This window comes from Microplitis demolitor, chromosome 3 (genome assembly GCF_026212275.2).
Source record: "Microplitis demolitor isolate Queensland-Clemson2020A chromosome 3, iyMicDemo2.1a, whole genome shotgun sequence".
Classification (NCBI taxonomy): domain Eukaryota; kingdom Metazoa; phylum Arthropoda; class Insecta; order Hymenoptera; family Braconidae; genus Microplitis; species Microplitis demolitor.
In genome coordinates, this window is record NC_068547.1 from 19552912 (window position 1) to 19829075 (window position 276164).

The following is a 276164-nucleotide window of genomic DNA, read 5'->3' on the forward strand; positions in this document are numbered from 1 at the left end:
GAATAACTTAAATTACCGACGCGTCTATTCAACAACTATAAAATGTTTCTTTATACCCATTAATTCGACCGTACAAACGAAATAATATGATGAATTATGTACAGCTGTATTTAAATAAATATATGCAGCTTGAAATTAAACAACGATACATTTAAATACGGTTTACCATATGGTGTTGAGATAGGTAAATATTTGTCATGCATGATGCAACACAAATGTGAAATTCACCGTCATCATTGGCTGACAATTATTGAGCGTGTGTAGCATTTATTCCATATATGCATGCATTGATACCTCATATATATATATATTTATATATATGTATACAGAGATAAGGTACATATGTATGGAAGCATGTGTATGTTGTGGATTTGGCGGTCGGATCGTATCTCACAAATGCAAGCTCGACCCTACCTAGAGGTTGTGTGCCAGAGCCTACGTAGTACCTATATACTAATTAACAGTTGCTATTAACCGACTTGGTTAATTGTACCTGAATTATTCGTACTGATGATGCCATCCGGGTAACTCGGCCGGCCAGTTTGGCACCAGCGATATAACCCCTCCAATTGAACCCCTAAATTACCGGGAGTTTGCGCTTGTTGACTCTCATCAGATCCGAAATGGACTCGCTCTCTCTTCTGTTTCACACTATTTTCATGAGCTGCAACTGATAAAATTTTATATTATTATTATTATTATTATTATTATTATTTGTTAAGCTTTTAGCTTCTGGTGATAATTATATGGTCTATATGACAGATATGGATATGAGATAGAATAAATAGGCGTAAGTATTTCATGTTAATCGATGACAATTTAATTATTATTTATAATTAATACGTTATAGTACCAGTGATTGAACATCGCGTGTGATTGTTTTTTTATATAAAATAAATATAAAATACCAGCTTATAAATGCTTACACATTGGAATGAATACTTTAGATTAAAAGTACTATTCAGAGTTTCATTTTAAAATATTCATTTAATTTTTCAGTATGAATTTAATTTATTTTAAACAATGAAAAATTTCATTTTGAGAGGATTAAAATTAATGAATATATAATATATATATTACATATTCCTTTTTATGCCACCGAATTATCAGCACATAAATAAGTAATTAAGTAAACAATCAAAATTATAATTAATATTTAACAAAGGGGGCAATAATAATACGAGCTAGGGTATTCAGTATAAAATAAGTGAACTAACTCCGCTTTGAACATCTATATTTCAATGGAACGTAATGCTTGTTAATATATATCTATACGTATAGGTTTTCAAGTGCGTGAAGCAATAAAGCTCACAGCCGTATACTAAAGAAACTTTTGGGAGGCTACAAGACGAACCTTGCAGCGAAAGTGAGAGGGCAATATAAACGAAGAGCGAAGCTTGCGTAGCTCTACTCTGCTTATACAGGAAAACACTAGGGAGAAGTGAAGGACAGGAGAGGAGAGAAAGGGATATAAGAGAAAACTCCCATCTAGTGTAGCTTATAATACAGTGCAGCAAAATACACGAACAAGCTTCAGACGTGTTTGTATCAACGCAGAGTATTCGTTCTTCTACCTGTATCTCGCCAATCTTGTTCAAGTACTGCTTTCCTTCAACAGCGCACCTACACAAACATACACATTGTATGCGTACACATGTCTCTATTGACATATGTTCTACGTGTATAGCTTTCAATGTTTATAAGATAGAAATTCTTGTTGGCTTTGAGAGACGTTGGCATTAACGAAATGAAAGCTACTTTATTTTTTTTCTTTTTTTACATTTTGTACTTCATTCTATCATAGCTATTTTTAATTCTCATTCCATTTTATATGCATTAAAAAATCGTGACATACTTTGAAATATTAATCAACTTTTTTTTATGTTTCAATATTTTTTTAATGAAAATTATATTTCTCATCTCAATATGGTAAATTTTATTGGAGATTATTTTGTAAAAACTTTCAGTGCCAGTACAGAGTTGATTAATTTTTTGCTTCATTATTATGTATATGGATAGCGAGTGAATATACGAATACTGAATATATACAGAGTGTATAATAGAGGAAAGCCGATGATGAAATTTGGGAAGGGTATATTGAAAGAGTCAATGAAGGTTCAAACAATAGCGAACAATCGCGACGTGATTAGTGGATCTGGGTCAACAGATTGCTGTTGCGGAGCCCGAGAGCTACACCATTATATAGGGAAAAATATATAGAATGAATCGTAGGTGTCCAATGTGCGGTTGGATTCCATTAGTAAAACCGCTTTGAACCATAAAAATAGCTGTTTCATCGCTTTATGATTATTCCGGGCTTGCCAACATCCATATATAGATATATATATTCAGCGAGCATGCATGCTCATGATTTTGGCTGATGAGTAAATTTAGCTGAACCCGCAGAGTGCTGTCTGATGTACAAATTACCACGAATAGAAGAGATTGCTTCATTTGTTATATTTACAAACTCGTAAAATTTTTTATTTTTATTATCTTTTTACCTTGAGACCTTTTGTCACATTTTTTTCTCGATTTTTTACGCTCAAGTGCAACAAAAAACTCTGGCTAATCCGCTTAATAAAGAAGGTACAATGAACAGATTTTTCCTATTGAAGAATTTGTTGACGATTAATCTCTCTAGCGTTCATTTCGATTCAAAGTCTATTAGGTTGTTAGGTTGCTGTAGACATTCAGCTGATGAGCACGAGTTGAGGCTTTACTTTAAAAGAGAGTAGAGTCAAAGCAAGTAATATTAAAAGGTTGAAAAAAAAATAAAGTTAAATAAAATCTCAATGAAAATTTTACAGAATTTTTTTGAAGCAGGATTAAAAGTAGCTCTTGAACGGAAAATTACTGCTACTTCAATTCTATAATGAGTACTATTCAGTTGAGTAAATTGTATGCACGAGTTTCAATTCTGATGGTAGGCAGTTTCATTTCTGAATAAGCTTTATCTACATACATTCATATATGTATTTATGTATATATATATATAACGAATGAGAAGAAGTGTTATTTGCAAAAGCTCTTGAAGGAATTTCAACTCTCTTATTTAATTATTATTTTTATTACTATTGTTATTATTAAAACTTGTATAATTATATTGTAAACGTGTTCATTAGAGAATATATAGTAAAGGTATAAATGAACTGAACACGTATAAGTTACATTAAAACGGAGTATATTTGAATATAGTAGTTTTAGAGAATAGCGTTATTCTGCAATAATTGCAAAACTTAACTTACATTGATTTGTTTATTTTGTTACTGGCATCTACCAGTACCTAACCCTTGTTATTTAGGTAATAACAGTTTCTCACTTTGCCGCCTTTGTAAAGTCATCCAATGTGCTTACGAAAGTAGATTTAGAATCGTGTATATAACAGGGAGAGACGCGGTGCAATTGAAGAAATTAGAGAAGAGAAAACGTCGCTTGTTTCGCGTCCCTTATCTTCTTGCATGCCTAGTGGAAAGTTTCATTGTCCTCAGTTGCTGCTTGTAAAGCACGAAATAACGCTAGGGATGAAGTAAAATCTTGGGAAAGGTGGATGATGTCGGTGAACCTCAGCCAAACTACAGTATGCAACTTCTATTCTCGTGAATCGGCACGTTTTGCTTTAACGATTTGCTTTTCATCCGTGTATGTTATTTGCCAACTATGTACTTATAAATAAATTTATCTACAAGTGTATAAATCTATGGATAAATTTATTGCACACAAATTATAGATGACGCCTGCATGTAGATATTTATGTATTTGTGAATTTGTACATGAGCAATGTTAGAACTGTGGGATGGATAAGCATTGATGAACAATGCATTTATTACTTAAGAGATCTCGTATATTCATATATTTGTTTGTACATATACGTTTGCGTTTGTTGTTGTTATACTTTACTGCCTATACATCAATTTTCCAACAAATTGTGGTGTTGATGGTGTATCATCCTTGTGCATATCACGCCTCGTGATAATTAGGAATAACCGCAATGTTTGCGGTTTTCCATGTACAAACATACTAACTCAATGGTTTGTCGTTATTGTATATCTCCTATTGTCATCAACAAATCTTCATAGATTTCTTGATAGAAAACAATTATTAATAATTTATTTGAGGCTATTCAAATACTTCATTGACCGTTTAAAATCTTAAACAATAATAGGAAAGTTACTAAATTTAATTTGATCTTCGGAATTTGAGTTTTCGCCAGTTGTCGATGTTTTGAAGCCCCAGTGACCTGTCCGACTACTTGTAGGATATTCAAATGTTTCGATGTTACTCTTTTATATTTTTCAAATATATGAACTGATTCAGCAAAAAGCATTCGTAAAAAAACACTACTTTCAAGTTTTCAAGTTAAATTTCTCTGACAATTATTTGAGAAAATAAAATAATTGATTCAAACCTTCTGCTGACCTTAACTCGTGTGCTCGAGTAATCTATTAACGTTAATAGATTAACTTGTCTTAAAAAGATTTTCCATCAAGCTGCTGGTTTTTTTCATTCGTGAAAAATTATTTCCATGCCTAACCAGTTGCAGATGTTAAACAATTAAGCGAGTTGACTTGGGAGAAGAAAGAAGTGTAATCAGGAAAAACTTATTATGAAGATTGTAAACTTCCATAGTTTTTTTGCTGATGTAGCAAAGGTGAATTTAAAACATTTTTTACTCCATTTATTTCATCTTTTTCATTTAATTTACTTTTTTATGTTATTTTCTTCTTAAATTTAGTTGAATTACGACTTTAGATACCGGACACCGTTATCTTTATGATTTACACAGTTTTTTATTTTTTTAAAGTACTTAAGAGTTTAAATGTTAGTCAACACCAGGTTGGTTTTCGTGTTGGGCGGAACAAGATCCAGAATATCATTTGACACGTAAACCACCAACTGATATATACCATATATATATACAAACTCTTTGAAAGCTCTCAAATGTACATCATAAAGTTTCACGTCGTCGGGTACTATCAACAGTACCTACTAGTATGTACTCACTCCATAATACAGTACGGAAGGTATAGAGTGAAGTACTAGTTATATACAATATGTGTTTTATTATTAACTACATAAACGTGTTACTTGTACCTCATCCAGAAGCTATTTCATACTTTGATAAAATTTTAATTGTCATTCATTTAATTTTCATCAATCAAACTTCACGGTGTACAAGTATTTGAATAATGCCACTACATTTATATCATGATTTCCATTGTATAATATCCATCAGCCATCATCACACCAATCGAATACATAATATTTGTATCAACAGCGACACGGAAATGACTGCAGGTGATATAATTATTTAGAACGATATAATTGGTAGCGGATAAAATTGACTGACATTTATTAAACAAAATATTAAATGGAGTGTACATTATTCATTCGTCAAATGCGAATGTGTAGAGTAGTTTATCGAATAACACAGCTAACGCATAATAATAACATAAATGAAACACAGTACAGCATACGTCTGGCTGGATAGTGAGTACACAGATGGGACAAGTATTATGTTAAAGTTTGAGTATACAGAGTAATGTCGGAATAAAGCGATTGTTTTCCGGACGATAAATTCCATCTTCTTCGACCTCGAGTTCTTATTCTTCTTCTTGCTGCTCTTTTATTTTTTTATTCTTTAGAATTTTATTGCTCAAGTTCAACGAAATGGAATTGGCAACTGCTACAAGTTTTACGAGTATTAACAAAGATGTTCTGCCTCTTTATAAAGGATTTCCAACCTATCACACTGGATATTGCTAGTTTCAAATATTTCATTAATAATATATTTGATATATTACATGATACTTTAAGTATAACTTTAATAAAAAAAATAAATTTAACTCATTGGTCAGATTCATATAATTTATATCGATAAATTTTAATGAATGTCTGTCATTATTTCATTGTAACAAGTAAGTATAGAATAAAATGTATGTTCTGAGGTTACAAACTGGTGATTGGTGACCCACGACATGGACCATGTCCAATTAATCATTAGTCATTGTCGTATGTTGGAAACTTGAAACGCGTGGAAACGCCTAGGTTACTCGATGCTTGATGGTCGATAGTTGATAGATATATATATATATAGGTCACATCGATTTTCTATTTATACATATCAAATGAGAATCTCGCTGATGTTTGTCATTCTCGTTCCTCATTATCAGCTAGTTACCGTCAAGCAGTATATTTGATGAATGAGACGATTGATTTTGAATAGATACCGCACCACAGATGAGCTCGACAACTCGAGAATTAGTGGAGCATTCAAATGTACGGGAAATGTGCTTCGAGGACCATCAAGGCTTCGTAAAATTTGTCAGAAATATATAAGTACTTATATAATCAACGGTGCAAATTGAAAAACTTTACTTTTCAAGTACACGTCATTAAAACATTCATTTTATTTGCCTCATATTTTTTTTATATGTACGTAATTTGTGTAGGCCCATAGCTGGAATTTATTTATCAATCTTCCACGTGAAAGGGGCCATAAAGAGGAGTTAGCTGGATTTTGATGTTGACAGACAGCTTTGATGTTGAATGTTATATATTTCACGCGTTGCTTCATTTCCATCCCTTAATATTTAAACAGAACTGTGTGTCTGTTTGTAATAATAAAAAAAAAGAAAAGAAGTGGAATATAAAAAAAGATAACCTTCAAAGTGGAAAATAACGTGAGCAAATACTATTGCTCGTAATGTCGTTGCCATAATATCAAAGTGATACTTATCTGTGTGTTCTTTTTATCTTGACGTTCAGAGTTACTTTGATGCTATTTGCCTCCCTCATGCATATCAGAAAGGTATAAAGGAACACACAGAAGACCTCGACGAGTGTCATCAAGGGTGAAAGGGAAAATATAAGGGAGCCAACCACATATTATGCTCTTGTAAATCTATCTATATAATGTCTGCATATATGCCTGTAGACTTTAATATTAAAACTTAGGCCGAGAGAAAATGAGTGTGCTTTAGACTTGATAAAAAAATACTTTCGATACGTCGTAAACTTTTTTTCCCTCAGTTAACTTGTTTTATTTCTTAGGTATTTTAGGGGTAGCTACGATCGAACAATTTCTTCGAGGGGTTGTAATGCCATAAAATGAGTTTGTTATGAGAGTTTAGTAAGCAACATGTCTCGAGAGTAATGACGCTTCGTGACGTAGTCGTTAAACCCAACTGCGTCGTTTTTAAAAGTCGTTGAAAAAATGTTATGGATTAATGACGAGTTTTATGTTAAATTAAAAATTTAATTTACACTTAATGGGCATAAATATTATTATTTTTTTTAATTTTTTCACCGCGTAAATAAAATCATTGAAATAACGAAAAAACATAATTTCTAATAAAAATTAAAAAGTATAGTTGTTGAATATTTATATAACCCAGAGATTTTATTAATGCAATTTAAAACAACGGATCGAATCATTTTTATGATTTCTTTTTTTTTTTTTTTTTTTACGTATTTTTTTATCTAGCAATCTATATTTGGAGTTCCGTGTGAAATTGGAGACACTGCCGGTATGTTATGAATGCATTTGAGCAATATAGAGTTTGGTTGTCCCAAGAGAAAATTCCCGAGGTCGAAGAGGAGGAAGGAAAGCAATGGTTGAACAGTGTGGTCGTGCAATGGTTGAGTCTGAAGCTATTTTGCGGGACGTAGTAATTTCGATGTGGGTATATACACAGTAGTTGCTAAAACACCGGTGGCATACGGTGCTCGTAGAGCTCTTTCACTGTGAGACCTGCATGCAAATTCGTGCATTATAGTCACACGCGTACGGATAAATAGCTAACTGTGTTATGTTACTATTCCTTTGTAGTAGTAGCGGTAGCAGTACCAGTACCACTAGCAGGAGAAGTAGTTTAGTTTGATCCTTTTACGGCACTATTCCTTTTATTGCTCTTGTGTAGGCTACAAAATACATTTCAAAGTTTATACACATGCTTAACTACATTAAACGAATTATTTTATTATAATTTTGTATCCAAAGACTATTTTTTATTAAATTGCTGGCTCGTTAAATTCAATTTAAATTTTAATTAATAAATTATTTATTGTAAGAGGACGACTGCCGGTGGACAATTTCACCGAGCAGAAAGAAAATTTTAAATGAAAATGTTGAGTTTATTCAAACCGATGAATTCAACACGACCTGCAGTACTAAACTGATGCTGATACTGTGGTATCAGTTGGAATTTAATGAATGCCGTGAGGTGGATGTAACAAATTAGTTTTTGAAGTACACACGACAGATGGGACAGATGATCGTTCAGCTGTAATTGAAATTTTCAGTAATTCCAATGCAGACTATGTCTAATGAGCTAAAATCTCGTAAAAGCCTGTCACTCTCGTAACATAATAGGTCTACTCAACTGCTATATATATTAAAATAAATGTCAAAAAGCATTTTTTTTACTGACAATCATACAACCCCGTTAAATTTTATGCTTAAAGAGAATTTTCTTTCACTAAATTTCATTGTTGCCTTAAATTAATTGGCGAAATTAAATCCGGGGCTATTGTGAATCTCGTTTTGTTCATATTACTTCAAGATTCATGATAGAATATGATGATAAAAATATATAAAATTGTGAACGAATTTTAATTGAATAAACGTTGATTTTTTTCGATAACTGAGAGGTGAAAATAACGGTATCATTAAGTCGAGAGAAATTTTCATGAATATCATAAAACGAACATTTGAGACCAGAATATGGTATTGCTATTATTATATATATATATATCTACCCATACATATGTATACATATAGGGAATGTCTGTGTCTCCGAGGTATCCCGAGGGATACTTAGAGGATATTCAAGTGGACACAATATACTCTACAGATATAATGTACTAAATTGTATAGTCGCCACCAGATTGCTATTTCAAATATGACACTATGGATTACTAAAATATTTATATCTATATCTACATTTGTTAAATAAAATATATATTGTTCCAATACTATTTTTATTTTATTGAGCAAATAAAAGCCAGGCTACTGTAACTCGATAAACAAGAATAGAGTTTTTAAAAAAATTTATGCGACTTGATTATTTTATTGTATCGCGAAAATAAAAAATATTCGGTCATTAATGCTGTTGTTTCAGTGTTTAAATTCTGTCACATAAAATCGCATACCTGCTACAAGTTTATTTTTGTTTTTATGTAATTTTAAGTACCTAGAATGTGAAAACTTGTGGTTATCATGACGAGTGCACTTTAACGATCTAATAGCATTCATTTTATACTCATTCAACTGGGTCTCTTGTACTCACTTTAATGTACATTGTATTTTTTTTTTGCAAACGCTATCACATCATTTAACGCGCGGGAAAAAATTATTACCTCCGGCACAGCAGCCCCTGTGAGATGAGTAGAGAGGTCATAATAGATAACGATTCGAGCACTTTTACCTCAACCCTAGTAGTATAATCTGATGGGTAATTATATCAGTTGTGGGGTTTGCTCGCATTGTGTTAAAATTTTTGGTGTAAAACAGAATAAAATAAAAAATTTCTTTTATGAAAATATATTTTAATTAGATTAACAACATAGTTGAACTTTTATATAATATGCAATTAAGGAAACAAAGTAAAACGAAGCTTAACATGCTTACGGAAAATGGAAAAAATAAATATAAAGTATGAATATAGCGACTAAATAAAATAAATAAAAGTGAGAGAAGTTAAAAGTATGGTTGTCAGTTTAATTTTTTTTTTTTTCCAATGAGATAACATTAAATTTATTTCGCTATAAATGGAAAAAAACGCTTCGTGGTGCTACTGGGGGTGAAAAAATTCAACGGTCGGTATAACGCGCGGTAAATAGTTGTAAAGTGAGTTATATATTTGACTGGTGTGTGGATGTATTGAGAATATTTATATGTATATATATGGGGGATATTACAAACCGGTAGAGCTAATTTGCGGTAGGTGCAATCTATTGCCTTTGAACTTTTATGCAAACAACATTACGGTTTCGATGATGCAGGTTAATAATTGTTGATGTAATTGTTTACTAACTTTAATGAAGCTCAACTGAAACTTTATTGTTCCACGTAAACTGTTTTTAAAGTTTTTAAGTCAATATTAATAATTATTTAATTTTAAATTACAAATCCCGGTAGAGTAATTATTGGGTTAATATTTAATACTGTTAAAATTAATTAAATTAATAAAAAATTCATTTCTTTACAGACAAACAATGAAGTTACTAATTACTATGGGTATCGTTAGAAGCTACATTATGAAAGAGGTTTAGGATATGACTAAGTCTTAAAAATTTATCCAGTTAATTAGAACTCTCAGAACCTTCGATAATTATATAGTTGGCTCTATTCTCTGAGGAAATATTTTGAAGACCTAGATTACTGTGGTTTTGATTAATTTTTAAGGCGTAAGTAATACGGCTTCATGATCATGATATTCTTTGAAAATACTTTTTATATTTTATTTAATACATCATGCAATTAAAAAAAAGAATTTATAAAAATCAGCAATAATTAAATAAATAAATAAATAAATTTTTTAATCGAGAATAAATGCATTTATTTTGATAACTTACCAAATTATCAAGCCCGCAAAAGAGTCCGACATTCAATGAGTATTTTCTGAAACAAAATAAAAAAGTTACCGACTTATACTTTAAAATAAATAATTTTATAAAATTAAAAATTTAAATCATTGATTATATTTACCACAGCAAATAATAGCTGACAATTAAATACCCACAGTTACAACTTCATTTTCATTACAAATTTATTCACAATTCATTTATTTAATATATACACAAACTCAACTAATAACAATTATAAATTTTAATTTATTTAAATTATCACAAGTTTCTCGTCTTTTAATTAAAAGCAAACCTTCTATTCATAACAATTGACACTCTGCATCTATAAGTGTGAATGTAGCTGACAATTGGCAATTTTAAAAATTTTTAAATTATTAAATAAAATGAAAGTCGAATAAAAATTTAAAAATGTGTATTCAGATCAATGATAAATCAGTGCGGGCATTTTTAAAAATTTTATTATTTTAATTAATCGATTTATTTATTTAAAATTTATAAATTGTTTGTCGTCTACGTTCACACTCATTTTCCATCTTTATATTCTGTGCAGTGTGCAGTCGACTTTCAGCTGAGGCTTTATCTAATTTCTAATGCAACGGCGACAAAATTTAAAAGCCAATCACAGCATTTCAGTTTGAATTACGACCAATAATATGTCAAAAAATTTTAAACCAATAGAAATGTGCATATTCAAAAGAGCCAATCAAATTTAATGACAGTCTTCCCGCGCTTTCTCCCTACCTGTTGCACTTTGTCAGTCACATTTGGCTCTGGCATTTGTGTGTATGGTGAAAAGTTATGTCAAACTAAAACTCATTTAAATAATCATATCATTTAAACTTTATTAAATAAATTGATTCACGTGTTCAGTTAATTACTTGATTTAAAATCTCGCTACCAAATGTTATTTAATTTGCGGTATTTTAAATATTTAAATACAATTGTCGTAATTGTGCTGATGCCGGGTGAACTTAACCTCTCAAATTGTTTTTTTTTTTCGTCATGTTGACTTTCATGCGCACTTGATAATTTTTTCTCGTTATATTTATATTCAATTAAATTATTTTATTTTATATGTTATATGAAAATTAATAAGTGATTTAAAATGGCGGATTATATTTCTGCGGAGTTGGCGGCAACTTGTGATGCTCTTGGTTATTATGATGGTGCTACTTATCATTTGGACTCTGATGCTCTCAGTGCGTATATTATTATTTTTATTTACGAAAAAATTAAATTAAATATTGTATTAAATATCGTTTTTTTAAATTTTCTAATAAACATTTGAAATAAAATGATACTGAAATACGCCGTGAGTGTAAATGTAGCAAAGACAAATTTACAATTATAAGTAAATAGAATAAATAATTAATAAAATTTAATTTAAAAAAAATGCGCATTTAAAAAATTAATAAGTGCATTTTTTATAAATATTATTTCTAAATTATTTACTCTATTTATTTATAATTTTGAATTTGTCTGATATCTGCTACATTTACACTCACAAGTTTGCCGACTTTTAATAATTTTTTGACTTTTTTCCAAGAGATAATTAAAAAAAATATATATATTTTGAAAAATTGCACTTGGAGATTTTTTAATTTTCTGCATGTGTATATTTTTATTATTTTTTTTTCTTTTTTGTAAATTATTAATAAAATGACAGTAAAAAATTAACCCGCGTAAATTGCAGATTAAATTCACAAATTTAAAAAATTAATATTAACAATTATTAAATTTGAAAATTCAATAAATATAATTAATTTTAATTAATAAATTTATTTATTTGTTGCGACAGATGTAATAAAAGATTTGATAAAATATTTAAAACGAGACGATGACACTCATACAGTACGTCGTTATCTTGGTCAAGCAAAGCTTCTAGAGACAGATTTGATACAAATTTTAATTCAGCATTCCAATAAATCGGAATTATGGGATGTTTTATTACGGTAATATATTTTTATTCTTATTCATTGCGATTGTCGTAAGTAAATAAGTTAATAAATTACATTTTTTTTCTTTAGGTTGATGATAAATTTGACAAGTCCAGCTTTGATGTTCTACAACGAAGAGCTACCAGCTGAAAGGACAAATCGTAATTATTATTTGCAATTAGTCAGCTATCTCCAGGGTTATAAGAAAGCACTGACTGATGACCGTTTGTGGACCGTCGTCAGTAATCGTCTGGGGAAAATATTGAAAATTGTAAGTAGTAATAAATTACGATGAATTATTATTGCTCTTGTTTAAGTGAATAATAATTTATTTGTTCGAACCCGATCTGATGTTTTATAAATAATGACATCAGGACACTAGCGAACGAGGTGAAGAAAACGAATTAATCATCGAGAGGATTTTAACATTAATTAGGAACGTACTTCAAGTACCTCCACATGACAATGACAAACGAGCTGACAATGATGCCACAGTTCACGATGAGGTTGTTGTAATTCATTGTTATAAAACTAGAAAACTTTACCTAGTTTCTTATTTGTTATTTTTTATTTATCACTCATTTTATTTAATCGCAGGTTTTGTTTGCACTTCATGCCTCGGGTATCGTTGATCTCCTGTTATTTATTGCAAGTAACAGCAGTGAGCAACAATTCCACGTTCAGATTATCGAGGTACTGCTGCTTAGTTTTTTTTTTGTTTCATTTATCATTTATTTGTTTATTTGCTTATTAAATTGTTTGTTGTAAAAATAATTAAATAATAATTTCAGATAATAGCATTGATGCTACGTGAACAGAATGCCAGTAAATTAGCAGTAGTTGGCCTGGAAAGAACTGCCGAAGAAAAAGCACGCGAGGAGGCTAAATTATTGGCTGTAAGGCAAAAAGAAATAACTGAGAAGATGGAGAAAATGAAAAAGTACAGCGGCTCGAGGTATATATTTATCATATTTAATTTATTTTATTTTTAATTTTACCATCACCAAGCGACACACCCACGGGATATTTCAAGTGATAAATATCACAATGTAATATACTCTGACATTATTTAAGATATTTCAAAAGTGCATTTTCCTCTCTACGCTACTACTATTTAACCGTTTTAATATTTTATAAATTCTACCTGCTTACGTATCCGGTGTTATTTTATTTTTAACTTCATTTTTTTTCCTCTCTGGTTCTTGCAGCAGCTAGATATAGATAAAAATAATTTTTACTTTTATATGGATAAATGGAGTAAAAAGTTAAGTCGAGAAACGTTGCACAGAGACACACAAAGTATCTTCATAATAGAGAAAATGCTTTATACTTTGTGAGCAAAGAGAGAAATGCTATTTCAGTATGTCGGTTTATGTGGTATCTATATGTATGTATGTATGTATGTACGTATTTATGTCAGTGTCAATGTAATGATTATGACCTAGTTATGTGAACTAGAATCGCTTTGGGCATGAATAGCGAGCTTTTATCCACTTGTTGGAAATAACTAGAAGAAGAACCAGCGCAAGCAACATTTTCATAATGAACGGTATTCAACATTTTTTGTGTTTCTTTATACCAGATATATGTACAGTGTACAGTAATGCTTTTATTACAAGAAATGTTAAATAATACCAACTGCTATGCTAAAAAAAAGAGTATCAAATGTATAAAAGCATAACTTTTTTTTTATACTGAAAAGAATATTTTAAATGAGTTATCAAAAGTCATAAAGCTTTTTATCATTTTTTATAATGCACTTTTTTCTCGCATCAACTATTTGTCTAAATTTTAATACGAAAAAATTTACTACTTTTAATGAAAATCCACCAGTTATTTAAATAAAAATATTTTTTTCAGGCACTCACGGTTCGGAGGAACATTTGTCGTGCAAAATATGAAAGCCATTGGTGATAACCAGATGATATGTCACAAACCATTTGAAAAAATAGAGGCACTAGAATTTTCACGTGATAAAGTAAGTTTTATTTATGTCATGTTATTATTTTTATTTGAGAGTAATGTTAAGGCTAATTAATTAAGTTAAGTATGGGAATAAAAAAGGTACAGACAATTGGTAGCGTTATTTTTTTATTGCTGCTGTACGCTGTTAAATTGTCATAAAAATCTGTTGAATGGGTTGATTCAATTAGCAGCCAGTTTCCCGACGGTAGTTTTCATTAAGCGCGCAATAGTAAAAAGAATAAGGAAAATAAGTTGCAGTAGCAATACCAGCAGGTACTGAAAGTTGGATCCAAATGGAAATACGACTCTTAATTAGAGATATTCCCGCACGTAATGAAGCTCACTCTTAGTTAATGGCTTCGAGTATCTCGAAGTAGGTCATCTTTAGCTCTATTTTCTTTTTGTTGGCGAGTGTTACTTTTTTTAAAGCTTGTTCAACATCAATATGACTTTTGGGAAATATTTTAGCATATAGATTAAGTTATTGACTTGTTATAACTGATTAAATTTCCTAATTAAATTATAAATTTATTTATTTAATTTTTTCATCAGGGCAAGATGAAGAAACCGAAAAACCGTGTCTTTGTTGAACCATCAGTAGAGGAACGCATGTCTGCACTGAGTGTACGTTTATTTCTGAAAGAATTTTGCGTGGAATTTCTCATTGGTGCTTACAATCCCGTAATGAGATACGCAAAGTCCTTTATTATTGGAGATAGTGCAGATAAGTCTGACGGCATTCATTACTTTTGGGCATTACGTTTCTTCATGGAGTTTAACCGCCATTACAAGTTTCAGGTGAAGTACGTGAGGTAGGTGTCGTTCCGAACAAATTTCTCGTGCACCAGTCTCTCTAGATTCTTCTGCTCTGTCCTTTACTCCCTTTCTTTTCTGTATATTGCTTATATGAAACTAGGAAAGGTCGTACTACATACCCGGAAGAATGCTTTCAAAGTTTACCAACGAGTTTCTCGTCGCTTCCCATTTTGCTCGGTACAAACTTTCTTACTTTTAGTTCCTTCACTTATTTTTGGCAGCCTCCACACCCACGTAGGAAGTACACTTGTTAAAATTTACCAAAGAATCTTTAAATATATTTAACACATTTTATCAACTTATTACATTTTCAATTCATATTTAAACACTCTAATTGTTTTCATATTTAATAAGTAACCAGATATTTATTTATATATTTATTTTAACAGTGAAACAGTTTCAACAGAAACCTTTTATTTGGTACAAAGACAAATGGAACAGTATTATGAATTGTTGATGGCAGATAAAAAGAAACCGGCATTTTGGTTACGACGTTTACATGAAGCTCTAAAAGCTTATCAGGTAATTTTTTTTTTTTTTTTTCTTTAACAATAATAGTCAACGAAGAGTGCTAAAGTGAAAATAAAATTTAATTAAACGTTATCTGAGGCATTGATAATAATAAAAATGTTCTCTTGGCAGGAACTCCTTCATACATTGGGCGCTATGGATAAAGCTCTTGACAAAGGCGTACGAGATTCCAGCAAGGTCATTAAAAGCAACATATTTTACGTACCGGAATATCGAGAAACGATACTCGGGCAGCTTCTATCGTACAATGGGCTTAAAATGTCGCGGTAAGTATCTTATGCTTAACTTGTGCCGTCGATCTAATAACTTTTAACGATCACAGCTTCCATTGCTGCTGTTACTGCCGCGATCGTATTCTAAGCACTTGTGTCTCTCTTAAGTATTGTCGACGGGTTTTAAATTTTATCCCCATCCTAATTGTCTCTAATACTCGACAAACTTTGAATATTTAAACTGTTTTATCGTCCTCGAGTTCCATTATTAAAACAATAAATTTATTTTTATTTTAAACAAAAATTCCCAAAAGATAATGAACGGGAAAATTTTTATTTAAAGTTTAATTTTTTATGATGGTTTTTAAATTTTTTTATCCTGGCATCCTCTTTTATAAACTCAATGGTTTTGCGAGATTAAAGTGAAGTAGTGTAGTAGTCTAGGACGACTCTAGTACACCGGATTACTTTAATCTTCGTTTGAAAACGAGTATCTCCAAGTGTCTGCTGAGGATGTCGATAACGAAAAGTACGAAACTACTTTTTGAAGCTTTTATATCCAATCTCGTGCTCGTTCTTCAACTTTTGCGCGAGGTCAATAGCCTAATAGACAGACCAGTGTGTACTTCTATATTTTTTTCTGTTAGTATAAGTAACATAATATCAGAAATAATAATAATAATAATAATAATATAGCAAAAATCGATGAATATCACACTAGCGTATAGTAGTCACAAGAACCGGTCTCTTGACTACACTAAAAGTCGCGACACTACCCATAACATCAAGAGGGGGGTAAAGTTTCAGTGTTTACAGGAAGTTTTATCGACCATAGACATATTGACTTTCATACTCGTGGCCAATCTAGAGTTTGACAAAACCGTAACTCCCTTTCCTTATCATTCTAGATCTCTTACTTTTTTTTTTATATTGTTATTATTGTTATTTACTTTAACTTGACCCTCGGACAACTCGATTTCTCGATCGACATTCACTTCATTGTACCCTTCGTCGCTTACACTCATACCAGTATTCCCTTTGTCACCTCTTGACCCTTTTCTGTCCGTCGTTGCTTTGCTCTTGGGAATAAACAACTTTTATCGTTTATATTATTGGATACCCGGACTCGAGAATCATCGACCAAAAATAATCTTTGACAGCTTTCTCAGAACGTTCCATTAGAGCTTAAATATTTAACTGCTGGTTACTCTCAATTATTCATCTTCCTATCTGTCCTTATTTACCATCTATCAAAACTACTCGCTCTTTTACTTATTTACTTGAAATGATTTTTTATTTTTAGAAATTATTTAGTGGATTTAATAACAACAGTCCACATTTTTCTCAAAATGTTGGAGCATTTTTGCGCCCAAAGTCGCAATGTTATGGTAGCAAAATCCAAAGCAAAGAGACGTAAAAGTACTAAGAAAAAAAATAAACCGGAAAAAGAAAAAGAGCAAACAACCGCCATACAGAAAAGCTTAGACGAACGGTGGGATGACGCGGGTCCAGAATTATCTGCTGTCATGCAAGACGGTACAATACCTGACGTCATACCCTTTGATGCAACTCTGGATACGCCGATCGAGGATCAAAAGTATGTTAAAATTATTATTTTAACCCTTTTTTCACTTATTGCTTTCTCTAAAAAATATGCAATTTATTTTATTTTTTCAGGAGTGACGCGATGAAGAGAATTCAGAAATTACTACGCAAAAAAGAATTCGAGGAAGCTGTGGGTCTATTACGAGCATCCAGGTAAAAATTTTTATTATTTTTTACTCGAGTCATTGTTTCTTATAACTCATATCCTTTATTTAGTTTTTTTTTCTATTGTACTTTTGGTTTATGATAGCCATAGCTCGGTGTGAAGTTGTTTAATGTATAGCATTAGAAGGTAAACACGCAACCACGCGAGAAAAAAAACAGTGAACTTTTTCTCCTAGTTCTACATTTCATTTTTTTACCCAGTATAGTTTTTTATATGAAAGTTAAAGTAGAGTGGTGGCAATGTATGTACAATAGAGTCCATCGTGTGACGTGAGTGGCTCTCTGAAGAGGCACTTCCTCGTATTGGGGAAAACCACCCAGAGCGTCATTGTTTTCACAAACAAAAGGGTTAGCCTGTAATGAGGGTAAAAAGTGAACTGAGGCCGGGATTTACTTCAGTACATTCGTTTACTATCTTTCTCTGTTCACCTGTCCTCTCTTATTTTCTATTCTTTTTTTTTAACGCAACTATCGCTAAACCAGCTACCGAGAAATTTCATTTCCGTGTTTCGCTCAAAGTTACAGTTGATGTAAGAGCTTCGTTAAAAAGCTTTTTGTCTTTGTTCTCATTGGCTACACTTTCTTCACCCTAATTCCTTTCTACGTATATCTCTTACCATTTTATATATTTATGTATATATATACTGTGCTCTCTCGTTAACTGTAACTTTAGAAACGTAAAGTTTCGTCCATCAAATAAGCTTTAACCTGGATTACACGCTATATTTTTTTATTTCAATTCTCTTAAATTCTTCTCCAGCTGCATTTAGTTTTATTTTATTTTTTAATCATTACTAATTACCAATTAGTTGAGACAAAAGTTTATTACCGTGATTTTTTTTTCTACTATCTCTACAGTTTCTTATCGATTTATATTTTTTTGTACAAACGAGGTACGGGATAGTTTAAATTAAATCTCAATAGATTTTAAATTTTATTTAAGAGATTTAATTTTAACGTCATTCGGTTCACTAATTACTATTTAACTGTCCATGGATATTTGGCAGCTGCTGGATAGTACAAGTAGCGGTGACGGGTGTTAAGTGAAATTCAAAGGCTGTCGGGGGTGTCAGGTGTTAAAGTACAGAAGTGTAGAGAGTAAAGGGAGGATGACAACAAGAGATAAGTCTTCAACTTGTGTTATATACTACTGTTCTCTCATTTTATGTGTTAGTACTAGTACATATACCACGAATGAGAGAAAATGTTTCTCAAAACTTTTCAAGTGTTTCACTGTACTATATCGTACTGTTACATACTTAATATATATATATATATATATATATATATATATATATATATAGATATACATTTAGTATAGTGGTATTGTTTGAACTGTTGACTGGTTTTGCGTTACGATCGATGCAGTTGCTTTCGCCCTTTGCTCTTTGTCACTTCTCTTATTCATTCTTCTTCGCCTTACTTTCATCATTTATACAGTGCTTTTATCACTAAACTTCGAAAACAGTTACCGTACAACTGTTAAACTTTTGTTGTTATAAAAAAAAAGTTATTAGGAAACAGACGTCATTAACGTACTAAAAAAAAGTATTTTTAAATAATTTCTTATAAAAAATTTTTCCTATTCGTTTTATCCCTCCTTTATTATCATTTTTATCAGCCCTATACATAAAAAAAACTCATTCAATTTTCGTAAAATGAAAAAAAATTTATTGAATCATAAAAAAAAATTTTTCAAAAGAACGTATAAAAAAAATTATTTCTAGCAATTTAATTTTTCAAAGAATTAAAAAAATCGAGGGAAAAAAAAGTCGGCCGGCTTTTATGTCTGTCGTAAGACAAGCTCGTTATCGTACAGTGAGCATCGCCACCGTCATGCGGACCAGATAGAGCAAGGGAGACTATCCAGTATCCAGTATTTCTCTCGCATATAAGAGCTTTAGGGCGTTTCTCCGTACATAATAGTATATTCCAGTCAGCGTAGAATCGGTCCACCCAGATATAGGACTAGTCTACCCCAAGTATCGGTAGATATAGCCGTCGAAGTTGGTTTGAAATTGGTTCAATAATGCAACCTATTGGCAGGATCGGTCGCTGCACTACGACGACCCTCTTCACGTTTCATTACTACCACTTCAACTGCACCATTTGGACTTAGCGAACGTGAGCTAGTTGCTGTACTACTGGCCAAGTTGTTTGAGATGGCAAAAGCTGATATTTTAGTTGGAGTAAAAGAGACCAATAGATAGTCTCAGAGCATACTTATATATCTATATATTATTATAGGTATGATCTGTAATAATAATAATAATAATATATATATATATATATATATATATATATATATATATATATATACATATATATATATATATATATATATATATATATATATATACATATATATATATATATTAGATATTAGAGGTAAGGACAATAGAAATCTAAGCCGGTTATTCTGCAGCTTGTGCATACAATGAATACATGAGGATAGGAAACGACAAAGTGTCTAGTTGAGTTTGTCTAGTCCTACTACCTTTATTATCATACATATACTACTATATGTACCTTTCCCTTACATTGTTTTGCTTATAACGATATTATTAATAATAACAATAATCCATTTATGCTAATATTATGGGTATTAAAGTAAACGACAGAGTGTGTACATTCCTTACGGTGTATTAATGAACACACTGGCTCTCTCCCTCTCTTGCTGTGCTCAGCCCCTAAATGTGTAAAGAGAAAACCTTCAAAGAATAAATATATACCCTCTTCTTCAATGATCTGCTTGTCGTTTGCCAAGCAAATACTTCCATAGTCTGTATCCAACTGTAATCTTGAGCTTATATCATTTGCTCGCAATCTCGACGTCTGTTGTTGCACAATATGAATGTGTGTATATATGTGTATATATGTATGATATGCGCACATTCACATACTTATCGAGGCAAAAGGTTTTAACGGTCTGAATAAACCTTATGAGTTAATTAATCTCTTTACACAAGGCTGTTTGATTTTCAAAATTAGTGATAAAATAAATTGAATGTAGAACTAAACTATTTTTTATTTTGTGAGGTATTCAGTTTTTTAATTTATTATTTTGTTAATAAATTTATTAATTCTATTAAATGACGTAATTTTGTTTTGTGACTTATGAGAGGATTCAGGTCAGAAGATTCATTGTCATGGGACGTAGAGTGAGTAAAATAATGGGAATTGTATGGCGTTGGATTCCTATTCATGCTGGTTTTTGCTATATAGGTATTCCGTTCAAGCTGTTGGCTGGATATAGTGGTTTGGGGAGTTTGCTCGGGCGGTTCTTGGTAGTAGTGAATGCAAGGCAAAGAGACTCAGCGGATGACATCCTGGGCAACTGAGCCATTGCTTATTGGATCGGACGAGAGCGCTCGGCGTTTTGCGATTTCCAAACGTTTTTCTCGATAACCGTGACTTCATCCACAGTCTGAATTGCATTTCTGCTTGAGCTTTTTATCTATAAGATTTGTTTTTCTCTCTATTTTATAAAATTCATTATTTTAAATGTTGGTTATATTTTTTTTTTCTTTCAAGTTCTCTCATGAAACATCAAAATTTTTATTTTATCAATCGATAAAAACAATATTTATCCATTAATTAGATATTGAAACTTAGTACCTAGACCTTTTTATAATAAACATAAAGTTGTTTAAATGAATAAACGTCTGGAAACTTTGATCTCATTACAGAGCAGTTTGGCCTGAGAATGATTGCTTCGGTAAACCAGACATCCCAGTTGAAGAAGAATTTCTAGCTCTCCGTGAAATATTTTTTGCCGACCTGGGTGGTGAGTTTTTAATTTTTATATTAAATTATAAAGTTGATAATTATTACGCTTAGAAGCACTCGTATATTGAAGAAGACTGAAACTTATTGGAGAAAGTTGGAAATGTTTTTATATAAATATTGACTGTTCTCATAATCAATAGTATCGCTGCAAATTGTGTTTGAATATTAAATATAAGAGTACGAACCGTGTAAACGTAAGCAGAACGGTAGCAGTAGAAAATATTGACAATATTTTTACTTGGCAGCTCGTGGGCAAGTTTAAAGTTTGTTTGCCTTTGCTACGGTGATCGTTAGTACCTCTTAGCATCGGTTAACTGTTTTCCTTGAGAGCGGCTTAGTCGTTAAGTTTATTGGATATTTTTTATATCTTCGTCGGCTTTTCTTCCTTCAACTTGTTCGTCGCTTTAAAGATATTTTCGGTATTATTATACAGATAATAGACGATAATAAACGTTAGGAGATATTATCGAGCGAATATTGCCGCGAGTTCAGCTGCCGAAACTTTAATAAAATTCAAGTTTAGTTATTATCTCACAAAAGTGGCTTGCTCGGTAGTCATCTGTGTGACAACGAGGATGACGACGACAACGTGGATACCAATGAAGCGGCGGTAATATTGTAAAAGAGACAAAGGCGCTTCGCTTGCAATTCACGAGCATGTATATGACAAAGTCATATCGTGAATTTTACATGTGTGAATAAATTTATATGTACCTATATATACATATATCAATATATATGCTTGAAAACATGGCTGCGACCGAGTAGATAGGTGAATGTCATCAGTCTGAATGTATGTGTCCGACATTGCTAAAACTAGTTTCGATTAACTATTCTATGAATCTGACAAACGTCAGTCGTTGACAACAATATTTAAATCATATAATCGACAAATGTGATCATAGTGTTCTATAAAAAAAAAAAATCTGAAAAACGGTTGATTCTAAGGGACAACTCCAAGTCTTTTCACTGTTTTCGAGCTCAAAAAACTGCTGAACTGAAAGAACATACATTTTATTGAAAAAAATAATTTTGTCCAATTAAAAGAGCTCATTAAGACTTAAAACTGATTACATTTCGAGGTATATCGGGCAAGTGATTGATTAGTTATACGAAAAAAACCTCAAAAAACATTTTTTTTTACTTTTTGTTTTTTGTATAACTCGTAATCTACTCGGCCGGTCGACTTCAAAATCTAATCAGATCTAAGTCTTCAAAAAAACCGGTTGATTCGTTCCAAACAATCCTCCCCCCTCACACACACACACGTGGGTGTCCATCTAGAAGAGCTTTTTAGGACCTTGAAATATTGAGATCTGATGAAAACTCGATTTTCAAAAATCAGACCGAAACCAATAGTTTACTTTTTTTTGAAAATTTTCAACTTTCACAGCGGGAAGCTTAAAATTTATATGAATAACAAATATTTTCGTTAAATGTGTACGTTAATATTTTTATTAGCTGAAAAAATATTAATTTGGCATAACAGTAAATATCAACTTCGAATACTCGTAACCAATAAATTATTTCGAATTTTTATTCTAATGGCCGCTACTTTATGCATTATTATAACCGAGTAAACTTTTTAAACATTTTATTCATTAATTAGCTACAGCTAATGCCGAAGGGATTAAGTCTAAATTATAAATTTTGGATTACTCCACGTTCATCCATAATCAAACGTACAAAAAGTTCTACTTGTAATATTATGATTAAATATTAAGTTTAGTCTTCTCAATATGTACATAAATTAACTTAAGAATTTGGCAAATTAAATTATTAAAATGCTATTTTTATAACAGAAAATTTTTCATAGCATTTTACTGCAATATGTAGATGATTCATTCGACTTAAAGTAAGTGTTTAAAATGTGCAACTACCACAATTTGAACATTATCTTTTTTATTTATAGAACACAATATTTGCGTCGTTTAAAAATATTTATATTTTTTTAATAACACTCGGCAATATTTTAAAAGTCGTTAAATTATCATAGGAAAAGTTTCCACAGACTTTTTTAGCGAGAGTGTTTACTTTTTTCTTGTATGCATAAGAAAGTGTTAAACTTAAAAAGACATGATTTCACTATAAAACGTAGACAAGGGGGGTGGTAGTTGCGCGTAATAACTGTAACATATATCATGACACAAAATTTAATTAAACGCCCTCCCCCAGCCGGTATTCACTTGGCGCTTTTAATTTATGTATGAATAACTGGCCTGTTTATCCTTCGTGTTTAGCATCAACTACACCAACTCTTCTCGTTATTCAACGCAATCACATTTTAATATAAAAATATTATCATATACATATTTAAATCTCTAACACTTTTAAAACTTTAAATTCAATTAGTCATTGTCAGATATTTTTTTCTTTTACATCGAAAAAAAAAAATGAAATAAATTATAAAAATAAAAATGTCATAATTCATTTTCGTAACATAATAAATTTAAATTACACTGATGACATTTAAAGGCACAGGTGCACATAACGAATACTCTGGTATCTGGAATTAATATTGTTAAATCTACAATATTCCAACTAAACGTTCGTATTGCAAAGGGAGTAGCGTAGGCTGTTGAATAAAGAGAGAATACACGGAAGGTTGAAAGAGTAGAGGAAGGAGAATCTGAAATCGAAAGAGAGTAAAATAAAGAGAGAGTGAGGGGAACGAGGCAATTTAATTAAAGGCTACGAGAGCCATGTGCTCATGCTCATTGAAACATGAAATATACGTTATGTCTAGGCGGATTAGGTGCAAAAATTCAACTTGTTGCGTTTTAAACGGACTCCACTGGTGTATTGATTGACGTTAATTGTGCGGTACATCGCGACGTCATCCGATTTCATCTGCTCCCTCTGCACTATGGCTAGCCTTATTTGTATCCACGTAGCTACACATGTCGGTCTCTCTTCTCTCGGTACTGGCATATAACACCGTAATAGCGCGCCTCATTGAACATGTGTCACGTACCTGCCACCACGTATTCGACGTGCTCGCCAGGACGATACAACCAGACCAGTATATATACCCATAGTACATACTCGGCTATGATTTTGTCACAAACCACACCTTAATTGAGCGTTGACGTCTCATTGTCTAGTAATTTTATTCTCTTAGTTGATTGAATTCATGTCTGAATAGACTTTTTTTTTTTTTTTTTTTTTTTTTTTTTTCAATTTTTATATTCGATTTATCTCCTGGCGCGATAAACTATATTAAGCTGAATAAATATTAATCACGTACACAATGTTCTTAACTCACTGAAATAAATTCAAAACCATGTCTAGAATTTGTTAGAAAAATATTTGGTTAGCTTCGTCAAAGTAGCAGCGTATGAAAAATTTTTTTTATCACAAACAAAAAAAAACAGTTTACTTATTTTGACAAGAAAAAATATTATGACTGAAAAGGGGTCAATATTTGCTTTCATAAATATGAGCAATATGGAAATCTATCTCCAAAGACGTATTTAAAATGAGTTATTTTCCATGTGGACTTGAAATTTTTCCAAATAAATTAAAAAATTTAATAACGGTCATTGCATTTTTTGCAGTATTTCAATAAAAATTTTATTAAGATTTCTTTATACCTTGAAAATATTTTTAATAAATTTATAAAACTTTGTGCAGCAATTTAGCAAGTAAATTTTTTAATAAAATCGTTATGAATTTTTTCGTTCAATGATATTTTAAAAGTTAGCTAAAAAAGAAATCGAATTTTTTTCTTTGCTTATCAATCTCGTTATTAAAAAATCAACCGTTGTTTCGTATGTAGATTTAATCTACAGTAAAGTGGTGTAAAATAGGTCGGTATGTAAATTTTCCGTGTCTTCTGTACCTTGTGCAAAGTACATGAGATGGAGATGAAGTACAACTCGCTGGTAAACCTGACCCGTGAGATGGTGGTCGGACGTCTGGTAAACTTGAGTCTACGTGAATATAATAGCTGTTTTACATTTACTTGTAGATTTACATCTACACATATTAAACACCTACACAAAATATATATTTATATATAAATATATGTCTACTTATCCCCTACAACACATTTTATCACTTCGACTTAACTTTTTATTTCTACTGCTAAACCGTTAACATATCGCAACACGTGAATGGTTACGGAGGAAATATCTTTGTTATTTTCTGTCGTTTAGAGCCCCCCCCCCCTACACGTGACGACGTGAGATTGACAAAAGACCAAGAAACTCAGCCCATTAAACTGTAATATCGTTTTTAAATCGCTCGTTTAAAGACAAACCTTACTTTCTACCATCTACCTTCTATAAATAAACCACCCCGTATATAGCTTTTATATTCTTTTTCCCGTTGATGACTTGGCTCGATGAATCTAATAAAAGTTTTTGCTGAGTAACTTCTACGCTCTACGATACAATAGTAAAAGCTTTCTATTGTTGATAGTTTATAATAAAATTAAAATAAAAATACCTTGTCCGTAAAACAGGTTTATGTATTTTTTTTAAGAGACAAAAATACTGACTTTTTTTCGCATCTTTAAACTATTGTTCAATTCAAAGTCTTTTAGAAATTAATTGCTATTTAAAATTAATTAAATAGCAGTTGCTGCTAATCGTCGATCAAACTGACGATCACTGAAATAAAGCCCAGGATAATTTGGAATCCTATTTTTAGTGAAAAAGTATTTCCAATATCCTTCACCCAAATAGATAGCAATATTAAAGGTAACTGGAGATCTTTAACTAAGAAGCGCGGAAATTCTCATCGAACGTTTTTCGGACCGATTGCAGCCATATGTCTGCATCCCACATTATCACCGATCCTCAATCCTCACTCACATCTTCACACCAGACCACTGTCACAGTACACCACTTTATACTATTCTCACAGTTTCAGTAGTAAGATAAGACAGCATTGCAGAGCGGCATAGTCTTGCTCTCTAGATACTGATCCTTTCTATGTATACGTAATACTTCTGGCAAAGCGTGATGCCGCAGTTTCAGAAAACCACCACTTCTCCAATTTACTTATCCGTAAAGTAAAGTGTCACGTCTACTTCCTCCTGATCAAATTGCAATTCCCACAACCCGGTGATTCTTTTCTTAACTTTTTATCTTGACAAACCAATTCAGTACAAGCTAGCTTTTGTCAAATATTTATCTGTCACTCTGTTGAGAATGTGACGTATATGAGTAGATGTGAAATTGCTATTAAATATAAATTACATTTCAATGAAAAGGTCTTTTATAAAAAAAATTTATTTCATATAAAGAAATTATACTATTTTTATTCGTTAGTTTTTTTTTTATAACTGATAAAATATTTTATATTAATTCTCTATTCATTTATACTTTTATTTATTATATTTTTTTTAAAAAGCAAGTTGAGTACATTGCTTTATTTATTTTTACCCCTATACAGCTCACATTTGATCTTGTTCGCGGTTGTTTTTTAAAAACACATAAAGAAAAACAAAATAAGAGCAAATGAAATTCAACGAAAAAAAAAATAAAAGGTACGAAAAAATATCGTGGACGTATAAAAGGTGGCGTTTCACTGACATAGAGTACACGAGGGTGCATACTCTAGTGCACTCTCCCTGGCAAATTCTCCTCCAGTGTCTCCTCGGGCAAACGAATGTTATTAAAGTTTATAAATGGATGTTAGTGCTTTGTTATTTATTTATTTATTTTTTTATGTTTTGTGCCTCCATCTATAACTCGGACCAATACTTCGATGTCAGTTAATAAAATTACGACTTTCGGAAAAAAACCACAAGAATTATTTACAGCCATAAATTTAAATAAATAAATTATTACCTCAAATAAAGACAAATAACAAAGTAATAAGGTAGTGTTTTAATAAATAGCAGATAATAGACTATGAATAAATAAATACTTATAAATTACTATTAATGACTCATGAATTATTGATTTAATAATGTTAAAAAGTTAGCTTCGTAATTCGATAGGGCTTTTATTCGGGTTCTACTGTGTCGACAAATATGCTTCAAATGAGATTTATAATTCTAAATGTATGACATTTTAATCAAGTTGGAATGAATCAGTGCTGAAAATGATATTAAATCTCTGTATTAGTAGTAGTAGTAGTAAATAGAAATCGGTGAAACGAAGAGGCAAGCTTCTGGATGGATAAAATCCATGACGTTTTGCCGCAGATCTACCAACAACAACGCTGAAACAATAGTGCATTCGTAACTTACGTATAAATTGAATAACGGTTGTGCTTGAATAATACAGATATGTAAATGCCGCCCGGCGCGCTTGGCTCGGAAACATGGCAGACGCAGATTGTCGGCGAGGCTGGAGTAGTAGTAGTAGTAGTAGTGGTGGTGGTAATAGTGGAGGAAAAGCTACACTGAAAGAGTCGGGGGTTGAGTGAATGAGAGTAAAAGCTGAGGGAATCAGACAGACTAAGTGTACTAACATCGTCAGGATCATTTAGATTTCATTCATATTTACTACTGTGCCTTTTTTTTTTATTCTATTTTTAGTATCATTAAAAATTCAGAGATTTTTATCTTGCTGTATAATTTTCATATTTTATATTTATTACACACTTCAAATGCACAGTTGCCGTATTGCAAAATACTCACATAAAATAATTTCAATAACTTAAAGTATATGTTGATTTTGTAGTACGCGGAAAAAATAATACTTGAAAAATTACAATTTTAATAGTGAAAACACTATTTTCGAGCTCGAATTTATAAAAATTGCAGTTAATACTATAATTTTCACAATGTCTATTAATAATTACACTATGAATTGCAATTTTAATACTTTTGAGTTCGAAAATATTGTTTTTACTGAAACTGAAATTTTTTGAGTATTCTTTTTTCCGTATAGAAGTTTTTGAAAACTTGAGTAATTTATCTGATGGGTGATTTTTCGGGTTTCCCAAATATTTTTTTTTTTTTTTTACACAGTAACAAAGTGATTAGATAATAATCATACATTTCGGAAAAGACATTCCTTGATTCAAGAATTTATTTTCTTGACTCAATAAAAGAAATTTAGACAAATAATGATTTTCTTTCTGCTTAAAGTATACCTAAATCTACGTACCTATAATAAATCGATCTAATTTTTACTCTTATCTCTATGAAGTAAGAATTTAGATAAAATAGAATAATAAATTTTCAATTGCTGAAAAAGTAATAAATTATGTTGGCATAAATTGTTTATCGAATGTTTTATCTGTTGTACGTTATTTTGAAATTATGCGGATGATCGAGCGTTAGAAAAAGTGCTATCCGTACGCATGGCAAGTCAATGACTCGATACAACCAATTATCGTTTTTTATATCGCACCATGTGGTTTTTGGTTATAGCAACGTGTAGAGTAGAGCGTAGGACGATGCCGTTGGACAAAATGTATGTGGGATGTAATAGGTATAGAGTATAGGGTATAGGGTAAAAGGTATAACTTATACGATAAGCGTATATCGTGTACGATGTCTTCTACGCTAGCCTGCTCTTTATGCAAATTGGAGTGCCAAGGTAATGTCGCCTCAAGTGGAATTCGGTAAGAAAATTCGATATCGGTGAGAACCAGATGCGAAAGCAAACTCACAACCAACCAACGAACCAACCAACCGCGTTATATCCGTATAAGAAGAAGATATTATTGAGAAGATGTTGTTTTTTACATCACTTCGTTAACGATGACAAGTCGTAATCTTTAGGTTTTTGCATTTTAGTATTCTTGCTTGGTAGATGGACGATTTTCTCCGAGGATCTTTGAGAGCTTAATCCGCAGTTAGTATTACTTGCGACGTGCTTTGCCTCGTTGATTCTCACTCTCTTACTTCATACTTTTATTCTTTTCTGCGTGTTCTATTTCCCTTTTTTTCTTGGCTAAACCAATTTTCAGTGACTTAGTTAGCTATTTTTTTACGGTCAAAAGCCACACAATTATTTTTTAACCTTCATTTCATTTCGTAACTTCCTTTTTAAATTACTATTATTTTTTTCATTCTTTAACTGTAATTACAATAATTATATTTAATTATTTAATTATCGAATTTTATTGGTTGAAGATACGAACAACAATTTTATGCAGTTATTGATAATTTTTTTAGAAAATTTTTCGAGTCATCATCATTTTATATCGCGTGATCATAAAAATATTTTTATCTTTTTTTTTTTATGGTTAAGAGATGCCAGATTTCCTAAATTTCATACATTTTATGTACGCAAGCATATACATATATATATAATGAAAATGTAAATGTAAGCAGGAGGTCTGAAAGTAAATTGGTAAAGGAACCGCACGTCAGATCCTCCACCTCAACACCACCTCTTATACATTTGTCGGTTTTTTCTTACTTTTTTGGCTCCTCGCGATTTTCTTTCTGTGTACATAGAATACTCTCTCGAGCTCGTTGACCCATATCTCCAACAAGACTATCTCCCTGTAGAGTCGTTTGAATAATTTTTTTTACTGAAAAATAACGTTCGCTAGTATAAAGAGCTTCACTGCTACGATAATGTTATTCTCTGCAGTATACTTTGCATCATGAAAACATGCTTTACGAGTTTCAGACTAAAGATTGAGAAACTACTACTCTTTTAATTATTCACTTACAGTCTTTTCCTTTGAAATTTTATATATTTTTTCTAAAATATATGAATATACGTTTTTTTTAATAACTGAAAAAATATTTTATCTCAAAATTATAATGAAGAAACTATCCGACAATATTTAAAAGCTGTCTTTTGTATGACCTAAATTTTTTTTCGAGCATTTTTTGAGATAAAATAAATTCAAGCATTATTTTATCCAATAATTTTCACAGTAGTACGTTTTCAAGCTTTTTTGTAACGTGGAAAAAAAAATTTAAAAAGAAAAAAATTATGGGACAAACTGCTTGAGCGATGTGTTCATTAAAATCTACTCGTGGATTATTCTCTGAAGAACTGAGCAGCAGACTCGATGCAAACTAAAAGTTTTTTAATCCCCAATGGTGAACTTAAAGTCGATGAAGGTGTCTCAGGATTAGACTGGTTTTAAAAAAAATTTATTTTTCAAAATCAGACCAACTTTTATCTCATCACTGATTTATATCTTAAAAGCAAATTACATAGATCTTCATCTCATTGTTCTTATCTTTGTGTTTTATATTATTTAAAAGTATTTTTATAAACTTTTACTTAGAACGTCATAATGTCATAACTTTTATGCTTAAAGTCACACGGCAGATACGGGCAATGCTTCAGCATTTTTTTTGTTCTATAGAGTTTGCGAAGAATTTTTAGAATAAATTCTTGCAGACTTTTTTTAAACAATAAAATTGATAAACTGAAAACCGATTGAAGTAAGAAGTACAGAAATAACTTTTCGAGATTTTCAATACTTTTTTGATTGTGTCATTTGTTTTATTTACTACTTTCCGAAAAATTTTCTACTCTCCAGATACTTCTTATTCTTCATTGCTTTATATTCTTTTCAGAAAAAAGCTATGAACAGTTATATTGAACATTCGAAAAGAAAACGTGAGTAAGTCACTAAGAGTTGGATAAACTTTGTCTTTTCTATATCCGCCAATGGATGCCAAAATGGGATTTCATATAATATCTAAATTATTGCAAAATATATGATAATGTACATATATGATAATAAGGCTTATATCGTGTGTGAATTTCATTCCAGTTAATAATCAATACATAAAACCATAAAAATTTTAGTAGGCTGTAAAATCTTTGCGGAGTGAACGCGGATTAAATCCGGAGTTAATGCAGAGCGGATGTTTATTTATTTGATTCCCTCGGAGTGAAAGTTACTCCAAAAGGAAGTTCATTTAAATAATACAACTCCGATTCAGAGTGAATGCAAATTTAAATAAAATGCAGATCACTCCGAAATCACTCCCAATTTTTTACAGTGTAATATTCATCGAATTTTTCTTAATTTCTCTGTGATAAACTAAAATAAATTCCCAATAGCAAAAACTTTGACTGCCTTTTTTCTAAATCTGCGGCATTTAATTCCGATTCTCTTTGGTGTTTTAAAAATATTTTGTCACAATTTAATTTTACTACTCATAAGTGACTTTTTTTTTTGTTTTTTTTTTTTTTTTTATAGAAAAAACAGCTTTACCTCATGTTTTAATGAAAATCCACATTTTATTTCTTCATTAAAAAATTTTTTTTTCATTTAATTTAAGTTGTGAGTTTCGTTAGTAATTAACAGTAACCGTCAGATTATTTTTTTCACTCAGCGGAAACAACCATTAAAAAAAATGAATAATAATAACAAAAAAAAAAATAGAAGGATGAAAAAAAAGTAGTATGAAGCTAGATGAAAATGATTAATTCTCCGACGCTTAAGCGAAAACGGTCGTATACATTTCAGCAACGAGGCTCAATTCTCTTTTCACTTCGGTCCTAACCGCGGTCTAGGCCATTTGCGGTCGTTTTTTTTTTTGTGTTTTTTTTTTTTAGGCATTTGTATGCCGCGGCTTCTAATGGATTATTTTACCGCCGAAGATGATGCTCGAGAGTTATTAATAACGCGCTCCAGGTGCGAGGGAGTGACTGTGTCGATTAAACTCGCGCCTCTGGTTGGTGATGTACTATAACCCCTTTCTACTTCAGCTTTTATACATCCCCCGGCCTGTATATGCGGGTGTGCTTTTATCGTTCCGTTTCTCTTTTACTCTCTGACCTCCCATTCTCCTGTACACAAGCACACTCTCTTTCCGTCGTTTTTTTATACTCGTCATTCTAATTCGAAAACTATTATATCACTACACTCTACACTTCTCACACAACCGTATAATTGTTCATGCAATAAATATATCGTTTTTTTTTTATTTTTATATTTTATTCGATAAATTACTTTTTTATTGATTCAAATATAATCGAAAAAATGTAGTTTTTTTTAAAACACATCCATACACACAACGTGTTGATTTGAATAAAAAAACAACTGTACATCTTCGTTAAAATCATCAGGAATAAATTAATAATAGCTTTTGTGTATCGAGTACTTGAAATGAATCTTCAAAGAGCTGATCAAATTAATTGTTAGTAATTAACTAACTAAATTAAATTTATATAAACTCCTCAAATAATTAAAGAATGAATGGAGTGAGTTTCAAATTATTGTAACATCCACTGGAGTGTACAATTACCAATGAATATATAATTGAAATCCATGTAATTTAATATTAAATGAAATTACGTTTGATCTATCAGGAAGCAAAGTAATGAAATTTAATCTTGTGTATATATACGTACAGTATACAGTAAAATTGTTAATGGAAAATCCTCACTGTCAAGCTAGAAAATAAAACATATCTGACATTACGAGATGAAAGTAGTAAGTTTTTGATTAAGGACACGTCGATAATAAGTGAGAGGACTGTTGTAACCTCACGATAATCTTGAGGAAATAAAAAATAAGTAAGTAAAGGAAATAAAATAAAACGAAGGCAGTGAAACACTCAGATGAAGTTCTGAGTTAATTTTTCCTCTGACTCAGCGACGAAATCGGGTGATGTGTTTGATCTCTCTTAGGTTTTGAGGGTGCCTCGATCGATCCGAATAGCTTCCGACGTCGGATACTTTAATCTTTTTCCTTCTTCTTCTTCTTCTTCCTCGTCCTCTTTCTTGCTTTCATTTTTCTTCTCTCCTTGCCATTTTTCTTCTCTTCCTTTTCTCTCATCCTACCGGGCAATCTCTTACACCGCCGCAGTATAAGTTTCAGAACATTTCTGTTTGCAAGTCTTTACGTTGACCAAGTTGAAGTTGAAACGAGTCGAGTTCGAATTATAAAAAACTTGGCGGTGGTTTGAGAACGCAGTATCTGAAGTTTGTGCAATTCAAGAACGTAATTTTCTTTTCTTGAAAAGAAAAAAATAAGTAAAATAAAATAAAATAAAATAAACTTTTAATTTAAACGTCATGATGAATGACGTTAATGACGATAAGTGTTGCTTTTTTTTCCATGAAAGCTTTTAAGTGAGCTAAAAGTTCCTCAGAAAAGCTACGTTTTTAATGAGCTTGCTATACGAAAATGAGGAAGATAAAAAATGAAAAAGCGAGTTGGATATTCTCTTGGACTTTTTTTTTTTCATTCTTCACATTTTTATTTTATCTTTACCATTATTATTGTACTCGTTTATTTTTTTCGTTGGTCTTTCTATCTTTCATGATGTCGTTTTCATTTTACTTTATTTAAAACATTTTTATTTTCATGCATTCGTAGACGGCAACGCCAGAATTAAGCTATCCTCGTCTCTCCTTTGTCTCGTGTATTCAGTTGGCTAAAATGCAAAAGCTCATCTCCAAGCCCGAGCCCAGTTAGCTCGACGATGACGCTTACACCGCTCTCCTCCTCTTTTTTCGTGGTTTTTTTTACTCAGAATAATAAGCTGTGCTGATGTTTGTTCACTTCTTAAACGATGAGAGCTTGCGATTCCACGAGTGCTTTGCCGGCTCGTTGAGAGTCATTGTCCCACAACCGTTGTCGATTTTTCCACCAGCAAGTCGCAACTCGGGCTTTTCTCAATTTAACGTTTCTTTTGTACGCACCCTTCTTAGACTGACTCTCTTACTTATTCTTCTTAATATAAAGTATATGTATATAACGCACACAATCTTTTATATCAAATATATTCTGTATATAATACATATTGTGCGATAAAGACGAGGAAATATAATTTAGAGCGTCTTGAGATGAAAGTCGCGGTAGTGGTACACGTCAGTTGCTTTCAGAGACCGGAACATTGTATTTGAGGGTTGCTGTGTCTCTTGGGAAACCTTAGTAGCGTTTGATATGCCCACTAAATTATACAACTGGAACTCTCGAAATAATGTGTGTGTATGTGTGGCGTGCTGTGTATATCTAGCTGCCTCGTCAAACGTTCTTCATCAAATATTTATTTACGTTCCGGGTATATTTTTCAGGCAGATAAATTTATTGGATATTTTATAAATGAATAAATATTTGAACGAGCATCATTAATTTGATTGTCAATTATTGCATTTCCCTTTGGCTTGGTTTTAGTTTTATACCTCTGTATTAAACTTTGAACACAGGCAGCATCAAGTAATTAAATTTACGTTAAATAAATAACAATTTTTTTTTTATTTTTCATTTTCTATAAAAACTATTGATCGTCTAAAGGTTAAAACGAGTATTATTTAAATAATATCTAAATAATTGAGTAATAAATTTCGAAAATCGCCAGCTAATCCATAAAGGGACTACCGACAGAGTTTTAGCCAGCTTAGTTCTCAGTTCCTGTCTCAATATCCTCGCGGATATTGGATACAGAGTACCAACGGGGCCACTATAAATTAATGCAAATCTCTTCCTAAATGTAAATCTCCCCTCGGAGCAAAACAATAGCGTCTCGTAGTCTTGTTACACTATTCCTACTTCTACTCTTACTCTTTTTCCTACTTCCACTTCTTCTTCTACTTCTACTTCTATATCTATATCTATATCTATATCCACATGCATATCTATTATATATTTACTATTACTCATACTCCGATTCCCATCACATGCATTGTCAGTTCTCTAGATCCTTCCAGTCGACTGTTCACTACCACTTGAGACTAGCAACAACAATTATACATATAAACTAAACTGTGATAGTCGATCAAACTATCATACAGTTTCCACTTAATAGTTATTCAAGAGTCCTTCAAAGTAGACACTATCTACGCCAAACACTTAGACGAGAGCCCAACATTTGATGACGTAAATTAATGCAACTTTATAGACTAAACTTAGAATATATTCAGTAACTGTAAATAACCGAAGTCGATCTAAATTTCTAATGAATTTAAAACAGCGTGAATATCTATATTACATCTACATCTCTAAATAAATAATAGTTTTAGTTATGCAAATAACGATCCAAGACAATGCCAAATATACAATATAGACTCAAAGATTGACCGTTGACAAAATAAATAAATGTAAATCCAGAATACTAAATGTAAATCTCTCGTTCAGTTATGCAGGGTACAGCATATAAGTGCCAAACACCGGCCGAGTGTTCGTACTATTTTCCCCTTTACCCCCATCAACACTGGAGCGCAGTAATCTCATAAATTTATATTAAGCTGATACTACATCTATCCTTTTCTATCTTACATTAGCTGGCAAGTAATTCTACTCCTGCTACTGCTATATTACTCTTATACGTCTATTTTCAACCCCCGTTGTATAGGATGTCCTTCCCCTAGGTATTAATGCTATTTTAAGTGCCCGCTCGCCTTCTCAATCCCCAGTAATTACTTGTTAGTAAGTTGCCTATACAAAAGAACCTTTTTTGTTTATTTTCTGATGATTATAACTTATAATGATTGTGATAACGATGAAAACTTGGACAAAAACTCGGAAAAAATCATTTTATAGAGCAATTATTTTTTCAAGAGAATATACGCTGTGTCTATCATTTATTTTCTTCAATCCCTCGACGTTTAGGCATTTAATTTTTCAGCGTTTAATCAGTTTTTAAATCACTATACTTATAAATGCCGTTTTTATTTTATTTTTTGAATTATTTATTCATTTTCATTTGAGCGCGTGCATTATTTGAACAAAAAAAGAAACAATTATTTTTAATTTCCTTTTTAATTATGCTTTCCATGGTGGAATTTTTAAGCTTTCATTTTCATGAATAGGATCTAAATTAAATGCTTTTTAATCTGTACATGTAATTTAAATTTTATACGGCATATATATATATATATATATATATATATATATATATATATATATATATATATAATAAAAATAGCCCCAAGTAATCTTCTTCATTTAACTTTACATTTCGAATTCAATGAATAAACTTAATTTATCGGGCAAGAAATTAGAAAAATTTAATATACATTTTTTATCGAAAAACAAATATTCCTTTATCTGCGTTTCGATTTGATACAAAATGAATACGCTCATTATTACTTATTAATTAATTGAATCCATGTTGTAATTAAAAAATTTCAATCCGGTGTTTGGTAAATTTATATTTATTGTTTTAAAACAATACATTTTTTAATCGCGTAGATAGCAATGGAATTATAAATAGCATACCGAATCAACAATCACTCATCACATCACCATTATATAAACAAAAATATATATTTATTATTCTATTTGCAAATAATATTTGATTTAAAAAATATTGCACCTCTTGTGACACGAAAATAAACTTCGTAATTAATTTTATTGATTGTGTAAATAATTAAAGTACACAAATATCACCAAATTTATTTAATCACAAGCTTTACATTTGTGACGAATATTTGTGTTTGTAATTTTGTATACTTCAACAATTTAAATATTTTGATATTAATTGTTCTGTGACCTTTCAAATTTTATATTAACATCCAAAACTTTAAACAAATAATTGCATTAGCCTATTTAATGTTTATTAATATACTGCCAAACTTATGCTACATGAATAAATCTACATATTTAAATATAATGAAGTAGAATCTGATATTTCATCAATACGAAGGTCTCATTTTAATAAACTCAAATTTGTTCACTGAAATGTCAATTAAAATTATCATTATTTATCATAATTGTAACGAATATATATTTCATTAGTATCATGATAGAATTACATGGAAAGTAACATATAGGTAATTATATAAAATATTTTAAAAAGTTAATGCAATAAATAGCATCCTATGGTATTTCCGATAAATATATTTTTATATCATAATGGAGTCATGTTTCGCGCGCAAATAAGCGTCCGTTGCTTTTTGTATGTTTATTTTAATGTATATTGTTGTGCATATTGTGTATATTTTTATGCTATGTTTAGTCTTTAAACAATCGGGTACTCGAAAAAAGGCTTCACATACATTTAATGCTTTTTACTCAAAGATATATTTATTTGATCACATTTTATTCGAGTAAATGAAAACGAACGGAGCAGAGCTTATTTTTTTTTACTTTCAACTTTTTTCTCTAAATTTCATATCACATTTTTCCTTGTTCATTTTTCTTTTTCGACTATACTACTTTATTTTATTTTCAAAGAAAAAAAAAACGTTCAATAAAATAATAAAAAGAGACGTTGAAAGAAGTTAAGCCCCTCGTTGGACGCTGGCAAGAGACGGGCACGATATCCGTGTGCCAAAGACACGACAGCGGGCTTATACGAGAGCTACTGCCACTGCTGGACTGTGGTACCATCACTGGCGTTTTATTCGTCTGCGGGTATGTGTCTGCTGAAGCTTTTCCCCGAATGTTCAAAGGTCTCATTCATTCTCTTTCTTTCACAATTTCGTTCTCGTTTACAAAAAGACAATGAAACCTTATTCTACTCTCCGATCGATTTTATCATATATGTACCCAAAATTATCGTGACAACCGACATTTTTTAGTTTTTTCAAAATATATCCACGTTCACCGCTAAACTCTACGTTTACTGTAAGATCGAACCTGTTCTCGTTTCCGGATTATTTTTATCTGCGAGGAAATACGTTATCGTGTTTTCTATTTCTTTGTTGTTATCTTTTGACTTACCTGATCGACTCGCTCACTCAGATTCTTCGTCGTTTATTTTATCCTGTTTGCTATTTTTTTTTATTTCTGCATTGTTGCTATCTCTTTTAAGTCTGACAGCATTGTTTATTCTAGAGCCGATGGCACTGAGTTAAAACGTAAATAAGGAACTGGAGAGAACAGTACATGTTTCTTTTCATGGATGTTCGAGCTTTTGTTTCGTAAAATGAACTACGTGAATGTTTTTTAAATTTTTTTCCATCAATTGCTTTAATGAACGAAAAATAAAACCAATCGCTCATAAGTTTATTTTCTTTATTTCAAGTATTCATTCAATAAATATTAAGATTTCTAATGAAAAAAAAACTATACTCAATTATAATTTGATTTTACTCTTTAAATAAATTTTTTGAATTTATTTTACCCGAATTTCGTATATGTATACAGACAAATTTGTTTATAATTTCCTATAAAAGTATCACAGTATAAAGGGGCAATAATCGACATGCATATTTTGTAATACTCAAGTAATAAAGTTTATTCGAACGACAAAAGGTTAACTCAAGAAATTCCGTAGATATGAGAATATTTATGAAAAGTGTTGACTCTTGGGATATACGAGGACATTTTTATAAATGGAACAGATACAGCTTTGGCTTGAAGAGTTGAGATTTCCCCCCGGCCTTTCTTCCAACTCGTCTATACTTACTGATGCTGTATTTCTCGGCTTCTTCTTCTCGTCTTTGGTTTTATTCATCTATATCTTACCTTCTCTCGTACTTTTTCCACGGCTTATCTGTTGACCTCCGCACAATCCTATGATCCAGAACTTTTAAAGAATTTATAGCTGAAAATTCATGCAAAGAAAAACTTTTCAATGTTATTATTCAGTTAATATACCCAACCACTGTCTAGATTAAGTATTAAAATTCTTCAATCTCCGCATATTTTTATTGTAATTTAATTATTATCATAAAAATATTTAAAATAATTAACTAGCATTGTCAGGCTAGAGTATAATAGATCTGACATTGTACTGAAATTATTTTCCGTCCACCCAAATTTGAGTGCTTGATTATTAAATATTGTTTCAACTTAAATAAAACTAAAACTAATTTAATTAATTCTTTCAAAAATTTGAGTACTTTTGATTTAATTATTTTACTATTTGTTTTGCAAATGAAATTCATCTAAAAAATTTATGACTATAAAAAAAAAAAAAAAAAAAAAAATTAATAGAGCTATTACAGGATTAAAATCACGAGAAAGAATTTTTTAAGATTAAAGCAAGTAGTGGTACAAGTTATTAGTCAGTCTTAATGACTCCGAGTACCAATAAAAATTATTACGCTCTATTAATTACTATTTTTTTTTTTTTTTCAGCATAAATTTATAATTTTAATTAAATCTTTGGTTCAAGTAAACTAAGGATCACAGAAGTAAAAAACAATTATTAATGTATCTTTGTACAACATTTTTATTATCTTAGTTTTTATTTTGACACTGGTTATTTTACGAAAGATAATATCTAACCTCTTTATTGTTTATTATCATTTTACTTATTTATCTTAAATTATTATTTTTATATTTTAATTTATTTTTTTATAATTTCATTTAGTTTTATCTCTTTAATCAATCTCATGAGTCTTTGAAATTACACAAGAAGCTTCCTTTCTCTGTATATTATACTTTTGGATTCTGCGCACCGTTTAAATGGCCGAGTTTTGTTCGAGGCACACTGCAAAAATTTCATCCTCTTTTTTTTTTTTTTTTTACCCGAGTAATGAGTTTTTTCGTTCCTCGATTTTGTACACTGGCAATTTTTTTATATTTATTTTTCTCATCATTATTACTATTATTATTATTATTTTCTTTCACCTTGAATCTCGCGCTTCACGTCGGCTAATTTGCCTGTCGCGTACTAGAGCGACATTGTCGCATCTTACCGTTTCTCACACTTCTTTTTTCTATTATTATTATTATCATTACGTTTATCTCGCTCTACCTATCTCTTTCATCGAATTTTTTTTTCTTTTCATCCTAATTTTATAATTTATCATCTCAAGCACGATAAATTAAATCCCGTCACAAGAAGTATCTCGTATTTATTTATTTATTATTTTCCTTTTATTATTTCTGTTTATTGTCACTGTTGTTGTTTAATTGGATATAAATTATCCATAATGTTGGTACGCAAATAATCGCAATTATTTAATCGTCCTCTCATTAATTAATTATCATTAGCTTACATTTCATCACTTGATCACGTGATTATCATACGATAATTCTAAAGGTACAAACACTATTCTACAACTCGTTATTTATCGTTCAACATCAAAAAACAAACAATTACAACAACAAAATATTAATAAACAAAAAATTCACAAGACACACTATCTTATCTCCCAGTCCGTTATATAAAATTAATGCGTAAACTTTCCTCTTCATTTCTCTCATGACATAAACTTCTGTACAGTTTGTTGTTGTTCGTGTTGTTCTTGTAATTGTTGTTCCTGTCATGGACCTTGGTCCTGTTCTTTTAGATTCTGCATCTAATTCAAAGTTTTACTGTCCAAGTAAGGGAGTGAAGTAGTTGTCTTATAGGTTGTCGTCGTCCAAGTACTGAGTAAGTGAGTGAGTGAGTGAGCAAGAAAATAGAGGATGGTGTTATTGTTCACCAAAGTTCTGTCGTAGGCGTCAGAGTGTGTACTTCAATGTTTTCGTGTCTATGATACCTGTCTCTTCGCCGTATCGTGGCTCGTCTTGAGAGAACGACCGTCAGTGCAGCTGCTGCCCCAATGACAGCACCAATCAACACCAGCATTCCGGGATGTGTTGCGATGCCAGTCACCGGTTTCTCATCTGCATCTGCTCCGCGGCTATTCAATTCTTCGGCGATTGTATTAGCAATATCATGAGCAAATCCTAAATTTTGAGCGTCTTTTATCAATTTTCTTTCTACCGTCAGTGTTGCCGAATGTTCCGTACTGTAAATTCCATCGGTTACTTGTTTATTTATATTTTCAGAGTGACTCTTTAGAACGGAAATTTTTTCGACCTCTCGTTCCACTGAATTCACTCGGTTGTCCAGAATTTCTTTAGATCTCTCGCGTTCATTACCAATAAGTTCTTGTTCACTTGCTTTTCGATTACCCGCTCGGTTAGCTTTCTTTGCTTTGTCCTCAAGACGAATTCTCTCATTAACCACAATCGGCTGATTTTTTTTCTTTGGCTTGAAAATTTGCTTACCATTGTTATTATTAATGATAACATTTTTACTATTATTACTTTTATACTTATCGTTATTATTATTCTTATTATTACTGTTATTATAATAGTTATTACTATTATTATCATTATTTTTATAATTATTCTTATTATTATTATTTTTATTATTATCGTTATTGTTATTACTATTAATGGTACTAGAATAGATCTTATCATTAGTAATATTATTAATGGCTTTACTATTATTAATATCAAGTCCGTTGGTTGGGTAAGAAGTCGTATAAATTCCGTTGAATTTAGTGTCGTTTAATTTGACCGTTGATGCGGTAGCATCCTCATAAAGTTTGGTAGATGGAATTTCATCAAGCACGCTGGTATTTTCGAGCGTCGATTCAGTACGACTGATATTACTCGGGCTGGAAGACGCATTTGTTGGCACTGTGAGTAGTTGGAGTAGTTCTGGGTATTTCTCAATCCTAAAGCTCCGATATGAGATATCGCTAGTTGTGTCCGCAGTTGTGGTCACGGGTAATGCAATTGTTGTAGTGGTGGGTGGTGGTGGCAATTCGACCAACAGTAGATTTGCAAAATTACCGTCTGAATAGTTACTGCATCTTGCTGACGGCGTTATCTCTCCGTGCTGTCGTATCCACTCACCAAGCCACAGTAAATCTGCCGTACAATTCCAATCATTGTCCGCTAATCCGAGAGTATTTAATTGCGGGAATAGATAAATAAGATCCGATCTCAGTGTGGTGATGTTGGTGTTGATGAGATTTAATAGCATTAAACTTTTGCATGCAGACAATGCGGCATTGTCTGTTAAAAGCTGAGCTGCTAAAGCTGGGCTGTGTGACACGTCGAGAGTAACGAGCATCTCGGGTGTAGGAACCGGAAATGCCATGTCACCGTACTCCTCATTCTCCCACTCAAGTGAAGTCAAACCTGACATGCGTAGCTCGCTTAAACGTGCTGGACCGGCAAGTGTGTTTGCCGGAAGCTGCTTGATGGGATTGTTAGATATGTCAAGTTTTGTGAGAAATAACAGCTGGCTCAGTGCACCCTCATCGATTGTCACAATACTGTTGTCATTTATCAAAAGACACTGGAGATTGTCTATACCCTGGAGGTCTTCACTGGTCAGTGTTTTGATACCGTTACCACGTAGATTTAGTATCATCAAACTGGTTGGTAAACTTCGTGGCACTATTTCCAATTTATTTCCTGATAAATCTAACTTCTCCAGTGTCTCTAAACGACCTAGTGAGTCTTCCTCAATTTCGAATAATAAATTATCCGACAAGTCCAGCATTTTAAGCAATGGATAACCATCGAAATCACCGTCGCGTATACACGTGAGTTTGTTACCAGCTAAACGTAATGCTCTTACTGATCGAGTAAGTGTTGCTGGTACACGTACTAGTCCAGTACGCGATGCATCAACGGTCTCTAAACGTCCAGTTCCTAATAGCAGTGAGACATCACGTTCCATTAATGGATTTTCTGCCAATCTCAGAACCGACAAACCTGGTAGAGGCTGAAGTACTCCGGATGCAGCTTTTGTAAGTCCATTTCGTGATACATCAAGCTCACGTAGTCGTCCAAGCGCTTCGAACCATCGTGCGCCCAAAATTTTTAATTGATTCCCACTCAAATTTAATGTCTGGAGTGAAGCTAAATGCGTTAGTGTGTCATCTGGTAGTAATACCAATCTGTTGTCCGATATATCAAGGTACTCAAGTGCAGCTAGACCCACAAAAGCACGTTCATCCACTCCCTCAATTTCATTGTCCCGTAAACTTAAACGCACTAGACCAGTAAGCGTCCTAAAAGCTTCACTCGGCAATTCACTCAATCGATTACTCGCTAAGTCTAGCACTCTCAATTCACTTTTATTTCCTATAACCACATCACTCAGATCGACAATATTATTACCGGAAATGTTTAATACCGTAAGTCTCGTATTCAATTCCCATGTTATGTTTACAGGAAATGAACTATTCGTAATAGCAAGTTCATAAAAACGCGTTAATGAAGAATTATCTAATTCATCAAGCATACTTGTTATTTGGTATTCATCAGCTCCAGAAATCGCTAATTTCTGTATATCACGCGGCAATGTCTCAATTAACGGGACACCCTCATAACACTCGACCTCTAGGGTCATATCAGTAGTAGTAGCAGTAGCAGCACTGGTAGTGTTTCTCAATACTCCGTGACACTCACAGCTAGGCAGGCTTAGTACCATCAGCCTATCTAAGCACTCGATCTGATCGAAAACCCCTGAGGTGTTTCGCCATTCTGCCAATATTGTTGCTGTAGCTGTAGCTGTTGTTGATGTCAATGCTTTTGACGTTGTTGCAGCTGTATTATTGTTTAAAAGAGGACACTCGCCGGGTCCTGTGCAAGCAGAAATGCTCGCCGTAAAGGCGAACACAAGTGTCAATAGCCACATAGTTACGGACACCAGCATGCCCTTGGTATCCTTCACGTTCCACTGTTACCGCGTGTATGAACTCTTCTGGTATCAACCTTGATCCGTTTTATCCAAGCACTCGACATCATTACCGATCTACACCACGTCCGCGCGAACATACGCACCTCCGCTCGTACGGAATTAAATACAATGGCGAAAATTCAATACAGTATCTGGAACCGGTTAGTCCTCGTACGGAGTATAAAACCCGACTAAAGTAATAGATTAACTAACTCTAGTAGTTACTGCGGCGAAGGAGTCGCTCTCTCAACTGACTTGGCTAGACTGTGTGCTGCCAGCTACACCCCTACTACCACGGTGGGGTATTTTCTTCCCCTATCTTCTAGCCTCCCTTGCCGCCCACCACCAATACCACTATTCGCATCAGCCTCAGTACCAGCAGCAACGGCCACCAGCCGTCGCTTTTACTCTCGAACTCGACAAGGGGGTGTGCGCACGCGTATACTCCTACATCATCATATCATACAGAGACTCAACAGAGTTACAAGTTTTTTTAGTCTTTTTTTTACAGTATTTATCTAGAGCTTTTATATTTTGTATATCTTATTTTTTTTTTTTTACTATTACTAATGCTCATTCGTTTTTACTTTACCGAGTAGTCTGCCCTCGAGAAATAGTTTGATATCAAGCAATTTTACCAGATCCCTGTAGGGAACCTCCAGAACAAAAATGCCAATTTTACACAAAATTACTAGCAGTTGAATTTTCTCTTGGTCGTTTTTCATTTAATAATAATTGCCCGGCTAGAAATTCTGGACACGGTGTGTTGTAAAATGTATGACCGGGAATTGTAGCTGCGGCATAATTTCTTTCTCGGGCTCTCTGAGGATTCTACATCCTTTGCCATTGGTGACGTTGGATGCAAGCATTTGTGTGCGTAAGTAAGCAAGTGAGCTGAGAGAAAGACGGAAATTCATTTTGGTGGTTGTGCAATCAACGAAGTTAATTGGCAAGAATTATTAAGACTCCCCTTGATACTACTGATGACAGTAGCAGTGGTATTGGTGTAGGTAGTAGGAATGAAAGAAGATGAAGCCATTATTCAACCGAAACGTTAATTTAGGTTACTCCGTAAAATAATTTCGCTTAGTCTTTGAAGAAATTCTTCTAGTGAAGCGGATAACGATACTTGTACTTCTGTTTCCACTTGCTCTACTGCGCGCAGTTGAAAACGGAAACGCCGAGGAAATTGCAAGACAATAGAAGTTACAACGAACACACAATATATCTTCAGTTTTCATTGTATTTACCCGACATTTTGTGTGCCCGCCTTATTGCAATAGTATCGGAAACCATCCGACCGTCTGATCCAGAGATTTATATTCATAGATCCTTCATTATTTTCGTTTTTTTTTCTCGATCCCACTTTAATGAATCATTATGGAAACTTATCTGAGAATATCAATATTTTCACAGTTCTAATAATATTGCAGATAAAATTGCACAGAATCTTAAATTTAAACTTTAGTAATCAATTGGTTTTAACAACTGATTGAATATTATTTCAAGAAAGTAGTACACAGAAAAAAAAATCTCGACTGAAAGTAAATATTCTTGATTCAAGAAAATTTTTCTGGAAACCTAAGTTTTCTCAGATAATGTAGAAATCTTCTCCGACCAAGATGAATTTTTTTTTGAATCAAGTTGAATTCTCTTGGCTCAAAATCTTGACTTAGTTCCCGAAAACGTTTGTCTTCCAAAATATTTTCTTGACACAAGATAACTTTTGTTTCTGTGCAGTAAAATATAAGGAATTAACCATAAGTTTATTATTAAATCAGTTAGAGAAACATGTAATCTTTATTAAATATTTGGCTCTGAGTCATTGATGTGGCCGTAGTGATAGAGGTTGTCATCGTGGTCGTTCACTAATGTATGCACTTTGCAACGATGCACGAAATAATTTGCATAATATTCAAATGTTTGTAGGAGTAATACAAAATGCGTCTCACGATTCACGTGGGCACATACGTGTCTGTATACATTGGTACGGGGGATGAACAAAAGGTCGTCGTTTCACGATTGTTGGGCTGCTTGTATCGTCCGGAAACTCTGGGAGACTCGATCGTAAAAGGAAACTGTTCGTCCAACGTTTAGCCAAAACATTTCACTGCTCATATTTGCTACCTATATATCTGTATCTGCACTTAAATTTATATAAATACAAATACAAAAAGAAAAACACTGTAATCATTTTCCGTCGATTTCATTGTACGACTATATCACAACACTATTTGGTAGGATATTCTTCGTCGTTGGCAAACCCAAGTGAATGGCTAGAAAAATACCATTTATCGCGATGTCCGCGACGTTTTTACAGTAACTTTTTTTTGCTCTCGGCCATTGTAAAGCGTTATATTGCCAGGGCAAGGAGAGACTTCCGTCCATGTCTACGAACAAATTTTCCCCTTTTATTTTATTTTATTTTTATACTACGTCTTTTTTTTTTTCTTTTAACCTTTACCTGTTTTTTGTTATTTTTATTTCGCACTTGCTCGTGTCCCAGGGTTCACGACTCGTTTGTTCGAGAAGCAATTCACTAGTCCCTTGTCTTTACGAGAAATTTAAATTTAGTTTCGTTTAGTACCGTGTCCGGGAACGATCGCAATAGCCTAGAGGATAAAGTAGTGATAGTAGTAATAGTAGTAGTAGTAGTAGTAGTAACAGTATAGCAGTAGTGGTAGTGCGACAAAAAAGAGACAAGTGGAGTAAAGGAGGGATGCAAAGTGGGTTAAAAAAGGTGGATCACTAAGCCGACAAGAGAAATAGAAAAGAATGACTTTGCTTGGATGAGAAAATGAGAATATAGAGAAATTACTTACTGTCAAGTGTAAAAGGTAGGAGTTTCTTTTATTTTATTTTATCCTATTCTTTTTATTTTTTTATTACCCCGACTACTTGGCATTCAACTTGAGGAATTTATCCGTCATATCTTGAATAGAATAGTAGTGTAATTTTTCATAATTTTCCAGCAGAGTGTATTGAGATAGCGAATAAAAAAATAGCAAGCGTAAAATAAGTAGCATTTCCGCTGACGAGACAGATGAGATTTTGTATCTCAGCAGCTGTAGACTCTTTCCAATGTTATTTATAAACTAAATTCTTTTATCCCTTACAAATTGAGTCTATTTTACTACGGTGTCTACTAGCTTGTAGCAGTAGATATAGTCGTTAGTATATATAGGATTGATAACAATAATAAAAGTAATAATAACTTACTGTGGGAATAATAGAAGTGGTTTTCATTGGTCTTACAGTGAATGGAGACAATTTTTGCGGATTTCCTAGAACCCTAAGTACCAATTCGCTTTTCCCCCATACAAAAATCCAATCTCCCGTTGTTCACCACGGGGAGCTTTCTCAATTAGCGCTCAGAAAGAGGAACGGATAAAGAAAGGAACGATTGGGGGAGGAAAGCTCTTCGACCCGATCGTAAGCCATTAAACGTAGAAATGACGCTGCTGATCCCAATTCAACAAAATCTGAGACTCGAATTCTCCCGGACATTTATTTGATTCCTTTTCTTCCTCCACCAGTCGATTGCTTTCATGCATTCAAGTCATAACTCGAGCGGTGTCTCTAGCAATAAAATTCTTATATAAAGATATCAAATTTTAATTTTTCAATTTCACATAAAAATAATTTACTTAATTAAATAACTTTTTCCGGTCTATAATAAAAATTATTTATGTCAAGAGCTTTTGGCTTTTTTAGTAGATTAATTTTTAAATTTTTGACCTAGAAATATTATGATGACGTAGTAGAGAATTGAATAATTTTCATTGAATAGAAAATTACCGTAATGTAAGTTCTGCCACTGCAACTGCTGCTGGGCAGGTTACTAGGCCAGAAACTCCAAGAAGTAATAGCTTCTACTTTTCTCCGTATATAGTCCAGTAATAACAGGGTAGAGTTATAAATATTACTACGACTTATGTCTACGTATATATATTACGTGGAATGAAAGAGCTTTGAGATAAAAAAGGATGAAATTAAAGTTACAAATGAAAACTCAAGGCGCGAGAGGAAAAAACGATTTTACTAGCTAAAGAGTAGCTACTGTGCTGAAGCTAGGGTTTATAATTGCTGAGGCTTTAAAGTGTCGCTGTTGATGGTCGATGGCAGTTGAGACTGGGTTAATGGCTTGTACTGAATGCCCTTTCTTGTGAAAACCACCACTACCACCTCTGTCACATCCACCTCTACCTCCTTCTACTATTCCAATGCTACCATTATCTGTAGCTAGAGAAGTGTGAGAATAAGAATAGAGGGTGGTTTAAAAGTCCTCAAATAACGAATACGAATTAGAACCAAAGAACCAGAAAAGGGTGACTTTATCTTTGGCACTCAGAGCTAGTTCCTTCAAGCTATTTACACTTGGAATTCATTACCTCTAGATTCTGCCTTTCTATTAAATCCTCTTTTTTTTTTTTCTTTAAAAATGAAGCATACTCTTTAAGTAAGTTATCATTTAAATGAAAAAAAGTAAATCATGGAATAAACTATTTATTTTTTTTTTCTTATACTTATTTTCCTGACGGCAAACTTTGAATTTTTTATTTTCTCATGTCGCACATTGGCTTTATACATCGCAGAAAAATAGGTTTTCTCGGGTGTCACGGGTACAATATATATAAATACATGAGCTAGGATAAAAGAGAAGTACAAAGATAATAAACTTATTAAAGTGTAAAACGAAAAAAAGATAAATGAACAAATACATTCACCACGACCCCTCTAATCTTTTATTCATTAATACCCTTATGTTTTTATTTACATTTTTTTTCGTTCACGGATGTTCATAAATATATATATGTTCTATATGTATGTATATATATAAGTATATACATGAATATGCTAGAGAATAGTCCCATTCGTTAGCGCCAATTAAGTAATCAAAACTCGCGAGAGTGAGAGTCAAGTGCAACAAGCGACAGGTGTGACACACTCGCGTGCTAAGACCCGAGCTTGCTAATATTTAAATTGCTCTAACAACACACAAACCCGGAATAGGTTGTTATCAAAAGTGCATGCAGTCGACGATGAGAATTTTAAAGCACTCATGCATTCTTTATACAAAGCTTTTTACTGATATTACTATCCGCCTTTTCCTTCTTTTTATTCTGCACTTCAACGTTAAGCAATATCACTTTTATTCATTTAAATTTATTATTTCTTTCATCAATAATAAAAAAAATACATCAACATTCAATTCGGTTTTTAATTCAAGATAATTATTTTCTCATTAATAAATTAATGAATTACTTACTGATCTTTAAAAGTTTAAAAGCTTGGATAAATTTAACGAGCTTTTTTTGTAGCAATCAAGTATTTAAACCTGAATCAAATATTTTACTTAAAATAAATGAATATTAGTTATTCAGAAAAAAAGGATTTCTTGGGCCAAGAAAGACTTTGCATTATGAATTGAAGATACAAATTTTCTCAGGACTAGCAAGAATTTTTAACTCCCCGCTAAGAAAGTTGCAAATTTAAAAAAAAAAACGGAAGTTATTGGTTCCAGTCCGATTTTCGAAAATCGAGTTTTCATCAGATGTCAACGTTTTGAGGTCCTTAGAAGCGATTCTGACTATTCTCAGATGGACGTCCGTGTGTATATATGTGTGTGTGTGATGTAAATTTTTTTTTGTCTGACGATATCTTTGGAACGAATCAACCGATTTTAACGTACTTGGTGGCAATCGAAAGAGCTCACCAAAACTTAGAATTGATTAGATTTTGGAGTAGATCGGTCATGTAATTTACAAGTTATACGAAGAATAAAAATAAATGTTTTTTTTTTTTTGGTTTTTTGCGTATAACTTATAAACCAGTTGCCCGATTTGCCTCAAAATGTAATCAGTTTTAAGTCTTGTTGAGCCTTTTCGATTGCCACCAAGAACGTTCAAATCGATTCATTCGTTCCAAAGATATCGTCGGACAAAAATTATAATTTTTCAGTGAAGGCATGTTTTCAAATCAGGCGGTTTTCAAATTATTTTTTTTACTCCTAAAAATTTTTTTTCGCCCTAAGAAAATTTTCGATTCTAGTTTATAATGAAAAATTTTTTTAAGCCAATAAATTTTTTTAACTTTCCGCTAAGAGAATTGTAAATTTTCAAAAAAAGGAAAATCATTTTTCTATGGAATTGTACATTTTTCAAAGGTATTAGATAACTAATAATTTATCCCTAATTGAATTATTAAAAAATATTTCCGAAAATTATTTTGCTCTCATTGAACAGTAAACTTTCGTAATAAAAAACAATTTTTTTTGTTATCAATTTTAGTTTTACAATTTTCTTGAAAGTTTCAGACATATTGTCTAGAGTAATAGACGGTGTTTGTTTTTATAAAGTCTGCAAAATAAGTTTCGAGACAGGTGCACGCTACCTCAGGGTGTGCAGTTGAAAGTCTGATAGGCTGTTACACTTTTACACTCCTTGTTTACTGGCCTTATTTACTTGTAAGTGAGTAAGTAAGTAAGTAAGTTAGTAAGCAACTACTTTATTATTTTATTTTATTTTTTTTTTTTTTTTTTTTTTTATCACGAAGTATTAGCTTATGTATCCTGGAAGCTTTTTCCGAGAGCGGTCTTGTATACCTTTCAGCATGTCAGCTTTTCTTTTATCTCTATGTTCCTGTATCACATTACGGTGTAATTCTATGTATAAACCTTACGAGATACTCCGTGCAATTTGTAATAGCTAGAAAATATAAAAAAAAAAAGTTTAAATTGAAAAAAAGAAACCCGTAACTCTGACTAAATGAAGGTGAAAGCGAGGAAGATTGGTATCAGGTTACGCAGTAAGATGAAGCTCTAAGCTTTCAGTGGAAAGTATTTCCGTCAAGAATATTTTTATCCATTTCAAACTCCAGTATTATTTTATATTATATAAATTAAATTTTTATAAAACTTTCCAACAATTCAGATTATTATTTATAATTTTTTAAAAGACATTTATCCTCATTTTAGATATTCATTTCTTCCAATTTAAAAATTCCAGTCTTCATTAAAATTAATGAAGGGTAAAATAATAACAATTTATATTTGATAGTTGATGCTTCTTTCATCTCAATAAATTTAATATTAAAACTTTTTTTTAATTCTGCTGCATTTTTGAATCCTCATATTTTTGGCTAATAGTTAAGGCTAAGCTATTTAATGAGCGTTTCATTATTTTATAATAATAACTAAACTATTTGAAATTATTTTAAAAGTTTTTATAAACCGGAAAATATACAGGAAGCTGGTTATTTTCTACAGCTTATTTATGAAAGTTTTAATCGGCATAGAATTTCCGTGAGATTCAAAATTTCGCCATTGGCAAATCTGATGAATAAAATATAGCACAGTAAGTCTGTAGTTATAACTCCGGGAATAACTAGTCTTGATATGTATAGAGAGCAAGTGAGTGTGTATATTTGTGATGGTTCATACATTTATTATATACATATATATAATGTACTGAAGTGTATGCTCGAGCTTATGTTTTGTGTGGGAGAATACCGATTCACTAGACATCTGAACATAAGGAAGATACGAATGAATAAAGGGAACAGAAACAAAGGTGTCTTGGGGATCATTTGATATCTTGAGGATAATATAGGATTCCACATAGTATCTAGACAGTCGTACTATACTTGGTGAAAGTAATGACATTGAGATAAGTAATGTACTGAAATATCATTTCTTTTACGATGGGCATCATCATCAAAACCTACAGATCTATTTATTTTTTTTATCATTTGCTTTGTATGACACCTTGAAATGAGAAAAAATGCAGCTACAAAATGTAATCTCTTCAGGGAATAAAAAAAAAAAAAAAACAAATAAAAAATGATGATAAGAATACAGAAAATAAGAAAGAACATCTTTCGAGTTTTCTTGCAGAATGCATTTGTCATTTAGTAAACAAAAATTGAAAAAAAAAAAAAAAAGAAATATAGTGAAAGATTGTTGTGATTTGAAAAAAATAACTTTCGATGATTCTATGAATTTTTCATTTTTGGCAGATGCACAACTGGTGATTTCAAATCGTATTCTTTTTAGTTTTCTATTGCCGCAACGTCGAAGTGAGTAGAGTGCACATCCAAGATTTATCGTTTCCATATCCAGCCCGAGATATATAGAGAGCATAGCAGAAGGACACAAGCGAAAGAGAATAATAATAATAAAAAAATGAACAGATAGAAAGGAATAAAAGCATAAAAGTACGAGTAAGTGCTACAACTACGTCATATATAGAATCGGACAAGTACCGTTTGAGATTTGTGCCTTCATTCGTCAGCTATTCAACGTTTTCTTCTTCTGTCGCGCTTTCGATTTATCTTCACTCTTCTCTATCCACAAACATTACACAGATTTTTCTTCGATATATCAAAAAGCCATTTTAAATTTTCCCATTTAATTTTTTTTCTTTTTTTTTTTTTTTAATTTCTTTATGAGAAAAAGTTGAATAACTTTTTTTTATCTAACTGTAGATTAAAAATCAAAGTTCTGCAATAAAAATTAAACAATCGTATATATCCTTTAAGAAGATTCTAGTTGAACGAAACAAAAGTCCATTGCCCAAGAGAATAAATCCTTTATCGAATTTCTTGAACTTGTCCTCTACGATTTCCCGCATCGTATTTTTTTTATTTTATTTCCGATTTTCTTTACGCTCGGTCTTTTTACGTTTGCATTCTCATCGATATCTTACTTTGTGAAACGAGCATCTCTACTACCGATGCCACAGACCTCAGAACCCGCATATTAAAACAATACCACACACGGAAAAAAACTTTTTGTAATCAAAAGATAAAAGAACTTACGGTAACAAACTCTTGCCTTGATACACAAATAACGAACAATTCAGTACAGCTCTCATGCTTAGACTCAATGGCTTTCCTTACATGCTATTATAATTTTTCTCATGCAGGGGGTTGTTTGTGAAGTACCTGAGCAGTTGTCACCATATAACTTCATTTCTACTGTTTTCTTTCTTACGACCAAAACGTTGGAATTAGTTGCCTGCTTTTAAGTAAGATGATATTGTTATGATGAATATCATGTGTTTTCAAAATCAATTGACTTCTCATCGAAGACATAATTTCATTATCAATTATAACAATTCCATTTATTACCTTGGCTTATCATGGTTGTTACTATAAAAAAATTGTTTGTTATCTTATCTTTTGTTATGAGTACGATACTCTTTTCCTCCGTGCAGGAAAACACACTTTTCGACGTACGACTGCTGACTTTTCGAAAATTCTTTCTAGTAATAAGATCGGGGTATTAAAGCAGAAATTCGCGAAAGCAACGAAGCAGGCGAATCAATAATTGACGGTGGACTTCTTTTGACGGTGATCCTAGTTCTGCTGAAAAAAATCGTTTAAAAAAAATCTCAAAAAAGTTCAAAATAACATTGAGAGCTCCAGTTCACAAAATCTTATAGGGATATTTTGGTATCGTCTAGCAAATTACATCCGAGAATAATTTTTCTACTCCCTGGCGGTACTGTTGTACTAAATGTAAGGGTAAAGCTGGGTCAATTTCATCAAAGCATTAAGTTTACTCCACCACAATAAAACTGCAGCACGATCTGTTTCATAATTGCAATAATCGATATTCCATCAAATCAAATCAAATTGAAATTCCATTGTAAATACAAACAAATAAAATAAAAACTCATTCATGTTAAATTTGCAAATATTATTGAAGAATTTTAAACTTTTCTCATCAATTTCAATCAAATCAAACGACTAAAAAAATAGTTCAAATACATTAGTAAATTAAATCACTTTTTTTAATAAATAACTTTTATAAAAATTCAAAAATCAATCTTTCAATATTATTTTCCATCAAAATAAATATTTTCTATAATAAAAAAATAACAAAAGCTTCTTTTGCATATCTAGGATTAAATTTCACGTGGTATTAACTATAACAATAAACTTTCCTGGAGCATTAAAATCAAATCGTATTATAATTTTACCGTTAACTAAAATAAAGTTACTTTTCATATTAGCCAAGTACATAAACTAGCACCTAGAGATTAACCATACAATGTTTAGTAAAATATATCTTTACTCATTATAATCATAATTATAGCTACCATTATCATTATCATTATGAGCACCTATTCTTCACTCGATTATTATGATCGAGCAGGTATGACAGGCCGGGCGTCGAAATCGAGTGTACGTTCATGATCATGATGATACTCTCCTCCTATCCAATGCCTAGATATATATATGTATATATAGCCAAGAGCATCCTTTAGTAGAACAATTCCCCGGCAGCCCATTTTGTGCGCTAATGTGCCCTTAACAGAGGGGAACGCATGGTCGATTTAGTGTTTACATAACGACACCCTCACGCTCACTACTCGGCTTAAGCAATCGATATCAGCAATTTGCATAGACTCGCTTGCCAATACTAATTCAACGTGATAACGTGAATGGTATCCTGTGTAAAGTATTAATCGTCGATAATCTCTGTACACACATATATACACACACCCAGATCCCATACGATACCATCGTCCGCCATCGGACGTAATACTCGATACAGATTTTGTATTTAAATATACAAGTGAATATCTTCCCTTGGGTTGTGTGTATAATATAATTGACCATCAGTTTTCAATTATTTAAGTAAATTATTTTACAGCCATACCATTAATTATTTACCAGGCCAATAAATTATTTATTAATGCCAATCATTAGTCAATTAATTATCAGTAACCCAGGGTTTGCACGCAATTGTTCTTGAGTGAATAAATTTGTCTGCATACTTATGTCTTGGTTAACAATAAGACCATCAGTGTAGTGCAGCAACTTAATTTGTCACCTTGTTTCTACACTGGTACAATGAATAAAATAAAATTTAACGTCTCTTGAAGCATGAAGCTGTTATTTGCACTTGAAGTCAATGCGATAATGTAACGAAATAATACCCAATTAATGTTTGGTATTGACGGTATGATATAGTCATTAATTAAGTCTGGAATTGTAACTTTAAATTGGCTATAAAACCACAAGTCATAAAAACATAAAAGATACATAAAGTGTGTCAAGTGTGAAGGATAGTAAGGGATGGTTGGGTATGAAGAAAGAGTATGGGTACACGTCGAAACAATTTTACAGCATGTTCAGTAGTGTCGCGCAGCGAAGCCAAGACGTTAATTTAGTAGTTCTAAAAGAAGCATCGTGCCGTATCATATCGAGTCGGTGAACATCCATTACTGCATACTCGTCCGGACGCTATCTTTTCGCCGACCTTACCCATCCTTAGAGAACATATTGCTCTACTTAAAGTGTCTCGACGCGCACACGTACCACCGAGGCGTTGTGCCAGCACCGACCATCCAACATGCACAGTTACTTACACAATTGTACAGCTCACTCTATACACTATTATACTCTCAGCTCACCACACGTATAACGTTTTCTATAGATCTTACCAGCAAATGTACTAATTAATTATACTACTTGTCCTGGCAGCGCGTCTTTCTGCCAAACTCTCTTTTGTACTTTACTTAAATTTATTGTTCACGGAATACTCTGTGCCAGCAACTGCTTTTTTCCTATTCTGTAACCACTTCAATCAATACACCACTTCAAACCAATTTAATTTATTTTTTTTAAAATACTGATGATACCCTCACCTGCTTCGCAAAGCGTCTATAGAATTTGAAAAAATTGCCTATTAATTTATTTATAGAACTATCGAGCTTCTAAATTTTATGCTATTAGTTTTATGAAGAAATATTTTATAGGCACGGTATGTGAAATTAGAAATTATTAGCGTAGATAGTAGTTCCCGTGAATGATTAAATGATAATGAATTACTATTTTAATTTTTTTTCTGTGTACAAATATTGTAAAAAAATATTTTTATATTATTATCGAATCTTCAAGTAATTTATTCGAATAAAGTAATTCATTATATATCAATATTGTTATCAGAAAAATAATTGTACTTTATAAAACGATGAACTGAAATTTCATATCCAAAGTATTTTATTGACATTGCTTTTAACTTTCTGCCCTGCGGACTAAGCACACTATTGTAGTGTACGTAATCCAGTGTCCAATAAAACGCCGATTGCTTTTTCTGTATGTCCATTATAGGAAAAAAAAAAAGAAACTTTTTTTTCCTGAACATTTTCGTGACTTGGCTCGGCTGAATGCCACAAAAAAATCTGAAAAATTTTTCTAGCTAATCATACTCTTAGTTTTCATTCCTACTTTATTTCTCATTAAAAATCCGCTTATGCTCCTAATCTCGTTTGATAGAAAGAACAAAGTGAATGTCATGAAATATGCAAAATTACTTTGTCGGCGCGTAGGAGGCAATGATACGGAAAGACAGACTAAGCAAAACATCTCGAATAAACATTTCTTTTTCATCCCCTCTCTTCTCCGCCCTTTTCAGTAACATTATTTTTATAACATAAACCTTGGCAATTTTATTAGAAGCTTTGAGACCCTACTCAAGAGCTACAAGTCGTCGGTAGTAGAACGCTACAGAGGATAGAGCCTTATTCTTTTCTCAATATAATATAACGTACCCTACATATAAACTCTCCATCTACTTCACCTTCACCACTACCAACCTCTTCTTCACTGACTCACCTGAATTTTTCATTTTGATAGAATGCCGTAGACTGCACTATGAATAATTTAGAGGAGTGGGTACGTATGTGTATTTGGGTACGTGTGGGTGTGGGTGCTTCTACACGGATCCATTCGATCGTAGAAAATCCGTAATCTTGAAACCCTAGGAATCATCTCCTCAAAACACATGTGCGCAACATGTATACACTTCAATATATAAATATAATTTATATTGCTTTCGCGTAAATCATAAATGCCGCAAATTTATTTTCGTTCTATACCGTGAATTTGTAAAATACAAACGTCTATAAAATAATCTGTAAAATGAAATAAATGCTTATAAAATTACATTTAATTTGATAGCTTAAAAATAAATGAGGATAAAGATTTTAAGCTCGGATAAACATGTTAATGCAAGTTTAAATAGAATAAAAAAAAAGAATAATAACAACAACCTGGATGGATCTATATAAATCTTGTAAGTATATTATCCTCGTTAAGTATAACTGATCTACGGAAGCGAAAACCCGTTGGTGGAGATAATCGAGCGTCAAAGGATAGCGCTCGTCGGCGATATCAAAACGGGAGGTTTGATGGCGTGGGTTGTTGGATGCCTGGATGAAATTATGAGTGGCGGGAAAGGCACGGGAGAGAGTGTAAGGGAGCTTTGGATATTCTCGCCATTCACGTTGATCCTATTACCGTGCAACGGGTGAAAAACGAAGCTGCGGAAAAGTGAGACGCGAGGCGCATGCACCATCGCCTCCTCGTACGTTGTTGATGTTCCGGAACGTCGATTTACTGTATCATATGGGGGTCTACATACACTCACACACTTAACGATAGAATCTACCGTTAAATAGGAAAACAACCAGATGAGAATAAAATATAAATTAAGAAGAAGAATAAAAAAAAAAATATTCGGAAATTCAAAAGTGCATACCTCAATCGGTCATTTCATTTTTAATGAGTACTCTATTTTTAGATAGTAATCTGTTTTTTTTACCTTATATTTTTGTTCAACTTTTAAACTATTAATAAGTTTTTTATTTTTTTTTTTTTTTTAATTTCTATTTTTTAATCCTACTGTCACACTAGTGCTGACGCCAATAGTTGATGGAAATAAAAAATAAAAAATAATAACACAGTGCAAATAAATCTGGTAGCTAAATTTTTCGTGGGTTATCGGTTTAAAATTTTTTATTGATTACAAATAAACAAAAAGGGTTTGAGTAGTGAGTTTCAAAAGGGTTCTTGAGATGAGAAATATAAAGCTGATAAAAATTAATTAAGCTGACTGGTTATAGGATCGATATTTATCGTGCTTACGAACATTCATATGATAAAATTGATTTCTTGGACTAAAATATTTTATATTAACTCAATGGTATAATGAATTGACTTAATACTAGATCAATATTATTCCTCAGAAGTGTTAGTGAAGCACCCTCACCGCTTTCGCGCTTGAGGTGTGCAATAAAAAGTAATAAAATAAAAATAAAAATAGATACATTATTCGTACTACTAGTACTAGTCAACTCTTCGGCTTGAGAAACTTGCATGAAAAGCACCGGAAGCACTCTCGTGATAGTTTTAAAACAAAAAAAGATGAGTATACATAAAAATGGGTTGAAAAGAAAAATCAGGATACAAATTTTATTTTTATGCTCTTAAGGGACGGCAGCGTTGTACTTTAAATCACGTACACTCATTTTTGTTTTCGTTTAAAAAAGTACGTGGCCTGTGGAAGTTAACAAAAATAACGAGTTGAGGTGCAAAAAAAACCAAACTAATTAATTTAATTAAATTTATACGCGTACATCAAACTTAACAAAGCTTGTTTCAATACAAAATCTATCCGAGGAAATTGATTCAACATACAGCCATGCAACACGTTCTTGACAAGCTGCAATTAAAGCGGACTGATGATCGAAAAGCTCGCCGACGTTTGTTGCTGGACATTTCATACATCACGCAGTACTACACATATTCCCGTTCATCCGATGTCATTGAACAAATCCATCGTTGCTACTTCCCCTTCTCTATTCCCTTATGCCTCTGTACTTGCGCTGGTTTGCTCGAACATCTGTGATTTAATTTGCAATCGTGGTTGTTTCAATCGAATATTATATTTAGAGCTATTCTCAGTCTGTTCTTTATTAATTTCCAAGCGAATACGATCTAACAAAGTCTTTTTTAATTACGAGTATTTGACATGCACAACGATATATCCATAATGAGTTTATAGGTCAATCTGCAATTTGCCGTTTTTTTTTGTTCACTAATGTACGTCAAATATAATCTGCTAGAGTTATCGTTAATTAACTTAATTTAGGTAGATGGTATCTCCGTTGACAAAAAATTTTATTTTTAAAAATAATTTCGTTGTTGAATTTCACTACCACTGGTCTCCCGAGCTCCATAAAATATAACTTGATCATCGGATAATTTTTTTAGTTGTTTTTCTAGTTCCTGGTATTGACACTTTTCGTTTTCCAGCAAAAGTCCCCAGTGACTTGACCTAGCCCATCGGTGAAAATTTATGAACGCACGTGCAGTCCCGGATGGATTACCGTGAAAGGTGCACTAGGTGGTTGTGGGTTGTAGGATGTTGGGCTGGGTTACATAAAGGGTGGCTCTGTAGTAGAGGATACTATAGCCGAGAGAGTAGAGAAACATGTATTACTATAGTAGTCTGGCCTGGGAGGCTGGTTGCCCCAGACTAAGCGGAAAGTCCGCCGCTACCATGTACCTGCCCAGGCTCCGTGGGCGACATTACGTGGGAAAGTTTTGAAATTTATGAGGAAAACATGTCCCCTTCGACCCCGCTTTTACTTGCTGGGGTTATGCCGCACACGCGGATAAAGTATATCTAGTCATAAACGAAAGATAAGTCGTTGGCGTGGGCTGTTGGTGATGAGTGCTCTACATAGTCTGTTTATCTCGCTCTCTTATTCTCTTTACGCTCGTTGGCTCTGCAAAATTACCCTCCGGCTGTATACACTCCGAGTCCTTTACTTTTTTTACACCCCATAGGGTTTTGTCGAGATACAGAGATCCCATTTTGAATGCCGCCTAAAAAAGTGCACAGTTTTAATTAACTGCTCACTATACTCGAGAGTATTTTTTCTCTGACGCTACCTACTGCTTTTTTACTTGAACTGTCGAGTGTCACGATTTGCTTGAGGTTTTTATTAACATGTAAGGGTCCAATAAAGATATAAACAGTCTCAATAACCAGAAATATATAAGTAATCGGTTATTAGTGATCCAATTAAATAAAACTCCCTGATCACAATGACCTACTTACTGCTATTCGCTTGAAGAATTACACTTTGGTCATAGCACAGCGAGAGAAAAAAAATAACGTGATTTTTTTTCTTTATATAGATACCATTTTCCCGTGCTCCATGTGCCACCGGCAGCTTCTCCAAGACGCGATCTCTTGACTCCAAAGTAAACCAAAGTAAACCCGAGGGTGGAAAAAAGAAAGAAAAATGAAAAAATAAAAATGAAACGACAGCATGAAAAATTCCCTCGAGGCTATCTACTCTTGTGAAGCAACGCGCTTCTGAAATTGGCAAGTACGACTCGAAAAGAGGCGCAGATGAGGGTCCTCAATGCAATTTTACCAACACTTCATTCCAACCCTCACCCCAAGCTACTTCTTCATTCTTTTCAACTCTTTCTCGCCCTTTATATCCCATTATTTCCACACTAATACATATCACACATGAGACCGTAATTTTGTTTTGACAAAAGTACAAGTGACAGTTCCAAAGTGTCAAAGTGGTAATTATTTTAGTGCCCTTAAAAAGTTATCAATCATCAAAGCAATTTAGTAAGGGATGCGTAAAGTTGGCCGGGCCTGACGGATTCGATTGATCGGGTGACTGGTTTCCAGTGGCACTTAGTGGCATAATGGGGGATGAGCAACAGATTCGGGGTGATAATCGAAAGGGGCTTGAATCACGAGCAAAGCTAAATGACAAACAATTGTATTCCAAAAGCCTCTGCTCTATGTTTACGTCCATACATCCATACATACATATGTACATGTGTAGACGGTTAATTCCATAGCTTCATTGTACTTGACCTGGCGCATTATGCAAGGTGTTTCCTCGTTAGGTTCGCTAATCTGATTGCATTGAAACTCATCGTAAACCATCCAACATTGGCCGTCTTGTTTACGATAAGGCTATGCCAATCACTATCCTACTGTTTGATCTGTGATAATTTCAATACAGATTTATTCAGCTATCGCCATTAATTCAATTAAATCGTGCAAACTCTATCAATTACTCTATCATTTCTAGACTACTATCCTTGAGTTCGTTTAAATATTATATTTATCTTTTTTTTTTATTTTACCAGACACGCTTGCTTTATTTCTTTCTTCCTCACTCGCCATCAGATTCAAATAAAATAATATTTGACGATACTTGGATTTCATGCTAATATAACCATCTGTTGACTTTATAAATCAAAGATGAAAGTACTTGCAAATATTTGAAGTTGTGTCTGAGTAAGAATTATTTCAATTTATTTGAGCACCTGGAAAAAAAGTAAATATAATAATAATTGAAACAAAGTTTCATATCAACCAGATTTATCTTTAAAATTATCATTTAAAAGCTTCTTTTTTTTTTTTTTGCTTTTATATTTTAAAATTATCTCGTAAATTTTTTCAAATAAAAAGTTTTGTATTAAGATAAGTATGATGGCGATTTTTGTTAAATATTTATAAAAAGCGGAGTTTTTTATTTTATGGAAATTTTATCTTAAGAAAAAATATTTTTTTGTATTATTTTATCTAAAATTCACTTGTTTGGTATTATAGTTGTTAAGATTATTATATTTCTTAGCTCTGCATTGAAGAGTGTTATTCTATGTAGTGTAGAGCTTGGAGCTAGAGGTCAACGTATTATGGGTGAGTGCGCTCCAAGAAAAAGAACCAAGGATCCAGGCAGCACTCCAATGTGGATGAAGGCAAACGAAGCGCAGCCAAGAGAAAATTGATGAGGATCTCCAGGCATAGGCCGGTGCCATCGGAAAGCTAAATCCTTCTGTTTAAAGTAAAGCCAGTTCTCGAGACTCCTCGGGCTAGTTTCGCCCCTTTCCCTTTTATTCTTTCATTCTTCCCTTTTCGTCTCGGGCTATCCTCTTTTTATGCTATCTCCACTCAACACAGCGCTGGAAACCATGCATAAGGTAAAAAAAAAGAACAGAAAAAGAAAGGGATAGGTCTGAGGGTGAGGGATAAAAGCAAAGAAGCAGCAATTGAATTTCCCACTGAGAAAATTGCGGATTTGCCAGATTTTGCCGCCCAGGTCTGGGCGATGAGTTCACTATATTTGTGAATTTAAAACCGCCGCTACCTATCACAAACGATTCAATCGGGTTTCATCGTCTCTAGGTACTCGTTTCACTTAGGATCAAGATTTATATAACGTGTACAATTTTAAATAAGCACACATAATATATACCGGCTTAGTGATATATATTTATTTAATCTTATTGCTCTTTAGAATTTATTTTATTTATTTTTAATTTCAAATTTGAAGAATAATTTTTTTATAAATCATATTAAAACTCATTCAGTGTTTTGAATAACCCTCAACTCTGAATAGCTGCTATTGTTTTCTCCCTTAAATGGTAATACTGGGATACGTATGGTTTATCTAGCACTGTTGGTTCTATTGTTTTGAATTATTTATGTATGCTAACCAGAAACTGTTTCACTTTACATAGGTGTTTACATATATTCGATTGCTGTTGTTGTTGTTGGAAGAGCATTAGACTATTATATATATGTAGTGGTTTGTCTTCACACCGTGAGATGGCCTTGTACACCTCGTGTCTCTCGCAGTGACTCGTCTCTATGTCTGTTTCAATATACAGAAATCCATTATCGGACTAATTTTTTCCTATTAATTAGGATTTTCTCCTCAATTTTGATCCCCACCATGGGCTACGTTGTCTCGCAACCTGCATCATATATTTAGATGTAAGAGCGCAGGCGTTTATTTTGCTTTTTAAAGAAGAAGTGGCATTTGATCAGTCCAAATTTTCAGGAAATTTCCGCCCATCTGCAGACTCACTGTTCGAGTTAATGGAATTCGACTGTATAACGATTCCAACACGTCGTCTCAGGTGGGGTATATGATAGACTCACACTTAACTAAGACGTCTCAGCTGTCATATACTTGGATGAAACGCCTGTAGCCCCACAAGTTAATTTTTTCATCTCTCTTCTTCTCATTATCACTCACAAACGCTTCACTCTTTGGTAATTGGTGACTTAATGATGGTTTTAATTTAATCCTAGGATTTTACTTTTCAAATAGAGTAAAATTATATTGGAAAATTGTAAAAGCCTTCTCTTTTGAACCTCTCCAATTTTTTTTTTATTATCGTGGAGTACGTTTCCAGAGAAATGGTAAAAACATCGTACTACATTAGTTTTTCTATGTTTTTATTACATATATTTATTTTATAATTTTTTTTTTTTTTTTCCATCAAAAGAGTGATGAGATATTTTCCGCGATGTACTTTGTACCTCAAGCACGTTGATGTAAAGGAGAAAAGTACCCCGGAGGGTATGGGAAATCGGATTATGAAATATCGTAAGTCGTGAGCTTTAACAAAGTTTATTCGAGAGTGGAAAGCCGAGGAGGATTCTAAAGCCCTGCTTTCTTTCCCAACTGGACTCAACAACAGCCGGTGTCTTGACAATTTAACTACGGTTCTGAGTCGTTCTTCAAAACAGATGAAAATTTATGTAAAACCTACACAGTATTAACATGTCGTATTTACCATTTGCTAGCGATAAATTTTAAATTATCCAGATCTTGAAATTGGATCTGGTTAAAATGAAAACGTATTGTTTAATCATTCCAATTGGTATGAGTTTTTGGTTTGCCATAAGGGTTTTTTTTATTTGTTTTTACAAGGTCGTTACTGTATTTTCAATATGTATAAAAGCGCTTCAAGGTATTCGCGATCCCTGAGTAACTATATTGATCTCGATTGCTCTCTAAAAAAATAAATTTAAAAATATCTAGAACTGTTTTTTTGATCTGGCAATGTTAATAATTTCATTTTTATTGACTCTCTTTTATCCAGGCTTAGATGAAAAAAAATATATGGATACCATAAAATCCATAAAAACAGATAGCGAATATTGTAAAATGTTTGATGATAAATACAATGGTTGAATGTGAAATACATACGCAGCCAAATAACAAAGATCAATTGGTGCATATGACCTGTTTGATTTGATTTCATTATTTTTTGTCTGCTATTTTATTTTATATATTTTATAAAAACTGAACAGTGGCGATGAATCGACAGAATGTGATAGGGAGAAAAAGCTAAAAAGTTCGTCATCCATTATTGTATGTTCATTTCTATTTCTCCTGGGTAATAAACAAAATTCTCATAACTTGACATGTTCAGTATATATCTCTGGATAGATGATAATTTTTCATTCATTCGTCGGTCTTTTTTTCATCATATTTTATTTTAAAATAAAATAAAATACGTCACGTACACGAACATTGTATGCTCGTCAGTGGGCGCTGGTATTTTCACGAACGACGAGGGGTAGAAAAAATGTGTACACAGTTATCGAGGCATACAAAACGAAATAATTATCTACTAAATAAATGCTACCCACGTATTCCGTAGTTCCGCCAAATATATTTACACAATATTATTCACACGCTAGAAATATATATATATATATATATATATATATATATATATATATATATATATATATATATTGTTTATAAATAAATTCTCGTATATAATATAACAGGTAAAGTAAAGGAAGTGTGCGTCAGTAACTCAGGGGATAGGAGAAACGTTGTGGAACGGCAAACGCCATAATTCAATTTATACCGTCTGAGTCTGCGGTAGGATTCAGCGACAGTGACTTTTAAAAACCCTGAGGATTTCTCGTGTCGTCGACGTTCGCTGACATCCGCGCCAATTTTACTGCCGTCATTCTGCGACCACTTTTCACAGCAGCCACGTCGTCATCTTCATTTTATACTTTATACTGAGTTTAGCGTTTGAAAAAAAAAAAAAAATATATATATATATACATATATTTAAGCTACAATCTTTCCTACAGGATTAAATTAAAAGATTAACTGTACAAGTTAATAACTTCATTAAAATTAAATAAATTGTCGTGAAATTTAATTACTGAAATATTTTTATTTGAAGAAAAAAAAAATGCTGAGTGAATAAAGGATCGTAAGCCTAAGATAGAGTTATCTCTATTGGACCTTGTGTATCCTTACGGCTAATTTGCATTTGAAAGCACCGCAATCCCTTTTATAACTAGCTCGAGTAAAAAATCCAAACACTGAGGTACGGTGAGATATTCACCCGCGTTATAAATACTCAGTCAGGAGTAGAAGAGAGAGAGCAGATAAAATCCCGAAGTTAAGGAAATGAGTGGATGTAGGGGTAAAAGAAGTTTTTTAACTTGGAATCGATTTGCTGCAGGAGCTTGTCGGCTTTCACCGGCCGATAGGATAAAGTGAAAAAGTAAAAAAAGATCCTATATACACATATATGTATGTATGTATATATGTAGGAGTAGTAGTAGCAGCATGTCTACAACGACGGCATGAAACATCCAAAGTCTGAGAAGGCGTTTCTTCGCGAGTGCTTTTTTTTGTTAGCCAGGTGAATTCTCAATTCGACGTATACTACTCTCGTCGTTTAAGAATATAGAAAATTCAAGGTTTTTTACTCTGTTGTGCTATTTTAAAGTTTAAAAGTGGCTTTCTTTGCGACATAAAAACACCAAAACGAGAAACGAAGGCAAAAAATGACGAATTTAAATGAATAATACGTAAATCAAGAGAATGGTAAATTTTGTTACTTAATTTAAAATCTACTACTGAGTTTTTAAGTGACTAAGAAATAATTTAAAAGAAATAGCTCTCTCAATCAGCTCCCCTCAATTACATTATCTACATCAAAGGTAAACGAAAGGGGAACGAAAAAGACATCAAAGTTACCATCGAATTATCTTATATTGCCATTTATACAACCACAAAGTGTAGGCTCGTAATCTTGGTAAAACTTATTAAGTTAGCCACTTTATAATACTGTTTCTCCCTCGCGTTGTCAATACCGACAATGGATTATATCTAGATCAAAGAAAAAATATATTTTACGTACGTGCGTTGAAGCACAAAAATAATAACTAGAAGAGTATGCCGGAATCAGAAACTGATTTTAGGTTTATATTGAGAAAAAAAATAAAATATAAGTTAAATCAAATTGCCGTTTCCCCACTTGAGAAATCTGCCCTAACTACATTTAAAATCACAGAGGGCACACAAGGGGTTGGAAAATTGAGTTTGCCGTACAAGAAAGCCGTATTTTTTTTTATTTTCTTTTTATAACTTTCTTCACTATATTGACTTGGTAAGTAAGAAAATCCCACGTTAAAACGTATTCCTCACTGTCAGCTGTTTTTTGTCAGTCCGAAAACACGGGAAATCTAGCCGGCAGAAAAAAATTGCAATTTTCCTGAAATCTCGGTTCCTCTTCGCTAAAAGGTAAACGTTTTCGTGTAGTTTAAAAGATTCATGTATACACATTAATTTTTGGGAATTCATATCGATCGAAGACAATATTTTTTTTATCTGTTCTTTTATTTATTTTTTGTCATTTATGATAACCTTTATGATATGTCACACATATCAAATGTGTCAGAGACATTTGTCTTTTCTACGAATATGAGCATAACAGACCGCCCCAGGGTATTATATAGTTGAACGATAAATATAACGACAAATCGTCGTTAGAACCCCCGACGTGTGTGACGCGAGTAAATGAAAAAAAGAAGGAAGAAAAGTATAAAAGAAAAAGAAAAAAAAAAATAATAATAATAAATAAATAAATCTACAAACTGCCTCTCGTGGTTTACATTACGCTGAATCGGTCTCACTGGAGTTCCTTATATTTAAAATAAGTGTCACGCCTCTGTATAAGGAAGTATCGTTGTGAAATATTGTGTATGTGCAAAATCGTTTTCTCCCTGCGGGGACGATTCTAAGGGTGAGATGATTCAACGTGACTGATCAGACTTATAAATCGATATTTCCTCACGACTTCAATACATTCGTAAATGTGTAGACATATAAAATCTTCTCGACCTCGCTTAGTCGCGTAAGCATCTCGAAATACACATACATCAACCACCCTTATAATTAAACCTTCAGCTTGACAGCTTTCTATCTATTTTATCGTTCGGATCCTGATAGATGTTCTTGTTTTGCTTTGTTGAATGAACCGTAAAAAATTGATAAGATATATGTTTTAACATAAATTAGGTCATATATAAGTTTGTACATTTCACTTTTGTTAGTTTGCTGAAAATGTTCTACCATTTCGAGATGTACCGGGAAGAAACTCAATAAAGTTTAAGGGTGTCTGCTTGTTTTCTTTTACTACGACTATTTTCATCCGTGTTCGTGGACTTGTTCGATGTATTATTATTATTATTATTTTTTTTTTTTTTCATATTCCATTTTATTAGCATATTTTTAAATTTTAAATAAACAATCATTTTATCATATTATATCTCAACATAATGTATCGTCAGTCACATCCAGAAAAAGCTTATTTGTCATTCTATTTCCTTTGAAGCATTTAAAATCCTTCGGTATCTTTTCTCCGTCTTGAAACTAACAACTGGCCACTCGAGACAGCAAAAAATAAAGCACAGCGCGAGCTTCCAACCGACGATTCATCTCCGTTACAAAGACTGCATTATAAGTCTAGACTGACACTACTTATAAAAAATATTTCACAGCAAATAAACCATAAAACTTTAATGATTGTTAAAACAGTCTTTGAAGAAATACATAAATAAACTGTAAAAGCCTAACAAGACTTGGCAGTGGTACCTTTAACGAGCACTACTCGAACTGATATACTCTAGTTTTCTCAGACATTTCTCTCTCAGGTTCCTTGATCCTCCTTCAATTCTGAAGAGCGAACCCGCCTAGGAAACTCAGCTTTCTCTAGGTATCGAAGAGCTTGCGGTGGACCAGAACTCACCCATCCAAGTGAACAATGAAAACCATCAATCTACTGCCCGAACACACAGTACGGAATTTCTCTACTTGTTTCCATCAGTTGGTCGCGTCTGGCTTTCTCTAACTTTTCTCTTTCTTACCCAACCCCATCTTCCGCTTTCCACTTGCCACTTCTACTGGTTGCTTTCTATACTCGCTATACGAGCATTATCGGTCTAACTTTCAATGTATACTTACTACCAAGCTATATGTCTTTCCACCCCTGGCGTATATACGTACATTTATCCAAGAAAACCGAAAGTCTGCGTATGGAGAGGCATTGGCGGCATTTAACCTTGCACTTGGCTATTGCTTTAGAAGGGAGTAAAATAGCGAAAGGGGGTGGCTTAACATTCCATTTAAAGTGAAACTGTTCTCGAGGGAGAGTATACTAACAGCTACTCCTAAAAAACCCACGGCCATTTCTTTGTGTACTTTCTCCCTTCACTAGCATTAGGATTATGTATGGCAGACATATGGCAGTAAACTTTCCCCTTTTCATTTTCTTCCCTTCATTTTTTATTTTTTTCTCCGTCTGTTTTTTTACTTTCTTTAAAAAAAAAAAATACTTTGGATGGTTTCTGAAAATCAGAAAAAGTTTTTTATTTTCGTTTGTGCATGCTGGAAAGAAAAAAATAAAGATATGCAAATGGCGGCAGGAAATCACCGGGATGTCCGTTAGAAGATTGTACTCCTATCCGGCGTGCCTCTAGTGTAGTAATGTAGTGGTTGCCCAAAAGCGTAGCCATACAAAATTTACTGTTATAGCCGATGTATTTCAGCGTGACACTCTAATAATTGACAGGTTCGATATAAATTCTCATATAAATCTAGTTATTTCTCTTGCTCTCTCTCTCTTTCTCTCGGTCGCATTCTCTATCATTGGATTCTAGTTACGAGTGCTTGACTTGCTACATATATCCGCAATTTCAGCTACTAAGGGGCCATTTCTATTTCACGAGGGTGGCTTACATATATATTTATACACATGTATACATATAAAGATGTATAGATATAAATATATATAGCAACAGATAGTAACCATGGTAATAGAGTCACGCAAAGTGAATTGACATATATTCGACCCGATGATTGGAATTGATCAGAATTTAGGACGGAAATAACGAGTCGAAACAACGTCATAGTAACGCTTATTTTATATTCTACAGCTTAAATCAAATTATTTTAACACAGCTTAATCAAATTAATATCAATAACATCCTCAATCTGAAGAGATCTGCACGCCGACCAAAATAAAAATATTGTTCAGAATAGGTTTTCTCGATACGAGATCTATTTTTAAAAATATTTCATGACGTAAGATAATTATTATTCATTCCTACAGTTTTAATGAAACAGATCAATTAATGGTTGGACTAAAAATGAACATAAATTTTGTTGTTTCTTGACAATAAATTTTTCGAGGTACGAATAAATATTTTTGATAATCATAAAAAAATTAACTTTTTAAATGGATGAATATTTTCTAGTTAAAATTTTATTTTCTCTCAGCGAAAAAAATTCATATTCAACAATCGGTTTTTAAAAAAAAATCCTAAACTTATTTATCTACTATCTAATCCATCTATTCATACTCTTGAATTAGATATCCTAATTGATCGTATTGATATTCGAGAATAGTTTTATCATGTTAGCTCTATGTGGTCGTTTGCTCGTAATAACCCGGCGTTTGTTCGCGAGGTACGATAACAAAAGAGACTGTGAATGAGAGTGTGGAATAGAGATTGAATTCACAATTGCATACAGTCACATAATCGATAAGCAACGTGCATGCGTGCTGAAATATTAATTTCATAAAATTTCCTTTATTCCTTATCGTGAATTCAGATGTAATGATAAATCTTTTTATTATTATTTTTATTTCATACTTATATTACTATACTGCTGCCAGAAAAATTCCAACGACGAGAATGAAAATAAAAAAAATAGTATATATCGGTACTAACGGTGGGTTTATAAGAGGTCGATAGTCGTTTACGGTGAGTGAGAAGTGAAAGAGAGAAAAGGAAGTAGTCAGATAAGGGGATGAGGCTCGGAAATGCTGGAGTCGGGGGTGGGATAAATGGGAAGCCGTCGGATTATATGAAGTCCCGACGACATGCGGGCTTCCACGACGTGAGAATACCGAGCGTGCCTTCTCCGCGGAATCCCGTCATATTCCCAAGAAAAATAAAACTCTTGGAAAACTGCCTCGGCTGATCCTCGTAGAAAGGACGAATGACCATAAGAGAGCTTTTCCAAATACTTTTCGCGATCTCACTTTTGCTATCTCTGCTTTTTTACTCTTATATACTTATATGTTTCTTGATAGCTTCTATAACATTTGTCCATGTGTGGGTATGAGTGTGCGAAGCGAGCATGTGTGTGCCAGTGTATCTGCTAACTCTCGAGACCCCGAGAAGAAGTACTCTGGAGGTTATTGAGATAAAACAGAGTCAAGTTGGTCGGGGATGAGTAAAAGAGTAAAAGGGTGAGGCTGAAGTTGAGATCATAGATGTAGATAGAAAATTCTCGTTGGAAAGGGAATCAAGTTAAATTCTCTTTATAATAAGTCGAATACCTTTAAATACGAAAATTCCAGTGCATCGATTATCTCTATGTACTAATTCACATTCCATGCATATTTTTATTACTATATTAATTTTTAATCTCTTATTTATATTAATATTAATATTCGGATATTAAATCGTTGGTGAATTTAAAGTTTAAAAATAAAGAGAGGTCAGGGGGATATACATATATAGCTTACGGTAATTTTGACTCCAGCGAAAATTAACGTTGAGCTTAAAATTTAATAAGGCAAGGGTTCGATTACTTGAGAGAATCGCAAACGCAAGCCAGAAAGCCGGAGGAAGTAGTACGGGCGCGGTTTGGGTTTTACCCTCGAGTGCACGAGAATTTATATCCAGTTAGACTAGCCAAACGGCCTTTCCGGCTTTGCGAATTGGCTCACAGGCCAATGAAACTCCAGCAATTCTAAGAATATTCTTCGTATATAGAGTATGTATAAAAGACATGAGAAATAATGCATCCCATACTTTTACTACTTCTGCTTATACTTTTAGCCATTTACTTCTTACGGTAAATATTCAGCTTTCAAATATAAATATTTATTCTTTCTATCCGATTCTTTGTGAAAGAAATAAAGAAAAAAAAAGAATTTACTGCTTTTTTATTTTAGTATTTCGTAACATTTATTTAACAATAACAGAAATAAATAATCTGGGATAAAATAAAAATAAAAGTTATATTTGTAGATAAGCAATCAAGTAAATCGACTTAAGGTTTTCGTTTATAGATACCCCGCATAAGTAAATAGGATCGAAAAGTTGAAATGAACTTCTCTTGCTCTTTTTCACGCTTGGTTTCGGAATAAAGTCAACGTAGTTGACTTTGCCCGGACGATTCTCCATATCCTTCTTTTCATGGCATGGAAACGAAAGAAAAAAATATATTAAAAAAATCACTAGAAGAAATGTATATACGACATCCCGCGTATTTTTCTTGGAACCTCCGCGTCGTAAAAGAAATTGATTTCGTTCCCCCCTAAGGCGTTGCCGCACAAGAATAACCCGTTTTTATTAGAATTTTTCAATCCCACAACGCAATACACTGTATGCTGTTTCGTATACATATATGTACGCATACATCTAAATATATAAAAAGATGGTTGATAAAAAAAATTTTTTCTTGTATATTAACATGACGATGGCGCCTTTGTAAAGGGCCAAGGCGGAAAATAAGAGCACAAAAAGTAGAGTAGCTCCGGAAGAAAGACCCCCGGTATAAGAATATCGTGAAGAACCAGAAAAGGTTTCTCTCTTGAGTTGTCTCTTCTGATGCTGCTATTGCTGCTGTTTCTTCCTTGGCTTCTCTTTTACCCAACATCTTTTTCTCTTACTCGGTATACTTGTCTTCAGTATGTTTTTGTCTCTGTCGAGTCAAGAGATACTTGGAGGATTTCTCATCTGGAAAATAGTCCAGATTTTCAACGAATAATTTAACTCCCGTAGACACGAACGAATAGACACAATATCCTTCTCACTTTTATCTCTTTAATGTTTCAAGGCTAAAAATTTTCTATAAAAAAAAAATCACGCACTTATTTTACAGTCTACTGTACGCATAAAAAATAATTCAAACAATTTGAGGTACAATTGTCTGTAAAATTTTTTTTTAGTTCAAAAATTTAAAATAAATGTACCAGCAATGTAGATTTTTGTAAGTAAAAATTGAAAAAGTTTTATTATTAATCAGGAGTGCGTGACGCTAATTTACAAAAGATTGGGAAAAATCTGTATTTAATAAAAAAAAAAAATCTTGCAGATAAAAGTTGGAAAGTAATCAATCAATCACACGATACGATCAATCAATTTTGATGTCAGTCATGCTCGTTGAATAGTCGTCTATCTTAGAATAAAAAATTTTCCACCAGCAAAGAAAGTTTCATGACAATTTTCTAAAGCCCGAATAATTTCTCTCTCAAGCCTTCATAGAAATATTTTACAAAATCTATTACAATTAATTTAGTCATCATTCATTACACAAAAAATTTTATAAAAAAATTTTGCGGTGAGTTGATTTTTCGAGATTGATAAACACGTCACAATATCAAAAGTGCGAGGATAATCTGAATCGGAAACAACGTAATGGAGCATATCAAGTCTGATCGTACTAGTCACGATGACAGGGACGTGATGAATCGCAACTCTAATGGGTGTCCCACCCTTCCACTGCCACTGTCCCTCTTCAGACTGTCGGTGTTTCACAAGTGACATTTCTCATTCCCCAGGCCCTATGTTTTCTGCACTTCTCTTCGTCGCGTCTGTTAATTTTTCATTTCCCCAGCAACACAACTCGACATACAATTTCAAATAAAAATAACTTCAATTCAGATAACAAAATATCCATTATCTCAAAATTAAATCTTATATTTTTTTTTCTTTCAAATCCATTAACAAAATTTTTTTTCACTTCTTCAAAATGAACGTCTCAAGTCACAGGTTAAAAATATAAAAGTATTTCAGCATACAAAAATTTAAAAATAGTTGGAAACATTGATTTTAGAAACTGTAAAGTATCGGTAGACATTCGGGCTAGAAAATAGTATAATATTTATGAAGAATCCATCGGAAGCAATGGGATTATCTCGGTACACAAAGATAGAGAAGTATTGCCGATACCAAATGAGCCTGACGTTGACGGTGAAAATAGTGGTTACACCTTGACGTTAAAATCGTATCTCGTTCACGTTCATTTATGTATGATACGTTACACGTGTGCCTAGAGACGCAAACCACTCAATATCGATCCTCTCACTAGACATATATACCTTTGCTACTTTACTAATTCCAAGTTTCCAACGACTCCCTTAGCTTTATTATTGATTTAAGCTTCTGCATCTATAACTTTATCATCAAATAAGTTTCATTAAATAATCAAACTATCTATAACTTTATTCTTTTTCCCAATAATTAGTTTTATATATATACGTTCAAATAATCCAGTATAATTATCACGATATTTTATATCGAGATAATTCATTAAATATTCACCCTGATTGAGTCAGCCAACGTTTTAAATATTTTAGTATCCGATAAAGTGATTTGAATAATTACTACTATAAATGATGATGAGCTTTATTTATTTAATAAATTTGGAAACCAAATATTTTGTTATAAATTTATTTTATAAACTAAAAAATAAAAGGGGTGGATTTAAAGTTAAGATTTTAAAAGAAGAAAATAGTGCTTTTCAAAGAAAATAAAAAATAAAGGCTTGACAAGTTGATTTGGTGATTCAGGTAGATCCAGGGTTGGTGCAAAATGTCCAAGGGGCATCGTGGAATGCATCGTGGAATGGCATTGTAACCGTAAAACAGAATATCCGTAGGGTGAGAAAGTTAAAGGGTGAATTGTGTAATAAATGGTCCGATTCGTTTTGTTGGTAGCTCTGGTCTAGACCAGCAGACTGACTGGTCAGCCCAGCTCTCGAGCTCTCCAGCTCAATGGAGCATTTAAATGAATTAAACTCTCCGTACGCTCGTATGCATTATTCTAGTGGCGACTCATCCGAAAATTTAAAATAATGTAAAATAAAAATAATAAAAATGATTCGATTGTAACAGTCAGCGTTTTGCCAAGGGCAACTGCTTTATCGAGTTATACCATACGAACCTTGGTTGGTGAAAATTTTTTAAGGTTGAATTAAAATCAGTTAAGCACGTAAATCCGATTATTAAATATTCAGGGCTAAATTTATTCCTCGGGTAGTAACAGCAGGAAATCTATCGAGCCATAAATAGTCCAGATTAACTTCCAAATGAGAAAGTAGTGGTCGGATATTAAATGTCGGGGATAGTTGCGATTCAAAGCTACGCAACCAGTCTTTCGTTTAACAATTTGCCCCGACAATCACACTATCATAGTGCTGATGATGTCCCGCATACTAAGCACGGGATTTTCGTCTCTCGTGCATATTAATTGCTTCTACATCTCTGCCTATCTGCTTTTCGTCGGCTTTGACACTTTATGCTCCGTTGTGACACCAGACACTCTGTCTTTTCACTGTCTCTTTGTCACTATAATTTTCCCAAGCTACATATTTACGTTCGCATTAATTTTAATATTTCATTTTCAATTACCATCCGTTTAATATTCAAATAAAAAACCGTGTTTTCATTGTATATTATTTATAAATTTTTTAGGGTAACATGTACTCTCTAAAAGTAAATTGGTGAGTCACTAGCAAATAGTGAATATTCAGTAATTCAGTTTTAGAAAGTAATCTTAATTATATACAATAATTTTATTTATTTACATGAATATAATATAAAATACAAAATATTCGTCAATATAAAATTTTATTTCTGTTATAACTTGAGCACTTGCATTGTGAATTTGATTAACAATTAATTGGACCCACAACCTTTAATCTATGACCTCACTACCCAGCCGGTTGCTTTAGAACCGAGCTAACCATCCAAAGGTTCATAAACTCCTTATATTCTTGCTTTCGCTTTCTCTCTTGTGATTGGTTCCTTGTTAATTAATTGAAATTGGATAAAAAGGGTTTAGGTTAATGACATCGTTGGAAACCATAGACTCTTTTAAATGAAAAATTTTCTGAAACGGTAACAGTACCCAACTATTCAGAAATAAAACTGAATACTAAATTATTTATTTAATCTTTACTATAAAAATTTACATTCAATATAAAACACATTTATTTCTGAATCTGTATTAATAATTTATGTGAAATATGCTGACTAATTTACTGCTGCTTACATGAAAACGGTTGACAAAATTATTTTTAAAATATAAAATTATTTTCACAACTGTTTTACGAGCAAAAAAAAATTACTCGATGCTATCAACTTTCAACCATTTTTTTATGGAACTGACACTTTAGCGTTATATTTTATCGGGTCAATTTTTAATAAATTGAAAAATGTAGAATGACATTTGGTCGTCATAAAAAGAAGGTAAATTTTTTTTTAGCCCGCTGGGTATTTATTAAATCTGCCAAATGTGAAACTGGTTAAAGTTAAGATCATGATAAAAGTTTACGAGTCTGCTTTATTTTTTTTTTCTTTTTCGAATTTCTTCTGCTGGCAGTCAGCGTGACTTTGAATCACTGGAGGAGCACAAGCGTGATGCGAAAAAAAATATTTATGTGTTGTGTGTACTTTGAGCAAGTGCATACGCTTTATACTAACGTTTGTCGTGAAATATGATTTAAGATCCTATTACGATAAAAATGGATTCGATGATCGGTATACCCGCGACGTTATTATCATAAAGTAGCAATAAAAATTTATTGGCACGTTTCAGTATGGCGCGTTGTGCACCGTTACCGTGTGATAGACCATCAAGTAGCTATGCTCATGCTAAACCAGCTAGGCGAAGATTAACGTTAAAACCTTTATGATTTCCATTGCGCCCTCTGCTGCTTTTACTTATACTCTATTTTTTTTGCCATCCTTTTCTTATAGGACATTAGTCTTGATATAAACGACATCCATTGCAATATAACCTTAAAATAAAAATGAGAATAAATAAACAACTTGAAGTATTTCCAAAGAAAAATTGAGCCTTATCGTTTCGACTCGACGAAATAAGGCAATAACCACCCCCATCCCTGTTATGCTCGTAATACTCGGGCAGCAAACTTTTAACAAGTACTGCGGATTCACCAGCTATTACACGAAATACCCTTATTTTATTTCTCTTCTCAATAACAACTATAACGACTATGCACTATTTTAAGAGAAAACTTGAACAATATATATATACATATATATTTATAAAAAGCACTATCTAACTGAACCTTCTAGTGGGCTATAAAATAAAATTTATTTTGAAATTATATTTATATAAAATAATAATTTTGTCGAAAAATTTTTTTGAATTGTCCGGTTAATAAAATTAATGATAGATATATAAACGGGTGTCTTACCCCGATCTTGAGGTTATGAAAATCAAAAGAAATTCAGGATAATGTGATATTTTTTACGAAAATTATTAATTTTTAAAAAATTATTCCACATTAATTCTCAAACGCTCATAGTCATTCTGGAGATATCTGAGCCACATTATTTTAGAACCACAGACAAAGCAGACGGTGATGATAACATTTCTTTTATTTAACTTTTTTTATAATAATACGTGTTGTTCAATTAAAAAAAAAGCAACAGAGTTATTACTTCGCGTTCCAGTTGTGCAAGACTATTAGTTTACTTTTTTATTTTTCAAAGAGCCAATAAATTTTTCAATCGAATTATTGAGCTTCCATTTAACAAAGTACTCGATAATTATATTTTCAATGTAAATAACAAAAATTAAGTTATTAATTTATTTTTAAGTTAATTCAAGTTCCTCAGACTTCCTTAATATATTATTTATGAATCCAAAAATATCGAGTTTAAATCTCGTCAATCGCGTTCAAGTACTTCATTGAATACTCTATAATAACTCGAAATACTCAACTAACTAAAATTATATCACAAAATAATCTAGCGGTTTTCAAATATATCTTTAAAGCCGTTGCTTTGAGCCATAAAGTATTTTCTGTCAAAAAGACTTAAAGCCTTCTTTAAAGTCATACATGGCAATTTATTTGCCGAATCCGTCTACTATAGAACAACAATACACGTTTTTAGTTCCAATCAAATTCCCAAGGCTCCTTGAAAGCCGAGACAATAGAGGGTGAATCAATTTGCGAAGCAAAAGCCTCGGAGTAACGCCTCAGGAGATTTCCCTTGGTTTCATCCCTTGGCTTGGCATCTATTCCCGCGTCTCAGGGCCCCGGTGTATAATGACCATAGAGGGGACCATAGAAGCCATCGACATCATCACACCGAATCCACTCGTACACCAGTCGAATTTCGATCGTCGTCATACAGTTTATGTTGTCTCACAAGGGCTGGTGAACTTCGCTACTCTTATTCATACCCACTCTCCTGTCCTATACTATACTATACTATATTACGTATAAAATAGAGTAGAGTCGAGTCGAAGGTTATCCATGTTCTGCGAAGCGTACACGAGCTTAAGCTCAAACTGAATCCGGCACTGTAGTTGATGTAGCTTTCTCTGAAGCCATCAGTAAAGTGGCACTACCATCATCATGTATCCTCTTTCATTTTACTCAACACCATTCACCCATTCTGGCACCCAAGCATCCAACTATCCTGCCAGCCAGCCAACCAAGCATCCAACTGTACGGGGAAAACTGGTTGACGTAGGATTCCGCGCATCCAACGCTTGCGACCCTTTTATCCCTAAATCCTTCGTCCCCTGACATTCACGTATATAACGTAAATTCTCTCTATCTCTCACTCTCTCTCTCCCTCTTTCCCTTTTGCCATGCCGTCGAGCGTTTTGTTGATGTACGATGACGGGCCAGCCAGTTCTATCCATCAGACGTGATGTGCTCCATACCGATACCATACGCGTTCAGCCGTTATTCGAGCTCACGTATCCATTACAAAGTTTTCTAAATAATAATTTTAACGTGATATGTGTAAGAAAAAAAAACTAAAAACTATCAAATGTCAAAAATATTTTTTTTAAACCTCGTGAATACATCGAATATTATTTTGACGCCTTTATCCCTTTCGAAATGAAAAAAAAAAAAAAAACTAAATAAAGAGAAAAATAAAAATATGGTTATGATTCAAACAAGGGCCGTATGGGTCAGCCAGCGGGGTGGCCTGACAAATGGAGATTTGATCCACGCTGAAAATCCCAAATTGCCCGATCCATCAGCACGCTTTGCTCCAACCCGAGAGTAAGCTTTATATGCTATACGTCACTCGGAGAATTACTTGGGTTCCGTCGATACTAACGAGGATCCTTGTCAGGTTTTTTTTTCACGTCGATAAACTACTGACCTTTTTTATTGAAACAAAAACAAAAAATGATAAATACCTCCGCTTTTTATAATCAATTATTTATAAAAGTATTATACCTCAATTTACTAAATGGATCGGTTCATAAAAATACGGATTACCTGACATAAATCCTGTTATTCAATATTTAATTCAGTTAACAGTTAATTTACTACTCAGTAAATTAAATCGCGGGATTTTCAAAAGTCATAAATAATATGAAATGGTTAAAAGATTTGTTTAAATGCAATTAAATCTATTCAAGTTTAAATAATCAAAGTACGTTATTAATGTCATACAAAGTTACATTATCACACATAGTCTAATGTCTAAGGGAAGTTATCCAAGCAGTAGCAGTAAGAGTAGCGATGCCAGTGGCGGTAGTAGATTCCAGTACTCGAGTCAACGGTCGTTTGTGCGAGTCTGTGGCCCTTGTACAATGCGCGCGATTATCATTCGTGTTCACTGGGACGAAATACATTGTCCGCGCGTGCAGCCAAAGGTATCAGACCTTACCCGGCTGACTGAATGTACGACTCAGCTACTTTAGTCACAACGAGTCGGAGTAGTGTAATCACTACGCGCCAGCCATTCCCAAACTCATTTTCACCCTCGCCCTCTCTTCCCCTTTCTCTTTCTCTCTCAACTCGACCCCTTTTTCGAACTTCTCCAATCTTTCTGAATACTAATAGTCGAGTTAAATTTTGTCAATATATTTTTATCATTTGTTATAATATTATTTTTTTCACTTTTATTTAAATCCAAATTACAATTTAGATTTAAATAATAAAAAGTTATGTGGGTTTTTAATTTATTTCTATGATAAAAAAGTTATGAAAGTCAAGAGCGCTTAAAATGTTATTAAAAATTATTAAAATTTATTTTTTTATGAGAAATTATATTTTCATAGTGAGATGGAAAGAAATCTCTTGACCTCGGAAAGTCAATTTTTCTTTATTTCAAGACGAAGAGAAGTGTTAAAAAATAAAAACGACCCACTTTGTATATTACATGATGGGATGAGCGACGTTGACTACCGCTACTGTGAGTACTAGTAAAGTTACTTTTCGAAAATGTTAAAAAATGTCTTATCTTTATTCAGCTGTCGATTTTTGAAGCGAAGAATTTTATACGAGATTTACTATTCAAGGAGAAATTCACGAAAGTCGGATTTTTATGCACACTTATATTTGCTTTCTATTGACTTTTATCTGAGAATAATTTTCTCTTTAGATATTCTTACATATTTTAAATAAAATAGCAAAAATAAAAAAAAAATGATTACAAAAAGAATAATAATAAAAAAATTTATTTCTCAATTTCTGGGTCCAATATTCCGCTTTTCAGTGTCATATAAAAGCTAAGATAAAATATTCGCCGATGTGAGAAAATCCTTCGGGCTATTTCTCCTTTCAATTTTTCCAAAATAGAAACTCGAGATTTTCATGGATCTTTTTTATCAAAACGGGATATTTTGTCTGTGAAAATGAGTACCTCAGAAAATATTGAATGTGTAAACACAAGAGTAATAGCAATATCTAGAGGATTTGTCTCCGAAAATATGAAAGAAAATTTTTTTCAATATTTGAATTTATTTATACTAAAATATTTTATTCAACATTTTCCCCCATCTCCATAGTAATTAACTTTTCGCTATTTAAAAAAAAAAAGAAATTAAAAACTTCAAGAGTAAAATAAAAATAAGGAATAAACGATTGTTTTGATAGCAAAATAAAAATAAAAGTTCCAAGTATCCAATGATACAACTTTTGTTTGTAAAATGTTAAGACGCGATTTCTAAGAGGAGGAAAAGGACTCGCTCGAGACGTAGACAGTGTTTCGAGATATCTACTTGACTTCTATCTGGTATGAGTAGTAAGGTACGGCAACAAAGTTTTCGAACGCCTGTACAGGATCTCGAGGACGCCAGTGGGAACAAACAACACGAGATGACTACGGGAAGACAAGTAGACAAGGCGAATGTGCTTAGTTTTTCCTTTTCTTATTCTTATTCACATTCTTGTTCTTCTATTATACATATATATATATGAATACAACAACCAAGAGATTTTCCGAGCGCTTCGGGTTATTGTGCCCATGGGACTTCATTCAGGGCACCCGAGGTGTCGAGACTCTGAATAAAAGAATTATGGTCACAACGATAATAACATACTTCAGCTTCATGAAAATTTGTCTCCAGAAATGTCACAGATTTATTTTAAATATTTCATTAAATAAATAATTTAATTTATTGCTTATCGATTAACTAATATATCCTGGCATTTGCTTAATTATAGCCATGTAGCTGGTACATAGTAGTTATATATTTCCTTATCGATTTAATTAGTGATATGTGAACGTCAATTAGGCCACAATGGAACCCATCTAATTAATATCTGTTATTATATCAAATGCAAAGCAAATTATATTGCTTTGTAACATTAAAATAAATTTACTTAATTTAATGACGTTAATAAAATATTTAATTAATATTAAACCAACAATTAATTAATAAAACTTTTTATCACTTTCTAAAGTATTTTATTTCTATTTTTGAACAGCAATGAGAGAAGTTTAAGAACAATTTTAAAAAGTCTATCGGCTAGAAAGCCAATTCAACTTTTGGTATGTATGATTTAATAGTTCGCGGAACATCGTCTGCTCGCGCAATATTCGTACGGTAATAAGATGCTCTCAAGTCACTTTGATCGTACTCACTATTATTAAGCTTCCAAACTTTCCTGCTGTATGCTATAGGACTTGTATAGTCTTATTACTAGAGAAAAGTTAATGGTCCAGATCGATTGTACTTCCAATATACTATACGCTTTCACTTGCTCTTCTCTTCTCTTTCACTTCCGCTGTTTCTGCGCCAACCGATACCGCGACGCGCTTATTATCCATCAGCGTATTTTTTAAAGTGACATCACGTATCATCGCATTTTTCAATGCATTCCAACAATATCAATATTCACTTCCAGTTTAAATACCATTCGCTTAAAAAATTCCAATTAATTTTTTTTTTTAATTATTCAGTCTCTTCATCATAAATTATAAACTTACAACTAAAAAAAAATAAACGAATATCTTTTAATTATTTTTTTATTCATCGGAAATTATATACTTGGGAAAAGAAAATTTAATTAAAAATAAATATTTTACACAATATTAATTAATTTAAAAATTTTAATTACTTATCAACCGCAGGTTGCATAAATATTTAATCTATCCAAGCTCCCTGTTATCGATGAATTACATGAACACATTTACAGTGAAGAAAGGATTTAGTGCACCTGCACTCTCTAATAATTCTATGCACCAAGAGATTTTCACAGAGCGTGTAGACTGCACGAGACTTGCAGAGAGCACCAGCTTGGCTAGTGCACCAGCTGATGTTGCAGTATAGGGCATACGAAACACGATTAAGACACAGTCAGTGAAAACAAACACCTCGTAACATAGAACGTTGAGAGCAGCGCTGGCAATGGCTGCCTGTTTTGATGTAACGCAATGTAATGTAAGGGTAGATGTACCGTAGAGACTGCCAGATAGCAGTCTGCCGCGACACAGAGACCCCTGTGTCGGACATAATCCTCTACCCAGCCTCTAGTCCGTGTGTTGTGTGCAGCGACCTTAAACTGGTTGAGGGTTTCCCCTATTAGTGTCAAGGGTTCCATCAGTAAATTTCCCATTGGTTTCAGTCAATGGCCCTCTGAGCAATTATCACTTATACTTCGAACTAATTGCTTCTTTACACTTCACATCGTAATTCTTCAATCTTCATCCTTCAATACATGACTTTATCTACACAATTATACTTCAATTGGTTATAAAAATCAACTCAGCAATTTTCTCCTACACAATCAGTAATTTATTTATTGTTTACAATCAATTATTACTTATCATTTCAATGATAAATTTATTAACTACAATTATCTATTCATAATATATTTATTTAATTGCTTTAGAGATTTAATTTATTTTAAAAATATATATATTGATAATTATTGCAGTTATAATATTCAGAGTAATCTCGGTTTGTAACTAATTTATCGTAGAATGCACGTAACAATGCTATAGTAAATTTCCGTTATTATTTATTAATTAATAATTATATTGAAATTTATTAAAAATCCGGATTAACTTTATTTTCATAATTAATATACAAATACTGAATTTTTTATCTCCAGTAAAATGAAGATAAAAAATGAATTTAAGTTTATGAAAAATAAAATAATCCACTTAAAATATTAAATTTATGCGAAAAATAATAGGCAGTTAAAATGCATAATAATTATTCTGATAATAATAATAATGATAATGATAATGATAATAGTCAATATTTATAATGAATTTATGTTGTATAAGGTACACAACAAATACGGTAATAATTTAATATTTTATTAATAATTATATTACAATATTACAATGTGCCTTTTAAAAGCCAGGATTTCCTGGTTTCCTCGTACTCAACGTTATTTATCCCCGCGCCGATAAATTCAAAAGCCACGCGTTAATGAAATAAATCCCTTGAAAATGGTATCGCCGCCACAACTACTAGTCCCTATGTAATGAACATATATGCCCATATACCCACACATTTATGTCCTTACACTCAGACATGGACACTTTGTTTTTCACATCAACACAATCGTATATAAAAATCTCACCAAGGATTCAAGAGATAGATTGTGGCGTCAAAGTCCGACACACAAGGGCCCGAGGGAAAATAGACAAAGCTTTACGTCTCTCTTAGGGTTAAATTGACTGAAGTTTCCCGTCGAATACGTATACCAACACTGACACACATACAACCCAATTAGGAATGATTTGCTCCTCTGCTTTTGACATCAAAGTCTTTGCTTATTACCTTAAGTGAGGTTTATTAATTTATTTATTTCGTGAATTTTTGATTTACTTTATATCTATATCGATAAATATATTTTTTGAAGCCCAATCTTGTTTAATTTAATTATTTAAAGATTTAAAAAATTTCTTTATCATGATCATCGTTAAGTCAACAGCTGTCAGATTACACAAGCAGCTGGATCAAATGTAGCCGGAGGTTGTTCTATTAAAAATGTTTTAATTAAAAAATTTAAAAAAAAAACTGATTTTTTTAAAACAAAAAAAAAACTACATTTTTTCTACCGAATTTTTTTTAGTTTAGTTCTTTCTCTTGATTCGTTGTGTAGACTTTTATTTTATTCTTTCTGCTAACGTCATTTTTATTCTTGTCCAGCGAGCTGAAGTCACAAAAAGAAAGAATTGCAAAAAAAGTTAAAATTTAAAAAAAAAAAACGAACTAAAAAAGCAAACGCACACTCGTGCACTTTTGTATTATAAACGACTGCATTTGTAGGCAAATGAGTTAAAAAAAAAAAAGGTTACGTAGATATCGGTATCACGACATTAAGCTCCTGCGTAGATGCCTCGGCGCAGAATGTTTATGTTCAATATTTATATTCAGAAAGAAAAATAAATTCCAACTCAACCAGATAGTCTATCAAGTTTTAATATATTTATGGAAAAAAAATTTTAAATATATTTTCAAGACTTGAAAACATTATTTTATCAGTAGTACAAGTCGTATAGGGAAAAAATGAGAAGCGAAAGTAAATGAAGAATAAAATGGGATAAAAACTTTTTGAAAAGAATTTCAGTAGTGTATATTATTACAAAAGTACAGCAACGTTATTTCTTATGTATATAACAGCGACGGTTTATGTTACAAAAGCAATTTAGTTTGTGCGACGACACTACACTGCTCAGATGTATCTTGGAATCCAGCCAAAAAATACAACACGCAGATAATATCATCTCGAGGATGTCAAATAGCTAGGATTATCACGCGAAATGAACTTACGTCTAGTCTCTATAAAAATTTAAATAATCTCACAATCATCGCAATTTAATAATAAATAAATATTTAACGTTTTTTTTTTACGTTATCAAAACAATAAGATGTATATTTATATTTTCAATAACGTTTAATAGTTTTAGTTTATTTTTTTTATTTGTTTATTTTGATAATATTCCGGCTGCGTCTACGGGCAAATCGAAATTCGCATTTCCTCGTTTTGCTGACCGAAAATTGTGTAAACATGAAAACGTGCTAAAAACTAGGTTTGTTATTTTATATTTCACTCGTAGCTTTAAAAGCCTCGAAAATTATCAATAAAAATTTTTTTTCCATACAAAAGTACATTATTCTCTTTTTTCGATGTTTAATTTTCTAAAATTAAACAGTTAAATAAAATGATAAATAAATAACCTGATTTTCAGTTCAGATAAAAATAATTTAAAGATATATTATTTAGAATATCTAATGAAAATAGCTTTGTGGAGTATCGAGTAGAAGTGAAGCAGTGAAGAAACAAGTAGACAACGAGCTAGCGTTTGAGGGCATGATTCGAGCGAGAAACTTGACTCGTTACCGGTCGCCTTGTTACCGTGTCGAAAACCCCGTTAATAGGGTTTCCAAATAATTTACAACTGAGTTCTCGGTTCTACTCAGATATCCAACGTGAGGTCATTCAAATTTTAGTTCAAACTCTCAAGCTCGAGCCTCTATACTCATTCTCTCTATATTTGTTTAGGTATTAAATTTACAAACTTTATAATAGTCCTTTATTATTCATAAAAAAAAAAAAAAATTGCTTTATAAATTTTGCCCGATAGTTCGAACTACTGTTCTACCTCTCAAACAATTATCTGAAAGTTCCAACAAAATTTAATGCATCAATTTAAATAATTATTATTATAACGAATAATAAATAATTATTTTTTCTCTTGCTAGTGCTTGTATAAATACTTCCGCGATTTTTACTAACTAGGTAATTAAAACTTGATATTAAATTTTTTAAATTATTTTTTAAACAAATAAAATAATTTAATTAAAATTTAGTGTTGACTTAGACTTTAAAAGGTTGTGAGTATTAAAATTGTAAATTAATTTAACATTTTAATAAAATCAACGTACTTTGTCATTATGACTCGAAGAGAAAGTAATTATAACTCGTATTCTGTGATTTCATCCCTTAAAGATATTTACAAGGAAAACTATATAGCTTCTTCACCACTCATTGCACATCCATTTCTATTTGCCCTTCGTCTTCTACTTCTATTTCCACTCCTCTTCTCTCCCTACTGCCTTTCATTGAGCTTGTTCATCTAGATCTGCACCCTAAAATTGTCATCTCGGCAGATAATTTCAATAGGGAGAGAATGAGAGAGTCGACGTCTCAAGTTGTCTGCTGAGGAACTTGAGCACAAACTCAAGCTTTACTTTTTATTTAGTCACTACTAAATTACCTAGTCGATTTCAGATAAGAGTTTAAAGTTAAATACACCTATAGCTATGTCTATATATATTTGCGATCAAATATCTCAGTCTAGTGCCATGTGGTAAAAAAAAAAAAATAAAAAATAAGTAAGAGTGTAATGATAAAAGAAGAATAGCTGTAATCTTCAATCGATGTCAAGGGGACGTTTGTGATGTTTAAGTGAAAATGATAAGGAGAATTTCATTTTTTCATATATATATATATGTCAAAAGTTTTCTTAAGCATTCTCACTTGATGTCAATTTTATATTTTTATTTTCTATATTTTTTTTCTCCCTAAATTTTTTACCCTCAAGCTGTCTCACTCTCTCTCGAATCCACTTATTTAGTGATCGATGGATAACTCGGTTATATTCTTAAGCAATCAACTTTGTATTATACCAGAAATCACGGTGGGATTTTTCTTTATTTCCTTAGATTGTTATTTTTATTTATTTTTGTTCGTCAATTTCTCAAGACGATGACGGATGAAGATGACTTGACTGCTGGGAAAAGCTGACTCCACATACAATAATTAATTCTAACGTCATCAAATTTATCCTAACAATACAAGCATTATCCAATCATTTATTATACTTATTTATTTATAAAATACTGTTTATATTAACAGGAATCGATAGTTCAATTAAGTAGATAAATGATGTAAATTTTTTTTTATATACAGAAACGTAATTATCGACAAAAGCACTTAATAATCTTTCATGCTAATATTGTCATTGGCGTAGCAGACTCGCCCTTTATAACGCTATATTACTGGAAGCCCATTGTGCAAGCAGCGAGCCCTACTACCCCTGCTACCTGCCGGGAGCATCCAGATAATGGAGTCTCGGAGACTTATATGTGGTTAGTCAAAATGCCGGAGGCCGGACGGATCAATAACACATTACGATAAATAATTAATTAATAGTCACCTGTGTGTCGATCTAACGCGTTGCCGGAAGTACTGCGAGGCTTTGAACTTCTCCCTTTTTTTTTATGTGTGCGTGTGTATTACACACATGATTGCGTCGATCGATATCGCGGTAAATAAAAAATGAAATAAAATAAAATAGCGTAGTATTGAGTATGTCGTAAAAGAGAATATAAAAAAGGGTGTCTGGCCTTTGTTGACAATTAACTTGATGTGATACCAACGGTGATAGTGTTTCACTTAAAATAATTATTATCAAATATTTGCTAAAAAAAAAAAAAAAAAAAAAAAAATCAGTAAAGAAAAATATTTTTTAAAATCCAAATCTACAAATAAATTTTTTTTTGTGTTATTCTATTAAAAAAAATTCAGTGATAATAATGAAATTTTTTTCTTTTGCAATTTTTATTAGAAAATTTTTCAATAATTAACTTGAAAATAAAAAAGTTGAATAAAACTTTCATTTCCTTGTCGCTTATATTTTGGTGGCAGTACAAAGAATACTCGCACACAAAGGAAAATATTTTATTTTTTTATTTTTTTAAACTTTTATAATTTTATTTTTATTTACCTCGAGCAATAAAAAATTTGATAACCATCGGTACAAATATTGTGAACCAATTAATCAATAAAACCACATGGATAAATAAAAATAGAGAAAAAAAAGTAATTAGGAGTGAATAAAAATGAGTATAAGGCGCAAGTGAGTGCATAAAACATTAATGGGTAAGAATAAAGCTGAGTAAGAATAAAGTTAATCACAAAGAGAATTTCGTATTTAACGAATAATTAGACGTAGACTGTGTACACGCAGTGGGGTAGTTTAACGCGATGGCAAGGGCCAAGGGTTTTCGAATGGATTTTCCCTTGTGGCGTACAAGTAAACCTCGCACACTTAGACATCATATACACGTACTCAATATTAACTCATACTCTTTCTTACTGAACTCAACTTTATTTTATAAATATACATGTACTCTCTTTTACTCACTTTCTCTACTCTCAAACTCTGGTCGCGAGCGTATAGTCTGGATTTTAAACTCACCGTAAAATACCAGCGTCGTGCTATACTATTTCTCGACAACTTTGAACGCATACCAATTACCGAGGTACAGGCCAGCTTCGTTTACGATCCCCGGAAGGGCCCATTTCCTGTCGCGCTGAATTATAAATTACCTTCAGTATAACCAAGGATACCCAGTATAATCATAATCACTATTTTTATGCAAAACTAATATTCTCCCTTGTAAATAAGAATTTTGTTTACTTTTTAAAAAAAGCATAAAACGGTAAAAATAGTAGTGTATTTATTTTTTGTATGTATATATAATTTTGGTGTAGTAAATTAAAAAAAAAAGCAAAATCTCGTTAAAAATTACGCCTCTAAGGCTTGAAGATATTTAGTAAATCCTCTTAGCAGCGAATGGTATTCCCGTTAAATTGGAAAGATAGAACCACGAGTGTCGGCAGTAGACTATAATCGATCCACCTTCCACCTCGTACTATACACACCCAAGGACTCAGGAGAGACTTCAATTTTAATCTACAACTTTTTTATTTTTTCAGCTCCTGTATTTTAAAACATGATTTACTTTTTTCAAATTTAATTAATAAATATCATTTGAAAGTAGTTAAAAAAAAAGTTTTCTTCGATTTTCAATTAAAAATAGTTAACTGTAATATGTAGTATGAAGAAACTTTATTTGTCGTAAAGATGTTGATAAAAAAAAAAAAAAAATGAAAAATAAGTCGTTAAAATTTTTTAATTATTGGATAATGTATTTTTATTCTGAGTTACTCTCAGAATTAATTATTGTGATTAAATTTCAAGAACAACGGATTTAAATTACAAGTAAATACTGTGACTGCTTCTGGCATAACGAGATACAAATTTAAACCGTTGATTTTATACTTACTTTCCCTGTTTATTCATTATTATTATTTTCGGTTTATAACGAAAAACGCGGAAAGGCGACAACAAACTTTCGACGACTTTCATCTTTTCCAGACAGCATCATGAGTCCGAGGAAGAGATTACTGGTAGGGGTAAGAATAAAAAAATACAAATAAGGAAAATAAAATTCTTAAACAACACAGTAGCCGGGAGTAAGGCGTCGTTACGGTTGAAGAAAAGTCGCCGAGCCGGGTAGGGGGCAAAAAGGTTAGGTCGGAGGATCTGCTACAGACGTGCTTGTGTTGTCAACAATTCCCTTGAGAAAAAAAGTAAAGTAAACTGAGAAGGACAGATGAAAAAAAAAATAAAGGGGCAGGCACAAGCGATCCAGTTTGAATAAGTAGTTACCAGCCTAATAGCAGCGCTGGACTCTGACGGTAACTGAATACACAATTTTTATTTAAACATGTTGACTAAAGAGCACAAAAGGTTTCACAACAAAAAAAAAAAATTACCCCTCAAATTAAGTAACCATAAACACCTTTAACGCTAGCAGAATTTCGACCATCAGACGGACATAAAACGATTTCACGAAACAACACTTTTTCCCAACCTCCTGCATGCCCCTTCTGTACAGTTAATTTCGTGTATTTTTTTTTACTCTTTACTTTTCGACTCTCGAAGCTACGAACGTGCATCCTCGGCGAATAATTTATGACTAATCGATAAACGAACTTTTCACGCCGGTCCTAACTTTTATCAGAGCAGAAAACTCTCGAGAACATTGTTTGATAGAAATTTTCACAAAATGCGATATCCCAACCTACTTGTTTCCAATGAAGATGAATAGCCCCGAGCCCTTTTTCTGCAGTATCAAAATTCTCTTTAATCCCTTTCGTATTTGCACTCAACCTCGCTTATTTATATTTATTTTTTCGGTTTTTTATTTATATTTACCTTTTTTTTTATTTGAAAAGGTTTCAATGCATAAATTCTGAGCACGATATTGAGAGAGCGTTAAAAAAATCGATTGAATAAATCCGCGATAATTCCCGGACGTCATTTCGCACCGCAAAGCATCATTTATCGAATCCATACCTCACATTCAATACTTTGTATTCTCTATTATCACAATAACAATAAAAAAATACAAAAAGTATGTTAAAAATTTTACTTTTTTTCATTTCAAAAATCAACAAAATATTTTTTTAACGCTGAAAAAAACTGAAACTCATTTTTTTTACATAGAACCCGGGTAAATATTGAAAATCTCTGTTGACTTTCCTCTTAAAATATCTTTCATAAAATCAAGTGACTCTCGAAAAATAAAAAAGAAAATATTTAAAAAAAAAAAAGATCGTGTTAAATCGCAATTATTTATATAAAAACTCCAGCTTACAGTAAAACCCCATTTTTTTCTATCCCTAAACCTTCATACTTGCCATTAAACCTTGATATTTCACTGTAATATCGTCGTAGCTTTCACAATTTTGTAATTAAAAATATTTAATAAACTGAGCCGGCAACCTAATTAAATAAATTTACCGTAAAAAATTATTCTCCATAATTTTCTCCATCCCCTATCCCCTAACGATAATAACCGGTATTTCTCCCTGCGTTAAATTTTATAACCAAATTCTCATTACAAACTTTATAAACACAAAATTAGTTTTCCTACGCATTGCGAGATCACAAGACCGTTCACTGTGCGTGTCCCGAGTAATCAGCAGACTATAATTACCCACAATTATTTATATATACATATGTACATATATATTTATTGAGTGTGCGTTTGTGATTATCAGTAAATTAAACGGTGATTCGAGGAAGTCTTTTGGCTCTCAACGACCGACGATTAACTACTGCTCCCACATCTTTACTTGTACCAATAAACTCAAAACTAACCTCTAAGTTTCATATACCGGTTCATCGAAGCTTTCGCGCTTCGGAAGCTTCACTTACTCCCTAACTCACCAGTCTTCACTTTATCTAACTTCTCTACAGTGTAGTTTAGCCTATGTACTATCAACTACTGCAACAACTACTAACGTACTCATGTTTTCTCGTCTGTGGCATTAACTACCAGCTACTTTGCTGCACGATGTATAGCCTTATTGTATTTTAACTATAATACTAATAGCAGACTAGACTGCAATGTTTCATTACTACAACTACCATTACTACTACTACTACTACTACTACTACTACTACTACTACTACTACTACTACTACTACTACTACTACTACTACTACTACTACTACAACATACAAGTATATATAACATAACTAGGAGGCTTGTTCCATACAACTAAACATGAGTACATACAAGAGAACACGATAATCATAGCTCTGGACTTGTCATCAACACATCTAACCCCACTAGTCTAAAAGTATAACACGCTGTATTATTACTGTTTTTAATTCCACCCTCACTCTAATTTTCATCAGCTTGTAACTCTTGTCTTTGCACCGACTACTATTGTTGTTATTTTTACTATTAACATTTTCCCTTTACTCGGTTTATTAAAATTAAACTCTTGCTGTGGTAATTTAGTCGTTCAAAGAAATAAGACTCGTGAAAAAATATTTTTAAATAAGAGATCTTTATCCCCTTTGAAAATAATATTTCATTTGCGTGTCACACCAAACAAACTATTATTATTATTTTTATGTTTCTATCAACGTTTTATGTGCAATTTCATCAACCTTTTTAGCGACACTTACCGTTTAATTTATATTGCATTGCATTTATATTTTTTATACACCACTTTTTTCCCGCGGAATATGTCGTATGTCATGATATAGTGATAACATTGCTACTCTCTTAAAATTAATCAGTGATTTGTACATTTGTACTCCAATCAGTGAATATTTAATGCATAAATAGTCCCAAGTCTATCACTGATTCAATCAGTGGCATACTTGGGACTGATTTGCAGTGAATAATTACTGATTTGCAGCTCTTAAGCAACACCATAATTAAATGATTAAAAAATAAACTGTAATATTAATTTGCTTATATTTACGAGTTTATAGTTTATGATTAATTAGTATTAAAGTACACAGAGAAACTAACTAATATTATAGATGATTTATGGGTAATTAACTCAAGCTGATTTAGACGTACAGTCGATACAAGTTGTAGCTCTTGCTAACGGTAATCAAGGATACCTTTAAAGGAGAAACAAGACTCATGTATTTCAAATCTCAAGTGTATATTTTATACATCGCTCTCTGTTCATCTATATGTACAGACAGATAATGTATGTGTATATAAATGTACCGAGAACACAGTGAAATCAAGGGTGCCACCTGGTTACACGGCGACGCTTATTACTGCAGTAATATCACCGTTGACTTGTGCTGCCAATCTCTGGTACAACTCAACTCTCGATACTCGCCCAACTGTAATTTAATCTGAAGCAAACGAGAGCTTGGGGTGCGCTCGAGGGGAATAATCATAATTACGAGATGTTACTCGAGTGGCTTTAATTTCTTGTACGTTTCTCCTTTACCGTATATACACGATTCCTGGTTTCCTTCCCCGGCTTTATACTCACCATCTTATACCTACATCTACCTACGCCTACCTCTACATCTGACTGTATACATTAACTATTATATTTATCATCTAATAATTGTAACTGTCTGCTTTCTGTTCTCTCTTCCTTATTATTCCCTACATTATAATTCTTATTCGTTTAACGTTAATGACTTTCCAATTTACCTTGTAGTAACTTATAACTGTGTACGTACTATTAAGTTATAACATAAAAACATACTTTTTTTATGCAAACAACTTAGCATCCTAATCGGATCGTCATTCAATGATTCTTATTGTTCTAAAAATAATTCAGTGTTTTATTTGCGTTACATGTATCGCGTTACTAATCCCATAAAGACATGATTTAATGCGGCCTTTTGGTTCTAAGCAGCTTTAAGAAGATCCCTACCAATAGAGCGTATATTGCACATTTAAATTACGAAACAATGAGACATGTTCTTTTAACGCTTACTCGATTCCAGCTGATTCACTTATGTAAAAGTCATATTTACGCTTATTCAAATATGCTTAACTAGAAAATTTTTTAAAATAATGATTGAAAAAAAAAAAAAAAAAAAAAACGTAAAAAGAACCCGTGATAGTCGTCAGTATGTATGGACAAGGGTAAACATTAACTTGATAAATGCACTTAAATTCTTAAGAAAAACTCATTTGAAAATCACTACCCAAATTTTGGAATTCAGAAACCAAAAAATCGGAATTAGTAATGCGATATAGCTAGAGGAGATAAGCTCATACTATTTATTTTAAAAATAAATATTCAATGTAATTAAATAACGTGCTGAAATGTTTTAAAATACGTATAATTATTAACGAGCTTGTAATTACGAATCCGCTGTAAATAATAGTACCAATTATATCCACAAAGTTGAAAGGTACAAAAAATGAATTATTTAAAATACAAATTAATATCTCTCTATATAAAATTCATCAATCATTTACATACTTTTTATTTAGAACCGAGTTCGCGTTTACACATACAGCCGGCTAAATATAACGTCAGTTTATATGCCACTCAAATCAATATTCGCAAAATAAAATACATGAGCGATAAATTAAACTGACGATAAATTTTAAATTGAGATTTTATAAATTTAATTATGATCATAAAATAATTATAAATCAATTAATCTTGAGTGTTTGTAAAAGCTCTCACTATAGATATTATTTTTAGGACATAATCAATGTCCGAGTATAAAATTACTCATGAACTAAATTTTCCCTCTTCAACACTGTCGCCGACGACTACACTTGCCCAACAAATAACTAAAACAAAGTAAGTGCAGTTAATCAAAACAGGACACAAATTTTCTGATTGAAAAAAATTTCCATGCGTTACATTTAATTTAGAGATAACCCAAACCTAAAAAAAAATCACTATGTGCAATTTAATCATGTCATCGTCAATTGGTTTCCGCCCTCTCAACTTCAAATCAATCTATTACAGTGTCTGCACAAGTATATCTGTAGAGTAATAGATAAAAATAGTGGCGAGTACAAGGTACAGAGTACAGAGCCCAGAGTAGTAAACGTACGTGTCAGTTTTTTTTACCGTTCAAATAAATCTGGTGTCTTTTTAAAGCTCGTGAATACCATGGGCAGTGCGACGCTTTTCACATTGCACAAGGCTTTTCATTATTGCACTGGCCGTAGACAACACGTCTGCAAAGTATCATACTTTTTTTACTCGTCACTTTACAACGCGCCAAACTCTTCAATCGTGGTCTTCATTCACTCCCTCATGCTCTCGTGTACACCGTACCCATGCAACAACTACCTTTTCATCTTCTACACCCAACTTCGCACACTTCGGCACTACCATCTACTGGCTCTATCCATTCTCGTATTTGCAACGTATTCATCCTCTGATAGGTTTGAAACTTGCTTTAAAAGAGGCTTTGTTCGTGCCAAAAGCTTCACTCTCTGATACTCCAATAGTTTGTATACGTCAACTATGTTCATACATACATTCATCCATACATAAATAAAGTTATATATTAGTTTGTAATAACGCGTTGGAGCTTATACTTAACTCTACAAAACTGATGTCATGCAAGTTTCATATAATTTCCGTCAGGGATTTCATAAACTTCCTGATTGATTGTAAAACTCTTGACTATTGAAATTTTTCGGTATTTCTTTACTTTATTTGTATTTTTTTTTTTTTTACTCATAAAAAGGAATTTGAAATTTAATTAAAAACACAAAAAAAAAGTGTTTTTTTTTAATTTGATAAAGTTTCAAAAGCTCTAACAAGTGATTAAAAGTATGAGATGTATGTGGAATTTATTTATTCATGTAGTATTTTATATTTGTTTCTGTTGCAGTTCAGGAGGAAGCGGAAAAACAAAACGAGGATGTGGAGAGTTTTCTGAACAATGAGGGTGGTTAGTTTGTTTGTAATGTTGTTTACTAAAGTAGACATTGTTTAGTTGCTATGCTCTGTTGTAGAAATAGCGGTGGTGTTACAGAGATAGTGGTAGTGGTAGTGGTAATAGTAGATGTTAAGTAAATTAAGGGCTTAATGTTACAGGAGAAATTGAAGATGAGAATGATGAAGAGAATGAGGAAGAAGATAATGTTGTTGAGTGGGAGGAAACGAAATTTGATTTTAAAGAATTTATTCATAGGTAATTTTATAAAATATTTATAGTTAATTAATACCCTTTTAAACTTATGCCGTTTCGTAAACTTACAAATTACTTACTCGGAATAAGAGTGTCTTGATACTCCCCCAAGGCTTAGCAAATTCTTATATATTGCGTTACTAATTCTAAAAGGACATATTTTTATACGCCCTTTTGCCTTTAGGAAGCTCCTCAAAACCAAAAGGGCGTTTTTTTTATGCCAATCGTTTTGTAGACTTATTTTAAAATACAAAATTAAAGAGAAGAACATTTAAAAGCCAAAAGTGCAGTTAATTTAAATTAGCCGCCCTTTTAGTTTTCAAAATTTTTTTTCAAGCTTTAGTATGAGTCCCCAAAACGATTGATCATAAAAAAATATACACCCTTTTGGTTTTGGGAAACTCTCTGAAGCCAAAAGGGTGTATAAAAATTGAGTTCTTTAGGAATTAGTAATACGATATTTAAATTTACTGTCTGATTATTTACGCGTTGGTATTAATAGTCTAGTCTAAAACAGTCGAAAACCAAATAGGGGAGACTGGGGTTGTTTGTTTCACGGGTTGGTCGTCATAGAGGTCATAATAGACAATTTAACGAACGAAATACGAACATTGATCGGTGTCAAAGAATCGGCATCAAAAGGGAGGTTATACCTTTGCGATTCTTCGCCGCCGATCAATGAACCGATCGTCACCAATGACTGCTGTGACAACCAACCCGTGAGACAACTAACCCTGGTCTCCCCTACAGCATTTGTTAACCGAATTTTATTAATTTAAAACCAGAAAAGCGTTATATTGTACTGGATTTAACTTAATCCTTGCTAAAGTTGATGAAGTCTTTTAATATTTCCATACTTTTTCAATATTTCCTTAAACTTTGGGAAATGTCTAGATAAATTTAAATTTAACACCTAAATTATCTTGAATTTTAATCTATTAAATTCGCGTGGTTTTAAAAGTTATTTAAAGAGAATAAATTTTTGATTACTAAGTGTTTTTAATTATAGATTTGCGAACGTAAAAGTAGTGAAAGCCGTTACCGTACTATTGAAAACATTTGAAAAGAACAGTATGGAATTAAACCGTTACATTATTAAAATGTTACATCGTATTGCATGGGATTGCAAAATGCCAGGGATGATTTTTCAGGCTTCAATATTTCGTGTCTTTCAACGCATCCTGGATTCGAAACACCACGAGCACAAGGTCAGACATAAGAAACTTCATGTACATTTTTTAAAAAAAGTTGTTAATTTTTTTTCAACATCCAAAAGTTTTAAATCGAATAAGTACAGATATACATATAGATATATAAAACTCGTCGTGAATACTTGTCGCTTTACTCATGAAATGTTACAGGAGTTGCAAAAGTTTGCCAGTTTCATAATTCGTCAGTTTGCGGAAGTGGCTCAAAAAAACCGGAAAGCGTACATGGAGCTTCTCTTCTGGAAGAATACTCGGGAGGCTACAGAAATGGTTGATGGGTACGATGCAGCGAATGCAGAAAATAAAAAAATATCGCGCGCTGTCTGGAGTGAAGCTGAAGAGGATGAACTACGTACTTTGTTTATGGAACATCAAACTAACAAGTATCCTCAAGGTAACAAATTAATTTACATTTTTTAACCCTTCAGCTTCCCCCCTTGTATAATTAGATAAAGAGAACGAACCAAATAAACCTCTAAGTACAGCTAAATTACCTGGTAAAATTCTAATACATAAAGTTTAAGTTTTACTACTGAATAATTTAAAAACAATTTCATTTTTTCAGATTTAATCGATTGGCTTTTGGAGAATATTATTAGCGAAAATCGAACACGTCGCGGTATAATTAAAAAACTCAAGGAGATGTATTTGATCGTAAACTCTAAGGTAATTATCCATTTATCAATTAAAGAGTTGATACTAATTAGTTCATACAGTTGTTTGAAGTAATTAGAACTTTTTTATCACGAGCGAGAGCGAGAGGCTAAAAGAAAATGAATTAAAAAAAAGCAGCGTTCCCGGAGGAAAGTAATCGGAACTTTTTCTTCTCAACAGCGCGGGAAAAAAATTTTAAAAGCGCGCTTTATTTAAATCTTTCAACAAACAACTGTGAATTATCATTCTCTGTGGACAATAACGAGTAGTATAAACGCAAAATACGGAAAAATATTTTACGTTTTTTGTCGAGGGGCTAAAAACACGAGTACTCGTATACAGTCTATCGGCATATTATTTTTTTTTTCAATCCTAACACCCTATTGTTTTATCGTTTCCTTTTTGTCCCTTTGCATTTTATTTTCTCTCGTCCCTTTACTATTCATTTGTGTATTTTTTTGTATTCGTGATAGAGTACGCGTAACCACTGTACGTATTTGTGGTAACCGCCCTCTTGAATTCTCTTCTGTACTATCTTGTGTAGCCATTTCTCAATGAGAAACAAGATCGATGATTTACGAGAGTATAAAGCTCACGGTACTTACACTGAAACGTTGGTAATGTAAATAAGCTTCTACACGTCACGTGCTAAAACATATTTCTTCAGTAAAAATAAAATAATAAATAAATAAGTTTAATAAAATAAAAAAAAATATTACGACTGACTTAAAGAAATTGAAAATTCCATAGAAGACAATTCCACCTGGAATTTTCTTACCCGTCTAAATTACTTTTTATTTACCCGTATACAGCCACGACGTGCATTCTATTTTCCTGTCTATGATACCGTATTATTATTATTGTTATTATTGCATGTATATATATATATATAATATCCTGAAATTTCTTTAGGTATTTGCATTTAAATGTCGTTTTGTTCCAAAAAATCATATTTTGACCGATTTTAATGACTTGTTTTTAAATGCAAATAACTAAAGAATTTTCAAAAATTTGAGGAATTTTGTTGTGAATAATTTGTAGGAAATAAAATTATTTACAAAGAAGGTCTTGTAATATTTAACAAGTTTAATAGTTTTGCTGGAAGTCAAATTATACTAAAATTTAATATGAATCCAACTTTGACCTTGAATATCTTTTGAAAAATTGATTTTATTGAAAAATAATAAGAGATCTTTTTTGTAGAACGTTTAATTTCCAACAAAAATAACCATTGATTTTTCTAATACACTGATTTTCTAGTGAGTGATAAAATTCCAAACTTTAAAAAAAATATTTCCCATGTTTGAATGGGAAATCGCAAATTGCGATGAGGCGGTTGTTAATATTAATGTTAAGAGCTCAAACTTTGACAGTATTTAATTTTCGTCATCTCGAACAATATTTTCCGTATAATTTTTAAAAGAAAGAACAATAGTCGATTTTTTTGAACTAGTCTAAAAAAATAATCGTACTAAAATAATTCAGTTTCACTTTAACACCCGAAATTTTTTTTTCTCAAACTTTTGTGTCCCACTTTTAAATATTTTACTATAGAAGAAATAATAGCGCATGAAAATAAGACTCCTTGAATAAGAATCATAATAATAATACTAAAAAAAAAAACTTTAAAATTAAAAAGTTTATGAAATACTACCGGTAACTTGACTGAATTTTGATTCTACTTTTAGTTTACAACTTTTTCAAGTTTTTATTCTATTATCAATAAAAATACCTAAAAAAAAAAAATAATTTCTGTAATTTTTTCAACAGGAAGTGAGGAATGAAGTACAAAAACGGTTACCCAAAGAATGGGGTGAAGAGGAAATAACGCAATTAAAAGAAATGTGGGAAAATGTTAAAAATGATGATGGTAAAAGTTTTATTATTTTATTTAATTATCTGATCCATTATAATCAGCAAAAAGAATAATTTAAAGGCGATAATAAATAAAAAGTCGCTAAGCGTTAAAATTAGTTAAAGAAATTTAATTAACAGCATTTGCAGCATGGGCACTTGATTCTTATAAAAAATAGCTTAGAACAATATTTAATTAAACAGATCCAGTTGATCTCATTTACGGTGGATTGAGGATAAAACGCCCGAAGCCGAGAATAAAGGAAAAGCTTTTGGAATTAGGGCTGGCGAAGGATCCAAAAGAATTACGTAAAAAACGTACCAAGAAGAATAAAAGCAAAAGTGACGGCTGTAAGTATTTACTATTTTATTTTTATTCCCTCCATCAATAGTTAAATACACCGAGACTAATTAAACTACTACTTTTTCCACCCAAATTTATTTTATTTAAAATGTACGAGCAACTAAGTCACTGCGTCACTGCCCGAATATTACTGCAAAATTTTCTAAATTTGATTTAAATGAAATCATTTATCAAAATCTTTACCAATGTTCTCGAATATTTTGTTTATTTTTATGTTTATTATCATTCAAATTCCAAGAGAAATCTCATCATTAACTCGCAAACTTATTGATATCGATGATCGTATAATCATGGGATTTTTTAAAAAAAAGTTACACGTGGTCCAATTTATTTTTATCAGTTGTCTGATATATTTTTTTTCACTGATAGCAAATTAAATTTATTTTATTCTCATTATTATAGAAGCAATGACGTAGACTAAATTTTTCTTATTTTCTTTCAATTATAAATATAATAGTTATATATATTTAGTCATTTTCAGTGAATAATCAAAACATAAGTTTATTTAAATTGAATAAATATAAAATTTTTTCCCGCGTAATTTAAATGAAATTCAAATAATACAGATAAATTTATTCATTTCGATAATTGGCAATAAAAGAGTTTAAACCATGAAAAGGTACAAAGTCAAGATCTTTTTAACGATACAAAATTTAATAACATGAATTAATTCTATCATGTAGATATGATTGGAACAAAATTTTCCTGATTTTTTTAATAATATAAATAATAATTAAAATTACAATGTCAGGATAGTTGATTGACACGAATCACGTGATAAAATAAATGAAAACAAACCACCGCGTACTAACTCGGACGTTTGGCGGGATAAAATGATAGTCAGGTGTTGGGAAATTCATATGATCCTGGGGCTTGTCAAGCATCTAAACATCCTCGCTTATACTCAACCAGCTGACAGTCAACTACAACACCTACCACTAGACACCTACTTCTGTACAGCTACTTCTATACTTGAAATTTCGTGTCACGCGGTATGACGTATATTATAAATTATCTCAAGTATCTTTAACAAATTCCACAAGTAAACTCTATTAATAACACACGTATATTTACTCAAGCAATTTAATGTGTTGCAAATGCTTGAGAACACTTGGTAATTATCTCAAATAAACTCATTGGCAGTTAATTTACGTAAGTTTATGCCAGTGCAATTTAAATTCCACACCAGCTTAAAGCAAAATTATATTGCGTTACTTATTTTATAGCAGAAAATTCGGCTGCCCAATTTCAAAACATAGTAACTGACAAAGCAAAATTTTTTAAATATTTAGTTAATCATATTTACAAGACTACTGTAATTAGAAATACTAAAAAATTGATTTTGAAAAATTTGTCTCTTGCTATGTTTTGAAATTGGGCAGCCGAATTGAAAAAATTTTGAAACAGGCATAGCTTAAATTATACGCTCTTTGGCTCTTAAAATTTTTTTAAAATTTTTAGCTTTAGAACAATGATTTGCAATTAAAAATAAAGTTATACGCCCTATTGGTTTAAACTTAGTGTCTAAAGTCAAAAAGGCGTATAAAAATATATCTTTTTGGAATTAGTAACGCGATATATAATATAGAATTATAGAACAGGCATTAAATCGATAGTCTATGAAGAGGATTTTTGATGTATCAGCAATATCGGGATATCTATGAAAATCCTGAATGCATTAGTATGAAGAACCATTGGAGCATATGCATCAACTATTCTACTCTCCTCTATTCTACTTACGTAATGCTGATGCTTGCTTTACTATATATACAAACGAATCGTTTTAAACTTCGTCAGTTTGTCAGATTTAATAAGACTTTAAAACTCAATTCATCTCTACTCAACTGATATTTATTTAGTCGATAGTAGACTTACGTCTCATTAGCTGAGACTTTATCTATTTAATATTCAATTATATTTTTCTTACTTTATACTTTACATTTTTTATGTCAAAAGACTTTGGAATTTTTTTTTATCAACTTTTGTATTTGTTTTTATTTTTTTACTCAACTTTTTCTCGCTGCTCTACGGTATAAGAAATTTAACATTCATGAAAAATATTGTTTTACTTGGAAAATCTTATTCGTATTCGATGCATTTCAATAGATTGACTTGACGAAGTTTATAAGTAAAAATACTTTTGAAAAAGTTGTTTGAAATTTTAATTTTTTAGTAAGAAGTATATATTTTCATTTATCAGTATACTGGTAAATATATTTAAATAAAATATTTACTCATTTGAATAATTATTAATTTTTTTAAAGTTTGAAATGTTCGGGACTCGATTTCACATAACCTTATTTTCAAATTTTTTTTTTTAGGTTTTTTTTTCAAAATTTTATAACATATATTTCAAATCTAAATTTACATGTAAATCTTCATATTTATTAAACATTTTCAAAAATAATTTTTTCGTTCGTTTTTGTAAAATTACTCGAAAAAAAAAAAAAACTAAGAAAAACATGGAACTTAAAAATTTATTTAATTTTCTTGAACATAAGTGAGAAGTAAAAGATGTAACGTACATTAAATATATATAGTCTATAAAAAATTTATGCAGTGAACGGGGATTAAATCTAAAATGAATGCGTAGCGGATGACTATCGATTCATTTAATCCTCTTGGAGTGAAATTCAGAATTGGAGTAAATTCTGTTTGAAATAAAATATATTTCCCTCCAAAATAACTCCTCTGAAAAAACAAACTCTCCATTTACTTCGTAAACGGAGTGGTTTTTTTCTCAAGCACCGAAACTCCATCGGAGTGGATTCAGATTTTAAGAAAATCAGTAATCACTCCGAATTCACTCCCAATTTTTTAGTGTATGAATAGCAACTCGCATTCAACATGAATTCTAGTGACTATGTTTAATTTGCACGTATGAATTTCTGACAATCAAATATAAATTTTAACGGAACAATAAAATGAAATATGAATGATAAATTTGATTACTTTTATTGTGTATTAAATATTTGCATCAAAGTTTTGAAGTTTTCAGATAACTCTGGTAATAAACAAGTTGACAATAATGCTGAATTTTAAATTTATCTCACTGTTAGAACCAATAGTTTTGCTCATTGAATTGTAACTAAAAATATATAAATGCATTGTCAAACATTAAGTATCTCGATAATTTCCAACCTAGTAATTACATTAATAATAGAAGGAAACAAAAATAGTTGATCAATGTATTGGTTTTATAACAGTACCCAAAGCGTCATGGGAAACGCGGTCAGACAGTGAAGAATCTGCGTCGAATAGCGACGACGAGGACTCGTCGTCAGACTCGGAAAACACTGGGCGTCATCCAGGCTCGTCATCGAACTCTGCGCGCCCGAGCGCAGCCAAAAAAAAACTCGTTAAGAAACAAAATAAAAAACGTCAGCCGACAATTATTTACAGCGATGCACAGCTGTCGGGTCTACTGAAAGAGGTTATCGATAATAGTAAGTTAATTAACGTAATTTATTATAAATAGTTCTGTTAAGTATTTTTTAATGACGTTGACAATGATAGCGGTCGCGCCACAACTATACCATAAGTTAAATTAAATGCGCATTTAATTTACTGGAGAATGTTTGCGATCAGATATGAGCGAGTCTCTAGAGTGGATTAAGGAATCACTGGAGGAGGCTTTGGAGGATCGAGATGAAGAAAGTGCCGATGGCATCCCGCTGGTCCCGATAACGGATTATTCATCAGCTGCAATGGAATCGCCAATTTTTATGCGATTTCTTCGTGCTTCTGGTATTGAACCACCCTCGAATGAACAAGAAGCTTATTGGCGAATACCAGCCACAATGCTTTCATCTACAATACGTAAACGTTGCGATTTAATCGCTAGTGCACTCGTGGGAAATTTTGTTATCCAAGGTTTTTATATTTTTATATTTTTTTATTATTATTTATATTACAAACTATATATTATTGTAGGTTACAAATATTCTCTCATATTTATTGTTATTATTATTATCATTATTATTGTTATTATTATTATAAGTATAAAAAAAAATTATATAGTAAATTGATTTATTTTTTATTTAGAATCAATAACTTCGGAAAAAATTCAAGTAAATAGCGATAGTGACTCAGATGATGAAGAAACTCAGCATGACATTGAAAAAATAAAAAAAATGTTTAAAAAAAAATCAGAATTACAAAATAAAAGTAAAGGAATCACAAGTACATATTTAGACTCAAGTAGTGATGAAGATACTGGCAGATTATTAATGAAAGATAAATCTCTATTGATTGATAAAAATGAAGAAGATAAAGAAGAAGATAAAATAAATAATGGAAAAGAAAAGGAAAAAAGACGGGGAAATAAATCAAAAGTACATGGAGGGAAATTAAATTCAAGCCGTATTAAATCCATCTTAAATTCATCTGACTCTGAAATGGAAGTTGAAACTACTAAAATTACTGAGAATAATTGTAATTATAAATTTTAATTTAATTATTATTGTTATCATAATTCTTAATGTATCTTTTATTGATTTTATATTTATTATTATTATCCTCTAATTATTTTTTATTTTTTTTCCAGCTGAAGTTAAGAGAATTAGATCGGAAAATTCAGATACCGAAACTCCGGTAATGAAAAAACGTCGCGTTATTGACAGCGACGACGATGAAGAGGAGGAGAGGGAGGGAGAAAATGAGAAGAAAAAAGAAAGAGACCAAGAGAATAATTTTGATAAGCTTTTAGAATCAACTAATACAAAACAAAGCCGCAGAATCATCAGTGATGACGAGAGTGATGACCCACAAGTTGAAGAACCTCGTCAGTCGAAATCGCGTAAAATTTTTAGCGATGATGAAGATTGAGGTATTTTATTTTTATACTTTTACAATTTGTAGAGTTCATAATAATACGTAATAATTTTTTAAATGTAATTAATATAATTATTATAAACCGTTGAAATAAAATGGAAATAAAAATAAAATTAAAAATATAATTAAATGTCAGTTTAAAGTAAAAATTTATCTATTATCAGATAAATGTCCTGTTAAAAAATATGACACGTGTCCTTTTAAAAGAACAATATGTCACTCACAAAGCTTATAATTTCCTCCTTCCATGTATATATATATTTTAGTGAACAAAGAGTTAATTTCAGTTACACAAATTTAAAAAATTCTTCATCTTTTTGCTACAGTTTTAATTACAATATAATATCACTCTTATGCCATCAATTGCATTTAAATCTGCCGTACATTTTTAACATACTCTATATCAAAATCCCGCATATCAATTACCGTAACCATTAATTATTATTAACAATTAATAATAAATTATTTTATTAAAAATTAGTAAAGCTTAATTTCGACCACAGTATCCCGAATAATTTTCATCTAACCAATCGCTTATTAATTTTTAAGTGACCATACAGTAGAGTTATATGTGAACTCTCACCTTTAAACTACTACTACTAACGATTAACTACCAACTATTCACTATTAATAATTAAAGCTTTAATTGAAGTATAATATTTAATTTAATCTTTTTTGTTCACTGTAACAAATGTAGTTCCATTTTTATCTACCGTCAATAAATATTTAATTTCTTATCAATCATTTGTAGGTTAGATATCTATAGAGATTATAAAAAATTTTATGTAAATTCTACATTATTAAGTTAAGTTCATTTATTTTTTCTACACTCTTTGTAATATAAAAAACATGAGATGTAAATAAAGTCAAACTGTTAGTGACGTGTTTGGCTGATGGCTCAAAACCTGATTTTGGTTCGATTTTTGAAAATCGAGTTTTCATCAGATGTCGATATTCTTTTTAAACTTTCTGTCCGACGAAATCTTTATAATGAATGAACTAATTTGAGCGTTTTGGCGGCAATCAAAAGGGCTCACCAAGACATTGAGCTGATTGAATTTTGAAGTCGATCGGTAGAGTAGTTGACAAGTTATACAAAATTTAAAATTAAAAAAAAAATTTGTAGGTTTATGTTGCATAACTCGTAAAACTCTCGACCGATTTATTTACTCCAAAGATGTTGGACAAAAATTAATTTTTTTCAGCGAAATGTAAATTTTTTCGGTCCAACCGTTTTTGAGCTTAAAAAATCACCAATAGTAACGTTTCTTAGCTCCCTGAGCTCAAAAACAACGAGAAGTTTTGAGATTAACCCACAGGGCCAACCGTTTTTCAGATTTTATTTTTATTAACTATGAGAACTCAAAAATACGAAAAATAAAAATTACATGATGTGCAGTAAAATGAAAATTAAAAAATAATAATGCATAATTATACATAATACAATAATCCGTCTTTACAATATCATTTTTTTTATCATCATTAAAAAGCCAATTAATTGTAACGTCATATGACTGTGGAATTAAAAATAATGAGACCAATTAAAATAAAAATTTCTTCTTTTTTTCCGTTAGTATTTCGACGTATTCATTGTACATCATTAGAATAGCAATCAAAGGCAAAAAATAGTTGATGAAAATAAAAAAAAGTTACTTGATTATTATCAAATCTTGATATTTATATACATATTCATATACAAATAAAAATGAAATTCAAACAAAACGTACATTGAGAAAATATTTAAAAAATAATTTACCGATTTGAAACAACAAATATTAGTATATATAATAACAAATGATATCAATTAAAATAATTAATTGACATGGTCATATTTGCTGACAATTTCTTTAATTAAATTTCCAACTCGGCATTCAGCGGTGTCGCAACCAGCTGATCGCCGTTTTCTGGCTCTCGTTATAAAATTAACCACATTATATTTATCATCAAAGTGCTCGTCTTTTCTTTCTAATTTTTTATCGAAATTACGTTCAATAGCATTGTCTATTGCATTGTCAATTATATTAATTTTGTGGTCTTTTCTCTGCATAACTGCGTCATTGTCATCGACAACTTTAGGTGTAACTATTTGCCGATCAATTTTCTCCGTCACTCCGTAATCATCTTCTGTCGCCTGCTCGGGAAGGTCAAACTTGATCCTCACAGTCTTAATGACACCGTCATACCCGACTGCCTCGACATCTAATCCTTCATCTCGGAAAAACTCAGCGAGCTCCTTGAGCGTAAATGGCTGATCCTCCGGATCCTTGATCGTCTCATCAAATTCAATATCAAAAATAATTGCGTCTTTCTCTTGAGTTATTTTCATAACAATGCCCTCTGTCCGGAGAACTCTCATCAGTTCCTCGATATCTAATATCTCGTCATAATCATCCCACTGGTCGAATTTAACTTCTATTATAGATGTTTCTTTACCGTCGTTTAATTTTTCAACTTTTGCTCCCCAGTCTTCTAAAAATTCACCAAATTCTTCTAAAGTAAATGGATCACCACCATCCGAGTCGGCAATCAAAAATGTTCCTATTGAATCTAAAATTTAAATTACAAATTATATATAATTTATTAATTAATTCATTTACTTGACAAAAAAAAAATTCATACCAAATTTCGTAGAAACTTTTTCTATCGGCTTCTGACTAATTATTTTAGCTACTTCATGTGTTTTCATATTTCTAACGGCATATATATTAAATACATATACCAAGTCATCATTTTGGCTGTTCAAACTTTCATCTATCAAAAAAAAAATATTTATTTATCGTTGTAAAAAAAAAAAAAAAAAAAAAAAAAAAAAAAATTTACCAGAGTTAGTAGTAACTGGAGTTGCATGAACAGCGCAAATAAAAAAAAGCAACCCCAGCAGATAATTCGACTGAAACATTATGAACCAACGAAACAAAAACGAACAATAATAAAGTAAAAAAACAAAAATCCGTATAAAGTGAGTTTTAAGTATTGACTGTACACGAGACCTATTGTGTTACGACTTTTATAGTATCGCGATCATCAGTAAACTCAGTTGACTCAGTAATCATTTGTCCTGACAACGTGATCCTGTTGTGCTATTATATAATATCCGCTAGCAACTTTACAATTGTTTATGACAATACATAGTCATAGACGTCATGCGTACAAAACAATACACTCTTCGATAAATATATGTCTCAATATTTTTCGATTTAGCTCTTACTATTCCGACAATTTAGACGTATAGGTATAAAACGATCTCGGAAATTTTATTAAACGCCTACGATAATTCCGATTACTATTGCTCCAATATGATTACTTTAAGTGCCGGAAGTGTCTGTAGTGTACACGCAAATACTGACTCATTTTACTAGTCACTAGTGTATAGACTACAAGTTCTATGTACATTTTATATTATACCGTTCAACAATATTCATTTAGATAATTACAGTTCATTCTGTTTTATTTTAATACATCTTGTTCTTTTCCTTCTTCTTCTACTTCTTAGTTTTAAGAGGAGTCTGAATTTTTTCTCTATCACACTCAAGTCGACGAACGATACTATTCTTGTTACACTTGCGTAGTAAATCAAAATTTTGTTCTCGCTTTTCTCTTAAACAAACTAATATTTTTTAAAAATTAAAACGTAGATTGCTAGATCACAGAGTTATGTATCGAGACTCGTTCTTAGTAATGCGTTTGAGAGTAAAGCTAGGACCAAAATTACTGTAGACCCTCTTTTTAAGAAGAAACGCCACAGGAATTCTTTCTCACATTGAGAAAAATAAAGACATTATTTTTGTTGCACTCGGAGAGTAAATGAGAATTTTAAATCAATTGTTCTCAGAGAAGAATTCGAATTTTTGAAATTGCGAAATTTTTAGCCCTCTAATCAGGTTTTTAAAAAACGCTAAAGACTCTCTATTTTAGGTTTCCAGTGCTTGTCTGTGAATTAAGTTAAATTGAAAATCGGTTAACTTGACCCCTAAATAAATATATTCCGTCTGTAGACTATAAATTTATGCAACCCAAACTCAGCTGCTTATAGCTCGATGACGAGTCATATTAAATTTCAAGAGCAAGGTAAATTATCCTTTGATTCACTCGGTTATTAATTTATTTAAACTGTAATTTGAAGCATTGACTCAAAATTATAATTATTATTTATTATTTATTCGGGTATTCATACAAGAAAAGAGAATTTATTTTATAATTATTTTTTTATTCAAAGATAAAAATTTACAGTTTGTTTTTATTATGCAATAGCTAGTAAATTTAAGTAATGCAATTTATCAGTATGAATCTTTATAAATTTTTTCACCAACTACCAGACGATGACTGTGCTGATGCTTGACTGTATGACCCGTGATTTCTAAAATAAAATAATGATCGATAAGTTTTTTTAAAATTAAAATATGAAAAATCTGATTGTTTATTACGTTAATGGAATTCCTAAATTCATTTCAATAAAAATTGATAATTAAAAAATGAAAATTGTTTTAACGATTTGGTCGGGTTATCGTTAAGTTCTGTTGTTCCAAGTTTTGACTATAATATGAGTACAACATGAACTACGAGTTGACGTAAATCCACAGCCGTAATAGGAATACAAGTTGCCTTCGAATTACGGAAAAAAACTTGAAGAGCAAAAATTAATTTCAATCTGATAGAAAGATGCGAAAAAAAACTTGAATAAGCAAAATTTTACTTCTAAGTTGACAGCAAGTTACTGTCAACTATCTGCAGTCAACTTGACATCTTATTTCGGTTGTAGATTTCCATCATAATGGCTATCAAGATGTTCAAATATTTCTTTGATAGCAAGACTTTCTGGTCAGAAAATTGATGTCAATTAGTTACAATCAAATTGACGACAACTTCAGCCTTTGTAACTATTGACTACAAGTTATTATCAACTTTCTAAGAAAATTCAAGGCAACTTCTCGTCGATTAATGCAATGCCAACTTTTGCCACCAACTTTCTCAGAAAGTTGCTATCAACTTATAGAAATGCCAATTTTTGCAGCCAACTTGGCGACAAGCTACTACAGAAAGTTGTCGTCAGCTTGGCTATCAGTTTAATAAACTTTCAATCAACGTGTTTATGATAAAGAAGTCAAGTTATTAATGAAAGTTATCATAGGTGGATATAAGTGAATAGAAATCAACTTACCCGCCACCACATGTATTGCAGCCACTCGGCTGTTGATAATGTGGCTGTGGTGCTGGTTGATAATGGGGCTGAGGTGCTGGTTGATAATGGGGCTGCGGTGCTGGTTGATAATGGGGCTGCGGTGCTGGTTGATAATGAGGCTGCGGTGCTGGTTGATAATGCTGCTGAGGTTGTTGATACTGTGGCTGTTGTACCACGTAAATAGGGATCACTCCTACGGCACCTAAAAATATTTTTAAACATCAATCAATTAAATAGAAGAAATCATTACAATTTTATAAAAAAATTTCTGAAGAAACTAAAATGTACCTGTACTTTGAGGGTAACTACCACCTCCATTGCAAACTTGGCAACTGTCACCACCACTATGTTTATTCAACAGTTTGCTAAGAAGTCCTCCGTGACCTAGAGTACGGCGCCTTCGTACCTTGTTAAATTTCCCGGGTTTGATCAAATCTACGTCACCATCATCTATCGGCTCATCAATGTCGATCTTTATCAATTTAGTTTCTCCATCACCGATCTTCTCAACTTTTAATCCTTCTTCCTCCAAATCTTTCGCCAGTTCATCTAAACTCACTGGTGTTTCTTCATCATCTTCTTCAAGGACTAGCAAAACAGTTGCTATCGGTTCTACACAAAAAACATCCATTAATTTTTTAAATCATTCTTTGTTCCTCCTCCTCTAATATAATAACGTGCGTAAAAAAAAAACACTTACCCAACAATGAAGGGTTTTGTTCAGCAAATTCGTCGGTCAGAATTTCATTGGTCTCTTCGCTTGTCGTTGCATTTTTTATAGCGAAAAGGTTTATAATAAAAATAGTTCCCAACTTATGAAAGGGTTCATCTTCTTTGTTCGGTGGTTCTAATTCCGTTGAAATAGATGGTTCAACAGCATCAACCATGTCAACACCAAAATCTCCTATTTCCGCATCTTCACTCGGCGGCTCAAGTTCTGTTGAAAGTGTTGGATTACTTTCATCAATTATTTTAGCCGAAAAACTAGATATTTCAGCATCTTTACGAGGTGGTTGTAATTCTGTTGCCAGTGTTGGTAATTCATCATTTTTTTCCGTTGATATTTCTTTAAATTTAAACCAAATTATTATTATTTTAACAGTTAATAAATATTATAAATAATTAATTAAAAAAAATGATACCAGTATTTGAATCAAGTGGCAAAGAACTTGATGTTGTTAGTAAAACAAACAAAAATAACGACACTAATTTCCACATTTTTATCTGAATAGTAAATAGGTAAGATGTTATTTAGTTACAGCCTCCGAATATCGAGTAACCGGAATATACTGCATGAGAACTCTCGGATCTTCCTTCTTTTATAGCTCGTTAAAACCACACCAATACTACGTAAACATGATCCTGTGATGATTGCATAAGAAAAACAGTGAGTAACGTAGTATGGTGTCATTGTTGATGTCTCTATCGTGTGTATGGATGCTTTGGATTTTCTCGCGGGAATTACCCTGGAAAAACCGCTAAACTCTGAATTTTCCGAGCCATTGTTTATTTATTCTCCGTAAAAAAAAAAAATCCACTGATAAACTTCGGCCGTTTCAACAAATTAAAAATTTAAATAACAAAGCATTATTAAGCTACTAAATTTATAATATGAAAAAACAAAAATATTTTTTCATAAAAATGTAAATTATGACCTTGATTAATGCGCTTGTTAAAGATTGTAGTTATTTACACTGGCATTGAAAGAATGATGAGTTGATGGAAAAAAAATAAAAAAAAACATCAAAACTAATATCTTTAATCATTATACAGCAATCATATATATCTATTCATATATTTATTTTACATAGTTTTATAATAAATTTAAAATAAAAAAAAAAATTAATATTTATAATTTGTCTCCGGAATTATTAATATTGAATATCTTAAAAAAATATAATTTCGAAGCAAACAAATGTTTATTTTTAACTATATATTTATGAAGAAGTCATTAGCTGACAAACAAGTTAACAATTTAAAAATTTTATTGATCTGACTACAAGTGTACTTGAGAATAATAATTATCGTGGGTCGATTCATCTGCTTGATAAAAAAATTACAAACTGCAAATCATATTAACGTGTCTTTGTTTAAATAAACGCAAAACGCAAACTTAATGTTTTCTGTACTATTATGGTGGCCGATTGCGACGACGGCTTTCTCGTCTTTGTGCGAACGAATCAAGAATGTTAATTTACTGTTTTTAACCTTGACGATCGACGTAGAATCTTATAATAATATAAAATATAATAATAATTATTAATATTTTATATTTTTTAAAAAACCATAATTTATTGGCGCCGAGAAGTCTGAAAAAAAGTTTCACGAGGAAGTAAAAAATTTTTATATTTTCATATATAGATTTATTTCATGATGTTTCACAAGAATACATTCAGTGAAAAACAAAAAAAAAATATATCCAATATTTATAAGATAACAAATTACGGCGTAGTAGCGTTAAATTTGTTAATATGTGAAAACGTATTAATTTGACCTAATGAGTTATCAGACTAATATCATAACTGATTAATCGTCTAATCAGTAATTATTAACCCCGGGATTTCCCAAGATTTAAATCATTTGCAAAAACAAATTAATTTTCTACAGTATGGGCATTCATACGTAATAATTAATAAATGATACTCGGTAATTTAATTTAATAATCATCAATTAATGTAATCATTTTAATTTATAATCATCGGAGGAGATGAAAAAATTCTACATAAAATTATATTTATTAATTTTCTTTGACTGCTTAATTATATTATTAACATAATAGTTTTTTTTTTCAATCTTGACCTCTAAAAGTTTCAACGCAGAGGCATCTATACTGTTTTTAACCAACCACCAACTACTGATAAAATGGAAATGCCTCGCTTGATAAAAAGTTTCTTTAGAACGTTACCCTGATAGCCAAGTTGGCGAGAAACTGACGAGAAACTTGCAGCCGCAACTGGACACCAAGTTGACCGCCAACAGTTGGTACCTCCAATAGTTGATAGACATTTTCTGAGAAAGTTGGTGGCAAAAGTTGCTTGCAAAAGTTGGTGATCATAAGTTGACGGTAAGTTTACTTTCAATTTCCTCAAAAACTTGTATTCCAGTTGCGGCTCCATACTGGCGCCAACTTTCTCAGAAAGTTGGCGGTAACTTGTAGCCAAAAGTTGCAAAATCTAAAGTTGTTGACAACTTGTCGTCAAGTTGGTCAGAAACTAATGAATGACCAACTTTTTCACGATCAACTCGTGCTATCAGGGTTATTGAATAGAATTGTCCTGCAGAGCCATATGGCGCTACAGTTCATATCAATCATCCAGTGATATTGCAGGAGTTACGTAGATCTGTACTGATTCTGCAGAGCGTAAATACTTTTGAAATACTCTGATAGCCGAGTTGGCGAGAAACTGGCGTCCAACTAACAGCTGCAACTAGACGTTAAGTTGGCTGCAAAAATTGGTACTTACAAAATTGATAGACACTTTCTAAGAAAGTTGGTGACAAAAGTTGGCAATCCATAGTTGACGGAAAGTTGTCTTCAATTTTCTCAGAAACCTGCTCTTCCCTGGCGTTAATTTTCTCAGAAAGTTGACGGTAACTTGTAGCCAAAAGTTGCAAAAGCTACAGTTGTCGACAATTTGTCGTCAAGTTGGTCGCAAACTAATGAATACCAATTTTTTGACGAGTAACTCATGCTATCAGGGTAGCGTAGGTTTAAATTCTATTGATCAGATTCTAATGATACTAGAATTTTGTTTATCTAAATTTATTTGATATAACTGTGATGTTTGGATTCATTTTTAAATTATTATTACTACATAAACATTTTAAATGTATGCGCTTATCGTTTCTAAACCATTTTATCATTTTATTTTTGATACTGTTTTTAACTTAATGACTATTTTTGAACAAAGTGTCAATACGACAATTAAAGTGTAATTATCACGAAATTGTCAGACAGTTCCTCTTCCAATTAAATTTTATGTCAGTTTTAAAAAAAAGTAAGTGGTATTTTTTAAATAAACATATTCATGACGTTTTCGGCTACTTGTTCTGGGCTGGTCGAAGCAAGCTCGAAAAATTTCGAAAATGAAAAAGATTTTCCAAACACTTTAAATATATTTATTTAATTTAAACTGAGTTGCCGCTCAAATAATGAACCAATTTACTTATTTATCAATACCATAAATATAAGATATTTTTCGATAGATTAATTAAAAAAATAAGTAAATTACGAATACCCTGATTCAGAAATCTAATTTGGAATGATTCAATCCATGCTAGAGTGTATACCTATATATAGTCAATTTTGCCAACTTTGAATTGTTTTAGATCGTGTTTGAATTATTCCAAATTAGATTTTTGAATCAGGGTAATAAGATGCCATAAGATGGCACAGATAGGTAAGGAAAAATAACCTCATTCATCAACAAATTTTCGTAGTAAAATATCTTTCAGTTTCTAAATTAACAATCGGATTCTTTTGGTATTAATCGGCTATGCTCCGAGTGGTCCAGAGCATGCAGTCGAACAATTCATCAGATTTAATGAAAACAAATGATATGATTTATATAATTTTAAACTTTTAATAATTTTGTACGTTTGAAAAAATACATTACTGGAAAAATTTTGAAAATAATAGTATATTATGCAATAAGTGTGGTAATCAACAACACCGCACTAATTGAACATACTTTTTTTATTATTAATGCGAAATGAGTACTACTTTAGTGCTCACTGTTTTGTTCCCCAAGTAACTTTTTGCTGATTCAACTGTTGCCGCGACATCCATGTGGGTTAAACGATAATCTGCTTGCTATTTGACGAACAAAAAAAGCGTGCGCTAAGATAGCACTTATATTGCATGAATTAGAAACAACTTATTTATGCTCTTCAACGCTATTGAATGGTATCAAAATAAATAAAGTTGCATAAAGAGAAAGGATTTCTTGATGCAAAAAATTTTGACTCGCTTTTTTTTCATATGAATTAAAAACAAAAATTTTCTTGCCATGATACAAAATTTTTTGCGCCAAGAAATCCTTTTGTTTGTGTATGTTTTCTTATTAAGCCTTTTTGGATATATTCTTACAATGGCCAGGAAAAGACGGTACTATTAATTCACAGGATTTAGAACAGCAATTGTCATTTTTCAAACACTGTAAATATAAAAGACAGTAAATATATAAATATATATGGTCAATTTGTTTATAAATATTTATTCAAATAAATTATACGTACTACACCTCGGTGTTGAGTACACTTCTTGAATATTTTATTTTTTTCCGTCACCATTGAAATATGCAAGACTTTAACATCTGGTTCATTCCGTTGATGATATTCTAGGCAGATATTTCGATTGTAATTTTGCGAATATTCACAGATGTTAGAACAGCATTGACTGTTTCTATGACACTATAAGTGAAGTAATATTTAAATAATTAGTTATCTATTTTGTTTATTAAATTATCATTACTAATACGTACATATGCATTATCTGATTTACATGGTGAGTGAATAACTGCACCTATTGCTTCGTTTATGACAAGTAATTTAATGCAAACTAATAACATTATTTTTTTCATTAATAAACTTTTTTTTTTAAATACACTTTATATAAATATATGTTTATATACTCTTATAAATTCAAAGTTGAGAGCTTGAAGGGAAATGAACCATTAAAATTTGGGAACAGACTATAATATATTTTTAATTTTAGATTTATCAGTTTTATTTTATTACCATTAAAAATTAATGAGTTTATTTTTTAGTATTTTTTATTCTTCCCAATGAACTTATCGAAAAACGATAAAAATTTTTTTTTAGATTTTGAGCTTCAAAACTTTGTAGCTTCAAAATTTTTTATCCACGTAAATTATTTTAATTATTAATATAATTTTTAAAAAAATTTTATTTAAATAAGTTTTATATTTAATGTTTTATTCGCAATTATAAAATTTTACATAAATAAGTTAATTAAATATCAAATAAATCTACAACAGTATCAGTAATATCTGTTAAAAATCTATCAACTGGATTTCTACGTCTCATTTTCGGTCTTCTTTTCATTAATTGGCCACTATTTCCATTATTATTAGCAGTTCCCTCGAATCTGCTTTCAATGAATTCCCTCGGCGCTGAGTTATCGGGAAATTTAATAAGTGACACAGTTCCAGCATTAGCAGTACCGCGAATATCTGAATTTCCAGCAGACTGTCCAGTAACTTGACCGCGATTATAATGTCCTCGATTATCCGAGATCGAAGTTCCGAGTGCATGGCCATTGTCAACAGAGCTTGCAGATATAGCGCCAGAACTAAAACTCCCGTGAACTTTATCTGAAGTTTGTTGAACGGTAGCTGCATTTCCTTGAGCTAGGCTCTGTGCATTTCCTGATGACTCTACACGGTTGTGAACCCAAGACGATGGTTTTCCATTGTCTCCTAAGGAGCTGCCTACAGACGACTGACCAAATGAATGACCATTAGCTGAACTTGACGCTGATGATGATGCAGAGACACCTGAAATTTGTAATGAGGGATTTTGTTGGCTCTGTTGATGATTTTGTGACCAGTGTCTATTTGATGATGGCTCTGGCAGTTTTTGTTCCCATTTTTGTGGGAAATTACTGGCCATTTCTCGAGGCCTTGTGTACGGGTTATTGATATCTACAAATAAAATAATATTGCACAATTATAATTTCTTGTTATTTAAATGATTATTACTAATTTTAAAAATAATAATTATTGATCATGAGTCATTAAAAAATTTCAAGCAGTTGATAAAATAAAGCAAGTATTTATTGAATAAATTTTAAATAAAAAAAAAACCAACTTATTTATTTTTAAAATAAATGATTCGATAATAAAATTTATTACGTTGATTTTGATAATTCGGGTGAATGTTCCACGAAGAATGATCACGATTAGCTGAAGTACCAGCATTCGAAGCAGACGAAGCAAAATTTCCAGCACTTGAAGATGCACCCGACGAAACGGAATTGGATGATGAGCCAACGCTCGATTGAGCGCTCGTAATTGCCTGATTATTGACGACTTTTCCCGCGGACGAAGAACTTGCTTCACCCCAAGAATAAGAATTGCTGTTAGCAGAATTACCACCATCTCTGCCGAAAATTGGATGGTTTAAGCTTAATGAGTTTGCATCAGATGCTGAAATACCCGCGAGTCCAGCTGAAAATGATGTTGATTGGCTTGCAGATATCCCTGGCCTAATAATTCAAAAAATAAATATTTAGGTTGATGAAAATAAAATTATTTGAAAAATAAGTTCGAAACTGTACAAAATAACACTTGAATATACACAATTAATAATTATTTTTTTTTATCTGAATCATTAATGTGACAGAGTTATATATTTTTTCAGTAAAATGTTATTCTGACGCATTATTTTCATCGTATTTTAATGAATGGAAAATAACTCAATACACGTGTTATTAAAAGTTTTATCAATATTTAAATGATTCAGATGTAATTATTTAATGGTATGTAATGAAACATTCATAAGATCACTCGAATTTCTGTCTCTCATTTTCAAAGATAAGTGAATGTGCGATTAATTATTATGAAAGTCAATTTAAAATTTTAAAAATTCAACTTTTCTAAAATTCGCGCGAACTTCAATTTCTATCAAAAGTAAAAATTTTTGTAATTTATATTGGGATTTATTTCAAATTAACAAAAATTTCTTTATGAAAATTACATGCCAGGTATGAAATTGAAGTTTACAACCGATAGATTGCTTTAAAGTATGACCCCTTTCCCTCTTTTGGGTTTTGGAAACTGTAGGCTCCAAAATTTTGGAAAAATTTCGGGATAAAGTGATGTTGTCTTCACTTTTGTTAGAAATTGTTTAGGGACAAGAAATTGTAACTTAAGTTTAGAAACTTATACATGTGTCATATTTTTAAAATTGACAAAACATAATTTTGATAAGTAGCAAAATGTAAAGTGAAGTTAATTTCTATGCGAAATTTAAGAACGAATGAACTCAACGATTAACTCAGCCATCTTGGATTGCCAGTATCAATTCTAACTTTCCGTTTTTTTTTTTAATTAAAAAGAAATGAGTACTCAGCAAAAAATATCTCTGTTTCTTGAGTATTGATCCGTGTAAAAGCCTAAGGTTTCAATAAAGAACGGATACGTAATGAAGTAAAAAAAAGTTATTGAAACGTTCGAAAGAAATACGGTATTAATCACCTGGAATTTTCAAAGAAACTCGAGCTGGTACTTTGACTTTGTGATAAACTAATTCCCTCATCAGAGCCTCCAACGCTCAAAGAATGAGCATTATTGGCGCCAGTGTTCAAGGTAAAGCTCGCTGTGAACGGTAAAAATCTCGCTTGAGGATTGTCTGAATTATTTTCATTTTCATTTCTCTCACTCCCCACTGGAACTAACTCTGGCGGCGTGTTCCATCTCTGTCTTTCCTCTTCAAAGTGCACTCGGTCTATCAAATCCATCATTACGTCTCATTATTTAAATTAAAATTTATTGTATTTTCTTCTTACTAAAAATTATACTATCACTCTCTAAAAATGAATGAGTGAAATTCATTTCGAACTAGTGAATATTCACTGGGAACAGCTACAAGTATACTAATGGTTGAATTAGTGGTATACTTATAGCTGTCGAAAAAGTGGCTATCCATTGATTCGCAGTGAGTATCATTAATTTATTTTTAGAGAGTAGAAATTTTAAATCTAATTTTTTTTTTGTGGAAAAATTTTAAGACTTTATTCATAATTTGTTGAGAAAATTATTCTACAGTTTAGACAAGAAATTAATAATGTGATAATTTATATTGATTTACTATTCAAGAAAATAATGCTAATAATTAAATAAAAATTTATTGAGCTTAAAAAGTATGATAAAAAAAAAATATGATCAAATAAATATAATTTTCTTTAGCTAATTGACCCTGAGTATAAAATAGCGTCATTAATAGCTATTAACTAGTAAAAACGACCTCGAAATTTATACGATACTCTTCTCAATGATATATTGTCTTCATTATTTAATAATTAAAGCTAGCATGGAATGTTATAGTTTGCGATTACTATCTGACGTTCCATGAAAAATAATAAATAAATAAACTGAACATAAATTAAAGTAAATTAATTACTTTTAAATAATATTAATTAACTAACTAGTAAATATTTATTTATAAATTATAATTACCTGCCGAATTTGACTTAAACGTAATCACGAAAAATAAAAAATAAATAAATAGCCTATACCTGGCCATTGCGACTTCTCACAACGTTATGACATCTTACTACATTGTCCTGCCCTTTTTTAACAAGAATAAACGACCTTACAATAACAATTAAAATGCACCATGCGTATTTAGACGCAACCTATTGGATTTACCCATGCGTTTATTCTACAAGCCGAGCGGTCAATAAAAAAAAGAAATTTTTTTTTCGGAACCAAGTTAATAACTTATTACTTTATTTCCATTTTTTAAATTTACAGTTAATATTTATATATATACTCATATATTTACCATAAGTAGTATAAGGAAGTATTCATTCTAATGACTTATATTAATGATAAGATACAAAGAGGATTTTAAAATCAAGAGCGAGGTCGTTGGAAAAACCCGCAATTCATTAGTTCGAGGTGAATAATTTTTTTTTTTTTCCTAATGAATATTCGTTTTATTTTCTGTCATTTAAAATTTTAAGGATCTTGTCTAGTTTTTCGAATACTTCAATTGTGTAAAGTCTAGTAAAAAAAAAAAAAATTACATGAACTCAGTCTTCGAAAGTTTAAATAAAGAACATTAATTAACACATTAATTTGATTAGTCTTTAAATTAAAATTAAAATCCAAGACAAGCGGTTCTGAATATTGATAGTAGTGTTAAATAATACTGGTATTTAAATTCAATGTGTGTTGTCGATTGGAATAATACAATCTACCTAATCTGATGTGCCTCGAATGTCAGCAGTAGATAATTTTAAATAACTTTCATTGCTTATGGCGGCGAGACTTTTTAAAACTGTTAATTTGGTATTGTCTACAAATTTGCCGGAGGAAAATACTGTCGATTATTGTGCGCTTCTGTTTGACATCACAATTGTCTCTACTCGGTTTATTTCTACTTGAACGCAGTTTAAGACTTAACATCGTCAATTGTAAAATCAATATGAGTTAGTCCAGAAGTAGTTGAAGAAGGAGAAGAAGAAGAAGAAGAAGAAGAAGTAAAATTAGTGGAAACTGAAGATGCAGATACGGATATCAAAGTTGAAGCTGAAGTTGAGGTTGGAGGTGAAGAGGATGAAGTTTTCGAGATAACTGGAATTAGTTTTTCATCTTCTTTAATTTCCAAAGTAGATTGGGGCGGATCTTTTATGATTTGACAATTGCTTGAACCATTTTCTATGCATTGAAAAATATATTAAATTAGAAAATTAACTTATTGGTAATGAAATATTTAAATGAAGTATCAGATGTATAAAAAAAATAAATATATATTACTTGTTATTTTTTTTAATAATTCATAAATTTCACGCTGCGAACGCTCAATATTTTCGATACGTTTTTTCATCAAAAGCAATTCATTTTTATCCGAATCAACGTAACGGAAAAATCTCCCTATCGACGACGGTGACCACGAATTTTCTATTGGAGTCCAACTTTTATCTCTCGTTTCCATCGATACTGTTTCAGGTGTTTTTAATTCATTCATTATTGGATTTCCTATAATTTATTATTATTTTTTTAATTATCTCTCGACATTTTAATTAAAATTTTTTTATTCACACATTACTTATTAATAAATTTTTAATAATAATAATAAATATATTACCATTAATTACACCGAAGAATAAAATGCCAGCAAGTAAAATAAACATTATAAGTGTATTGTTGTAGTAATTGTTCAGAAAACTCACGAAAACCTGTAAATTTTCACGATAGACTTCACCCAGCGATTTACCCAGCACTGAGCTCCAGGTAACCATGAACTGGTTTATATAGGGACAAATGTACAGATCTATCTGGTCCTATGCACCTATTGGAGATGCGATGAACACTAGAAAAACCATTAGACTAACGAACGTCTCTATATATCTGTATAATATATATCATCTGACTAGGTCGACTCTTCATTCTAAAGTTTAGAGTCATCTTCGTGTTAGTAATCCTATTGTTTTTTTTTTCATACATTCTGTTCAAACTATCATTCTTTCTTAACGTAAAATATTTTCCGCTGAGTATTTCGACAAAACGACGAAAAAGCTTTTCTCGTCATTCATTTCCACATGTCCATTTTCATTGTTCACTATTATAAATATATATGACTCTAGTGCTTTTATTATACAATGTTAACTGTTAACAGCGTTCTCGAAAGAGAAGTGTACTTAAAAAAATTGTTGACCCTCTTACGCCGTATTAACAAAAGAAAACGAATCGTGAAATGTGAGTTAATACTCACGATTTAGCTCAGAAATAAAAGTTTAGAAAAAATTAGTATATATAGCTGTGAAAATTATGAATACAAGAAAAAAGTAGTGATTACTACTTTTAGCGCAAGTAAAAATTGTTATCATAAAAAAAAGAAAATTATTAACCAATTGACTAAATTAAAGTAGATGATAAAAAAATATTATTATTTATTAATTGTGGCTTTTATTAAATATCTATATAGAAAAGACAATTATCTTGAGTCAAAGAAATATTTAGGAAGATAGTTTTTGGGAACTAAGTCAAAATTTTCTTGAGCATAGAGAATTCTTCACGGTCAGAGAAAATTTCTACTTTATCCGAGAAAATTGAAGTGTTCCAAAAAATTTTCTTGAATCGAAAATATCTAAAGTAAGTTTTGAAAACTTGAAAAATTAAAATAAAATAATTAGTAAAAGATCCAATAACATAGTCATTTTTTTAAATACGTTTGAAGATACTTTTATCTCAGTATTAAAATGAAAATTTTGTTTTACACTTTTTCAGTAATTAAAATAAAGGATTAGATGTCAAATGGAGCAGTGGCTACAAATGGTACCTCTACCTTACTTTCAGTCGAGAATTTTTTTTTGTGACCACTTACTTTTATGAAATTTTTTACTTTTATACAAATTAGGATTACTCAGAAAGTTGAAAAAATAAATAGTATTCCTCTGTCAAATTTTATAATAATAAATTAAATATTTTTATAAGTTTTTTATTTAACTAAAAATTCAACTACAGACACTAATAAAAGATAAAAGCATGACTAATTTTAATGATATATATTTTATGTTTACTTATTTGAAAAAAAAAGTAAATAAAAAAACATTCTATCAAAATAAATCAGAGGAAATCCCGATGACGTAATTATAATATTTGAAGACTCATCTTAATATCCAAATGCGCAATCAATCAATTTATTCTAATAAATCAATTATCTTCTCATGATCATTGAGCGAAGACATATATTTAAAAATTATTACGGAAAAAAAAATAAATAAATAAAAAAAATAAAAGAACAGTATGTAATTTAAATATTCCTGGGTATTTTACACTCACAATAAACTTTAGTAGAAAAGCGAAGTCAAGTGGTCAGCAATAATTAAATGTTATCGATTATCTCTTTTAAACCAGGATGCACAGTCACAGTATCTCGTTACATTACATTTAATTAATGATTACGCGCGGTTAATTGTTACCTATATTATTTGCGTTAAATCAATAATCATGAGCTGTACATGTTGGTAAAAATTAATTACTTATTGTTAAATTACTCATTACATCCTCGATATAAAAAATTTAATTTTTATTTCCTCTAAATTTTATTTTATAAATTTATTCATTAATTATAAATAATTAATCCATCGATAAATAAATATTTTTAGTAGAATAACCTTAACCATGATCTATTGACCAGTAAGTAAACATTTACATTAACGATACTAATAATAATAATAACAACAATATTTGATACATAATAATAATTATATCTCATCGTAAGTTTTACTGATAACCTTTGATTTTAAACTAGAATAAATTTCCCTGAAATATTCATAATCTCTAATAACAAAAAACAAAAAAACAATAAGTAATAAAAATTAAATTTGTCCTCCACTTGTTTTGAAAAACGTACGGCGAGATAAAAAATTAACCAGTCGTCATAATTTAAGACTAAAAATAAAAACTAATAAATTGATTTTAGTAGAAAAAAACAACTTTTTGTAATTTATCAGGTGTTATCAATAATTATATTTATTTGTGAGCATAAAAGTAAATGGATCCAGATGATATTAAAAAATAAATATTCAAGGTCACTCTCTAAAAATGTGTTTGCGAAATTCACTTGCAAATATTGAATATTCATTAATATAGATGATAGTCGCAGCAGTTTTTGAATACGATCACTCTAGATTAGTGAATATTCACTCATTTTTACTGCTTTGGTTTTAGAGAAGACTAATCGGAAATTTTTATCAATTATCGTGGATAACAATACAGTAAAATCAACATTTGTCAGCAACAAAACAAAAGGATATCGTATGGTATAACTTAGAGTCGTCATGAGTAAAGCAACAAAGAGGGAACCTGTTGTTGATGATGATGATGATGATGATGATGATGGTGGTGCTAAGCAATGCTATATAAGATGATCGTACTGCGTGCAAACTTAGTCATTCTCTTGGCACCTCTGAAGATACAACTCAATTGACAGTGGATTAATTTAAATTTTCATTTTTTTACAATTAGTTTATTTTCTCGATACTGAGGAATTTTATTGTTTTATTATTTGGTAATTGCATGTAATTACAGAACTATTTGAGTGAACAATACTATTTTGATTTTTCTGACATCATTTTTATTTGTGTAGTAACCAGTTGGACAGGTAATGGATATCAAGGTCGTCACGTGTGTTGTTTTGGTCCTCGTGAGTATGAGTGACGTTAGTGGAATTGAAAAACGATCATTATATGGTAAGTCATTTACTTTCCTTATGTATTTTTTCAAATTATTAATTTTTAATCTACCATATTTCAAATTTATCAAAACATTTGTCGTTACTTCTCACATCTTTTTCACAGTTTAAATTATTTGTAATTTTATCTTTTCCGTAATTAATTTTGCAACAAATTTTAAAAATAATTATTATTTATAATAATGATTTTTTGTATTTTTAAAAACTTAACCAATCGTTTCTTGAAAATAATAAATTTGATTTTTTTTATTCTTTAAGAAAATTAAATTTTAAATATAAATCACTCTATATTACGAATATTTAAATTACTTTTACAGTTGATAATAATTTTAAACGTGATTTCTCAAAAATAGTATTTTTTTGTTTTAAAATACATTTATTTTGAAAAATAAATATCTTGAGTAACTTTAACTCAGTCATTGAAAATATTGACCATTAAAGAATATTCTTTAATAAAAAAAAATGCAGTATTGGAATAAAAGACTCGATGTAAAAAGCAGTATATTAAATCTTGTTAAAATATTTAAAATTTTTTCATTTAAAGATTATTATAGACTGTTATTGCAGATCACAAAACAACCTGTACAAATACATAATATTTTTTTCACTGCATATTTAAATTATTGTAATTAGCACAGTTACAAAAACAAAAAATCTAAATGCTTATCTTTATTCCAAACATAATATTATTTATACAGTCTTCTTCTTACCAAATGTAGACAACTAATATTTACTCATCAATAATTATCTATATATAGATAGCTTATCGATTTATATTTAATCAGCCTTCGCATAATTCGACACTAAATTTTCAAAATTATCAAGTTTCTTTCAAATTGTCTTGTCATGAATCACATAACATGCATCGTCAGATGAAAATCATTTTTTTTTAAATGCATCATAAAAAAAAAAGAAAAGAAAGTCGTGCTATTTGCGTTTTGTCAAAAAGGTGAACTTCGCGTGCCATTGACGGATCTTATCAGCGGCAAGTTTCCGTATCATGAATCAAGGATATGGAAAAGGGAAGCACTTGGTGGTGATGTTAAAACAAAAAAAACTATTAAATCTAATGAAGCAATACCTGACTATGACTCTGCTTTGGATCCTATTGAGCCTTCTCCACCGGATGCTGATGATAATTCTGATCCTGATCCTGAACCTGATAGTGATCCTCCTCAATCACTTGCTACAACTATTAAACCTAAGCCTGCGACCAAACCACCGATTAAAAATACGCCTAAGAATCCTGGTGTTAAGACACCGCCTAAACGACCTAGTCCTGGTGGCAAAAATCCACCGACAAAACCTAAAGTTATTCCTACTATACCAAAACCAACGCCGACTCCTGATCCTAATTCATTGAATAATGCTGATAAGCCTGACGAAAATAAACCTGATGAATTTCCTAATGAACCTGAGGAGTCGCCTGAGGAGCCTAAAGATGCAAATAAAGAAAATAAAAGACCTGAGCCGGTGAATAGTAAAAAAAATCCTAAAGATAAAAAGAAACCTAAAGAACCTGAGAATGATGAAAATCCTGAAGAAGAAAACGAAAATCCTGAGGAAGAAAACGAGAACCCAGAAGAAGAGAACGAAAACCCTGAGGAAGAAAACGAAAATCCTGAGGAAGAAAACGTGAACCCAGAGGAAGAAAATGAAAATCCTGAAGAAAACGATAATCCTGAAGAAGAAAACGAAAACCCTGAGGAAGAAAACGATAATCCTGAAGAAGAAATTGAAAATCCGGATGAAGAAACTGAAAACCCTGAGGAAGAAAACGAAAAACCTGAAGAAGAAATTGAAAATCCGGATGAAGAAACTGAAAACCCTGAGGAAGAAAACGATAATCCTGAAGAAGAGAACGAAAACCCTGAGGAAGAAAACGAAAATCCTGAGGAAGAAAATGATAACCCTGAAGAAGAGAACGAAAACCCTGAGGAAGAAAATGATAATCCTGAAGAAGAGAACGAAAACCCTGAGGAAGAAAACGAAAAACCTGAAGAAGAAATTGAAAATCCGGATGAAGAAACTGAAAACCCTGAGGAAGAAAACGATAATCCTGAAGAAGAGAACGAAAACCCAGAGGAAGAAAATGAAAATCCTGAAGAAGAAACTGAAAACCCTGAGGAAGAAAACGAAAATCCCAATGAAGCAGATGACAAACCGGAAGGGCCTGTAAATAATACAAAAAATCCAAAGAACAAAAATAAACCTGAGAAAGCTAAAAATGATGCTAATAGTCCAAAAAGTACTAAAAACAAGCCTCAGAAGCCTGAAAATAATGAAAAACCTAAAGAGCCAACTGAGAATGAACCGACGGAACCAGCTGAAGATGAAACAAATCCTGAAGAACCTACAGCAGATGAAAAAGAGCCAGAAGATAGTAAAGTTCCTAATGAACCTGTAAATAATACAAAAGGGCCAAAAGGTAATAAAAATAAACCAGAAAGACCGAAAAATAATAATAATAAACCTAAAAAACCTGTTGAAAAAGAACCTGAAAAATCACCTGAAGATGATAAAGAGCCCGAAAACCCAACAGAAGATGAGACAGAACCTGAAGAACCAACAGAAGAAGAACCCGTAGAACAACCTAAAAATAAAAAACCTCAGAAACCAAATACCAGCGTCAAAACTCGTCCAACTCCAAGACCCCTACCATCTTCTCCCGAACCAAATAATGTCAAATCACGTCCACCCCATCACCCAACTACAAGATCACCTCCACCTTTTCCTAAGCCGAAGCCTACACCTCAACCCCAGAGACCAACTCGTAAACCAAGACCTGCTCCCACCGAAAGCCCTGAAGTCGAAGACGAACAAGAACCCAATGACGACGAAGTACCCGATGAAGACCTTGTTACTGAACCACCAGTCGTTAAAGGCCCGAAACGACAACCTAATGTAAAAAATACCCCAAAACCTCCTTCAAGACCTCCGACGCCACCTAACCGAAGTACTCCACCTACCAAAACAAATAAAAATAAACCAAAAACTACAACTACTACTACACCTTCTCCGCCCGATTACGACGAAGATGTAAACCCTGATTCGGAATCAGAGCCTCAAGATCCAAATGACGACGAGCCAACTTATCCTCCTACTACTCCCAAACCTAAACCTAAACCTAAACCATCTTCCGGCACTAAAAACCGTCCACCGAATCGACGACCACCCAAACGACCCACAACTACAACACCCGCTCCCGAAGACGAGGAACCCGAGGAACCTGAGAACCCTGACGATCCTGATTCAGATCAAAGTCCAGATTTTTCTACAAGATTTGGCGATCCCAATGAACAAGACCCTTCAGATCCTTCCGACTCTTCTTCCCCATCATCGCCATCAGATAATTCAGCGTATCCCCAAAATCCGTTCCTGAATCCCAATACGAGACCCGGCGGATTTGGTTTTGGTTCAGCATCAAGTTTCGCTTCTGCCAACGCAAATGCAGGACCTGGGCCCGGATCATCGGCAAATGCCGGTGCATTTTCATCAGCGAATTCAGAAGCCAATGGCTTCGATCCCATGTTTGGACCATGGACTGACGCATTCACAAAAATGTTCCCCCCAAATATGATGCCACCAAACATGCTCCCCAATTTTAATCTCCCTTACCCATTACAGAACACTAAAAATCCCTCGAATAGCCCAAACTCTGGTACCAAAGGCAAACCTTCCGCTTCAACACCCACTAAATCAAATCCATCATCAAATCCTAACTATACGCCCATCATCAGTATCTCCGGGACTTTTGATACGAATGATTCTTCTCCGCCACCTTCTGCGCATAAAAATCCTTTCTTGAGTGACCGCAAAAGCAGTGGTGATAATGGTTATGGTTCTCCGCTAAACTCAAATCCATCACCAAGCTATAACTCCGGTAAACTATCAAATAATCCCAAAAATAATCCTAAAAGTAATGACGATAATAATGACGCAAACAAAAATTCAAACGGAAATGATCCGTCAGGAGCCGGTAGTTTTGCTGGCGCATCAAGTTTCTCCAGTGCTAACGCCGGTGCTGGGCCTTTCGGCGGTTTTGGACCCTATCCGTCGCCATTTATTGGCGGGAGATTTGGTGGAAATGAGATCAATGGAGTCCCATCTTCCAGAGGTATGATGAAAAAAAAACAAAACAGAAATAATCAATTGGGTTATGGATAAAGACAGCATCAGTATCACTGGATAAGGACACAAGATATGCATGAGTTCAAAATCATTGTTTCACTTTGCATGATTTACTGCATGTAGAATAATTATATTTATAATAATCATCTGCCGACAGAATTCAATGAAAAAACATATGAGTAATCAATAATTACATGCTAATTGAATGATCGCATAGAAATCATTAATAATGCATGTTAAGATTCAAAAATTTTAGAAACAGGTTTTAGTTACATATATATAAATATATTATGCATGTCAATGCTGACTAATTTACAGTATCATAAAATTAACCTTACAGGCAATCGATACTATCAATTATTCAACCAATCTGTGAACTAATTTAATTAATTAATAAATTTTATTAATCAGATTATGGGTTCGGTTTCAACCCATTCTTCAATCAGCATAACGATTTTATGGAGAGAATACAGATGCGCAACAGAGAAATGCAGGATAGAATACAGTCACGAAACAGAGAAATGCAGGATAGAATACAGTCACGAAACAGAGAAATGCAGGAGAGAATTCAGGCCCAAATAAGAGACCAACAATCACAGTAAGTTAACTATTTATTAGATTTTATTGAGTGTTTTTATGTTGCTTTGGTGGTGGTTTTTTTTATCTCGCTTATTATTTGTACAATTAAATAAGAGGTGTCGGCTCCTGGGCGATGGGGTCAGCTTCTATGACCGACCTCGGATCACTGAACCCTGACGCTCAAGTCTATACACGTACGCGCGTTACGGGTCCTTACTTGGTGATGGGTGATAGAATTAGTACCCAATACCCTGGAGATTATGAAGGCCATGATCAGTCTCCGTTTAGTCTAGATTCTAGGTGATGGGTTATTGATATTACGCTTATTTGTCGGCTACATAATTTATTTTGTTCATTAAATTTTAACTTACTTTATTTATAATTAGGTTTAACAACATTCCGTTTGATAGTGCTGGCATTAATGATGGTAGTGGCTGGGCATTCGGCAGCGCGAGTGCTGGAAATCAAGGGAGTAACCAATTCGGTGCTATTGGACCAGTAAGTTTTGTTTTTAAATTTTCCATAGCAAAAATTTGTTATGAATATTAATTGACTTATAGTAAATTACGCTGTAAAAAATTTGGGAAGTTAACGTGGATTGAATCCGGAGTGAATGCATATTTAAATAAAATCCGTAATCACTCCTGATTTTTTTCAGTGTAGGCATGTATGAGTTGACCGTAAAATAAAAATTATTTTTTAAAATTACAGGTCGCTCCCGGTATAAAATCACGATTCAGTGAAACCCTTCCATCGTCAGGCGGTACCTTATTCGGAGCTTTCGCTAGTTCTAGTACGAGTTCAATGACGGGACCTGATGGTATACCTATTGTTAAGAAAAGTTCTGTGACTGGAATAAATGACAATGGAAAAGTGTCCGTACAAGAGGTCCATTATCCTTAAATATTATTCTTTGTTACTCCGAAAAATTCAATAAAATGAATTTTTTCTTTAAGTATTTCAACTCATTTTTTAAATATACTTTTCATCTACTCTGGTTTTTTTTGCTCGTTGATATACTTACTATTATTTGTTGATAATATAATTATTACCACATTGATAATTGATTTATTTATTTTAAACCAATCAATTGTATTAATTTTATTTATTATTCAATAAATAATTTTCTTTTATCAAATATAAATATTATTTATTATAGTTGTTTTCTTTATTCATATATATGTACATATCTTGAATTATGAATATTTATACATATAGTATTTAAATTATAAATAAAAGAAGGAAAATAAAATTTTAATGCTGGTCATTCAACGAAGTTTTACTCAGCGGTGGTTCGATTTTATCATCAATCGTATCTCTACTAGTCATCCAAGGTTTCCGTCCGTAAGATTCTTGATGATATGTACGGCCCATACCAGCGTCATTATTATTATTATTATTATTATTATTGTTGTTGTTATTGTAATAATAATAATCCGTTTGTGGTCGGAAAAAATAATTATTCGGATTGAGTGAAGGCTGGAAATTATTCGTGTTGTATCGTCGGTGGGTCTTTAAATAAATAAAATATTTTTGTCAATTTTATGATCAAATACCAGCATAAAAAAAGCTAAAATATTTTAAATCATTTATGTATATTGATTACGTCACCGTTACATGACACGTGTAAAAAAAACAAAATCCAATCATCAGCTAAAAACTTTCTGTTGATTTAATAAATTACCTGTGAATTTATTGAATTAGATTGGTAATTATCCTCATTAATTCCACGTACTCCGTCAACTACAGGAATTTCATTGTATGTACTTTTATTTATTTTTGTTATTAATGTAAATTGTACCGTTGTTACCAAATTTCCAAAATTATCTTTCACGGTTTTTACAGTTAAATTACAAATTTGATTATTTATCTGTTTATTGTCCTGAGTAATTATCAAATTTTCATTTATGTCTAGTTGAATATTATGAACAATTGTTAATGGATCCTGTAAAAAAAAAAAAACAAAACGAGTCATAAATTATTCATATAAAAAATTTATTAATGCAATGGTAAAATTTTTTGTTTTTCGGTCGGTTCGTGTTTGACAGATTTTATTATATTTTAATATATATTTACGACTCTAAACTTTGCACGTCTAGGTAATATGTATATATATATATATATATATATATATATATATATATATATATATATATATATATATATATATATATATATATATACGTTTTGTGAGTTGTTATAAATCTATAACGAGCTATAACTATATTTAACGGCCGTTTTTGTGATGCTGCCTAAAAAATCTATTTTGGATTCACTGCTCGTCAGACGGGTCATTTTATTTTAGTTCTCATTTTGTTAAATGATTATGCGGTGCAATAAATTTGTGTAACATCGCAAGCGGTTTTTACTTGAAGATCAAGCTTGTCTTAAATTTAAACGTCGTATTTTTCAATGAGCCACACGTGATAAAAAATAAACTAGATGTTGAAAAAAAAAACTTAATGATACACTAAAAAATTTGCGGAGTAAACGCGGATTAAATTCGGAGTGGATGGCTGTTTATTCATCTACTCTCGGAATGAAATTTACTCTGAAGGGGAGTTTATGTTAATATTGAAACTTCGAATCAGAGTGAATGCGAATTTTTAAAAAAAATTAGATCACTCCGCTGGAAAAAACTCCGTATTTACTCTATATGCGAAATGATTTTTTGTAAAAACTCCAAAGCTCCGAGTGATAGAGTGAATTTGAATGTAAATAAAGTCCATAATCACTCCGAATTCACTTCCGATTTTTTACTGTGTATTCATTAATTATAGTATTAAAGTATTAACTAAATTATTTTCGAGTTTCAACTTAAAAATTTTTTTAAACTATGGAATTAAAACTAAGAATAAAAAAAGAGATTATTAAATGTTTTTAATTAATTCTATGATAAATATATGACAGATTTTTAAAATTATTTGCCCTCGATAATTTAGGGACCGGGCTTGTAATAATGAACGCATGCAGATTCAAATCAATTTTGGAGTCTGCTACTTACATTATTACACGGAATTTTTTTATTATTTGGCGGTTGTTTAGTTTTAAAATCTGCTGGCAAAAAATCTTGTTCAAAACTCTTAAATTTATTTAGATGAGTAAATTTATCATTTTCTGTACTAAAATCAATTTTATCCGACACTTCAACCGTTTCATTAAGTTTCAGTATCACTAAAATAAGTACCATCCCAAAAAACAACTTGATCATCTTATAACAAATATTTCACTGTAGTAAATACGTCGCGAATTTATTTAACAGACTAATGTTCTCTATAAAAATAAGTAACAAATAACTCAACATAATTTTATTTTCATAGTAGGGATAATTATTTTCGGATGTACGACTGAAAAAATTGCATTTTCATAATAACGATAATAATAAAATAATCTTAAGGATGACAAACAAATTTTATAAAAAACAAATCATTATTATTATTTTCTTATATATAAATAAATGTTCAAAAATTAGTAGTATACATACTTGAATAATTTCCTCAAAGCAGTAACTTAAATTTTGATTGTCCGGTCATATTTTTTCCTGATTCATTAGCTAAATTTTTTTTTCTTTTTCTAGTTCATAAATTATCTGCGACATATATAACATCCCTCAGGGGAATACTACTATATACATATATATATATATATATATATATATATATATATATATATATATATATATATATATATATATATATACGACAAGTGGCAACGGCTTAGTATGTAATAGTAACGTTAAAGAAGTCGATGTTATATATATATATATATATATATGGTCTTTGATAACTAACAGAGAATTGCCCGGTCGTAAATGGCTCGTTGACTTGCCATACCTTGGAAGGGTGATCGTGAATGACATTATTGTGTCGCTCGTTAATACAATATACACTAGACTCCAGACTGGAGACTGTAAATTCTGAACTATATATATATATATATATATATATATATATATATATATATATATATATATATATATATATATATATATATATATATATATATATATATATCTATATGGTACATAGTACAGAGGGTACAGAGTATGGACAAGAACAAGCACTAAAGCACAAGCACAGTGTGTGAAAGACAAGAGATGTAGGCGTACGTGTACGAGTATGAGAACGTGTGAGGTTAACACGGTCTTATAGGCAAAGGCAAAATGCACCCTCCGGACACTCGTGATTGCAGTGAGTGTAGTTGGGTTAACGTTAAAGCAATTTTAGATACTGTGTCCCTGGCTCTTAATGTTTGACTAAGGCTAATGCAAACAAAGGGTTACCGCCATCCTCATCACCACCTTCTGTGTACCACCCCCAGTCGCCAGCTCACTTCCCATATGCCAGCACATATTTAAGTCCATTGGAATTCATTAGCAGGGCACTTTTCCCTGCGGTTTTGTCTTTCAAGTAACCCTTTGACCCTTTTTATTAACTATTAACTCATCATTTTTTTAAATCGGTATTATTTAATGTCTTACTACTATTACTTTAGCTCGAGTAATTTATACTCTTATATTAATTTTCAAATTTTTTTAATGAAAATTAAATCATTAAATTGAGAAATATATTTTAATTGTTAATTACTTGTATTTAGACCCAATGATAATTATACGATTAATTTTTTCAAATTTTAAAGGTTTCAAAATTTCCCCCAAAAATTCTGAAGGGAAAGTTCTAAAGTTTTTGGAATATTCTAGTGAATTTCTTTTTCTGGATGATTAAAAATTTTACTATCTGTTAATTGAAAAAAAAAAAAAAAAGAAATCAAATATTTGACAAACCTGTTAACAAAAATTGTAATTTTATTTTTAATTAAAAAAAAATACTAATTTACGATAATAATACAAATGATATTAATCTCTGCTTAGATGTGCATTTATTTATTGTGATGAAGAAGCAAGTGTGCAATTAGGAGGCGAGTGAACGCGTGCTACATAGTTCCATTGCTATATCCAAGCTGTATATCTCAATGTCATTACGTAAAAAAAAAAAAATAAATAAATAAAATAACTGGGAGAGAAAGACGGATAAAAAGAGGAACTCACGAGTTGAGCGAGTGAATAAATGATCCGCCCAGCAGGTTTACAAGCCTGCAGTTTATATTGTTAGTATTCTTAGACATATATTTACTTTGTTTACACCTCGTTATAAATTATTGTATCCAGCTAAAATAATTGTGATATTAAATAATAAATTTTTTTCAAATAAAACACCCTCACTTGGTTTTAAGTGTGCGTCGACTTTGTTTTTATTTTTAATTTCATGAAAAGTATGAATTTATTACTGTTGTCAGAGGGTTAAATACAATTATATTTTCACGTTACCTATGCTTTAATTGCGTCCAATTATTTTGGATTCCTTTTTTCCTCAATCATATTTATTTCATTCCATCGCTTTGTTTAAATTATTATATTTAAATATCCTTTACATTTTTAATAAATTATTTATTTTATTTCAAATATTTACTCTGTAAAAAATCGGGAGTGATTACGGATTTTAGTTCAATTCGAATTCACTCCGATTTAGAGTAAATTTTGCCCCGTGAGGATTAAATAAATAAACAGTAGCTCCAAATTTAATCCGCGTTCACTCCGCAAATTTTTTACTGTAACTAAAACTGTATACTTGAAAAAAAAAATTACTGTCTACTTAATATCGGAAGCCATTAAATTAGTATCGTAGATTAAAGAAGAAAAATACAAGAGCTAATGTACCGTGACTAAAATCGATGAGCTCTATTGGGAATTCCAGGATACAATTACCAATTGAACATACATGTGTACAAATTATGTACAGATATATGTGTATATATATATATATATATATATACGTACATACTCTTATGCTACTACTACTACTACAACTACTGGCCATACCTAAGATAGATTATCCATATGTGCAATTACAAACACACTGACTACCTATATATTGATAATATGATGGGAATGTGACGATGAGGAGGTTGTGAACTCGTATCAACCGGAAAATGACAGAGATCCGTTTCCTCGATACGATGCATCACTCTACGTAGTTCAATACAACATTGCCTTGTATATTACATATATATATATATATATATATATATATATATATATATATAGGATATTTATGGGTATTATTATTGGTAGAGTAGGGATAAAATCGATCGTGTCGTACTTGTCATGAAAATTAAAGTAGATTGGGTGAGGCATCGTAACTTAGGTCGTCGAACTATAGTTAGTATACGTTGGAACGTTAGAGTTTGTCATTTAAACGACGTGCAATAAGTATTTAATTTAAATTGCGATGAGAATATTTCTCATATTCTGAGGATGAACTTATACTACGATTCAATCTTTTGAATTCCTATCACTTGAATCTGAAAGGAGATTATAAATTTAATAATACTGACGATTAATGTAGTTTTTAGTTACTATAAAAAAAAAAAATTTAATCTACGATCGGGTTTTTCGATAATTTAAATCTACTTTGGTCAGAGTAAATTTATTTAAATTATTCCAGATTTTTTAAGGTTTAGATCTACAATTTTTGAAATTTTAGTTTAGTGATTTTCCGTTTTTTATCTTGATCGTAGATCTGAAAAAAGGAAAAAACAGATTGTAGAACTTCACTATATGCAGGACTGAGATCACCGTAGATCAGAATTTAATTTTCTACAAAAAAAAAAAAACCTCTATTATTTTATTTACGAATATACCAAATTTGAAAGTTCATAAAAATTTCAGAGTTCGCAATTTCAAGGGTTCCTTCCATTTCACTTCAAATATTTAAATGCTCTTGAAATAATGATAATAATTACTAATTACTGATGATTATTAATTATTGATTAATAAATAATTTATGGATAAATCAAAAATAAAAAAAAATGTATAATTGATCTAGAGAATGGAATTGAAATAATTGGAGCGGATAGTGGGCAACCAGGTCTTCTGGAATATCGAGATAAAGTATTTATACCTGGATATATATCCATATATATAACCGAGATAAAACTATTTTAATAAATTTTCAAAATGAATAAAATTTACATGAGTAAAAAAAGTTACAATTAACCCGTACCAGAATACAATAAAAAAAGTTTATTTAAATCTGATAAAAATGTTCTGTAAACTGATTTATAGATTTTAATTAAGCTTGCCATTGAAGTAATTTACGTATAGTTAAATTTTTTTAGACTAGCAAATCTACAATATTAATTAATTAATTTTTTTTCATTAAAAACTAATAAAATAAATGAAAAAAATAATTTTGAAGATGAGACCGAAATCAATAATTTTTCTAGTAAAAAATAATTTTGAACTTATTAATAAAAACGACAGTGATTATTAATTAACTAACATATATTCTTAAGAACAATACAAATAAATTTGATCAGTACACACATTACAAGAGTTGTTTAACCTTTAAACGGTTACCCCGATCTGACGGACCGCTGTTCAAATTTAAAGTCAACAAAACCCTTTTTAATATGGTTATGTTCGAATATTAATTAATGCTTAGTTTAGAAATAAATGAAGTTTATAATATCATTAAATGATGTCTTTATCATGAAAATGTAGTTTTATTCGTGTATAGTTAAATCTGCAAAAGAATGGATTTTTCTCTCGCTACTTGGCTATGATAAAGTCCATGATTTTGCGCTAATGCGCATGTGCGCAGTAATGACTAACCTATAAAAAATGGTGGTAGAAAGGCCCATTCTTTAGGGGACAACTATAATAGATAAATTCCCCTTCTCAAAAGTAAAAAAAACCGGATGTACTTCTAATAGCGGTCTGTCAAGTCCGCATTACTCATAGTGTGTAAATTTTTAATGTTACCGTTTAAAGGTTATAGTTAAGTCTGCAAAAAATAGGCATTTCTCCCACTACTTGGCTATGATAAAGCCCACGACTTTGCCCTAATGCGCATGCGCAGTAATGAGTTTATTGTAGAAAAATGGTCGAAGAAAAGCCCATTCTTTTGCAGATTTAATTATAAATACTCGCCTTGCAGTTGACATTGAACTCAACTTAACTTGCTACCTGAAAATTAAGCTAGTGATAATACGATGACTCATTTATAGTGTGTGAGCTCGTGTACTTTGCATATTTCCAACAGAACAATCTAAGAGTATTCGTAAATTCGATAAGATAAAATCATAAGTTAGCGTTAATATTAAACGTAACTAATAAATTAAAGTGTTATAAGTATAAGCTGTCGAGTTTCGTTAAAAATAACAAAATAATGACAGCAATTAAAGGACTGTATCAATCATTTATCATTAGTAATTGAAGACACGACATTTATATAGTTTGATAAATTATTGAAGCGAGGATTCTAGAGTTTGAACTTTTATTTAGCTAAATATATAAATACATAGTAGGGATGAAGAACCAATAAAGACCGGAAATAACTCGTTCCCAGTGACATGGTGCTTGTAGAAAATAAAATGTATAAAATCATCGAGATTTATGTCTTCCACAAGCTCATTTTCGTCTCTGCTGTATGAGGAAATATGTCAAGCACGAAATATATATGAACATGGTAATAAAAATAAAAAGAGGATGAATAAATTACAATACGATTTTTATTTCACTTTTATTACATTTTTATTTTTATTTTACTTTGCACATATATATTTATATATTTATGTATACATATATATTTGTAAATCCGCTCAATATTTACAGTCTTTCGGTTTTATTACGTCTACTTATAGGTATTATTAAACATAGATTTATTTTTATAATTCTATTTTATATATATTTATATATATATATACAAAAATACAAAAAATTGGCACGTTAATTAACTGCAGCAACGAACTTTTTTTCTATCACATGGTATCTACAACTAATTTTTTTTAGTTTTTATGTATACTTATGTAAATATTATTTCTCGCGAGGTTCATTAGTTTGTTGGCATTATTTTTAAAAATTAAAATTTATCAGCGCTATGATAAATTTATCAGTATCAATTTTAAAAATTATAATTAGTTATTTAAGCGAAACTAATTATTGTATTTTAATTTTTAATTTAATTAAATATTGTAGTCTATAATGAACACTGGATTGGCATGTAATTTTTTTTTTTTTAAGTTAAATAGGTATTTAAAATAAACGTTTTGATAAGTTGATATATATATCTATTTATATATTATTGTTTAGTCAAGTAATTAAATTAATAATTAAAACTCTAACGCGCCAGAAAATAATTTTTCATTATCATAAATTTTTCTTTCTATAAAAAGCGAACGGGAGAAAATATACATCCGCGTAAGTACTAATAAAAAATATATACACAAGTATAATAATTTTTCTTAAATATTTTAAAGTTAAGAAAAATTATTACAGCAAGCACGTGGGGACACTTTCAACAACAGTCTTCTATACAACAATTATTAATAGCTATAAATAAATTTATATTTTCTAAACGTATCGAGTGAGTTGAGTGTGGAACTCTTGTAGGCAGACGATGAGCTGACTGACTGTGGGTCGTTCGTCCGGTGACATCGCCCAACAATACGCCATTACGGCGAATAATTCATCCGGACAATTTATCGGCTGCGCGAGTCTATAACCGTCTCGGAGGTATGCAGCCATATCGAATGGATCGACTTCTAGGTATGGTTGTTGAGCTCGTGTTGTTAATTCCCACAGCAATACGCCAAATGCCCACTAAAAAAAGAAAAAAAATGTAGTTATTGCTTCTGTCATTGGAAAATTCTTTTCTCAACTAATTATAAAAAAATTACTCAATTATCTACGTCTTAATGTCACAAAAATTATTCGTGTCTAAACGTCATTTAAAGGTTTTTTTTTCTTAAAAAATAAAAAAAAAAACATTAGTTTATAAATTATTTATGTCTCAGTCACTAAAAAAATTTTCTGTCGGCTCTTAGTGGCTGATAGCCTGTAAAAAATTTGTAAACAATAGTTTATATCTTAAATTACTTGAAATTTTTTAGTTATTTACTTTTGAAGTAAAAAAAAATTTTTTTAATGTATTTATTGCTTGTCTCAGTCATTGGAAATTTTTTTCTCAACTAATTATTGCTGGTATTTATAAAAGAAAAAAAAGTTTACTCAATTATTTACGTCTTAGTGTCACTTTAAATTAAAAGAAAAAAATTTATGTCTAAACGTCATTCAAAATTTTTTTTAACAATAAAAAAAATTAATTTATCCATTATATATGTCTCAGTCAGTGAAAAAAATTTTCTCGCGCTTAATGGCTGATAGCCATTAAAAAAAATTTCCAACCAATAATTTATGTCTTAATATCACTTGAAATTTTTTCAAGTTATTTATCTTAGGAGTAAAAAAAATGAATCAATGCATCGTGATGCTTGTTAATAAATATGAATATTTTTTTGTACTTACAACATCAGATGCAGTGGTGAATGATTTAGTAAGAAGACTTTCAATAGCCATCCACTTAATTGGCCTGTTCTCGTTATCACCGAGACAGTGATAGTCTTGTGGGAAAAGATCTCGCGCCAATGCGTTGTCTGTTATTTGAACTCTCAGGTCATCGTCCACCCTACAATGTCAATTAAAAAAATATATATTAATATATTGCTTGGGGGAATAAATAAATAAGATGTAAATTAAAGATAAAAAATAATAAAATAAATGGAAGGGCGGCAGTGAAATCCGGACAATACGATTTAATCATTAAAGGATGACTGGTTGAGTTGTTGAATAAATAAACAACAGGTTGAAGAATTGAGGAATTGAGGAGAATTGGCGTGCAGGATGTTTTTGTCTGTACAGACCCTCTAATTACTGAGTTACGGAATCCCCGAGGCGTGTTCTGTACTCTCATCTGCACTCTCAATGCAACGATGCCGTGTACAAGCTTCATTTAAACGTGAGGAATTGAATCGATAACAACGAGGCAAGGCAATGACTTTACTTTCCAAGACCAAAACTTTTTTTTATTTATTTTTTATCTTTATTTTGTCGAGGAATTTTTTATTCGCTGGGATGGTTGTCTTGTTATTTTTGTTTTATTCCGATGATACTTACACGCAGTTTCGCGCCGCGAGGTCTCGGTGCACTAGCCGCTTGCGGTGTAAATATTGGACACCTTTAGCAGCTTGTAGTGCCATTTCAACAACTTCCTGGGTCGTTAGCGCTCTTGGAGGACCCTCACTGCTTACTTTACATCTTCCCGTTGGTCCGAGAAATTTTTTCATATTTCTGTAACCCGTCCGTGGGTACAGGAGGAATGGAGCGCTTCTGTCCTCTATTGACACTCCGAGAACTGTTAACAATGCTGGATGACTCAATCCATATAAAGCTAAACCTTCTCGTAGTAACATTGCGACCTATAAATAAATAAATAAATTATAAAATTATTAATTTGGTTCTAATAAAAGTTTCAATTAAAAAATTACATGTCAAAAATAGCAAATTAAAATTTTAAGACAAATCTGAGTAAAAAACATTTTAAAACAGTTTTTATTATGACTTGTATGTTAATAGATATTTTACGAAAAAAAATTACCATAGAAATATTTTTCACCAGATACAGTAATAAATTACTTACTTGAGATTGCGAGGCATGTTCCGCTGCCGTCTTAACCAAAACGTCTCTTGGGGCAGTAGCTCCTTCTTCATGATAACTACCACGATAGACCCGCCCAAACGTGCCCTCCAATTCGATGCTCAAAAGACGTACTCTACATCTATAAATAAAATTTAAAAAAAAATTTCAAATTAGTTTCAATTTTCCCACTAAAATTTCCCATCAATCTTAATTACTCCAAGACATGAGAAACGTGGTACGATTCCGAGACATGAGGAACGAATGATTCGTAACTTAAAGTCTCCAGCAAAGTTATCTATATATATATTAAATATATAACGTACGTAAAAAGGGCGTGTTTAAGTTAATAATGTATCAACACATTTGTCTGGTGCAGGCAGTACCAAGTTCTCGTTTCTCGTTGAACAATCGTCCCTGCCGCTAATTTATACTTCAGTATATATACTCAGTAAGTATATTTACACAACATAAATATATAATAGCAAAGCTGTCAAAGCTAAATTAAAATGTGACACTCCTCCGTCTTTGCGCGTTTACTGAATTTACATACCACTTATTCACTTATTCATTATTATAATTATAATTATTACTATATAATATTATTAATAACATCAAATACAGAGACTTGAACACGTATGCCGATCGATTGCATGATAAAATCCAGTTCGAGTGGCATATGTAGCCAGTTAAGCCCACTACATAAACTCCGTACGTGACTTCTCGACTATCACTTCATCCGTTTTCCGTATCAGTAAAAAATATTACCCAGAAACTATCGTCCACTCGACCTACAATCTATTATTAACACAATACAAGATCAAAGATCATTTTATTTATTGTCTTTGTCACTTTTATTCTTTCATTTTTTTATTTTAATTACTTTTTAGCCCCTCCAACCAAGTGCTTCTCGTTAACTTTATTTTCTTTATTCTTGTAAAATGGAACAGAGACGTCAAAGTTAATGGATGTATGTCAAGTGGACGAATAATTATTGCAATTATTTTTTTTTTTTTTATAAAAAAAGTGTTATTGTTGTTGTTGTTATTGATAGTTTTTACCTTTGAACAGTAATTTCCTGTATCCTTTCATGCAATTCACGACTAGGTCGGTCGTCAAGACGACGGTAACTTGAGGCGGAAACACTTGACGGTGGCGGTGGGGTTTCCGGTGACAAAAATGTCTGAGCTGGTCCAATTCCTGTCCCTCTTTCTACGCTACAGGCTGAGCTTAGACCCCTGGATTCCCTAAGGAAATATTAATAATAAAATATTTGTAAAAAAAAGTAATTAGTTTTTTTGTTCAAGATGAAGATTAAAAGACTTTTTAGTTTCTAAAGTCAAACATTTAATTGTTTGTCTTGTTATGAATATCTCGAGACGGGCATTTCAATTAACCAGAGTAAATTTACTTACTGCAGTGGATCGCGGTGACGACGGGCCTTCTTATCACGAACATAATAAGCGCCGACGAGAACAAAAATAGCAGCGATAAAAGCACAAGCACATCCAATGGCAGCGTAAAAAATTTGACCGCCGGAGGTTGAACCAGAAGCTGCCACGAGAACTTCCTCGGGTGCTGGAAACCCGCTTTTGTCTTTCAGGCAAATTTTCTTGCGGCGAACCTCCAGGGTCGTGGCGTTGCGCCGGGTTTGGGCGACGCTGATGCGTAAAGATAAATCCACTTCGGCGTCATATGGTCCGCAGTGTAATGCCAGCGCCCATGTCTGCAATCCTCCCACGGGGATCTCACCCACTTGTGAAATATTTAAAGAACTACTCAAGGCTGAGGGATTACTGATGTCTACTGCCATCGTGTACGGCAGCTGCAAGATTAAAAAAAAAAAGGATGTTAAAAAATTTATGGTAATTATAATTCCAGGATATGCTGATTTATTTTAATTTTTCGAGCAACTTATTAAATATTAATGTTATAAATTGTAATTAATTGATAATAATTTATATTAATATTTATATATTGAAAATTTATAAGAAAAAAATCGAATTATAGAAATATATCATAAAAAATAAATTGAGTTTTTGCTATAGTTTAAACTTAACTGACTTACTTAGTCACGATTTAAGATGAAAAAGTCAAAATCAAGTCGAAACCGACTTGGTCTAGACTTATTCGACTTAAATTATAAAGCGAAAAAGTCAAGACTAAGGTGAAACATGAAAACCAAATTTTATATTAAAAAATACTGCTTGCTTTCAACTTGGTTCAGCAAGTCAAAAGTAAAGTGAATGATTGTTGTACTTGAAGTAAAGACGAATAAGTTGAAACTTAAATTGAATCTAAGTCGGAAAAGTCGAGATCTTATCGAAAAATCGTCGGCAAATCGATAACTCCAAAATAAAATAAGGTGAAGCAGCCTGAAGCAAGTTTTATTTTTGACCCGGGTTGCTACTAATAAAATAAATATTTTATTTATTTTATCTTGTCTCCCATTATGTACAAAGCGAAAAAACAAATAAAAATGTGAAGCACGAGATTTCTTGCAGATTACAAAGCCTGTGGTTAAGTAAAATATAAAAGATTCGTAGATGATCAACACTGGTTAATACTCTGAAGCTCGCAGTAATATAATCAGCCTCCAGCGCATTACTATCAACATTCCAGTCTCATGATGGTTTCTCTACTCTATACTGCTCTCTTTACAACTATCATCATCCTTACAATCTATATAATATAATACTTCGACACTCAATACAACTACAGATTTCTATGATTATAAATTTATATATATATAAGAAAAACTTAAAGTAATATTTTACATCTGATATTTCTTTGCTTAACTATTTAATTTGCCTTCTACCTCAACTATTTTTTCTTCACTACGCGATGATCTATAAGAACTGTAACTAATATAAATAAATATAATTTACTTTTTTGTTTATTTATTTTTATTCAAGCTATAAATTATTTTCAAATATTTTATTATTTGATAATTCAAACCTCTGGTATATATATATATATATCTGTGCAATATAATTTAATGACACCGTTATAATATCAGTATTAAATTAAATTAAAACGAATAAATTTGATAGTATCATATAAAAAGATTTTTTAATTAAAATATTATATTCAATTGGTATTGATTGAATTACTACTCGAAATTAAATGTGGCCTCGATTCATTTGGGAAAAAATAAATTTTTTTATCGCAAGCCAAAAGTATTATTTTTAATAAAAAAAGAAATTTATTTTTTTTATTTAAATGAATATTTATTTTATTTAATTTATTAATTAAAAATTAAATTATAATTTATTTTAAATAAAACTAAAAAAAAAATGTTATATTTTTACCTAAATTGTCATTTAAAATCTTTTAATTTAATGAGACTGATTTGTCAGTATAAAGCCGCAGAACAAAATAGTTTTTGCCGTCAAACGAATGTTTTTATTCGTATGTCAGTGAATTGACGTACAAAAGTGATCTCCATTGCTTGTACAAACAACATAAACGAAATCCCTTGGGAAGGACTAGGATGAGGATACAAAGACAAACAAGATTAAGGAGAAAGAATGAGAATAAGAATAAAAAGACACGGTCCAGTTTGATAGACAGGTCGATTCGTTTAAAGCGACTTGGGACTGACTGGGTTTTGTCGCAAGGTGACGGATGTCGCGGCACGGGCCGTCACTCTTTCTTCAGTCTGCAGTCTTCAGACAGCCTTCCGCATCCTTACCTTTCATCCCTCCCTCTCTCTCTGCTTTTTCTTTCTCAGTATGCACTCCTACTCCGAGTCCCATACGAGTCAAGTTCGCGCCACGAGAAAATGCAAGGAGACACACATGAGACAAGAGACAAGAGACTCGTGAGTGCATCAACTAAAGACGACAACAAGAACGAGTAGAAGTAGAAGCAAAGGAGGGAAACAAGAAGAAGAAGAATAAGAAATAAGTAACTAAGTAAGAAGTGGTTCGGGCACTTTGTCGTACTCACAAACCCTCGCGTTTCTTCACGCGTTGATAGCCCGCGCCCTCCCAACACATCAGACAAGTCAATCCGACACACTCCACATGTCACATACTTACCATTCTCATGTGTGTTATGTTTAGTATACATGTATATATACTGGACACTCCACCTCACATTAAATTATATTAAATTACGCTACATTAGCCTCACCTTTTCTGTCTCATTTACTTACATTATCTTCAATTACTTTATTTAGTTTTTTTTATTCATTTTATTATTATAAAGCTCTGACAAATAAATTAAAACTTTCTAGCCCCGTCATAGACATATCACTGTCATTTTACAACATTTTTTTTTTTTACTACTGTGACAAATGCAATAAAATCCTAAGCGGTCTTTTAAAATTACAATTAAGAGTCATAACGATAAACTGTGAGTATGAAAACAAAAAAATGTTGCTGCGAAAATATGTCCTATGTATGAAATGTGCAAGTAAAAAATATTAATAGGGTGATCGGTCCAGTGAATGAACGTCATTTAGACTTTAGTCACAATTACATAAAAAAGTACTTCATTGTTGGTTGATGAACAACTTTTATATCTTTACTCCTAATTTTGTTGCCATTCTATATTAAAGTATTGAAAAATACGAGCGTTCATTGGTAAAGTGTTCATTTACTGGCTCAGTCACCCTATATTCAACGAGAATTTACAGTAATTTAAAATCGACTAGTATCTGTTGTATAAATGCATACTACTGACGATAAAGCCAAGAGAAATAAATAAAATGTTAAGTGATGGCTATGATACAGTAGTAGAAATAGCGTAATATGATATGAATGGACATGCTTGACTGGTCAAGCTGGTTAATGCAATGCAAAAGCTAATATAACTATGACCATAAATAACGAACAGAGAAATCGAATTGTAACAAGAGAACAGTGTTAAAGTATGAGTGTCTATCTATCTATCTATCTATATATGTTTCACATATTTATGGATCGAGTAACAACGAACGACCAGTCAACCGGAGCTTTTAATATCACTGCTATGTACTACGTACGCTACATATTTTACATATATATTACTGGAGAATGTACAGGAGGTTTCATTTCGAAGCGTCAAAAGCCGTCCAGGCAAGTGGAACGATCGATTTTAATTTAATTCACATGTCAGCTTACTATCCTCTATTATTTATGATTTGTTTATAATTTTTTTTTTCCAAATAAATATGTTTTAGCTCATTTATCTTAACATTAAAGTTTAATGAACTAACGGTTCAATTAAAAGCCAAAGATATATAAAAAGAAGTTAAGGTTATTCTCATTTGCGGAGTTAAATTATGTTCAAATCGCTTTTCCAAGATTTTCATTTAAAAGTTTATCGTTAAACAAACTTGTTTAGTACTTAGATAAAGTAAAAATTAAAAAGAAAAAAAATAAACTTACTGGTCTCCCAGCGAGATTTTCCCACGTAAAATGAAGCTTATGGACCTGCGCTGGTACAGGGACGACAAACTTTATGGCATACTCATTTATAACTCCCTCTCTTACGTAAAATAACTCTGCCTGTAGGCCTGTAACATAAAAAAAAATTTTTTTAAAACCTCAAATATTTTATCTACGATTTTTTTTATTATCATTATTGTTATTGCTATAATATAGAATATATTTTATAATAAGATCTGCGGTAATTATTTTAGACATTTTATTTTACGACATACAAAATGTTGGCGATTATTTTATTGAATAACAGGCAATCAAGTTGCTTTTTTATCGTCTTCATGAGATTCTTTGTGTTAAAAACACTCGGACGTTGTGTCTAAAGACACACGACACTTTTTAGAATGTCGATGTATGTAAGCTGAGTATCATGTTCCGTATGGGGTCACGATAGTGTGTGAAAAAAATAAAATAAAAGATAAAAACTCGGTGATATCTAAAAGGCTCGATTACTTGCTTCGCATTCTGTCGAGTAGAGTGGTCTATATATATATATATATATATATATATATATTGAATAGAGGTGATTGAGGTGTGAAAAAAGATAAATACAAGTGAGAATAGAAATAAAAGTGGAAATACAAAATACACAATAGGAAGTAAAGGATTCGTGACTGGCGGGTGTATTGTTGGTAGATATCGCAGCTTCTGATTCTGATGAAGTAGAGCTTCGAGTTGGATAAAAAGAAAACAAAGCGAGTGTAGGGCGTAGAGTGTAAGCTAAGTAAAGGATCTTAGATCCGCGGATGGTCTTCTATCTCTTTAGGTTTATTTACCGAGCCTGAGTTCCAGTAGTGGTTGGGAGTTGAGTGTAAGATGTGTAGGAAGAACAGAGGAGTGTACATGGACAGGAGGATGAGAGCTTATAGCTTACGACTCAGATCAGCTCACTTGGAAATTGTACTGGTAACTGGTAACTGGTTTCTCGTATCGTCGTATCGGATATCGCTCGTATCGCACATGCGGAGGCGAGCGTGACTCACTTTTCTCTTGTTTTTTTTCTTCCATCTTTATTTACATTGTGCATGTGCACTCTTATTTTACTAGATCCTGCTTCACTTGCTTCCATTGTCCTTACTTCGGTTCTCCGTTCCCGGTAGATCGGGTTAAGTCTTGGATCACGATTTAACAACCAAAACTCCCTTCGTTTTCTTTCTTTTTTTCTTATCGAATTATTATTATTTTATTTATGTGGGTGTTTAATTCATTAACGAAACATGGATTTTTTAATGGATCCGCTAAATTATTTATTAAAAAGTTTCATGAATTGAAATTTGATAAAAGAATTCAAGTGACGTACAATATTTGTTGAAAAAGTTAAATAGAAAATATTTCAATAGAATAAACGTAACGTATTTTATTTGTATTTTATTATTTACCATTTCATATTGTATGACAATAGTTTATTGTCTCCAAAAGTACTCGATATAAACTTTTTGAATTGAAAAGGCAGAAGCGCACTGGCGAGAGTGGAGGTATAGTACCTGCGGAAATTTAGCGGGAAACCGCGGATCTCCTGCTCTTGCGGTTGGACTGCGGCTGCTGCAGACTATACTCGGCGCAAAGTTGGATCGGTAGTATCGATAATAATGTGCAAACTCGCTGAGGATATTTTACCAGAGAGAAAGAGGAAAGGGAGAGAAGAGTAGAGCGGTCCATTGTCGGCAGCGCGGAGCTTTGTTCATTGTTCACGTGCGCGGGTGCACGTCGAGGCCTTTTCGCTTCTTCCATCTCACCTTCTCTTACTTACTAACCCGTTCCCTCTTGCTCTTGCTCTCGCTTTCGCTCTTTTAGGTCTCAAAGTTAAATTAAGTTTGTGCTACAGATCGCTCTCGAGTTTACTCTTACCTCAATTCATCTGCACCTACATACATTTATTATATAAAACTTCTGTGTGTGAATATGTCATCTTTATATAGATTTTTATTATAGACGAGTAGAGGGAAAGCGGTACAGTAAGGAAAAAAATTTATGAAGAGTATGTATGAAAGGAAGTACATATTATATTCGTGGTATGAAAAGCGATACGGTCGGTTGGATCAAAAGCGAATAAAACGGTTTCGTTTTTTTATTTTTACTTTGTAAAAAAAAAAAAAAAAAAAAAACAATTTTTTGTACATGAGAAAATTATTTTTATACCCGATTTATTTATATCTGTATATATAATAATAATTTCGATATGAAGATTGGGTAATAATATTTATTATTATTTTAGTAGTTTTATTTTTCGAGGGAGAGTAATGTCCCACGACGATTGATGTACACGGGAAATAAACATCTTTGAATTTAGTTGGTGGCATAGAATTGATGCTGGACCACGTGTTTGACAGGTGTGTTGTTCGACACGAAGACCCATGAGACTTTGGAAGGTAAAATACAGCTGAACACGATCTTACGTCTTGGGTCTTTAGTTGGACTTTGGGTCTTGAGTATTGGGGATACACAACGTGTGCATCTAAACTTGGATGTGTATTATTTTCCTTTTTTATCGTTTTATTTTCTTTACCCGTATGTATTCTCTCAGGAGTCTCGGGGTCTTTCGGGAGCCAATGCTTCGCTGATCCTGGATGCAGGTATAGGTAAAAAAAAAAAAAAAAAAAAAAAGAAATAATAAAATAAAAGTAAAGGAATAAAAGGAATCCACGATTGGCTACTACCCACCAACACGACCACCATTCTCAGCACGGTCTCGTGACCAGCAACAGTGCACCGATGTCGTTAAATATTTCTTTTACTGCTCGGTTATAAAATCAATAGTTTATGATTTTTTTATTATTTTTAAAATATTGCCCTCTTCTTTATTCCTCTCCCATAAAAAAACTGTCTGTCAAAAAATAAATTTATAATTCGTTTGATAAATTTAAAATAAAACTATTTGCTAATTAAAATTTTGTACCGCAAAAAAACATTTTTTCTCAAAGATAAAATCAAAGTATTGACGATAATAAATATGAACCCACAAGTATGCCCAAACATTTAAGGCAGGCTCTCATCGCATCTTGTGATTCTTTATACCGATAGGATCTTATGTGGTACACCCTATCAATAAGTCTCTTTCTGGCGTACGGCAAAAGTTGGTCAACTTGTGGAGTGTACAGAGCCGAGTGTTGGCTGAGGGCTCTTCGGAAGCCGTAGATCCTGGGAGGGCAAAAGGGACACAGAAAAAACCAACAAGTCTGAAAAGTAAACAAGTTAAGCAGGTAAAGCTACCCAGAAACAAAGACCAAGACAAAGACTAAGAGATGAAGAGTAAAAAAAATTTCTGTATGAGTAAGGAAAGGTTGGGCCAAGGGGCAGAATAAATGCCCAGTGGTCTCCCGCACGTGTAACACGAAAGTCCCCTTGCACTGGTGGTATCTTTGCTTGTTCCTATCCGGCTACAGGCTGCAGGCTACAGCGCAGCCGGACTATCGGCCTCGGGGATCCGATAGTCCGGATAGGAAGGTTAACGAGCCACGAGAAGATTTTTAAATCACCTGAAACAATACCTCGAGACTGAGACTGGTGTACTGGAAGATCTCTTACATTCCCTACACTTTATACTGTTAACTCAATACAAGGGTTCACTGCTGTGCTGTGTCTCTTTGTAACCTTTATACCCTTTCCTTTATTTAACTTTTTTCATGCTATGTATTTTATTTATAGTTTGTATCGTGGGCTTCTTCGTTCATCAGATATCCAGCTCACACGACCTATTGACTTATTCGTTTATGTACAAACAATCTTTTATTTATTCTCACAACTTGACATTTTGCATTTATTCATTTTTTCTTTGATACAAAAATGTATAATTACATTGTGCGCTAAATAATTTTTTTTTATGGGGGAGTATAAATACAGATACAAATACATCACCTGTGGTTTAAATAAAAAGTCTTTGAAGATTTAGTTTCACTTTTATGTATTTAAAAAATAAAAAAGTGGATGTTCAAGATTCTTTAAGAGTTTACTTCTGAAGCACTATTTGAATGCCGCGAAACCGGCCGCGAATCTCTATAGATTAAATTAAATTCATTATTTGAGGAAAGTTTTTTACTCCTTAGTGTTACGTTGATATTATAAAGTCTCAACTCGACTCGTTTGTACACTGACACGCCGACAGAGATTTTGACCTCGTTACCAGCTTTACTAAGTACTCTACATCATATACACTCTTACAACTTTTAACTCTTGACTGTTTAAGCATATCTCGAGTTGATGAAATAGAGATGCACCGCGTATATACATATATAATACTGCAACTACTGTTACGATGTCGTCTCTTTGACTTTTCTCTTTTGTGCAATTATGAAAGAGTGTGCCGGTGCACTTAGTAGTGAGTGATAGAGCCAAGGAAGTGTGTGCTTTAGACTCCAGAGTGGTAACAGCAAAGACTTTTTTTTTTACTTTCTACTTTTTTTCTGCATATTTTTCTCCTTTGCTTCAAAAGTCGGAACTTGTGTGTAAAAAATATTCGCTCTCTTGACCATGGCTCTGACACTCGAAAAGTAGAAAAAAAAGCAAAGTGAAAAGGGAAAATAAAAAAGAGTACAAATGTAAAGTCAGCCAGTCGGAATGTTAACAGGGAGGAAAAAAATAGGAGGAGTTGTAATGTAAATGAATGACTAGAAGTAAAGAGCTTGGACTGAGAGTGAGATGGAAAAGTAGGTAGAGAATGAGAAAAAGAAAGAAAAAGAGAAACGGGTTAGAAGGTGGAAGAAAGAGTTGAAGAAAAATCCTTTGATGTCTGGGTACGAAGGTGAAACAGCCCTTTCAGCGGAGGCGTCGACCCTTGAGAACCGGTGCCAGACACAATTGTCACGAGGGCCCGCGGCACTTGGAGAAGGCCTCTTTTGCGTTTAGTTGTTTGCATTTTCTGGCCTCACTGCTGCGTTTATGGGGCCTAGTGCGTCAAAGTCCCACGTCTTGAGTTATGTTGGGGTGCGATATCTTGAACCACCCTACTGCCTACTAACATCTCCTTTACTCAATATTACGCTTCTTCACAACGACCTCTACGACCTTCTTTTACCTCTTGTCTTTAGTTACGTCACTTCCGTCACTGGGTGCTTGTCATTTTTATTTTTATCTCGCAACCCTTTTCCTCTTTTAGCAGTGGCAAGCAAAGATTCACTTGAGATATTACACTCTAATTAACGTAAAATATTTATTTAATTTTTCAAAGTAAATAAAATAAGATTTATAAAGAGATTGCTCTGAATAATTCATTTATCGTGTGAGCTATTGAAATAATTTAATAGTTTAAGACTAAAAATAAAATAAAAAATAAAACAAGCACGCGTGTCATTTTGTTCAGGCGTGAAACACCCGGTAAAATTTCGCAGGCCAGCGTGTCGCCTAGCTGTCAAAATACGACATTGAATTGAACTGACGAGCGAGCAGAGCAAGCGAATGAGAATAGATCGGAGACTGTATGTGCGACCGGATGAAAGAGTCTCGGGGGGCAAAGGACGCCCGGGGAGTACAGTACGAATAAAGTAAAAGAAGAGGAGATCAACTAATGGTTGCCATACTGTGCCCTAACAGCGGAGCAAGGGAATAGAGGCAGAGAATAAAGGGGCATCGCTAAATTCTTAGGACTGCAGAAGTAAAAAGGCCCGGACAGGGGGACAAAGTGACGTGAGTTACCCACGACCGTCGTTCTATATACAGGACGACTCCCTGATGCTACCGAGAACGAGGGACTAGTTTTAGGTCTCGGAACTCAACACTGACCTGCAATAGAAAAAAAATAATAATAAAAAAAGAAAAAAACAGGACTGCCATAATACCAGCAGTGGTACCAATAAAGTCCTGTGTACCCTCTTGAAGGGGGGTACAATACACCAGAGAAAGATAGAAAAATAAAAGTCTTAAGGCCGTAGACGTAGACCAAGACCCAGACCAAAACCAAAACTAAGACCATTGGGACAGCCGTGACAATGAAAAGGCGCTAAACCAAGGAAACTCAACACAGCAACGACAATATTGCATTTGTTCGAATGAACGCGCGTTTACAATGCTTTCTATTCTTGTATTAAACTCATAGTCCCCTTACAATATTTTATTTAATAATATAATATTCATAAATGGAATATAAGTATAAGTATGTATTATTAAATGTGAATAGAGATGAGACTCGGAGCGAATTTCAGAAGTGAATAAATACCGTCGAGGGATGGATGATGCTGATATGAGCGATATAATCACACCTCACCTCTATGACTATATATGTCTAGTCCTCGTTCCTCGTGGCGATGAAAAATTTCTGCTTATATCACGCGCACATTAGTTCTTGCTTCCGGGCACACCCCAACAATATGCTGCTGCTACTACTGTAGTCGAGTGTGTGTATGTGTGTATGTATATGCGTATTATATTATGTACACACAGAAAGGTGATATAAGTGAAATGAGGCGAGTCCTCCCTTTTTCCTCGCCTCATTCGTCAGTAATGTACAATGCATACATCAGACTCTCACTTTATGTGTAAGTTATGTATTATGTATGTACCACAAGAGACGTTATCATTTTATTCCGTAGATGATAATAATTTTATGTATTTCGGGCACTCGAGAAAGCATTTCCATTTACGGATGACCATTAGATAAATTGCTTTAATTTTCCGTATAAAATTACACATTAAAATAATTTTATTTACGTGATTCTATTTTTCAAACATCTTATTATTTTTACTAAAAATATTAAAATATTATTTACGTTTAGATTTCCTCTCATTAATATTCTTGTATCTTGAGACGTAGATTAAAAATATGCATAAACATATAATATGTCTGTAGGCAAAAGTCATTGAAGCGTGCCCTTATGTACGGAGTAAGTACAAGAGATATGCAAGTGAGGAGAGAAGAGGAGATTTGTAGGGAACTATTCTTGTTCCCCTATAAACCTTACAGAGAATACCTCTGCAGTCTACCTTCAACTTTGCTATACCTTGAGGGGTAACTTTATGAGATCGTAGACTAGACGAACGTCTCTTCACTATTTCCACCGCAGGATTTCTCTATGACGACAACTTGTAGTCGCAAAGGATAATAAACGAAAATACGTTTAAACCCGTCGAGGATTACTTTATTTTTATTGCCTTACCCGAATGACTGCATCCGTTCTGGCAATCTAGTCTAAAGGAACTTTAAAATATATTATTTTTTTTTTTTGGAAAATTTTAAAATTCTTTTTCACTATTTTATCCATGTGTCATAAATATTATCCCTGGTTCTACACCAAAACTAAAACTAGAAAATCCAGATAATGGCCGTGAGTATAGTTGCAGCATCAATTTTACTTGGGTCTGCTAAACGCCAGTGGCATTTTCTTAGTTGGAAAATTTCCCGAGAAATCGTCTGAGCCAATTTAAGAGTCCCGAGTTTTAAAGTAAAGTTAAGAGAGTACAGTAGTAGTACCAGTTGAGAGAACAGAAAACTAAACGAGGAAAATAAAATAAAAGGGGAGCGAGGCAATTTGTCTCGTAGAATGATGGAGAAAAGTAATTGCTTCTATATTTAAGCTCTAACAATTTATTTCTCATATACATTTACATCCACACCTATATATATAAGTATATATATAGAATTTTTATTATTTTTTTACTTGAGGAATGACGACACGTCGATTGAGCTAAAAATATATAATGTAATTTAGTTTTACGCTATCGAGTAAATAATTTAATGAGACATATATTTTTCGAGCACTTATAGCTCGAAAAATTTATATATATACATGTAATAAAACGTGAACGTTATATAAATGATTTTAAACAAAAAAAAACCCAGATACACGGTATTAAAAAAATTGTTTTCTCGCTTGTTGCGTTAACTTTAACACGTAAAATAATGTTTGCATGTGTGCGTTATAAAAGTTGTAAGAAATAAAAGCTAACCGGTTCGGGGTAAAAACGCATGAAAAAGCGATAACCAATTTGTCTTAAGGCTGAATAAATGGACGTAAGAAAGTAATACCTTAACGAGAATCACGAGTAGGTAGATGTGTGTACATATAAATCGGTCGCGAACGTGAAACTGTATCGCATTTCATGTGGGTGCAAGAGTTGAGCCACGGGGTACATGTTATTTCAGTTTGTCCATGGGCAACATTTATTTATACATATATATGTACTATACATCCACATCAATATGTATTTATTTATATGTATATGAGCGCAGATCGTAAAGTTTTGTGTACGAATGGACCGTTTCAAATGAGAGGCTCAAATTATACAGGTAAATAAACTCAAGTGTCGGATACAAGTGTTCTCAAAAAAAAAAACAAAAAGTCTCTTTGTATTTAGTCAAAAAAAGTCAATATTTTCTTTGTTCTCAAATGGTTAATTTTTTTTTTCTAAATAATTTTAAAATTAAGTGCCGAAGATTTTTTTTTTTGGTTTAAAAATACTCGGGAGAATTGAAGTGTGAAAAATGATCTCCATTAAATTGTTGAAAGATTTATGTACATGGATAAAATAAATAAAAAAAAATTAACAAAAAAAATTGGTAGTAGTTTGTTTATAAGGCAGCAGTTTTTTTTTTTTTCCAAAGACAAGTGTCATTTGATATTCTTCACGTGGTCTTAGCACACAGTAGGAGACTGTATAAAACATCCGCCCGCAGAAAATTCTAATGCACACGTAGATGGATTTATTTGACATCGAGGGGTGAAACATGAACTCATAAGTAGAGTAAATTTAAACAAGTGAGATGGAGGAAAAGATTTTGAGGGAGCGATTCTGAGATAATATTGTCTCTGGTCACCCTAAATGTATCAATGTATATATCTGTATATGGAGTGGTGATTGTCTGTTGTCGATTTTTGGTTAGGGATTGAAACAGATGGAAGCCTGATTGAGCCATCACGTGGTTGGTTGTCGTGCCATGTGTTGCGTACCCTTAAGGCACCGGGCTGCACTCGAAATTCATCGGCTACTCGTCCCGAAATTACATCAGGGTACGAATCAGGATACCAAGTGAGAGAAAGAGTGAGATTTGCTTCTATTCTGATTCGTTGTAAATGGGGGCTGATTCTAATAGAAAATGGAACCGAATTATACGGGATTTGTCACGCGTGTTAAAAGACCTTTGTGACGCTTTTGCGTTACAATTATTATCCCTGTTCTCTCATTCTTCATATATAACTTTATTCACAGTTGGCGAAGAGTCCTGACGGTTAACTCGCGCCTTTGGTTTTCCTTACATTAGATTTTGAATGAACAGTACAGATTGAGCTGCGGGATGAGGATGAAGATGCTGGGAAAGGAAAAGGAAAATCTTTCTTTCCATTCGGGGCTTTACGCCCCAACGCGTGTGTCTTAATCCGAACAAATCCTTACTGAGACATTTTCTTCCGTTCAGACGCAAGTTAATCTGCCAGAAAACGTACACTTCGTTATTATTATATTGTTAAACTTATGGTTACTTTTTTTTCTATAAAAGACGACGAATGCCAGATAAATCTTTATCTAAATCACATGAAATAGTGTAGAAAAAAAAAAAAAAAGAAAATATCGTCTCTATTTTGGGAGGCACCTTGAAGGTTTAGTTCTTAAATACCAAATAGAAGTGAAAATAAAATTTGTAAGTTGACTATTTCGTTAAAATAAAATTTCACGGAATGGAGACAAACAAAAACAGCAAGAGATAAAAAAAAATAAAGAAGCATTTAAAAGTACCTCACATGAAGACCAAGTAAATTCAGAAACGTCGTTCTGGGAATGGCATTTGGTGGCCTGAAAATACCTCAAGTAGAGACAAGACATAATATCGTTGGTGGTTATGAAGAAATAAGAGACGAGGAGAGAAGTAAGGAAGGTTAAATGAAATAAAATGGAATGAAACCCCGTAGAGACGAGTGGACGAAACGTCGTGCACGATTTATCACCAAAATCGTTTTGGGTCCTCTGTCCCCGGCGTACAGTCACGAGTAAAGAGAGAGTGCAGCATCAGCATCAGCGGCAACAGCAGGCCCCACGGGGTCATCGAGAGTGACTTTAAAGCGACCACAGAAAACCTAACATGGCCCCCCTATCGTGAGAGAAACTACGCCAAGATCCCCAAAGCTGATCCAGACACACTTGGAATCTTTATATTTTTTTTTATTTTCATTTCTGGGTCCTCGATTCTCGACCCCGTCTTACTTGCTTTTCTCTTTCTCGTTTTCTTTTTCATTTTTTTTCTTTACTTTACATTACATCGGGCTGATGGCGTTGGCGCCGATCCCATGATAAGCCCGGAGACACTCGTGTTATTCGTAAGATTTGGAAATCTTTTACAGGAAAACGAATAGCATAGAAGTTGTTCAAAATGTCCTCAGGGCTACGGAGAGACACTCGTACACCGTGATCTTGAGAGATGTCGAGGGGCTAGACACGATAAGCTCTCTTACGTTTTTTTTTTACTAATCATCTCTCCATTTAGAAAATGGGAAAAAAAATTCTTCTGCGAGATAACTGGAATTGGTTTTTTTTTCTTTAAAATTTCAAAGTCAAAGTCATGCTGTAGAATTATAAAATGATCGATAAATAAACATGTTGTCGTTAAATTTTTTTAGGCCTTCGCTGTTATGAGAATCAACATGCCAGGTTCAGGTTTCAAAAGTCTTCTTGTTTGCTTATATATATTAATATTTAAAAAAAATTTGTTATTTCAACTATAATGCACAGTCATCGTTTAGAATTATAAATTGATGGTAAAATAAATATTTTCAGGTTACAAACTGACGTTACTATAACAATATGTCAGAGGTCCCTAAAAGTCTTTATTTGTTCGTTTTAAAATTTTAAAGTTACGAGTAGTGCAGGACAAGTGTCTTTAGCGGCCAAAAAGTTTAATATTAAATAAACTTTAATATGTTAAAACGGTATTTAATTTTTTGAGGATAGAAAAATATTGTAAGGTGTTGTGGTTAAAAAATGTTCTTGTCTTGGTAAATATATGTATATGTATGAGTATAGTATAGTATGGGACCGTAGTGTTCCTCGAAATAAAAGAAAAGAACAAAGAGAGCAGATGCTCGTTAAGAAGCTGTCACTCAAAATAAAACGGCAGGTAAAATGTTGGTACGCTGAGGAGGATTAAAAGATTTCCAGTTGGATAGGGCCAGTCGAAATTGATGAATAACGTCAGTTGCCTTTCGACTGATGCATCGACCACTCAAATATATATAATATTTATGAATATATGTCCACACAGACATATTCTGACAACAATAATATTCATTCTTCCATTATTTATTTTAGTGGTGAAGAAATTACCAGACAAGACCTTCGTACTCTGAAAATAAACTACGGATTTGGTAGCGACTCTGGAGACTTTTTGGATAAATCGAAACTCCTACTGTGTCTGGATAACACGAACGATTGTACGATTGTCTCATCTCGAGTTGGTTATATATATATACTTTCAGGCTGCCCTCAGGGGCATTGCGGAGGAAGAAAATCCTAAAGTCAATTCTATTATATTCCCTCTTGTCTACTGTGTACTTTAATGTACTTTTGCTGAACTACACAATTCGATTTATAGAGAAAGAAGAGAAGGTCGGGATATTACCAGAAAATTGTCTTCTCGTATTTCCGCACACTTGAGAAGGGTCACTCAGCCATAAAATATATAAAAAATACTCACTAAAAATGACCAAACTCGTTTTAAACTAAAAACTACGGTCTCTAGACGCTGAACTGAGCTTTAGGAATCAAATGGAATAGAAGGAAAACTCTCAAGTTCTTATGCCCAATGGATTTTTGTTATGGGGATATTAAAATTTTTCACGGGTCTAGTTATAAAATGTGACATGTACACAATGTTGGCATTTAACAAGTAAAAAATTTACTGCCCGTATGTCCCATAAATTTCAAATATTTATTCTTCATAATCTTTTATACCCACTTTGACTTGTTTATATTTTTTTGTTATGCCCAATTAAACTTCTTTGTACGGCTAAAAATTACAGTAATTATACCTGACTTGCTTTGAAAAAATGAAAAAATGAAATTGAATAAAAAGCTTACTGCACACAAAACATTAAAAATAATGTATAAATGATAGACGTACAGACTTATTTTAATTTAAAATTTATTTCAGATCTTAAGCTGGTCTTTTTTTATTAGTGAGTTTATTTATGGTAATTTACTGAGGGATCACCTTGGAACAACAATATGCCAAGTCTGTAAGAATTCACGGGTTGTTTTTACAAGAAGATCCACGGGGGTTCTACTCGTATCTGGCGTACAGTTTCTTTCGTCTTCATGTAAATGTCCAAAGCCTGCTCATTCGCACACACACGCAAACGCCATTTTATAACAGACATAAACATACATTTATACACAACAAATTCAAGTGTACGCGTGCTTGTCATGTCTGACTAACACCAGCGAAAAACATAACACGCGCTTCTTAACGAGGAGTCAGAGATTGATGGCAGCAGCGGCGCAAACGTCGCAACATCCGATACGCAGGCTGAAATATCATACTATGTATATACATATTTATAAGTATAAATGTATAAAAAATAAATTACACATACGATTAAATCCTAACAAACTGCTCGGCCTAAATTTGCTATACTTGTATTTACTTGCTACATATTATAGCACATTTACCTTCCACTACTTTCTTCTATTTACTTAAATTTTTCTTGCCTTTTATTCATCAACATAAACCGCTCTTCAACACCTGCACTACATATATTTCTATACCTACTTCAGCATACATTTTTTCCTGACTCTCATCTGCATCACCCCTCGTGCCTCAAAAAGCTTTTTATTCATCACGTTTCCAGTAGCAGTAGTACCCATAGTAGCAAAAGTTTTAGCATATATATGTATATATATGTATATCAGAGTGTAGTGAACGACGCGACGACTGAGAAATGCTTGATTGTAAACATGGAATCTCCACTGGCACTCATTTACTGGTCTTGCTTGAAAAGACTTTGGCACGTGCATGATATGCATATTTATCGATCCCACCAACTTCTCTTCTGCCTCTTTCTCCTCAGTAAAGAGAGGGCAATGCTTCTATTTCCTATTCTATAACGTGACACACTGCACTTTTCATGCTTCGTTCGCGGGTTGCTTCTCTTATTCAAATTGAGTTTTTTGTGTCACGAAGATTAAAGAGTTCTATGCAAAAATATTCACTCCTCTTACTATTATATATACATATATAAATATATATATATATATATATATATATATATATATATATATCTGTCACTACATGCAACTACTTCTACCTCTTGCTCCCCAATTCGTTTGACTCTTTACGTTAAAAATAAAAAAACTTTTTAATTACTTCTCCCTATTCGCAATATTCTATTCTCATGTTGCATTTCAATGAATATTGAAATAAAATAAAAATAAAAATTTTTTTCAATCCGTTTTAAATTACAAGTCAATAAAAATTCAATCTGCAACTATAAGTTTTTAAATAAATAGTTTAAGATTTTTTTACGCATAAAGTACCAACGTGTCATTGACAGCAGTCGTAAAAGTATTTGATAAACAATGTGTTGAAGTAATAAATATATGTTTATGTATGAATATTTAACATAACAAGACATATATACTGTAAGCAGTGAAAATAAGTGGAGAAAATTGATTGGATCCCGTTATAACCTTATGAGCAACAAGAAAGAGAAGTAAATGAGAATGAGAATAAAAACAATAATAATAATAAAAGTGAGAAGAAGAAGAAGAAGGCCCACTTGAGTCTACACCACTGTAGTCCGTGCATAAAACGTTTTCACGGGGTCCCGTCGGGTTCTTTGAGCCGACCCCGCTGTATACGTTACCACCGTGGAGCTGAGAGAGACGGAGAGAGTAAGAAAGGATGGGGGCCTGTCAGGCTCTAACTAGGTGGAAATGTAAGTAAGGTAGGGCTGGGCCCAAGAACACTTGGCCGGTGGAAGGGAGAACGGGGCCTTAACAACATGAAGCCTGATTTACACCGCGCAATATAGTGATGAAGCTTACACTGGTATACACAAGTTGCTGCTTTGCTACCAACAGCAAGTGGGATTTTTTGTGTTTTGACACGGACTCGTGACAGCTGATGCCCGTGTCTTTAGTGGTCGGTCATGTTGCTCGCATCGAGGCACTCGGGGTCCAACGAGTCCGGTTTGACGGCCCTAAATTGGATACTATATTAATTTTTGCTCGCCTGTATTATAAACGATGCAATGATATACACGAACCTTCATTCTTATTATAAGTAGTAGTCAAGGTAGTTTGCGAGTTTGCGCATCACTAAATTTATCATCCACTTTAATCACGAGTCTTATTTTTTTTTTAATTATATATGGGCACATGTATACATAAATGATCTAAAGTCTTGTTTTATGGTATACTAGGATCGAAGGGTCGCGGATTTAAATAAACTATGACTTTTTGACCTTTCCTGAGTTTGAGAAACGATCGTCATTAAATTAGCTTACTTTTATTTTTACGACTTTCACGTATCGGTCTTTAAATTTTTCATAAAGGCTATAAATTTCTGATAAATCTTACATATATTTATATTTTATTTTAACGCTCAGGATTGCGAAAAAACGATAAATTATTATTGAACTACACATTTAATTTAAATAATTTATTGTTAAAAATATTATTTTCTTTCCGTAAAATTCTAGTAAAAAAATATCCGAGTTTTATTCTATTAAATATCGCGAACGTAAGCGAAAATTGAGTAAGAGGTTTAACGTGATTTGAAAAAAAGCTGCTGAGTTGTAATAATAATTATAATAATAAAAAAAAATGATAGTTAAATTCAATAGTTATCTTATCTACAGTGGTGTTGAGTATACGTGTCTCGAAGTGCTTATACGAGAGTCCTTAGAGATAAAAGTGTGTTCCAAAAAAAAAGAATATTATTGGGAATAAAAAAAAAAAGATGAGACGGCCTGTCTCGACAACGTTCCTAATGGACGTGACTTCTCATTCTTTAAAATTGATTTTACGCTCTCTTCAACTTATAATTCACATGAATTATCCCTCGTTAGGTAGCGCATTTAGATATTTCAACATTACTAAATTTATAGTTTTATCATCCGCTGCTGCTACTCATTTCAAAGAGTTAATTTACATCACTGTATACACACTATTATTCAGAACAACTCTTTTACCTTTCTTATTCTCTTCATCGAAATAACAATTATATTTATTATTATTATTATTCAGGTAGCCAGCGTTTTGAAAACTATGTTTATTTTAAAATTTACCCAGCATATAAATTAGATATTCTTCCTCAACTTTCTGACAACTAGTATCATCAACATTAAACTCTGGAGATACTGTGCGTGAGGTAACTGTCTGAAGTCTATACTGGCAAGTTTAAGTTTTATTAGCCCGTCCTATAGATACTATCCTATCCCATCCCATCCTTACCCGACATAACTTGCCGTATAAAAAGTACGTGCATCGCATGGAAATTACATAAATTTTTTATTTACTTTGTCACTGGAATTTTTACGATGCCCAGTAACTCCGAAAAAAAAAAATAAGGAAGAAAAAAAACTACTGGAACTATGAAGTTTTAACTTTTCTCAAGAAAAAATAATTATCAATCTTGGGACTGAACAACGATCCATCAATATAGTAATCTATCATCTGAGAATATTTATGTGGATACATATACATGTATGTATCTACTGGTACTGCTCCGAGAATTTTACAGAGATGATCGAGTCACACCAGGAGATCTGTAGACTAGTATACACTTAAACTTATGGATGAATAAATAATGTAAATTTACTGAAGGACGACAATGGACTGCCAATCGTTTCATTTGTATGATGTTTTGCTCTCGCCCTTGGAGCTCCATTTATAATAATAATAGTATGAGTAATATTTAATACAATATTATATGTATGTAACATGAAACTGAAAGTCGTGTAACATAAGAAAGAACAGATTCTTTTTTATAGCAGATCGATTTCTCGACTTGATTGCCCGTAGATGAAGAAACACTTGGAAACCCTACCGGTAGTTAGTAGTGGTAGTAAAGAACCGCGAAATTTTATACTGCGTTTATTTTTCGCGTCCACCAACGAATAAGATCCGGTAAGGTTTGTATGTATGTATATATATGCTGTGTATTATATTGGTCCATATGGTTCACGGAGCCTGGAGAATTCTATCGTTACGACCGATCTACAGTTTCCTTGTATTGGAACCGTAGCTTGGTCAAGATTCTTACATGATTTTCATCTCTCTTTATTTTACATTGTAGTATGCGGTATAAGACCGAGACAAAAGCAAAGGCAAGGCAGGTATGGCAAAGAAACACGACAAAATAAAACTTAGCGAGCAGCGATGCGAAGCCCGATGAGACTCCAGAACTCCGTTCACTCGAAGGCGTCGAGTGGAATATAGGATGTGTGTACCGAAATAAAAGGTACGAGTAGAGAAAGAGAGGAAAGAATAAAAGAGGAACGCACACGATTATTCGGTGTCTAAACAAACTAGAAAGCCGGTCCTGGCGGGGCCCGCGGCACCCAGAGACGCTTAACAAGGACCTCGTTATCATATTTTATTACCGGGTCTCCTACAGCTAAGCCAAGAACAGTTCAAACCCTCACTCTATAATACATACACACATCTACATATGTATATAGTCAACTAGAATACAAGTAATTTTCTATCGTGTGCTCAAAGAATCTAATTGATTTATCCTAATCCACATTATTGTTAACAAAAATTAACGCTGTTTGTCTTCGATTGGAATTACGGGTAGGTTCAAATATTTGCTGGTTTATTAGATACTTTTTTTGGGAAGGGGGAGGAGTAGGGGGAGGGAGAGCTCGTTTCAATTATCTACTATCGCCGTCTACACGTCGTTATGTACATTGAGCACGGTTAAATACAAATACAGACGTAAAGTAAAGGCAGTAAGTAATGTGTACATGTATATGCATGTAGATATAGGCAGTACAGGATACAAATGTAAGAGATGATATTCACGTGCATAAACACTCGTACATACGTAGGTGGTGGCGAGGCAGGCCGCGAGAACTCGAGAGTAATGGGTCGTAAATTTTTTGAACCAGCATCAGGCGAGCCTTCTTAGTAGTGTTCTGTAGTTATGTGTAGTGAGAATATAAGTGAGAGAAAGAAACGACCAACGCGGTTCCTGACCTGGTCTGCATCAACCGCGAGCTCGCGAACCATGCACGCGGTCCTGTTCTTGTACAGTCAGTCTAGTTAGTTGTTTTATATTTCTATGTATACATATATATTATATATATGAAGTAGGTATTGAAATTGATGTTCGTAACACTGTACCAGTCGGGCAATTTTAGATGAAAATAACAGATCCAGATACTCTGTACTGTGTAAATCGTGAATAAGCTTTTACAATCAATCCTAAATAAACAGTTTATAAAGCTAAATATTTTATTTTTATTTATTTTTACAAGTCTACTGTAGATTTAATTTATTTATTTATTTAAAGGTGAATTTAACTTTACTCAGGATTATTGCATAGTGCAATTTTAAAAATGAAATTTTAGGTACAAAGATTATGAAGGACCGGAAAATGGAGTGAGAAAATAATAAATAAAAAATAATATCTTTTATTCTGTCAAATGCTCGTCATACTGGAATTCCATGAAGCGTGTGTTATACAAGGCTCGCTTGGCTTGCCAGCTATTTCTATTAATATTTCCGTGAAATTCGCGAGCGAACGAACCGAGAAACGGAAGAGAGGGCTGGGCAGGAGGAAAAAGTAGAGACGCGGATATATGCTGGTGGATATAGAGAAGTTGAGGCGACACATGGAATACACATAATAGCAAACCACATATATATATATGTATATGTATACATACACAAATGTCTGTATTATTGCGTTTGCCAGTGAGTGTACACGTGCTTTAAACACGTATGTCATGTGTGCATGCGACGAATAAAATACATATATAGAGATGAAAGCGCTACCGAGTTAACGTAGATGGTAAAATAGTGGAACAAGAGTATATATATATGGCATATAGATAAATGAATATGAGTATGTGTGCGTGGGTATTGCGGGCCACCGGGAGGGTGTGAGGGTAAAAACCACGGGCTAATTCGAGTGTTCAAGTGTCGTTGCGCGCAATTGCAGGCCAGCGAGCCGGACATTTTTCGCGGTCCAACGAGCCGCTAACAAATTATTTCCAGTCGCGAAAGTCAACCAGTTTAAAATGATGAACAAACGTCGACAGGTTTCGCGTGTGTATGGATGTATTATGTGTGTTGTGCTGTGATGTGGTATCACATATGATGCATTTTCACGCTACCTCCTGCCATCACACACGCCCATTTATCGACTTTCAATCTGATATATCCAATAATCAATTTCTCAATTTATGTTTATTCCAGTCTCCATCCTATCATTTTCATTAAATATATACTACATTTTATATATTGTGGTTTTATATTTACATTTAACACTTTCTGTATGATTATATCGTTTTTTTTTCAATACCAGCGTTCATTAATTTTCAAATTATTGAAAGCTAGATCTGATTATCTTCAATAATTTCATAGATTATTATTATTATAGATATGATTAAATATTTTTTAAGGTGAATGAAATTTAATGATAGTAACCGTAAGTAAAATCCTTGAATCTTCTAAACTTTTCTCGAAAGTCAATAGAGATAAATATGTGATATATTATTTAAAATGTAAACTGAAACTATGACCCATAAGCCTGTTTATTTTTCCTAATCTTGACCAAAATAAATTCATGAGTAACAAAAAACGGAAACTTCTCAAATTCCTGTTTCCCACAATCTTTCAATCTCCATAAAAAAAAAAATATTTTTATCAGGTTTGAGATATCGAGGTCCATTTTTTAAATTTTTCGAGCCTGAATACATTTCATAATTTAGTTTCTAATACCAAGAAAACCTTAAGGTGATCATAGAAACTGATAAATTTTAATTTTGCATATTTTTAAATCTAAACCCACCGTATTTCAGTCTCTGAGAATTGAAATTTAAAATTCACAGATATAAATTATCTACTACTGACTACTAAATGAATTATTTTAATAGACGAAAATAAGTTCGTCCTAAAAATTATTTAAATCGTCCCTTTAAGTACTTAAATTTACATTTGTAATTACGTGTAACGTGTAAATTAAACTCTAGGTGCATCTACTCGCGTGTTATGAATAAAAACACTCGATTAATTACAATGTTGAGCGCACAAATAAATTAAAAATTAGTGTGATGCTGGTTAGCCGCGGTCTAATAAGTTTTGGATTTTTTTTAAGAGCGCCAAATTAAAAAAAATATATATTTCGGAAAATTGCACTTATAGCTTTTTTAGTTTCCTACATGTGCATATTTTTAGTTTATTTTTTTTTTTTTTAATTAAACTGTCAAAACTTAAAAAAAATCCGCAAATGGTTATGAGTGTGAATGTAGCTGACAATTGTAAATTTAAAACTTTTGAAAGAAGTGAATAAAATGTAAATCATATAAAATAAAAAAAATGGGCATTTATAGAATTTGAAAATCAGTAAGTGCATTTTTTAAAATTTTCATATTTTCAACTATTTAATTCATCTATTTGTAATTTAAAATTTGTCTCATGTCTGCTACATTCACACTCATTAATTCTCTGTTGTCTGCTAGCTTGAGGATCATAAATTAGTATGTATACAAAGAAAGTATCAGCCGTAATCTAAAAACACGTAGTTGCGATTAAAATTAATCCATCGACAGATAAATATTATCCGGATAACGGGCAATCAGCTTACACTCTATTAAAAAAAAAACAATAATAAAAAATTGCAGCGAACCGTTATATCACGAGTTCAATTACAATCTCCTTTTCATAGCTCATAAATTTATAAAGTTATTTAGAAGTAACAATAATAAATGATGTAGTTGTAACAGATAAACAAAAATAAAACTCACCCATTAATTTTCTAACTTCAGCCTGACTGAGAAAGAGATTGAAGTGCCCGTGTCCTGGCCTCACCACGATAAACAACATCGCTAATCTTGCCAACAGCATCAGCAACATGATTATGATGAGGTTGCTTACAACTTTCTTCCTTTCCTCAATTCAACTCGACTCAGCTCGCTCTTAAAAACCACGTGTTCGGTTAAACCCGCGTTGGAGCGACCGAGTCCGCGAATTGTAACCAGACGAAGACGCAAATTATTTAGCGCCCGCGCACACGTACCTCTATTTTGCTGCTTTTTAAATTTGAATAAATATCATACACTTTTATTGAAATCTACTACACTCGATTACTGTCTTTTGTTCTCTTGTTAAGTCACCTCATTTTTGAAAATATTTTTATTTCTTCACTTTCTTGTCTCTCCCTCTCTCTCTTTCTCTATTTTTTTAAACAAACACTTGTATTAATTTTTTATATATGTTACAGGTATTTATATATATATTTTTACATGGAAGAAGTTTTTGAGACTCAATACAAGATGAGTTTAAAACGAAACAAGGTAAGAGGAAACACTAACTGTACACAGTAACATATAATATAAAATACATACGGAATTTTGACAGCTTGTTTGGAGTAACACGTGCTAGTTTTTCGGTTTCACTTAAAATATTTTTTAAATAAAATATTTATTATTGTTATTAAGGTATTATTTATTATTATTTATGTAGTTGATATATTTAAAAATGTACAGGTTATAAATTGAATAATATTTCAGTGAGTTAACTAGGGACTGGAGTGTGTTGCCGCGTGAAAGCCACAACCAGTTCTGCTACAGCCGCCATCGGTCGTCCAGGGTCGACGCAGTTGCTTGGACTACCGAGGGTCTACGACCATGGCCGGAACTTCCCGAACTCTTACGGTTTTATTTACTATAGTGCCTTTAGTGCCGGTATAGTAAGATAGTAGAGAGTAGACTAGTAGTAAGGGACAAGGGTATGTATGGGTTTCAAATGCACACGGTTGAATTCTATGGGGTTGGTTGAGTGTGTGCGTAAGAATGAGGGAGAGGGAGAGAGGGCTTGTAGAATGAGAAGAAAGACAAGAATTCACGGATACGAGGATCGAGAATGAGTCGAGTTGAGAATAAGAGAACGCAGTGCCATCGAGAATTTCAGAGGGAGACTCCCAACTGTGATCGATGATCTTGGGATGAAAAAAAAAAAAACATATTTTTTTGGAGTCTTCACTCAAATGTTTTTCATTTTTTTACATTGGATTGAGCTATCCATCAATTATTTTTACTTTTTTATTGATCATAACTTTTTTTTTTTATCAGAAAAAAATGATGATTATGAAGCTAACAGACAATTCACAATTTTCTGATTTTTTTTCCAATGAATCGATTACAAAAAAAAAAAAACTAAAAAAATGCACTTGTAAAAAATTTAAAAAACTATAGGTGCAATTTTTGTAATTTTTTTTTTTTATAATTTATCGTTTAAAAAAACATCAAAAAATTATTAGATCTCGGCTGATTTCAGTATCATAAAAAAATGAGTAAGTGCAGCAGAGATGAAGAAATTTTAGAATAAATTAATTAATTAAAATAATGTAATTGAAAAAAATTAGCATACTGACTTGGGAATTATTTAAATATGCATTTTAAAACTTTTATTCTACTTAAATTTAATATATGTTAATTCCAAAACTAAAAAAATTGCCAATGGTCAGTTACATTCATATTAAAAAAAAAATTGGAGTATGCAGATTTATTTATTTATAAAAAAAATTATGTTTGCTGTGGGTTTCGACCAAAATGGAGAGCAATTTTCTCGTAACATAATCTTGTTCGCAGAAATTAGTTCTGCTTGAAGAAAGTTTCCAGAGTAACAGGTAGTTCGTTTGGCTTTAGCTATTGTACATCTTTAAAACCATCCTCATTTTACTCGATCTTAGCTTTCCAGTTTTTTTGCTCTCAAGCACTTTTAGCATCTTTTACGTTTTTTTTTTTTTTTTTTTTTTTAAGTAGAGTAGTATTTCTTTCAGCTTCTACTTGTCTACTTACTTTTCTCAACATTTTTCGTCCACTTTACTGCTGAGATAATTCAAAGAATAACTTCCGAATAATTAAAGAAGTGTATATTTTTCACTTAACTCTTTAAAAATGTATATTATTATAATTTGACTTTCGAAGTAAAAATTTAAAAATTACACCGGTCGAAAATTTTTTCTATTATAAAAAAAGTTATTCCGATAAATATAAAATCAATTCATACGACAGGTGTTACATAGGAATATCTTTAGTCACTTGTGAGTAAAAGCATCAGCACTCAAGAGTAAGTGAAAAAATTTCCCATATAATGTATTATCGATTTTTTCGAGACCCATCAAGCTCCCAACAAACTCAATATAACATCACACAGTGTCGATCAAATTTCATCATTTCTCGTCCTTCCTCTCTTTATCTCTCTCTTGCTTTTACTCATCGTCGATACCACACACTCAATAGACATGCACTAAAATTTATCTATATATATATATATATATATATATACACCCAATATCGAAATATTGACAGATTGGTTGCGTAAAAATTCTATCATGAGAATCACAAGATTGACTAGACAGATAAGATGTCTGACCCCGAAAACTATCAACGGATTTTACACCAAAATTTAGTCATCAGAAAATCCTTCACCGAAATAATAAAAAAAAATTTTCAATCCTCACTCAATATATCGAAAAAAAAAACTCATATGTGGAAGTAATAAAAAAAAAAAAAAAAATAATAAATAAATGAATAAAAAAATAATTCAACTCGTAAGCTTACAATGGCAGGAGCACGAGGGTGTAACGCCTACGTCGTTTCGCTGAAATCTCGTTTCTTTTAAACCGGACGTGTCTGATTACCGAACACCGTCATTACTTCAGGCAACTGCAGAATGCAGTATGAGCGCAAGAGACAGACTGAAAATATTTTTCATACATCTTTAAAGTGAGAAATGAGTATGCGTACATACATACAGATGTATAAAATAAAAAATACTAAATATAAGTAAAAAAAAAAAGAAGGGAACGAAGAGCGAAAATAAAAAATAAACAAACGGTAAAAAAGCGGAACGAGTGTACTCACTTGAAACTTGTTTTGCAAATTTACAGCTGATTGAAAAGTCCATAAAAAAAATAAATAAATAAATAATAATGAAACGACGTGATTACTTTTTTTTATGAAATTCGTCGTCTATATATACGAGAGTTAATCGCTTACAGATCGATTTTTTATTCTTCCTCACTCTGCTCGTGATTCCGCGATTTATGGAGTGTATACGTTTTCTCTTTCAATTCTCACTTGTATTGCCTCGAGTGTACTGAGCATTAAGTACAGGTATAGACTCTATACTACGAAACATCGCATGCATGAGAATTTAATTCATCAGCATCTCATTTACTGCAGCATTTACTGTCGGACTCGATTACGATCGTTATTATCCAGGGATCATATTGGATGTTTTATTTAATGACTAGCTTTACTTTCTGAGCTTAGTATTATAGACCTTCTGTATGTATTTATACATATATATATATATATACCCATACATATACGTAGTTTGTGTGTGATGTGATGAGATGAGCTTGAGCAGAGAGTGAACTAAAGGTTTTCGATTTAGATGAAAGGCTTTTAGTTTTTATTTACCGATCACTAATGTACACAGATCAATCTCTGTGCGAGTAAATAAATATAAAAGCTTTTGCATTTTTTTTTTATTTGTAAATATATATATTTATATAAAATTAAAATGTATTTGCTGATTTTTTTTATAACTGGAAGCTGAAGTTTTATAATCTAGAACAAATAAGTATTTAATATGAACGGTTATGTCTGCTCTGGAACGTTTATGACAGTACATATATAATATATGAAAAACATAAGTATATAAAGAATTATATTGTGTACATGTAGTGTATTATATATACATATATGAGAATGCGTCTCTTTGTCGGATCTAATCTGGACAAACAGTCGTATATCAGTACTGCGCGTTTATTCGCGACTAGCTGACACGTCTGTACTTTCTCCGCTTTGTGTATACTATATTATATATATTATTATATATTAAACATGTTGTGTTGTTTGAGCTAATACTGTATGTACCGTGGAAGCAGTAGCTCTTGACTCGACTTTAAAAGATCATACGAAGTAATCCTTTAAATCTTTATACTTAATTTTTATTTTATAATTTGCGAGATTTATTTTGTTTTAGTAGTAATCTTCTTAGAATACTCATACATTTTTAATAAATTATTCATACTATTCACGGATTTTTTTGACGTCAATTCACAAGTTTCATCTTCTGTTCTTTCAATCATAATTATAAACAAATAGTTTTAATTAAACATAAATAAATATTTTGTTTATTGAGTAAATCGTTGTCGAGTTTTATGTAAATAAAAATTTAATTACAGATCCGAATTTAGAATTTGTGTAATTAATTCCTAGAAGTTTACTTCAATTAAACTTCAAAAGATGTTTTTATTTACAAGTTAACTTAATGATGATTTAATTTCTTTAAAAATCTCAATAATTAATATGAGTATTTAGTTAAAAAAAAAAGTGTCTTGACTGGTAATTTAGAAAAAAATATTAAAGTCACTGACGTATAAATTTTGTAAATAATTTTTCTTAATAAAATTCTTTTGACAATTTACTGACGCAAATTTCACTTTGAAAAATGCGCTTTCAACTTTGAAAGGGCCCATGATATTTGCAAAGCATGCTTTGGCTTAAAAAACACAAAGTAAAACTCACATATATATTTGCTCTACATACTTTACGTATATATTTTTTATTTTCGCAAGTTTCAGTAGGAATGAAAAATAAAAATAGTACTATATATGTATGCAATATAAATAAGGATATGAAGTAAAGCGAGTAACGAGAGCTGGTTTACATATGACGTAGTTGTGTATTCTTAATCAAGTGGGGATATTGTTTGACCTGGAAAATACGAGTATCTCAAAGAAACCGGCGCTCAGCTTTCGGAGTCATTCTTTACACGATCGTGCGGCCTCCAATTAATGGTTGTGCCGCACGCCGTCTCATCTCCCCCGCCAGTTCAAAAGAAACCGCCACCTCAAAAATGTATTAATGCTACTGTGTCGTCTTTTGCTCGTTTGCTACTTCTTTTACGCAGAACATTTAAATCTAACATTCCATTTAACATACAACCCCATCAGCAACACCTTCATTATTTTTTTTATACAGCCCCATCATATGAAATAAAATAATTTAGGTATTAGTTTACATATTTGTGATTAGAATTTAAATTAATGTAAAATAAAAATTCGTATTCGAATGAGTTGAATAGTTTTTTAAAGGGTTAATTTAAATTTAAATTCTTATTGTAAAAGTGGTATCCGTTGAATATTCAAATTTATAAACGAGTTTATTATTGAATTGTTTAGTTTTTTAAAAGAAAATAAAAAGGTTTAGTATTTATTCAAAAAGTTTCTGTTTATTTGACTTTTGAATTTAAATCAAAAACACCTAAAGTTTATTTAATTACTACTCGTCTGTGTAGATTTTTCTCTTAAACAAAGTTTATGTCGAGTTGGCAAAAGACAAGTTTTTTAGCAGTAAGGGCGTGAGAGAGTGCCAGAGTACTCTAACCTTCAGTCTCATCTCGTCTAGAATTGTCGACGTATACACGAGAGTGCAAACTAAAAACTCAAACTCAACGAAATTCTTAATATAAAAGAAGAACAAGAAATTGCCTCAGAAAATTTTAACTCACGCGTTAAATTTTTATTCCCATCTTGAGCGTTTTCATTCTGTGTACTTTGGCTGATCTTGAACCTGCCTCGAGACTGTCGAAAGGTGTCTGGATATGCACGAGATTTTTATGTGACAAGGGGGATTATACGCTGATAAAATGACGCAGAGGACATCTTATATAATGAGTTAAAGAGACTATAAAGGACTAAGAACTGAAGGGTGTAAAAGTTGGATTAAAGTAAAGAGAGAAGCATAAAAACTCTATTGAAGGACATATATATGTATATATAAGAGCTGACTGTACTTGGGCTAACAAGACTCTGGGACTCACGGGCTATTATCATAATTGTGGGCTGTAGGCAACGGCTGTACCCACAAACCAGAATACTTCTTCTCATCATCAACCTTTTATATATACATATATATATATATATATATAGCTTACTCATATCTTTTTACTTTAAAAAAGAATCTTATTCCTTTATGTCGTCATTTATCTTTTTTCATCTCCTTTACTTGCACACCTAATTCTATGACTCTTCGCGACTGTGTTCTCACTCCAACAAACTGTTGTTATACTCTTCTGTATTTCATTTTTTTTTCTGTACATTACATTAGTTCTCCGTCTTGTGTCTTGTTTCGCATGATGTGATGTCTACCTCAGTTTTTTTATATGGGGGTGTGTGGATGTTCTAAATGTATGTGTGTATTTGCGTGAATGTTTGTCGCGCGTTCGAATGTATGTTATATGGTGTGTATAGTATACTTATATAAAATATATTTGTATGAAACATGGCATGGAGTATAAAGTATGAAGTATGTATGTATACTTGTACGCTAGTTTTCGCCTTGTTGAGAGAGACCAGTTGTGAACAATGCACGTGCAGTTGCATCCTTACGCCTTGCTGGCAACCGGTAGTACACGCGTATGCTTTATAACGGGTCACGTCGTCGTCACTCGGCAGACGTGCTCGCTTTTGACGATTGATGATGACCTTTTTGCTTGGATTAGTTTTTTTTTTTTTCGTCTTTGTTGCTTCTGTTGTTATTATTATTCTAGTTTGCACTGTGTGCCATTTTTGTAGTTTCTGGTTCGATGGGTTTTTACATCGCGGTATTATATTGAATGTATGGTATAGATGGTTCTACAGAAATGGATTGCTTTGAACTCTTAGAACAAAGGAAATATTTTTATTTTTTAAATATTTGTTTTTTAAAGGTGTGAAACTATCAACATCCTTGCAGACGTATTTACTTTTATTTCTTTTTTAATCTTTGGGATATTAAAAAAAAATAATAAATGTCTATATTTTTTATTTTAAATTAATCTACTGGCAAAAGTAAAAAGTCATATTTAGTAAGTCTATTTTTGAGTATTAATAAATCTGGGATAAATTAAAAAAAAAAAATTTGATCGTTTTTGCTAATAAAAGTAATTTTAAAAAAAAGTGTAAATTCAGCATCTCATATTTTTTCTTTCTGTTTCCACAGGAGATAGAATTTAAAATTAAAATTTTTCAATTTTATTCCTCAGTCTTTTTAATGTGACAATTTTTAATCAACTCTGACCCTCATGCCTAAATAAGAATGCATGCAAATAAAACAATTTAAACTTTTTTTATTTTATTTCCGACAGTAATGATATTAAATAAATCCATTAAATGTTAAAAAATAAAACATCAAACAATTATCATCACGCAAATCACTGTACAAAATGTCCTCTAATATAATCTTGTTTAATTTATTTGCGCTGTGTATGCACAAGAGTAATTGACAAGTATTAAAAAAACCAAAAAAAGCTGAAAAAAAAAAGAGAAACATAAAAAAAGATATGAACTGGTGAACCGCAGAGATGCACGTTTTTGCATGGGTCTCGTCGAATATTTGAGCCTGCGTTTCACTTTACTCTTTTTATCACTCTTTCCCTGTTCCAGTCGTTATGTTGCACTCTAGTTTCTCTGTCCATTGAGCGAACCACTCCCCTCAAGGTCGGTGATTAAGTTCAAACGTAGTTGGGTTGCATCTCAACAGAGTAGAGAGACCACCCTGAACGAAATCACGCTCGTCGCGCTTACACGCTCCCATCTCTCAGTCTCTCACCCTTCACTTCTCATCCTCTACCCATTTATACATATGTACACACATGTACATGTACACATACTTTACATTTACTCTCTTATTATTTTTAATCCACTGCTCTACTATATCGTCTCTCTTCACGACTAGTTAATTTTGTAACGAGTCACGTTGATGCCGCATCAGCTACCGACTTTTATACGCACATATGAACACATGTTCACTTAAAATCTCACACGGACTAGCAATTTAGCTTTTCAGTAGTTCATTCAGATTATTTCCCCCTATTTTAGCCCTTATTTTTTTTCACTCAACATTTTTCAGTCTTATTTATTTTTTCTTTCATTGATTCTATGAACGAGAAGGGTTCTGAGGACTTGCATTTCAAGTTTCACGCCTTGTGACTTGTCTACTTTATTTTAGCACACGTGTCTTCATACAATTACCGAGACCTCCCTCTGATACCTTTTTGTTTGTCGAATTTAATTTAGCTATTTAGTTGATTAAAATTTTAATCGGTAAATATATAGTATTAAAAATACTCGAAACTCCTATTTCGAACTAAAAAAAATTTTAATTACAAAAAAATCCAATACAACTGGCGTAAAAAAAAAAATGATGATAAACCAAAACAAATCAAAATCTCCAATTATTTTTATTCCGTTGATTACACTACTCCCTACGCAGTATTATTTCTCTCTAATCAACTAACTTTATTTTATTTTTTTTTAATCCAATAAGAAAAAAAAATCTCATTTACAAACAAACAATTTAGCGTATACATTACGATTAAATAACAAGGTCTGGTAATTATTGTGTGCAGCAGATTTAATGTGGTGCCGGTCCGAACTGATGCCAGAATATTCCACATAATCATATTTGAGTACTTATTTTTTTTTTTTTTCCATATGATACCTTTTGGGTCTTGAAGAAAATGAGGATAAGAATAAGAATGAGAATGAGAACGAGAACGAGAAATAATTCTCGTTTGCGACTCGAATTTAAAATTGTTGATCTATCCCAGAGGCATATTTCCAAGCATGTAAAGTCCGCGTATGTGTACATAATGCTACCATACTCATATCAACACTCGAGTAAATGACGAGTAAATAAATGCATATGTACATATATAGAGAGTGTACACACGCAGTACAGTAGGTCCGTTACATCATTATCCTACAGGTTTAAAAGTATACACATACATATATCTATATACAATGCAATACCTGCAAGCAAAGTATGGTTACGTTCTTAACTTGAATCATAATTCCACGTCCTTCGCCTTCAACTCAAACTCTTTTGCAAATCTTCGTAATTCTTATCTGGTTATTTTGTTAACCTTTATTTTTATTTTTATCCATAATACCTCCAGCGAGACATGCCATGGGCGTGTATGTTTGTTTAGCCTGATCTTACCCTGTTATTATGGACCTCGTCCGGTTCTCCCCGCGCCTCTACTCGCCAGATCGAAAAGACTCTTCGTATTATATCGTCAAGTGAGTGTAGAAGCGTGAGGAGAACAACTTAGGCCCGATACGATGTACCATGAGCTGACCAAACTCTTCTCTTCTGCTCGCTTACTGCGGGTTAGACCTGGCAACACCAGATGAGAGTATAGACGTTTATGTTAAACCTGATACACCTGATGGTTTAAGAGCTGGTGCATGCTGCCAGTATTCTGTGCACACAGGACACGTAAAATCTACCTCGTTTACAAAAAGTTAAATGTGATAAAAATAAAAAAATAAAAATTCGTTTACACGAGATGGGGTTTCGGATGCTGGATATAGACAAAAGATGAGAGCAGAGATTTTTTAGTGTGTGGTAGCGGAACGCGTCACGCGGCGACTAGTTTTTTTAAATACTTTTTTTAAAAAGACAAGATTACGATTAAGATTCCACACACGATTTATTGACGTGTCGGCAAAATAAGACGTTTTCTGTCTTTGTGAATAATTGTCAAATTCACTTAAATTAATATTCAAAATTAAATATTTATTTTTATAAATATATTTTTAAATGTCTTTTAGTATCACTGAATTATCTGCTCCGATCTTAAATTTTTTCTATAAATCGTTATTTAAAAATTTATATTTATATTCTGAATAAATTATTTTTAATGCCTATAGTATTTCACAAATAATGAGATTTTATGGCGAAAAAAAATTTTTATTATCACCAATAAATATAATCATTTAGATGATCGATATTATAATTATTTATAAAAATAGTTTACACAGTTTATTTATTATTTTCCGGTCTTTATTTAAATTACACAACAATATTCTCTCATCAGAGGTGTATTATATATATAATAATAGTACGTTTATATACAATATATATATAGCACCCCAAACAAATGGACCGGTTAAAATCAATGGAATGGAATAAATATAAATAAATAAAAACAAGAATAGACCCAGCAGAAAAAGTCTATATATAATCATAAATATATAACATTGACAGTAAGTGACAAAAAATTTATCGCTTTTTTCCACACTAAGAATTCTTTATTTTTTGTTCCTTTATTTATTTTATTTTATTTTTTTTATCCATTCAGAATGTGCAGGAAGAGGGGAAACCGGTAGTGGATCGTCCCGTCGTCTCACGGATCCTCTTTATCGGTTGACAATGCTCTACTGATGACACAACTGTGCATCGTGTATTATATGAGCCTGTATGAGCTTCACTTAATTGTATGTCGCGTGTATACATCTATTACAACCCGTGGCTGTACCGATACGATTCAATAGGGTGTCTGTTTACACGATATGCGAGGACGACACGCGACGAGAACGGGCGTTTCGCACGAGGTATAAAGTACTCTATATCCCGTTATATTAACCATTCCTTTATTTGTTCAATTTAACCGGTATTGTCAGTTATATTTACACTTGTCTCCATTACTCTTCTTTTCCCGCCCTTCTTTCTCTTTGATAAATTTTTTAACAACCCTTGCGGCGGTTTCGTGTCAAAAACTTGCCAGATACGAGGGTGGTATAAGATATTATGTTTTTTATTATTTAATTAATTCTTTACCGCAATCACTTCACTTGTATATAAAGTCTATAATGTAATCCATGAATCCGCTGGGGATTATTTATGTGACAATACACTTAAATATTATCCCACGATCTTTTATGGATTTTAGTTTGCATTGTGCGAACTGGACTTTTATCATTCGACCCCGTTTTTTAATAAATCGCATGCGATAATTAACTGATTTATTTAGGCGCAAGTCGAAAGGGGAAATTACATGACGGGGATTGTCAATGATCAGTTATCTACTGGGATTTTGGTGGAAATTTGTTTATTTTTATTGTTTAATATTGTCTTTTATTAACGATCATCAACAATAGATTGCAGTTTAATTTTAGGAGAGTTCATTTAAAGTTTCGTGACTCATAAATTTATGAAAAAAAATTTTTTCGAGAACAACTTATGAACAGTGCTGGAAACTGATATATCTTCGGTATATTTTTTGAAAATTATAACTAGTGACATCTGGTGATGATTTTAAAGTGTTGATAAAATAAATATCTTGAATCGTGCGGAAGGTAAAAAAACACGTGTATAAATATATCCTGATGGCAAGACTTTTTGGTCAGAAAGTTGATGTCAATTAGTTGCGATCAAATTGACGACAATTTTAGCCTTTGTAACTGTACAACAAGTTGTCGCTGACTTTTCCAGAAGCGGTGACAATCTACTGGCGCAACTTGTCAACATTTTGGGAAAATGGAAAGAAACTTTTCGTCAATTAATGGATGTCAACTTTTACCACTTTTTTGGAAGTTGTCATCAATTTATGAAAATGCCAATTTTTGTGTTCAACTTGGCGACAAGTTGCTGCAGTAGGTCGTCGTTTGCTTACCGTCATCTTGACTATTAGGTTAAAGACTGAGTTTTCTTGTGTAAGATTGCCACCTTACGGTATCATAGAGATGCTAAAAATTTTTCTTGAGTCGATAAATTTCAAATTTAATGATTATTATCATTATTAATTATTTCGTTATTATGTTAATTTATAATCAAATATTTATCATAATTATGGATATAAAAAATAATTAGAGATAAACTTGTTTAAATTATTGGTTTTAATATAATTGATAAGATTAAAACTTGTGTTTACTTACAAATTGATTGAGAAACTATTTATTCAGTTTTCTTTCATTGATTATACTTTACAAATTCGGGTTATCTTTATGTCGAAAAAGTTGCGGTAGGAATAGAACAGACTCGATGGATTTAAAATAAATAATGATGGTAAAAATAATAAACTATTACATTTTTAAAGGGCAATTATTTTGATTTGTGTCTGCCATAGGTATATCATTTATTCCGTTTATTTTCAAAATGCGCATTGCAGCTTTGACAACTGATGTCGCTGGATGTTCTTGTCTTCCCAAAATCCAAACATATTTGAAACTAAAAAAATTAAAAAATATGATTTATTTTTTGCAGTCATAAATTTTTGAGTTGATTCTATTTGAATTTGACATTAAATTTCAGGAGTTTAGAGTTGAAATTTAAAATGGACAAAATTTCAAATTTGACTCGATTAAATAGACAGGATCAAAAACGTTTTTAAGTTAAAATGTAAAAAAGACAGTGCCACGCTTATTGTTCGCAATGAGTTACAAACGGTTAAAGTCAGAGTACACTTGACATTTCTTACTGATATGAACCGTATTCTGTACAGCTCCAAACAGTGGCAAAAGAACCATAATCCGTAGCCAGCACCCAATAAGGACCGATTGTCTTACCGGTATAAGCCGATGGAAATCCAATGATTAATTTACCACATTCTGGTGAATCTTCACCACAATTTTCTTTGTCAATAGTCGCATTTCCTATTATTTGTGTTTGAAATCGATTTCTGAGACAAAAAGTCGGTGTATAATTAACAGAAAAAAACATATGTGCAAACAAATTAATTCAAATTTAATGAATATTACAAAAGAAAACAAAATTTGATATTATAATTTTGTTACATTTACTTACACAGTTGAAAACTGTCGGTTTTCGGCGATCAAAAAACCGTAATCGTCTAATGTGTAATTAGCGGTAGTGCATTTTGAATACAGTTCATACATATTTGGAATGCTATGTCGCAACTCATACCATATCCCTTGATACTGATAAAATAAGTTTTAGATAACTGATGGGACCAAATAATTATTTTTAAACAACTTACTTTTTTAAGATTAAATTTGGATTGGACTTTAGGTTGTGGACAGCTACCTAAGCCAGGTGTTTGCGATAAGACTCCACTGAGTAAACATATGATTACGCAAATATGTAACATTCTCATTAAAAAAAAAAAAAAAAAACGAATTTCGTTAAAATAATTGAAACTTATTTTTTTGATATATTTATTTTTATAGAAATGTTGCAGATTAACTTAACAAAATTACGTTGAACAAAAACTTTATTTAGCTGGTTGCACATACGATGGTCACAAAAAAAAAATGACTATACGTAATAGATAATTACAGTAATTGTTATCATGCAATAGCTTCAGCTTTTTAATTGCGAGCGTGATAAAAAACATAATTAGGTTGATAAAATATGATATTCTTTTAAGAACGCACATAAATATTCAAATTGTATTACTTGAATATAAAAAATTATTCGGTAAATAAATTTATTATTTACTGAAAATAAAATTAAATAACAATTTGATTTGAAAACTGACACAGTGTTAATGAACGCGAAAAATTCATTAATAGAAAAGAACAAAAAATAGTTCTATTAAAATTAATAAATATCCGGACAATTATTCTGATCGATTGTTACCATAGGTTCTATAGGAAGTCCATAATTTTTGTAGGTCTCTTCGCCAATTTTTTGAACATCAAGTGCAGGTACTTTTTCTCTTGTAAATATGTAAAGTTTTATAGTACTGAAATGATATAAAAGTTGTTATTGTGGAAACAAACAATCAATTGTATATATTTATATTGTATATAATTTAGGATAAATAAAATTACGAAAACAATCCATGGTCTGTACAAGCAAAAGTAATGGAATAATTTTCATAGTCGGTATTGAGAACCCAGTATTCGTCATATAATGCACCCAAAACAGGAAAATGGAAAGTTACTCCTAAATTACGATCATTATTAGCTCCTTTACCAATTATTGTTGAGTTGTCACCACCACTAAAATAACAATAATTAAAAAACTAATCCATACATTGACTCACGTAAAAAAAAATTTCATTGTAATAAATAATTATTAATTAATTGAGTGTACATCGTAGGTATTCCAGTGACGAACACTGTAGAAACTTCGTTTTCAGGCTTCGTCCAAAAGGATGTAGTGCATCTTGATGCATTATCCCAATTATTTTGATTTGTTTGATATTCGCGCCACTCTCCGGCGTACTAAAATAGTATATAGTGTTATTTAGACATGAAAATACACTTAAAGCTCATATAAAAAGCCAATGATCAATGATATATTTAGTACGAACCAAAATAAATGACATGTAATTGTTATTTAATTAAAATATCATTTATTTGCAATAATATATCACTTTAAAAAACTTGTTTTAAACAAAAAGTGATGTTTATAACGAGCATTAATAAATAAATGTATGAGTTGCTTTTATTTGGAAATAAAGAAAATTTACTTACTCTTTCTAAATCTACTGGCTCTACTGTTGGCGATGGACAGCGACCACGATAGAATGGGCCGGAAGTAAAAGTTCCCGTAATCAAACAAAAAATGATTAAACCACGCAACATAGTTACTGTTGTCTCTTAGATATTCACTTAAACACAAATATGGTTAACAAATTTTTCCGACAATATCGGAGCTCGTTGTTATTCATTTATAAAAAAAATTTTATTAATTTTATAAGATAAATATGTACAACATGCACGATTCGAAACAATGCATGTTTTTACAAATAATATTTGAATGTAAATATTTTATTTTATAACTTTTGTAAAAACAAGGAAATTTTTTCCGTTAATTTTATGCAAAATTATGTGATAAGAAAATTAAAAAAATAATGTGTTTAATATTTTCATTTTGGGAATATTCCAATAGAATCATAAATACTTAAATGAAAAAAAAAATCTTTTGTTCGGTTAAGAAATTTTATTGAAAACAAAATATATTGCACACAAAATCAACAATAATATAATTATTTTATAATCAAACAAAAATATACAAAAATTTAAAAAGAAATTGAAAAGTTCAAAAATGATTTTTATCGATATTTACCGAACTCTTAAAAATCTATAATCTATAGAGAAATGATGATGAAAATTAAAAAAAATACTATACATGTTGTTAGTGTGCTTAAAAATTAACATTAATTTTGACAACATTCAGCCACAATATTCGTACTCTGCAAAAGTCCGTGAACACTCTTTAAGATCGTGGGTAATCATATCCGGTACCTTGAGATTATATTTAGCAAATGCTTCTCGCGTTTTTTCTTTGATATCAGAAGGTGGTGTCAAGCTTCGAATGAATACCCAAGAGTATGCATAACTGAAAATATTAATCGAATAATAAATTTAGTTCTTGGATAATATTTTGCTCAACTTAATTGTAAACTTACTGTTTGGATCCACGATTTTCACATGACCATACCACTGAATAATTTTCAGGATCTGTGGCAAGAGTTAAATGTTCTCTTACTAAATTTCCATAAATTGGTAAGTGATAAGTAAAACCTGTTCCTTGTTTGTTTGAAACTACTTCGGAAATCATTACCGAAGTTAAGTCAAGTCTGTATTGAAATATAAAAGAAAAATTTAAGTATCGTATTGAAAAATAAATAACTTAGTGAGTAGAAATTTAAAAATTACAATTTCGAAACACTGTGGTAAACAACTCTTGATACGCCATTGATCTGTTTACCCCAATCTAATTTTTGACATTTATCTGTGTAATTAAAATGGTTACGGCTACTTTGGTATAAAAACCATCCTCCGGATTGCTGTGACGATAAAATTAACTTATAATCAAAACCGTAATCAAAATAAATTTATTAGATTAAATAATACATACTTTATCGAAATCGATTGGAGCCACGGTAATTTTAGGGCAATGGCCGGATTCCAACTTTTGAGTTACTGTGGGACAACTATCGGAAGAGCATGATTGACTAAATGCTCCGGCAATTAAGCAAAAACTGATAAGTACACGCAGCATTTTACTTAAAACTGGTTATTCAATACTCGCGAGGGATTAATTTTCGTTAGATAGTTTCACCATTATATATACTAACTCTGTTCCTCACTTGTTTAAACATTTCTGATTAGTTAATTATATCCATCTGCACGAGACGAAATCACAGATTCATTAATATTCAATTATAAATACAAACATCGCTGATTAAGTTGAATATTAATTTTTAAGTACAACAACGATGGTAAAATATGATTGAGTTATATAATGTATTAATTATATCTTCAAGATTAAAAAAAAAAATTTAATAGTTTATTAAAAGGCTGGTGTACTCATAAAATATAAAATCAATATAATTTTTTTGATTCATGATTCTCATGAATTTTGAAAGCAACAATTTGTTAATGATTCTCAAACAATTAAAATCATAATGATTAATTGCAATATTGGTGAGGAAATTTTTCCGTGAAGAAATTCATATTATAAGCCGGTGGATATCGAACGTGTACTTGACGTAATTATTTTATTGAAAGGATATCAATTTTCACTTGTTTGTAGAATTTCTCTAACATGTAAAATAATTTTAATATTTCTGTAATTAAAAAATATTACTAACAAAATGTGCGGTCTTATCCCTGATTAAACAACTGAATTCGATCGAATCAAACAGAATTAAATTTTTAATTCTATTTAATTCATATAAATTATGTTAATTCGGTACCTAACTTAAAAATGAATTTTGTCTAATTCGGCAGGAAAACCAGAATTTGTCCAAGTTAAAACGAATTTGAAATTTTTAATTCCGTTGAATTCTGTTTTGCAGAATTCGACAGAATATAACAGAATTAAAATTTTTAATTTGGATGAATACAGTTGTTTAATCAGGCATTGCTTAATATACTATAAATAATTCAGAGTAAATACGGATTTTATTTCAATTCGAATCCACTTCGAAATTCAGTTCCGGATTTTTTGAAAATAATCTTCTGCATATGGAGTGAAAAAGGAGTTTTTTTTTCAAATAGAGAGATGTTAATTCAATTTTAATTCTTTCACTCTGATCCTGAGGTTAAATGTTGAAATAAATTATTTTCTGGATTCAATCTACGTTTAAAAAAAAATTTTTTACAGAGTATGAATATTGTAATTTTATATATTTCAGAATGAATTAGCTTATGGTAAAGGTACTAATAAGTGAAGGAGAATCGTCTTACAATTTATAATAGATTTTTATATTTAGGAAAATAATAATACATGAATAATGTTGTATATTTATTTCTTAATTTTTATAGTTAAGGTATACGGTAATTTTAAACCGCGAAATCATATGAAAAAAGAGTTTATGGACAATTTTTCAGATCATAAGTATGCATTTTCGGGAGTGTGAGATTGTACTTAGAAAATGAACGTTTTGTTATGTCCCGAATATTACAAGACGGTGTTCGCTCTCTTGTAAACACGTAGGCCTTTATGATACTAAAAAACAAAAATTCATTGAGTAATTAAATTATTATAAAACAATAATGAATATGTATGTTGTAAATTTACCATTTAGATTTACGTTTTTCGCAGATTATTGCTATTGAATAATTATTATAATCTGTCTCAAGAGTAATGTATTTTGCAGGTACTTCTCCAAAAACCGGTGAATAGTAAGTGAAACTTGTTCCTTGATTAGATGATACTTGTGCAACAGATTTTAAGGTCTCATTGACTCTATGTTATGAAAAATCAGTAAAACAAATTTAAAATAATGATTTAAAAATAAATTATAAAAAGTAAACAGCGAAAATTTAAAATACAATTTTGAAATACTTGTAGATACAACCGTTGAAACACCGTTTACAGGTTTACCCCACGTTATTTGATTACATTCATCTATTGAATCTTTAAAATTATTAAGGCTACGTTGGTATAAGAACCACCTTCCGGATTGCTGATGAAGTAAAGGTTTTTTACAATTAAAATCATAATTTAAATAATTTTAGTCTTTGAAATAATACATACTTTAGTAAAATCAACTGGTGCTACAGATAAATTTGAACGAGAACAGCAATTTGTAGCCTGAGAAAAAGGCACGACAATTAAGCAAAAAAAAATTAAAATACTCAACATTTTGAATTTCTTTGCTTGTTCAATGTTTTCAGACAATTGACTTTTGTTCGCTGATTCCACTGGTATATATACTCAAATTTCATGATCAATTATCTCTGAATTTTTATTTGTTTAATGATACGTCATATTTCTGTTACCATACAAAAATTTCACCGTGGAGTTTACACATATGTATTTATATATTATTTCATAATTTTTCTTGAATATTTCTGAGTAAAAGCTATAATTGTAATAGTTTTGATGAATAAAATTTCGATCGTCATAAATTAAAAATCAATTTTTAAAAATAAAAAAGAAAAATATGTCTCTTGTAAGTAGATAAATATCAAAAGTAAACGTCACGTGATTCACTTCTTTACAAAGCTGTGCTTTGTTTGATTTCCAATTTATGCAAAAAAAAAAAAATTTAACGGTGTCATTATAAAATTTAAAATCAAAATTTAAAAATATAAAATCATAAAATTTAAAGTTATCATAACTTAAAATTATCTTATTAACCCTCGAGCACTTTCGCTATGAGATTTTCTCACACGCTCATATGTTATATAAATTTTCTTCAAAATTTCAAATGTAATGAATGCTTGAAATTTTTTCTATCTCTCTAAAAGTCAAGGCTCTATTAGATTACAACACTGTTATTTAATTATTCTTGTATAATATTAAAAAAAAAAAATATTTATTGTTGCTCTGTGCAATTTTTTCTCATCACTATAGTAATATAAAGTGTGAAAATTTCGGAATCGAGTATGATTGACTCGATTTGGATGTTTTCGTGAACAGTTTGACAATTAATATCTTGTAGATTTGATTTTTTAACCCTTTGGCTGATGGGGAAAATGAATATGCCTATACTAAAATAAAACTCTGATTTTTAAATCACATATTTTTATTATTTTTTAGGCCATACAATTTATGTTAATCTGCTAAAACACTAAGATAATCATTCAAATAATAAGTATTGTTTATGCATTTCAAAAATTACACAAGTTGAAAGAAAGTTCAAATATGTTTTTTGCAGAATGTACACTCTAAGATTGTGCTTAGTTGATATTAACACACTTGCCAAATAATATTGAAGCGCCATAAGCAATCTATACGCTTGTAACACACATGGTTTTACAACATTTCAGGAAATTTGTAGGAGCAAAAAACACAAGAACATGATTCCAGATCATTTGTAACCATTTCCGGTACTTTGAGATTGTAGTTATCGAATGCTTCTTGAACTATATCTTCAATATCACACGGTGGTGACATTTTCCGTGTAAATACCCATCCTAATTCAACACTAAAAATATCCAATCAAATAATCAGTTTCATAATAAACTTATTTTTGGTATTGTAATGGTAAACTTACATATTCGATCCACGCTTTTCGCAGGTATATACTACCGCATAACTTTTATAATCTGTTGCAATAATCAAATGTTCTTTAAATAAATTTCCGTAAATCGGCAAGTGGTAAGTGAAACCTGTTCCTTGTTTATTTGAGACGACTTGGGAAATCATTGTTGAAGTTACGTTGGTTCTACAACATAATATATAAACAATGTATAAATTCCAATTATCATATTGTGAGTTAAATAGTTAGTGATTAATATAAATTTTGAAATTACAAATTTGAAACACTCTTGTAGACAAGTTTTGAAATACATTTTACAGGTTTACTCCATACTAATTTAGGACATTTATCTGAACCATCATAATTATTACTACTACGTTGGTATTCGTACCATGGCCCAGACATCTAAAGGAATAGAATTTACTTACAGTTAAAATTAAAATTGTGATAAAAAAAACTTTAATAAAAAAAATAATACATACTTTCTCAAAATCGACTGGCTTCACAGTTATATTGGGGCAAGTTTTGCTGCATTGCGTTGCCTGAGATAGAGGTATAGCAATCAAGCAGAATAAAATTTTAATACCCAGCATTTTTAAATATTATCGAACAACTGATTCCTGTTTGCTGGTCTCACTAGTATATATATTCATCTAAAAATTGTTTATTCACTTGTTCACACGATTAAATTACTCAACTATATGCATACAAACGAGACAATTAAATAGTAAATCGCAAAATGCTAATGTTAATAATAAAGATAATAATCTCATTAACAAGTCTGTCAATATCGTGGGTTGTTGAACTTTGATAAAAATTATAATTAAAAATTTACTTTATATTGTCAACCATAAGATTGCATTAGTATTATTTTGACACTTCGACTTCAACTCGAAATTTTTGCTCAATATCTCAATGACTACGACTATGCACATATTTGAATCATTTCTCATACAATCAAACAAATATATTATTTTTTTTACAGGTCTTAGAATATAATTCACCATGAAAAAAAAAAAAAAAAAAAACTTCAATTTAAAGAATAGAATTAGTAGAAGAAAAAGAATACATTAAAAATATATAAAGTATGGAAAAGGATTGGTGTAATTAAAAAAATATCTATACATAGTAATTATTATAATTTGTTTATTTGAAAACATAAAAGATTGGCATGTCTGAGACTAGCAAAACAAACATTATGTATTCATAAAAGTTTACCAACAGTTTCTGGTATCGACGTTCTTGAGAAGCGATAGATCAAGTCCAAGACGGGCCAATTTCCATTGTAAATAGCTGTTTATATGTTCAGCTGATGCATATGGTTGTCGTGAATAGATCCAGGCGCTTTCATCACTAAATAAGTTTAATTTTAAGGATTAGTTCGTTAATAATATGAATGCTTAAATTAAATTATTAAACTTACTGCATAGTTCCATTATTTTCACAGGTCCACAGAATTGCATATCGGCTGAAATCGTCACCGAAAATGTAACGTTTTTGGTATCTAGGTCCAGAAACTGGGAAGTGGTACACGATATTTGTACCATCGGGACTTGATGTTGCATCAGACACAGTGGTTATGTATACGTCGGCCCTAAATTATGGAATATAAATAAAATAAGTTCGTAATTTCATAAAAAATAGTTTATAATTATTAATAAGTATGTAAGCTTTATAATTACTTCTTTGAATAACTATTGTAGATAAGTAATGATTCACCATTGCTGTTAGGTTTATTCCAATACAGTTCAGTACATGCTATAGTATTATCGATAACATTGTCGCTCATTTTCTGCAAATACCACCTTCCGGCAACCTAGAAAAATAAATAACCCAAAATTATAATCGCAATTTTGAGAATTTTGTTTTCTCAAATTTGAAATATTAAAAATAGTGACTATTTGACTAATTCATTTTTAAAGAGTGGGTTATTAAAAATAATACGTACTGCATTTAAATCTTCTAACTCTCCGGATACTTTTGGGCAAGGTCCAGGTAACGATGCCTGATACCCAGCTACCAAGCAGAAAAGAAGTGTAATTCTCAACATGTTGCTTTAATTACTTAATCAGTACTTACAAAGTAATGATGCCGATTAACTGATTTCACTGGTATATATACTACTATTTTTCACTCACTTGTAAAAACATGTTTTTAAATTTTATACAATATATAAATATAAGATAAAATAAAAGTGTCAGTAATATTTATTAATTAATGTTTAATTTAATAACTTTCGAAAGACAATAAGTTTTAAATTAAGGCAAAGGTCGAAAAATTTTTAAAATAAAGTAGTGTTTCAATCATTGTTCTGATACCCTTAATACACATTTTAAAATTCAATATTTGGCCAGAACTATTAAAATTTAATAGCGAAGTAATTGTCAGTGGCAACGCTAATCTACTAATCCTCACTTTAATATTATCATTTAAATGCTGCCATACGATGGACATAGGCCCGAATAGCTCAATCGGTAGAGTATTTGGCGAGAAGTACACTAATTATTGTACACTTATATCTTATATGTTAAATTTTGGACTATTAGCACATAATTAAATTTATTATTCATCAAATTTACTTTTCTTATTCTTTTCTTCACATAATTAATCTCTTTGATGGCGATGCTTTTTAAACATTTTTTTCATCATTAATATTACTACGAAGTCATTCATAACAGAGTCGAATCTAGTGATTTAAAATTGGCTGGTCAAAAAGTTTTACGTATTGTAATGAGCTATTTAAAAATAACGAAATTTTTCGATCGTAAAGCACACTTTGATGCTTCGCATCATGAGTCGTGCAAAACTATAGATGCGAAATGTTCGATACGCGGAAACCAACACCATACTCTAATGTCTTAACGACACAAAGACTTCATAGGCTCGGTTTTAAGTTAATTTGCGATCTAATATTGTAAATTTTTGTAATTATGGAGTAGGTACTTTAATACAAATGATCTGTCTTTTAAAAACAAAAAACAAATTGAGTACTCGGCACGTAATCGATATGGTCTGAGCAGGGCTCCCAATTTGGACTATCCATATTTTTCTCAATTGATGTATAAATTGTTCATTAAGGTTCCTTATCCTGCCCAATCCTTTATACTTAATACGAGAATTTTGGAAATATATATTCCTGCTTTAAAGCATATTTTATTGTTATTTAAACGACTATAGTGTGGCGGTCATCATTAACTATGGAAGTAAAGATTCTAGCACTTATGAACAAAAGTATTTAGAATGACAGAACATTTTATCTTGAATAATTACTAATATATTTTAGTATTTTATTTTTATCTTACTGAGATCAATTAAAGCAATTTTTTTTTTTTCAATTTTTTATTCAACATACTTAAATAAATATGTAATTTTTATGAAATCAGATAATTTTTTTGATCAAAATATATTGATAAAAATTCTGGTAAATTTGAATTATTAAAGAAACAAAATTAAAGTCAATAAGGAAAAAATTAAAAAAAACAAGTGATAGCTTAAATAAAAATTATTTTTAAAAATAACTGATTGACAAAAACAAACGATTGACCTTGCGAGCCTGTCCATAAGCTTTCCACTATCCGCGAGCTCAAAAATAAAAATTTCAATGCCATCGAGGTTAAATGTTTTATTTTTTTTTACTTAAAAATTAAAATTAAAACATAAAGAAAACGTTAATAATCTAATTAAGACTTGTAGCAATATGATTTTCATCAAATATCCAAATTTTGAGGTCATAATAAAAAAATTTGAAAAAACCTTAATATATTTTTAAATAATTAATATTATTTATTTAGTTTTGTAATTTCATACACAATAAGAAATATAAAAAATACATTAATTTTACATAAGATGAATTTAATAAAAATTATTTTCATCCGAATTACAAGAATAATATTAATTAATATTGCTGATCCCCACCGTCAGATACACGGCGCTGATCAAAATTGTAAGAACAACTTTGTTGATCAATTTTAACCAGTTCTGGTGGAAACAAACCGCAGCTAAGAAAAGCCCTTCGAGTTTTTTCTTCCATATTTATAATCGGTACCGGTTTTCGTGTGAATATCCAAACTCTTAGGTAACTGAAAAAAATAAATAGTTAGATTAAAAATATTATAATTATAAATATTGTAATTATTGAATTACTGTTGAGTTCCTCGATTTTCACAGCTGATGACAATTGCATAATTGTTATAGTCTATATCTAGAAACCAGTGCTTTTGAACTAATTTTCCTATGATTGGTAAATGTAAATTGTAAGATAGTGAATTATCGTCAGCCATAGACACTTCGGCATCCAATGCTGAGGTTTTATTGCTCCTGGATTATAAAATATAAAAATTAGATAAAATGATTGTGTAATGTATAGCAAGTTAATAATACGAAATAAAAAAAAACTTACAATTTTGAATCACTCGTGTAACGAACTAATGATACACCGTTTTTTGGTTCACTCCAATTAACATTACCGCATTTTTCCAAATTGTCCCAGTCATTGGTACATCTTTGGTAACTATACCATGTTCCTTTCATCTTAAAAAAAATTTTGATTATATAAATTTTTTTTAATATTATAATTACACTTTAAGTAATTATAGTTGAGAAATTAAAACATACTTTATTTAAATCAATTTGTTGCTTAGTACGAACATTGGGACAAGGACCTGGGTGAAATGTTTCAGAAAAACTTCCAGCAATTAAGCAGGAAATAATCAAAATACCCAACATTGTGCGTATAGTTTTTTCTTAAAAGTTTTATGAATATTAATTGTTGTGAGCTAATTGCACTGACATATATATATATATATATATATATATATATATATATATATATATCCGACTTTTTTAAATCGATTGTCAAGAACTTTAATTTATACAACGATATGCAAACATATTACTAAAATAAGATCATTATATTGAATATTTAATTATCCATATTTTATTATGCGATCTTAATCAATTAAAAAACATATTTTTAAAAATAAGACATATATTTCTCCAGCTGTAACTTATGGCGAAATATTTATTCATTATATTTAATTCAAGTTTTGAATAAATAAAAGTTAAAATGTCATACTTAAAGCAATTATATTTTTCAATAGTTAATTAAAAAAAAATTACCACAGTTTATAACAATGTAAAAAACTAAATTTATACATTAAATAAAAAAGGTTTTTTTTCTTTAACCCTAAATTCTGAAAAAATATTAAATATTTTGACATGACAGTTTCACAATTCGATGAAGTATCAGTCAGAGAAAAATTTAGATCAACACGTTTTATTTATTTTTTTTCCGATACTTTTTCATAAATTTTCACTTTATGTTAATAAAAATTATATTTATTTTCTATAACAATTTATTCATTGATACATTTTTTTTTTTTTTACTTTTTGGCTTAACTACAAATTTATATGGGGTTTGCATTCGGATGGCCATAAGGAGTCTCGACTCTAGGGCCAATTAAATAAATGATTGATAATAATATCTGTGATCATATACAGTCTTTCTCATATTGATATATCTAACATTTACTTTTTTCATGCGGACTAACATTAAAATAAAAGAATAGCTTATACTGAATTTAACAAAATTTTGCATATTTATATTCTCTTACTGTATTTTCCGTTAAAAAAGATATAGTAACTTTAAACAAATGTTATTAGCTAAAATGTAAATAATGTATGAGAAGAAGAAGGAGCAGATGATAACAATTGAACGAATAATTCGATGCCGTAAAAGTTTTTTATTCATTTTAAAGTCAAATGAGTTATAACAAAGCTATAATACAGCAAATTTTCATTGGTAACAACTTTGAGAACAATTTTGGTTATCAATTGTAACCAAATACGGCAACCTGAGATTGTATTTAGCCATTGCTCTTCTTGTTAAATAATTGATATCACGACGTGGTATTTGTTCTCGTGAGAATACCCACACAGTTTCAATACTAAAAATATTAATTCAATAATTAGTTTAGAATTGAGTTGTTATACATTTTTCGTTAATATACTTACCCATTTAGACAGCTCCAGACAATTGCATAACTGTCATAATCTATATCAAGAACCCAATACCTTTTAAGGTAATTTCCTACAATTGGCAATTCATAAATTAGCGATACTGTTTTGTCATTATTTACATACGCCTTTCCTTCAATTGTTAATGTATGGTTGGTTCTAAAATAAAAAATATCGATAAAATAAACCTAAAATATCATATGAAAAGTATACCTTTTATTTTATATTAAGAATTAATTCATTACAATAATAAAAATAAAAACAAAGAATATATTTTATTTATTAATTAGTTCAAGCAGTACAGTTTATCACTATTTCACATTCCCATCCCAAAATGCCCTTTATATCTTACTTTGTTATACATAAATTAGTTTAACTATTTACTTCCATATTTCAATACTTAAAAAAAACAAAGAATATAAAAAAATGAACTAACTATATGAAAAAATGAATTATACTGAGTAAATAAGTGACTAGCGATTTTGACTCATTGTTTTAAATAATAAATAAAAATTTTTATATTACTTTGTTGAAGTACTGCTAAAAATAGCATAAAGGTCCCCGTCATATTCAAACCAAGTTTTTTTTAAACATTTTTCCTTAACAGGGCGATCAATGGAACTACGTTGGTGAACATACCAATCTCCCAGACACTAAAAAAATAAATTTAATACCATTACCTTGAAGTAAAATTCATATTTAAAACAATTCTAGTTTTAAGAATAATACATACTCTACTCAAATCGAATGGACCCCGAAGATTTACAACAGGGCAACTATTATCGCGAAATGATGATTGAGAAAAAGCTCCAACAATCAAACAGAAAATAATTGTCAGACGCAACATTTTGATTATTATTATTACTTTAATGATCTCGACAAATTGATTCTTGTTAACTGATTTCACTGGAATATATATACTCTTTCTTACCAAAAAAATCAGTTGTTAAAATATTTGTATTTCTTCGAATAACAATCACAAACATTTCCTGGCATGAAAATTGGAAATGATAAATTATAAATGTTTTATATCATAACATATTTGTAATAACTTTAGTATTGCCGTAAAAAATATTTTATTCACTTGTAAAAATATTAAAAAAAATTTTTTTTTTCATTTAATAACTACACATACTTATATAAATTTTTGATGGATTTATTTGATGAAATTCTTTTAAAATAACATATTATTCACTGTAAAATTTATATAGACACTATCCTATTGTAAAATTAAAATTCATGTGCGCTGTTATATCTCATGTTATCATAATAATTTTTGAAAACTCCGAATCAATTGCTCAACTGATAATATATTATCATATGAAAACTTCAATGAATTTAATTAAATTATATAATGTTATGCCTAATTACATTGAAAATAGAACAGCATGAATTTTTAAATTGATAATTGGAAATTAAGGACAATTTTGTTGGTCTATCGTAGCCATGTAAGGCATTTCGATGCCTTCCCGTGCGAAAACTTCTCTTGCTATTTGTTCAACATCTACTGCAGGTATATCGTTTCTCGTGAATATGTAAGAATAGTCCGTTCTGCAAAACAATAACTATGAAATATCATAAAATTACATTTAAAAAAATAGTACTGCCAACGAAAATTTAGCCTACAAAGGCACTTCACTTTTTTTTTTAAATTCTTTGATTTTAAACGAATTTCATCAGCAGAACTCGTCATTTCAGCATACGGTTAAAAATAAAAATTCAATCTTTTTGACGTTTTTTTGTTACGTAAGCATACCTCGTTAGTTCATTGTTTTCACAACTCCACGAAATGGCGTAATTATCATAGTCTGTGTCAAGAATCCAAAACTCATAATACCGAGGGCCTAAATTAGGAGAATGATAATTCATACCTAAGTTATGATCATTATTGGCAGCTTCGGCGGCTAATGATGAATTAACACCATTTTTACTGAAATTTAAGAGTTTGAACAAAAACCTTTTTTCATTTTTATGCTTATTTTATTAATGATTATGCATATTGATATTTAATCATTCAATAATCGAAAATAGAGTAAAAATGAACTATTACATAAGCGAGATACTTGTTGCTAGAACTTTTGATATGCCTCTCTCCGGTTTGTCCCAGTATGCTCTTATACATTTGGTAGCATTGTCCCAAATATTACGACTTCGTTGATATTCATACCATTTGCCGGAATACTATTAAATATATTTAACAATATATGAAAAAATTTTATGTGTTTCTTCTATTTCATGAAAAGAAAGTATATATACTCGATCTAAATCAACTCGTCCTCTACTGGGCGTTGGACAGCGTCCAAAGTTATGTATCTGCCCAAAACTAACGGCAAGAAGACAAAAAATAATAGATTTATCCAACATTTTTCTGCACTTAATCGTTTTTAATACTCTTAAAAAACAGCTTGTTCAAAAACTGATCGCAGTACTCCAAATTCAGTCTTTTTATCTTGTCATTATTACTCCCTGAGACACCAGTTACAATAACAATGATGTTAAAATATAATATAATATAAACAAGAAATTTTTGTGGGTTTGTTTATTATATAAATATTTATCTGAAGAAAAAATATGTGTAAATATAATTCTAGATCAAGGACTTATTATAAGTGATCTAAATTTAAAAAAAAAATACAATTTTCAATAAGAATAACAAGAATCAATATTTATAATTTACTATTAATTTTAATTGTTTTTTTCATGTTAGCTGGAAATTTATCGGGCCAACAAAATAAAACAACAAAAATTGAAGCATTTAACAATAATCAATACAAAATATAGCAATGAACTATAAATAATTATAGGGATAAACTCGACGTTAATTTGGAGACTATTCATACATAATTTATATTATTTATTCGTTTCCAAAATTTGAAATTACACAAATAAGAGCTTAATATAGTCATTGAATTCTAATACAAAATAAATTTAAAGACAGCATTGTTGATCAATTTTTATCATTTCCGGTGCTCTGAGACCGTAACGAGCGAATACATACCGTCCTATATTTGCGTAATTTATACGTGGGTTTTGTTCTCGTGTAAATATCCCAATGTTTTCAATGCTAAAAAGGTTCAAACAATAATGAATTGAAGTACAAAATAAAATAAATTTTGTAATTAAAAACTTACTGATTAGATCCAACATTTGTACAATTTCTAGATATTGAGTAGTTCTCAAAGTCTGTTTCAAGAATTTGGCGCTCTCTGCGTAAAACTCCCAAAATTGGTACATGAATATCATATAATAAAGCGTTGTCTTCATTTGTATAAGCTTCCGCTTCAACAGTTAAGTTTTGGTTGGTCCTAGTTTATGAAATGAAGAAATATTTTATATATTAAGACGTTAATGATAAATAATGAATAGAGACTGATGACGTACGTTGTCAAAATACTGGTAAAAAGAACATCTGTAACACCATTGTTGGGTTGAGACCACAATTGTTGAAGACATACTTGTAGAGGGTCGAATTGATCAAGGCTAGTCAAGTGCTCATACCATAGTCCCGACATCTAGTGTAATAACATTTAGCATATTATATTTATTAAGAATGGTTTAATTTGTTTAAATAATTTTGGTTTAAGGAATAATACATACTCGATTAAAATCAATTGGATCCACATTGACTTTGCGACAAGGACCGGGTCTCAACGATTGAGCAAAAGTTCCAGCAATGAAGCACAAAATTATAGAAACACGCAACATTTTGCTCTAGTGCAGCTTTTCAATGGTTTCGATCAAAAATATTTGGTTCACTGATTCAACTTAATGTTCAATTTATACTCAATTTTTTTTTTTTTTTTTTTTTCCACTCACTTGTCAAAATATTTTAAATTTCAGTAACAAATTTACATATTTAACCCGAAAAATACATGATAATATTTAAGAATAAATATTTGGTTTTAATACTTAGTAAGAAAAAAGGTTTCCCATAATGATAAAAATTGTTAATTTTTTTAAGAAAATATAAAAAATTAACAACTTTGATCTCTATATAACTTAAAATATTTTTTCAAATAAAAATGGCAGATAATCAGCCCATTATTGTTATTTTTTATTTTAACGATATGCAAAAATTGGCTTTTTCTCATTGAGTGAAAGCTCAATTGTTAAAAAAATATTTATTCAAGTAAATTTAAATAGTTATTCATAAATAAAATGTTAAAAGAAATAATGTAATTCATTATTAACATCATAAGTATTTTTTTAATAACTTAAATGATTACTTTAAACAAAAAATTAATAATAATAATTATTTATACAGTTAAAAACAACTGATATGTTTTAAGATAAACATTTTTTTTCCTCATTCTCGATGCAATGAACATTCAAGGTTTTTAAATTTTTTTAATTATTATTTAAAAAGTAAATTTTATTAGTAACATAGTTAATTAAGCAAATGTTGATACCTAACTAATGTTTTTTGATGATTTTTAAAATAAATAAAATTGCTCTTTAAATGTGACTTAGTGAATTGTCACTAATTTAGTGCAACAATACTTAAGTACTGATAGCATGTGGATTAATACCCTAGCGGATCCGAATTACGGTAAATTGTCGTATTTTAACGCAAAATACCGTAATTTACTGCAGATTGGACATAAATGACCCATTTTTACCGTAAAATTCCGCATTTTTACATACATTTACGGTAATTCTTCTGAATACCGTCAATTATAGGCATTTACGGTAAAATATCACAATTTGGCAGTAAATTTGCCATAAATTCCCATATGAGTCAAGAAGAAAAAACAAGATATTAAAGTACTTAATTCTCCTATACAAAAAAGTTTAAGGTCAGTTTAGATCATCAACAGTAACCATATTTGGTATCATAATTCCTTAATTAACTGATGACTATATTTTGCATTTGATGACTTGACATCAATAGCTCATATTAGTTTTCATGCATAGGTTTAGAAGTTACTAATAAAAACAAAATTTATTCTCGAAGTATTATTGTCAGTTTTTAAATCATGACTTTGCTATTTAAATCTATAATATTAATGAATAAATTAGAAAAATTTTCCGTAAAAAATTGTAATTCTCTCAAGTTGTAGAAAAATTAAAAAATATTTAGCTTTTATATAAATCGAAAGGCTCACGTACATCTGAATGATCTTGTTCCATTGATTACAACCTTTGTTCTGAATTCATTTTCTTAATTTGGTTAAATTTATTAAGAAAAAATGACTCACCAGTCGCTGAATTATCTTGTTGTCGTCGATAATGACAGAATCGTTGATATCTTCAAATAATTCGTCATACGAGGGCATGAAACACTTGGTCGTTTATTTTTAATATTCACAATCATTGCTCATTATTCATTATTAAGTGATACTGATTAGTTCCTATGCTTCACACGCGAAAAAATATATATATATTTGTATTCTGTCAATAAAATAAAATTTTCTAATGATAAGTAGTTAGTCGACGCCTAATAATTGTTTGATTTTTTAGAAACAATAAAATATAAGACAAAAATATTTATAAAAATTGCACTTATAGTTTTTTTAATTTTTTACCCGTGCATTTTCTATCACATCTTTAGTACATTGATATTAATTCTAAAATATCAACTATATTAGTTTTAATAACTTAAAACCTAATCTAAAGTTTTTTAAAAAAATGGCCAAAAGTTATAGAAATTGAAGTGGGAATAAATTAAATTGCAAAAAAATTTTAACATAAATTTATTAATGATCCTGAGGTTAACGGACAATTAACAATTTTCGAGTTTTTTTTTTTTTTTTTTTCAATAAATGAATTACAAAAAAATAAAAAATAAAAATATAAACATGTAGAAAATTTTAAAAACTGTAGGTGCAATTTTTTTAAATATTTTTTTTTTCATTATTTATCTGTTAAAAAAAATTTTTTAATTTCAAATGTCCGCTAACTTTATTATCATATTCATTACTGAATATAGAAAAAAAAATCAATAAATAAATATTTAAAATTATTAGATAAATATGATTTTAAAATAAGAAGGCATAAATGTAGCTGAGATAAATTCTATTATTTTGGTGGAAAGAGTTAAAATAGGAAACCGTTAGAGAACAAAAAAAAAATTCCGAGAACTTTGGCCATTTATTTATTCCACGAATTTATCGATCGACTCTTCTTTACTTGATACAATAACTAAAATAAAAAAAAAATTTCACTTCACTAATGCACTGACACTTTCATTAAATAAGTCATTGGATTTAATTAAATTTTTTTTAGATTTTCTAATTATTTTTCACTTCATTTTTACACTAAAATGGCGGAACTATTGTTTACTCCCCGCACTTTTTTTCACAACCACTACATACTTAATATTTTGTCTCACTTTTAAACTAATTCACTGTAAATAAATTATTTCATTTTATTTAATTATTTATCTATTTTATTTATAATGTCATTAAATTGTTATTTGATATTATTTTGAACGAAACTACTGCGCGTCGACACGAACAATAGCAGTGAAAATACACTACGGACTAAAGAATACGAATGAAGTTGTCTAGGAAAGTATTTAGTTTTTTTGGCCAACTTCATATCAAACAGAACTTTTGATTGGTTTAAAATTTTTTAAATTACCCAATCAAATGAAGTCTTATTAAATACGTTAAAAAAATTTCGGCCAATGAAATTGGCGTTTTTTAAAAAATTCAAATAGACTCTGGTGTCCTATGGGAAAATTAAAAATTTAACTGAAGTCAGTTGTGGTTTAGGAGTCAAAGTGAACATTTCGGACAGTGATGATATTTAGGCATGATAAATGACCCTGAATCGTGATAAATAATATACTAAATTTAATTATTGAATAAATAATGAATGTCTGAAGACAATGAAGTGAGAGTTTATTTTAGTGAATTCGTGATGCAAATAAAAGTGAAAAAAAATAAAAGTGTTGGTGGTGATGAGTGTCGGTATTAGTGCTAGTTCTCGTGAGTTTTTTATAAATATTTTATTTTTTTATTTTTATTAAATTTTATTAAAGTGATCGGTTTGAATTTTTTTAATTGTTTAATTAAATAATGCCTCATTAAATTCATAAACAAAATGGCGGCCAATGAAATTTGCGGGTTTTCAAAAAATAGAAATAGACGCTGGTGTCTTATGGGAGAATTAAAAATTAAGCTGAAGTCAGTCGTAGTCTCGGGGTCGAAGTGAACATTTCGGACAGTGATGATTTTCTAAAGTCATAATAATTGACCCTGTATCGTGATAAATAATATACTAAATTTAATTATTGAATAAATAGTAATTATTTGATTACAATTAAATAGGAGAATTTATTGTAGTGAATTAGTAATGCGAATAAAAGTAAAAAAAAAAGTGTTGATGGTGGTGAGTGACGGTGTTAGTGCTAGTTCTCGTGAGATTTTAAAAATATTTTTTTCTTTTATTTTTATTATTTTTTATTAAAGTGATCGGTTTGAATTTTTTTAATTGTTTAATTAAATAATGACTCATTAAATCCGTAAACAAAATGGCGGCCAATGAAACTTGTGGGTTTTAAAAAATAGAAATAGACGCTGGTGTCTTACGAGAGAATTAAAAATTAAGCTGAAGTCAGTCGTAGTCTAGGAGTCGAAGTGAACATTTTGGACAGTGATAATTTTCTAAAGTCATAATAATTGACCCTGTATCGTGATAAATAATATACTAAATTTAATTATTGAATAAATAGTAATTATTTAATGACAATTAAATAAGTCAATTCTTTTTGTAAATTAGTGATGCAAATAAAAGTGAAAAAAATGAAAGCGTCAGTGGTGATGAGTGCCGCGTTAGTGCTAATTCTCATGAATTCTTTTTATATTTTTATTAGTGTTCATTAAATTGATTGTCTAGAAATTTTTTGAATCACCCAATCCAATAATGTCTAAATAAATCCGTGAACAAAATTTCGACCAATGAAATTTAAAGTTTTTTAAAAAATTGAAATAGACTCTGGTGTCTTATAGGAAAACTAAAAATTTAGCTAAAGTTAGTGTGTACTTCAAACTCAAGTGAACATTTCGGATAGTGATAATTTTTTAGTCATCATAATTGACTTTATCGCGATAAATAATAATATTAAATTTAATTATATAGTAAATAGTGATTATTTGAAGACAATTAAATGAATCAACTTATTTTAGTGAATTAGTGATACAAGTAAAAGTGAAAAACATACAAGTGTTTGTGGTGATAAGTGCGGTGTCGGTATAAATTCTCGGTATTCGTTTCTTTTTTATTTTCAATTTTCGGTAGTGTTCTATACAAATTGATAAGTGCAAGTAAATGAAATGAATGTTTTTAATCGTTAAACTTTTATAGAAGTGCATAGAAATGTTTGATTAATTTTTTTTTACGTGTCGAGAGAAACCCGGGAAATAGTCGCCATCTTTGAATTTAATAAATAGCCGTTTTTTTATTATTTTTCTTTTTTTTTATGATTAATACTTATAAATAATAAAATATGAGTAAAAATATAAAGAAATTTATTAGATAACGGAGATCAAAACATTGATAATTTCAGAAGTAAATAATTAAACGTAAAAATAAAATTATTATTTTTTTTTTCTATTAGTTTTTTGAAAATTAAAGATGGCGTAAATTAGAAATTTATTTGCTGCCTCTATAACTGTAAAATTAATTATTCAGAGTACAATTGGTTAGCGCAATTAAATTTTCATACATATAGAATAATTAAAAATATGGTCTGTATAATTTTTACAATTCAATTTATTATTATTATTTTTTTTTATTATGACCTGTGCTTTACATTAGAGAATTAAATTATACCGCCCGTGAAATTATGTGGTGGCTGGGTTTCTAGTAGCTTTATAAATATATAAATAAACATGAATAATTATCATAAATATTTTTATTTTTACGTTTATCGAGCTAAACAATTGATAAGATTTTTTCTAATTATAATCATTTGGTATTAAAAATAAAAAAAAATTATCTTATTTATCAAATTCAAAGTTTGGAAGTTTATTAAAAAATAAGTGAATAAATTATCAGTGCCCTTTTTTATGGATTACTTGAAGAAACCAACGATTTAATCAACGCTGCCGTTACCACGAAATTCCAGTTACTGGTGAGTCAATTTTACGAATTTTTTTATTAAATACAATATGAATTATGTAAAAAAATTACACTTGATCCCGTATTTTATTCGAACAAAAGTACTGAAGAAAATCGAATGATAACAAAAAGTTGTATTCGTACAAATGCAACAAAAAGTCTAAATACAATTAAAAAATTTAATATCCGTGTTCAAATTTTTGGGCAATGAAAAAAAGAAGTTGTCAAAATCGAAGTAAAATTTTCAGTGACAAAAAGTTAGCGGAAATATTATAATTTTTAAAACTTTAAAATTATAAAATAAAAATAAAAAAATGCACATTTAGACAATTCAAAAATCAGTAGATGCATCTTTTAAAAATTTTATTATTTACATTAGTTAATTTTTTTATATATAATTAAAGAATTGTCTTATGTCTGTTACATTAATACTCATAAATTTTAATAAGTATGAATGTTGCAGATATCAGACAAATTTAAAATGATTAATAAATAGAGTGAATAATTGATAAAATAAAATTTTTAAAAAATGCGCATTTAAAAAAATTAAAAAGTCTATTTTTTATAAATATTTTTTTTCTGATTATTTACCCTATTTATTAATAATTTTAAATTTGTCTGATATCTACTAGATTCACACTCATAAATTTTCATGGGAGTAAATAATTTTTTTAATTATTAATAAAACCCAGATGAAAAACCCAAAAATTTGACTTGGAATAAATATATACAGAACTCATAATCAAATATTATAATTAATAATAAGTAACACGCTTACTCAACAAGTGTGAAATAAAAAATATAAAATAAGTAAATAAATAACAGCAAGTAGTTTTTACTTCTTATATTTTTTATTGATCTTATCGATTATTCATTTCTATCAACAAAATTAATTAGTTAATATATAGCTTCCATGTTAAAATTTTTTATTCTTGACTATATATTTGACTTATTTCTTGTCAAAATATTAATAATTACATTCTTGTTCAACTTTTTTCATTTTTGGCATTTCTATGTCGTAAAAATTGTAAACTCTTTTAGCGATTAAAATCATATCTAAACAGGGACATGGACTTCTTGTAAAGATGCCTGCACTAATTTCTCTGAAAATTTTTGAAAATTATTTATTGATTATTTCAATTAGTAATTGCTCACATTCATCGATAAATAAATATAAAGTATGCCTAATTAAGCTTGAAATTAACTTACTGCTTGCCTCCGACGTCTTTACAAGAATAAACAATTGAATAATTTTCATAATCTGTTGCAAGAACCAATGAGTCTATTCTTATGGTACCGATGATTGGTACATATACTTCATTAATTACTTTATCTCCTTCGTTATACCCGATTGATGGCACTTTTGACTCTTCCAAAGTCCTAAAACATGAATTTATTAATGAACAGTTTAAAAAATTATTCTAAAAACATGGGTTTAGTCCACGTAGATATTTATTTATTAAGATAATTTAAATTACAGTTTTGAAATTTCGGTTATAATGACCGTTGAATTCCCTCCTTCGTTGGGTTCACTCCAACAGAATTTCGAGTTTTTTCCAGTGTTCTTGAACTGATTGCTGCTTTGTGCGTAGTTATACCATATTCCGGCGTACTTATAAAATAATTTTCAAAAAATAAATTATTTAAAATTAAAAATAATAATTTTTTTTTGTTTTTTTTATTTACTTTTTTTAAATCTACGAATTCTACTTTTGGTGTTGGACAAAGATCAGCATCAGCCACTTGGATTAAAGCTTCAGCAAATAGAAAAAAAATATTTAAGTTGAGAAACATTTTATGTTAATAGATTGAAAAAATTTTTAAATAATTTTTTTTTACTTCTGACGACATGGTTATGAAGCACACTCGTTTTATTCTCGTTTTCGAGTATTTGAATAAATATTTAAATTTTTGAAATAAATAATATTTTATTTTTGATAAAAATCTTCTGTCAAAAAATTAAATTATTTCAAGGAGGATAAATCCGATATTAAATTTTTTTTTTAACTTTAAAAAAAAAAAAAAAAAAAAAAAAAAAACAGGCAGGAGAAAATTATTTATAAATACATATGTTTTTTTACGCGTGAAAGAAATATTTTTGATCGCTATATATGCACATATATTCTTTACTTTATAAATATGAGCGATAGAATAAGTTATAATCAGTTTTGGTTTTTAATTCTAACTATATTTAACATCATGATACCGTAATTAGCAAATACATTTCAGTGCCCGGACGACTTTTCTTGTATGAATAGTAACCGAAACCGACTCATCCTGTCGATGGATCCTGAAACTTTCCGCAGGCTATAAATTTGATTATATGATTATTAAAAAATTTTTTCGAGGTTTTCGTGAAATAAAGATGAATTTTAGAATTACTTTAACAGAGTAAAAGTTTATACTTAGTTAATTAATCTCAATTTTAGTAAGTACCAACTAAACCGATAAAATTTTTAAAGATTTGTCGAATAGTTTGAGAAAATCTCTATCATTTGCTTCTTGAGATGGGGTGCGTGTATAAAACAAAGTACTTTTTTTCGTGTATGGGATTTTAAAATTTAAAAATTTTTAAATATTTGCGTATCGTGAACGTTTTACGGTTGAGAAAAATCTCAATTGTCGGTGAGTTCGAATCTAGCTATTTCAGGTTTTTATATTAAAAATTCGTAATATGCAATACGCAAGGTCAAATTTTCTTTTTTTTATTTGAAGGGTTACAAAAAAAAATATGAACTAAATGTAATTTCGTTATTTTTTGTTTATTTTCTCCGTTAAATTCATTGTTTTATAATTTTATAGTAATCAGTGTTATACTTTAGAACGAAATAAGTTTTTATGGGCAATTTTCTCGATCGGTTTTTACAAATGATACAATTTTGAGAGCTCTTTTTTGGAATGCTTCTCTAACTTTTCTATCAATATCAATGCGTGGCTTTGCATATTGTAACTTAACCCAAGAGGTGACAGTACTGAAAAAAGTGATTAATTAATTATTTAATTAATAAATGTATCACGTATTTTTAAAGTATAAATTTACTGCGTAGATCTGCGATTTTGACAACGCCAAATAATCATGTAGTTATCATAATCTGCCTCAAGAATATAACTATATATCTTTGAGCTTCCTAAAATTGGTATATGGAAATCTATAAATAGTGAATTGTCATTTAACGTTGCATCAGCAATAACCTTTAAGCTATCGTTGGTTCTAAATGACAAAATATCAATTAAATTTATATAAAATAACGTATGAAGTACATAGTGATTGAAACATTGAATTTTTTTAATTACTTTTTTGATATGGAAGTAAAAATAAGTTATGACCCAACCGTGTCAGTATTATTCCAAAACATTTTCGAACATTTCTCCATAGGATCATAAACATTACAGCTCTTATTGTACTCAAACCATCTTCCACTTACCTGCAGAAATAAATTTCGCTATAGCAATATTATTCAACATAAACAATTTCAGCTTAAAAAACGGTACTTACTCGACAAATATCAACTGGCTCCACGTGTATTGAAGGACATTTTCCGTGTTCCCATAATTGAGTAAACACCCCAGCAATTAAGCACAAAATTATTAATACACATGACATTTTGCTCGTAATTATTTTATCAGTGTTGATACGGGTGTCTTTTATACACTTTTTTTCCTTGTTGGTTATTTACATTAAAAATTTAATGTTCCGTGAAGAAATTTTTATTCACTTATTATTATTTAACTAAGTGAAAAAATACCTAGTGCTATAAAAAAATATGTTACAATCAGTGCTGCTAGAACGTGCGATATTTTTACCCCCTCCGGAGGTGAAATAGCATTGAGTGCAGTGGCAGGAGGGGGTAAAAATATCGCATGTTCTGGCAACACTGGTTATAATATTAAAGATAAAACTTAAGCTCAAAAACACTTGGTATGTTTTTCTGTTACATGAAACCATTTAATTGTAACTATAATTCTACAATAAACTAAAATAGTATAGTAACCACGTTTTTATAAAACCAATCAATGTCGAAAAAAAAAAAAATAAACTAAAAATATGCACTCGTAGAAAATTCTAAAAACTATAAGTGCAATTTTTTCAAACATTTTTTTTTTTTATAATTAATCGTTTTGAAAAAAAATTCAAAAATTATTAGACGTCAGCTAACTTCAGTATCATATTTCAATAAATAATCGCGATATCATTTCAAGTGAATTATTTATAGTATGTCTCTTTATATGTATGTACGTTCTGAAAATTGCCATAGTATATTTTTGAATAATGAACAAAAGGACATAATTTTTTTTTTTTTTATTTTCGAGATAAGATTCTCTATCAACGCTAAAATTTCTTCATTTTAAAAAAAATGAATTCGTTTAGAACAAATATTTAATATGAATATTTTCGGATCTTCAAAATTAGTTTATTATACGAAATTAATCAAAAAAACCTTTTATAAATAAAAACCAAGTGTTCGTTTAATCTCTGATTTAAATACTTTGAAAATAAAAAATGAAAAATTTTTAAACTGCTCAGTGGAATTCGTATGAATTGAATTAAATTAGTAAAAGAAAATGAATCAATCGTAACTTAATTTCTATTTTTTTATTTCTGTCATTAAATTCGGTGATTTGTACACTTAGCAATAAAATGACCTTAATTAGACAGATAACAAATTCTTTCTGGACAATTATCTTGATTAATAGTGGTCATTGGTACAAGGGGTAGACCTCTCTTCAAAAATGCTCTTCTGACTATACGATCGATATCGAATTTCGGGAATCTGTCTCGTGTCTTGACCCAAGCGAAAGTAGTGCTGGAAAAATTATGAATTAGAAAATAGACAGAAGTAAAAATGAAATTTTACTTTATCTTTTTAATTTATCCACTTACTATTGAGATCCTTGATATTCACAGGCCCACATTATTGCATAGTTGTCATAATCTGTCTCAAGTACGTAGTGCTTTTTTTTTATAGGTCCCAAAATTGGTAAATGCACAGTTACATACAGGGCGTTATTTTCCATAGCTATTTCCGATGCAACTGTTGAGTTATCGTTGATTCTAAATCATAAAATATTAATTAAATAAATTCAACAGAACGCATTTATATTTTAAATAATATATAGGAATTTTTAAATTACAGCGAGGAAATATCAGTAAAAACGACTTTTAATACACCATTTTCAACTTTATTCCAATACATTTTCGCACAGCTCTCTACATTATCCCAATTATTGCTACTACGCTGATACTCCCACCATTCTCCGACCATCTAAAGATATAAACTCCATCTTATAAATTTTGTTTAAAACGTATTATAATCACAGTAAACAATTTTAGATAAAAAATAAACTTACTCTATTTGGATCAACTGGCTCAACAGGTATATGAGGACATTGTCTAGCATTAAATGATTGAGTAAAAACCCCAGCAATTAAACACCCAATTATTGAAAGACGTAACATTTTGCTTGTTATTATTTTTTAAAAATTATCCGACGATCAATTCTGATGAACTAATCAAACGCGTTTGTATTAGCGCTTTTTATAGGCATATCCCTTGTTAGTTACCGACGTGCTAAGGATATACTGACGTGAAAATTTTTCCGCTCAATTGTTAAAATATTTATTTTTTCATTGAATAACATTAAGACGTCGGAAAATAAGAGTATGTAATAATATTTAAATATAAATAAAATTATTTTGTTTTTTATCTTATTAAAAATATTTTTTTCTAAGGAATAGTGGGGTTATATAATTTTTAATTTAAAAAATCGTACGTTGATCAGTATTTTTCAAATTTAAAATTTGAAAATTTTTAATATGTCAAAATTCATTATTTGAGACATTTTATTATTAAAAAAACAGTTTTGAATTTAAATAAAAATATAGATTGTTAAAAAATTGGGAGTGAATTCGGAATGATTACAGATTTTATTTAAATCCTTATTCACTCCGTCAATCAGAGTTTTTAAAAAAAATTACTCCGCATACAGAGGGAGTTTGTCTTTTTAGCGGAGTGATTTCAGATCGATGCGGATTTTTTTTCCAATCTGCATCCACTCCGATCCAAAGTTTTAATATTAAAATAAATTCCTTTCCGAAGTGAAGTTCACTCTGAGGGGATTAAATAAATAGTCATCCGCTCCGAAATCATTCCGCATTTACTCCGGATTTAATCTGCGTTTGGTCTGCAAATTTTTTACAGAATATTTTTATATATTTTACCGTAAAAATGAATTTTTTAGAGAGATGGAAGTAAACAAAGTATTTTTATTTTCTAACTGACACTAATTGAGTGATAAGAATTCAAAATTTCATGAAATAAAATAAAATAAGATAAGAAAATTAATGAAAAATTTAAACTCGTATTCAGGCGAAATCCTTTACGTTTTTTTATTGAGTACAACTAATACAATAAATAATCACTATTCTAGATTTGATTTACATTTCGATTAATTTAAAAATTTATTAATACTGTTAGCAATTGTAGTGATCAACTCTTGACATAGACGGCATTTCAATGCAATGCGTACCAAACACCCTTTTAGCTATTTTTTCGATATTTACTGTAGGATTTACTTCTCTTGTGAGGATCCAAGCATTTCTGATGCTAATAGATATAAATAAAAGATTAATAATAAAAGACTCAACATTTCCGTGATAATATCTATCACAATTTAGTTCCATTTTGTTATAAAATGAGTCATCAATCTACTCACTGTCCGGTTCCTTTATTTTCGCAACTCCAAACAATTGAATAGTTTTTGTTGTCTGTTTCGAGAATATAATATTCTCTATACGATGCACCCAAAACAGCTAAATAATTCGTGACACCAATTTTACTATTACCGATGAGTGACATTTTTGAAAATGTAGTTGACTTTGAACCACTACTAGTCCTAAAATATTCAAGTTTTTTTATTAAAAATTTTTAAGGATTCCGTATTTAACAGTCGTCAATATTGAAGAATTTTATTTAATTTTAAATAGGTTTGAATTCTATAATAAAATCTTCTAATAAAATTTAGATGAAATGTATGTGGGCCAAACTATTCGTAATGTGATTGGACGAATCCTATAATAAAATTTAGATGAAATGTATGCGGACCATGTGGACCAAATTATTCGTAATTAATTAATGGTCGGTAATTATTATTGGCTAAAAATCAGTAGCGGTTATCTGCTTCATCGGCTGGGGAATCGATAACAATAATTAGTTACTTTTAATTTAAACACGAGTTTAAATTAAATCAAATATACAATATTCCACTCGCAATAAATTTTTTTCATGCCTGTTAAACTTGTGACCGTTGTTAAGTTGATACTTAAAAATCCTGACTGATCATCACGGGGTTCCTTGATATTATTCGTTAATAAAAATAAACTATCATAGATTTTTACGATTGAATATTGATTTATATGGATTTAAAAAAAAATGGGTCTTGAAAAAAATAAAAAGATTATTACAAGAATGAAATGCCTGAAAAGGTGATAGTCCACTGATTTCCAATTATTCTCCATGTCAATGAAGTACATTTATCTGCATTGGTCCAAATATTAGAGCTTCTTTTGTATTCATACCACTGTCCTTGGTACTAAAAGAATATTTAATTTTTAATAGTAGCTAATAAAATCGTTATCTTTTATAATATTATTAAAATACTAACTTTACTTAGGTCCAATTGTCTATCCAATGTTATATTTGGACAATGACCTGGACTTATTGACTCAGTAAAAGCGCCGTCTGTCAAACAAATAATAATCAATATAAACAACATTTTCTTGAATTTATAATACTTTTGATCTAAAGAAAGTTGTTCACTTAACAAGGAATGTCATTTAATAACTGAAAACGATTGTCTTTGTTATCAATACTTTTTATTCGCTTGTCAATAAAATTTTATCTTCATTCAAAATTTTTAAATCAATAATGACGTTAAATTGATATTTTCATAATTTGTCATAATGTAAATATGTGTATGCAAATTAAATATTCTTTTATGCAGAAAAAAATTGATGAATAAAAAAGTATGAAACTTTTTCAGTTAAAAATAGAAAAAATTATTTTTATAAAACAGAATAAAGTATCTAATTATTTATCAATTTTTTAAAGAAATATCAGGGCCAAAAAATAAAAACAAATACAGTCGAATCGCGTTATAAATCCGGCTTGTATCTTTTTCTTTTAACCAGACTCGCATTAATATGAGAGAGACACTAAGCGGACACTAAGCGGACACTAAGCGGAAAAAATCTATAATCGGTACTTTTGTACTCAAAATGAAATCTTATATCTCAAAAATTGCAATCGATTACATAATTTTCAATTCAATTGATTGAAAATTAGATTCAAATTGCCCATAAATATCATAGAAAAAATTTTACCCTCTAAAAATTTTAAACAACTTGAGCTGATCCTAAAAGGTTTAATTGTCCATAAAAACAAAAAGAAAATAACTTTTTGAATTTATAAATTATATATGTAACTTCTTTATTATTGATCAATTAATTAGTACATAATAAATAAATCAACAGTAGGGACAGTTATCATGATCGACCTTAGCCATAGATTCAGCTTCAAAAAAAAAAAAAATGTAGAATTGATGTAATTAATAAAAAATTAATTTACATTGTCGAAATACCAGAACAAGTAAAAGTCAACACCCGAGGTCCAAGTCTCTCCCATTGAGCTGTAGTACATTTGTCAGCACCAACCCAATTATTTAAACTTCTCTTATATTCGAACCATTTCTCGGCATACTATAATAAATTATTCAATAATTTATTTATTGTTTTTGAATATATTATTTTTCGTTTATATTTACTCTATCTAAATTCCAGAATCGTTGTTTTATAATTGGACACGTGTCAGATTCCGAAGCTAACCCAAATGCTCCAGCAATAAGAGATAAAATTATTAATTCACGCAACATATTCCTCTTAAATTATTCAATTTCTTTGAAAGTAAATCAGTGATTTTATGAAGCAAATGTCGGTCAAGCAAAAAAATAATTTCTGAAGTTATTAATAATTTTTTGGCGTTTATAAGAGTGCACGTTACTAATTACAAAATATTAAAAAATATCAAAATATTTATATAAAAATCATTATATTATCAATGTCTGTTTTGATGAAGAAGTATTAGTTGTTTTAACATTTTTCACTTAAATATTATTTTTTAGTCAATATTAACCATTAACACACCAACTGAAAAATGATTTGAATATTTTCATTTAAATTTATCGAATGTGCCAGGATAAAACTGAGCATTATTTTTTTTATCTTCAAAGAATTCCAAAATTGAAGAATTTATAATTCGCACTTTTTAGCTTAAATCAATTATTATGTTTTTTTTTTATATTAAAATGAAATTAATTATCTTTGATCATTATCAACTGCAATTTTTACTTATTCAGCTGGTTTGTATTTCTAAATACTCCAATAAATCCAAAATAAATTATACAAGAGAGTAAATTAGGTTAAATTGGGACGATCAGGAAAAATTAATTTTTTACAATTATGATAACGTTTTTATATTTAAAAAAAAAATATTCATAGATTTAATATTTTTACACAAAATATAATGCTTAAATAAATACAGATATAAGTGTGAAGTATTAAAATATTGATTAAAAAATAATTCAAATAGTTTTTCTTCAAATAATATTTTATTGCTACAGAAATAAATTAAAAAATTATTTTTTAATAATGCAAAATTTATTTTGAACAATATATTCTAGTACACAATAGAAGCAAACATTTTTTTTTTATAATTTTGGTGATTAAATCATACAGCGTTTCTTCACAATCATGAGATTGTCGTAAAAGTTCGATGGCAATGTTTTTTTTTTCAATGATTAAAATTTATGGGCAATTCGAATGGTCAACTTTTCTCATCGGCAGAGAGATAACTCCTGCTTTTTTTAATGTTTCTTCAATTTTTGAAGTGTCTGGTTCAACGGTAAGATTTCTTATGTGTACTGATAAGTGAGAGTAGCTAAAAATAAATTATCAATAAATTAATTTGTCAGAATGAATCAATTTACTCGATTAAAAATTATTCTTACTGCACAAACTTGTAGTTTGAGCAACTCCAGAGGATAGAAAAGTTGTCGTAATCGGTATCGAGAACCCTGTACTCTACTTCAATGTTACGACCCATAGATATGTTATACTTTACATTTACTTTTTCATCATTTATCGTTACGTAACCAATAATTCCTGATTCCAAATTAGTACTGAAATATTAAAATATTAAATAAACTTAAAACAAATAAATTTCATAGGTTCGAAATTAATTATAAAATAGTTGAAGCATTACATTTTTGAAATACTACGATGTACAACTGTTATTTTAGTGTCTGAATGTTTAGTCCAAGTAGACGAAGAACATATGCCACCCAAATAATCACTTCTTTTCCATTCGTACCATTTTCCAAAATACTAATTGGCAATTTATTTTATTAATTTTAATCAATTGTATGTAGAATATTTTTTTGTTCAATTTTATATTCTAAATAATTATAAAAATATATAACTTACTTTATCAATTTCAATCGTTTTCGAAGCTTTAACTATAGGGCATGGACCAATTCCGATGCTTTGACCGTAAGCTGCAGTAATAAGGCAGCAAATAATTGTTAGGACATACATATTTTGATTTATTTATCGCGTTGGCTATTCTTGAGGTATAAATTCGTCAAAACTGTGCAGTAATTTGATAATCTATCGCTTATATTCTTCGTGTTAAATTTTGGTAATGCTATCTTAGACTCTATTCGTTAAAAATTAATCAAGTTGAAAAAGTTTTTACGACTGAGTATTAATAATTGACAATGGAAGTAAAAATTCCACTAATAAAACTTTTTTATCAATTGATAACTTAAATTTGTTTTTTTATCATGATAGATATTGATATGAAATAAATTTATTTTTTCAATCAATTTTTGTTCGGTTTTTAAAAATATTAACATGATATCATTTAGGTCATTCACATACCCGGTGGGTTAAAAACAAGTCGTTAAAATTTATCAGCTATTACTTTTAAATCTTAATGTGCAACCTATTTTTTACAAAAAATAAAAATTCATACTGTATTTTATTTATATCGATAATTACTGATATTTTTTTTTTTATTTTGAATAGTATTACAACTAATAATAAAAATCGTGGATAATTTTCTCAAATAGTTTTAGTCATCGATATATAATCGATACTATATATTTTCATTCTAAAAAAATTTTTAACGTCACTTTTTAATATTTTTTTTATTCTTTGTTAAAAATCTAAGTATATATAGAGTAAATATAAAGCAATAAAGTTACACGAATTTATACATAAATTTTTGATCAACTATTATTTGAGTATTTGAGGTATTTTACGGAGAAAATACATAATTTGTACAACTCCATATTACAGAATGCTTTTTATTATTCATGTTCAGAATCCTACAAATTGAAAAAATTTAATGAGTACATAAAAAAAAAATATTTGCATTTATTATTTATTTATATATTTGTTTACCTAAAATGTAAGCAAGTGAAATAACTGTTATAATTACAAATAGCAGTAGTTATTAAATTTTGTTACAACGTATTTCGAAAAAACAATTATCCATTATTAACTTTTATCGTTCTATCTTTATCATTTCTATCATAATTAGCTGTTACATATTTACCCATTAATCAAAGAAATATTGGAATGTTTATTTTATACTTTTACAAAAATCCTAGATATTAAAAAAATTTTTATTTAGAAAATTCATTATTAAAATAACGTATTTTTATTTTTTAATAAAAAATTTTAATACTTGAACAATTACTTGACATGAAAAAAAGTAAAATTTAACTATTGTATATAGTGTGTAACAACAAAAGAGTTGATTGCGTGACTCAACAATTCACAAGTTTTGTTATCTTATGGATTCGATAAATTTAAAATATAAAATGACGAACGAGTCTATTATTATTACTATTATTGATATATAGATATCTATGACGTATTGCAAATTATTATTCGATGTAACAATATAAGTAATTGAACCGGAAACGGGTATATAAAATTAAAGATTAATGAAAAAAATATGTTGTTATAAATTTGAAGATTAGTAAATTAAAAAAATAAAATATATGCATCGTAGTAGTAAAATGAACTTAATAATTATTATTTATTAAAACGTGATTCAATTAGGATCTTTTTTCTAAAATTACATTTTTAAAATAAGATACATTATTATTTGTTTTGGAATAGAAACAATTATGGACAGTTTTCTTGATCAGTTTTGGTCATAAAAATATACTCGATTTTATTATCATCAAAAAGACTTGTAGCTTTCTTCACAACAGAGTTTGAGGGTTGTTGATCTCTGGTTAAAACCCAAGCATAGGATATACTAAAAAAGTGAATAAATTGTGATAAATATTTATTATTATTATCAAGTTATAATTTGGGGTAATAGTGAGTAAATTTTTACTTACTGAGAAACTACAAAACTAGTACAGCTCCATACTGCAGCATAACTTGTATAATCTGTATCGAGAACCCAATAAGTTCCCTCTACTTCACCTACTACTGGTACTGGAAAGGTAACTTTCAATTTACCACAGGTCGTATTTTTACATGCTTCATCATCCACTCTTGCTGTACCAACTATTGATGATTCTGAACCAGTTCTAAAAAGTTAAATATATTATTTTTGAGCATTTAAATTAAACGCAACGAATGATATTCATTTTAGAAACAATAAATTTTATTTTCAACGTACATTGATGAAATTTGTCGGTTAACAACTTTTATTGTACCATCATCATTAGCACTGTAATTAGCTGTAACACATTTGCCGCCAAATTCAAAAACCATTGGAAAACTTCGCTCATATTCATACCAAAGTCCTGTATACTGAAAAAAAAGTTATGGAATTACAGAAAATAAAATTTTGAAGTAAATAAAAAATTTCTACACTGATAGAAGGATTTCTTAGCATTTAAGAAGATTTCTTAATATTTAACAAATATTTCTTACTATTTAAGAAATGGTTTCTTAAATACTAATATATCTTTTTAAATGTTAAAAAATCCTTCTATCAGAGTAGAAATAATCTTTTTACGCGAAAAAATAAAATTCTCCCCCTGAAATTCTTTAAAATATTTTTAAAATTAATTATTCAATAATTTTTATCATCTAGTTACCATAGAAAAAAAAACTTACGCTTTCAATATCCAAATTTTCAACCGTATTCACTTTAGGACAAGGACCTACATTAAATGATTGAGCTAAAGCTCCAGTAATTGACATAAAAACGAACGTAATTACAAGTAAAGTCTTCATTTTAAATGGTAATGAAAAAAAAGTATTATATAGCGACAATAAAAATGAAGAGCACCAATTCGCTATGAATACGCTTGTAGAACTGATGGCATAGCTCGACAAACCGCGCATTTTTGTTATCTCGTAGATTCATTTCAAGGTAAATACTACACGGCATATATAAGTATATTACTATTCAATATCTACAATGTATTTCTTGTCATGGTAGTGTTTGTTATCGAACTGAGCGCGTGTAGCGAAAACTCAATAAGATTCTAGGAAGTTCTTTATAATTTTTTTAGCTTTTATCGAAGATTATTATTAACTTACATGCATGACACTTTAAATAATTATAACAAATGAGTCGATTTAATATGCTTAGTAATATTTATTCATGAATCAACAATTATTTATTCAAGTGTAACATTCAGCTCTTAACTATCAACAAAAAAAAACATTAGTAAATAAAATAACGGCAGTTATATTTTTCCTTCTGTTATTGAGGACAATTTTGTTGATCGATAGACAATAATCTATACTTCGACACACCATTTTCGCGTAAAACTTTTCGGCCGTGTAAAATATATTTCTTATCGAGGTGCCGAGTCCTTGACAACAACCAAGCATTTTTGTGCCTATTGAAAAAAGTTCAATTATTTATTCATACATTTTTTATAAATACTATAAAGCCATGAGTCACTTGTGACTGATCACAATTATTAGAAAACAAAAAAAAATAAATAAGTAAATAATATTATAATAATTACGTCAACTGTCTGTTACTGCGACATTCGACAGCAACTGCATAATTAGAATAATCTGTATCAATAATTATACTATTTACAGTTTTTATTTCAGCAAGCGAAGGAAGTTTAATTTCCATCTTTGCAGGATTATCAGTATCTACACTGTGAAAAATTCCCATTAAATTTTACTATGGGTGCATTGTAACCCCGGACCATAAGAAAACTGGTACAAAATTTACAAGCGTCCCAGGTAAACGTATGCGCATATGTCCCAATCGTGTCGTCTGCGCATACCGTTTACTATGAGACACTTGTAAATTTTGTGCCAGTTTTCTTATAGTCCGGTGTTACAATGCACCCATAGTAAAATTTGTTGGAAATTTTTCACAGTGTACAAAACCGGTTGCCTCCCAATGTTGCATTGCTCCTGTTCTGATAATTATTATTTTCATTTTTTATTATTAATTGTAAATATTATTTAGTGAACAACATACAAAAAATAAACAGTTCGTCCTTGGATTATTAGCGTCGTATAATTTTCATTGAATGTGTAATTGTAACTAGTACACATTTCCGCAAATTGACTTGGATTTGCGGTACGCTCTATTTCATACCATTTACCTGCAAACTAATTTTATTTATTTATTAATTTGTCCTTTATAAGTGTACACTTCAAAAATTCGGGAGTCAATTCTGAGCAATTATGGATTTTATTTAAGTCCTTATTCACTCCGCGTTCACTTGGCGAATGTTTTGCAGTGTACTAATTAATTGAATTAAACATTACATTTTTTTTTTTAAAATCTCCCATTGGTTTTGTGAAGGCACAGTCACTGATATCTAATACTTGGGCTAATGAATTGGTACATAATGAAAATATAATAAAAATAACATTATATTTATTTTTTATACGATTTGAAAATAATGGATAGAAAATTTAAACTGAAATAAATTTAAAAAATTTTCTTTCTTTATACTAAACTTTTAAATATTTAAAAATTCATATGTAGATAACTACTGACAGGTTTCAATCAAACAACGAGTTAATCTTATCACTGGATAATGTATCGTATTAATCATTTATTTAAAAATAACTTTTACACGACCAATTTGACGCACATTCGTTAATTTAATTACTACGATATTTAAATTTTTATTAAGAGCAATTTTGTTCGACGAGTTGCAAATATTCTATTGGTAGATGATTATCAGCTTCGACTTTTAAACGTTGTCCCAATGTTTTGAGGCTTAGAGTTCTTTCACGTGAAAAGATCCATAGGTAAATTAAACTGGAAGGAAATCAATCGATTAGTGGATGAGTGAAAACGGTATTTGATTTTTATTTTTATAGAATAAATAAAATTACTGGGTAGATTCGACTTCTTGACACATGTAAACAATTGAATAATTTGTGTAATCTGTATCGAGGATCGTTGTTACTGAATTATGTGGGTCTGCAGATTTTGATGACTTTACTCGGTATTGTGGTATCGATATTCCTTTTATTGGATATGCCATTGCTAACGAATTTGATATTGATCCTGAACTATAATTTATAAATAAAAATATACTTTATTATTGACAAATACGCTGTAAAAAATCTGGAGTGAATTCGGAGTGATTATGAATTTCATTTAAATCCGAATTCACTTGGAGTTTAAAAAAAAAACTACTTCGCATACAGAGTAAATAGAAAGTTTATCATTTTAGCGGGGTGATTTCAAAGTGGTCTGAATTTTATTTCAATCCACATTCACTCCGATTTGGAGTTTTAATACTAAAATAACTTTCCCTCCGGATTCAATCCGCGTTTACTCCGCAAATTTTTTACTGTGTATTTTTAAAGGTGAGATTTTTTTTTTTGAACTTATTTTGGACTATAGAAAAATATGTTGTGATTTAAAAAATTTGAGTTCATGAACAAAATGCATTTTACTGAGAACTTAAAGCTCCAAAAATTCTCGTAACTCTTTAAAACATTTAAATTTCGCAAAACTTTTTTCAAATTTTTCACCAGATTGATTCAAATAAACGATTAAAAAAATAAAGATAATAAGCCCCAGTTATCCATACTTACAGCGAATTCATATAACGTGCTGCTAATTTTAATCTATTATGTGATTCCAGTGTCACATTGACACAAGTACACTTGTGATTAAGTTCATAGAAATTATCATAGCGTTTAATTTCATACCAAACTCCTGTGTACTAATAATAAACAGTGATAGGTTAATATTTTTCTTTTGTTGAAAATAATTTTTCGGTTATTTAAAATAATCTTACGTTTTCTGGTTGAAAATTTTCTACTGGCTTGACGTATGGACATGATCCAGGTCGCGAAATTTGAGCCAAAGTGCCAGCAATAAAAGTCAAAAAGTAAAAAATGACAAACATTTTTAAAAAGTTTATTAACTTAATATTTTTAACTTGAGACGACGCAAAGCTACTGATAGGATCTAAAGTTATAAATTCGGTTTTTATACTTTTCAACACAGAGCTTATCGTTTAAATATTAATTATTAATAGACTTATTGCTTTAAATACGAGATAGTGTTGATTGACGAGAGACAGACAGACTGCATTACAATAGATATTTTTACATACTTATCAATTTTTCCCAGCAAACATAAAATTTTAAATTAAATAATAAAATGCCCGTATGAAAAAAACAATATATGGTTAAAATATATAAAATCATATATGTTTGCAACAAAAAAATATATGATATATTATATTGTATATTATAAAAAATCATATAGAGACTTTCGCCGACTTGATATAAAATGTATTCCATATATCTAACTTATACGTGTTTTATATGAAGCTATATTTACCTTATAATATATTGTATTGATATATTCTCTTTTATATTCAAAAATTATAAGATTTTTATATGAAATGAAATATAGGGTAGCATATAAATTATATTATATATGGCATCATATATTTTCTTTGTTATATTTAAGCATATATTTTATTCGATGTATGTATATGTATATGGGTATATTATATTCGCTTCAAATTAATTAATTTTGAGAATTTTATCTGCAATTTAAAGAGTATATTAAAATTTAGATCTAATTTTATTGGAGTGGGCCTTATGAATAAGAAACTTTTTTTTTTCATACACAATATGAATATGTTTTTATATATTATCAGAATATATTTTTTATATATGATAAAAATATATTTCATACATGCTAAACATATACGGACTCGTATATGATGAGTATTATATTTTTTAATATAAAAGAAAATATATCAGAAAATATAGTTAAGTTCGCCACATATATTTTCTTATATTTATCATATATTTTTACATATATTGTGAAAATATATGTTATTTTCATACGGGTGATTTTTAGATAAATATAATTTATTTTTTTATAAATATATGACAATAAATAAGTTAATAATAAATAATAAATACAAACTGAAATTTAATTTCACTATAAAATCAAAGTAATAAATAATTTTAATTTGAAATAATTGGACAATTTTTTTGGTCGGTACGTGAAAAGTATGCGCGGCTTATTTGATTTTTATCCAAAACTTTGTACGCTTGCTCAAGAACCGGAACTGGTGGTTGTCTTTCTCGTGTTAAAATCCAAGCACTCCGCATACTTAAAACAAAAAAATCCATTAATTTTATTTAAATTAAACAAATTTGTTTTTTTTTCATAATCAATTTTTTACCTAAAAATACCGATGTTACTGCAACTCCATAGCACAGCATAGTTGTCATAATCAGTTCCCAAAACCCAATGGGGCATAGGATATTGGATCGGTAACGATGGATATGATACCGTAAATTTTGGATCATCAGCTCTTTCAATTGGTCTCGCGCGTCCTTCAATTGTCGATTCTACCCCAGTTCTATAAAAAAAAAAAAAAAAAAAAAATTTATTAGTAATTCATCAATTAATTAATCACTCAAATTGATACTAAATTATTCTGATAAAAAATATAATTAACTTTGAAAATTACAAAAAAAAACATACAGTGATGATATTTGTGAGCTGACAAGTTTTAATGATCCATTATCTTCTTTGCTATAATTAAAAGTACCGCATTTTGCTCCAAAATCAATTATAGAAAAATAACGCTCAGCTTCATACCACTTTCCTAAATACTGTAAATTAAAATCATAAATATTGATAGTAAAAGTTTTAAATTAAAAGTAATTAACATACCTCTGTAACATTGAGTTTATCAATAGTATTAACATCCGGACAGACTCCAAATGTCGGCAATAAGCCTTCGATTCTACCCACCATCAGACACAAGATCAAAGAAATCCAAAACATTATTAAACTTTTGTAATTTCTACAATCAGTTATACGGTAATTAAATGAAATTAATCAGTTGCAATTAACAATACAAGTTCATACCAATTTAGTATACAATAACAAAAATTGAATAAGCGAATGAGTAATTAAATTATTTAAATTAAAAGGCAATGACCTGTCGCGTACTTTGATGATTTCCGTGTGACTCAATAAGCCTTGACCGATAATTCGTGAATCGAGCGCAATGTCCTGATGGTTGAATTTTAAGCAAACGATAGTTAATATTTAGGAGTTAATTTAATTTATCAACAACTCTTACGTACTTCTCTGGTGAACTTGTATCTTTAACTGGCCTTGGAGACCAACGACCAACAAATACTCTCGGCTCCGCTGGTAGATGGTTTATCAGGGAGTAGGTCAGTAACGGTAATGTCGACAGGGTTCAATAAACACCGACAGACGTACCGCAAATTTTAAATCTTACCATTAACTATAACGTTTATTTTTTTCCCATTACTCTGACAATCTAATGAGACTTTGTTCAGTTATTTATGATTTTATGATAAGCAATATTTTTTATTTTTCATACGTCATCCGTCATTGGTAATTACAATTAATGATTATATATGTTATTGAATCTTAATATATATTCAATAATCCTGCACTCCTTCTATAATACGTGTTTGCAATAATAATAAAAAATAATAAGTTTTAATTTTTATTTATGAATACGGAAGAGTAGATTTATTGCAAATCTTGTGGTAATTTTCATTGCCGCGATGATTGCAAGTCACGGTTATTTAAACTTTCTGTTTTTGTTTATTAAAGTCTCAATAATAAATCTTATTTATTACTTTAAGCAGTTAGTAAAATCAAAACGAAAAAATTAATAAATTTTTACGTAACTCTTGAAAAAAAAAAAATAATCATAATTTAAATAAATATTTTTCATGTAACAATTTATTCACACTTTTTTTTTTTGTACATTTTTTAACATATATTTTTTAAACATTTTTATTTTTTATTTTTTATATCCTTTTTTTTTTTTTTTTTTTTTTTTACATCATTCAGTCTACACAAACTAAATACGTAATCTGGGAAAGTAACATTGAACTTGACAACCGAAGACTGGTTTTATAATCTTCTACAGCTATTGGAACAGTTAATCAATTATTTAATATTACTTATCATTAAAACTTTTTTTTTTGTGCATTAATTTTATTAATATCAATCAAACTTTGTTTTCAATTTTTTGCTCTTCTTTTGGTGCATCCACAGTTTGTGTTTTACTGTGATCATGTTCTTCTTGCTTGGAGTCAGGTGTATCAGCAACAACGGGTTCCACTTTCGGAATTTCAACAGCAACTGCTTCAGCTTTATCCGTTTTCTTCACTTCTTCTTTCTCAATTATTTTTTCGTCTTTCTCTGGTTTTTCCTCCTTTTTATCAGCACTTTTTTTGTAAATAACTTCTGGAACCGTTACCGGTGTCATTTTTTCATCAGCATCAATTTTTACATCCTTAACAATCACCTTGTCAACAATCGTCTTTTTTTCTTCTTCTTTTTCCTCTTCTTCTGGTTTAGCCTCAGTTTTTACTGCCTTGACAGTGGATTCTATTTTGTTGGCAGGTTTTTCATCAACTTTTTCAACCTCTTTAATACGATTAATGTGTGTTTCATCAGGTATAATAGCTGATCTCAATTGTTGGGGAGCTTCAACTGGAATATCAACTTGTTGTGTTTCTTGATCTGGTTTTTCAGCTGGTTTTTCAACTGGTTTCAATTTATCCAAGTAGGCACAATCTTCTTGGTCTGTTTTCACAAAAAATGTCTTTGATATTTTATATTTATCCAAGACTCCATAAGCCTATTAAATTTATAAACAAACATTTTAATTATCAGCGTAAAAAATATCAAAATAAATAAATTATTAGTATGTTTTAATACCATTTGTAAAACTTCACCAGAAGGAATACGTTCTCGCGTCATAATCCAGGCATTTTGTGTATGGAATGGGCCAATACCATTGCAGTTCCACAAAACAGCATAATTTTTGTAATCAGTATCCAAAACCGCATAAGATGTTTCTGGTGTTAGAGGGACAGTCGTATATTTAATATGTAATTTTCCTTCTTCGGCTTTTGAAGCTGCTGGTTTTATTTCACCCTCTAAAACTCGTTTTATTCCAGTACTAAAATTTCATAATAAACATAAAAATATATTCATTTACTTTTTACTGCCAACCATAAAAAAAACTATTATGATAATTATTAATTAATAAAGCTGTTGAAAAACTAATAAATCATTTTAAATAGTGATTAACGCTGATTTTTAATGATTTAAATAATAAATTAAGCAATTACTTACAATCTGTTGGTAACTTCGTTGCTCACACGCAATTTATTATCATGACCGCGTGAGTAATTAGCCATCACGCAACGTGATACTACCTCCGAGAGTTGAAAATATCTTTCGGCTTCATGCCACATTCCCAGGAACTATAGTAAAAATTATTATCTTTATTATAATTTTCATTATTAATTTAAGCAACTAAAATATAATCAACTATTGAAATCTGATAAAAATTAAATACATAAATACTTAATTAAATAATTAATAGCAGTAATGATAAAAATTTTAATTTGCATTAAATTATTTAGTGACCCATACGAAAAAATATCTATGCAGGCAAATTTCATATATGAGGCATATATATTTTTTTTGTACGTGGAGTTATAATTTAAACAGAATATTTAATTAAAATAATAATAAATACCTTTGAAATATCAAAATTAGCCATAGGTACGTAATCAGGACACCATCCTAAACTAGGCACCTGAGCCCTGACAATAGTCAGGGCATACGTAACAAGAAGTATCTTCTTCAGCATATTTTGTTGATCTGGTGTAAGGATGCTCAATCCCCGTGGCTTTTATATATTATCCGCAAAAGGCAGGGTGCGTTGACCGGACACTTTATTCCCCCATACCTTCTTCTCGTCCTTTCTATACATATACTTACATTATATATATATATAGATATACTGTATATACATACTATCTAACTACCACGTTGGTCCTCAGGTTTAGTAAAGTCCCATCGTCATTACCGCAGTCTTAGGTTACGGTACCGGTCTTGGAGTCAATCGGCCAGCAAATCCTCAGATGCACTACACGTCTGTCTTCTTAGTAATCAGACAGTAAACAATCAGAGCCATTGAAGGAATCTAAAAGCCTGCAACAGCATCTTGATCTCGAGATCGTCTGAAAGGCTGCATTGTTTTAAAAGCCTCGATAAGTATAAGAGTATGACGTGAATAGATAAATTTTCTAACAAGCATTTACACTTATTCAAATTATCCCCAAAGACTACACGTGCCCTTTTAATGGCTTTTATTGAGCAATAGTCCAATGACCTCCGCAAATATAATAAACGCAACATCTCAACATCTCTACCGGTTATTGGAGATAATTATCATAACCCCAAGGACACGGCGCGTTATTCATCTATCGAATTAACGGATTTTTTTTAATGCTCATTTGGTACTTTCTTTCTGCCTCCATCCATCCCGGAGAAAAAATTAGAAAATCGAAAATTAGCAGGTACTCTGCAACAGCAGAGGATGGAATTTTTTGTAGACTATCGAGATTATATGGGTTTCAATGTGTTGTTTGTTTACCTTGAATATACTTTTACTTATTTTTTCATTTAAGAGGTGAAGTTCGCGTGTCGAGAAGAAGGAACGCATGATGATACAAAAAAATTACCAGTCCTGCAGAGTATATTGAACTTTTGCGGACAACCTGGTACGCTGGTCAAAGCCCTCTTGTCTCTTCTCTTCACTTCTTGTCTTGTCTTCTCTTCAACTTTGAGTTTATGAGTGTGTGTAAATTATTAACCATATAAGATAACTCAAAAGATGATTTTGTGAGCTTGTTGCTAAATTTTATTATTTAATCTTCGGTTTAAAAAATTTCATCTGAAGGAAAATTTTTTAAAAATTTTATTAATGATATAAATAAATTTTTCACACTAAACAATTACGCATTGATAAAAATAAAAGCAGCGAAGTAAAACAAGTTTCTTGGAATATAATTTCTAATAATACACCACCAGGGTGTGCCATATTTAATTCAATAGTAAGTTGTAATTGAATTGCACTTGTCGATTCGTGGGATGTGCGCGCAGTTCCATAAATAGCTGAGATTTATACAGGACCGGTGGAAGTTGAGAATAGCATAATAGTGTACAGGTGACTGATGTCGCTTCAAGTGGGGAGACTCAGGAAATATACATACTACATACTAGTGTCTGTACTGCTGGCTCGTGAGACATTAATTATTTATCGCGGAATCGTTACTTGCATAAAGTCCTCTTCTCAATACCGATCCAAGTCTAGTGTAATGTGCTTTGCATACGCTTGTATGCTTTGCTGGAGTTGAGCCCACCGTTAACGGTCTTTAACTATTTAGATTTTTAAAAAAAATTTTTTCTGTTCTTTGCCTTCAAGACCAACAATTAATCTTAACCGTTAGACACAGGCACAAGAATAAAAAATAAATAATAAAACAATTCCACGATGAGTAAATGAAAAAATAAATATATATGTGTATATATATGTTTTTTTTTTAATTATTTATATATTTAAAAAAAATATAAACGATTTTGTTGATTAATTTTTGAAAAATTAATTTTTTAGGTTTTTGTGATAAATAAAATAGAAAGAATTTTTTTTTTAAATTAGTTTATTTTATTATAAATCTATGAATACTAAGACAACATACGAAGATAACTTCGCTTGTAAAATACTTACAACTACATTAATTTTACCCAGATTTTCTTAACTATTAAAATTTTTTTAAAATTTTCTACAATCAAAATTTAAATTTATTTTAAATAAAAAATAATAATTTCGCCAATGAGATACTAAAATTAATTTAATTGTAATTAATAAAAAAATACTCGAATATCTGGGTGAAATAACTTGAATTATATATATATACATACATATAAATATATATATACATATATAATTGATGTCGTTAATCGACACTATAAATATCTTTACATAGTAGGTACAATCTATTATTGTTTAGGTTCAAAAGAATCCTAGATTCGAAGAAAAAAAAACATTAACAAAAGAAAAAAAATAATTCCGAACATCTAACTGGATGTTAACGTGCCTGCGAATAAGACAATTATAAATCTCGCGTACTTCTAAACAATAATAATTTATTTATTTATTATTTAGTATCACATTACATTTATTGTGCAAATATTTAACCTGCTCTGTTATCATACACTACGTCACTTATTAATTTCAATAATCGAGTTTTCAGAATCATTTAATCAAACGAGAATGCATAACAAAAAAAGGTATTATAAAGATTGAAAAAAAATTTTTGTTTTCTGATAAATTTTTTTATTTTTCTTATCATTTATATTAAATATGAGTGTACAACGATCTGTCGTAGGCGTCGTATAGAAAAATCCACAAGATTTAACTCAGGTCTCGTCGCTTTTTTTTTTTTTAATCGTTTCTTTTTGTATCAATTTTACTTTAATTTCCACATTACATTTTTTTTTTTATTTTATAATTACAACAAACTCAAAAATAACTTACTTATCCACTCGAAACGGTCCTACGAACATATCTTTGGTGTACTGCTTCGGAAGATAAAATTATTATAATTATTATTATTAATTATTATTATTTATTGTTTATTTATTTATTATGTATATTTATTTATTATGTGCGCTATTAATTATGCATTCTGCTGGGGTGTTTCGCGGCACGATTAGTTTTTTTTTTTTTTAAATTCTTGTACTTATTGCCTCTTATAATTTACAAAATTTATCCCACTCTCAATCAATATTTATTCACATTTTTTGTACATTAAATTTCATAAAATAAAATTCAAAAAATGAATTTTATTTTTCACAAAAAAAATGTCATTTTTATTTTTTAAATATCGATTTATGATTAATGATAAATTTGGGTACAAAAAAAAAAAGAAAAGAAATTAACGGATATCAAATAGAATAAAATAAAAAAAGGCCAATTAATTAAAGGCACCTGAAGGTTTAATAATAAAAAAAAAAAATCCTGACGGCCTGCGTCAAAGTTATGTCACCGTTACAATTATGTAATTAATTCGGCTTACCGCTATGTTTATCCATATATATATACATAAATAAATGTCTACATATGTATATATTTATATATGCCTATTAAAATCTAAATCTACTTAATAACTAAAAAATTAATTAATCAATTAATTAATTAACCTGCCTATTTAATCGACGTAATTAAAGCGGGCATTCTTTCGTACACACTTAAGCCTATGAACACATGAAATCACTGCCCAATCGACCTAATTTGGACCCAACAAGGCACATACGTCGCATGCAGGTCACAAAGTTTTACAACATTTTAATAATCTAATTAAAGTTTATTACAATTATTAATAGAAATAAAATGAAAAAAGTAATAATTAAAGCAACAGCTTTTTTTAAACGTGAGGTTGTGAATTCGGTGGTTATCATTTACGAAAAATATTATCATTACTTTAATGAAGAAAATTAATTAATTAAAATAATAATAATGAAAATAATTATTACTCATTTTCACGCGAGTTAAAAGCTCACTACTGTACTGTAATTTAATGAGACGATAGGCAGGAATAATTACTAACTACTTAAGACGAAAAAATCGGTGGAAAGTCGGTTGGTCCCTTTGTATAATTATTATAAATAAATAATTAATAATGTCCATTTATTTTTTGTTTTATCTAAAATTATGTAACATTATTTACAAGAGAATCTTAAATATTCATTCAAACATTTACAATTTAAATGTTCAAATTTTATTACTGTTTATTTTATATTCATTATATTAATAATTATCTCATAAATTAATTGCTCAAACAAGTGATTTGTCCGGTGAGATTTATAATTAAATCTTACGACAATTTTATTTTATTATTTTCCTTCTATTTGACTACTCAATACTTTTTTTTTTTAATTTATTAAATTATTATTATCATTACTTTTATTAAATTCGTGCTGATGATTTATTACTTACTCAGATAAAATTTAATTATTTTTATAATTCATTAATACAATGAATTTTATATTTTTATCTGAGGTAATAAATCCATCGCTCGCATAAATAATCTCCGTAATTAATATTTGAGTTTTAATTTATTGTCAATGTTTATTTGTATTTTAAAGATCGTACCGGTATCGTTTTTTTTTTTTTTATTTTATTTATTTAATTGATTGATTTTATGAAAAAAATAAATAAAAAAATATGTCATAGGTTCTTATTTTTTAAGAATCAGAGTTAATTTTATAGCGGATTTTTTTATATTCCGATAGATCTTTAGTGATGTCGTTAGTCGTGAAGGTTTTTACTTAAAAGAAGATTATTGTGTGGTCCAGAGAGATGTCGTATGAGTTCTTGGAGGCTGTCAAAGCTGAGGGAACAGAAACAACATGTGAATGTATTGTCCGGGGCTGCAATAACGCCTCTGTGTACAGAGCAAAGGTGCTTCAGTAGATGAGCTTTTTGCTTAAACATGGCGACACAGAGGCGACAGGCGAATGGTTTTTCGCCAGTGTGTACTCGCAAGTGAGTTTTCAAGTTCCACGACATACCAAACTGCTTCCCGCAGTAGGTACAGCGGTACTCGCGTACGGGCGTACATTTTGGCGGGTCTTCGGCCGAGGGAGGCGGTGGTGCTCGCGCTGGGGGTAGTGTCCATGCACCCCACGGTGGTTCTAGACTGCCTGCTGACGCTGGGTCGGCACTTGGCGGTCTGTGTGATGCTCCTGGTGGTGTTACTGACCTATCCTGCTGAATTATTATTTTTTATTAATTTATTGCTGTTGAAAGTTATTTTAATTTTTTTAAAATAAAGACTAAAATTTTTAAATAAATACTTTATCCAAATTTTTTTAGCCTTTTTATCACTTCGTCGTGAAAAAAAAAAATTACTGATTTTTTTTTAATAAGTTTTATTGCCAAAGAAATTTTTAAGAGCCATCTATTTAATTTTTATAAATTTAAATAAACTATTGGAGACAACAGTAATTGATAAAAAATAAAAAATAAAATTTACCAGGTAGGGTGGAGCAGATACACTGAGTGGATGTGGCGCAGCTAGCCTCCTCGGTGTCTCAAATCCCGGATTAAATGGCACGAATGCCGGATTTTGTGCAGGTGCATTGTGGAATCCCGGTCTACGTTTTCGATGTGGCGTAACGACATATGCCTCCGCAGGAGGCAAAGGTATCTCCTCGGGTTTTCTTTTTCCCGGCTCTAATCCGAGAGACAGTCGCGCCGCTAACTGTCTCCGTCTTTCTTCCGCTTCCTCTAGTGACTCTCGCCTCTCCAGCAGCGTCTTCTCTGACCTAATTTATACAGACAAATAAATCAATAAAATCTTTCTAGTTTTGATACCATAACTAAGTTTGATTAATATTATTATTGTTATGTATTTATTTACCGCAAGTGGGAAATTTCATGTGATCCATCACTTTTAGTCGAGGTACCAGAATTAAGACTAAGGTTAACTGGATCCGAGCTATCCCTTCTTCTCGGTGGCTCAATACTGCTCTCGCCATTATCCGTTAGTATCGTATCACCTTCAACGCCCTCAACATCAACATCCTGCTCTGGATCATCATCACAGCCTTCACTTTTAATTAGCACTGAACAGCAGTCTGCTGGATTATTTGATTGCCTATTAAAAAATAAATTAAATTTTTATTTAATAAAATTAATTTATCAACTAATAAAATATTATTTTATAAATCGGTAATACTAACGACCTGCTGTCGTACTGAGATTCATAACTAGAACTCTCTTGACTTTCCGAAGGTTGTGGTGTTGGTATCCTTAATGAATCTGAATCTGTTGATGTTTGTGGTTGATTTGGATCAAATGATTCCGATTTTATTTGTAAGAGTTCAAATAATTCTCTCAGTGGTGTTAATTCTGATGACTAAAATAATTTTAAAATTTATTTATACATCAATTTATAAATTTCATTTAATAATTTTTATCAAAAATTAAAGTAAAAGACCAAGTACCCGATCGAGGAACTAGTATTCGATCATTCAAACACAAATATAATGATCGGGTATTGGGTCTCTTATTTTACAAATTGATTATTTTGATAAAATTATATTATGGTTGTGTGGAAAATAAAAATTTTAAATTTAAAAAATACTTACGGGTATAAGAGCTTCTCCATTGTAAAGAAACTCAAGTAGATGAATAAGCTGTATTCTCCTGACACCAGACAAATGGACTACGTGATCCAATGCCGGGTTACGAAGAAGACTAGCCAAGAAAGGACTAGCTGCGGCCAATACGACCCGATGAGCCCTGACGACGGAGCCGTCGTCACAAGCCAGGGTCACGTCAACATGACGATCCCCACTGTACCATGCCCCGACCTCTGCAGCCAAGGTTGCGGGATGTTTCCCATAATGGAGAGTCAGCAGACCGTCCGTATACATCGTCTGCAACAAGATGATAACAATTATCGTTATTAGTATTTTTTACTTTGGTCACCATTCAAATAGCTATACTATTTTACAACCTGTCAATTTTGACAGTACTTCAAAAACCCTTTGGTAATTAATATTTCAAAATTTTTTTTATGAATAATTCTTTAATATTAATTTTTTATGTTCAATTTAGATGGTTATGTAATAGAGGAATTCGATGTATGACGATAGATATTAAGTAGTATGGTATGTTATTTAAGAAAGCTGTAATTGAGTAAATAGAATGATAAATAGATATATTGTGTCAGTGTGTTGTATTTAATGATGTCTGAAACGGAAAATGAATTATTCTGGCGCCTGTCACTGATCTTCATTCAATACACATACTTATTTCAACGATATAATAAAATTGTTTAACGTTCAGTGAAGGCCGATGATATAATCATTGAAATTTTTTTTCAATAATTATTTTTTATAGCATATTCATAATTATTAATTTTTTCAATTTATTAATTAATAATAATATCGATATTTTTAATTGATAAAAGGAAAAAGAAATTTTTTGATTCATGTATTTATCTGCTTGATATAATTATATTTTTATTTGAGAAACATATAATTTCCAGTAGTCCAATAAAATTAAAAAATTAAAAAAACACGAGTCGGTGCAATAAAGGTGCACCTGCGCATTAAGTAACCGGAGAGATAGAGTGAGGGGTAGAGGGGAATAAGAAGTAAAGAATAATAAAAAACAATAATTGAAGAAAAACTTGACGTTGAATATGAAAAGTTTAATTCTCAGCAACTTCAGACAACGAGGACGACCTTCGATCGGAATTGGAAAGGGGAGACCTTGAGTAAGAGTCACGAAGCGTCGTCACACTCTCGTGGACATGCAGTTTCATGAGAGTTTAGTATTAAATACCCGTATATACACGCATGCATGCCACATGATGCACATATCGAACAAATAACGATACGTTATTAACAATCCAATAAACTAGGAAGACAACATGCATTAGAATCTTATTATTAAGAAACACCAACGCAATTTATTTTGAATTAAATAGATACTTGAAAAACAACAGCTAAAAAAAATCTAAACACGTCGTGAATTAAGTGAGAACCTTCCTACACACATAATTATTCATCAAGGTGAGGGATCGAGTCATGCTACGCTGAAACGGGAAGTCCGGGTAATGAGGACTCACTACCACACTCTAATCCCGGGATTTACTGACTAATCATTTTAACAAATCCTTTTGAGACCTTACACCGGCTTTCAATTATTTAAATTACATTTTTTACTTCGTAAATAAGTTAACAACCATGCAAAAAATAAATAAAATTAAACGACGATACATAAATCAGCAGCAATCATCATCAATTTACCGGACTAACATAGAAAGGAATAATATTCTAGCTCAACTAGCTCTTGCTCTTGAAGATACATTAAAAGAAAAGTCCTTGAGTAAGAGTTATAACTTAAACGATCATGATCACACATACATAAATATATTATTTATAAAGTCTACCAGTCTACATGAATACATAACGATAGAGAGGAAATTGCTGAATAAGGAAATTGTTGGTACAAAAATTTTTTAAATGTATAAAGTGATGTGTTGATGTAAATCCATTATGTATATATATAACCAATATGGGGACTTGACTTGAAGTTCAGGGTCATGCGGATGGAGATTACGTCGTACAGTTCTGCAATCTCTTTCTTTTATATTTGAGCCTTGACGTTCTATTCCCGCGTGCGTGTTAGATCATGCGCGTGGTCCGCTAGGTGGGGCTAGCGCTTCCCAGATTCGCCAGTCTCCCACCACTGGACTTTCATCGATCCCTACATAGATCTCGGACAATACCGACACTGCACCAGCCAACAATTTTTACTAAAATCCAAATACTTTTACCGAGAGATCAACAGGTGCTGCACTCTACGGTGGCATTGGTCACTCGCGCGCAGGTGCACTCTACTGTAGGTAACCATATAAATTACTCTACTCATCTGATCCTCTACACGAGGCTCTTCTCTTCTTTATTATACATAAGTACATTCGGATACGATACATTACTCTATACATACACGCGATATTTAAACCACCAGACATTTCGATTCTGTAATTTCGTTTAGCGACGCAAGAGGGCAATTTAATTAAAGATCAATACAATAGGTACATAATATATGTTAATTTAAAATTACCGATTGCTGTAATTCGTAATAATAATGTATAATATCTATCGGGCTTCGGTGTAATTTAATATATTGTCTCTATGGATGGTATTACTATCACTATTACCATAACTATTATTATTATTATTATTATTATTATTATTATTATTATTATTATTATTATTATTATTGCTGTTGTTTCTACTGAGATTGGATTTATTTATCTACATACTAATATTTCACCATGGCAATAAATGTAAATTGATTACCGCGAAAATGATAAACGTTTGACATTAAATAATATTTTAGATATACATATTTATGGCGTAATAATAAATGACAATCCCTCTCAAGTATCGAGCCTTTCTTTATTTTTTTTTTTACAACTCGCATAGATCTTATTTTGTTACATTATTATTATTTAATGTAACTCTCACGTGTACGTGGGCACACGAGTAGCAACGACAGGAAAACAAGTACGAGTAGGAGACAGCCACCTGTTGATTCCACGAGAATATTACGGACAAATCTCGTGGACGATAGGCGCGATTTATTAAAACTATTGCGCTCGTGTAATGTCACGTCTAAATATTTAAAATAAATTATACATATAAATATATACGAGTTTAAGATTATCTCTAACGTATGACAAGCTATCGATCACTGTACCAAGTTATAAATGTTTTGTACGGAGCAGACTGTCGTCGGATCTAAGCATATCATGTATATTTGATTTTAGATACGTGATGATAAGGAAGAGAAAGTTGACGAATTTAATATTTAAATTCAATCATCTTGTTTATTTATTTATTTTTTTTCTTTATACTTTTTACCACCCGTATTTATTTAAAAGCGTGTGGATGTGTACGAAGACTCTCTCAGCGCATTATAATCTCTGTCGTGCGGCGGACGTTACGATCTATACCACTGAATCGAACAATGGTGAAACTGGGTTACGCAAATGTCGAGGCTGAAAAAAATTTAAATGCGTCGCTGAGGCTGGCCTTAACGCTTATATACTTATATGTATGCTTATGCTTACATACATTTTACCACGCGTACATCACCAATATTATCTATATATATTATCATATATATAATATATACTATATATTTGTTCTATTCGATTCTACTTTGTTCAGCCAATAAGGATACACTAGTCTTGATTATTTTCATTTTCCATTCGTCACTTTGCTACCGCGGGCATTAAACATTCAGTTGTGAAACTTCGTGTATACATTATTTTTTTTCCAAATCGTAATTGTAATATCATATAATTAATTGGGTGGTGGTAATGGTAATTGAGCTGTTGTACTTTTTGTTAAAAGAGGATTTAGTTGACATGGTGCAGGCATTAAATCGAGATTGTGTGAGGCTACAGTGATTGAGGCGAGGCTTGTGGACGCGGACTAGCTTACTATACATTTTATTATACTGTGTGATGATAATATATATATATATATATATATATATATATATATATATATATATATATATATATATATATATATATATATATATATATATATATATATATATATATATATATATATATATATATATATGGGATTGAGCAACCACACGCGCTCGTTACGCGGGACGCACTCTCGGGCCCGGCGTTTCCGCTCTATTTTTTGTGTATACCAAATTGTGTTGGGACTGAATCAAGGACCATACGTTCTCACAAATCCACTTAACATACTTTTTTTTTTTACTTACACTAAAATAAAAAACATTAGTTTAGAAAAAAAAAGAGAAATTATTTCACACAGAATCGGGGTGAATGATTACTTTTTTCTAGTGTTAAACAAGTAGAATATAAGTATTAAGTGATTGATATATTAATATAAATTTATCTACTAATTTATTACATCAATATTCTCAACAATTATTTTAATTTCACTAAATAGCTTGATCCGTTGATTTTATTTACCCTCACGGCATGTCACTAGGTCACGGCATCTTTCAACCAGCATCTCAAAAAAAATAACTTTACGAGCATTCATCTTATTACCACAACAATAACAGCAACTACTACTACTACTACTACTACTACTACTACTACTACTACTACTACTACTACTATTGCTACTATTACTATCGACACCAGCATTTCTATCGCTCGCGATCGCGATTGGGTCGTGCCATTCTCACAGTAACAGTCTTTATCTCTCTTCCTCTTTCTCTTTCACCTTGCTCTCTCATTCGCATCAATACACGGCATTCCCTCAATTTAATAATCATAAACATATATTTATCTTCATTACCCGCATAATAATTACCCGTCAATACTCTAAACCAAAAAAATCCATCCCTTAAAAAAAAACTAAAATAATGAAATAATTATTTGCATCCAAGCAAGATATGCGTGTAAAGATGTTCTCATTCAATTTTCCACGGGTCTTGTCGTGCCACCGGATACATTTCGTTCAAGGCCAGAAGTAAAAAGCCTTTTCAGGCGTACACACACGCGCGTACACACACAATACTCATAACTCACGTCTTTCAACTACTTGTACTTTATAACCATTGTACACACATGTATAAGTCTACATATGTAACTCAAACAATAATACATTCAAAGTAACTTCATCTTATACATATATGTATATCTCTATATATAGAGATATACAGACCCTCAAACTTGTAAAACACGTGCACTAATACATTAACATGCGCAGACAGTGCACATGATGCACACAAGCTTTTATTTTATAAGTGATAGTACATGATCGTTACATTTGCGCGTGTGTGGGCGTCTCCGCGAGCCGCGACGAGCCGACCGACAGCCTAACGAGTCAGTAAAATATACAAATACCTATAGACATATAAATGTGTGGAATGTTAGTTACATGATCTACGATCATTATATAAGAAAAATGGCTCTTTCAGTGAGTATGATAGATATTGCTGACATTAGTGTTCAGTGTGTGTGGATCTGAAGGGCACATTTGTTTTTCAGCTTGCTCACATTGTAACACTCATAAGCCGATTCACCAGCTACACTTACTATCACTGATGTGGTGTATGTGTACATCTATACATATCTATATCACTATAATGAAGCTATCTAACGCTATATTCTACCCGCTACATAATATGTACTATTCAAAGTCACTCCGTCAAGCATCGCCTTCTTACGCCTTGACGCCTTCTGTGGCGACGCTTCCGCGATCAACGCGTGTTTTTCTTCACTATTTTTTAACTATTTCTCAATAAATTAAGTTCCTTCACTATCTGCTAACTACAGCTCTTGTTTGTCATACTAACACTCTCCGTTTATTGTTTACTTTTTTAATAGCAAATTGTTCCGTAACTGTGTTTATGGTTTTATTAAATAAAACTAATTTTATTAGCATTAATTAAAAAATAATTAATTTATTCATTAATTGACTTTCTATTTATAAATATAATGATAATAACAACAATTACATAATTAATAAATTATTGTTTTATGATTAATTTTAATAGAAAAAATTTTTTATACTAAAATAAATTTTTTAATTAAAGATAATTCCCTTTCAAACGATTATGACGTGGAATATAATAATTTATATATTGTATATGGTTAAATAATTATAAAATTAAAAATGAATGACAGAAATAAAATAAAACCGTGATTAACCGCGTGAAAACCCGTCAAATCGATATCTATCGCTTATTAACCTGATGATTATAATATTATTAGTTACGTAAAAGTTGTAGATGTACTCTTACTCTTGATGCATCCGCAATGCCTACATAATAACTATGTAAACTCATGTATATATAAATATATATATATGTGTGTGTGTGTGCTTAGTAAAGTGTATAAACGAAGGGCACACGTACAAGCGGATAGTCTCAAACACTTGAATACAACAATCACCACGTCATTCAAACATAGACCAAAGAGAGGTGACTGCTGCACTACCAGCATCAGGTCCTCTCTCTATATTTATATATTTATATATATACAAACTCATCATATTAATCCGTTTCTCTCTTTTTTCTCGATATATCTCCCTCCGACATTTCATTATGCAGGCCACCTTGAAAGCGACTGGTAATCGCGATTACGCATCTCATATACTGATATATATGTATATATTAATAGGTATATCTATACATACATAAAAGACAATAGAACATGAGCCGCCAGACGATGACTAAACCGTAAGTTGACGAGTTTTTTCTTAAAAAATAGACAAATTTTGACATAAAAAATGAACTAAAAAAATATTTTTTAAAAAAATAAATTTTTTTGCATTAATTAATAATTCATTACACATTTATTTTTATGAAATTTAAGTATTATATTTTTTCTTCGCCCACACTAAGGAGCGTCTCACTGATGTACACCTTACGTAAGAAAATGATCGTGCCGCACGATACATAATAATGACAAGAAGAATAGGAATAAGAAGAACTATATAAGAAAAAATAATGATAATAACAATAATAAAAAAAAAAAATAATAAAATAAAGACGAAAGGAATTATGGATATATAAAATCTCGCGATCCCTATTGTATTCCTTTCACTTTCCGTCGTTTTATTCCCACGTCTCCTCACACCGCAAGTCCGCACATGGACTTGGTCTATACTCCTTTCTGCGGACATACGAATTGAAGGAACGGACGGATGGACGTGCAGACCAACATACAGAAGTATATAATACGATGTACGTATATATAAAAATACACAGATGTATATGTATATATAAATATTAAGAAACGGATGGTCTTCTTTAGACACTTCACCGCAACGTTTGTCCTTGATTCGATATACTTTCGACCAACTCCCTTTTCATTATTTATTTCGTGTGCGTATGTCAAACCTGACGACAAATCGCTTACATTGTAGACCTTTTTGCTACACGGAATACTTTATTATCGTAATTATTATTTGATAAATATAGTTTTAAGTGAAAGTTTGCGGTCAGCGCAACGTTTATTTTATTTATTTATTTATTATTATTTTTTTTTTTTTCAATTCAAATAATGACAAATAAGGGATAAATAAAAATGTACAATAAATTTCCGGCTGATGAAAAACGAAGCAAAGACACCATATTGAATTTATCAACAATTTAAATCATTCGACTCTTGTCTAGCTTGTCGGACATAAACGTTTATAGTTCTGTATAAATTCTTCTATACATAGTCCACTATTTATTTCACCAATGAAGGAATTCGATAAATATTAATTAATAATAGGTCTTGTTTATAATTACACAATAATTTTTTTTACATAATTAATAATAAATTGTAGTAAGCTTTACATGTATTAATTATTTAATTTTAATTATCGAAACTTAAAAGTAATTGAAATTTATATTCAATTAATTAATTATCTTTATGTCTGGAATTTATGGACGGGAATAATAAATAAATAGTTAAATAAAATAAACCAAAGGTTTAATTGGCTGTAAAGATAAAATTTTATGTAATTAAATGCAATTATAATAAAAAAGACGACCTTATATTTTACGAGTGCCACAACAATGCACTAGGACTAAAAAAATTTGGACAGTTACATAAAGAAAAAAAAAAAGATCTTATATATTACAAATAATAGTAATAATATTAATTCCAGTGATTACGAAGAATAATTCCTATTTATTATTAATTATAATATTGACATCCTGTCCACCGACTGTCTTAATTCTATTTTTCGAAAGTCACACATGTGCCAATAAACACTCGTCTTTATCTCATTTATTTTCTCGTGTTTGATAACCTTGAAAACTCTAGTGTTTATATAAGCTTACGAATTACTAAAAAAAAAAAAATGATAGTAAAGTAGAATATTTTTTTCTAGACGAAAATTTTCGGAGTAAATAAAGTAAAACAAAATCTGCGGCGAAATTATATTCTACACAGAAAAAAAAAATTTCTTACCGCAAGAAAATTTTTGTTTTCACTTTATAATACCAAAAATTTCTTGGGTCAAGTAAAAATTTTCTTAGAACAAGAATAATAAATTTTTTGTGCCAAGAAATCCTTTTTTTTCTGTGTATTTTGGAGAGGAAATTTCTATTCGTGGGGTCTATGAAAATATCAAGCAAGTTGTCCACCCCGTATTTTACAATTTTCACCAAAAATATACTAAAAATAAACATCTATAAAAATTATTTTCTAAAATGCTGCCTATTTCCTCTTTACAATGTTGCGTTTAATACATTTATTTAAACGTAAACATAATATTTAATATTGTATATAATAGATAGACTGATTATATGTTAATAATTATTGCGTGACTTACGATCAAAGTGAATATCTCTTAAGATGCTCAATTAGATCGTCATTATGATATCGCGCATCCTCTTCATGAAATTTCCTTTCGATTTTGCGCTCTGCTTGCAGCCGTATACCTCAGCTCTTATAAACTATCATATTTTATGTACTTACAATTACATACACACACACACACACACACACACACACACACACACACACACACACACACACACACACACACACACACACACACACACACACACACACACACACACACACACACACACACAACACATCTATAAATATATATACATTCATACTAGAACACGTAACGTAAAATTTGGTATTTGGGTCGTACGCTCAGCAGAACGACGAATGGAAACGGGCGCCGAGGATGATTGGCGTGTCATGATGATGTGAGCCGGACGATTGCGAGAGTTGATTCACGTCGTGAGTTTGTAACAATGAAGAGGTCGGGCCACCGGGTAATTTTATTATTTAATCTTGTACACATTTATTTTATATATTTTTTATTCATTCCTCAACAAATAAATTAAATCAAAAAAAAAAAAAATCATTTAGCATATCAAGGTTAAATTGTTTTTTTTAAATTCCTAAGTTACTTTGAAATTCCGGAGTAAGTTACATATCGATACAGGATATAGATTTAACACAATTAAGATAATGTATTACATTGATTGAATAGTGTATATAAGTTAATTGATGATTTTATTTGTCAAGATATCCGGTCGTAAAAACGATTAAACATTAGACAATAGACATTTTTCAAGTTAATTATAAAAAAAAAAAAAATATTTTTTAATTTAATTTACGAGTGGCTTTGTAGTGAGTGTTTTATTTGTAATCTATTAGAGACAACGGTGACCGTGAAGAAATTATTATTTTTTTTTTATTTGTAGATGTATTAGAAGTAGAGAACTCGGAAAGAATCGTTACACTTGAGAAAGGTCGTTAAACAACCCGATAGCGCTTATCAAATGTGGCGCGACGTTAAAAAATTTTTATAATAAAATAAAAAATCGATGGCCTACTACGATTCTAATAAATAAAAATTATGATATATTATGTCAATGATTTGAATAACTGACATACTTTTTTTTCTTTTAATTACAGTTTATCGTAATATAATTACATTTAATAACCCGAATGTATGTTACACAGTACAATTAGTCAGTACAGTAGTAAAAGTAATATTATCTGAGATAGTTAAAGATAACATATTTTTTCCAATCCAATATAAAATTAAAATTTTTATTTATTGATCATATATTTGAAATATAATAATTATATTATTTTTTGGATGTTTCATTACTCAGAAGAAGTTAAATAATAAATTTTAAGTTGAAACAATTAGTAAATAAAATGTATAGGATATTTTTTGAATTTGAAATAATAGTTTATTATGAATAGTATAGGTTAATATATATAATAACTAAAATTAAGTTGAACGATATAATATTAATAATAATAATAATACGAGCGAGTCAGAAAAAAGTAAAAGATGTTGATCAGTCAAACTTTCACAACGCTCGGTTTCCTCTTCATAATCCCTTGAGCTGCCCTTGCTTACATATTATATATTTATATATAACGTCTTTCTAGTAATAATTTATCCCACGTTCTCGCAGGCAATACCTACTTACATCTCATCGTTTTATTACTCGGTGCTCGTTACACTGTAACCATCTGTACAATACGCATTTGTACAGACGAGAGTACTTTATAAGTAATGTAATATAAAGTACACGCAAGGTGAATCCATCTCACAGTATGTACTACAAACTTGTTTGTGAATGTATGGATGTATATATATATATATGTACATATATACAAAGAAAATGGTTATAATAAAGATAGAATAAGAAATATCGCGGCTGAGAGATAAATAGTGTGTGTGTAGGTATTTTAAGAGCGAATAAGGTATAGAGTAGAGGAGATAAGTTGATATGAGTGTGATCACTAAGACTGACAGACTGATCACAAGCAAGTTTAAAAACTTATGAGTGAGAGAATAATTCAGACAGGCAGATATAATAGATGCTGCTTTGCACGATATTAATATTTGTATGAGTATGTATGAGGCTTATTATCTATATATGTAGATAGAGTAACCTAGAGTGCAAGCATAAAATAAGAAGATTAGAAAAGTAGTGAGGTTCAAAAACGGTGTAGGTAAATATAATGAACGCGATAGAGGAAAGTGAAAGGGAAGAGGTAGAAAAAGTTTTTGACGTAGAGATTCTTTCCTCTATTTTTTTTTTTTTTTTATTTTGTTACTATTGTTATTGTTATTGTTGTTATTATGAACTACGTCCTCGTCTTTCTTCTTTTCTTTCTTATTCTCTGAGTCTTTATATTACGTTTTATTTGACGTTTGTTGCTGACCTCGACGTAAACGTCAACAATTCAACTGCGCGCGGTTAAAATCGACACTGTGATGTTTTAAAGTCTTTGAGATCAGAGTTGTAATATAACAGATACTTATTAATCAATAACTGATAGTTTCGCTAGCAAATGAAATTAAAAAAAAAAAAAAAACAAAAAAAAAAAATTCCTTGAATGTAAAATTGCCCAATATTAAACGCCGAAGTAATTAATTAACACTTAGAAGCATTTTGTAAAAAAAATAAGAAATTTTCGGTTTCCCATTTAGTCCAGACGTCTCTCAAATAAATTAAATTTAAGACACATAAATTTTTAAGTAGATAATACTCCTTTTACTTAATAGATTTTTGTACTAAACAAATTCAAAAAAAGTAGAGAGAAAGTTATTATACAAAGATTTAAAAGTGAAAAGAATGGAATAGAAGCAAGAGTAAGTACTTTCGATTTTAGATAACCCTAAGTAGGGTTGAAGGGCGGACCTTAAATTACAGCTTATCCATTAAACGTAAAGGTTAAACTTGAAATCCTTTACTGGAGCGTAACAAGCAGGTAGACAGAGCCGAGCATAAAATTTCATTTGGCACGGGTTATACATTTACAAAATGACTCAGTTGGCCGACATGAATAATTTACCCAACCCTTGCAAATGTAAATATTCCCTCGTGCAACAGGTAATCTCTGGTGATTTATACAGAAGTATAACTCAGCCACTTTGGTATAGTTTAAGTAAACTACGTACAGTGAAGTTGAGAGCAAGTCGACAGTAAACAAAACCCGAGATATTTAAAAGTTTCCATACCTGTCTCCTTTTAAATGAAAACCTTAAACTTTCCATTTACTTTTCACATACATCATTTCTTAAATTTATCCTGACTATCCCCACATATATATATACATATATTATGATATATTGAGCGTTGACATTCGTATGTGTCAGATGTATGCGACTCGCGTGGCTTAAATATTTACTCACACAGACATATGGTCACATGTGCAATGTCGCTAATTGAAGACCGACTGATGTTAAAAAAAAAAAAAAAGGATACCATGACCTACTCACTTGAGTAAGCTATAATTTTTATGTAACACTAAAATCATCAATGAAATTATTTTGCCACAAAAAATAATAATAAAATATTTTCAATTGACGGACACTAAAATTCTCATCAATTATATTAAATAATATTTTTTAACGATTTTATTATCTCAGTTTTTTTTAGATTTTGATAACTTCCATTCAAGAATTTTGTTATCATGTCTATTCGCTTAATTGAAATGAAGTAATCTTCTTTTTATAGAAAATAGATCGATTTACAAATAAAAATTTTTTATTAACTTGAAAATTTTTTTAGAAATTTTTAAATAGATTTCTTTTTTAGTTTAACTACATATATTTTTAGTAAGTTGTTTAATGGTTAAATTATCAGGTAAAAATAGCAAGGAGTCAATTTTTTTATTACATAAAAAAAATTTATTGACTGCAGGAAATTATCAGTAGTAAATTGAATGGACGACTAATTAAATGCAAAATTTTTTTCTACTCAAATTGAGTGTATCAGAGGCTTATTAAAAGACCCTTCGTAGGTCATAATCTAAAGAGGGAAGCAGGAAAGGGTAGACCCGGTTAGTAGGGGGAAAAACTAGCTGGAGATATAGGAAATGCAGTGCACGTAAAATACGGCAGCGCTAAGAGAACTTTAACAAGTAACTACAATTAAAGAGCTACAAGTAAAAAAATGTGGCGGTGGTTGATGCTCTACTTTACTTGTATAATATATACATACATACATTTTATATATAATATATATATTTTGTATTACAGAGTACGTGGTGGTTATTCTCAAAGCTCTGGGATTCGCCAGAGCGTACCTCCGCTTCTGATTAGCTTCCTCTTTTCCCACATCGTCTCGCCAACTCGTCTTGCTCTTCATCTTTTTACTTTTTTCTTTATTATTATTATGTATTCCCTTATACTTTATTTTATTTTTTTTCGCCTTTATATATCATGTCTCTAGTACTTTATTCACCTCTTCTCCTTTTACTTGCGGTTCATTCCCCTTTCTTTCTCTTTTACTTTTCTACTTTGCCTTCATTATTATTTTTATTTTTATTTATATCTGTCTCAGTTAATGTGGGAAAAATATTTCTTTGACATAAGAAAAAAACTAAAGCTTTGCAAGATTCATTGATACATACCCGTATTTTTTTTTTTTTTTTTTTTTTTTAAGTAGAAGAAACTAATAGAGAAAAAAATATTTATATTTTTATTTCAGTTTAAAAAAATTTTTTAATTCCTTTACACGTTTATCAGCATTTGTCATAATATATTTACGGTGACATTTATATAAACATATACTAAACAAAACACGTTTTATAATATTTATTGCTATATTACATATATATTATACAGCAAGCGTGAGAATATGTACGCAAGTATTTAAATTAATCTAGCGATTGCTATTTTATATACATACCAAACAATATCATTAATTACTCCGATAATGTTTAGATAAAGTCATTAAGTTACAAGTTATTATAATTTTTAACTAAAAACTGAGATTTTTCATATTTATTGTATAGTAATTAATGCAAATAGGAAATAAAAATATGTAAATAGATAAGAAAATAAAGAATAGTTGATATCTAAGAAATATTCGATAGTACTGTCTTGTCTGGTGATATAAATGACGCTAATTAAGTGGCTTCGCGCTTTAATTAATCGCGGATAAAGACACCCTGAGACTCGACAATCGATTCTCCGGCACAGCGGCTCATTAATTAGTAAATCACCTTGCGGGAATTGCAGTCGTGATTAGAAGAAGACCTAAGGTTTTATTCTCTTCTTCGTACTGCATGCTTATTATTTGTCATTGTTCAGATATTTACTCATTCACTCTCTCGTTCACTCACACTTTCTCATTCACTATCTCCTTTGATTTATTTTTGAGTGGATTCGAGATGCCAATTGATTCGATACAAAGAAAAAAGATCTAAAAATTAAAAAGAAATAGCAAAAATTTGTAGTGTTCCCATGGAACTCTTATAAGATCACTTGGATAGCCATCCAATGGCATTAGAAATTTTTATTTTATTTTGACAAGTGACATGCAAACTACACTGTAAAAAATCAGGAGTAAATTCGGAGTAATTACGGATTTTATTTAAATCCAAATTCAATCTGTACCTCGGAGTTTGAGAAAAAATCACTCCGAATACGGAGTAAATAAGGAGTTTGTTCTTTCATCGGACTCTCCAATAAACATGAATAAGTGAAATAAGTGAATATTCGCTTATTCTGAGTGCCTACCGAACCACTTTTTGAAATTAGTGGCTTGGTTTACACTTGAAGTTAGTGAACATTCACTTATTCATGTTTAGAGAGGAGTGATTTGGATTTTCTTTGAACCAGCATTCACTCTGATTCGGAGTTTTCATATTAACATAACTTCTTTTACGAGTGAATTTCACTCTGAGTGGATTAAATAAATAAACAGACAACCGCCATGATACTGAAGTTAGCCGACATAGTAATTTTTGAAATTTCGTAAAAATGATAAATTATAAAAATGAAAATATTTGATAAAATTGCACCTATAGTTTTCTTAATTTTCTACATGTGCATATTTTTAGTTTTTTTTTTTTTTTTTTTACAATTGATTGATTGAAAAAAAAAAACCGAAAATTGTTAATTATCTGTTAACTTCAGGATCATACATCCGTCCCACATTTACTCCGCATCCACTCCGGATTTACTCCATAAATTTTTTACAGTGTACTAAAAAATAATTTTATAAGTAAATAATGTAATTAAAAAAAAGTTTCTTTTATTTATTGAAAATTTCGGGTAAAATTTTTCCGAGCCTTCAGCTAATGATTAATAACCCATCCAAATGGAACTTACAAGAACTACGTACGGATTTTTTTTTGTTTCTTAATAATATCAGTATTTTTTTATCGAAATAAAATATTTTCAGTACTCAGATTAAAATTTAAAAATAAAATCAACCTAATTTATAATGTAAATTCATTATACATAAATTACCCATAAAAATAAACATAAATTTCCACATATATACAGTACTACATAAAATAAGTACATATTGACACCGAACCGCTTACGCAAAGTTATTATGACACGTGTTACAACTGAATCCCCAAGTATCTTTCTACTGTCTACACTACACATAGCATTCAATATACTCTTAACTAGTTTTAAATAATTTCCAGTCTTACGATACCGAGAAAAATATTTGTCATGCATATACACACATCACGCAATACTGCTAACAACAATGATAGTTGAGAAAAAAAAAATTAACAAGAAAAAAAAATTTTTTCCGACCAAAAAATTACTCAATTTAAAGTGACAGAATTTTAATTAAAAATTAAGGGGTGACAATATAAAATTAATTGCAATGAAAACATAAACAGTAATAAGCAATAAAAATAATAAAGAATAAATAATATGTAACTACAGAAGATAAATATTTTATAAAAAGACAAGTGATGTTGACAAATGCCTCATTACTTCCCGCTACTCTTACGTTATTACATCGTCGACGACCTTGACGACAGATCACTTTTCCTCTCCAATAGATTGCGTAACTCACGATCATCAATTAAATTCTATTTATTTCATTCATAAACCACGCACATACACACATCAAAACAAATATCTATATTTAATCTAATGATAAAAAAAGTTTCCTTTTTTTAATTAGTTCAATGCATATATTTTGTAATGGGTTTTCAATATTTCGTTACTTTAATTGACTTCTTAAATGTTAATTAATATAAATTACTTCAAGTATTAGAAAATTTTTTATCTTTGAAACTTTCTCTTCAAATTTTGACACTATCAATAATTTAAAATTGTTGAGTAATGATGATAATTTTATATCTATACATTTATATATATATTTATCGGATGTAGACAACTCAGTATATATTTTTTTTTGTGCAGGTGATAATTTATTAATCAACACAGGTTGAATCAAAATATTTAAAAATAAAAAAAGTTTTCGTGATTTCAGTTTGAAAAAAAATTCCGTCAACTGCCTGTAATTAACAAGCTCTTTCTAGAAATTGTTAATTATACTCCAATACTTGTTAATTAAATTCATTATAGATTATTAATTCGTTTCGTGAACTAATTAATAATTAGTAATTAACAATATAGGTCGTTAGAAAACAAAAAAATATTTTTTATCACAAATCAAAAAGTGATTTACGCATGCCGTCCATTGTCCATTCGTACGCATTTGACGGCATTTTATTTGGTATAAAAAGATTTTTTTATTATCTATTTAATAGCGGTAATTAACAAATTAGTAATGTGTCATTATTAGAAGTATATTTTTTTGTCAATGAAAAGACTAAACGAAACTCACCTCAATAAATCCTCCGTCAATTGTACTGCGTTAATTAAACGTTAAAATCCAACGGACAACGAAAAAAAATCTCTAATACTCCAAAATCGTTAAGACTCTCTCGAAGTGTTTCTCATCATCTTCAATACAGTAAAACGACAGTAACAATCACAATCACAGTAATAATTATAATAATAACAATAATTACGTCGATAATAATTATTAAAATCCTTCTCAATTGACCACGAGACTTTGTGATCCGAGATCGTGCATTGCCAACAGCAGCACGTGACGTACATTGAAGTATATTTATATTATTTATTATTCAACTAAATTTGTGCCCTCCGAAATTATGCTATCACTATTTTCGAGATCACTTACCACTTTATGTTATTAAACTTAAATTAAATAATAAAATAAAAACAGCAAAATTATAAATCATCACCTCACACTCTATTCACTTTAATTTATAATTTTATTTTTTCTCAGAAAAAAATCAACACACGATGTATCCATATTTATCGATTTTTTCACTTAAAATCCCTTGTTGTGATCAATCTCACTCAAGTTGTCTCTGGTCTTTGAATTCCTCACAGTGTTTGCGTCCGCAATCCAATGTGTCAACGACTGCATATGACCAAAAGACATCGATTTTTTTTAATTCAACTTTTTTTATTTTTTTGTAAATAAATTTTTATTCCTTTGAATTTCTCACCACTTCTGCTACCGATAACAACAATAGTAATTATAATAGCAATAACAATAATAATAATGATGATAAGGCCCTCGGTGATGTGTGTGAGTTGTCCAGGGTCAGCCGGCTGGCTCCATCAGCATCGGCAGCAATAGCTAACAGCAACAACAAGAGCAATAGCAGCAGCAGCACTTTTACCCGTTGGGTGCTCTCAAGGACTTCGAAGGCTCTTATTCCTTTCTCTTATCCTTTCGCGCGACTTTTTTTATCCCGCTAACCTTTTTAAGCGGACTTTTAATTCCTCAACAACGCGCTTATTGCAACCGCGCACGCGTACACAATTTTTTTCTTAATAACTCATCAGCTACTACTTCTTCGACAACCTTAACTTTGGCCTCAACTTCAAATTCGTTTTTGTCTTTTTCTTATTCTTGTTTTTATTATTCTTATTCTTATTTTTATACTTGTACTTGCTCTTCTTCTTCTTCTTCTTCTTATTTATCTTCAACGACTACAACTTGTTTGAATTTTCTTTCCTTCCACTGGCACTCAAATTCCACTTCCACTTGATACTGTAACCAATCCAACTTTAATAAATTTTTGAGCCCCCACTTTATCCACTGAACAAAAGTCTGCCAACGAGCCCTAAACTTATTTTTTCCGTGTTCGTTTTTACTTTATTCCTTAAGTTGAAAACGATATGAAATAAAATAAAACTAAAAAATTGAAAAATTAAAGACACTCATACGTAGATACAGACATTTAAAAAATCCACTCACACAGAACGCACAAATAAACACAGCCAGCGACAGAGTGTAGAGTGTGCCGCAACGTAGACTTTCCCTCGTAGGCTTCACTCTTTTTTCCTTTCCCCGTTCTCTCTCCAAGTGTCCCTCGACGATTTTGTAATCCTTTTACGAAACGTTCCGAGCCAGCTCAAACTTTAAAAACTTAAACTCACTGAAAAATATTACATATTTTAAAACCAACATTCTAATGAATTAAGTTTAAAAACTTTAAATTGAGCCCGCGGATGCACTTCGCTATCAAGAATCACAAGTGACAATTTATGATTAATTAATTAACAAGCAACGAGTGTCCTTAAGTAGACGATATTTAGGATAGTGCGCCGAAGACGGCGGTGGCGGCGATGACGACGACGACGACGACGGACGGTGAGAGACCGACTGGCAACACGACAACTGCGGGAGAGAGAGAAGCGCGCTATCACTCTCAGCTAGCTAGGTGTAGCGGCGCTCAATGCTCTCCTCCTTCTCCTCCTCCGACTCAACGAGCTCTCCTCTTCCCACTCTTCCGGCGGTACGCACGGCACTAGCACCAACGACTTCCGGATCTTCCTCGTATCGCGGAGTAGCGCGGGCGTGAGAGCGAGAAGAGCCAGCGAGAGAGAAAAATACCTCACTTATTCTTCTTTTAATATTCTCCTTCTTAACTGACTTGTTCACTTATTTCTTCACCCCGTTGCTCTCTACTGCCTCTTCTACCTCTTCCTCTTCTACTGCTCCCCACTTCTCCCCACTTCCGGCTATTTCCTACCGCAACAAAACAGCCGAATCCACGTGATGACGCTGTCCCACCACTTCACTCACTGAATTATCATTCCTCATTTTTACTATTTTTATTTTTTTATTTTTATCACTCAAAAAAATTTATAAATACTTTTTTTTATTTATTATCCGTTGAATTACACCACAGTTATGATTTTAAACCTCAAGCGCCACTTTTTCCCTCAATGTGGATCATAGTTCAGTTGTGTGTTGGATAAATAGACAAAATAGATCTTTCAGTCGATGATGGTAAACGACAAATGAAAAGCGAGCGAACTAATGTTATGTTGAAGCTTATCATACTGTCTCTCTATTTTTCCCCCGTCCACTTGTCGTCGTCCTCGACTACTACTTCTACTACTTCTGCCACTAATACCAATAATAATATTAATTCTAATAGTAATAGTAACACTAACACTGCTCTAATACAACGACAAGAGCATTCACTACTACTTGCAACAACAAACTAATACTTAAACAACAACTAATATTAATGTAGACTGTCTCTCTTCTCTCTTTCTCGTTGCGTTGGCTCGTCGTTGTTACGTTCCGGTTACGCAATACTGAGTAGAGCATGTACGAACTATTCCCTCCCACTTGTTTTATTACTTCTCTTTACTATTTTATTTTTTATTTCTTTAAATATCTTTTTTTTTAAATTTATTATCTCGTATTGCGAGACGATTATTTTAGAGGAAAAGCTTTCTTCTTAGTCTCAAGGACAGCTTACGGATCCGTTCACAAAATAATTAATCGGAGTTGAATTAAATAATGTTTCATTTTTGTACTTTTCTTCTTTTTCTTTTTTTTTTTTTCTTTTCTTTTTAAATAAATAAATGATGGATATTGTAAAGGGGTAAGAGAAACAAGATAAGAGACACGAGAAACGACGAAAGTTCGGGCAAGCGAAAGTGACTAAATGGGGAAGGGATATTCGGCCGGTCTTGGGTCGGATTTTAACGCGCTCACGCGGTCGCCGAAGTCGGCGGTTTCAACTTTTACTTTCAGCTCTTACACAACCCGCTCTGTTGCTGCTACCACAGGTACATAATAATAATACTATACTACAATTCACGATGTACAGATTCACCAATAAATCCAATAAAAATTAAGAACCTCAAATAAACATCAGTAACGATACCGATAATTACTCAATTATCAATATCGTCATCATAAAAAATAATAGCCCAATAAAATTAAAAAATTTTCATGACAGTCTTGACAAAAACTCCAAATTCTTCTTCGTTTCAAATTTTCGTTACTTCCTTTCACTTAAAATTGTCACTCTCGCTTTCTATTAACAGCGCATGCGTGTCGACGTGAGCGCATGCGCAATTAGGACCCGCTAAATTTGAATACACTGCAGGGTAAAAATAAAAATTTATTAAATTCCACTAATTTATTACAATATTTAAATACACCAGCAAACACTCAATTAACTATAAATTATTAATTATTAATAAATATACAAAGACATCACACACGGAGGTTAAGTATAACTTTTATAGAGAAGGTTCTCTTCCGGTCTCCGCGGTGTGTCTTACTGGCTCTTAGCTTGGATATAACTTTTGCGCAAACCGAATAGAGGCCCTCTTTCGCTTGGCTGCTCTTTGCTCTCACTCTCTTTCTCTCACTCAAACTTTTACTTAATAAACTTAAGTCTCTGTCTCTACCTCTGTCTCACTAATTTCATATTCCCTCTGTACTCATTACATGCCATGTATATATTATATATATACACGTGCAAGTTAACACAACTACGACACGAAACAATAGTGTAAGTAAGTGCCAGTAATTCTGATAGTACGGTGGTGCGCGTAGGTGAGTTTTAACGCTCGCAATAGAGACACAAAATCGTACAACAACGAAAAGATAGAGATACAAGTAGAATGGATTGTACTGGTAGTACTCACTAGAGAGGGTGTTCTCAGCGGGAATATGGTGGTGGTAACAGCAAACGAACTCCAGCCTATCAGAATCCCTGGATAGGAAAAAAATAATTTATATTCTCTGCTTGTTCCCCGTATTGTTTATTTTTATTTTCATACTCTTTACCCTCAGTTGTATTGGCTCACCGAAATAGTTTGACGAGTAATAGACAGCCTAAAAAATTTTGCGGTTAATCCATTGTATTTAGGATCTCTGGGACCAACTATTAACGACGTGGGACCATCAATTGCTATATATATATATATATTTAAATTACCATGGGAAAGTGGTTAAGTTATAAAAATTCCGATTCAAATGTCGACTACAATGACGCCAGATGGTTGAGTATCAGTGAATGCCTATGCTAAATACCTAAAAGTTATTTTAAAATAATAATTTTTGGTATCCAAAGGGTTTAATCCAACACGTGGTAGATGTGTTGAAAGCTGTAAACAATTTAATTGTCTATTTTGTATATGTTTTTCCTCTTGGCTTTGCCTCCCATCTGCATCTGCATCATATGGTCACACTTATGCCACATCACTAGTGACCCAGTGTGCAGCATTTGTAGTTCTCGTGATCTCAATTTATAACCAGTGTGTTAACTCGTAATATTACAGTTGAGTCGTAGTGTAAGTGTGGACCCGCGCGACCCACTGATTTTTATTCATATCCTCTACTCTTTTATCCGCACGTTTGTCTCATTGCTGATCGTGTATAAATACTCACTTACACAAACTTCAGCCCGGGCTAGTTTAACTAGCATTAGAGTGACTCCCTCTCTAGAAGCACGCCCACCACTGCTCTACTGTTAACTCCCACTTCAGCGTCACTCAGTCCTCTGTGTGCTCTGTACACTCGGTATACTCTCCCTTTCTCCCCACAGCACACACCGAGCTCTCACTATTACATTACAAATAGCTATCTTGGCTCTTATAACTCTCTGGGCCTAAACCCTCGGCTTTGCTTTGCTTGGATCAACTACTATACGCTCCCTTTTATATACATATATGTATCTATATAAATACATACCCAGATTCATTTATTTTAGATAAATTTTTTAAAACGTCATTCATGCTCGCTATTTTTATCGATGATTTTTAAAATCGAGCATAATTTTTTTTTCATAAAATTATTACTGTAATAAAAAATAAATCGATTAAGAAATTTTAAAAAAATTACAAAGTAACGATTCGTTAAATTTTTGGTTTTTTATATTAATGGAAAGTTATAATCTCAGAGATAAAGTTGAAGTGGAAGTTGATAAAAAAAATTGAAATTTGAAGAATGACATTTTGAAATAAAAAATATAGATAAGTACATATATAAAATATATAAGAAAATAAATTTGTTATTGACCTTCAATTTTATATTAGTATTATTATTATTATTATTTATATAAATACATATACATTTTTTATTAATAGGTTTCATCTAGTGTTACTGATAAAGTCAAGAGTAAAACGTCGATTACTATCTTCAGTGCTGATTAATGATATGTGAGAAATATAAGAAGTCTTTTATATGTACACACATATTATGTGTACATATATATTAATATTGTGCTATTCGAATTGCACTGGAGTAAGGGGTACTTCTAATGAAATAAAACACAGTGGTGTAATTAAATTATCAATTGAATTATTCGCAGAAAGTCTTTCTCGAAACATAATATATTGTATATATATATATATATATGTGTGTGTGTGTGCAGATATTATTGTGTTATATAGTAATACTTTAATAATTATTATATACTATGTATTTACAAAATATGTGCTGATGAATCAACGGATAGTAGTCTGATTTCTCGTAGCACGGTAACTCAACCGTAAAGAGTAAATTGTAAATAAGACTATATAATATATGAGCATACACTTTACACATCTGAATACCTATATCTATATCTATACTATACTACATATATAATACTCATATCAGTATAGATAATAATTTAATAACAATTAATTACAGCAATGATTCTTGTGAAATGTCTTTTCTTATTACTTTCAACCTTTCATTAATTCATTTTATCATTATTATATTTACTTACCTCTGATAATTATTATTATCAACATTATTTTATAAACATTATTAAATAATTACAAGAAGCAAAAAATAATCACTATCGATGACTATTATTAGCGCAATTAAACTCATAAAAATAAAAATTCATTCAATTCTCTGTGACTATTTTTCACAAAAATAAAAAAATCCTCCGGTACTTTGATAGAAAATAAATCGAGAGTTGAAATGATTTGACGGGTTAAATAATCATAGTGTTTATTGATTTATCGTACAATTAAATAAATACATACTTTTACGATCCACCTGTCATTGAGCCTGTCAAAATTGAGTTACAAAATGTGTGCAAGCTTTCACCTGACTATCTCCTATATTTAATCGTCTTACAGCACAACATATATCACCACAAACGTACCTTACCCATCCTCAACGCATTGCTTACACACACTCATTCACACATTCTCATTAATATTTTTTTTTATATCAAACAAAACTCCGTTTACCAGCAATCGTAATTAGAAAGTATTTTTTCGTACTAAGCACAAACGACATTATTCCTCATATTTAATATATAGATAATACTCTGCATGCCTATAAGCACACACACATACACACATATACATATACATACATATGTGTTTTTTTTTTGTATAGTTTCTTTGTTTGCCCTTTTCACCTGACTTCCGTTTCCTCTAACCACGCGTCTTTAACTTCCTTTTCTCACATACCTCCTTCCTCTATATATCTTTTCTCACAATTCCATCCTTACACGTACACATATACATACTTACATACTTTTATATATACATATACTTATGTATGTTCAATATTTTTACAACAAGTATTTGTATTCAACAAGTCTTTGAGTCTCTAAGCCACGCATCCCCTTTTCGTGTCTTAAAACATTTCCCTTTCACTCATGCATTCGTACATATATATGTATATATATATATATATATATAAATATCTTGGGATCCAGTTTGACGGAGGTAAAGTTGTTTGCATCGTTGTCTACAGTACTCTCTTTATTTTCCCTTTCGTTATTTGCCTCTACCTTTATTGCGAATCCGGTTTTGCAAGTCACTATGTACTTCTCATACACTCTTCTCGTCCGAACTATTACTCTCAGCAGGATGAGGACCAAAGAAAAATATATAATACGCATATGTAAACCGCCTGGTAGCGGTTGTATATAAATATACCGGCGAAAAAAAAATAATAAAAATTTCCTTATAAACGAGAACAAGAGTAAAAATACAAAAAAATAAAAAACAACGTTCTCTTTTTAAAAATTATTTTTTGCAATAAAACAGTGTATGAAGATCCTCGGAAACACTTAAATGCATGAGAATGTACGTGAGAGAGTAAAGTTATAAGTCTAGAGTGTGGAGGTGACGAGAGCCGATACGAGAAGGTGGAGACGGTGGTCAGTTTCAAGGTTGCCTACTCGCGTATTGCAACCGCGCACTGTCACGCGTATTACGTGTAAGCCCGATCTACTGTCTGTACACACTGCATACACTAGATATATATAAATATATATATAACATATATATACTCACGGTCGTACTGAGTATATAGCAAGTAGTTTTAGCCAGACTTGGGTTGTCTTATTACCTTTACTTTACTTTATTTTATTTTTGTCTTTTTTCCTACAATGTAATGTATATATGCTATATTTAACGTGCATTACATTACGTTTGCTTCCGATCAGGTTTAATGTGTGTGGATGAGGGATAAAGAGAGAATGACCGAGTATGTGACTGAGGGAGATAAAAAAGTAAATGTATTGAAAGAGAATAATGGGGAGCGAGGGGAGTCAGGAGGAGTGAGCGAAAGGCAATCGAGCGAGACGTGATTGCGATCCAATCTGAATTGCTTGTCGAATGTGCGCACATTATTTTCAGCAATTAGCTTTCAATGAGTACGATAATATCGTAGTATTTTCAATTTGCTTGTTATTGAATAGAGTCAAGTGTATAGGTGACATATATATTTAGTATCGTAATCTAGTGTTATGAGCGTGAGGGTTCTATTTACTTTATTACTTTACCGTCGATAGTTGCGAGCGTTAATTAATGGATTAAAAAATATCATTTTTATTTTGAGGATTAATTTATTTATGATTAATGTAATTGATAGCCATGTCACGGTTTGACCATCGATAAATCGATCGTATTCTCTTGAGCTCACTGACATATCAAGAGTGAGACGATGAGTTGATATGTGAGTAGAAGGTATACTGAAGGTGGAAGAGCTTGAGAGGCTAGTTCGTAGTGTGTACAAGTAAATTGTCGTACGAAGCGACAATGTTAAACTACTTTTTATCAGTGGCTGTGTGGAGGTTCTCGGAATATGAAACCCACGGCAAATAAGAGTGTGCTGGAAATTCTGTACTTGCTTGCTGGCGCCTGTCAGTGATTTCTATGAAAAACTTTATGCTCTCTGAGAGTTGCTGTGGCTATCTTTAATAGGCGTGGTTTCACGTGTACTTAGAATTTATCCATTTTTTTTTGTTTTTATATACTTTGAGAAAATTGAAAAATTTAATTATGTAAAAAAAAAAATTCTACTTAAATTTATTTATTTAAATTCCGCAATCGTTGAAAAAACTCTTAATTGTATTTCAATTAAATCTATTGTATGATACTTTCAATCACCGCGTCTCAGTCTTTAATTTAATTCGTTAAAAAAATAAAAGGGTAACAACTTGTTGGATAATTTAAAAATTTCAATATCGTTAATAAAAATTTTAGAAATTTCTTAATTACAATAAAAATAAAATTTTTTAAATATTCTATGAGAAAAAAAATTCTTCAGACTTCTGACTCAATATTTAAATTATATTTCTATTGAATGTATATATGATTCTGATTACAAATAAATTATTGAGTAATACACGTAATATATAAAAAGTTAAAGAGAGAGAAATAATTTTTTTATTTCATATTAAATATTTTTTAAATTTATTTTAAATAAAAAATCATATCGTACTCCATATTTTTTTTAAGTCAATGTTCTCACAGTAAAACTTGTTCTGTCATATATTAATAATATAAAAATAAATGAAGTTATATATTTGTTATAGATATAATGATACTCCATCATTATATTATTACTCGGCAATTTTAATATTACATATATATATATATATATACTCTTACGCAATAAAACAGCATAATAACATTATGCGAACATTTTATATATTCGATGTCTCGCACTATTGCAATTTCAAGGTCTCGGCATTGTTGTTTGTGCATCTAGTTAGCGTTGTCGTCGTTCTTCGTCAGCATATCGTAGATTTCTCATACATTTGTAGTTATTGCAATATTCCAGGGACACTCAGTGCATACGCCAGTATAAATATATATACAGATATCGAGACATATGTGTCAATACATGGATATTATCGGGAGAGCCTTCTCCGTCGCCCCAGAGTGTAGGGAAGAGACATCAAACTAGTGTGAAGAAAGTCCGAGGACATATGATAATTTATTTATCACATGTTAACATAATCAAATATATGTATCATTCCATTATCTTTTAACTTGGTTTTTACTGTAAACAAAAAAAAATACATGAAGCAATAACAACTTACGAATAGAGCTGATCATGATAATCATTTGATAAACTTATGATTCGGCTGGATTTTTTTTATTTTTTTTTATTAGATATACTTTTATTTTTTACCCTCTGATTGAACAAAACCAAACAATGAACCTTCATGCCCGGTGAACAGACAGATATGTCAATAAACCGGTGAAAGCGAGTCATTGCGCGAACACGAAAGTTTCAAGGTAATTTTAAAAACCTTTCGCTTTCGATAACACTGCAGTGACATAAACTTAATATATTCTAATATTATTTAATTTTGTTATTTCGATGTTCTCCATTTATATTCATTTTATTTTAATTTTTTTTTTTTTAAATTAAAAAACAAAATTTCGTTTGAATTTAAGTCATTAATTTTTGAGCTTCGATATTTTCTGAAAAGCAGCTCTAAAATTTTTTAAATTGAAACTAAATAAATTACAAAGTCTTATAATAATTTATTGTTGACTCAATTAATAATTGATTGAAAAAAAAATTAAATTAAAATTCGCTATCGGGTTTCTTAAAAGTAAATTACGGTTAAAAACTTAAAGTGACGAGACGTTTAAAATCCAGCCTCTATTTCCATTGGGACAAAAAGTCTCCGTTTATTAAAAAATTGAAAAGATATCCAAAAGAGATAGGCTGAGTATATGTGCCTCTGTATGCATATTCACAAGCATATATAGAACAAGGAGGAAAAAAGGGCTAAAAGAGTTGGAGATGTGAAGAAAGGAGTAGAAAAGGCTTAGGTGTCGAGTGGTTTCTGAAAACCCTCGACGCGGAACGCACGAGCCCTCTCGCCTAAACACGTCACAAGCTCACATGAGGCATAACCATGAGCTATGAGGACACAAATATATATACAAGCCAAGAACAAGAATAAAAAGCAAGAAAGAAGCTGAGGAAAAAGACGAGAGGAATGCTTTCTTTCATCTTTGACGTTTAAAAAAAAAGAGAGAAAAAGATGAGCGAGTGAATGGGGTAAAAAAAACATCGAGTGGTTTTACAAATCCTCAGCTCTTATTCACGCGAAGCTTTACAAATTCGTGTACGCGTGGGAAGAGCTCTCTTCGGGATCATATGAGTATACATATCAGCGTGAAAGTATATATACATACATACATATATATATATATATATAGATATGAGTATAAGTATTATAAAAGCGAGCAACTATGAACCTATGTGTACATACGAATATAACGCATGTATATATTGCTCTTGCTCTCTGATAAGACCTTATCGTGTGAAAGCACCGTGGCCTACTTACTTCAATGCATATACAACGTCTATGAATTTATATATATGTAGATATATATGCTTATGTATCATATAATACACACTATGTGTATTTTATCCGTTTCTCTTTTTATGCCGGCATATAGTTATATTACACGACACGTGCGTCTTTGTGCCTTCAAGTTACACTACAGTAGTTTTTTTATTTTTTTTATTTTTTCTTTTTTTTTTTTTCTTATATTTTTCTATATCAAACACATCAAGGTGCTATGCGCAGTTTATATTATGTACCATCACGTAATTTTTCTTTCTTCAGCGGCTCCTTGATGCAACTGCGAAAATAAAAAATATTATTATAAGACAACATGCTTATTTTTTTCACATTGCTTACATACTTTTTTAGTACCAGGCTTACAGTATTCACGAATATAGATAGGATAAACTTTTTTTTTACAACTTAAAATTATCAGCTGATAGCTGAGAAAATTTTTATGAAAAAGTTGTTTTAAAAAATTCAATTACATAACTCTTATTTTCATTTCTTGAAAGATAATAAATGAAATAATAAAACAGAGTCAGAATTAAAATTAGTTTAAAAAAAGTGATGTAGTTAAAATCGAAATGTTAAGAAACTGATATAAATCATGTGAAGATAACTTAATTTAGTTGTGAAAAAAAATGAAATAATATATATAAATATATATTTTGATCATGTCCGAAAGATTCGGTCCGAAAGATTCGGTTCGGCGATTGAGATAATAGAGCATAACAAGTGTTTTCTTTTCTGTTACTCGATAACATTGATTGTTCCATGAAGGTACACATTGTAGATATATATGTATATAACATACATTTTATTTACGAGTATATTTATGTAGGTGGAACCTTGAGGCATTTTCTATGACGACTGTCGAATCGACGGTTGCGATAAGAAATCACTGAAAAATGTTCCACTTAAAAATAACAATAGTAATGTAACCAGTACTAAAAACTATACTTTCCGTAAAACTGATAATGTCGTCATATTTATTTCGACACATAAATGTGTACACAAGCGATTTTTCAATTATTTTTAACGAATAATAGATAGCTCGGTGTTATTTTATGCGTAGATATCAATACATATACATTAATATAAATAAATAGCCTTGACTTTTTGTTTATTTTATTTTTTATGAAACATATTATTCACATTATTAGATATATAGTGGCGTAATATTTTCATTTTATCAGCACGAACATCAACTTATACTACATCATATTTATTATTTATTATATTTATTGTTGAGATAATTTAAACTTATCCACATTATCGCCTAGACTTTTGTCACAGTCTCAATAGAATATAAAGAGAGAAATTACCCAACTGTTTTTATGCACACAACAAACAATAATGTATACAATAGTCACCATTGCTCAATGTGTATTATTGTACAGTTTTGAATAAACTTTTCATTAGTGCATGAATTTTCCACGCATTTATGATATTTTATGTTATATCCTATTCTCGGCGTATTTTTCATTGAGAAACAAAACGAAATCGTTAAATAATATTTTTTAAATGCTTAACGTTGACTAATAAACGTTTAGAGAAACTGTCATTTTTTAAATATCAAGTTGTTTTTTTTTAATGCTTCTCATTGTGAAATTGGGCCGAAATTCAGTTGACATAGATTTTTTAGTTTATTTTATTTAGAGGTTTCTCTTGTTTCAGTAAGTCAAATAGACGGATAGCTGAATGTAATTTAATACAATGTATTGTCTAGGTAAATGATAAAAGTCTTTGAATACAGATGCGTACATATTATTTTCTTAATCGGATTTTCGGTCAAGGTATCTATATCGTTTAGGAATTATTCCATACTCTATTGAGGAAAGAACTCAATGTTAAGTAAATAGAGGAATACTCATGAATATATTTACTTTTTTTTTCTTTTAATGTATTATTTAAAATTATAAACTCTTAATTTAACTTTTCAATTACTTGAATTAAATATGTGGTATTAAAATTTTTTTTTAAGTGAAAGTTTAAAATATTTGGCAAATGTCTAATAAAAAAAAATTAATACATGGGACCGTAACCTGTCGCAATACTTTTGAGATTAAGTCAATATCTTACATCAAAAGTTTAATTCTGTATACATATATATATATATATATATATATATATATATATGAGGAATTATGCAATTTATCAACAACATATACTCCAAAGAAAGAATTTTTTGTCGACGGTTAATCGAAAAGATCTTCATGTCTATCTACGCATGAAATACACAATAAAATATATATACATTTGAGACTATCAAAAGTATAATTCATCATTTCGACACAACTTGACCTATCAATGAATCACCATAGCAATCAATAAATTTTCAATTGACAATTACAAAAAAAATATAAAATTTTTTTGCAACTTTTTTTTTTATATATTTAGTAAAAAAAAAAATTATTAGACACACGGCAAAAGTGAGAGACTTAAAAAAAAAAAAAAAAAAAAAAAAAGTTGGTGTGTAGATAGTGCTCAAAGTTGATAGATATAAATCTTGTAAAATGTATATAGCCTCGGCCAACTTACACGATGCCATAAAAGACGCAACGCTGACAGTAGTAGAAGCCGTGAATAGAAGAAAAACGAATAGAATATAACAGTTGAGAATAGTATGTATAGTATAGTTGTTGAGAGAAATTCAAGTGGGGATGCTAAGAAGAGTAGTAATGCTTATGTAATCGACTCAATAAAATTAAATGCAGATGCAAAGATCAAAAGGATGCATTCTTGCATTTGCAATTCATCCTCTGTATCCATTAACAGCTCAACATTTTTATTTTATACTACATTTTATATATTCATTATTATTATTTTTTTTTATGTCGTTACGGCGATAATTAAAAGCTATTGTAATTAAATATATCGTTATAATCCCAAGAATTTATTATTTTTATTTACATAAACATAATAAGGCAATTAAATAATTAATCGATGCTTAAAAATGTATTTTCTTCAATCTTTGAAAATTACATTCTCGGCAATTCCAATATTACTTTTATTGTTCATTATTCTTATCGTTTTTAATTAGAGTGTTTTTTAATTATCAGCTATTAATTTTAAAATTCGAATTCACAAAATAATTAAAAATTTATTTTACACATTAACACCTAAATCTATAAATGAACCATTTCTAGAGAAAAAAAAATTTTTACCCTCCATTGGATTGAGTCACAGTAAAATGTTTAAAAAAAAACTAAAAAAAGGTTAGAATAGTAACATAAAATCTGGTTTTCAAATTTATTACTATATAACAGAGTTGCGGAAGTTATCCTTAAGGAGGTCTCCAGAGCATCGTAAAACGTCGAAAAACATTGTCGGTATACTTTGATTGTCTTCTGTATACATATACATACTATATATTATTCTATATCTGTATTCAGCGGCAATGCCATCTTCCACTCCATCATTCGTTTTATTTTGTAACAGAATTTCAGAGAAAAGAGAGAATAACCAAGAAAATAAGACGATAGATGCGACCTGCCGGTGTTTAGATGCTTCTGCTGTTTCGTCGAATACCGGAAAACCTCTTTTTTTTTTTTATTCTCTTTGCGTAGATACGAACATACCACAGTTTTCATTTCTCGAGGTCACGATATCTCAAAAGCTCTTCTCTCAGAGCCACACGGCATTATGACTTTATGGGGCCTCGTGAAAAATTATATTCTCTTCTTTTGCTCGGCTCCCTCAACGACAATAAGAGATTATGAGGATATTTTTTTTCATTTCTACTTTTAACTACCATGCACCTACAACCTTATACCTACTATCCTGCTACCTTCTCTATCTCAAATTCTCTCTTGTCTTCATTTTAACATAAAACAACCTCACTTTGTAGTCTGTGCACCTGAAAATAACCTACACCTCTGGGAATGGGATTTAAAGTTTGAAAAAATTTTTTTTGCATCACCAACAGCTTAAACCCTTTTTAAGTCGACCCGAGAGGCGTATTTATTTTTTCAATATTTTTTTTCGCACCGCGTTTACCCTTCTGCGTTACCTAAGATTTTTTTCTGCCGTAGTTTCACCGGTTTACCAAGGACTGTCGTCGTTTCTCTATCCTTGAGCAAGCAAGGATTAGAAATTGGCCTTCAACATGCTTTTATAATACTACTTCCATATTCGTCAGTTTGGCATAAATAGGAATACAAATTTAAGTATCTGAGGAATATATTTGGGGCTGCAAATGTGTTCAAATAAAGAAACTTCTTCCTTCTTTATTTATACTTCTCCTTCTTAAATTTTCAAAAACAGGACTACTCTTTACAGATTTTTCGAGAGAGATAAAGATTAGACCAGATTTAACTTGGTTTTATTTTTATTTCACTAAAAATATTTCAACACCTGTTAATCATTAGTGAACATAAGTGTGTTTTATATATTTTCTAATGGTTTTCGACACACTAATAAATACTATATGACCTTTTACAGATGACAAAAATTTTTAACGCCATTGTCTATTAGAAATCACTCATAATTTTCAAAGAAAAAATTTATCTGAAAATATTTTACTTCTAAAAATTTATTCTTTTCATCCATTAATTATATTTTTTTTTAATTACAACTTTAAAAAAGTGGCTTACTGATAAAATATAAATATAAACTTTAATAATAATAAATATAGAAAAAAAAAGAATAGATAATTATTTTTTGTTAAGTAATAAGTAGTTTGATTTTTTCAAGTATACACGCACACATATAAGTGTACTAGTGATGTAATAATACACAAGCGAGCTAAAAGATCGTTGATTGGCATGTTGAATTTAAAAGAGAAGTCTCAGGGACATCCTGATTGTTCTCCTATCGTTATAAAGACTGCTCCTTTTTTTCCTCGATATTTTTTTCTTCAATTCTCTCTCTTATTTTTTCTCCAAGCCTCCGACTGCATACTTGCATACTCACTCAATTTTATTATGCCATATGAGTCTCATACAAAGACATAAATTAATGCATATATATAGATATATATAGACAGTATACATCTGAGTAACAATAACAATATATAATATGTACAACCTCTTTCTGATAATCGTTATGGACAACGCTCTTGGTCGATAGTGGCATAGTATTGTAAACCGCTTTCGAGGACGTACGCCGTGTAAACGTAAGAGATTAGGTAAGCACAATAGAAGACCAGATAGACACAAGACCATCCGAAGGACAGGTTCGGGAAATTGTCGATAAAGAAAAATAAAAACTAAATTCTTAAGACTTTACGCAAACAAATAAAAGACTTGCCGCTTGCTTGAAGTTGTGAAAATATTTTTCAAATTTACAGGCTTGTAAATTAGCTAATCCGGATTACTTGTGAACCCTTTTATTTTACTTTCAAATTTTCTCAATTACATAATTTTACGAAATATTTTCTCATAAATATTTCTGATGTTTATCTTCTTAGAAGATTTTTCTTAAGTACGCCTGAAAATTTTTGGGCTTGAAAATTTTTTTTAGGTAATACTGACAAGCTGAAAAATAAACGCTTAGCTATAATGAATTAATTTACAAAAGTGTAAATGAATAATTGCAATAAAGTGAACTTTAAACTGGCATGTACTAAATATAAGTGCGGAAGTGGCCCTCGTAAAAAAACCTTGAAACTGTTTTAGTTGAAACTAATGTTTCCGTTCAGCTTGTGAATAACTTTCTACTTGGCATACTCAAAATTCATCTATATATATATATATATATATATATATATATATATATATATATATATATATACATACATACATTATACATACGTACATATATACATAAATTAAATGTATATATATTATATGTATATGTAATGTTCTATTATACATGATTATCACGACGAGGAAGGATGTTAATAATGCCGAAATAAAATAACATTGAATATTCATTCGTTCTTGTCTTTTTTTAAATTTAAAAAAGAAAAGAAAAGAGTGAATCAAAATCTTGGCATGCCGAGGAGTAACTTTATTATGTGTGTGAGTGTGTAAATAAAAAAGTTAAGAGAGAAGAGTTTGGTAATAAATGAAATATATTTCTCGTGCCAAAAAAGCGTCAGCAAAAGCCCTTTCACACCTCAGAGCATCGAAAGGTCGTCTGTTAATCTGAGCAGCTCTCGACCACGCCGATCCAAAATGCTACGACCGACGTCGACATGAGGTAGTCACATTCTATTTGTAAATCTTGCCTCGAAGAGAGAAATGGGAGCAAGGTCCGGAGAGTTAGGAAGAGTCTGCTAAGGTGCAATAGATGGCAGTTGGCCAACGGTTAGCCAAGTTATGTGACTTAAGTAGGAAAATAGAGCATCGTTGTCTTTTTTTTTCACTCTGCTATTAATCTAAACAAGCGGCAGTCGTTAGAACCTATTCTTCAATCAACTATTTGTTGCATATTAATTCCGAACTTTTACAAATTCTAAGATAATTTATTTAAGTCGACTCCAATTGAGTTTTGGCACCCGAGCGCCAGTTTTCAGCTCGACTTATTCTCCTTTTCCCATTACATTAAATTGGCTAACAACCTTTTATTTGGTTACCTTACTTTCAAATTTATTTTATTTTATTTCGTCGGCTGCTGAGAGTTCTCAGTTCTCTAGAGCAGAGAGTGTGGAGCAGAGAGTCTGTCTTTAATTCTCAAACTTGTCTTGTACAGTAAGTAGAGTATACAGCTTAGCAGTAAGAGCTCTTGTGTTGTGCTCCTGCTTGCGCGCGTGCTTACTATACGAGTAAAGAGGTGAGTAAGTAAGCAAGTAAAGCAAGTAACCAAGAGATACTTACGTAAGTATAAGCCAAGTTACCACCGCCGCGGTACAACAGCCGACCCGACCGTTGAGAGTCGAGTTGTGTCGAAATAATGGTGGCCACTCTTATTATGTACCTTACGGCAGGCACCGCCTCGTCTACTCTACTCTGCTCTACTCTTTAACCATTTGTTTTATTAGTATTCCACTGGGACACAATAAGACGCACCAACTTAATACAATGCCTCTGATGATTATTGTTATGTCGTCTTTTGCCGGCTTTTTTATTTTGGTTTTATTGTATACAGATCTCTTGTATACCTGTCCACCTTGCTGATGATAATTCGCTGCCAACAGCTAGTGCATAACATCAACTTACTATTCTAACAAATTTATTTTACTAATTTTAGTATAATAGGGGAGACTACTAGAGTGATTGCCTGAAAAAAAGATAATTTTTGGAAATTTAAAAAAAAAATCTACTGTATAAAATATTTTAATATTTTAAGGATATATTTATGAATATATAATGAACTCATGATAAAATTTTTGGACCAAAAAATTCAAAATTCATCGAATTATCCCCAACCTTCTAAGGCTCCAAAAAAAAAACTTCCTCAATGTTGCAGTGGTAGCAAAAAAAAAAGTTTATTAAACTGGAAGGTATTTCCCGTACCATGACCCTCGGGCTAGAAAAAAATTGAAATTGAACAAAATGGCGGGGTTTTTAAATAAATTTAAAATTTTGCGCGAAAATTTAATGATTTCTAGCCCGCCAAAATTACATTTTTGATTCGATTAGAAAACTGGAGGTTCGTGGTACGTAGAAAGATGTATAAATAAAGCTGCAATTTGCATCCAATCGATCGGATGATTTGTCCGAGTTGTAACTGCAGCTATTTTGAAAAATGTCTTATCAAAACCGATAAGTGGCTGCTTTTCAAATGGCGGCAATTCAAAAAAACAATTTGAAATATGCACTTTAAATTTTAGTATGTTATTTTTGAAGCTATAGACTATCGAAATATGCATTGGCATATGCAAGACTTCTCTGAATCCTAGACAAATCCAAGAGAAATCCTAGAAACATGATCTTTCTTTACTTTTATGTGCTACCATTCTTCCATAAGACTTCTCTGAATCCTAGAGAAATTCAAGAGAAATCCTTGAAACATGATCTTCGTCTACTTTTGCATAAATAATGCATGCATGGATTTTTTCAAAAGTGCACACTATGGTCTCCCTTAAACTGATTTTTCCACAATGAAATTTAAAAAAAGTTTTTTAATATGTTGCCTCGTAAAAGCAGTTAAAAATAAATAATTTCATCATAAATGAATGGATAATAAAATAAATTTATAAATTAGCATAATAACTCGTAGTATCCCTTATTTAAATAACAATAAAATAATAAACCAGATAAACTACTTATCAGATTATCCAAAAACGTAAAGGATGTTTGTATTAAAATAAACTATGATCACGAAATTGCATAAGAATTACCAGCTTAAAAACGTTTATATGCCATCACATATTGATAATAATCTATTTGTTAGAAATCGATAGGCCCCACACATTCATATTCTTTTATTATTATATACATTGTACATGTATATAGAGGAAAGAAGATTTAAAAACGATTGGTGAATTATTGCGTTACATTTTTTTATCCAGCTCAACAATCTCTTAAACTTTATTTTTCGCTACGGAAATTCGTTACACCGGGTATTGTGTTTACCCGTGATAAATCGAGCGGCTCTCTCGATATCTCGCGTGTATTATTGTGTACAGGAGTATGTACGTACTTTACATTCAATACAATCCACCGGCAAGTGAAGTCTATCTAATCATTTAAATCTAACAATTTGCGAATAGGAGTCACTCCACACCAACTCAAACTCTCTTTCTCCAAGTATACATCAGTAAACTCTTCTTTTTACCTCATTTTACCTCATGTACAATAAACAGCACACTACAGTATTACTCTTACTTGTTTTCGTAACTCTTAAACTCTAATATGTTTGCGCTGAATTACCTTGTTCTCTATTTCTTACATTAAACATTATATTAGTAGAGACGGATTATGGATCATTCGGTTCGGGCCCTCTCGATTCTCAATACAAGTAAATTCCGACAAAAATAATTGCCGCACCTCTACAATATGTGTATATATTGTGTTACCGGCGATACTTATCGATCCCAATCGATTGTTTTCCCGTGATAAATTTATGAGATCGTTTAATGTCGCTTAGCGACTTATTCTTCTATTGAAATAACATTTTTATTTTTTTTACTTTACTTTACTTAATATTTTTTGTCAGCTTAACTGTAAACATAAATCCCAGAGGCACGGCCTTTGATTTAAGCCATTGTCACTTTTTAAAAGAAGTTAAAATTCAGGTGAGGCATAAATAAGAGACGCGACGATCGTGTAATATACCAGACATTGTTACATTAGAAAATGAAAGACAAGTTTAATTGTCATATTTAAATAAATAATAGCAATATATTTATATACATGTGTGTACAATAAATATATAAGATTAAGAGAGATAGAGAGTTCTTGTCATCACATCATCGAGAAAGCAGAGTTTTAGATTCTTTCTCTCTCGTTATTGTAACAAAGAGTCCAATTGTTACGGTGTCGTTGCTTCAGGGCCGTATCAACGACATGGCCAAACTAGAAAGTCTGAAAAATAACGAAAAAAATTATTGTGATGAGAAATGAAAAAAAATATATATATGTATATGAAGATATAATGTAATGAAAGAAACAGAAAGTTTTTTTTTGTGACTGAGGTCAATTGAGTTTGATGATGATGATGATGATAGGGAATGAGAAAGAATAAGAAGAAGACTCCTCCCACGTGTATACGCGTCTTTATGACGTTTATGTCGCAATACCATGCGGTCTCGTCGGCTGTTGCAACTGTGCTGCTTAACCCGCGAACATCGCGGCGGGCCCTGGCCCACTAGTGCGTGAGTTAACCGTATATATATTTTACGTATATATGTGCGCGTATTTATTCATACGTCTGCACGAAAGGACAATAAGTATATACGTTTAAGATGCAAGTTACGACCGACAGTTAATATATGTATATATTTATAAATATGCTACGTACATGTATATGTACACATATATACATATGTGCGATGCGTGTATGTGTGATTTTTATTTATAGAGAGCAGCGCGAGAAAAGAAGAAGGCCATAAAGAAAGCCCATCGGCCCATTTTTTAGTCTCGCTCCTCTTTCTCTTGTTCATTTACTCCCTCATCTGATGACCTGTTTCTTCATACGCTTTGATATCGAGTTATAAGATGATGAGAGTTACGTATTATTATTTTTGTTCATTCAATCCCACGGTGTTCTTTCATGTTCTTACTTAACATTTTGCTTTAAAAAAAAATTGAATTAAAACATGATTTTAATTTGAAATTCTGAAATGGAAATCATAATATATTGATTGGTACATATATCGTGTTGGATATAATAATGTTTAAATATAGACCGTAAATGTGTTTGTTTGACATTTATTTTTTATTATTTTTTTTCATCAAATTTGAATAATTTGACAATTAATCATAAATTTAAATATCGATACAATTATAAATAATTTTAGAGCAGTCGAAAGTATAGATTTGTATGTAATTATGACGATACCGGAAATCATGAAAACTATCACTGAAATGAATTTTTTAAATTTGTCTATTAATGGATTAATGAAAGAATGGCCTGATTTTGAACATTCGACTTATCCGATCTGAAAATTAGAACAAAAAGAAAATATTTAATTAAAAATTTTTATAAAAACAAGGCATTAAGACATTCGTAAACAAGCCCATTTTCTTATATTATTATCTACGTAAAAATATACACCGGATAATAATACTGAAACTAAACGTTCTTTTACCCCAACCCAGTAGTTCTGTCTATTTAAAATGGCCTGTTGAAAACATGAGGCGGCAAATAACACACGTCGCCGATCGTCGTCACACTAGTCACTCGATATTTTTAGACGGAGGCAGAAGGTCACGAAGAAAGTGCCAGGGTCCGTGTTTTTCTTCACTATTATTTTTATTTACCACGATTATTATTGCGTATCATTACTAAAGATATATTTATATGTTGAAATAAAAATCTTAACCGTGACACTTGACCTGTTTCTATTGAATCGACCTGATTCTTATTTATTTGCCATCTTTTTGTCACTCCAAAGAAAATAAATTAAAAATTTGACCTTGTGATTTTGCACCACACGTGCAATACTTACAGACGTATTTTTACAGATGAAAGAGTGCCGCCTTTTAGATTTTTATTGTTCGAATAGAGAAACTTTCACGAGCACAAAAGGTGAACTAAATTTCCACAAGGGTTAAAATAATTTTCTGAAGTGCATACCAGTAACAATAGACAGACTTCAATGTCAGTAATAAATTTGCTAAACTAAAATATTTTATCTGTATCTGAATGCAAGTAAACAAAACCAGTGACCTTGTTTCTGGAGCAGTAAGTCTACCGAAAATGGTTTGCTAAATGCGGAAACGATCTGGCGATTTAAGCGATGTGAACAACAAATGTTACTAGTAACTAGGGTTAAAGTTGATGTAGAAGTTAAAATTTTGTTCAAAAGTAAGAAGAAAGAGTAGAGAAGCAAAGGAAAGTTGTATTGATATATGCGTAAATGCTTGAAAACAGAAAAGTGTTGAAAATAAAATGGTTAACTTTTGAATGATGTACTTTCCCGTAAAGGTGGGTTAAAGTTGTAAATCAAGAGCGCGTGGCTTTGGCGTATTTTCTTCAATATATTATACCCGACTTGACGTTTCATTTTAACACCGTACAAAACACACTACAGAGCAAATGCACTTCTACCGAGTTTTACTGTACATTTACTTGCACCGTAGGGGGTTAATTGTGTTTTGTCGACACAGGTAAATACTCAGATGCTAAATTTGAATGCTACAGTGAAAGACTTACAAATATTTTTTTTTTTTTTTTTTTTTTTCATTTAATAAAATCTATAAATAAATAAAAATATAATTTTAATTACAAATACGATTAAAAATTTTTTCTTAAATTGAATAAAAATTCTCATCTCAATTTTAATTTTATCAACTAATTAAAAAAACCATTAATTAGTAATTACTGAAAGTAAAAAAAATTACTGTGCAACAAAAATTAAAAAATAAAACAAACTTATTAAAAAAAGTAAAAGACCATTAATCCACGAATTACTGGTTAATACATCGTAATGTAATAGGTATTAATGATAATAATAACATGTTAATTATGAAATTATAACCGGCGTTGATGTCAATATTCACCCATACAAGCGATGTAAAAAATACTCTCTCTCCGTTTTCGTCGTTTCAAAGCCATGTAATATATAATGTAATGTAATGTTTATACATGCAGATACACACACAGACATATTGCATATAAACATATATGTTTAAGAATAAAAAGTAGTAGAGGCAGTAGTAGTAGTAACAGCCGCGATAACCAGGAAAGTGATGGTGGCTGTAGCGGCCCGGGAGACTGGGCCGTTTATTTATAAAGTTTAAAGACGTCTTTGGTCTGGTTATAGCCTTCGAATAAGACCGCCGTTGCTGTTTGTACTGGTGTATATATCTATATACCTATATAACACAACAACCAACGTGGTTTTATGTGTAGTAAGTTAAGTCTTGTGCATTGAGTCTTGCTGCTGTACTGGTATTATATCGCAGTAAAGTACATTTCCCAGGCAGTATACAAGACAAGCAAAGCCAGAGTGTGGCATAGCAAGCAGAGTATAGTAGAAAGAGAAAGAGAGAGAGAGAAAGAAAGAAAGAGATTGCTGCAGCATGGCATGGCTGTAGATCGCCGGCAGCTTTCTTCTGACATAACCGAATGAAGGCGCGGGTTGCTCTTATGCAATTCGAAAGTGCCCGCCTTACTTTGCTTCAAGTATATCTATATACATAAATACAACATAACTAAAGATACTCATATTTTTAATAAAATATATTTATTTTAGTAGATTTTATGTCTAATGTCTAATGTCTAACGTCTAATGCACTCTCGAATTATTTACTCGGTATTACTCGACTGCTGATTTAAAGTCACTTGATTTATTTAAAGGCTCGGAATATTTTATTGATTATTTATTTAAATATTTATATTTTTTTAGTGCCCTGATATTTAATATTTGTTGGGTGAGGACTGGGGTAGAGTCAAAGGCCTAGCGATCGAGTGTCAGGAAAGTCGTGCTGAGGCTATTATAGAGGGCACTCCCTTTGTCTAAGGCTCGATGAAGGCCCTAGTCTTTTACTTTTACGCTGTACTAAGAACCACACACTTACATTAATAGATGTAGAGTATGGGTACGAGTATTGATGTGACTACGTGGATTCCGATGTATAGTGACAGAGAAAAAAGCCACAAGTTGATGTGAGTCGAAGCTGAGAGTTTAATCGGGTCTTGTGGTATTACATACATACATAACATACGTATAAATATATATATATATGTATATAGTTACACACAAAGAAAATAAGTAAAGTAAAGTAAAGGTACATTGCACGGGTACTCGACAGTTACGAGAATCGCGACCACGCACACCACGCACTTATTCGATCGCTAGGCGACGAGAAATGGATGGCATTCAACGAGTCATTTCACGATTCAAATATTTTTTTTCTTTGTTTTTAGTTTTATACTTAACTTCTTTTTCTTAACCTTTTTTTTTACTTCTACAAGATCTTTTATAGCCAAGTATTATAGCCGAGTATTATACTACTTGACCATTTTACACGCTTTTGTTTTAGATTTTTATTTTTAAATGCTTTCGCTAAAGGAGAACAAACGCCCGATTGTGCTTGTTCATTACTATTTAATATTTTTTCATTTTTTTTTTCTAACACACCAATGAGTGAGTTATTATTTGGCGATAAATTTATTTTTATTAGTCATGAGGTGGGCGATGAAGGTCAAAATATAATTAGTAGATTTTTTTCATTATTAATTCTGAAACCAACATTTTTTTTTGTTATTAGTATTTAAATTTATTCTCGATAATTTGACTGTCTTATAATTAAAAAAAAAATTTCTTTTAAATCACTATTTGTTATGCTAATGAATAGTGAAATTAAAAAATGAACTCAGTGGCTATTGCACATGGACAAAGTTAAAACAATGGGTACTGGGCGCACAGGACCCACGACCCACTGGAAGAAGTTGAGTGCTAGTGCAGTAGAGTTTAAGAAACGGTGAAAGTGAATGTATACCGACTTTAAACTGCTTTCCCCGCGTGAGCGTGCCGCTCGCGCTTTAGCCCCGGTCTCTTTTAAACGTATGCATTATGCCGTCGTTATGTCATAACCAACACAACGATGACTCACAACACATCACCATCGTTACCAGAAAAACTACTTGCTGGTACACTGGCATGGTTTATTCCCCACACATCGACTCGTAGACACATCACTTACACATATTAAATAACACGAGACTTCTTGATACTTTCACATGCCTAAAGACTTTCTTGGTTGACCGTCAACATGACGAGCCAAGATGTATAATGTATCTCTTGTATTTATGTTATGTAAAAACCTGAATCGGTTATGAAAATTTTAAATACTCATTTATTCCGCGTTTGTTAATTTATACCACAATTATGTCTCTTTATTTTTTCCTGTCCGAAAATATTTTTAAAAAAAAGTACTCCAGTCAATTAATTTAATTTTTACTTTTATTGTTAAATCATTAAATTAATTATTAATTAAATACAATGGCTATAATTTTTTTAAGCACTAAAACAGGGTTACGTGATAAATTTTTTTTTAAATTAGTGAGCAATGACTGTCTAATTAATTAACGATAATTGACAAATAGGAAAGAAGAGAGTAAAAAGGGAACCACTAGGCGCCTGTTTATGTCGCAAACTCTAAACTTTTCACGTAATAAGTGTACAAGTTTGTAATACACTCGATAGGTATTGGGACTAAAGTGACACTCAAATATATAACTTAGAAAGTACATTTTGTTAAATTTAATTTTTTTTCTTTGTAAAAAAAATCTTAAATTATCAGGATAATTTTTAAAATTCATTGCGGAGGAAAGAAATCAAAATGATTTATATGAGCGGTAATTAATGAAAGTGCCCGTGTCAAAAACCAAATTCGGATTTAAATCTCAAAGTTCTCAATGAGGATTTTGAGGATTAATTTAGAATTTTAAGATTGAAAACAGTATCGTAGTTTAGTCCTCAAAGTAGTAGTTACGACCAATTTTATCCTTTTGAGGACTAGAGTGGAATAACATAATCGGAATTAGAGCCTCGAAAGACTCAAAACATACAGGAATAATTTTATCCACATTTGAACCTCAAAAGTCTCAGTCGGCGTATTCTCTCCCCTCCCTTTTTCAATCTAAAATTTTTCAAAGTCCGAAGTATAACTTTTCATTCATTGCCCGAGTCGAAATTTAACTTTGCTCTAAGTATTCAATATGCTTGAATATACCTATTTTAGTACTTGACATTCTTAAGTGGTTCTTAATAAATATTTTTCATACTTTATACTCTTATTAGTTCCTATGGATTCTAAAAAATCCAAATTTAACATCTCTTTCGAACCTGTAAAAACTCATCATTCTCATTTAGTTGAATAAATTCTTAAATGCCTGAGTTAAACCTCAGTATTCTACATTTGACCCATGCCCAACTCCGACATTAATCTTTTGAATTCTAATTTACTTTTGTCTTTAAATTAAGATCTTTTAAAGGACATATCGAAGTCATATTAATATTCTATACGCTTAATAACTCATATCAATTCTATATCAGAAAAATATCATATTTCTTTTTAAATTTAAATTGATAGGTTCTAATGAATATTTAAAAACTGTAGGTCTACTAGGTCCTAATAAATAGTATAGAATTCATAGGCCTAAATGAACTTTTACAATATGTTAAGGCTTTGATAAATATTAATAATTTTAAATTTTAGCGCCTATATAACAACTAAACACGACATTTTCTTCCGTAACTGACATATATAGGATTTATATAGGAGTTGTTTCTCTATAGAAATTAAGTACTCATTAAGTCCTTTTTTTTGATCCTGGAAGTTCTAGATTCTAGCGAAATTTTAAATTTCGACTCGGGTGAGGATTTTGAGGTCTTACTAATAATTTAAAATCAATAAATTATCCTTATTTAGACCTCATAGTTCTCATTGAGGATTTTTAGTATTAAAGTAGAGTTACTTTCTGGGCAACAGATAAAACATCAAAGGAATTGAGGCTTTTGAGGATTAAACTAGAATTTGTTTTTTGACTTGGGTGAGCTATGCAGTTTAATAAAACTAAAGAGCGATGAAGTATTTAAAGTAATTTAAAAAAATTTATAACATATATGATTCAACGAATGATAAAATAGTTAAGCGATGGTGAAGAATTAAGAAAATGTTGTTTGTATACTTAAACACGTGTAGCATTATTAGAATTTGCAGGCGCATAAGTGCGCTAGTTTTTACATCTCGGTCATGCACCTGCAACTTTTAGTTGAGTTGCTTTGCGTATGCGTGTAAGTAATCTTGTGTGGATGTATAGGAGTAGTGATACCAAAACAAACTAGCAATCGTAAGTTGGAGTTGAACCGCGGGTTTTACAGCTGCTGTGTATGATACTGTACGCGCGTACTTAAATACACCAGGAGCAGAAGTAGAAGCAGTAACGACAACAACAGCAACATTTATCACGGCGTGTGGTACAGATACATAGAAGATAAAAAAATAAAAGTAAACGAGCAAGTAAATAAGTATGTGTATAAGTATGTAGATAAAAATCCTGAAGTATTTATAAGAGAAGTGGATAACGAGCGCAACGTGTGCGCTTCTGGATGTTGGTGTAAAAAAAGTACGCGAGATGATGATACGCCCTTCAGCGTGCGTGGCACGTCCATAAATCCTCGACAAGTGTCTGGGACAAGTCCTGCCGAGTGTGAGAGACTCCGTATACTATTCATGGCGATTCAAAAAAATACTTATGGATAATGATTAAAGACGTGAACTAATTTCATGTTAAACATTATTATTAATTATAAATGTCTAAGGCCTTACACGGCTGCCCTGTTTTGAAACTCGATAAGAGCAAATGTCAACTTTTTTGGAATTTGGTTCGAAAAAAAAAAAGCCATTATGCTAAAGCTTAAAAAAAATCCTAGACAAGGGACATTTTTATCAAAAAAAGGATCAGAGATTATGCAAAAGACATCGAGTGTAAAAATTCAAATAAAAAATATTGAGTTTGGCTCTTACTGATGCGTTTTGAAAATGCGCTGCTGTATTTAAGAGAAGGGGAGGGGGAAATGGGCCCCTTAAGAAATGAAGGCTTATATGTAATATAAATGTCAGCCCAATTTGCCCCACTATCCCCTAATAGGAGAAGAGGGGGAAAAATGGGCCCTTTAAAATTTTGAGTGCCTCGAATGATTTTGGAGCTAAATGGGTCCCCAGAATTTAAGGGGCCCATTTTGCCCCTCTTCCCCTATTTACTTAGTAAATAGCGATAAAAAAATAAATACTTGTGAAAAGATATCAACTTGAGTATAAACGGGCATCTAAAATTACGGAAGATAAAATATTCAAAAACGGACGATAGTTTTTTTTTATCGACTCAGAATATTAAAAGCTTACGAGCTGCTGCCGTATGAATAAATATTTATTGTCGATATTAAATTATAGGCACCTGAAAAATAAAAATTTTAGGAAATGTATGACATTAGTAATGACAAAGACTGAAATTATTCTTTATTCTTTTAAATTTTTCCTTATTAATTTAATCAGAAAATATCACAAGAAAAAACGATAGTAAAATATTTAAAGTTAAAAAAATGGTCGATTAATCTTCTGTAATTATAATAAAACACCCCAAGCGTGTCAATGAGAAATTCTAAAAAAAATGTACAATCGAAATGAGCCAGGTTATTTCCAGCAGTACATTAACAAATAATGAATAAAATATTTTCCCCACGTTCTTAAACGTCATGTTATCTATAATCTCTCATCCTTGTCCCCTCCAGCTCGAATCATCCATTATCCGTGAATCAAAAGATCGCATAGAACAATAAAATCGAAAGCCAGCACAGCGGTCCGGCCGACGATACAAGTATCTCTCTATACTACTCGAATAAGTAACATAACACACATAAGCATGGCATTAATATTGGGCAATCTAACGCGTCCAAGGCTAACCAAGCCTTGAGCCACCTTTCCAAGTTAAAGTGTTTCACTTTATAAAATAATACACAACTATAAACTACAAATACAACTACTACTACCACCACCATGACACCACCATTACCAGCCGCTCTGGCATATCATAATAACCAACACCGTTTACTTAAGTGTAAAGACGCTTACACTGCTTACTATCTACAACAAATAATTATAATAAAATTATTTTTAAATATACATCATTACAATGCCATTACTTAAATTACAATTATTAATTTAAACTGTAAAAAAGCTAAACGGATTTATATAAATTTATAAATATATATATATATTTTTTACACATTTTTAAATATAAAAGTATAAGACACTTTATAAAAGTCTACTTTTAATTGTAAAAAATATATATATTCGCCAAGTATACATACATTCGTTTGTCCTTATTATCCATATACATATATGTGTGCATATATATGTAAACTATAAACAAAAAATGTTGTGCGATTTTATTTACTGACACCAGTAGTCTGTCCTTGAGAATCAAATACACACAAGTTTTTTAATTCCACTTAAATATAATCTTTCATACTCTTTCTCATTCTCTTTTTTTGACTCTTCTTTTTAATACTTGTACACACATTTGCTAATATAGCACTATTGCTCTCTCAGTTAAGTTAAACTTAACGCTTTGTATTTACACAGTAGTATAGTGAGATGTGTAAATGTGATAAAAGTGTTAACAATATGTACATATAGACATGCATACAAATGAAAATGATTGTATGTATGTATGACAGTAGATGGGCCGTGTAACACTTTTACACGCAGGCAAGACCAGCCCATTTAGTAGTCAAGTTGCAATTTCATCTCTGTACTACATACCGCTCTGCACTCTCTGATGTGTAATGGGTAATGTGTAATGACGAGCGTCGATGAATTGCAGTGTAAGAGAGAAGCTGTGTTACTAGTATTTGTATTTGTGTTTTATTTATATTTGTATCATGATGTATGTTATGTTAATGGTGAGTAAGCGAGTGCCGCCAAACCCATCGAGTTACGTAGTATCTGGGTAGGCTATTCATATGGGCACGACTATTAACAACTATTATCGTGACATTCGATTGTTAATATATCTTAATTGGGAACAAATTTTTTTATCATTATTTTATAATAGATACACGTCAGATTATAATGTTATCATATATGTTTTAATGTCACAGATATATATTATCTCTTAAATGCTAACATCAGCTCTTATTATTTTTATTATTATTATATAATTACAGACTAATTAACAATTAAATTATGTGTATAGTGCACTTGTTTTAAATACCACATTGTTATAAATATATGTGATACAAAAACAGTAGTAACATAAATAAAGATATAATTAAATCTTATTATGTCTCATATATATAATCTACGTGTAGTATTTGTTGATCGAGGACGGACGTAGTCTCTTACTTTATTATATGAATATTATGTAAGATACTTTCGTTGACGCCTCTCACGTTTCTCGACCATGTGCTCACCAAGTGATGCTTACTACACTACGTTAACTTATATATACATATATATATGATACACACCGATTCTCATGATCATGACCATCGTCACTCAACACAAAATTAATATTATTGTTATTATTGTAAATATGTAAATTTATTACAATCTTAGTATTATTATTAGCGTAACTTACTTGCTAAGTACGTATGCAAAATTGTTTTTAAATAATTATTTATTTATTATTATTATTTAATTTTTATTTATTATGAATAATGATTGGGATGAACTTTAGATGATATTATAAATTATTAAATTTAATTTAAACTTTATAATTTTAAAAATAAAAATATTCAACGCTGGCATTTTGATGTGAAAAAAATATTGAGTGAGTTAGAGACCTTTCCACGATGATGCCTTTTCATTAAATTTATCCGCACTTATTTTCATAGTTTAGATATAAATCGAGAGACACACCAACACAACAGCTTAAAAATGTTGTTTCATTGCATGGTAACTAGTGAAACATAGACTTAAAATGTTATTATTACATTTTATAATAAACTGAGCAATAAAATCTCGCAAAGTAAATTTATATTTCGTGTAAATTTATATCGGGGTTTGTTGATATGACTTTGGCGTATAGTTAAGTAGATTGATCGTGAGAAATAAAAATGACATTTATGGATATAAATATATATATATAGAGATATTAAACCAATATTGTAAATGAGAAAAGGTGAAAGTCCGGGTGGCGTTAGTTTATTTTTATTTGAGTATTATAATGTACTTTAACGGCTTTATTCATCGGTGAAATGGGGAAATGTTTAATTTAAATATGCTAAATGATAACGTCACTTTTAAATTCATTGGGAATACAAAACATAGTTACAGTACTTGCTACATATATTTATATACATACATATATATATATATATATATATATATGGGGTATTACATATCAGTATTATGTTGAAGAGAAATTTTACCTTTGTCTTTGACGAACAAAAGACCAAGTACACGGCGATAAATTTGATTAGGCTATCAAATATTATCCATTTAATAAATTATCAAGAAAGTTAAGTGACAAGAGATAATTAAATACATTCATCAAACCAAAGCTTATTAACTTTTCTTATACATTTTAATTTATAGTACATACCCAATAAACTATAAATATTTTTTATAAATTATTTTATAATTAAAACAATAATAATAAATAACATTAATGACAAAATAGTTTAGAAAAAAGTATACAACAATTATCGTTGTAATGAGCAAACAAAAAAAATTCAAATAGTTGATTCGTTGGTACGTCGTATTTTACGCTTCGTAACAATGCTCAACTTTCCCCGTCACTTTCGTTTTCGTTGGTCGTACTTGGTTGGGCCGGTTGTCTTTCATCTATATATATATATATATATATATATATATATATAGATATTACATTAAACATTTCCCTCTTAAACACTTAGTTAGATTAAGAAATAATGCGTACTGTATTACCAAGTCTTTCATATATATTTTCCCACCACCGCGTTCTTAACATTAAAACAACTTAACTTGTTAACTAAACTTATCTTCAAACTCCTTCTTTACTTAAGCAATATTATATACATAGCACAGAGACCTGTATACAGTACATAGTTCAGTAGCCATAGCTATTACGGTTTTAGAAAGGGCTACTTATCTCTTTTCTACTGCTCTTTCTTTTCGTTATATTGTTGTATATTATAATATAATAGTTATAATAATAACATAACATAATGTCTACGCAAACCGAGTAACAGCTAAAAAATTACAGTATACAATTCTGAGGATCAGGATTATATTAGAACTGAGTATATTTTATGTACATGTTAGATACCTCTGGTGTTTCTACCGTTCTAGAGAGATTTGATGAGGAGATAATCGGGGAAGTGGTGAAATTTTGTTTGAGACTTTGAAAGTAGTTCATAGTTGACCGTATTAAATTAATCTTAACTTTTATATGTGGGTTTTTTAAATCTGCATTGTATATCATATATATTTTTCAACACCTTTAACACCTTTTACCGTTTAATAAAACTTTCTAATGTAATTCATGTAATAATTGTCTTATTTCTTTATTTAAACTTAAAAAAATTTAATCGTTTCTTATTTACTTCCACTGATAGAAAGGGGATTATATTTTTTTTTTGACGAAATTTAACTTTTTTTTAAATTAAGCGGTGGACATCAGAAGATGCCATTACAGTGGTAAATAAATGCAAAGAAAAAAAGAAATTTTAAAAATTAGTGTTTGAAATTATAATCCGGAACCTGGGTATCGATATAAGGAGTTTTTAAATTTCAAACAATAAATTTTATAATACGCGTCAGAACAGACAATTAGTAATTTTCGGATTTTTTTTTTTTCAGCAAATAGATTATAAAAAAAAAAAATTGCTTATTTAGAAAAAGAAAAAAACTACAAGTGCAATTTTTGAAAAATGTTTTTTTTTTTACGATGTACATTTTTGAAAAAAAATCCAACAATTATTGTCCGCCGGCTAGACTCAGTATCATAATTTTTAATGAATGAAAAATGTAGCAGACATCAGATAAATTTAAAATTATTAATAAATAGAATAAATAATTAATAAAATAAAATTAAAAAAAAATGAGCATTTAAAAAATTTTGAATTTAATAAGTGCATTTTTTATAAATATTATTTTTTAAATTATTTACTCTATTTATTTATAATTTTAAATTTGTCTGACGTCTGTTACATTCACACTCATAATTTTTAATAATTAATTTTAATACTTATAATTATTTACATTTTAATTATAAATAAAAGAATTACTATTCAGAGTGATAATATTTACTGGTCACTATCACTATCATTTCTTGTCGTTTCTCAATTTTTATAGTTTATATTTTTCCATGTGGGATATAAAACAAATAAAATATAAAAATAATAATTTTCAACACGTATATTTTATTTTCCATTGAAAAATAATGCCATACATACATATTGTTATAATATAATACATATACATATATATATATTAAGAAATAATAGAATCTGCACAAATCAACTTATTATTTTTTTTATTTAATTAATTCGGCGCATATCACTTTATTATTCGCCATATCAGTTATTTACAACGTACGTGGAACAGTCTTTTTTACATATATAATATTACATAATAATAAT

General features: G+C 30.9%; 21 protein-coding genes and 1 long non-coding RNA gene across 25 annotated transcripts; 2 read left to right on the forward strand and 20 right to left on the reverse strand.

Annotated features, from left to right (window-relative positions):
* Nucleotides 1-581: 581 nt before the first annotated feature.
* Nucleotides 582-10925, reverse strand: LOC103574561 (uncharacterized). The gene is made up of 3 exons (XR_549248.2): nt 10712-10925; nt 10579-10624; nt 582-670 (listed from the first exon to the last, which is right to left on the reverse strand). It is a non-coding gene; the product is annotated as an uncharacterized LOC103574561 (long non-coding RNA).
* Nucleotides 10926-11336: 411 nt separating this feature from the next.
* On the forward strand, nt 11337-103424 carry LOC103574560 (protein timeless homolog). Its single transcript, XM_008554030.2, has 24 exons — nt 11337-11789; nt 12389-12542; nt 12618-12798; nt 12902-13033; nt 13125-13220; nt 13319-13482; nt 14388-14505; nt 15045-15304; nt 15698-15830; nt 15951-16105; nt 17355-17648; nt 17729-17809; nt 21511-21608; nt 93990-94049; nt 94196-94292; nt 95299-95497; nt 95651-95891; nt 96063-96163; nt 97922-98021; nt 98210-98356; nt 101576-101815; nt 101958-102242; nt 102414-102803; nt 102916-103424. The coding sequence occupies exons 1-24, from the start codon at nt 11696-11698 to the stop codon at nt 103194-103196; spliced, it is 4101 nt and encodes a 1366-aa protein (XP_008552252.1). The 5' UTR covers nt 11337-11695; the 3' UTR covers nt 103197-103424.
* Nucleotides 103425-104912: 1488 nt separating this feature from the next.
* LOC103574559 (uncharacterized) lies at nt 104913-106349 on the reverse strand. The gene is made up of 3 exons (XM_008554029.3): nt 106023-106349; nt 105822-105953; nt 104913-105749 (listed from the first exon to the last, which is right to left on the reverse strand). Exons 1-3 carry the CDS (start codon nt 106099-106101, stop codon nt 105016-105018), a joined length of 945 nt encoding a protein of 314 aa, XP_008552251.1. The 5' UTR covers nt 106102-106349; the 3' UTR covers nt 104913-105015.
* Nucleotides 106350-107388: 1039 nt separating this feature from the next.
* LOC103574558 (uncharacterized) lies at nt 107389-109673 on the reverse strand. Its single transcript, XM_008554028.2, has 5 exons — nt 109524-109673; nt 109082-109447; nt 108670-108993; nt 108361-108583; nt 107389-107559 (listed from the first exon to the last, which is right to left on the reverse strand). Exons 1-5 carry the CDS (start codon nt 109597-109599, stop codon nt 107505-107507), a joined length of 1044 nt encoding a protein of 347 aa, XP_008552250.1. The 5' UTR covers nt 109600-109673; the 3' UTR covers nt 107389-107504.
* Nucleotides 109674-114347: 4674 nt separating this feature from the next.
* LOC103574556 (hornerin-like) lies at nt 114348-117648 on the reverse strand. The gene is made up of 4 exons (XM_053737463.1): nt 117582-117648; nt 116601-116850; nt 115257-115609; nt 114348-115046 (listed from the first exon to the last, which is right to left on the reverse strand). Exons 1-4 carry the CDS (start codon nt 117646-117648, stop codon nt 114355-114357), a joined length of 1362 nt encoding a protein of 453 aa, XP_053593438.1. The 3' UTR covers nt 114348-114354.
* A 4333-nt stretch (nt 117649-121981) lies between these two features.
* Nucleotides 121982-128084, forward strand: LOC103574555 (cell surface glycoprotein 1). Of its 2 annotated transcripts, XM_008554025.3 has the most exons (8): nt 121982-122145; nt 122224-122326; nt 123278-126211; nt 126302-126445; nt 126871-127057; nt 127153-127338; nt 127425-127536; nt 127750-128084. In XM_008554025.3, the coding sequence occupies exons 2-8, from the start codon at nt 122242-122244 to the stop codon at nt 127939-127941; spliced, it is 3840 nt and encodes a 1279-aa protein (XP_008552247.3). In that variant the 5' UTR covers nt 121982-122145; nt 122224-122241; the 3' UTR covers nt 127942-128084. The 2 variants fall into 2 exon arrangements, with proteins under 2 accessions (XP_008552247.3, XP_008552248.3); XM_008554026.3 differs by lacking the exon at nt 127153-127338.
* Nucleotides 128085-135641: 7557 nt separating this feature from the next.
* Nucleotides 135642-164724, reverse strand: LOC103574554 (tyrosine-protein kinase Dnt). The gene is made up of 9 exons (XM_008554024.2): nt 164491-164724; nt 163891-164318; nt 143948-144075; nt 139988-140397; nt 139634-139819; nt 138576-138714; nt 138053-138354; nt 137405-137564; nt 135642-136699 (listed from the first exon to the last, which is right to left on the reverse strand). Exons 2-9 carry the CDS (start codon nt 163997-163999, stop codon nt 136451-136453), a joined length of 1683 nt encoding a protein of 560 aa, XP_008552246.1. The 5' UTR covers nt 164000-164318; nt 164491-164724; the 3' UTR covers nt 135642-136450.
* An 11221-nt stretch (nt 164725-175945) lies between these two features.
* Nucleotides 175946-177008, reverse strand: LOC103574553 (apolipoprotein D-like). Its single transcript, XM_008554022.1, has 4 exons — nt 176927-177008; nt 176734-176867; nt 176408-176608; nt 175946-176157 (listed from the first exon to the last, which is right to left on the reverse strand). The coding sequence occupies exons 2-4, from the start codon at nt 176823-176825 to the stop codon at nt 176013-176015; spliced, it is 438 nt and encodes a 145-aa protein (XP_008552244.1). The 5' UTR covers nt 176826-176867; nt 176927-177008; the 3' UTR covers nt 175946-176012.
* A 119-nt stretch (nt 177009-177127) lies between these two features.
* On the reverse strand, nt 177128-178550 carry LOC103574552 (apolipoprotein D). The gene is made up of 4 exons (XM_008554021.2): nt 178371-178550; nt 177988-178118; nt 177723-177893; nt 177128-177634 (listed from the first exon to the last, which is right to left on the reverse strand). The coding sequence occupies exons 1-4, from the start codon at nt 178479-178481 to the stop codon at nt 177490-177492; spliced, it is 558 nt and encodes a 185-aa protein (XP_008552243.1). The 5' UTR covers nt 178482-178550; the 3' UTR covers nt 177128-177489.
* Nucleotides 178551-178831: 281 nt separating this feature from the next.
* On the reverse strand, nt 178832-179963 carry LOC103574551 (uncharacterized). The gene is made up of 4 exons (XM_008554020.3): nt 179761-179963; nt 179559-179689; nt 179309-179479; nt 178832-179238 (listed from the first exon to the last, which is right to left on the reverse strand). Exons 1-4 carry the CDS (start codon nt 179902-179904, stop codon nt 179073-179075), a joined length of 612 nt encoding a protein of 203 aa, XP_008552242.1. The 5' UTR covers nt 179905-179963; the 3' UTR covers nt 178832-179072.
* A 1144-nt stretch (nt 179964-181107) lies between these two features.
* On the reverse strand, nt 181108-182159 carry LOC103574550 (uncharacterized). The gene is made up of 4 exons (XM_008554018.3): nt 181888-182159; nt 181683-181816; nt 181429-181596; nt 181108-181356 (listed from the first exon to the last, which is right to left on the reverse strand). The coding sequence occupies exons 1-4, from the start codon at nt 181993-181995 to the stop codon at nt 181221-181223; spliced, it is 546 nt and encodes a 181-aa protein (XP_008552240.1). The 5' UTR covers nt 181996-182159; the 3' UTR covers nt 181108-181220.
* Nucleotides 182160-182863: 704 nt separating this feature from the next.
* On the reverse strand, nt 182864-183967 carry LOC103574549 (apolipoprotein D). The gene is made up of 4 exons (XM_008554017.2): nt 183820-183967; nt 183612-183742; nt 183353-183523; nt 182864-183283 (listed from the first exon to the last, which is right to left on the reverse strand). The coding sequence occupies exons 1-4, from the start codon at nt 183928-183930 to the stop codon at nt 183112-183114; spliced, it is 585 nt and encodes a 194-aa protein (XP_008552239.1). The 5' UTR covers nt 183931-183967; the 3' UTR covers nt 182864-183111.
* A 584-nt stretch (nt 183968-184551) lies between these two features.
* Nucleotides 184552-185392, reverse strand: LOC103574589 (uncharacterized). The gene is made up of 4 exons (XM_008554065.1): nt 185286-185392; nt 185020-185153; nt 184761-184931; nt 184552-184690 (listed from the first exon to the last, which is right to left on the reverse strand). The coding sequence occupies exons 1-4, from the start codon at nt 185385-185387 to the stop codon at nt 184552-184554; spliced, it is 546 nt and encodes a 181-aa protein (XP_008552287.1). The 5' UTR covers nt 185388-185392.
* Nucleotides 185393-187111: 1719 nt separating this feature from the next.
* On the reverse strand, nt 187112-188113 carry LOC103574548 (apolipoprotein D-like). The gene is made up of 4 exons (XM_008554016.2): nt 187952-188113; nt 187737-187867; nt 187481-187654; nt 187112-187416 (listed from the first exon to the last, which is right to left on the reverse strand). Exons 1-4 carry the CDS (start codon nt 188060-188062, stop codon nt 187233-187235), a joined length of 600 nt encoding a protein of 199 aa, XP_008552238.1. The 5' UTR covers nt 188063-188113; the 3' UTR covers nt 187112-187232.
* Nucleotides 188114-189131: 1018 nt separating this feature from the next.
* LOC103574588 (apolipoprotein D) lies at nt 189132-190215 on the reverse strand. The gene is made up of 4 exons (XM_008554064.1): nt 190086-190215; nt 189878-190005; nt 189350-189511; nt 189132-189282 (listed from the first exon to the last, which is right to left on the reverse strand). Exons 1-4 carry the CDS (start codon nt 190197-190199, stop codon nt 189132-189134), a joined length of 555 nt encoding a protein of 184 aa, XP_008552286.1. The 5' UTR covers nt 190200-190215.
* Nucleotides 190216-192217: 2002 nt separating this feature from the next.
* On the reverse strand, nt 192218-193121 carry LOC103574546 (uncharacterized). Its single transcript, XM_008554013.1, has 4 exons — nt 192950-193121; nt 192734-192864; nt 192484-192657; nt 192218-192416 (listed from the first exon to the last, which is right to left on the reverse strand). Exons 1-4 carry the CDS (start codon nt 193055-193057, stop codon nt 192281-192283), a joined length of 549 nt encoding a protein of 182 aa, XP_008552235.1. The 5' UTR covers nt 193058-193121; the 3' UTR covers nt 192218-192280.
* A 9942-nt stretch (nt 193122-203063) lies between these two features.
* Nucleotides 203064-203875, reverse strand: LOC103574586 (apolipoprotein D-like). Its single transcript, XM_008554062.1, has 4 exons — nt 203768-203875; nt 203552-203682; nt 203301-203471; nt 203064-203223 (listed from the first exon to the last, which is right to left on the reverse strand). Exons 1-4 carry the CDS (start codon nt 203873-203875, stop codon nt 203064-203066), a joined length of 570 nt encoding a protein of 189 aa, XP_008552284.1.
* Nucleotides 203876-208107: 4232 nt separating this feature from the next.
* Nucleotides 208108-209255, reverse strand: LOC103574544 (apolipoprotein D). The gene is made up of 4 exons (XM_008554012.2): nt 208955-209255; nt 208734-208855; nt 208480-208650; nt 208108-208409 (listed from the first exon to the last, which is right to left on the reverse strand). Exons 1-4 carry the CDS (start codon nt 209063-209065, stop codon nt 208277-208279), a joined length of 537 nt encoding a protein of 178 aa, XP_008552234.1. The 5' UTR covers nt 209066-209255; the 3' UTR covers nt 208108-208276.
* A 1299-nt stretch (nt 209256-210554) lies between these two features.
* Nucleotides 210555-211906, reverse strand: LOC103574543 (apolipoprotein D; the record flags this gene model as incomplete). Its single annotated transcript, XM_008554011.3, is given in 4 exon segments — nt 210555-210803; nt 210889-211083; nt 211176-211309; nt 211619-211906. Coding segments are annotated over 4 exon segments (753 nt in total), but the record flags the coding sequence as incomplete, so codon positions are not given.
* Nucleotides 211907-213547: 1641 nt separating this feature from the next.
* Nucleotides 213548-215165, reverse strand: LOC103574541 (bilin-binding protein-like). Its single transcript, XM_008554009.3, has 4 exons — nt 214747-215165; nt 214541-214671; nt 213830-214009; nt 213548-213752 (listed from the first exon to the last, which is right to left on the reverse strand). The coding sequence occupies exons 1-4, from the start codon at nt 214855-214857 to the stop codon at nt 213620-213622; spliced, it is 555 nt and encodes a 184-aa protein (XP_008552231.1). The 5' UTR covers nt 214858-215165; the 3' UTR covers nt 213548-213619.
* Nucleotides 215166-215818: 653 nt separating this feature from the next.
* On the reverse strand, nt 215819-219672 carry LOC106693110 (uncharacterized). Its single transcript, XM_014442728.2, has 9 exons — nt 219529-219672; nt 219120-219250; nt 218700-218943; nt 217990-218619; nt 216928-217034; nt 216657-216789; nt 216465-216595; nt 216160-216339; nt 215819-216086 (listed from the first exon to the last, which is right to left on the reverse strand). The coding sequence occupies exons 1-9, from the start codon at nt 219640-219642 to the stop codon at nt 215939-215941; spliced, it is 1818 nt and encodes a 605-aa protein (XP_014298214.2). The 5' UTR covers nt 219643-219672; the 3' UTR covers nt 215819-215938.
* Nucleotides 219673-221569: 1897 nt separating this feature from the next.
* On the reverse strand, nt 221570-245504 carry LOC103574540 (transcription factor Ken). 3 transcript variants are annotated; one of them, XM_053737730.1, is made up of 6 exons: nt 242470-245504; nt 225993-226283; nt 225585-225760; nt 225263-225499; nt 224876-225167; nt 221570-224607 (listed from the first exon to the last, which is right to left on the reverse strand). In XM_053737730.1, the coding sequence occupies exons 2-6, from the start codon at nt 226278-226280 to the stop codon at nt 224149-224151; spliced, it is 1452 nt and encodes a 483-aa protein (XP_053593705.1). In that variant the 5' UTR covers nt 226281-226283; nt 242470-245504; the 3' UTR covers nt 221570-224148. The 3 variants fall into 3 exon arrangements, with proteins under 3 accessions (XP_053593705.1, XP_014298213.1, XP_008552230.1); XM_014442727.2 differs by having other exon boundaries at nt 221570-224610; nt 225588-225760; nt 242470-245501; XM_008554008.3 differs by having other exon boundaries at nt 221570-224610; nt 242470-245501.
* Nucleotides 245505-276164: the final 30660 nt, after the last annotated feature.

Excerpts from the sequence above, each read along its gene's own strand:
- LOC103574560 (XM_008554030.2), top strand. The coding sequence starts at position 11,696 with ATGGCGGATTATATTTCTGCGGAGTTGGCGGCAACTTGTGATGCTCTT. Across the intron at positions 16,106-17,354 it reads AATGGGCTTAAAATGTCGCG|AAATTATTTAGTGGATTTAA; the intron begins GTAAGTATCTTA and ends TTTTATTTTTAG. Across the intron at positions 17,810-21,510 it reads GGTCTATTACGAGCATCCAG|AGCAGTTTGGCCTGAGAATG; the intron begins GTAAAAATTTTT and ends ATCTCATTACAG.
- LOC103574559 (XM_008554029.3), bottom strand. The coding sequence starts at position 106,101 with ATGTTTCAGTCGAATTATCTGCTGGGGTTGCTTTTTTTTATTTGCGCT. Across the intron at positions 105,954-106,022 it reads TCCAGTTACTACTAACTCTG|ATGAAAGTTTGAACAGCCAA; the intron begins GTAAATTTTTTT and ends TTTTTTTGATAG. Across the intron at positions 105,750-105,821 it reads AAAAGTTTCTACGAAATTTG|ATTCAATAGGAACATTTTTG; the intron begins GTATGAATTTTT and ends TTTAAATTTTAG.
- LOC103574558 (XM_008554028.2), bottom strand. The coding sequence starts at position 109,599 with ATGTGGAAATTAGTGTCGTTATTTTTGTTTGTTTTACTAACAACATCA. Across the intron at positions 109,448-109,523 it reads GCCACTTGATTCAAATACTG|AAATATCAACGGAAAAAAAT; the intron begins GTATCATTTTTT and ends TTAAATTTAAAG. Across the intron at positions 107,560-108,360 it reads TGCAATACATGTGGTGGCGG|AAATCACGGGTCATACAGTC; the intron begins GTAAGTTGATTT and ends ATTTTATTTTAG.
- LOC103574556 (XM_053737463.1), bottom strand. The coding sequence starts at position 117,648 with ATGGCCAGGTATAGGCTATTTATTTATTTTTTATTTTTCGTGATTACG. Across the intron at positions 116,851-117,581 it reads GTTTAAGTCAAATTCGGCAG|ACCGAGTGCACTTTGAAGAG; the intron begins GTAATTATAATT and ends TGGATTTGATAG. Across the intron at positions 115,047-115,256 it reads CCCGAATTATCAAAATCAAC|ATATCAATAACCCGTACACA; the intron begins GTAATAAATTTT and ends TTTTATTTGTAG.
- LOC103574555 (XM_008554025.3), top strand. The coding sequence starts at position 122,242 with ATGGATATCAAGGTCGTCACGTGTGTTGTTTTGGTCCTCGTGAGTATG. Across the intron at positions 126,212-126,301 it reads ATCACCAAGCTATAACTCCG|GAGCCGGTAGTTTTGCTGGC; the intron begins GTAAACTATCAA and ends ATGATCCGTCAG. Across the intron at positions 126,446-126,870 it reads TGGAGTCCCATCTTCCAGAG|ATTATGGGTTCGGTTTCAAC; the intron begins GTATGATGAAAA and ends TTTATTAATCAG.
- LOC103574554 (XM_008554024.2), bottom strand. The coding sequence starts at position 163,999 with ATGTTGCTGATGCTGTTGGCAAGATTAGCGATGTTGTTTATCGTGGTG. Across the intron at positions 139,820-139,987 it reads CGTCACCGCGATCCACTGCA|GGAATCCAGGGGTCTAAGCT; the intron begins GTAAGTAAATTT and ends ATATTTCCTTAG. Across the intron at positions 138,715-139,633 it reads CAGGAAATTACTGTTCAAAG|ATGTAGAGTACGTCTTTTGA; the intron begins GTAAAAACTATC and ends TTTTATTTATAG.
- LOC103574553 (XM_008554022.1), bottom strand. The coding sequence starts at position 176,825 with ATGTATGAACTGTATTCAAAATGCACTACCGCTAATTACACATTAGAC. Across the intron at positions 176,609-176,733 it reads AACCGACAGTTTTCAACTGT|AAATCGATTTCAAACACAAA; the intron begins GTAAGTAAATGT and ends TTTTTGTCTCAG. Across the intron at positions 176,158-176,407 it reads ACAGAATACGGTTCATATCA|TTTCAAATATGTTTGGATTT; the intron begins GTAAGAAATGTC and ends TAATTTTTTTAG.
- LOC103574552 (XM_008554021.2), bottom strand. The coding sequence starts at position 178,481 with ATGTTGCGTGGTTTAATCATTTTTTGTTTGATTACGGGAACTTTTACT. Across the intron at positions 178,119-178,370 it reads AGCCAGTAGATTTAGAAAGA|TACGCCGGAGAGTGGCGCGA; the intron begins GTAAGTAAATTT and ends ATACTATTTTAG. Across the intron at positions 177,635-177,722 it reads ACAGACCATGGATTGTTTTC|TACTATAAAACTTTACATAT; the intron begins GTAATTTTATTT and ends ATATCATTTCAG.
- LOC103574551 (XM_008554020.3), bottom strand. The coding sequence starts at position 179,904 with ATGCTGCGTGTACTTATCAGTTTTTGCTTAATTGCCGGAGCATTTAGT. Across the intron at positions 179,690-179,760 it reads CTCCAATCGATTTCGATAAA|CAATCCGGAGGATGGTTTTT; the intron begins GTATGTATTATT and ends TTATCGTCACAG. Across the intron at positions 179,480-179,558 it reads TACCACAGTGTTTCGAAATT|ACTTGACTTAACTTCGGTAA; the intron begins GTAATTTTTAAA and ends ATTTCAATACAG.
- LOC103574550 (XM_008554018.3), bottom strand. The coding sequence starts at position 181,995 with ATGTTGAGTATTTTAATTTTTTTTTGCTTAATTGTCGTGCCTTTTTCT. Across the intron at positions 181,597-181,682 it reads TCTACAAGTATTTCAAAATT|AGTCAATGAGACCTTAAAAT; the intron begins GTATTTTAAATT and ends TTCATAACATAG. Across the intron at positions 181,357-181,428 it reads GAAAAACGTAAATCTAAATG|TATCATAAAGGCCTACGTGT; the intron begins GTAAATTTACAA and ends TTTGTTTTTTAG.
- LOC103574549 (XM_008554017.2), bottom strand. The coding sequence starts at position 183,930 with ATGCTGGGTATTAAAATTTTATTCTGCTTGATTGCTATACCTCTATCT. Across the intron at positions 183,743-183,819 it reads AGCCAGTCGATTTTGAGAAA|ATGTCTGGGCCATGGTACGA; the intron begins GTATGTATTATT and ends CTATTCCTTTAG. Across the intron at positions 183,284-183,352 it reads GAAAAGCGTGGATCGAATAT|TGTTGAATTAGGATGGGTAT; the intron begins GTAAGTTTACCA and ends GGATATTTTTAG.
- LOC103574589 (XM_008554065.1), bottom strand. The coding sequence starts at position 185,387 with ATGTTGAGAATTACACTTCTTTTCTGCTTGGTAGCTGGGTATCAGGCA. Across the intron at positions 185,154-185,285 it reads AGTTAGAAGATTTAAATGCA|GTTGCCGGAAGGTGGTATTT; the intron begins GTACGTATTATT and ends TTATTTTTCTAG. Across the intron at positions 184,932-185,019 it reads TACAATAGTTATTCAAAGAA|GGCCGACGTATACATAACCA; the intron begins GTAATTATAAAG and ends TCCATAATTTAG.
- LOC103574548 (XM_008554016.2), bottom strand. The coding sequence starts at position 188,062 with ATGTTGGGTATTTTGATTATTTCCTGCTTAATTGCTGGAAGTTTTTCT. Across the intron at positions 187,655-187,736 it reads TACACGAGTGATTCAAAATT|GAGCAATAAAACCTCAGCAT; the intron begins GTAAGTTTTTTT and ends TTTATAATCCAG. Across the intron at positions 187,417-187,480 it reads GAAAATCGAGGAACTCAACA|TTACCTAAGAGTTTGGATAT; the intron begins GTAATTCAATAA and ends TATTTTTTTCAG.
- LOC103574588 (XM_008554064.1), bottom strand. The coding sequence starts at position 190,199 with ATGTTGCGTCTGACAATTATTTTCTGTTTGATTGTTGGAGCTTTTTCT. Across the intron at positions 190,006-190,085 it reads GTCCATTCGATTTGAGTAGA|TGTCTGGGAGATTGGTATGT; the intron begins GTATGTATTATT and ends TTATTTTTTTAG. Across the intron at positions 189,512-189,877 it reads TTTAGCAGTACTTCAACAAA|AACCAACCATACATTAACAA; the intron begins GTAATATAAAAA and ends TTTTTATTTTAG.
- LOC103574546 (XM_008554013.1), bottom strand. The coding sequence starts at position 193,057 with ATGTTGCGTGTTTCTATAATTTTGTGCTTCATTGCTGGAACTTTTGCT. Across the intron at positions 192,865-192,949 it reads ATCCAATTGATTTTAATCGA|ATGTCGGGACTATGGTATGA; the intron begins GTATGTATTATT and ends TTATTACACTAG. Across the intron at positions 192,417-192,483 it reads ACAAATGTTGGATCTAATCA|CATTGAAAACATTGGGATAT; the intron begins GTAAGTTTTTAA and ends GAACCTTTTTAG.
- LOC103574586 (XM_008554062.1), bottom strand. The coding sequence starts at position 203,875 with ATGTTACGTCTTTCAATAATTGGGTGTTTAATTGCTGGGGTTTTTACT. Across the intron at positions 203,472-203,551 it reads TTTACTGATATTTCCTCGCT|AATCAACGATAACTCAACAG; the intron begins GTAATTTAAAAA and ends TTTATGATTTAG. Across the intron at positions 203,224-203,300 it reads GAATATCAAGGATCTCAATA|CACTACTTTCGCTTGGGTCA; the intron begins GTAAGTGGATAA and ends TAATTTTTCCAG.
- LOC103574544 (XM_008554012.2), bottom strand. The coding sequence starts at position 209,065 with ATGTATGTCCTAACAATTATTTGCTGCCTTATTACTGCAGCTTACGGT. Across the intron at positions 208,651-208,733 it reads CATCGTAGTATTTCAAAAAT|TACTAATTTGGAATCAGGAA; the intron begins GTAATGCTTCAA and ends TTAATATTTCAG. Across the intron at positions 208,410-208,479 it reads TCAAACTACAAGTTTGTGCA|CTACTCTCACTTATCAGTAC; the intron begins GTAAGAATAATT and ends ATTTATTTTTAG.
- LOC103574541 (XM_008554009.3), bottom strand. The coding sequence starts at position 214,857 with ATGTTTGTCATTTTTTACTTTTTGACTTTTATTGCTGGCACTTTGGCT. Across the intron at positions 214,672-214,746 it reads AAAATTTTCAACCAGAAAAC|TACACAGGAGTTTGGTATGA; the intron begins GTAAGATTATTT and ends GTTTATTATTAG. Across the intron at positions 213,753-213,829 it reads CAAGAAGTCGAATCTACCCA|TTTAATTTACCTATGGATCT; the intron begins GTAATTTTATTT and ends ATTTCCTTCCAG.
- LOC106693110 (XM_014442728.2), bottom strand. The coding sequence starts at position 219,642 with ATGCTGAAGAAGATACTTCTTGTTACGTATGCCCTGACTATTGTCAGG. Across the intron at positions 218,620-218,699 it reads CTGGTGAAGTTTTACAAATG|GCTTATGGAGTCTTGGATAA; the intron begins GTATTAAAACAT and ends TAAATTTAATAG. Across the intron at positions 216,790-216,927 it reads ATCATCAAAGTACGCGACAG|AAATTACAAAAGTTTAATAA; the intron begins GTCATTGCCTTT and ends AACTGATTGTAG.
- LOC103574540 (XM_008554008.3), bottom strand. The coding sequence starts at position 226,280 with ATGTATACGGACGGTCTGCTGACTCTCCATTATGGGAAACATCCCGCA. Across the intron at positions 225,500-225,584 it reads TCTCAGTACGACAGCAGGTC|GCAATCAAATAATCCAGCAG; the intron begins GTTAGTATTACC and ends ATTTTTTAATAG. Across the intron at positions 225,168-225,262 it reads CATGAAATTTCCCACTTGCG|GTCAGAGAAGACGCTGCTGG; the intron begins GTAAATAAATAC and ends TGTATAAATTAG.